Source organism: Bos mutus, chromosome 7 (assembly GCF_027580195.1).
Source record: "Bos mutus isolate GX-2022 chromosome 7, NWIPB_WYAK_1.1, whole genome shotgun sequence".
Classification (NCBI taxonomy): Eukaryota; Metazoa; Chordata; class Mammalia; order Artiodactyla; family Bovidae; genus Bos; species Bos mutus.
Window position 1 is genome coordinate 77,151,089 of NC_091623.1, and position 288,358 is coordinate 77,439,446.

The 288,358-nt window shown below is 44.3% G+C and overlaps 1 protein-coding gene across 4 annotated transcripts; it reads left to right on the top strand.

The window, feature by feature from the left end:
- Window positions 1-44,877: 44,877 nt before the first annotated feature.
- Window positions 44,878-174,724, top strand: SEMA6A (semaphorin 6A). 4 transcript variants are annotated; one of them, XM_070374108.1, is made up of 20 exons: window positions 44,878-45,491; window positions 110,571-110,708; window positions 113,205-113,322; window positions 117,948-118,008; window positions 118,985-119,047; window positions 119,749-119,850; window positions 125,932-126,022; window positions 129,607-129,726; window positions 130,425-130,513; window positions 131,375-131,592; window positions 135,339-135,470; window positions 139,085-139,240; window positions 140,641-140,817; window positions 141,211-141,351; window positions 141,438-141,518; window positions 143,985-144,043; window positions 146,733-146,753; window positions 146,890-146,940; window positions 152,037-152,192; window positions 172,629-174,724. In XM_070374108.1, exons 2-20 carry the CDS (start codon window positions 110,609-110,611, stop codon window positions 173,831-173,833), a joined length of 3,141 nt encoding a protein of 1,046 aa, XP_070230209.1. In that variant the 5' UTR covers window positions 44,878-45,491; window positions 110,571-110,608; the 3' UTR covers window positions 173,834-174,724. The 4 variants fall into 4 exon arrangements, with proteins under 4 accessions (XP_070230209.1, XP_070230212.1, XP_070230211.1 ...); XM_070374111.1 differs by lacking the exon at window positions 172,629-174,724 and adding an exon at window positions 153,425-154,085; XM_070374109.1 differs by lacking the exon at window positions 146,890-146,940 and having other exon boundaries at window positions 44,879-45,491.
- The last annotated feature ends 113,634 nt before the right edge of the window (window positions 174,725-288,358 follow it).

Genomic DNA, 288,358 nt, shown 5'->3' on the forward strand with positions numbered 1-288,358 from the left:
AATGAGGTATGATAGAACTCATTTCTTACTAATTATTTTTCTATTTTTCAACCTGTAGTGGTAACTGGGCTTTCATATAATAGGACCACTTAAGGCCATCGGCACATAGCTTGGCTGAGGTGACTCATCTTGGCCACAAAATAGGAGCGAAGGTGATGTGTGTCGTGCCAGGGCATGACAAGAACAGCTCCGTGACTGGTGACGCTGGCTTCACCAGCTCTGTGACTGTGTGAGCCGCTTCAAGATGACAGCTGTGTCAGCAGGGTCCCAGGACGGCTAGCAGAGCACGCCCTCCCCTGTAAGCTCACACTGCACGGGGAACTGAATGTCGGGGACTTCCCTGGTGGTCCAGTGGTTAGGATTCCACACTCCCAACGCAAGGGACTGGGGTTCGATCCCTGGCCAGGGAACTAGACCCCACATGCCACAGTAAAGAGTTTGAGTGTCACAACTACAGATCGTGAGTGTCACAAATAAGACCGAGTATAGCCAAATAAATAAATGAATTTTTAAAAACAGAAATTAAATGCTGTATGAAGCCACTAAGGGTTGTTTCTTACTGCAGCATAATCTAGCCTTACCTGAATAATAAAAAAGGTAAAATGTGAGAAGAACTTTTTTATTTTTATACATTGGAGCAGACTCAAGCTCATGCCTATTAAAATACCTCTCTCACTAACTTGCATTCTGATGTGTTTTTGTTCCAACGGAAGGGAGTAGGTAAAGGAAACATGACAGGTGCACACGGGAGCCTGTCCTCAGGGTGAATGTCTTCCTTCACGTGTGACTTGGTAGAAAAAAAAGCTGAGAACAGCAGATTATCACACTGGGGCTGGCAGGAGGAAGAGCTGAAGTGCCTGTTCCCCTCAGTGAGTGTGTACCCACTGCTAATTTGTCAGCTTAGTTAGGATCTGAAAATGAATGTATCTCAACACATATCCAAGCTGTGAAAGTCTAATTCCACCAGCATTCACCCTTCAAAGTAGGACAACATAAAAATTACTTTAAAAATACATGAGTAAGTCTTTATGTACACTTAATTCGCCCTTTGAAGTTATGTCTAATTTAATTAGCAAAGGGTAGAGTCTTCTACGGAGAAGGCAATGGCACCCCACTCCAGTACTCTTGCCTGGAAAATCCATGGACAGAGGAGCCTGAGAGGCTTCAGTCCATGGGGTCGCTAAGAGTCAGGCACGACTGAACAACTTCACTTTCACTTTTCACTTTCATGCATTGGAGAAGGAAATGGCAACCCACTCCAGTGTTCTTGCCTGGAGAATCCCAGGGACAGCGGAGCCTGGTGGGCTGCCGTCTATGGGGTCGCAGAGTCGGACACGACTGAAGCAACTTAGCAGCAGCAGCAGCAGAGTCTTCTAACTTACTGCTGTGGCCAGTTACAATTCCAGGTGGTCAAGACAGGTATGAATCATGATATTTGCTATTAATATAAAAAGAAAACAGGTACAAACAAACAAAAACCCAGAGCAAAACCAGTTCTTTTTAACATAATGAGGAGAAATGAGATTTTTAGCAGAAAGCAAAAAGAATGCTTTTAGACAAACTACAGTCTAGATTCTGGTCAGGTGGCACAGTATTGTATTGGACAATGATCTCACCGCCTGCCCCCAGCATCCATCCCCTCTCTTTGACTCACCTTTCTGATTTTTTCCCATGAGCCCTTGTGCTTTGAAGGAGTGAATGCGCCCTGCTCCTATGAGGTATGTAGCTCAAGCCTAAAATAATCAGTGGGATCCCCTTCCCTGGCTACAGTAATGGCTCAGGTAGGGATGGACAATATGGGAGTCAGTAAGACCGGGGGAGATGCTTTCTGCACCTTCCAAGAGAGAAGCATCCTTGCCCTTTTCTGCGAGCTTCTGAATATGACCATCTCTCTGTTTCCAAGGATACATGTGAAAGCAAGCATCCTATGAATTTGTCAGCAGCTCAACTACCACCACGAGGCAAGACCAGCCCCAGGATAAATCCACCATACTGGTGGGCAAAGAAAAGAAGTGGCGAGAAACCTGATGATGTTAATGAACCACTGAATTAAAGAATCCCTCAGAGTTCTGTCCTACCTGTAGGCTGCCAGCTATACAAACCAACGGATATGCTTCTAATGTTTCCTTAAGCCAGCTTTTGTTGGGCTTTTGAGTCCTTGTATCTAACACACACTTAAACAAATATAATTACAAATTGATTGGAAACCCAGCTGCCCAAAGACCTAGATGGAACCCAAAACTCAGAAAGTAGTTGCCCATTTCAAAGCAATGCCTTTAAGCAGAAAAGTCTAAGCTTCCTAAGATGACAGATCATAGTAAGTTACTCTTGCAGTTCCAATTATTTTGAACAAAATGGTAAACTGTGAATAATTTTAGACAGGGTCTTTCTAGTGGCTTTTGAGTAAAAGGATATGATCAGAAAGGGAATAAGAGATTTAAAAAAAAAGAATATATATCTGGCAATAAAAACAACACATTTTGCTTACTGTATGTCTGGCAGTATCCTAGGCATTAGACAAATTAACTCACTTACTCTTCATAACAATTGCATAATACTATTGCATTTATCTCCATTTTTCAGAGAAGAAAACAGAAACATCAGAGGTTAAGCATGGTGCCCCCGTCCCAGGTCCCATAGTTCATAAGAGCTGCAACTCAAGGGCTTCCCTGGTGGCTCAATGGTAAAGAATCCACCTGCCAATGCAAGAGACACGGGTTCGATCCCTGGCCCAGAAAGATTCTACATGCCTTGGAGCAATTAAACCCATGTGCCCCAACTACTGAACCTGTGCTCTAGAGCCCAGGAACTGCAATTACTGAAGCGGGTGCACCGTAGAGCCCGCAATGAGAGAAGCCACTGCAAGGAGAAGCCCACGCACTGCCGTGAAGAGTAGCCCGAGCTCACTGCAACCAAAGAAAAGTCCATGCAGCAACAAAGACCCAACACAGCCAAAATAAATAAATAAAAAAATTTTTAAATGCTGCAACTCAAGCCAGAGGTTGGCTCCGGTGCTGGCCCATCACCCTCTGCTGCTCTTGCCTTTTCAGTCCCTAATTTAAAGCTTTCATTGAGATTTCCCACTAGGATCCTGGGTGTTCTCTGCATACTCTTTGTTTGTAACTTCCTTTGAAACTCAGCATGAGACATAACTAGGGTTCATCTGAATGAAGCACGATGTTCAGACAGGGACATACCTGGCAGAGCTAAGTGGACAGTGTTTGAAGTGATTCATGCCAAGGAATTAGGTAAACAGAGGGAGTTCTCCTGCCAGTTACTTGCACAGACTTCGCCACCACCTACTAACCTGTTGATGTCACTGAGAGCCAAAGTTTTTCTCTATAAACAGTTCTGACCTCTCTTTCTCACTCCTCTTTACAGACAAGGATATGAGGACAAAAAAGCACCTATTTGGAAGAGGATTTTTTTTTTTGCTTACATGGTAACCATGTTAGTTAAATCTAATCCAGCTATAAAAGTTAACAAAACAAAATAATGCATTAAAATGTCTGATGGTAGAAATGGATGCTCTTATTGTTTTCATTGTACATGTAAACCATGAACTCCATGAGTTACATGAGATAGTCTTTATTAAGCTCTTTCTGCATCATCAGTAATGCTGGGTAAGGGACTAGAGAAAACAACAAAACATGTCTGTGGATGGTTACTCTTTTAAAATATTCACTTACATTTTTTTTCTCTTTGTTTCTCATTTTATCCCAGTAAACCTCTCCCACCCCACCCCATTCCAACACCAGATCAGATCTCCATTCATTCAAGAGAAGCACACAATAGAGGAGAAAACAGGGCAAACCACAAGCTTTTGTGTCTTTGTTTTGTAAAAGCCCCAACCTATGGGGAGAGATTCTCTATTCATATCCTGAAGAAATAAGAATGGAGCCATTCCTCTCAACTCTCCCAGTTCCCGGGGCTTGGGGAAGCGTAGAAGAGGCGGAGGCCCAGGACCCGTCCCAAGGGCAGAGAGCTGCGCCTTGCATTAAGCAGCCCTCTAGGAAGGCTGCCAGCCCCCAGAGGGATGGCTACATTGTGCACACTGACAGAAATATAAGCAGCCTTCATGAAGATTCCTGGGCTCCCAGCATGACATGGGAACAGCAGACCATTAAAGCTGAGGACAGAGGCGACAGGCTCTCAGGCTTACCCTGTCTGGAGTGCTAACAGAGGGCCCAGTGTCCCCTGCCTCCCCAATCCTCAGCTCTGCGGAAGCTCCCAGAACCGTGGCACAGTGCCAGAGGAGGGGTGAGAGAAGCCCACGGAGAACTAAAATTTAGTTGTGTTTTGCTTGTTGGCTCGTTTTTCCACAGGCTTCCCAGAATGGGCACATCATAGTCAGTTCTCAAGTTGAGCTACAGAAAGTGAGAAGTATTACTTGTAAAGCAGAGTTCGGGGTGTGGACCCCATGGCTGCTAAAGAGAATGCAATACCCTGCCCTAAGAGTTTATAATCTTCTAGTACCCAGAATACTGAGACAAGATGAATCTGAGACCAACAAACACAGAACATAGCTTACATGATACAATGTGGGGTAGGAGATGTGATTTGGAGCTGGGACCCAAAAGAAGCTCTCTGGAGAGGGTGGGTAGCTGACACGGTAACTCAGCAGAGGGTGTCACAGCGGGATGTGCAGGGCTGGGGGCAGGCTCTCCAGGCCATGGGGCAGAAGGAGCCAGGATGGAGAGTGAGCATATATATTCGACAGTGACAATGAAAAGGAGATAATCTAACCAAATAAGTTGAGGGAATAGTGGATAACTAGAAAAATAAAGGTGGGAAGTCCTGTAGAAGGTCTTGAGAGCCTGGCTCAAGTCTATACAACACAGGCAACAAAAGTCTCCAACTAGACTGTGAAATCGTTTTTTAAAAATTATATTCTAAGGACTTCCATGGTGGGCCAGTGGTTAAGAATCCACCTTGCAATGCAGGGGACATGGCTTCAATCCCTCGTGGATGAACTAAGATCCCACCTGCAGCAGTGCAACTAAGCCCGTGCACCATAGCTACTGAGCTCGTGCACTGCAGTGAGAGATCCCGCATGACGCAACTAAGACGCAATGCGATCAAATACATAAATGAATATTTTAAGATTTATATTTTAAGATGAACATGAAATTGATACAAAAGATTATTAATAGCCAAAACGGGGCTTCCCTGGTGGCTCAGCAGTAAAGCATCTGCCTGCAATGCAGGAGACATAAAGATGCAGGTTCAATCCCTCCACTCCAGTATTCTTGTCTGGGAAATCCCATGGACAGAGGAGCCTGGCAGGATACAGTCCATGGGGTCACAAAGAGTCGGACACAACTGAAGCGACTTAGCACACACAAGTAATATTACAGGCCCAAATCGTGTAATACATTCTGGCTTGCTATTTTAAGCTGCTGTTCACCTCAGTCCCACCGGAAATGGGTTGTCTTGGTTTGGGCTTGGGAAAGAATTACAGGAGTGAAGAGAAAACAAGCGTTTCCATCCTCAGAATGTTTCATTCTTGTAACGTTCGAGCTGCTGCTGTTTTATGTCTTCTGACACTTTGACGCACTGCTGCACAAGGCGGCTATGAACACAAACAGAGCTAATTGCAGGAACAAAGCCACCTCAGAGTGCTCGCATCTGTTAGTTCTGGGAAGGAAGAGAGAATTCATACAGAAACAAGCAAGATTTGTGCAAAAATTACCTCTGGAACATGAAATATCTTCAAAAGGATTCAAGGAATTGCTTCAAAAAATAGCAGAGTCTTTAGAAGGAGAGTCCCGGGTTCAAATCCTGATCAGCCACTTAAAGACCACATATAGCCTTGAGTATGTTACTTCCAAGACTGGTCCTTAGGACCTCGGGAAAATTAGAAACAGGTGTCCCTCTAGGCAGATGATAATCCCAAGAAGGCAGAAGGCCCATTTTCAACCCACAGCCTCCCACTGACATAACTAGGTACCCACATGCAAGGAGCAATCCACACAGCTGTACATGGTGGCTCTATGACCCAAAATCTCGGAATTTTCATTTCCTCTTTGTCTGCTGAAAGAATCTTATGGGGCTGTTTGGAGGATTATATTGCTACAGAGCAAAGACAGAAAGTGTGCTGCACATCAAAGGAAACTATTAGCAAGGTGAAAAGGCAGCCTTCAGAATGGGAGAAAATAATAGCAAATGAAGCAACTGACAAACAACTAATCTCAAAAATATACAAGCAACTCCTACAGCTCAACTCCAGAAAAATAAATGACCCAATCAAAAAATGGGCCAAAGAACTAAATAGACATTTCTCCAAAGAAGACATACAGAGGGCTAACAAACACATGCAAAGATGCTCAACATCACTCATTATCAGAGAAATGCAAATCAAAACCACTATGAGGTACCATTTCACGCCAGTCAGAATGGCTGCGATCCAAAAGTCTACAAGCAATAAATGCTGGAGAGGGTGTGGAGAAAAGGGAACCCTCTTACACTGTTGGTGGGAATGCAAACTAGTACAGCCACTATGGAGAACAGTGTGGAGATTTCTTAAAAAACTGGAAATAGAACTGCCTTATGATCCAGCAGTCCCACTGCTGGGCATACACACTGAGGAAACCAGAAGGGAAAGAGACACGTGTACCCCAATGTTCATCACAGCACTGTTTATAATAGCCAGGACATGGAAGCAACCTAGATGTCCATCAGCAGATGAATGGATAAGAAAGCTGTGGTACATATACATAATGGAGTATTACTCAGCCATTAAAAAGAATACATTTGAATCAGTTCTAATGAGGTGGATGAAACTGGAGCCTATTATACAGAGTGAAGTAAGCCAGAAAGAAAAACACCAATACAGTATACTAACGCATATATATGGAATTTAGAAAGATGGTAACAATAACCCTGTGTACGAGACAGCAAAAGAGACACTGATGTATAGAACAGTCTTATGGACTCTGTTGGAGAGGGAGAGGGTGGGAAGATTTGGGAGAATGGCATTGAAACATGTATAATATCATGTATGAAACGAGTTGACAGTCCAGGTTTGATGCACAATACTGGATGCTTGGGGCTGGTGCACTGGGATGACCCAGAGGGATGGTATGGGGAGGGAGGAGGGAGGAGGGCTCAGGATGGGGAGCACATGTATACCTGTGGCGGATTCATTTAGATGTTTGGCAAAACTAATACAATATTGTAAAGTTTAAAAATAAAATAAAATTAAACTAAAAAAAAAAGTGTGCTGCAAGTCTTTACTATTATTATTAATTTTTATTCATCTAAATCTTTCCTATGTTAGGGCAGAGGAGAGCAAACTAACCAGCCCACCACCTGCTTTTCTACAGTTGGACAGGTAAGAATTGTTCTTATAATTTTCAGTGGTCAGAAACAAAAGAAGAATATTTTCTGACATGAAAATCATTGCTGTTTAGTAGCTAAGTCATGTCCAACTCTGCAACCCCATGAACTGTGGCCTGTCAGGCTCCTCTGCCCATGGGATTCTCCAGGCAAGAATACTGGAGTGGATAGACATTCCCTCCTTCAGGGGATCTTCCCAACCCAGGGAGCAAACCCACGTCTCCTACTCGGCAGGTGGATTCTTTACCACTGAGCTATATGAGAAGCCCTGCCAAATATAGCCCTATTATATTTCAGCCCTGCCTGAAAGTGATATGAAATACAAATCATATTGTCCATAAGTAAAGTTCTCCTGGAACACAGCCACTCTCATTCAAGTCTATAATGTTGACAGCTGCTTTTATAGTCCAGCAGCAGAGTTTAGAAGTAGTATCAGAGACGGTAGGAACCATAAAGCCCAAACTATATTTTCTCTCTGGTCCTTTACAGACAGGATATGCTGACCCCCAATTTATGCTGTTTTTTTTTTCATCTGTTCCAGGATTTGCTCTTCAATTATTCCCAAGGATTAGAATTAAATCAAAATGATTTTTCAAATTCTGGAGCACCAGTTGAGTATCATGTTGAAAAAGAAGCATTCTTCTTATCTTTCAAAACACTGTCACCTCTTTTCATGGGTAATGACAACGTGCTTAACATTAATTCGCCTTCTGATACACAAAGATAGCTGCAGCACTGTGTTGGAGTCAGAGCAAACATGTGCCCATAGTGGCTGCCTAAGGGTTCACTATATGTTAAACAGGTTCACGTTTGAAACCTATTTTATAGTCTACACAGGCAGGTGCCAAGCAAACTTCAGCTGCCACATGATGTCAACATCTATATAATCAAAGCGAAAAAAAATTCAACTGATCGTTGAGATGCCTTATTTGGTGTTTCCAGATATTTGGGAACATCTGGATAACTAACAACATGTTTCACTGTTCATCTGGATTAGGCAATCAGCCTATTTCAGCTAATGAGAAGAGCCAAATAGTATCAATAGCTGTACTCTAGACACGAACATTGGAGAAGGCAATGGCACCCCACTCCAGTACTCTTGCCTGGAAAATCCCATGGACGGAGGAGCCTGAGAGGCTGCAGTCCATGGGGTCGCTAAGAGTCGGTCACAACTGAGTGACTTCACTTTCACTTTTCACTTTCCTGCATTGGAGAAGGAAATGGCAACCCACTCCAGTGTTCTTGCCTGGAGAATCCCAGGGACGGGGGGCCTGGTGGGCTGCCGTCTCTGGGGTCGCACAGAGTCGGACACGACTGAAGCGACTTAGCAGCAGCAGCAGCAGACACTAACATGGGGAAAGAACCCACTCTCTCCCCAGCTTTTCCGAGATAAGATTCCTGTTTGGCGTCATCCTTTTAGTGCATTCACTATTTCCCCCTTTGTTTCTCACCTTCTTTCCAGATCCTTTTTATTTATTGACCTTGACTTTCTTTCTAGCACAACCTCTACTGCAAAACTTTTAGAGTATCATCTTCTTTTCCCATCTTCAGTCCCTTTATCCCAAGAACAAAAACGACTGGCTTCATAATAATTGAAATTAGCCATTCAAACCCAGAGTTCAAATCTCTGAAGGTGTACATGGCTTCTCACCTGCCAGAGACTGTTTTGTGTCCAGCTGACCAGACTTCATCCATGGAAGGATCCAAGGTCATAGAGACAGCCTTTCATTTACCCATTCATACTTTTTCTATTATTTTCATATGATGTTTAATAGTCTGTTCCATGTTGTAAGTGTATGTAATACCTCTATGATATAAAACAGGCTTCTCTGGGCCACTTATTCCCAATTATGGCAATTACACCCTTTCCTTGACTTTGGCTATTTCAGGAGGTGGTAAGGGTCTACACTGGCCCACAGTCTTCTTTTGTGATAACATGGACCTTGCCAAGACAAACGCAACCCTCTCCCACTGCTCCCCTAAATTCTTGATTGATGCTCTGCCTTTATGAAGTCTTGCTGTGAACACAGCATTTAATCCATGACGCTCCTGTCAGGATGCCTTTTGCACATTCCCAGGGAGAGCTTTTGCATCTCCAAACAACACTGTAGGGTTAGCTGTAGCTCCAGATCACATAAACAGGGATAGCAGCTGCAAAACTGCGAATTTTATTGTCTTTGCTCCTAAGTTGCCAACTTCATGTTTAAAGAAAAAGAGCAACAGAAGGAAAATTGAAAATAATTTTTAAATAATTATTGCATGATTTCTGAAGGTGGTGAGGTGTGTTACGTTGATACAGACACTTGGTTTCACTTCTGCTTAAAGATCGCTATGAAAAATACCATTTTCCTGAAATCCTCTATATTTAAAGAAGAAAAAAATGATGCTTACAATGCTAAATTGGTCAGCTTAATTTTAATGTGGACCAAGATCATAGAAAACACTAAATACAAAACTCCTAGAAGAATGTAAACAGTGATGATGAAATAGCAACCAATCTGGTTGTATGACAGGAAACTCAAGGAAGACCAGTTTAACTTGCAGGTAAAATTACATTACAAATTATGCCATTACAAAACATTTCTGTATAGCTAAATTGCCTTCCAACACTTACTAAAGTCAGACTCCTACCCACTAAAGTCAGACCCCACTGAAACATAATCTAGGTGCCTGTGGAGTTGTGTGTGCGAGCAGACAGAGTGGAAAATAAGAACAAGCAAACAGCAGCAATGCTAATATCAGTAATAGCAGCAGCTAAACAATGGAAATGGTAAAATTGTGGAATTTGACCTAATTCTTGATGGAGCAATGACTCTGATTGATAACAATTAAAACACATCAATATTTCAAGAAGACTTTTGATTCAACTCCCATAAGAAAATGTCCTCCATGTGTAAGTTCAGGACTGTTCTGGACTATGTCATTACTCCTATTTAGATAATACCCTCGAATCACAGTCCCGCCCCCAGGATAGTTATCAGGAGTTCAGTGCCCACATATAGATTGCATGCTTTGAAGAATGTCCCCAAACTACATGACTCAAGAAGTCAATCTAGTTGTGATCAAAGCTGTAAAGAAAAGCCAGCTCCAAGAAAAATTTAGGTCAGTATTTAAACCGTCGATTTTTAAACTAAAAGATGGTTCCCATCTGAAAAAAGAATCGTGTTAAAGGGAGGTCAATAGTTGAGAATTTAATTTGTATTAAAAACAGACCTAAAAGAATTATAGGTCCAATTAGTAAACTGGGTCTCAGTTCACATTTCTGTTTCCAGTGTAATGATGTATTTATTTAACTACCTTCAGACATTCTTTGCACTTGGAAAACAACAGATTTCTATAAACTATTGATGATCCTTCAAAGAAATAAAAGAATAATATGTAACTTTCTTCTCCTATGTGCACCATGTCTCTGTTCCTGCTGCCTCAAATGAACCCTGGTGCCATCAGTTAAACCAAGCTGCTTCATTTACTCACTATTCCATGTTCTGGGCAGTGTGCTCAGTGCTGCTGCTGCTGCTGCTGCTAAGTCACTTCAGTCATGTCCGATTCTGTGCGACCTCATAGACGGCCTCCTACCAGGCTCCCCCGTCCCTAGTATTCTCCAGGCAAGAACACTGGAGTGGGCTGCCATTTCCTTCTCCAATGTATGAAAGTGAAAAGTGAAAGTAAAGTTGCTCAGTCGTGTCCGACTCTTTGCGACCCCATAGACTGCAGCCTACCAGGCTCCTCTGTCCATGGGATTTTCCAGGCAAGGGTACTGGAGTGGGGTGCCATCACCTTCTCTGGTGCTCAGTGCTAGGGATTTAGAATTAAAAGGCACAGACCCTGCTTTTCCGGATCTCACAAATAAAACAGCCACTATGATAATAGTGTGATACAGATCAACAGGGCAGCCCAGCCCTGGGGTAGTGGAAGGAGGAAGGTGGTGGTGGGATGGGTGGAGTAAACAGGCTTTTTCCAGGAATTAAGAAGCAGGAAATAGTGACAGATTTTATTTTCTTGGACTGTATAATCACTGCAGACAGTGAATGCAGCCACGAAATTAAAAGATACTTGCTCCTTGGAAGAAAAGCTATGACAAACCTAGACAGCATATGCAAAAGCAGAGACATCACTTTGCCAACAAAGGTCCTTCTAGTCAAAGTTACACTTTTTCCAGTAGTCATGTACAGAGAGTTGGACCATTAAGAAGGCTGAGTGCTGAAGAACTGATGCTTTCCCACTGTGGTGCTGAAGAAGACACTGGAGAGTCCCTTGGACTACAAGGAGATCAAACCAGTCAGTCCTAAAGGAAATCAATCCTGAATATTCAGCGGAAGGACTGATGCTCAAGCTGAAACTCCAATATTTTGCCCACCTGATGCGAAAAGCCAACTCATTAGAAAAGACCCTAATGCTGGGAAAGATTGAAAGCAGGAGAAGGGGACGACAGAGGATGAGGTGGTTGGACGGCATCACCGACTCAAGGGACATGAGTTTGAGCAAACTCAGGGAGATAGTGAAGGACAGGGAAGCCTGGCGTGCTGCAGTCCATGAGTCACAAAGAGCTGGACATGACTCAGTGACTGAACAAGAACAACAGGAAGCATGAACTATGCTGGAAAGGGGGTAGGGTTAAGAGACATTGAGGGAAGGCTGGGAACATGGTGGGAGACACCCAATAACACTCTTCAACTTATACTTCTGATTTTCCCCCTCTACTAACAATACACTAGGCTATAATGTATTCTTTTAAGATCTGTGTTAATACGTATAGGTGCGGCACATTCACTCCAAGCGCTGTTATTATTTTGGCATCTCAGTATGTCCTCCTTGCCTATGGGGAGGAGATCAGTTCCAGGATCCCCTCAGACAAGAAGACACCCAAATCCAGGGATGCTTGAGTCCCTTACACAAAATGGCATAGTTACTTCAGCTCTTCCTAGAACACTGAGGGCCAACCATCCTTTATTTATCTTTTTCTCTATTTACAGACATTTAAACCATTTCCATTGTTCGGGTATTATTTCTGCTGTTAAAACAATGCTGCTGTAAACATTCCTGCCACTCCGCCTTATCCACTTGTGAGAGATGTTATATAAGCAACACATCCAGAAGTGAAAATGTTAAGTTTTAGCACATGTAAAAATTCAAATTTACTAGATAATTCCAGAATGTTTTCCAAAATGGTTGTATTCCCCCTTCATTGGTATATTGTTTGCCCACACTTTCTCCAATCCTAATGTCATTTTTTAATTATGATCAATAATAAACAGCATATCACTTTTGTTTCAATTTGTAGAATTCTGGTCATTGATGAAGTTGAATCTTTTTTTTCAATACCTGTTTATTCTTTTTGAATTTCTTTTGATAATGATCTGCTTACAACCTTTACAGACTTCTACTTTTTAGTCTTTTTCTTATTGATTTATAGACATTTTTATAAACTATATTCTGAATATCAATTCAGTCTTTGTTATATGATATATATTCCTTCTCCTAGTCCATTTTAACTTCAGAATGTTTCATATTATTTTTTATCTATATATTTTTCTTCACCCTTGTTCTTTAAAATGAACCTGTTTAATAAGTCATATATCCATTAAAGTTAGATCACTGGAAAACATACACACATATATTTTGGCCTCACTGTCAGAGAATCTTGTTAAAGATTCAAATTATTTTTAGCATTACTAAACTTATGAAGCAGAAGTGCCCTTCATAAAAGAGTTCTAACTGTACCATGAATAAGACATCTCAACATTTAGTAAAGTGATTTTCCCTAAAGCTTAATCACTATATTTTCAGCATATAGTTAAAATGCGCCTATTTATTTGCAGTAATTTTCAAAAAATCTTCATATTCTTTTTACATTAATACATTAATTTTCAGCGGGTTAATGACATCTGCTTGAGAAAAAATCCAATATTTAATTTTTCTTAGAATGTGGCTAATTTGACTTTCTGAATCAAAAAGTAACAAGTTCCCATACTGAATTAATTTTTCATATACCACATCAGTGGTTCTTTTTAGCACACTTGATCTTAGCCAAAATGGCAAGAAATGATCATCATGGTTCTTTTTAAATGGCATATGTTAGCACTGAGTTCATTTGATTAATATGTAACAAGTATATAGACCTGAAGAAACCAAATTTTCTGGCATTAAGCAAAAATGAAGTAAAATACTGCAGATAACAGAATCTTTCAATTTCCCTGGCAGTGTTTAAACAGTGCTTTTTAAAGGCTGTCTAAAAGATTATCACACTGGAAATGTCTACAGACCCTCCCTCAAGGAAATAGATGCAAGTAAGTGACACAGAATAATCAACATGAAATTTAACCTTTAGAATGAGGAGAATTGGTCAAGATATATTTTCAGTTCCCAATTAGTCACAATGTAAAGTAAATCCACAGGAAGTGTTAATTTTCAGTCTGTATTTCAGACCCCTTTGTCCACTGAGTCTCTTGTGAGAACTACTTAAAAGACGCAAAACACACGTGGTGGGTGGGTGGAAGGAATGTGCTTCGTTTTATCTTTGTTAGTGTACCAGTTTCTTTTAAAGGCTCTTCTGAAGAGCATAAGGAGCTCAAAAGGAGTGAACAAGCACAAGGCAGATAAAGACTACATATAGGATCGTTAGTTCCTGAAACATTAAGTTTTAAAGCAGTATTAGGTATACTTGTATCTAGAATTGAAGAACTAGTTAACAACATCTGTGGGAGGGCTTGAACACCAGGCATCACTATGCTCTGCTTCACTCAGTTAAGATTTATATTTACAGATGGCCACTGGCCACACAAAAAGATGTTCACCATCACTCACCTTCAGAGAAATGCACATCAAAACCACCATGAGCTAGCACCTCACACCTCACACAGTCAGAGTGGCTGTTACCAAAAAGGCCACAAATAACAAAGGCGAGGATGTGAAGACAAGAAAACCCTTTTACACTATTGGTGGGAATGTAAATTGATGCAGCCAGTATGGCAAACAGTATGGAGGTTCCTCAAACAGAACCAAAAAACAGAACTACCATATGATCAAGGAATTCTACTCCTGGGTATATATCTGAAGAAAATGAATGAAAGCACTAATTTGAAAAGAAACATGCACCCCAAAGGTCATAGCAGCATAACTAAGATATGGAAGCAACCCAAGTGCCTGTCAACAGATAAACAGTAGATGTATACATACATGCATATATACACACAGTGGAATACTACTCAGCCATCAAAAATGAATTCTGCCATTTGCAAAAACGGAGATGGATCTCAAGTATATAATGCTTAGTGAAATAAGTCAGAGAAAGACAAATACTGTGTTATCACTTACCTATGGAATTAAAAAAATAAAACAAATGAATGAATGTAACAACACAAAACACTCACAGATATAGAGAGCTAACTAAGGGTTACCAGTGGGGAGAGGGAGGCGTGAGAAGCCAGATAAGGGCAGGAAATTAAGAGGCACCAACTACTATGTACAAAATAAATAAGCTACAGGGATACATTGTACACCATAGCGAATATAGCCAACGTGTTATAACAATTTTGCTACTGCTACTGCTACTGCTAAGTCGCTTCAGTCATGTCCGACTCTGTGCGACTCTAGACGGCATCCCACCAGGCTCCCCTGTCCCTGGGATTCTCCAGGCAAGAACACTGGAGTGGGTTGCCATTTCCTTCTCCAATGCATGAAAGTGAAAAGATTAAATAAAGAGCTGGGCAGACTCAGTTTCTCTTCAGTGTTTCCAACTGAGAAATGACTCTGTAACAACCTGTGATGGCCTTTCCTCTGCCATCTTCTAGAGGCTTCTTGCTTAAATACCTCTTTCTCCTCTTTAGGATACATTTCCTCAAAATATCTAGCTACCACAGGGGCATACACTGCTGTGAAAATACATGGCTAATTCATGCTACTCTGAGGGGTTCTCAGGTTCCAAAACTATATAGAGAGAGGGAGCTGTGGAAAGAGCGTGCCACAGGCCTGCAATTGTAGGTCTGTTCTGTTAAGGTTGAACACATTTTTTACCCAACCTCAATAGAACAGCCAGCTCTATGCCAACCCTTGACTGAACTAACTTACCACTTCAGCACGTTCAGTGGTTTTCTGAAGAAGTCAGCCCAGCAGCTCTATATCCCAGCTCTAGGCCTCCCCCTGTCAAGGCAGCTATCTCTCTGAGTTTCCACTTTCTTATCTCTGAATCCCCTGTCACACTGCCTTTCAGCTCTGAGGCGCAGAGCAAGGTCAGTCAATGTCAAGTACCTGTTTGGCAGAAGGAGTGCTCCTGGAATCCAGCTCCAGTCAGTGCATGGGCTGACTGCATTCGTGTCCCAAGCAGGTCGAGGAAGCAGTGCTTCTGCCATCGCTGGAGGCCATGTAGGCAGATGGCGCAGCCACAAGGTGGACGAGGGCTGCTCACTTGCGTGGGATTGTGTGAAAGCAAGAGACAAAGCTTTGTGATCTTCAGCTCCTGAAATTCAGGAGTTTACCTTCTACTGCTGCATCATCTAGGTACGGGCTTGAAATGCACACTGTCAGACCCCACCCCTGGCCTGCTAACTTGGAAAATCTGGAGATGGAGCCCAGGAATCTGTGTTGTAACAAGCTCTCGAGGTGATTTTGACGTACTCTCAAGTTTGATAACCATTGCATAGACATCCTGACTGATCCAATCCAGCACGTAGTGAGTATGGGAGAAATTATATTGGTTAAGGCACATGACTGGAGACAAACCACCTATTCAGTTCAGTTCAGTCACTCAGTTGTGTCCAACTCTTTGAGACCCCATGGAGTTTTACCACACCAGGCACACCAGGCTTCGCTGTCCATCACCAACTCCTGGAGCTTGCTCAAACTCATGTCCATAGAGTTGGTGATGCCATCCTACCATCTCATCCTCTGTTGTCCCCTTTTCCTCCCATCTTCAATCTTTCCCAGCATCAGGATCTTTTCCAAGTAGTCAGTTCTTCATATCAGGTGGTGAAGTATTGGAGTTTCAGCCTCTGCATCAGTCCTTCCAATGAATATTTAGAACTGATTTCCTTTAGGATGGACTGGTTGGATCTCCCTGCTGTCCAAGGGACTCTCAAGAATCTTTTTCAACACCACAGTTCAAAAGCATCAATTCTTTGGTGCTCAGCTTTCCTTATAGTCCAACTCTCACATCCATACATGACTACTGGAAAAACCATAGCTTTGACTAGATGGACCTTTGTCAGCAAAGTAATGTCTCTGCTTTTTAATATTCTATCTAGGTTGGTCATAGCTTTTCTTCCAAGGAGCAAGTGTCTTTTAATTTCATGGCTGCAGTCATCATCTGCAGTGATTTTGGAGCCCCCAAAAATAAAGTTTCTCACTGTTACCATTGTTTCCCCATCTATTTGCCATGAAGTGATGGGACTGGATGCCATGATCTTAGTTTTTTGAATGTTCAGTTTTAAGCTAGCTTTTTCACTCTTTTCTTTCACTTTCATCAGAGGCTCTTTAGTTCTTCTTCGCTTTCTGCCATAAGGGTGGTGTCATCTGCATATCTGAGGTTATTGATATCTGATTATTGATTATTTGATATTGATTATTAAGGTTACTGATCTTTCTCCTGAAATATCAAGAAGAAACAGTTAGAACCAGACATGGGACAACAGACTGGTTCCAAATTGGGAAAGGAGTATGTCAAGGCTATATATTGTCACCTTGTTTATTTAACTTATATGCAGAGTACATCATGTAAAATGCAGGGTTGGATGAAGCACAAGCTGGAATCAATATTTTCAGGAGAAATATCAATAACCTCAGATACATGGATGACACTATCCTTATGGCAGAAGGTGAAGAAGAACTAAAGAGCCTCTTGATGAAAACCAGCTATTACAACTAAGTAAAAACACTCCGGGTTATATTCCTCACAACAAAATATGTGGGTTATATTTTATAAATGGAATCTTGATTCCCAGTTAATACGTGCTCCTTCCTCTATTTGGAAGTGAAGATGCGGGAATTCTTAAGATTCTCCAGAACTTAGGATGTCATAATCCCATTGCAAAAGTCAAGTTTATCATTATGTGTGCATGCTTAGTCACTCAGTCATGTCTGACTCTTTGCGACCCTGTGGATTGCATCCCAGCAGGCTCCTCTGTCCATGGGGATTCTCCAGGCAAGAATACTGGAGTGCATTGCCATGCTCTCCTCCAAGGGATCTTCCCAACCCAGGGATCAAACTCAGGCCTCTCGCATGGCAGGCGGATTCTTTATCATCTGAGCCACCAGGGAAGGCCTTTATGAGTATAATCAAGTTGATATGTGAGACCCCTTGGTAAAATGTGGAAATGAAATCCCCTAAGTTTATAAACATTTCATAAACAGTTATGCAACACAGCTGAAATTACCAAATAGTAAACTCATAAGAAAAGCTGCAGTTGTATGGTGTTTCAGAATTTTGGCTGTCTAGCTTTCACGACAAAGTGCGAGTGTGCGTGTCTCTTTCAGTGAGGCTGACCTTCTTTGATAATACTTAAATTTAAGTATGAGATTTATTTTTACTTTTTCCTTCTCACCTTTTCTTTGTTCATTAATGTCTGTTCAGACTTTACATCTTGTTTTGGCTGCACCATTGCTTTAGGTGCTGGAATAAGCAGCCTGTGATTCTCAACTGAAAAAAAGCAAGTTTTACGTGCTTAGGCTGAGCCATGAATCTATCTTGGAAAATTTTAAATAGCCTAAAATCTTTACACTATGTTGTACAGAGCCTATGGTTTTGATTCCAAGATGATAATTTCTCACTTATCATGCCCAGCCTCATTAATTTGATGTGACAATCCATTTTTCTCTTAAAAGTACTGAATAACACATACTTATTTGTCCTTATTAAAAATGAATTACAGCAAATTTTGTTTGAAGAATTTGCTGGCACCCATGGAGATTTCCTGAAGATCAACAGAATCAGATTTAAAAACCACATTTCTGAGGACACTGAAACTTAACCATTCTTAAGTAGCACGCACAAGAGCAAAGAACAATGGAATTTTCTCAAGGACTCTTTAAGAATTAAAGGACAATTTTGTACTCTTATTTGGAATGTTTGATGCTAGTGGGAATAGGAATGTTTCTATTTCATCTGTGCTAAGGAATTTTCTCTTTTTAAAGTATTGAAAAAAAAGTCATAAAGCTATGACTGTCACATTTCCATCATTATTCTCAAAATGTTGGACAGAATCCCCAACTAACAAATGGGTTTTTATAACATCTTTGAAACCCTATTTTGCGAGTCCTTAAAAACCCATGTTTTCTCAACTTGGAGTTTCATATCACTTGCAGATTCCATTCATCAATCATTTAACAAACACATTTGCCCTCTCTTACTTTAGATATTTTTCTATTTTATCTTATTTCCCATGCCCATCCCTCCCTTCTATAAGCAGCCATTCTGATACATCTTGGAGAAGGAAATGACAACCCACTCCAGTATTTCTGCCTGGGAAATAACAGATAGAGTAGCTTGGCGTGCTGCAGTCCATGGGGTCGCAAAAGAGGTGGACATAACTTAGTGACTAAACAACAACAATCCATGCCTATCCCTCCTTTCTATAAGGAGCCATTCTGAGATGTTTAATGTATGCCTTTTTAATTGTATCCTGCAGAATATGCATTGCTGTTCTGCATATATGTGCTATTTTTTAAGTGGCCTTGTATTATACATCAAATTTTCTTTCACCTCACTACCACTCAGCACCATGTTTTCAGATATTCTTGGGCTTCCCTGGTGGCTCACATGATAAAAAAAAATCCGCCTGCAATGCAGGAGACCTGGGTGCCTGGGTTGGGAAGATCCCCTGGAGGAAGTCATGGCAACCCACTGCAGTATTCTTGCCTGGAGAATCCCCGTGGACAGAGGGGCCTGGCAGGCTACAGTCCGCAGGGTCACAGAGTCGGACTTGACTGAGCAATTAAGCAAACACAATGCCATATACAGAGTCAGTCTACTCTTCCCAATTCTTGTATATTAATGGTGGAGCCTTTTTTCTAGTTATAGTCTTTCTAGTATAAAGGGTCAAGCAAGAAAACTCATGGTTCCTGCTTCCACAGAGCCTGCATTTTACTTGGGAGAGTAGACTTCAAGGAAATAAACACACATGGTATGGTAAAGTGTTCATCATTCATTTTTTTCAACATGTATTTATCAAATGCCTTCATGTGATAAATATAATGTGAAGCCCTAAGAGAATGAGAGAGAAGAGACATTTGCTCTCATGAAGCTTACATTCCAGAGGATTAGCCAAGACTTGCAGATGGTGGTCAGGATTTAAGGTCAATGGCAAATGGTTAAATGGTTCTCTGCAACAGAATGATATGATGACATTTGTATCTTTATTCCAGGTGCAGTATTAGGAATAATAGATGAGAGGGAACCAAGATGGGATGCATGGTCCTCCCTGGTGGATCCGGTGGTAAAGAATCTGCCTTCAGTGCAAGAGACCTGGGCTTGATCCCTGGGTCAGGAAGATCCCCTAGAGGAGGAAATGGCAACCCACGCCAGTATTCTTGCCTGGAGAATTCCATGGACAGAGAAGCCTGGCTGGCTACAGTCCATGTAGTCGCAAAGAGTCGGACACGACTGAGTGATCAACACACACACACAAGATGGGGTTCAGAGAAACTAGTTAGGAGGCTGTTGCAGCGAAACAGTTTAGGAAACGACAGCGGCTTCAATGGGTGTGGTGGCAGTAGAACAGGAAAGAAGAGAGGGATGTGACATGTTGGAGCTAGAAGACAACATTTGCAAATTAATTAACTGAGAGCTGAGGAAGAATCGAGGAGGATCCTTGGTCTCTAGTCTGAAAAGTGAGATGAGGAAGACTGAGTGCAACTCGAGATTGGTGAGAAAAGCAAAGCCCTATCTGGGTCGTGCTTGTGTGGCATCTAAGTGGAGGCGTCAAGCAGCAGTTGAGTGTGTCAATCTGATTTCCAGAGCAGAGCTATGGACTGAAGATGCATACTCAGGAGTCATCACATATGAATGGTCTTTAAAATCATAGGAATAAAGACAGAAGCAAAAAAAACAGGAGGTGGGTATTATAAAGCCCAAATGAATCCCAACATTTAGAGACTGGATGGAGGAGGAAAAGGTCAGCAGGAAGTGATAACAGAGCGCTCAAGGGGTCTCCTGTGTTGGAGCCACTTAGATGCCTACATGTTTCCCCAACGAATGCCTTGAGCCCAAGTTGTTTTGGTGGAGAGCTGGGGAAGGATGCTATAGTTGTTGTTATTCAGTTGCTCAGTCATGTCTGACTCTTTCCAACCCCATGGATTGCAGCACATCGGGCTTCCCTGTTTATCATCTCCCAGAGTTGGCTCAAATTCATGTCCATTGAGTCAGTGATGCCATCCAACCACCTCATCCTCTGCTGCCCCCTTCTCCTCCTGCCCTCAATATTTCCTGCATCAGGGTCTTGTCCAATGAATCAGCTGTTCCCATTAGGTGGCTAAAGTGTTAGAGCTTCAGCTTCAGCTTCAGCATCAGTCCTTCCAGTGAATATTCAGGGTTGATTTCCTTTAGGATTGACTGGTTGGATCTTCCTGCTGTCTAAGGGACTCTCAAGAGTCAGAATTCTCCAGCACCACAGTTCGAAAGCATCAATTCTTCAGCACTGAGCCTTCTTTATGGTCCAACTCTCACATCCATACCTGACTACTGGAAAAACCATAGCTTTGACTATATGGACCTTTGTCAGCAAAGTGATGTCTCTGCTTTTTAATATGCTATCAAGGTTTGTCATAGCTTTTCTTCCAAGGAGCAAGCATTTTTTTAAATTTCATGGTTGCAGTCACTGTCCACAGTGATTCTGGAACCCAAGAAAATAAAATCTGCCACTGTGTCCATTTTTTCCCCATCTATTTGCCAGGAAGTGATGGTACTGGATGCCATGATCTTAGTTTTTTGAATGCTGAGTTTCAAACCAGCTTCTTCACTCTCCTCTGTCACCTTCATCAAAAGGTTCTTTAGCTCCTCTTTGCTTGGAGAGTGGTATATAAGGAGTAAGTGACAGTTAGGAAGCAGAGATGGTGCATGCAGACAAATCTTTCAAGAACGTGGGAATAAGGGGACAAAAGAAGGCAGAGGGATATCTGGGAGGGAATTCTGGGTTGACAAAAGGACTTATTTAGGTGGATAAGACTTGAGCATGATTAGAACATGTCACACAGATGCACAGGATAATTGAAAGCAGAAAGCTGCTGAAAGTCTGGAGTTGGAACCCATGCCCATGGGTAGAATCAGGCTGCTGGGGAGGGGAGCGGTAGCTCCTGTTGGATGGTACCTGTCGCACACCTTGCCCTGGGTGCTACTAATGGACAAAATGCGATAAGAGGAGAGGCCAGCTTGAGAGCTCTGCTTGAATGCGTTTCACAACAAGCAGAGGAAAAGGGGCCTCCCTGAAAAGCAATTTGCTCAAAGGTCACTGTCAGAGAAACTAGGCCTCAAAACGAGAAGATGTCTATAGAACCCGGCAGAGAATCTGATTTTACATTGTCGCAGGGCCAATCTGGGTAGGAAGGGGCTGTCTGGTAGAAGCCAGTGACCCTCTTCTGTCTGGGAGGAGACAATAACAGGCCTTGATAAGAACCCAGAGAAACCATGCAGCCATTCCTTGTGTCTGTCAAAAAGCTGAAAGCTCCCTTCTTTTTCCAGCTTAAAGAGACATACAGAGCAGAAGACAGACTGTCCAGGGTAAATAAAACTCAGGACCATCAGAACGAGCAGGCAGAATGATAAGCCCAGTGGATGGCGGTCTGAAAACACCTGAACCCCTTCCAGCATTCGCTGGGCGCAGACCAGGAGGAAGTTCCCTCTAAGGCCTTACCTATGAGTCTGAGAGGACCTGTGAGCACATTTTCACTTAGACCTTCGAAAAGACCACACATAAACTAAACAGGATTTAATAGCAGCTAAAGGACAGGTGCAAATATATCTAAATGTATTTCTTTCTTTAAATCGTAGGCTCAAGAGTACAACTGTTAATTTTCCTAGGCATAACATTCATAGCGTTCTGGCACCTTCTGCATTGACTTCTTATACACAGTAATAAATTTACTGAATCACATCCTGTTTTTCTGATCTTTATGCCATGGAGAGGTAGGTGGAACACAAAGCCATAAACAAGAGGCCGACACTGACCTGGGGCAGCAGTGTGGTGGGCAGGGTAGCCCAGAGGAGCTAAGCACTCCTGCAGGGCTGGGCTCTCAAACTCCAGCTCATAAAATAGCATTGCCGGAAGTAAACATAGGCGCAGTATACTGAGTTGTAAAGAGCGCTCACTTGGGAATCAGGTTTTCAGTGCTGGCCACCACTCCCACTGTGGTATAACACACTGCCAACAGAAAGTGGCCTGCCTCCTGCCCATAGTGACCTGGGCCAAGTTACTAAACTCCCTATCATCTCATCGGTAAAGAACCTGCAGTTACTCGGGAACTTTTAAGGTCTATCCCAGTTTTAAAAATCCCTTGACCTGATATATTAACCAGGGTTAGTTGGGTTTCAAGTGACAGAGGCAGACCTCAAGCAGACTTAAATAAAAGGGGAGAATTATTGGTTCACATAACTAACTGCAAAGCTACTGACAGCCCACTAAGCACCTTCTGAGAAATGGAAAGAAGGACTCCTGTGTGAGGATGTGGCTCGACAGGCCTTTGTGTGAGAACAACAACAAAGAGAACAACAGCAACAAAAAGATGGCCCTTCCTCTAGGTAGATGCCGACTGGCTCCCAGACCCACAAAATGGACTAAGGCCCCCTTCCTTGCTTTGGCTGGGAACCCTTTGCAATTCACAAGTTCTCTACAATGACGCCAAATCCAAAGAGAATCTGGTGTCAAGGCCAGCTCACCAAGGGACTCAAACACTGTCACCAGGACTGAGTCTCACTTATTCTTCCTGGCTCTGCTTGCCTTTGACTGAACCCATTCCTCTGCACGTACGCATGTGAGAGGAGATATATGTGGAAGCACACTGTCGTGTGCTGATTTCTGGATCTGAAGGTGGGGAGGTGCCATCAAACCACGTGGACTGAGAAAGCAGAGGAACTCGGGGTGCTGTTCCTAGAGAAAGGGCATGGATGCTGCTGAGCTGGGAAAAATAATCCTTGGACTTTTATGCAACTCAAGAATTTTTAATCAGCTCACCAAGTAGTCTTCAAAGAGTTGAGCAGCTCCTCAACTTATTACATCAGCAGAAAGCTTGAAATGATGCCAGCTGATGCCAACAATAGTGAGGTGAACCTGGTATATTTGTGCATCGCTGGGGCCATCATTAATTGGCACAAGGCTTTGGAAAGCTATTAAACAATTTTAATCAATAAGAATAAAAACTGCTTGTATCATCTGGCCCTTAGCAATGCCTTTGAAAACTTATCCAAGAGAACTAACTCAAATTTAAAAATGCACTGCATGAAAATGTTTACTCAACATTATCTATGTAAGTAAGTATGTAATCTATGTATCTATGTATGTAAGTCGGAAATGGCTTAGATGTCAACCACAGGGGAACAGATAAGTAAATTCCAACACAACATAATTCCAACTGAATGAAATATTGAGAAGCCATTAAAGTGACAATATGAAGCATATATAACAAGTTTGATAAGTGAAAGAAGGTATGTACTAAATTATAAGTTGTTTTAGACTTAACTGACATGTTAGCTGTAGTGTTCTACTATTTTAGAATAAGAAGATATTAACTGTCTTAGTCAGCTTGAGCTGCCATGACAAAATACCAGACTGAGTGGCCTAAAAAGAAATCACTTATTTGCTCACAGTTTGGAGGCCAGAAGTCCAAGATCAAGGTTCCTACAGGGTTTATAGGGTTTGGCTTCTGGTGATATCTCTTCTTCCGACTTGCAGAGGGCCACCTTCTCAGGCTGTTCTCAGATGGTGAAGACAGAGAGAGAGGAGGTAAGGGTGGGGACACCAGGTAGCTCTCTGGTGTCTCTTCTTGCATGCATGCTCAGTCCCTCAGTTGTGTCCAACTCTTTTGTGACCCCCATGGGCTATAGCCCACCAGGCTCATCTGTCTACAGGATTCTCCAAGCAAGATCACTGGAATGAGCTACAATTTCCTCCTCCAGGTAATATTCCTGACCCAGAGATCAAACCCACATCTCCTGCGGCTCCTGCATTGTCGGGTGAATTCTTTACCACTGAGCCACCTGTCTCTTCTTACAAGGACATTAATCCCATAAAAGTAGGCCCTGCCTTTATGGCTTCAATTTACCTTAATTATTTCCTAATTCCAAATACAGCCGCCCTGAGGGCTAGGGCTTCAGCATATAAATTTTGGGGACATGGACATTCAATTCATAATAATATCATCCCCTCCATCCCACACCTAAATGCTTCTTCCCCAATTATGTCTTCTATTATCAGTTCTCAGGTACAAGGACATTCTAGACTTTTTTCTTTAAAAAAAAAAAAATCTATAGACTTACAGGTTTTATAAAGAAAGAAAGAAAGTGAAGTCGCTCATTTGTGTCCGACTCTGTGCTACCCCATAGACGGCATGGGATTCTCCAGGCAAGAGTACTGGAGTGGGGTGCCATTTCCTTCTCCAGGGGATCTTCCTAACCCAGGGATCAAACCCAGGTCTCCCACATTGCAGGCAGACGCTTTACCCTCTGAGCCATTAATTCTAACCAGTTTTTAAATCCTGTGTGTAGACCTCTTCAACTTGTTTTTTATAAAATATGTCTGGGTGAATTCTCAGAGTGGTATACAAGTAGCTAGCTACTATATTATTTTTAACTGCTGCATGATATTCTAAAATATGATTACCTGATCCTATCAGCTATTTTAAATAACTGCCACCATATTGATAAACATTTAAGTCATTTCTAGGATATTTCCTGATTACAGTCTACCCTGCAATAAAAAACTTTTGTACCTGCCTCTCTGTGCACAAAGGTGAAAGAATATTTCTCTAGCAGAGAAAGCCAGAAGCTGAACTGCTGGATCATGGAATATACACATTATCAATTTTAATAGACACTGTCAAACAGTCCTCCAAGGCAGCTATCCTAATTTACATTCTCACTAGTAATTTATGAGGCTGCTTGAACATACTTGTCACCATGTGAGAGTATCAAACTTTAATATTCTCTGCCAAGCAGATGAGTACAAAGTCATCTTATTGTTTAAATCTGTACTTCCCCGATTAATGTGAAGTCGAGGATCCTCTGGGATATATATCGGCCAATTGCATTCCTTCCAAAGTTCTGCTTCTTATGTGTTTTGTCCATTTCTTCTTATCAAATTATTTATCACTTTCTTACTCTCAATTTGTCTGGCTCCTTTATATGTACTATATCCTTTTCTGTTAGTTAGACAGCAGATACTGTCTCCCAATTTGCCATTTGCCTTTTAATTTATATACTTTGAAAATGGTCAAAATTTCTGATTTTTTCGCTTAGAAGTCTTGCTCTCAGGGTCATAGAAGGCCTTTCTGTCCTAAGATCAGTCATGCTGTCTTACATGCTCATCCAGCTCTCTAACATTTGTGTATGTTTTGCTTTTAGCTCTCTAATCCATCTCGAATTTATTTTTGAAAGTGGTGTGAGGTAGGAACTAATGCTACTATTGTCTGAATGGACAGCCGGTTGTTCACGTGTAGAGACTTGACTCTTTTTGTTAGAAGCTCAAGCTCTAAAAAGAGAAAACACTTGTGCCTCGCTGTTTCTGGATGCAGCTCAAGAGGAAAATGTACTGGTGTGTAAGGACATTCCCAACACGGCCCAGAAGAACAAGACCACACCCTTGCAAGCACAGACCCCAGGGTGCATCCATTCCTCATGCAACTAACACAGGTTAAGTAGGTGATACTTCAGTAAGGCTAAACATTAAACCTGAATTGCTGCTGCTGCTAAGTCACTTCAGTCATGTCCGACTCTGTGCAACCCCTTAGACGGCAGCCCACCAGGCTCCCCCGTCCATGGGAGTTTCCAGGCAAGAGTACTGGAGTAGGTTGCCATTTCCTTCTCCGAAACCTGAATTGAGAGCCGACTAAAATATCAATGCCTCTCAAAAGGACACCAATGTTTCTATAAATCAAATTATCAATCCTTGCTTTATCTCTTTTACAATTAAGATTTTCCTTTAATTTGGTTTTGATTGACTGAGCACACATTTAAACAATTTTCTGAAATGGTGTTAGGGGCAGATTCACCAGAAGATGACACAAGTTACAATCAGGCTCTATCTCATCAAGTGAGCAGCAGCATTAAACACCACACACCTCAAGAATGTTTTGGACTTCCCTGTGTTTCTCGAAAGGGTTGACACAAGGAACCAGCTGTATATAACTCACACCCTTCCTTGGCCTGACTGCCCAGTGCAGCTGGTGGCTGCCACCAAAGGCCTGGCTCTGAATGCTGCCTCAGCCACATCGCAACTACCAGACACTGGCCATGTTTTCACTGGTCTCTTTGCTTCATCTGTTGAATGGGGATAATAACACTACTCAGATATTAGAATTATCATAAAGACAAAATGGGCTAGTACCCACAAAGCTCTTAGAAAAGTCTCCAGCAAGACCAGTGTTCTACAACAGAGGAAGACTTCAGACCTGCTGCTTTCATGATGCCCCACTCAATTTTCTCCTTTTTAAACTGTGTGTTGTCAGATTCACTTCTCTTTTCCATGATCAGGACTTCCTTGTTTACTTTCAAAAATAGTCTTTGTCCCAAATGTATTGTCGAGGCAAGTTGGGAAATGTCTTTGCTGCCAGCCTGAGGAGGAAAGCACCTTGATCCCCACACGCAGCTAGATCCCAGGGGATGTGTGATCCAGCCCCAGACCCTTCCATAGTCACCCCAGCTCCAGGTCCCAGCACCCCTGCTCCCTCATGACACTGCAAGTATCTTGCCATGTTTACTGTCCAGGACCTTTTCATGAGAGGCACTTTGCTAAGAGATTTCAGGTATCTATCCCAGATTTTAAAAAACTAAGGCTCAGGATCTCTGGGGTCACCTAGGTGTCCTGGGTCCCACCCCAGTGCTCTTTTACCACCCGGGCTTTCTCCCCCTCTCATAGAGGCCCTCATTTTATAGAATCCAGGCTTCAGTGTTAATTCAGAGGCTCCCCTGTCAACCCCACCCTGGGGGATGATCAATTTGGGGGGAACCTCTGTATGTTTGGGGCTCTACCCTAAAACCTAAGAATAGCCTTAAAGCACCCAGGGTCCTTTGGTATGCCATATTAGGGGAGAACCAGTGGTGGAAAGATTAGTCACAGAAGAGGCTGAGAACACAGGGGCACTACACATTCTGCAGAAGTTCTGGAATGAGACAAGGACAATAAAGGGAAATATGGATGGGAGGAGAGCAGGGGAGACCCAACCACTAAGACCCAAGAAAGAAATGCTGGGAGGAAGAGCCAATATTGGACAACAACGAAGAGTAATAGAGATGGCCAGCATGGTGGATACAGTTCCCCAGATCTAGAAGGCAGCCCCTCTGATGTTGGCAGAGGCAAGATGCTCCATATACCAAAAGATAAGGCGTCCCAAACCAGGCTCATAAGCACTGTGCAAATATTTAATTTTTAAAATAACAATATACAGGGAAGAGATCAAGTTTGCAGAGCTCATTTCCCCCACAAACACATCAAAAATCCATCCACCAGAGATACAGAAAACGAAGCTATAATTACCTAAGGGGGAAGAGTGTGCGTGTGTGCAAAGTCACTTCAGTAGTGTCCAGCTATTTGCAACCCAATGGACTGTAGCCGACCAGGCACCTCTATCCATGAGATTCTCCAGGCAAGAATACTGGAGTGGGTCATCCATGCCCTCCTCCAGGGGGTCTTCCTGACCCAGGGATGGAACCCACATCTTTTATGTCTCCTGCACTGGCAGGCAGGTTCTTTACTACCATCACCACTTGGGAAAGGGATAAATATGTAATTTCAATTAACAGATACACACTACTATATATAAAATAAACACCAAGGACTTACCATAGCACAGGGAACTATCAGATCAGATCAGATCAGTCGCTCAGTCATGTCTGACTCTTCCCAACCCCATGAATCGCAGCACGCCAGGCCTCCCTGTCCATCACCAACTCCTGGAGTTCACTCAGACTCACGTCCATCAAGTCAGTGATGCCATCCAGCCATCTCATCCTCCATCGTCCCCTTCCCCTCCTGCCCCCAATCCCTCCCAGCTTCAGAGTCTTTTCCAATGAGTAAACTCTTCGCATGAGGTGGCCAAACTACTGGAGTTTCAGCTTTAGCACCATTCCTTCCAAAGAAATCCCAGGGCTGATCTCCTTCAGAATGGACTGGTTGGATCTCCTTGCAGTCCAAGGGACTCTCAAGAGTCTTCTCCAACACCACAGTTCAAAAGCATCAATTCTTCAGTGCTCAGCCTTCTTCACAGTCCAACTCTCACATCCATACATGACCACAGGAAAAACCATAGCCTTAACTAGACGGACCTTTGTTGGCAAAGTAATGTCTCTGCTTTTGAATATGCTATCTAGGTTGGTCATAACTTTCCTTCCAAGGAGTAAGCGTCTTTTAATTTCATGGCTGCAGTCACTATATGCAGTGATTTTGGAGCCCAGAAGAATAAAGTCTGACACTGTTTCCACTGTTTCCCCATCTATTTCCCATGAAGTGATGGGACCAGATGCCATGATCTTCGTTTTCTGAAGGTTGAGCTTTAAGCCAACTTTTTCACTCTCCACTTTCACTTTCATCAAGAGGCTTTTGAGTTCCTCTTCACTTTCTGCCATAAGGGTGGTGTCATCTGCATATCTGAGGTTATTGATATTTCTCCTGGCAATCTTGATTCCAGCTTGTGTTTCTTCCAGTCCAGCGTTTCTCATGATGTACTCTGCATATAAGTTAAATAAACAGGGTGACAATATACAGCCTTGACGTACTCCTTTTCCTATTTGGAACCAGTCTGTTGTTCCCTGTCCAGTTCTAACTGTTGCTTCCTGACCTGCAAACAGATTTCTCAAGACGCAGGTCAGGTGGTCTGGTATTCCCATCTCTTTCAGAATTTTCCACAGTTTATTGTGATCCACACAGTCAAAGGCTTTGGCATAGTCAATAAAGCAGAAATAGATGTTTTTCTGGAACTCTCTTGCTTTTTCCATGATCCAGCGGATGTTGGCAATTTGATCTCTGCTTCCTTGTCCTTTTCTAAAACCAGCTTGAAAATCAGGAAGTTCATGGTTCACATATTGCTGAAGCCTGGCTTGGAGAATTTTGAGCATTACTTTACTAGCGTGTGAGATGAGTGCAATTGTGCAGTCGTTTGAGCATTCTTTGGCATTGCCTTTCCTTGGGATTGGAATGAAAACTGACCTTTTCCAGTCCTGTGGCCACTGCTGAGTTTTCCAAATTGGCTGGCATATTGAGTGCAGCACTTTCACAGCATCATCTTTCAGGATTTGGAATAGCTCAACTGGAATTCTATCACCTCCACTAGCTTTGTTCGTAGTGATGCTTTCTAAGGCCTACTTGACTTCACATTCCAGGATGTCTGGCTCTAGGTCAGTGATCACACCATTGTGAGTATCTGGGTGGTGAAGATCTGTTTTGTACAGTTCTTCTGTGTATTCTTGCCATCTCTTCTTAATAGCTTCTGCTTCTGTTAGGTCCATACCATTTCTGTCCTTGATCGAGCCCATCTTTGCATGAAAAGAAATAGAGGAAAACAACAGAATGGGAAAGACTAGAGATCTCTTCAAGAAAATCAGAGATACCAAAGGAACAGGGAACTATAGTCAATATCTTATAATAACCTACAATGGAAAAGAATCTTCAAAGAATAAATAATATGCATAATTGAATCACTTTGCTGTACACCTGAAATATTGTAAATCATCTATACTTCAATCAAAAAATACAAGCTAAAAAGATACATTTACCTGTAGAGCAATTCTCACTGAAAACAAACTAGAGACTGGAAAACTCTTTTGCCAACAAGGTTGTGAAGAAAAATCCACAGAGTCAAGGAGGAAAGGGAGAGAAGCTATTGATCACAGGAACCTTGCTCCTTGGAGTGGATACAGAAAAGGAGGGGATTACATAGACTCAGAGATCATCCCCAGGGAGTGAGGTGTTCAAACCACAGAGTGGGCACGCTAGCCCTAGATGCTGACCCTGGGAAGATGAGTCCCCTTAGCTGGTCTGAAAGGGGAGCTCACAGGAGGGCTGTAAGAGAACTTGTGATGAGTGCTCATATGCTTGCTTACTCCCAGGAACAAGGCTGAGGAAGCAGACTGACACTTTGTGGGCTCCAACTGGTTTCCTGAAACCATCCCAGCACCTGCCCTGTCCCCTCTAGCTCTAGATTACAGCCCCCCACCAGGGTGAAGCCTGCCATTTCCAGAAGGAGTGCAAACTCAGGGGAGACAGAGCTGGCTCAGATCTAGTTCTGCCTCTGAACATGCGAGGGCAGCCAGTACTGCTGTTCACGAAGGCAATGGATGAGGAAACATCTGGAATTTTGACTGGCACACCGAGATCAACCCATCGGGCTCCCTGGATCACATCTGGCACCTGCTCTGGGTCCTCAGGCTTCAGCACTGCTTCCCTCTGGGGCAAAAGGACCACTGCCTCGAGATGGGAGAACACACGCTCCGCAGGAACAGAATCAGCTCTGACCTGACCCTCAGGGCTGCTCTTCCAGCATCTTGGGCTCTCCCCGTACCCCTAACAGGGCACGGATAGCCACTGGGCCCAGGAGAAGACCTGGTTCATACCTGGGCCTGGCACTACCCCTTCACCTCCAGCCCCACTCCCACCAAGGCAGCAATTGCCAGCACACCCTGGGGAAAGACATGACTTGTGTTCAACTCAGACCCAGCTTTCCCACCACAGCCACGGGGCAGACAGAGACTTCATAAGAGCGTTCCCTCACAAGGACATCCCTTCAAGACAGGGATAAGTAACCGGTTCCTCTAATTTCATAGAGATAGAGAAAGTTAAACATAATAAGAAAACAGAGGATTTGCTATAAACAAAAGGAAAAAAACCCTAAAGACAATTAATGAAACAGATGAATAATTTACCAGATAAAGAGTTCAAAGCATTCATAATGAGAATGCTAACTGAACTTGAGAAAAGAATAGATGAATAGATGAAAAGTGTAGCAAAGAAATACGAAACAGCTGGAGCTGAAGAATATGATACCCGAAATGAAAAACACACCAGAAGAAACAACCAGCAGAATAGGGGACACAGAAGAACACGTGAGTGATTTGGAAGACAGAACAATGAAAACCACTCAAAGCAGTAAAAAGAAAGCAAATTTGTAAAAACGAAGATACTTAAAAGGACCTCTATGTCAACATCATACTAAAATTCACATATTAAGGGTGTCAAAAGGAGAAGAAAGAGAGTAAGAGGTTGAAAATGTATTTGATTAAATTATGGCTGAAAACTTCTCAACCCCAAAGACATCCAGGTACAGGAAGTACAGAGGGTCCCAAACAAGATGAACCCAAAGAAACCCACAACCAGACATACATGCAAGACCAGAAGCCATAAAATTCCTAGAAGAAAACATAGGACATCTTTTGACATAAATTGAAAATTTTCCAGGGGCTCTTTCTCTGAAGACTGACTCATTGCAAAAGACTCTGATGCTGAGAAATATTGAGGGCAGGAGGACAAGGGGGCGTCAGAGAATGAGATGGTTAGATGGCATCACTGACTCAATGGACATGAATTTGAGCAAATTCTAGGAGACAGTGAAGGACAGGGAAGCCTGGTGTGCTGCAGTCCAAGGGGTCACAAAGAGTCAGACACAACCAAGTGACTGAACAATAGCAACAATTGAAGAGAAAGGGGGAAAAAAGCAAAAATAAACAAATGGGACCCAATTAAGCTTTAAAGCTTTTGCACAGTGGTGAAAACCAGTGACACAATTAAAAGACAGCCTACTAAATGGGAGAAAATATTTGCTATTGACAGGACCGAAAAGGGATATCCAAATACAGAAACAGCTCATACAATTCAACTGAAAAAAAAAAAAGAAGATAGGCAGAAGACCTGAATAGCTAGTTTTTGGAAGAAGACATACTGATGGCAACAGGCAAATGAAAAATTATTCAGTGTCACTAATCATTAAAGAACGGCAAATCAAAACCAAAATGAAATATCAGCTCACACCTGTTAAAATGGCTATCTTCAAAAAGACCATAAATTATCAATGTTGGTGAGGATACAGAGAAGGAACCTTTGTACACTGTTGGTAGGCACCTAAATTGGTGCAACCACTATGGGAAATGGTATAAAGCCTCCTCAAAAATTGAAAATAGAACTACCATATGATTGAGCATTTCCACTCCTAGGTATAGATTCAAAGAAAACAAAAACACTAATTTGAAAAGATGCATGCACCCAATGTTCACAGCAGCATTATTTACAACAGCCAAGATATGGAAGCGACTTTAGTGTCCATCAGCAGATGAATACATAAAGAACCTGTGACATATATATGTAATGGAATATTAACAAGCCAGAAAAAAGAGTAAAAATTTGCCATTTGCAACCACATGGATCTGGTAGGAATTGTGCTCAGTGAAATAAGTCAGACACAGAAAGACAAATACTATATGTTATTATTTGTATGTTCCATATCAAAGATGAAGCAAATTAACCAATATAATACAACTAAAATGGACTTACAGAGAACAAACCAGTGTCTATCAGTGTAGAGAGGGAAGGGGGAGGGGCAAGATAGGGGTAGGGGATTAAAAGATACATATGACTACATATAAAATAAACTACAAGGACATATTGTACAGCACAGGGAATATAGCCAATATTTTATATTAACTTTAAATTGAGTACATGGTAAAAGAATATGGGATCACCATGTTGTACAGTTGAAACTAATATTGTAAATTAACTATAATTCAATAAAAGAAAATAATAAACAGTAGTTTTATATGTTATATGTATTTAATAAACTACATGTATCTTATATACATATACATATTAAGGCTATAGTTTTTCCAGTAGTCATGTATGGATGTGAGAGTTGGAATATGAAGAAAGCTGAGTGCCAGAGAATTGATGCTTTTGAACTGTGGTGTTGGAGAAGACTCTTGAGAGTCCCCCTGGACTGCAAGGAGCTCCAACCAGTCCATCCTAAAGGAGATTAGTCCTGGGTGTTCATTGGAGGAACTGATGTTGAAGCTGAAACTCCAAGACTTTGGCCACCTGATGCGAAGAGCTGACTCATTGGAAAAGACCCTGACGCTGGGAAAGATTGAAGGCAGGAGGAGAAGGGGACGACAGAGGATGAGATGGCTGGATGGCATCACCGACTCAATGGACTTGAGTTTGGGTAAACTCCGGGAGTTGGTGATGGACAGGGAGGCCTGGCGTGCTGCGGTTCGTGGGGTCCCAAAGAGCAGAACATGACTGAGCGACTGAACTGAACTGATTAATATAATATTTTAATGCACATGGTTATCCTTATGCATGTGGGATATGTATGTATGTGGACATTATTTGAAGACAAAACTATAAAAGATCACGTGAGAACTTCTCGAAACGTGAGACCAAAACCCAAGGGCTCTGCTGGGCACTCCTTTATATAAGCCTGCCTGGAAGACAGTAAGCATGAAATTTCCTAGAACTCAGCTAAACCTGGAAGGGAGGTTTTTAGGAATTAAATACTTGGGTTTCCCCAGAGTCCCTTTGTTAAAGCCCTAACCCTCAGTGGAGCTCTATTTGGAGAGGTAACTCGGGTTAAATGAGGTCATAAGATTGGGACCCTGACCCAATAAGATTAGTGTCTTTATAAGATGAGACTTGAGAGTTCACCGTCTCTGTTCTCTGCTCACACATCCCCAGGAAAGGCCATGCAGGGACACAGTGAGAGGGAAACATCGGCAAGCCGGGAAGACAGTTCTCACCAGAAACCAAACCAGCCGGAACCTTGATTTCCTATTTCTAGCCTCCAGAATCAGGAGAAAACATACTTTTATTGTGTAAGACATCTGGTCTGTGACATTTTATTATGGCCGCCCAAGCTAATACTAAGGCCCAAAGGGAGGCTGTGATGTGAGGCCAGCTGTCCTTTACCTCTTGGCCTTTGAAAGTGACCATCTGAAGTAACCAGCAAGTAGTAGCCAGAAACAGCCTCATCATCATACCAGGTATTTCTCATTCAGGACCTTCTAGCTCAGTATGCCCTACTTCTACTCTGACCACCAAACAGCAGCACTGTATTAAGAGCAAAAAACAAAAATGTACCAAGTGCTGCCTACTGTAACATTAGACAGAGAAACTGCTAAAGGGAACTATGTATTTTGGAGCATTTCTCCAAAGAGACCTACTCACTTTGCTTTAAAAGTTACCTAGTACAGTCCCTGCAACCAGTGGTTCTAACATGATGACAATACACCTGGTAAGGTGTGGCTGTTCATTCAGTTACTCAACAAATAGGGATTGCATTTCTAGGATGTGGCAGGCACTGTTATAAGTGCTGGGGATACACTGGTACATGAAAGTCTGTTCCTGCCCTACTGAAGCTTAGTCTGCGTGGCAGGAAATAGACACTAAGTGTTAGTCACTCAGTCGTGTCAGTCCCTTTTCGACCTTATGGACTGTAGCCCTCCAGGCTCCTCTGTCCACGGTGATTCTCCAGGCAAGAATACTGCAGTGGGTTGCCATGCCCTCCTCCAGGGGATCTTCCCAACCCAGAGATTGAACCCAGGAATCCTTCACTGCAGGCAGATTCTTTGCCATCTGTGCCACCAGGGAAGCCCAGGTGGACGCTAAACCAATAAGCAAGTAAATACATACATGGTCACAGGGCAATAATGGCCATGAGGAAAATGAAGTAGGGTAAGGGGTATCAGAGGAAGTATAATAGGTTGAGGATTTGTAACATTATATATGGTGGTCAGGGATGCCTGACATTGGAGCAAAGACTTGAAGAAGAAGTGACCACAAGGGATATATTAAGAAACAGTGTTTCTGGTGGAGAAACAAGCATAGGGCGAGATGTGGAGGGAGAGAGGAGGCTAAGAGGAGCTGAGGAGGACAGGTAGAGAGCAGACCACCAGGCATGGGTTTTGACTTTCACCCTGAGGAGATGGGAGAGAAACCACTGGATGCTTTGGAGCAGAGGAGTGGCCAGACTTTACTGAAAGCATTAACTTAATGGATCTTTCTGATGGCCATGTGGAGACTAGACTGTAGGGTACAGAGTATGGCACATTCAGGAGTGGGAAGACCAGTAAAGAGGAGACTCCAGATGGCAACGATGGTGGCATGGACCAGTGTGATAATGGCCGAAAGGAGAAGTTGTCAGACTCTGGATACATTCTGAAGGCAGAGCCAACAAGGTCTGCTGATGAACTGGGTGAAAAACATGGGAGAACGAGAGGAGTCCAGATGACTCTCAGCTGCGTGGCCTGAGCAGCTGGAAGGATGATGATGACCTAATGTGATCCACAGAGAGCAAGCTGATAACAAAGGCATCATGGAATCTGATTCACCGTCCTTCAATAACGCATCAGTAGAATCCTGGGAGCACAAGGATGACTCTCCCTCCATGTGAGTGGTCAATACTCCCTCAGCTCAGTGGCTCAGTCGTGTCTGACTCTTCGAGACCCCATGAATCGCAGCACGCCAGGCCTCCCTGTCCATCACCAACTCCTGGAGTTCACTCAGACTCACGTCCATCAAGTCAATGATGCCATCCAGCCATCTCATCCTCTGTCGTCCCCTTCTCCTCCTGCCCCCAATCCCTCCCAGCATCAGAGTCTTTTCCATTGAGTCAGCTCTTCACATCAGGTGGCCAAAGTACTGGAGTTTCAGCTTTAGCACCATTCCTTCCAAAGAACACCCAGGGCTGATCTCCTTCAGAATGGACTGGTTGGATCTCCTTGCAGTCCAAGGGACTCTCAAGAGTCTTCTCCAACACCACAGTTCAAAAGCATCAAGTCTTCGGTGCGCAGCTTTCTTCACCGTCCAACTCTCACATCCATACATGACCACAGGAAAAACCATAGCCTTGACTAGACGTACCTTTGTTGGCAAAGTAATGTCTCTGCTTTTGAATATGCTATCTAGGTTGGTCATAACTTTCCTTCCAAGGAGTAAGGGTCTTTTAATTTCATGGCTGCAATCACCATCTGCAGTGATTTTGGAGCCCCAAAAAATAAAGTCTGATACTGTTTCCACTGTTTATACAACATTATTTTTATATTATTGTTAATATTATGTAATATTATTATTACAGTTTACACAGTGTGTTTTATAAGAAAAATAGCTAAACAGCTTTCTCCTCTCCTTCTCCCAAAAAGGTGACCAGAAAATGTATTGACTAAAGAAAACTGAAAGTGAAACTCGCTCAGTCATGTCCAACTCTTTGTGACCCCATGGACAGTAGCATGCCAGGCTCCTCTGTCCACGGAATTCTCCAGGTCAGAATACTGGAGTGGGTAGCTGTTCCCTTCTCCAGGGGATCTTCCCGACCCAGGAATCAAACTAGGGTTTCCTGCATTGTAGGTGGATTCTTTACAACTGAGATAGACTAATTCAAGGCAAAAGGGATAACTGCCCAAGGCAAGGGACTCTGACAAAATGATGTTGACACCGGGTTGTAATAATACAAAAATCTATGCTTGCAATCTTGTTCGCAGGGTGGAGAAGGGTACAGAAATGAGGAGGAGGAGAGGAGAGTTAGGGCCTTTCAAAAGTTTGCTTAAACAAGAAAGAGGCTGTAAAGGGCCATTTGGTGAACGGAAATGACTCAATCGCTTTGAAGCATGGAGAGAAAGGGAGAGGAGCTAGGAGGAAATCGACATGTGTGTTTTTATAAGTCTTAATAATACAATTCATGACACAATATTTCTTAAGAAAACGGATGGGTAGGTTTTCAGTTCAAATGTTAAAATGGAGCATTCTAGTTTAAATTAATAAGCACCTGGTTATGAATAAAGGTATATTTAAGAGGTTTCACAAAGAACATGACATCAATTGTTCTGCTTGTCTTAAATTCTGAAGTACCAATTAAGCGCTAGTACCGTGTGACTGAGTCATCTGAAACTCTGGGGAAGTGCTGAACAGTATGCTATTTATTTTAAAAGGTAATATTTAAGCTCATTTCCACCAAAAACTTATCTCTGGAAACATTAGTAAATAGAGCTAGTTACATGTTGTCAGTGTTTTATAGGACTATTAACTAGAGACTTGCCCAGGTACAAAATCCAAAGTCAGCCTAAGACTTTAGGAAACCATGCGTATATTTTATAAGTACAGAGGAGTTTTCCGAGGATCATTTTGTATTCAAAGACATCATTTTTTTTATACCTCATTTAAAAATCTACGTTAGATCCGAGTATATCATTTTTTTAAAGTGCTTTCATTGTCCGCAATTATCCAGCCTAAGTTTGACATTTAAAACAGCTGTCTTCTGTTTTAAGATTTTGATGTTAAAACAAACAAAATACCCTTGGTTTTCTCCATCTCTCTAGTTATAAAATTTATCTTAAATACACATTCATCATAAACAGCCTGGAAAAAAATCTTTCAGTTGATATCAATTCAGTGTTTTCTCACATAATCTAAAAACTAGATTTGGAATGAATTTGAACCTATTAATAATTTGATATTAAGCTAAGCACAGGCCAGTGTAGAGCTTCCAGAGGCCTTCCACTACCTGGAAGCAAAGGCTTTGAAAACAATTCTCAAAAATAAGTTATTTTACTTTTCATCATTCTTTTGGCTAAACAGCAAATTTCAAAGTAGTGTTTCATCATCTGGTTTATCTGGTTATGAAAATTTTAAATTATACTTAGCAAACTGAATTTTTAAACAAACGCATATTTAAAGCAGATACTTTTTAAAATCTAAACAGTAGGAGGAGGGATAATTAAAAGAAGTTAGGTTAGAATAGAAAGACGAAAATAAGGTCAGACATAGCTTTGGCTCTGTGTTACATAACTAAACACTTCAATTAAATGTAAAGAGCTCTTGTGAGGGACAAAAACAGAGTTCTGGTTAGTTAACATTTATTGTTCATTCATGGCCTTATTTCTAATCTACCATTCTCTTCACTTCCCAAACAATGATTCGATATCAGGAGAGAATGGAGGTCAAGCGGCCCTCTGGGACAGTGGCACAATTGTTACACACGGAGAGGGTGCCACCCGTGAAGCTATTCACGATGGGCAGACAGTAAATCACTGTTAGCAGACTCCAGCCTGCTGGGACAGCAGTCCCCAGAGATGTTCTTACATCGTCCCCAGGGGATTCAAACTACAGTTTTATCTCATTCCACCGGTGGTCTTTTAGGGTTACCTTTCTATTCCTATTGCACCTCATTTTCAAGCATCTTGTTTTGTAACCGTGGTATTTACTCACCACTCACATCTGTAAACCCTTTTATCCTCATTCAAAAAACAAGTCAGACATCATACACTGAAAGTTCTATGATGGGGGGGGAAAGCCTAGATTTTGTTAATCTTGAAAACTGAAATCTCAAAATAATTTTCTTGTTTCCCGCCCCCCTTTTTAAGTGGTGCTTAAAAGTGGTCCCATCCAACCATCTATTTCTTTTCCAATTGAATCCCTGAAAAAGAACTCTCTGCTTTCACTAATTCACCCTGTCTTTTAGGTACCAGGCCCCTACTGTCTGCTAGGTGCTAGAGGTATACGAGAAATGAAAGATATGTAGTCCTATGACTCAAAGAGTTTGTGATCTGACAGGAAAGAGAAGCATTCAATAAGCTACTGGACCAAAAATTACCTCTAGCTGTGACAGATGGACTGATTGGGCAGGGTACTTTAAGGACTCATAGTGGAGGGGTTATGATGCCTTCTGGAGTATCAGGAAAGTCTGTTTCGAGCAGAAACATGTGGGCTGAAACTTGAAGGATGGGTAGGAGTTAGCCAGGTAGAGAGGGGAAGATGATAGTGTTGCAGAGTAGGTGTGTAGTTACAAAGCAGCTTGGAACTTTCCACACCAGTGATCCTGTGAGGGAAGAAGGGCATGGGAGCCTGGCAGAGAGATGAGAGCAGAGAGGTAGGCTAGAAGTGAGTCCTGTACAGGCTTGAAGGTCCTATTAAGGTTTGGGGACATTACAGTGTTTTAAGCCAGGGAGTGATGTGATCAGATACGCAACTTTCACAGATCGATTTAGCTACAATGTGGAGGACAAGAGTGAACAGGATATTATTTATGTTAATTTGGGGGAAAACCCCACCAAAAATATTTCTCTATATACTGGTTCTGGGTACATATGCTCTATATATAAGTATAGAAAAGGAACTATAAAGATGCACAGGAAACTCAAGACCATGAGTAATATGAAGAAGTGGAAAGACAGTGTTGATTCTATGGACACTAAGCTTTATACACCATGTTTCATTCCTTGCAATAAAGACAAGAAACAAATATGAAAGAATATGAACAGTTGCTAATTCTGGGATGGTAAAAACTGGAATGTTTTATTATTCCTCAAAATTTTCTGTATCTTTCAATGGCCTCAAATGTTTAAAAACAAAAAAAAAAGGAGGCAGGAGGAGAACAGGAGAGAGCAAAGCCTATTTCCCAAAGGAAGGAGTGGTCGTGTGCATGGCTGCTAAGACTTCAAATACAATAAAAACTTTAAAATGTCCACTGGATTTACTGTCATGGATGTCACTGAAGACATAAGCAAAAGCCCTGGCAATGGAGCGCTGGGAATAGAAGCCAGACAGGAACGACAAATAAGAGAGAAGACAATGGCAATGGTGATCATCAACAATCCTTCATCTTTGGAAGAGAGGAGAGAATACTGAAAAGCGCAGAAGACACAAGGAAGGCTTGTTTCTAAGATGAGAGAGACTAAAGCCTGTTTATATGTAGTTGGGGAGATGCAGAGGAGATGAAGACAGTGGGGCAGAATTTCTGAGACTGTGTAAATGATCTGAAAACAGGTGGAGAGTTTGGCCTCAGATTGGAGAAGGGAACTGCCTTCACCCTAAGAGGAGATAAGCAGGAAATGATAGGTACAGAAGCAAGAAGCACCCACGCGACGGACTCTTTTTCAGGGAAGTAGAAGACACTGAGGGTGAACTATCCAATTAGGGGGAAAAGTTACAGACTAACACAAAGAAAGGGAAGATGATGATGAAGCAGCTTCACGAAGCAAGTCAGGTTCACGACAGAGTGTACAGCCTGCTTAGATGTGTGCTTGAAATGTTTTTCTAGTAGGTTTCAGCTGCCAGAACCAAGAGCAGAGAAGGAAGGTATTTTTGTAATTTAGGACTGGTTTTCACTCAGATGGGCGTGACCAAAAGAAAGAGGAGTCAGGGAGTTGAAAGTGTTCGCCAGAGAGACAGTTATTATGAAGCTCTCCTGGACACAGAGGGGAATGAAAGAAGCAGGGACTGGATGGATGGAAAGAATGGCAGAAGGCTTCCTGCAATTAGGGTGAGTGTGAGGAGGTGCGTAGGCAGGTAAGCTGGAAGGAGAGTCCATTGTGATTAAAGAGAGGATGTCAGAATTAGTTATTTAGAACCTGGAGCCTCTTCTGATAATAATGAAGTCCTGGAGTGGGAGATAGAGGTGAGGAAGAACAAAGGACAGAGTAGATGAGGAAGGCAAAAAGCTGAGAATGCAGAGGCATGGTTAGGTGGATGCTCACACTGCCATGAATGGTGACAGGTGGTGGGACAGGTAAGAGGACAGTAAGCCTGGTGCTAAAATCTTGAGTAGGGTAAAACAAAGTCTGTGGATAATAGTACCAATGTATTCACAGGGCACAGCCTCCAAAGCTCTGAGAGTTTTGGGGAGAAGGAAGAATGGTCTGACAAGCACCAAAGACACTAATTTCCCTTCATGATACTAACTTCACTTTGTGATAACGGCCTATTTGTACAAACTGTACTCCTCATGTAACTTCCAGGAACACCCACATGGAGTTGAGCAATAAGTAAGCACCAGCAGACATTTCAGAGAAGGCAATGGCACCCTACTCCAGTATTCTTGCCTGGAAAATCCCATGGCCGGAGGAGCCTGGTAGGCTGCAGCCCATGGGGTCGCTAAGAGACAGACACGACTGAGTGACTTCACTTTCACTTTCATGCATTGGAGAAGGAAATGGCAACCCACTCCAGTGTTCTTGCCTGGAGAGTCCCACTGATGGTGGAGCCTGGCGGGCTGTCGTCTATAGGGTCACACAGAGTTGGACACGACTGAAGTGACTTAGCAGCAGCAGTAGCAGCAGCAGCAGACATTTCCTCCAAATTCACTACTCCATTCTGTGGTAAAGCTGCTGTAGTTTAGTCGCTAAGTTGTGTGCCTTTGTGACCCCCTCAGACTGTAGCCCGCCAGGCTCCTCTGTTCATGGGACTTGCCAGGCAAGAATACTAGAGAGGGCTGCCATTTCCTTCTCAGGGGAATCTTCCCAGACCCAGGGATGGGACCCACCACCTCCCACATTGACATGTGAGTTATTTACCACTCAGCCACCAGGGAGGCCAGTGGTATAGCAGAGATCAGATCAAATAACTAGATGTGATCTTTAAAAGAATCCTGAGTTCACATTTTCATTTCCTCTTCCTCCATCATACTTTTTCCAGGTGATATGGGGGAAAGCAGGTGTGGTCTTTTGAGCACTGAAGAGGAATTACGATGGACTAGCTCCCAGCACTGACACAAAGCAAGCCCCTTCTTTCCTCCGCCTCCGTCTGACCCCTGTAAAACGGTGGTGGGAGGTTTGAAGTGGAGGATGGCAAGGATGACAATGATGCTAGTTAATCTTTATAGATGCTAGTTAACCTTTATCTCTACACCCCTGCCGTTTACACTCTCCATCTTATTTAATTCACACAATCCCTGGGAAGAAAGTAATAGCGAATCCCCATTAACAAGTGAATCCACTGCTCCAGAAAAATTAGTGACTGCCCCCAAGGTCACCACCAGCTAGTAAGTTACCTAAAAACAGCTGGCCTCCAGAGACTAAGGCTGTTCTCACTCCAGGCCACTTAACTACCAAACAGTCCAGGGTTTCTTCTAGTCCTAACGCTTGGTGATTTTTTAACTCCCATTAACTTTCTTTCCCTGAAGGGACGGGGTAGACAGCAGACTTCAAAGGCTCTGGAAGGGCAGCGGTTTTACTTAAAAGTTAAGGCAGACTTCTGGGAGTCAGTCAGCGCAGCGCCGAAGGGGAAATGACGTCATGAGGTTTCTCAGGGCAGCTCCCCACAGGTGCTCCCCCGAGGGCTTCAGGCAGCGACACAATAGCTGGCTTTTCTGCCAGCTCCCAGGGAGCATCTCTCCCCTGGCAGGTGGAAATGTCATCTCACCTGGTCAGGACGACGGGTGCCTAACTGGATGGTGAGACTTCAGATCTAGTCCTTGCCAGGAAGATTCTGGGCGGTATTTCTCAGCCACGCAAAAAGTTAACTCAAATTCTTTTCTTCCTGTATTCTCTAATTTTAAATTACGTAAATTTAATCTCTTGCTTCTTGGCTCAGCGTTACTGCAAATTAAACATGCAAGTATTAATAATGAAAATAATTTCCCTTTAAAAACATATCTTGAAAGTCGATGTGGGGCATTTCCAATATATCCATAAAACAAACAAGACAGTTTAATTGTTTGTTTCTCCAAGGGAAGAAGCTAAACCAGGAATTAATTTGGTTCAGCCTGTGAAACAATTCGTTTGCTCTGCCTCATTCTGCCAATTAAAGAACTTTTCCCAGACACAATTAGCATGTAAACCAGGGGCAGAAAAGGAAGAAGGGGCCTCGGCGATCCGGCCCGGATGGAGACTGCCGGCGGAGAACCCCGGGCCAGACATGAGGGACCGCGCCGGGGACGCACAGACGAGCTCGGGATTGAACGTCGAAATCAAGGGCGTTAAATAGTCGCGGCAGAGGATTGAGCGGTCACGGCTAGCCGGGACCCTTCCCCCGGGTCCGGACCGGATTCGAAAGGGATGTCCGCGAGCCAGTCGCCACCCGGGCCGCAGAAGCGCGCAGACAAGACCACGGCCCCCTAGCCCCAGCCCCTCCTGAGCTGGCGCCTCGTGCGGCTGGGGCTGCGCGCGCACCTACGGCCGCAGCACCCCACCCCCCACCACCGCGGATCTCTGGCGGCTTTTGCCTGCGAAAGGTGGGGATAGCGGCCCCTGCTGGCATCTTTGGCGAACAGCAGGGAGACGGACCTTTTCCCCTCAAACCATTTTCCTCACCTTTTCTAAATGGTTTGTGGACAATATTTATACTGTTGTCACGAGTGCATTTATTTTATTCTTCATGAGCCTTCATTAGCATGCTTGTGCGTATTTTAGTTGCCCGTACGAAAGGCAAAAAAAATGGGGGAAGGGGGTCTTATTAGTGGCCCTAGCCCCAATTAGGCAGCAGCAGCCCCAATTAGGGAACAGGTACAGTTTCTAATGCATTTATTTAAGGGAACTCGGCCTAAGGGGGACTGAGACCCTGATCGTCCCAGTGCTTTCCTCGGCCGACCCCATAACTAGTAAATATTGATCCGAGAACTGCTTGGCCGCCAGCGCGAACCAAGTGAGAAGCCCCCTGGGTGCGGGGGCCAACGTGCTCCTTTGCGGTCTTTTCGGCCAGCAGGCAGGGAGCGCGCAACGGCCGGGCCAGGGGGACGTCGTGTGGCCTGCCCAGTGGGCACAAGCCTTGTAACTGTAGGACTTTTGGGCTACTGAACTTTCAAGCGGAGGAAGACTGTCTGCCACTCTCCTCCTGATGGTAACACAAAAGCGCCTTGGAAGAAGTTGTGATTTAGTTATTCCATGAAGCTGTTGGATACTCATTGGAATTGTGTGTTATTTCTGAAGTTTACAGAATTATTTCTAAGAACAGTGTACAGACGTTCTAAGTTTAAAAGCAGATCGTCGCCACCAGCATTTCTTGCACTATAGTTAATTTGCTTACTTAACATGCTTTATTACCGTGTGTTGTTTGTACGTTAACTAATAGCTGAGTTCATATCGTCGAAGTGTATTTTTAAGTGTACGGGTTTCCATCCAACTCATCTGGGTGCGCAGAGCGTCCGTCACTTCTGGAATTTACCTCTTGATATAGTAATCAGAAAGGCTCGCCGTTCACTTACCCTCATCCTTTAAAACTTTTCCATTTAAAAAAATCGATGAACAAATCCTTTCTTGTAACTTGCTCCTGCACTACGTCTATTTTTATTTATTTTTTTGATTTGGCAGGGCTCGGCAATGCTGTCCGAGATTTTTTCCCCCCAGCAAGAGCAAATGCGGGGGTGAGGGGAGGCACGGGCTGGGCTTCTGCGGGTGTCGCCCCCGCCGGGACCTCCACCGAACGCGCCGCGGGCGGGCAATAGTGGTGGAAGGAAGCGGCGCTGACCAGTCGGTCCAAGGCTCCACCTGCGGCCACTGCGCGTAGTTTCTCCCTCTCTCCGCCTCGCTCGCTCCGGTTCACACACAGAGACCGCAGCCCTCCTTTGGGTCGGAGAAGACGCCAGCCAAAGTAGGCGGGGTTGCAGGAGAGTCCGCTTTGCGCAATCCAGTCCGGGACTTGGCTCCGCCCTGGAGCGGCGGCCTCTCCAGTGACAGAGGAGTAGTGAGCGGCACGGGGTGAGGCTGCAGCCAACTCCGCTCCCCGCGCACTTACCCAGGCGCTCCGGCCGCAGCAGCAGCGCTTCTCCGCGGAGCCGACCGCCCGCGATGCCAGCTTAGGAGCGGCGGTAGCGTCCAGCACCGCCACACCCGCGGCGTAGCGCTCCCGGTTGTGAAGCGGGGCTAGAGCGCGCACCCCTGCCCCAGCCCCCACCCCGCCCCCCACCCTGAAATGACTTGTTAATCGGCGCAAACACCAGCGAAGGGACTCGCCGGAGTGGAATCCAAGTGAAATTTGGATTTGGAGAAGAGTTTCTTGAACATTTCCTCCTTTCTTGTTGGTTTTTTCTTTCTTTTTTCATCTCCCCTTCTCCGCCTGTCATTGGAAATGAATACGGCGCGTTTGCATCCCAGAAAGTAGTCGCTGCGACTGTACCCCCACAGAGACAAGCACCCATGTAGGAATGACAAAGGCTTGCGAAGGAAAGCGCAGCTCGCGGCCCGGAGAGATCCCCTCGATAATGGATTACTAAATGGGATACACGCTGTACCAGTCCGCTCCGAGCCCCGGCCGCCTGCCCGTCGATGCACCGAAAAGGTACGGCTGGGGCGCCCTGGTGCGCCCCACCTCCCGGGCGGTTCCGCTCCCTCCTGCGGGTCCCGGGGCCGCGGTCCGCACACCGTGTCGGCTTTGTGGTGCTTGCGTTTTATTTTGTCTTGTGTCTGTCTTCCGAGCGTTGCCCGGCCCTGGGGGAGCAGTCGCGAGCCCTGTCCGCCGCTCCTCTCCGCCCTGCGCCCCAGAGACCTCCGGGCTTCGCGTTATGAGCTTCCCCACTCGCGTCGCGCACACGCCAGGCGCCGCCCGGGACCCCAACCGCGCGGATAGCTGCCTGGCCCTGCGAGGTGTGTGCAGTATCCCTGGGGGGTCGTCCTCACTTTCGGGCCAGCGGGCAGCAGAGAGGCCAAGAAAGGGTGAGATTCTCGGAAGCGCCCGGTCCTGGTGCGAAGGCAGGGGAAGGGGTTCTACCCTCGAGGGCTAGAGGAGGTTCGGTCCAAGAGCGCTGTTTTCGCTCGACACTAGGTTTGGGTTCGAGGTGGGAGGAGGGGTTCCACAGACACGGAGAGATTGGGGGTGGGGGGCAAAGAGAGTCTTTTGTTGTCGGCGCGGGGTCTGGGCTGGGCTCAGTGGAGTGCGGGAAACTTGTAATGGCCCTGGCACCCGCGCACCCTGCCACTTGGTGACATCCCGGCTCCCGCGGCCGCTGGGCACCAGAGGTTCCGGGCTTTGTTTGCTCGAATGAGTGGCCTCCTCCTGGTGTGGCGCGGCTTCCCCGCCCTGGGTCCTATTCCCCGCCGCAGCTCCCTCCTGGGCGGCGAAGACAGCATCTGTAGCGTCTGCGTCCCTCTCGGGCACAGAACCCCGTGCCGGGGGCTGGCGCCCGCTGCTGTCTCTTCCAAATACTACGTGGTCCCTCTTCGGAAAGGAGGTGTCCCGGGAGCGGGAAGGGTGGGAAGACCTGGCTAGAAATGGCTCAGTACTTGCTAACCAGACGAGACCTCTGCAGGGGCCCGGGGTTCTCGATTGTCCGGACTACTTGCTGCGTGTAGAGCGCTGCCTCGCTGGCAGTGGGGCGCTCCGCTGCCAACCCAGCCCGACAGCGCCCACCCACTCTGCATGACCCCGCTGGGATGGGAAGTGTTTCTCCCCCGTCTCCCAGATGCTCTGCTTTTTTTCTCGGCTCCCCACCGTATTACACGGTGCATAGCAGGATCCCGTAGTCCGTTCCCTCCTTCCACGACCGGAACGGTACAGGGGGAGCCAGGGAGCAGTCTTAGACTTGTGGGTATCGGGAAAGGAAACAGGATTCCGCTGTCTTTCCCGCTCCCTCGCCGCCACCACCCTCCGCCCAGCGTCTCCTCCTCTTCTTCTCTTTTTTTTTTTTTTTCCCTGCACGGGGTCACTCGACCAGGCACTTCTGGAAAGTTTCTCTGAAGGCCAGGGAATGGGCGGGGGGAGGGCACGACCGATTTCGGGCTCAGCACGTGCACCCCGCGGGAAAACGAACCCCCAGGGAGGTGGACAGACTGCCCAGGATATGGCTAGGAGGCAGGAGCCAGGAGCCAACCCTTCGGAGAGTGGCACCCCGGCCGATGGTCAGCTTGGTTGGGGTCGCGGTGCGGCACTTGCTGGACTGGTCTCTCAAGCAGTCGAACAAGGGGAGGGCGTGGGGAGGGGCGAGAAGGGGAAGTTTCCCAGCAGGACTCGGAAGCTGGTCCGGCCACTGTGGACAGCGGCTGGCGCGAGGGTGCGTGTGGACACCGGCCGGGGATCGCTGGCTCCAAGCGCAGCATCTCCAGTGTCCTGCACCCAGCTCGCGGTTTTCCAGCCGGCGGGTGTTCAGGGAGGAGCAGAGCCGGGAGTCAGGTGTGCGTGGAGCCAGGGAGGCCCCGCTGTTTTCGCAGCCAAGGCAAACACTTCCAAGGGGCCTCCCCCTACCTGTTTTGCAAGGAGCAGCCCCTCCAGCCAGTCCGCGTCGGTCCTTGGGAGAAAGGCGGCTGCTTAGTGAATCTGGTGACCAGAGACGATCACGGTGGGATCGTGGGATCGCTCTCTGCTTGGGCTGGATGGAAATTAAGTAGCAGCTGAGTGTGATCCATGAAAGGTTGAAAACACAGGCGTGTGAACACACACACGTACAGACACAGACTCTCTAACATGTACGCCCAACTTTCTTTGCCTCCAATCTGAAAAGACGTTTAACCCAGTGGCAGTGTCCTGCCAGCAGGTCTCAGGAAAGCTATTTAATGACCCCCAGCGCTGACTCTTAAGTCTTTGTGGGTAGGAAGGTCGAGTGCCTTTGCCTTGCCTTTCTCTAATCCTGATAATTGTCTGGTCTTCTTTCAACATACCTCTTGGGCATTAAGTCCACAGACTGCCACTCTGATGACAGTGAGACGATTGTTGGTTCCAGATAATATGAATCTTTATTAAGATTTTTTTCCCCCCAAAGTAAAGATGCTGGTACATATTTCTGAATGGAACATCTGATTTTTCACACCCTTTCCAAATGACTACAGAGGTCAAGATTGCAAGTATTTTGTATGGTTCTTTAATACCCTTTTAGTCTGCATGGAGCAGTTTTTATAGTAAGCTTTGATTAAACTACTCCAGGCATCAGAGTTAATTATTAACCTAACCTTAAATATAGTGGCAACACTGTGTGTCTCCACCTATTAACCTAAACTATCTGTTAAAAAAAAATTGCACTATTTGAATTTGGCTTACCCATGCTTGTTTATATGGTAACTTTTATTTGACTGTTGAGTAACCACTACTCTCTGTTATTATTTTGGTTTTAGGACCTTCTTAAATGAGGTGCTTTGCAAGCCAATCTGAAAGCAGAAATGAATAACCATCAGATTTAAACCTTTTTTGTGTTAGGCATTCTAGTTCATTTTTCTTATTTACACTGTTTGATGGCAGTCTTCTCTAAGTGTTCTGTTTTGCAGTTATTACCCTTTAGAGATGGGCCACAGTCTCATAATGCATTTAATGTTCAACAGACACCTAAGATCGTTATCTCAGGGGCTACTTGCAGAGTATACTCATTGGATAAAACCATCTAAGTTTAAATAAGTTAAAATTTCATAAGAACCAGTATAGAAACTCAAGTAAATGTTGAATGAGTAAAGGAAAGAAACAGTCCCAAATGGGTCACGTGTCTCCACGTGAAGGCGACCTGGGCACATTTTTTTCCCTGCAGTGAAAAAGTAAAAAAAATCTGTGCCTTTAAGTAAGTGGTTATAATAAAGTGGCAGTAAGTGCAACTCTTTATTTACACACACAGACACACACACACAAACATACACCCCTCAAGTTCTTTCAAAGTCTAGTGACTGCTTTTCCCATCATTAAAAAAATATAGCATTTGCATTTCGAGGAGGTGGATAACATCGCCAGCCAAGTGTGTTGAATCAGAAGGATGGCAAGAATTAGGAAGACTGTTATCATCATTGAATACAAATAAGACACCCAAATTAAGAACTTGTATTAAATTTGGAATAAATCTTCCTGCTTTTAAAGGCAAATGGGTAGTTGCATTCCTTTAGGAAATGGAAGGAAAAATACTGTTTTGGACAAGGAGGTAAGTCAGATACTTAAGGTTGTGTACACAGTGCTTCAGCTCTCTTCTGAGCAGGACAAAAGAGTAATGATGGGAGAAAAAGTTTTTTTTAGAACTAGATTGCCAAGAGCTAATATATTCTCCCATCATATTTGTTTGCAGAAAGGAATCACAGAACAAGCCAAACTAATTGCAAATGCTTTAATTAGGCATCTGCCATTTGCAGCAGTAGAAAGTCTAGGAAAGTCTGCACAAATCCCTGCACTGCCTTCCGCCCTCCACACACACTTAAAGTTCATCGCCCTCCTCCCAGAGTGAGTGTTCCTGGGTGTTCACATCTCCAGGGGAAGCCTGGAAGCCTCCTGTTGGGACCTCCCAGTGTCCCCCACTCTCTTGGGGTGCCCTGGAGCCAAGTCGTCTCTGAGAGATTTCTATTCCAGAGTGAAGGCTTTTCTCCTCTGCCTTTAAATGTGCTGCAAGAGCAACTGAGCTATTTCTCTACTGGCAACCACACAGCTGCCTCTTGGGGATATGGGAAGGGAGGGAAGGGAGGGAGGCATTTAATCCCTTTGAAATGGGCAAGTAAGATGTCATACCACACAAACCTCAAGGGGGGAAGGGAGTTGAGCATACTTCTTAGCCTGGGACTATTACAGTATAGTTTATACACAAGGGTAGGGTATACACTCATTTGCAAGCAGATGAGTGCTTGTAAAACCTTTTTATTAGAATAATTGTAATTACACTAATGGAGAATGTCATATATAACTATCAATATTCTGATCTTTCCCAAATAACCCCTTCAGCACAGATCTTTCTCCTCCACATATGCCTTTCTTATCATCTTCTCCATTTTGGTAAATGGCAGTTCTAGCCTCTGAGTTGCTTAGGCCAAGAAACTCGAGAGTTATCCTCGACTGGCCTCTCTCTGATGTCATCACCTGTTCTCACTGCCATGTTGTTGGCCCCACCTGCAGAGAGCGTGCAGACTCCTTCCAGGTCTTCCACCTCAGTGGCCCTCACACTGGCCAAACCCCTGTCTCCATCTGCCTGCCGGGGGATCTACCGGGCTAGCCTCCCGGCTACTCTCCCACCTTTGGTCTATGTCCCCTACAGTCTTTTCTCAACACAGCAGCCAAAGTGATAAATATTTTTAAAAGCAAAATCTCATCAGCTTACGTGTTCTCAAATGCTTTCCCATCTTATTCCATCAAAGCCAGAGTCCTTCCTATGATCTTTGGGGACCCACATGATCTGCACTGGGGCCCCCACCTTTCTGACCTCCACTCTTCCTTGGGGTCACTTGAGCATACCCTCTCCCAATCTGGCCCTTTGCAGGGTCTTGCCCTTTCAAGGCTTGGGGCATGCCTTTGCCCAGAGAGCTGCAGAATTTGCTTCTCCTCTCCTCCTGCAGGTTCTCTGCTCACATGTCGCTATCTCAGTGAAGCCTTTCCTGATCATCTTTCTTTCTTCACCATTTTTCCCCCAACACTCCCTAACCCAGTGGACAGCCTCAGGGTTTTTTTCTTTTTTTTCCCCTTAGGACTTTTCACATCCTGACAGACTGTCGGTTGTCCCCATTTATTTTCTGTCTTCCGCTGGAACATAACGCCACAAGGGTAGACATTCTCATGTCTCATTGCTGTCTCCAGCACCAACACCTGTGCCTGTCACATCACAGGCCTTTCATAACAAGTACTTGTTGAATGAATGAAGAGGGAATCGTTTTGTGAACAGCCAATCTTTTTCACCTGCTCCTGTTTCTCTGTGTGTCCATCAAATGAGACGTCTCTCTGCCTTGATGAGTGTGTGTGTGTGTGTGTGTGTGTAGCACTGTCTCCCATGTACACAGGTGATGTGCCTCATATACCATCAGTGGATCATCCCTTTGTGATTGTTTTCCCAGTCTTGGTGATGGATTGGAGCCTGCCCGTTCCCACACTCGCGCCCATCAGTCCCCGTTCTGTAGTTCAGAGCGCACATCTGTGGGACACCTGGTTGAAGCTGGAGGGACTGTGAGTTAGGTAGAATCAACCTTCTAAAAAACAGAGCTAAGAAGACAGCCAGCACTTATGGGGCTTGAGCTTTTGACCCTGGACTCATTTGTTCTGCATTCTAACCGCTGGCCCCAGAACCTTCTTGCCTTTTAGGAGTTTGCTCAGAGTAGTTTTTAAAATTCAAGTTTCCATCAGGAGGAATAAGCATGCGCATTAACTAACTCACATTTCTGCCCGGTCCCAGTGCAGTGATGACTATTGTTGAAGATCCTGTGCTTGAAGTTAGATGACCTGAGTTCCGGGCTCATTACCACGGACAAGCCCCTTAACTCTTTTGAAGGTCAATATTTTAAATAAAAACTGTAAAGAGTAAAAATGCATGCTTTCTATCTAGTAGAAGTATAGGGAGAATAATACAAAATCATGAGTGTGATTGTATTTGGGAAAATATAAAATGCACTGTGGTTTGACAAGTTTGACAAGTTTGATGCTAACTCCCTTCTCATCTCCAGAGACCCCAGGCCTAGCAGAGACCCTGCTTCATTGTCGTTTATAGAACAAAAGAAAGATTATACCTTGTGGATATCATTTTAATGTTAACCACATGATGAAATTAAATAAGGTCCTCAGACTTACTGAAAATAATCTAGGTAGTGTATGGATGGCAAATTTATGAATCAGATGCCAACCGTTTCAACTAGTGATTGTTTTCAATGTGACCATTAAATTAGGCAAGGTCATAGGAGTATCACTCTGCCAGGCATTATTTTTTTTTTAAGTAAGGACATTTTTTTGCTCAGGTAAGTTTTAAATGGTTCACATCAGTGAAAGCATTGGGACCTCCCTGGTGGTTCCGTGGTTAAGATTCCTTGCTGCCAGTGTGGGGGGTGGGGTGGGGCATGGGTTCCATCCCTGGTCATGGAGCCGAGATGGCACAAGCTGTGAGGCACCACCAAAAGATAAACAAACAAAACTACAGACAAAATAAAATGAAAGCATTTATGTAGAACAGACACACCAGGGTAAAGTTTTGATCTCTGGTATATACTGCTATCTTCCCCATCAAATGCAGGGCAAATTCATTAGGTTTTGTGGTGTAAAGTCTCTAAAAATGTGGAGGGACTGTAGACAGCTTGCAAGGTGATGCAGAGGTCACAGTCTTAGGCAGACACAACACAGATTTGCATACCTCCCCCTTTTTTTTTGCCATTTACAAATAGCCGTGACTTTGAGGAAGTTACATCTCTTGTCTCAGTTTCCATTTGTCAGTGCTGGTGGTGGTATTGTTGTTGAGGAGAGGAAATACGACAACATCTGTAAGATTCATGGCACAATGCCTGACACTACACACACTCATTAAGTATGAGGTGTTATTTTTATTTGGGTGACAGTTGTCATGGAGAGTGCCCTGGTGGGGAGAGGACCAAAGGAAACGGCCTTTCACATCTGCAACATGAAGAGAGGATGCAAAGGAAATGACCTTTGGACTAGAAAGGAACATTCACACCATAAGCTGGCCACGATGTCAGGGGTTCTAAGCAGAGGAGTGTGTGAAAGGGTCACTTGCGTGAGAAGAAGAGCTGGGATCCTTTGCCTAACTTTGGAAGTGGAAACATCATACCCAAAACAGGGAAGAAGAAAACACTATACAAGTAAAACAATAGCAAACAGCTATTTATATCTGTTTATCTGTATATCAACCAAGTACCCAAAGGACAGTTGTTTTTAAAAAATGATAGCTTTCACTTACTACCACTGTAAAAGTAAAATACACACACAGCCTGTATCCACTAAGGAATATCAGAGCACCCACATTTAGAATCTGAGAGCTGCCCATAATGACCATTCAGGGATGAGCTAAGTTGACCCCAAGGACCACACACGTGTCACAGAGGAGAAGCTTGGCTGTCGGTCAACTCCTCCAAGAAGCTATGGCTGGGATCTGCATGAGTTTCTTCATGGTGGACATATACTTGCCAGATGACTCTTCCATGGCCAAACCTGACATAGTGACAGTTCGGGAGTGCCTGAATCTCCATGCCGAAGCAAACCACTACTTTCCCACAAGGTGGCACAGTGGTAAAGAATCCACCTGCCAATGCAGGAGACACAGATTTGATCCCTGGGTCGGGAAGATCCCTTGGAGAAGGAAATGGCAACCCACTCCAGTATTTTTGCCGGGGAAGTCCCATGGACAGAGGAGCCTGGCGGGCTACAGTCTACGGGGTCGCAAAGAGTCGGACTAACTTGGAGACTGAGCGCACCTTTCCCACCAAATGCAGAAAATAGTCAGCTGACCCCAGTGGAGGCAGGGATTACGCTACTGCTGATACGCTGATACACAACCTGAAATTTGATTCAAACGATAGCCATAGATGTCCTTATCAGTGAGAAGACTGACTCCTCAAGAGCATAGCAAAAGGGGCAATAAATTGTTATTATCACTCCAGTTCCCTGAAGGAGTAAGAATCCCTCCATGCTTAGAATTACAGTTATTTTCATCTAGGACAAAATTTTTCTCTTAAATTTTGTAAGCGGAAAGAGGATGTACAGAGAGCAGAATAAATCAGCAATCCACAGGCCCCAAAGACTGAAGGACCAGCTCCTGCGGAGCAGCCTGTGCGATGACTGGGGCTTTGAGAGTGTTGTTAGTATAGATGTTTCCACATTCAGCCTTCAGACCTGAGGCTTTCATTTAGTATGACTCAGCACTTTTGAGTGGTTTCCAACTAACCTATAATTGCCATCTGCAGAAACTTTAATTCAAAGAATCCAAGCCAATTTGAAAACCTTAGCCGATGAGTTTCTAAAATTGATGTTATTTATCCCTCTCTTACCCCTTCTGCCCTCACACGTGTTTAAGACCAAGCCTTTGTCCATGGTTTGATTTGAAGCATTTATAGAAGAGAACAGCATCTGGCATCAAAACACAATGAAAACACACCACTGGAAAATAAGCATTTGAGGGACTGGGAAATAAAGAATCTATTATGGTTTCATGTTATATGAGAGTTTTAAAGACAAGCTATCTGTGGATCCATTCTTTTTTCCTTTTTCTTATTCCTGAGTCTTTTTTTTTCAGGAGCATATTCAATCTTTTCATTAATATTGCAGCGATTCCAGTGCTCCCCCGACTCCTGCCCCCGAGACTCTTACTGCCCTTGAATGAGGAAACTAAGAGAATACTGATGGAGCTGGTGAATGAAAAAGTTCCTTTCCTGAACATGGAATGCTTTATGAAAAAAATTGCACTCCATAAAAGACACTCACAACAGTCCAGCGACTGTCTCTCCTTTTTACCCAAGAGCCACTTGACTTCATTCACGTATTTTGGTGTATGAATGCATTTGTTCTTAGGCCTCAGAAACCCAGGTGGAAAACCAGCCTATAAAGCCTTGCATTATTCTAAAAATGTGAGCTCTGAGTTACTTTAAGAACATTTTCTGTAGAATGAGCGCTAAACAGAAAACAAACTGTTTACAGCATTCTAAACTGGAGTCTACGTAGCAGGATGGCAGTTGGGTGGATTTTTATAAATACTCGTTAATGGTTTCCGAGATGGATTCTGTGCTAATTCTTCTCACATCATGAATGATGGCCCTAGCTAGACACTGTTGCTGAGATCTTCATCTATTAATCATGGAGGCTGCTTTCTTATTCGGTTGCCATAGTTTCAGGGCCTCAGATAGTGTTGGGGTGTCTTGGGAAAGGTTTGAGATAGACTAGGCTTGCGAGCCTCACAGTGATTTTGGCAGCCATGGTCTTCTGAAAGCACTGAAAACAACTTCTCGTATAATTCAGCATTGGATTAAAAGAGGCGACTTCTGAGAGTGTCTCTCTGGACCTTGTTATGTGCGCATCCAGCTGATATTTACTCCAGGATCTGTCTCTCACTCAGTCTTGCTGGTAAAGAATTACGGTCCAGGGGCTGGTGGCACTTTCATCCTTGGACAAGCCAAAGGGTGCAAACCCTTCGTTAGGCTGTTCCTACACATGGAGGTAAATGAGGCCAGTCCTGACTTCACTCACATTTCAGTCTCATAATTGGGTTTCGGCTCTGCAGATGGCTAAATAAATAAAGTGACCTCAGGAGTGTTGAATGTTGTGCTTTGGTATGGCCATGTGAGCATTCAGTGCTTTCCTTCAGGTTTCCCCTTAATTTTTTCAGGTTCGACATACATTACTGAAGGGCTAGGGACCATTTGACTGCGTTTTGCAACACTGGCCCAGAGGTCTACTGCTTTGCCAGTTCTTGAGTGTATGAGCGATTTTTTTTCTTCCTGTAATTATAATATCTTACTATGTCAGAGTGATAAGGAAAAGCTCTCCAGTTGTGGCCATAGTGTGTGAGTGACCCAGTCAAGAGAAGATATGGAGGAGTAAATTGCTACAAGAGGGAGATACACTCCACAATTTATGGGCTTCGTGTGCAGTGGAGAACACAGCTTTCCTTTGTTAGGTAAATCTGGCCTCACATGACAGATACGGGTACATGTCTTCACATTTTAGTTCCCATATTCCAAGTAGACTTTCAAGGATTCCTACCCATCTAAGCCCAGCCATTTCATTCCTTTGTAGATTAAAACATAAAACTGTCTCACACTTGAAGCACACAGCACTGGATTCAGGACATGCAACACAGCATATGAAAATTCAGGTGGGTTCAGAAGAAGCAAACCTTGCATTCATTATAAATGGGCTTAATCTAGAAAATTAGTCATTTTTTTAAAAAACTAGGAAATGACAGGGCAAGCTTCAAAGCAGCCGTTTTAAATTTCCACAGATCCGGCCTGCCAAAATTTTTACTTAAGATCAACAAGCATTTGTAATGCACGTGCCTATTAAATTGACCCCTCCCTTACTCAGCCACACTCAGTGATTGATTTTAGAGGCCAATAATTTGAAGTAAATGAAAAGGATAACATGGCCTTAATTGCTACTGGCTTCACCAGGCTTCTGGGCACCAGAATTCCTTGTGGAGAAACACTTTTAAGTGTCACAGCAGTTTTTGATCATGTGGTCTGGCTTACCCATAGGCCGCAATTATCCCCCAGCCCTTCCCCACCTCCCTCCAACATCTCTGGAGAAGCAAAGAAAACATGCATATGTAAATTCAGTCTTACGGACTATTGATTATTTGGTAGGGTCAGAAAATAGGTCCTGCTCCTTCTATGGTATTCTTACGAGATAGTTGTTGTTGTTGTTTTTAAAAAAGGCATAGAGTGGGAAGGACAAAGGGATTCATATTTCAGATCAGAAACTTTTTCTGCTCCAAGGAGAGTTTCTGGGAATTGACTTTGCTGTCCTCTCAACAATCCAAGATGTGATTACTCTTCAGTATCCGGTCAGACACAACATCGCACACCGGAGCCTGAAGAAAAGTCACAGGGCTTTTGTGAGGCTGTCAGTCAAATACAATGTAGACTTTAATTAACCTTAATTAATGATTTCTGATTACAGATTTTTTTTTTTTTTTTTTTTTTTGGTGCCTCCAAGGCATCAATACCTTGGAGGCTGCATTCTGTTGGAACATTTTCAGACAGCAGTGACTTGAACATGCTTCCATTATCTTGCCATGCAGACTACATGAGGTTCTTTATGAGAAACATGATTCTGTATCATTCGCAGAATGGTCATGTAAAGAATGAAATATCACTTGGGGGAAAGTTCAAACTGATAAGTGGTGCAAAGTGTTTTGAATCTTTAGAGGAACCATTTTTTATTTTAACTTAACAAATTTGTTGATATTTACTGGCACCTAGCTGGATTTGAGGCCATGCTTTACAAAAATAGAATGAGACTTTAAGTGGTGGTGCCCCAGGTCTTTCAAATGAAAGCCATTGTATGCTGGTGGTGCTGGATCAAGTGGTATTTCCTTTGTCTACTGAAAAGAATCCGCTTGCTACTGCAGGAGGCTTGGGTTTGATCCCTCGATTGGGAAGATCCCCTGGAGAAGGAAATGGCTACCCACTCCAGTATTCTTGCTTGGTGAATTCCATGGACAGAGGAGCCTGGTGGGCTCTAGTCCACCGAGTCACAAAGAGTCGGACACAACTTGGCAACTAAACAACAACAACAAAATACTCTTTCTTGAGTGCTAACCATAGTGATTGAAACACTTATAAGCACTGGAGAAACTGTCCTTACTTTTGGTTTATTTGGAGGGAATGATGCTGAAGCTGAAACTCCAGTACTTTGGCCACCTCATGCGAAGAGTTGACTCATTGGAAAAGACTCTGATGCTGGGAGGGATCAGGGGCAGGAGGAGAAGGGGACGACAGAGGATGAGACGGCTGGATGGCATCACCGACTCGATGGATGTGAGTCTGAGTGAACTCCGGGAGCTGGTGATGGACAGGGAGGCCTGGCGTGCTGCGATTCATGGGGTCGCAAAGAGTAGGACACAACTGAGCAACTGAACTGAGCTGAACTGAACTTTTCCTTGTGTCATGAGTTTTGGGACAGATGTCAAGTAACTGAACTATAATGTTAACACACTATTTACATTCAACTTTTAACCAGAGGGCCTAATGAAAGTTAGGTATAATATATTAATGCCAACTTATGAGTTAAGTTTCTGTGTGAATAATCACTTTGCAGCTTATCTGAAACTTTTAATAGCATATAACCTATCTGGTTGAGTGTAATTTGTGCTTATGAATTATAAATGCCTAGCTTTTACAATTAAGCTTACCAATCTAGAAGCATCTTTAATGAGAAATTACCTAAATTAAATTGACTGATACTATTTGCTGTACTGTGTTCTAGGGTAGTGATTACCTAAAATATAGGCAAGATGGTTGCCCCCCTGCATGCAATATGGTTTTACTTTTAACAGAAGTAAAGTCAACCCAGTGTCACGATCCCATGTTTGCCCAAACAAGAGAATATGCTACTGGTATCATCTAGAAAGCAGAGTAGTTTCCTATATAGCCAAGGGGAAGGCAACATCTTTTGGATACTTTTCTCTTTTAAAGGGATGTTTGGCTTACAGGGAAAAGTTTTCTATTAAAAAGGCAACTTTTATCTACAAGATGTTTCCGCTCATTTGTGATGAGGGGAAGTTCAACATGTTGAATATGCTGATTAATTAATTCTCCTGGGAGATCATGGAGGGTGGAGCTTTCGTTTTCATATTTTGCCCTGTCCAGAAACAAGACGTGTTAATACTACTCAAACACATCCGTTCCCAAGAATGAAAAGGACAACGTCACTGCCAGTACTGTTAGCAAACAGCCACTTCCAGTTCCCCAAGCAGATCCTACCACACGCCAGGTGTGCCAGAGGAGGCTTTGAAATGTTGTGAATAGCTTGACATTATCACGTTGTTATTGAGATGCAAAGTCTCCAGCACAACTTGCAAAGGTTTTCAACATAGGCAATGTCTATTCTTGCTTATTGTCAACGGAACCCAGTCTTCACTGGAGGGCTTATTCTAATAAAAGTAATCACAGTGCATCTGCAGTGTTTCATCGTTTCTCACTGCCTATGTTTCAAGAGCTCGACATACCTTCCTGGAATGGTATCTTGCAGGGAGAGGACAGACTGACTTTGCAACAGTGAGGTGCACACCCAGGACTGGTCTGCCCAGGAAGAATCTTGCTGCTCAGATTTAGAAGTCAGGCTTACCGATGGTGATCAGCATCAACAGTATTTAACAGTGTTATTACTATTAATAAAGACCTCATTATACAGTCCTTATATTTTTCTAAGTATGTTTACAAACATTGCCTCGTTTAATATCATTACAGCCTAGGTTAGGCAGGGCGGGTATTATTATGCCCAATTTAAAGATGAGATAACTGAGGTTCAGAGAGGTCAAATCATTGGCCTAACAGTATACGCCTCTGGGAAGGGAAGGGCTTGAGACAAGGTCTGAAGCCTTCTGAAACTGAGTTTATGCTCTATGACATTGTACAGCTGAATACTTTAAAAAGAATTGGGAAATAATTTAGTCTTCCAACAGAAGATGTTTTCACATTATGCCTACTATGCAGATTGACTCCTGCCACAGAAAAACCTTAGAAGTAGCTTTCCGAGGATTCCACCCAAGGGTTCAGGACCTATACTCCTGCTTCTTGATGCATGCAAATGCAGGTCTTTGTCTCCAGCAGCTCGTAGGACCTTGAGTGTGTCATCCAAAAAGACATCATTTGGAAAATGGAGGATGTTGTTATTTAGGATTCTAGCCCTGTTTGATAGTAGGAATAAAAACAAAGGTGGAAACTTTGACCCTGGTGCAGGGTACAACTGGAGGGACAGAGGACTCAACCAGATATTCCTGCAGGAATATCCTCCTGGGGCTTGCAGCCTGTACCTATGAAACAGAAACATGCTTTTAGTGAGGAATAAAGTAGACCGCATGGCTCAACATAAATGGATTTTCCCTCCAACCAAGGTCATTTGACTCCTCTGGTCCACACTGCTGGATGCAGTGAAAGCATCAGGTCCATTTAATTCAGAAGATATATATTTAGCACCTATTCTAGGCAAGTTCTAGATACTGCAGAGACAAAGTGATGACCTAGTTCAGAATCTATTGATCGATTGTGGCATAACCACTCAGGGCCTAGACAGCATATTAAAAAGCACAGACATCACTTTGCCAACAGAGGTCCATATAGTCAAAACTATGGTTTTCCCAATAGTCATGTACAGATGTGAGAGCTGGACCATAAAGATGTCTGAGGGCCGAAGAATTGATGCTTTTGAACTATGGAGTTGGAGTACTCTTGAGAGTCCCTTGGACAGCAAGATCAAACCAGTCAATCCTAAAGGAAATCAACCCTGAATATTCAATGGAAGGACTGATGCTGAAACTGAAGCTAATACTTTGGCCACCTGATGCAAAGAGCCAACTCACTGGAAAAGACTCTGATGCTAGGAAAGATTGAAGACAGAAGAAGGGGGTGACAGAGGATGAGATGGTTGGATGGCATCCCTGACTCAATGGACATGAATTTGAGCAAACTCCGGGAGATACTGAAGGACAGGGAAGCCTGGCATGTTGCAGTTCATGAGGTTGCAAAGAGTTGGACATGGACATAGCGACTGAACAACAGCACTCAAGGCCAGACATTGGGCCCACATACTATCCAGGAAGGTAGATGTGCAAAAAAAAATACTACAGTGTCTGAGGGCTGACTGTTCTCCATGTCCAAAGCAGTCTGGTAAGGATGCTGAGGACAGAAAGGAGTGCTCTGTCAAGTCTGGGAGGAAGCATTTGAGCTGCACCTAAGGAGTGGACAAGATTTGGGCACCTAGTTGGCAAGGGGCAGAGGAGCAGTGGGGCTAAGAGAGAGGCAGGAGCAAAGGCCAGAGGCAGAGAAATCCAAGATTTGGCCGCAGAGCAGCATGGGAAACTCCTGGTGACGGGGGATGTGGCCTGGAAGCCCCACAGACAGAAAGAAGGATGGAGAACAGCCCATGGAGGTCTCGGCCCTGCTTAAGAGGTAGGACTCCAAACTGCGGGCAATTAAAGCTTTTCAGCCAAATGTTGATGTCATCAGACACGTGTTTTGGAAATATAAATCTGCTCATGCTGTGAGTGGAAAAAAGGAAATGGATTCTGGGTGCATTGACAAAGTTTAGCCTTCAGGACTTAGGGGCCAGTTGGACGTGTGGGGTAAGGGGGTGAAGGAGTGAAAAAAATGGTTCCAAGATGTCACATCTGGGGAGCTGAGTGGATAGTGGTGACATTGGCTAAGACAGGCCAGGTTTACAGACAAAAATTGTTCATTTTTAACGGCTATCAAAAACCATATGTAAATGACACATAAGCCAAACACCAAAGCCTGGGACTTAAGTTCTATTGTGCTCATACCCAGCTCTGTAAAATGAGTGCTAAAGATTCTCAAATTAAGAGCACTTAAACTGTTGCATTTGGTCTGGCAGCTGGTACCACTTTCTCCAACATTAGGGAGGTTAATACCATGAGCCGAGGTGGATAATAATGAGAAAGACTGAAGCACCATCCAGCGCATCTATAAAGACTGGCTGCAAAGTGCAGGGCAAGCAAGAAGCTTGTGATTCACTCATGGAAGAATCAAGGCCTGCATCGAGCCACCTGTTTCCTATTTTTTCCATTCTGAACAGTATGCAAGTCTTTGAATTCTGAAATTCAATGTACATGTGTTCACCCCTTCCTTCCCTCCCTCCTCTCCACCCCGCTGTGGGCATATTTATATGAGTGTTTATCTCTTAAGTTGCCTTGTGCAACTGAAATGTTACAGGTGATGTAATTCACAAAACACAAATAACACCTAAATTGTGTTGGTTATTTAATGAGACAGTGTTAGCATACAGCTAGGCCTTTTCTGCTGCATGGTGCTAAAATTGAACACTGCTTACGTAGCAGAAGAAAAAAATGTGTTGAGTAATATTTTATTTAGGAAGAAACCAACCTTCAACTCATAGGTGAACGACACATTACAGATTTCATTTTATGGTTTCAACCTTTGGATAAGTACTGATACCATATAGTTGTCCACAAGAGTCCTCCAATGCCTTTAATGGTGGAAAATAACTAATGTTTATGCTATAAAAAGGAACCCTAAAAAGATGGATATTCTGTCTTTACCCTTCACATTGCATTTTTATTTCAGAGGTTTCTGAATAAAACTTGTAACAGAAGAGTTTTATTCTCTAATAAAGTTTTGTTATTTTAAAAAGAGGTTGAATAACGGAAGTGAAACAAAACAGGACTAGAAACATCGAGCATCTTCAGGAGGGTTTAACAAATTAGTGAGTTTCTAGAAGGGAGACAACATTTATGAAGTTATTTCCTTTGAAGTCTTCTTTTAAAGGCACATGCAGATTAAACATTAAGGAATGATTCGATGGTTTTTTGCTTTTCACTGGGATGCCATATTTGAGCTGTTGTCTATTGTGCGATGCCAAAAGACTGCCTGTGTAGGCTGCCTTGTTTCTAACTTGTAGGCTGCCCTCTAGTGTTACTTAATCTCAGCACACCCACTTTTGTTCAGATCCCAGGCAAGGTGAAAAAACATACAAATCTTAGCAGCTAGTTAGCAGCTAACCTAGCCCACCTAGACACTGTCTCCAAATACAGTGTTAAAAAGTTTGATGCCTGGTTTGAAACGTGGTAAACACATTTAAGTATGCCCATCCCCAAAGCTCTTGATAGCAAAGAGGACAAAGTTATGTGGAAAACACACACACTGATGACTGGGAACGGAAGTCCGACTCCCTTACAAAGTTAATCATCGGACAAGAAGTTTTAGGACTACATTATCCAATTAATTTCACTGATATTTTTCTTTTATGTCATGCAAAAGAGCAATATACGATAACTTAAGCTCTGTCAAATAAGTCAACAAGACCTTCTTTAACAAGTTTAACTAAAATTACAAATGTCAAGAAAGAATTTTCAACCACCCCTGGGTGGGAGATGTTTGACCAGAGCGACTCACCTCAGAGTTTCTGGCATAATTAGCCCTCAGGGAAAGGTTCTCTAACTTCAGTACACTATCCTATTACAGACCTTCAAAGAGTGCATTTCAGCACTTTATAGATTATCCTCTGAAGATATTAAGAAGAGAAGCACGCACTGCAGCCTAAACCATGGCATTAAGTCCTTTCTGACAGTAGCGCCAGCTCTGCTTTTTCTCGGATGAAGAGTAAGCATGCTCCAGAGTCGGCAGTAAGTGGAGAGTAAATTTCAGTCTCGGTGGCTATATTTTGCATGTGTAACCCTGGCATTCTCAGTGGGTTATGGAGGTAACCTTACAACGTTCTGGGTGCATCGAGCTGATAGAAGCAGAGTGATGGACACGAATTTGATAGAAATGCTGACTGATGACAATGATGATGATAATGTCCCTAAAGTTTGAGACTAAGATCAGGAAGAATAACTGAGATCCCATTACTGCTGGAAACACACAGAATGAAGCTGAGGGTTAAAAGTGAATTTAGGAGTCAACTTTTCTTCTAGATGGGTATCATGACGAAGGAGTTAAAAGTCTGAACCCTGGAGTTTCCTGTTCTGTTGGCTGTGAGAACTTGGGAAAGTCACTTCACCTCTCTGTGCCTTGTTTTCCTCATCTGTAAAATGGGAATACTAATAGTACCAACCTCATGAAGCAATTCTGATGACTAAATCAGACGATATGTACCAGAAGAATGTCTGGTATATAATAAGCACTCAGTAAGAATGATCTGGGTCTTCCCCAGTGGCTCAGTGGTAAAGAATCTGCCTGCAATGCAGGAACCACAGGAGATGTGGGTTGGATTCCTAGATTGGGAAGATCCCCTGGAGGTGGGCATGGTGACCCACTCCAGTATTCTTGCCTGGAGAATCACATGGATGGAGGAGCCTGGTGAGCTACTGTCCATAGGGTCGCAAAGAGTTGGACACATCTAAAACAACTTAGGACACACAAAAATTATCTATTATAATTTGACACCAAATTCTCCCAATGGAATTGGTGAGATTCAGTGCTTCATGTCACTGGGAGGGCATAGTTGACATTGTAAGTTAAAACTGAGAAGACAAGATGATGACAAGATGACAGCGTCCGGATGAGTCTTTCTCTCTGCTTCTGTTGCTATGTCTTTTTCTATGTACTTTTGTGTGTCGGGGCGTGATTTTAAATGGTTGACTGAATAATCCTTCATTTCTTCACTTCATTTAGGAAATATTTTAGTGCGTACCTACAATATGCATCCAGCTATATTATATATTAGTTCCTATGGGATGAGAAGTTAGGTGAATACGTTTTCCTCCCATCTTAATTGTTCTTCGTTGGGTCTGGTGTTCCGCAGGTGGCCTGTATTTATCAGGCTTATGCCACAAACCTTCCTGCACTCTGGGAACAGACTATGTAGGAACTCCAAGGCAGTAATACTGAGGGCTTTTCTCACTGAGGGAGTTTTCTGTGTTAGATTGTAGTCAGGGTTATGTTTGGAATCACAATATTCCAGAGAGGGCCCAGAGGTCTCTGTTTCTCTAACCTGACTCAAAAATCAATGTGTAAATACAAAAAGTTTATACTTTATACAACAAAACTTTAAGATATATATGGCATTAAGTACCTACTCCAGTAAACTGAAAATGTCAAATTGATCCACTGGCTTTAAGTGGCTGTTTTTCACAAAACCCAAAAAACTGAGCACTGAACCGCAGAGTAGATGGATTGAAAAGTGAATCCCCAGTCCAGCCCAGTCTTCACCCCCGCTTCCCTGAGGCGCACCGAGAAGACCGAAAGGAGGCTGGGTGGTTAAAGCATAGACACAAGGGCCATGCTGCTCATTAGCTCTCAAGCAGACGCCAAGTTACTTCTGGCTCTATCCATTCAAAGTACTTACTCCAGTGGGCAAAGCCTAATTCACAAATAAGGGAGATGCCGGTCAGCAGTTAGGTAATGTGTTGGCGGCAGGGTACTTCCTGAGACAGATAATGGAGATGTTGGCCCCTCCTCCCCTGTGGCAGAGTGGACTCTGTGTTTGGTATTCACCCAAACACAGGACCATCTGACAGCTGTTTGGTGTTTCCTGTGAAATGGACTTGGGCCCTGGCCAGATGCTAGTGGCCAGATGTTCACAACACAAACCTGTCACCAAATAAGCACTAATTGGTGCCCTCCTAATGATCCGAACAAATAAGGCAGGAATGGGCTGGATCTGCCGTGACCCTCTCGGGGCCCACGCCTACCTTTCCCGGCTTGTGGACGAGGCTTTGTTGGGAAACCCGGCTCTCTCCAGTCTCAGGGATTTGGAGTTCCTGGACCCTGTGATATAATACCTCCACAGGGATAGTCAGTGTCTGCTTTGTGTGTACGGAGGTCTGTACGTAGGTACTTAGAATTGAAACCTTTCTAGAAAGTGGGCAGATCGGGTTGTTTAGACTACATCACTCACCAAGGCAAGTCTTAAGGGTGGAGAATTTTCTCCACAAATTTGGTTTCTGTGCCGTAGTTTTTGATACTTTACAAAAATCATTACCTTCATGGGAATCCTCAAACAGAATGTGTGCGCTCATTTCACACCTCTGGTTTACCTGGTTAGCTGCAGCGTAATTTTGTTCAAATGTTTTGGATAAAATGGTTTTTAAAAAACTAAGTTAGTTGAAAGTGAGTATTTCAGGGTCAAACTGGTTTGACAATGCCTCATTCATAATTAGGTGGAGTTGTTCCTACTTGTACAGACTACAATTAACTGTCTTTGATTTCAACAGTTCAACTGTCTTTTAAGTGCTGGGGGCCCTTTTTGAATAGGAATTCTCCACTCTCTTCTCTCTATTTTGCAAGTTGGGAACAAACTAACTCCTGGCTTGTTAATAACAGAATGTTACCTATCTTGAGACTGACAAATAATTCTTTATATAAGGCAGGATGTGGTGGTGCAGTGAAGAATCCGCCTGCCAATGTAGGAGATATATTGGATCCCTGAGTCAGAAACATCCCCTGGAGAAGGAAATGGCAACCCACTCCAGTATTCTTGCCTGGGAAATCCCATGGACAGAAGGGCCTGGTGGGCTACAGTCCACGGGGTCACAAAGAGTTGGACATGACTGAGCACATCAAGAAGGAGGAGGCAGGATGTAGTTTTATAATAAGTGATTTAGAACATCTTTTTCTGATTTTACTGTTCATTGCTTGTTTTCCCTGGATTCAGATTGTATACTGATGAGTACTCAGAATAGAGACCCTCCCTAACTCTTGAAACTCGGTAGCCCACTCCCTAACATTAAAGCCTTCTTTCCCCCACCCTTTTCCAGAACTAAAGATCTAAGAAAGACTCATCCTTCACCCAGATCTTTCTAAAACATGCCCTATACTAACCCAACTAAAGAGGCTGGGCTATTCTGCTAGTCCTTTCTATAGCTGTTTATTATATAGAGAGAGAGAGAAAGAGAGAAACTTGGTTGAGTGTGGGAAAATATCTTATTATTGTATTCATCCTGGTTGAAATTCTCTAGTTTTTTTCCTCTAACATCTTATCCTCCGGATTGCTCTGGACCAAAACTATACTCCCTTCCTTTCCATTCTTTAGCATAGCTCCTGCTCCCTTGAATGAAAGGCAGCTCAACTAAAGCAGCTAGAATATGCCCAGCAACCGGTGCTGGGTCCTATTGAGCCCATTGTCTGCTCCCAGTACTGTGGAGCCAAATCTCATTTGATAGCACAGTGTGTTCTAGGAATTCCACTTCATCAGTACAACAGACCTTCTCTAATGCTCGCCTCTTTCCCCATTTGCCACTGTCACCGGCAGCGCCACACAGCCCCGAGGCTGACAATTATAATTCACTTCTCTCCAAGGCTCCGCTCACCCTCATTGGCAGGGACCACGAGGCATCAGCTGCCATATTAAGCAGACGCTAATGACACCGAGTGTGATCAGCTACAGCAGTCGACGTGATGGTGCGTTTAAGATTTAATCCCTTTGAGGGAATGAACTTGGAGTTCAGAGGTGGTCTCCCTATAGTGGTTACCCGGAGGTTCATAAGAAATCTGGCTAAAATTACAGTTGGATTTTCAAGTACTTAACGGTCAGTGAGGTGGCTGGCTGTGTGTGTTTAAATTGAACATATTTAAAAAAAAAAAGACTTCCCAATACAGTCACAAAAAATGAGCCTATACACAGTTGCATAATGTGTTATTTGAATGTACTGTATGCATTTATAATCTACAGTTTTCAAAGCAGTTTGCAAACTCATAATATTGTCCTCATTTTCCCAATGGAGATGCGTCCTTTGGTGCCTCACAAGGATTCTTGGGAAGAAGGGATGCTCTTGAGAGTCCACTCCCCCTGCATCCTCGTCTGCCAGGAAGAAGCTCTCCTCCTGGAGACAGGGTCTCCATCATTTCTTATTTATCCCTACATCCTATCCACATACAATTTTACCCTTTCAACTTTCTAGTGGATTTTGGCAAGGAATACACTGGATGAAAATGTTTTCATTTTTGTCACCTCTGGCAGCATATGGCACCACTTATGAAATAATTTTCTATTGGCTGCATAAAACTGCCCTTTTAATAACACTTCCTGGGAACTTTTCTGGTGGTGCAGTGGCTAAAACTCCACACTCCCAACCCAGGGAGCCCGGGTTCAATCCTTCACCAGGGAACTAGATCCCACATGCCTTAACAAAGATTGAAGAGCCCATGTGTCACACCTAAAACCTGGCATAGCCAAATAAATAAATAAAATATTTTTTAAAATAACACTTGCTGTAAGTAAGCGTGAGTATAAGCGATTATCTGCCACTGATAGAAAAGCCTTTGAGAGAGGATGGGAGTGGCCCCTGAATGATAGGCGCAAATGCCCCTCCCGTCAGTGCCGAGTGCTAAGTTGCTTCAGTCGTGTCCACCTCTTTGTGACCCTGTGGACTGTAGCCCTCCAGGCTCCCCTGTCCACAGGGGGTTTCTAGACAAGCATACTGGGGCAGGTTGCCATTTTCTTCGCTACAGGATCTTCCCGACCCAGGGATCGAACCCGGGTCTCTCATGTCTCCTGCATGGGCAGATGGGTTCTTTATCACTAGCTCCACCTGGGAAGCCTGGCCCCACCTAAAATGGAGACCAGCTCACCTGCTCACCTTCCCACCTTCCAACTCCTCAGGAGCTTACCTGACTTGCTCCAGGGCCCTAAGCAACTGAGCTGAGAGATGGGGAAGAGCACCATCCTAACAAGCCCGGCCTGGGAGAATTTCACTTCCTACCAAGTCAGTAACGGGCCCAGACAATGACCCAGTAATTAGTGCAAGGCTGTCAACGCTCTTTTATATCTGCCATCTCATTTGACTCTCACAATACTCTATGGCACCTGTCTTTGCCTTGGTTTGGAAAAAGAGAAGAAACCTCCTCTTGAATAAAAAGACAGTCTGTGTAAAGTTAGATGTGCTTATTGTTTGGTCCAACTCTTGTGCTTTGTAATCTTCAGCTTGGCAAAGTGAAACATGTTGAAAAGGATGGTTGGCTACAGAATCCTTTTTTAAACAGAAATGTGAACATCAGAGGAAACCTGGGGCCAGGACTACGGTTATTTGACAGGTTCCGGGAAATTTTCAAGAGTAGGAACAAAGACTGTGGCTCACCTCGAGGTGCTCTCCAGGTTAATCAGTAATTCTCTGACTGTTGTCAGTGACATGCAGTGTGTGGTGGTGGCCTGCCTACGTTTTCTTATCATCATTTTTTTTTCAGGTTCATGTAGATCACTGAGTCAGGCTCTACGGACAGAATCCCGTGACGGACTCTAAGGAGAGTCCTTCTGGCAAACATCAGGCAGGTATTTTTAAAGCCCTGTGTGAGCTGTCAGAAAGTTGATGGCTCCTGATACTTTGTCAGTTCAGACATTCTAATTCCTTAGAGGGATTACTGATGTTGTTGTAGCATGTCTGTATTTAATTGCAAAGAGGAAGCTGATAGAGCAAGCTTGCTCTGATTACATCCTCCAAGATAACCTATTCTATCTGAATCCAATAACCAGGTCAAAACTTAGGGCTGGGTGGGAGGGAAATGACTTTAGCAAAAAAAGCACGTGCCCGAGAGAACAGAGGCATCATGTCAGTCGTCACTGGCAGAGAGGCTGGAGCTTGGGTGCAGAGTCAAAGTTCATCACTCACTGGGCTGTGTGACCTCAGAAAAAAGTCAGCCTCCCTGTGCCTCAGTTCACTCCTCTGTATAATGGAATACTAATGGTGTCTGCTTCAGGGTTGCTGTGAGGATTAAATGAGTCAATATGTGTAAATTGCCTTAAGGGTCTATTATATAGTAAGCAGTAATAGTGAAAGTCACTCAGTCGTGTCCGACTCTTTGCAACTCCATGGACTATACAATCCATGGAACTCTCCAGGCCAGAATACTGGAGTGGGTAGCCTTTCCCTTCTGGGGGATCTTCCCAAGTAGATAAGTGGTTTTTTGGTTTTTGTTTTTGTTTTTGTTTTTTTTGCTATTTTTACATCACCACCACCCAAATCTTGTTTATATAAGCATACTGATGAGGCATAAGCTACAAAGAGTGTGTGTGTGTGTGTATTCTGTATCCCATTCACACGCTATAGAATGTGATATAGAATTGAATTGACACAAATGACAACATGAGCAAGTTTGCCCTTTGTGGCCTGGCCTGCCTCATCCGCTTCAGCACCGTCCCTACACCCAAGGTCCCTGTTCTGCCCCTCCCCACCCTACCTCCCTCCTTCAGATTCTTTCACCCACGTTCTCTTCAGTCATGGGCCGTCTCTCATCTAAGTGACATTGTATGAACTCCATAAAGCCACTCAACTTTGAGGTCCCCGAGAACAGAGATTATACCCTAATCATTTTCGCATTCAGTTACTTGTTGAATGAGCTAATTGATGCTGATATTTTAAATATTAAGCTAACCCGAGACCTCTTTTGATGATACTGGATAGCTGACCAAAGGTGAGAATTTTCGGCATGATGTTTTTGGGGAAACTAGGTTACAGAAGACCTACCTACCTAACCAGAATCGCCAGGGTGAAGGCCTAGGGAGCAACAGGAGTCAAGTGTCCCTCAGATGTTTGTGAGGATCTGCCATTTGGAGAGAAGGCAATGGCACCCCACTCCAGTACTCTTGCCTGGAAAATCTCATGGGCGGAGAAGCCTGGTAGGCTGCAGTCCATGGGGTCGCTAAGAGTCCGGCACGACTGAGCGACTTCACTTTCACTTTTCACTTTCATGCATTGGAGAAGGAAATGGCAACCCAGTCCAATATTCTTGCCTGGAGAATCCCAGGGACAGAGGAGCCTAATGGGCTGCCATCTATGGGGTCACACAGAGTCGGCCACGACTGAAGTGACGCAGCAGCAGCAGCAGCAGCAGCCCGTTTGCGGAGCCCTGATTTAGTGAACTGTTCTAAGAATAATGTTCCTTGTGGTGTAAGAAGATTAGAGTCAAACTTCCCTCCCAGGGTTTGCTGCAGATGTCATATATGTGTTTACACAGGGTGAAGTCCCTGGTAAACTTAAGGCACTCTTCTTACTGTTAGATTCTGAGTCCCTGGGAGCTGTGATGGTGCTCAGGCCACAGGGCCCAGAAATGTCTGCTAGGCACATGACATACCGGCCCTTCAAAGGCTGGTCATTGGAGAGAATCCTTTGCTTTTGCTATGATTCAGTAAACCCACTTGAAGCCAAGATTTCAAGCCCATGGAGCCGGACATGGGGTTCTCTGGATCATCGATATTGTTAACATTAGCACTTTTTATTAGAGTATCATTTCACAGAGCTGGTTTCAAATTCAAGAACTAAAAGGTAGAGTAATGGTGTCAGATAACCTCGGAGGGGATCATTCTCTTGGTAATCTCTCCTTTCTTAAAAATAATTCAGATACTGCTGACAGCATGAAATTTGTGACTAACCTTCAGTAGATACATTTGTTTTGCTTTTAAAACATGGTTAAAGTGGCTTAGACACAGTCATAGAAGGAAATATCGGGAAATTAATTACCTGAAATAACTGAGGGATATTTATAAGAACATCTCTATTTAAAACACCTTTAAAAATAAATAAACTATTAACCATGGACCCCTTTCTATATAAACCCTAAAGAGAGACAGTTCCTTATCATCTGTCTGTACAAAGCTAGGATCCATCACTGAGTTACACATGATCATAAGATGCCTGTTGAGAAGGCTTATGACCGTCCACAGCCATCCCACCCTGAATGCACCTGATCTTGTCTGGTATTGGAAGCAAAGCAGGGTTGGGCCTGGTTAGTACTTGGATGGGAGAAGACCCATGACCAAGGAAACCAGTGAACCAAGTGACCTTGAATGTTTGCCGTGACCAGTCCCAAAGGTCGTGGCATTGACCTTTGGCAAGAAGTATTTATGATAGTGGATGAATATTGGTTAAGAGTTCTGGTTATTGTGTGTATACTTTTATATGCTCTGATAATTTATAATTTACACACAGAATAAGTGACATGAGGGAAAACTCTCTTGCCCACTTCATATAAATGGTGCATCCCATTGGTCAGCAGAAGAGATTCTGTGAACAAGAACTGGATATCCATGCCTCATTGAAAGTGAAGTGAAGTGAAAGTCGTTCAGTCGTGTCCAACTCTTTGAGACCCCATGGACTATGCAGTCCATGGAATTCTCCAGGCCAGAATACTGGAGTGGGTAGCCTTTCCCTTCTCCAGCAGATCTTCCCAACCCAGGAATCGAACCAGGGTCTCCTGCATTGCAGGCAGATTCTTTATCAACTGAGCTATCAGGGAAACCCTGAGGGGTATAATTTATCACTTATTATAAATAAAAATCATTTTTATTTCCTGTCTCCAGTTTCTATCTCTTTACATTTTATTTCTCTGGTCAGTGTTGGCAGAGGTGACAAGAAAATTAACCTCTCTAACCCTCAATCAGAGGTTAAGCAAAATGGGTCACAGGGGGTTCCAGCTGGAGCCCTGCTGGGTCAGCTCCCCATCCTTATCCTCTCCTTCTGAATGTCACAAGGGTTTCACAGTAGTCTGGGCTCCTCCGGGAAATACACATAATCACCAAGATCCTTCTGCTTCTTATCTCTCTCTAGGCTTTAGCCTGAATCGTGTTCTAGTACCTGAGATACTAGATGTGGGATGGCGCAAAACAATGTATCCTATCGTTAAGGCTAACCTCTCAGACTCCAAGGGAAACTTTTATTTCTTGATATAGTCCTCAAATAGAGGCTTATAAAGTATCCTCTTACTAGGCCCTTATATTAAGGGAGTATAGCATGTGATACCCACCCCCCCTAATTTTCAGAGACATTTAAGAGATGATTTATCAGATCTATTTTCTAATTTGCTTATAATGACTTTTAATTGTATTTTTAGTTGATTCATCAAGAGCTTGAAAAGTGCTTATTTGGTCTTCCCATCAGTTAGTTCTGAGAGCCTTTAAATTCATGGTTTACAATACTGTATCTATAAGATAATGCTTTAGTTATTGTACATGTTTTTCTAGAAGAACTGCCAACAGAGAATGCCAGGCCTGCCCCATTATTGCCTTCATTTTCAAGACAGCATTCATGTAAGAACAGAGTTTTAAATTGTTTTGGATAGTGACAAAAACCCGTTTGGTTATGAACCATGGATCATAGAATGGAACTGTGCAGAGCAGTACTGTCTTAAGGTGAACTGAAGCTGTATAAGCAAAGAGAATAGAATTGCCTTTGTATATCTTCTGTTGACTTGGTAAAATCTGTGAGCAAGCCTGTTTGTTCCCTGGCCTCAGTTTTCCCATGGAAAGGGGAGTTTTTTGGAAATATATCTTAAAACCCTTTATTTGGCTGAAGAAGCTGTATTAATGAAAAATGTATTATTTAAGCATAGCAGTAGCTTTTGGGTAGTGTGTGTGTGTATGTGTGTGTGTGTGTGTGAATGTGTTCAGACGTGTCTGACTCTTTGTGACCCCATGGACTGTAGCCCACCAGGCTCCTCTGTCCATGGGATTCTCCAAGCAAGAATACTGGAATGGGTTGCCATTTCCTAGTCCAGGGGATCTTCTCAACCCAGGGATTGAACCCACGTCTCCTGTACCTCCTGCTTTGGCAGGCAGATTCTTTGCCACTGCACCATCTGTATATACCATTATGTCTCTAGATTAAATTGAACAAAATGTAAAACAGATAGTAGGAGGCCGGCTTTATGATTCTTGACCATCAAAAAAACCTAGAGATGTATTAGCAGCCCACAGCAACCCTCCAGAACCCATTTTTCAAAGCAGTCTGTGTTAGAATGACACACACAGTTTCTGCCCTGCATGGCAGGAGCTTGAAACTTTTCTCCACACACACCCCAAAGGAGTTTTCTGCTCCAATGTGACAATAAGTGTGATATTTACTGAAATACCCCAGGAGCCTTGAGAACCATTGTTGAGCTGACCTGGACATGGCAGCTCAGTAGGCACCATAGGGAGTGTGCCAATCCTCCTTGGAAGCAAGAACTAAGGTTCATAAATCAAATCTCAAGTATGGAAAAGAAAGTTGTCAAGGCGGTGAAGGCTTCATAACTGGCTCTCACTGTTCTGTAGTGCCCAGCTGTGCTGATGCCCACAGAGCTTTGGGACCAATTCAAGACCAGTCAGCCACCAGCTAGACAGTTAAGTCCAGGGCTGCCAGATATCCCTGCCTGCAGGTGTGAATGTAAGTGATAGGGTAGACGGTCTTACACAATAACTATGATAGCCATGGGGCCAGTGTCTTCCAGGACAAAAGGTATGTATGTCCAGGGATAAAGTTTAGCCTTTTTGGAGATGGCATTGATCTATAGCCCCTCAAAGTGCTTTTCATTTCTCCCAAAGAATAGTGTATGTATTGCAAGGTTCTGGGTGGAATACACCTTAATTAATAGCATTGAATTGTGTTCCCTCCTTGTTTGCAGAATGCTTTACATTCATGGTGTTGACTCAAGGGATCATTCGGCTTCTTTTACTAAATATCAGATGTATAGGTGTTTACATCACTGGATTTTCTTCTCTGGTTTAGATCCAAAGACATTATTAGTCAGTCTGAATGCTTGCTTCTTGGTACTACTGTTATGAATAAAAGCTTCTGTTACAGAGGCTTCATCAAGAGATAAAACAAAGGCCTTTTCTTAATCAGCATATGACTTAACAGAATACCAGTCAAACAGTTTAATAATGAGAAAAAATTAATGCTTTTAAAACTTAGATTGGCTGGTGTTTGAGGAATTAATTCCTAAGTCTTAACTTCATGTTTGAATATTGAAAAAATAAACAAACATAAATGGAGCACCTTTAGAGGGTTTAGCACTTTGGATTCCTTAACTGTGGGTCCAATTGGGATGACCAAAAGGAAAAGGATCAAAGCAAATATTTCCAGAAAATTGAATGTGAGGTTTTTCAGCCATATCAGGGCTCGACCTCACTAGGATATTTGGTACACATGTCCATTTCTTTAATGCCAGTAGAATAAAAAGGATAGATTTTTTTTTAAAGCTAATAGTTTCTTTTTTTTCCAAAATCCTTTTCAATGTCTTTATAGAGTAGCAGGAAAAACTGATGCAGAGGCAGCAAACAGAATGACTTAATGGAAATCAGGCAACAAACCTAAGGGAAAAAGTAGGTTTGGAACTGAAAATAAATTGAACACATAACACCTCTCCATTCTGTTCCCTTTTCTTTTTGTTTTTCATGAGAATCTATATTTATGGAAAAGTCAGCTGATTGCTTATCAAGTTGAAGCTTGTGTTTGTTCAGACTAGCGATAATGAGCAATAAAAAGAGGTGGGCATGGCTAACACACAGGGAGATGGAATCAGGGAAAATGGGTCCACTCGGGATGTGAGTTTTGAAAGCTCTTTAATTCTCCCTTGTGCTGTGATGGTCACTGGAAGAGGTTAGGATAAGGATCTGTGTAATAGGATAAGGATCTTTGTAATTGGATGGGGGCTTCCCAGGCAGTCTGGATAGTCTTCCGGCTGCAGGCAAGAACTATCAGTCATCATCTACTTCCAGCCCTGTGATCCAGTTGACAGGTGACCTACAGCCTTGCTCCTGGAAGTGTGGCCAAGAGACCAGCAGAATTAGCATCACCTGCAAGCTTATCAGAACTGCAGGTGCTCAGCCCTCCCTATGCCACCCTCACCCCTGGCCAGACTGACTGGAGAGGAGTCTCCGCTGTGACAGTGGCACTCGATGATGTTTCAGAGCTACTGGCCTAAAGGATATGTGGACAAGAGATATGAGGACACAGTGAAATGTGGGGTGCAAAAATGGGGGTCTTAGAAAAGGGAGGAACAATTTTAGCTCGCCAGCTAACTACATTGTAGGGATGTGATGGTATTTATTGGTAATATATATCTTTCAGGATGTAAAGCAGAGTGTCTTGAGGAAGTTGTTAACTTGAACTTTGACGTACTTGTACCCATGGAGTCATGAGGGCCCAATATTTGTCTAATAGCCCCAAGGCCACGTGGGCAAATAGAAGTGAGGTCAAAGCACTGGATGATAAGAAGACTGATGCTAATCTCCATGATCTTTAGGATTATGGCTGTTATTAGGTTCCAGAGCTTTGACTCTAAGAAACAAGACTCCTCCCTTGGTTTCCAGCAGGTACTTATTACTGAAATGACTTATTATTTTATTAAAACTTCCTGCATCCAAAATGCTTTCCAGCCCTTTAAAGACAATCTTCGTCATCATAATAACCTCGCTGGGTAACTCAGCATTGTGTTCACTGATTCTAAGTCAAATGAGGATTTCTGCCATCACTTCCACAATTTTGCTGGACAGAGGAACCAGATGAGGCTGTGAAGATGTCAGGAGAAAGCGATGTGCCCCTCTTTAGAGCAGTCTGTCACCACATCCAAATAGCCTCTTCACGCCCACATGGAGAGACGAGGTCAGACCTTCTCTCTTGCCCTCCCACTCTGGGCCACCATTTTCTAGAGCAATCAAGTGATTAGGTGGTATATGAATACACCTCTTCCACAGTTTCTTGTAACAGTGGAGGGTGAGGCTGCAGATAAACGCTTGCCACTTCACCTTATATGTCAAAGTCTAAAAGCAATAAATATAGCACTAGAGAAATATTGACTAGAAATGACGATATCACAGTAATTGCAGATCTATTTTTTTGTCCTTGCAATATTTTGATGTAATTATCTCAGTCCTGTTTGGCAGGCAGAATCCATTCTGAGAGTCACAGGAGGTCTCTCCAGGGAGGTACACAAGGAAACTCCACATTGCATCCATGCCCTGGTACTGCCTGGCCCCAAGCTCAGCAAGGCGATTCCTCAGTGAGCTCACGAACAAACTCTGAAAAGAAAGGGCCACCCCTAGTGACAAAGGTTGGAAGAAATGCCTTCAACAGTAATAAACCAGAAGTGTAAACATGTTCCTGGAAGAAGGACTAAAGTCTATTCCCAGCTTTTCCGATAGACAAATCATTTCTTGGAAACACTAGGGACCAAAGAGAATTCTCTTTTCTTCCCCATCTCTACCAAGGTGCATTTACTCTGCATGATAAATTCAGCGGAGGATACTGACATCCTCAAAGACTGACCAAATGGATTTCAGGAGCTGCCCAAAATGTTAAAGAGTTTCATGACAAGAGAAGGAGAAGATAAATTCAGCAGAGGATACTGACATCATCAAAGACTGACCAAATGGATTTCAGGAGCTGCCCAAAACGTTAGAGTTTCATGACAAGAGAAGGAAAAGAGAGAATCTACTAAGTTTACTACAAATGGGAAAAGCATTAGTTGGGTACGGATCTGACCACACTGGAGACTCCACCAAGAGTGTGGGGGCTTAACCGCATTATCTACACACATCTGTTCGCTTTATTGTAGTGTCCCATTTCCTTTTTCTTCTTCCAGCCTAAACTCATGTCAGTAGTGGGGGCAGTATCTCTGCTGGCTAGTCTAGGTGTGACAGCCCTGGGAAGGCAGCAAACTAGTTGGATTATAAACCTTTGGAGAAGATCAAAAAGTTACCAGACGTTGTCCAGTCTTGACCACTCAGAATTAGGAAATGAAATTCTTAGTCTTATTTAAAAGGTTAGTAAGTCCAGAGGTTAAGGAGAAGCTTTGTTTTTAGATTAGTGGGTAATGTTATATATAGTATTCTGTAGTAGAGGTTCAAGAGTAATGAGAATTACTCTAGGAAGAAAGACGTATTGTCAGCAGAAGATAGGTCAAGAGAAAAACAAAAGGCTGAGACCCATCTCCAATTGCAAAGATGATCTCAGAAAAGGTGAAAGGGGTTCTGAATGGGAGAGAACCTCTCCTGACCTGGGTCAGCTGGTACTGGGGCTCCATGTGTGGGAGGGTACAGGGGAAGGGGGTCTTACCGAACCAAGGGAACTTGTACTGCTAAGTCACTTCAGTCGTGTCCGACTCTTAGCGACCCCATGGACTGCAGCCTACCAGGCTCCTCCATCCATGGGATTTTCCAGGCAAAAGTACTGGAGTGGGGTACCATTGCCTTCTCTGAGGGAACTTGTAAGGACTTTCTAAAAACATGAAGTAAAATTTAACTAGTTATGAAATACAAAGGCCAGACTTCTATGGCTTAAACGAATTCAGGTATAGTCATAACCGAAAAACCAATCACAACCCCTAATAGTTGAAAAATGAAATTGGCATCATCTTGAAAGGAAAAAGCTAGTATTTTCAGAGCTTAGGGGGAAAAAAACCTTTATCTTCATGATATGCTGCCTGGGCTTTTTGAGTATTCAAATAGACCGACCACAGAATCTCAGTGTTATAAGTGGAAAATGATCCTATCTCTAACAGGACAAAAAAAAGTCAGGAAAATGTTTCAAGTGGTGCTGAAGCCACAGGCTCTGGAGTAAAGGAAGCGGTTTCCAGCCTAAAGGAGTGAAGAGATGGAGAAGTGAATGAAGCAGAACCGAGCAGAAGAGGCTCTGATGCCCTCACTTCCTTGCTCCTGGAAGCGTCAGCCACAGACGCTTCCTGTTTCTCCAAGCATGACGCAGGAACCAACTACCCTCCCAGCAGCAGGGACAGAATTTCCAGAAAACATGGGGAAGAAATGGAGTGGGCAAATCCCCATGCATTTCCCAAGATACAACATGTGTTTTTACATGGGAGAAATTGGATAAGAAAGCATCTTGAAAAAGTTAAAAGTTTCTTCTGCCCTAGATATCCATTCATGTATAAGATGTTACCAAGTTCCTCTAACTATTAATTAGCATTTGAACTTACAGTGACAACAATGTGAGCGTGGTACTGACAGGAGGAACTTGTGTGGGTTTAGCATAGCATCACACACAGTAATTTATCCTTTATTTAGTTACATTAGTCCAGGGTTGCTACCTTTTAAGAGTTCCACTTTCAAATGTCCTGGAATACTAGTTATCACTTAAAATATATATATAATAATAATTTTGGTGACTCTACCTTCCCCCTCCCCCACACACAATAATCACAGTAGGGCTTCTGAAAACAAACACAAGTTTAGATCAAAGACCTGCAGGATGAATCTGAATTCTTATTTTGAATATGTAACACACACTAGACACAGTGATCATCGCTAATCAGCATTCTGCGTAGCCAGGCTGGCATGTGATTCAACTGTTTGTGTGTTTGCCCCCAACCTGGACCACCCATCGACACTGATCCACATGAATGCTATCAAGCAACTGCAGCTCGAGAAAGACATGATCCTGATCTGCCCCAGTTAGAATCAGGGTTGGCGGTGGGGGAGGTGGGCACAGCCACCTCTCCTGTAAGCCATTTTCATTGTCATCTTCCTATTAATGTGCTTATGAATTTTATTGTCTTGGGATGGATCGAGAGCCTTCAGTGTTGTTAAAGGAAACTATTATTCACACAAGACTTTTTCCTGTCTGCTTTCTGTTGTGCAGAAATATACTGTCGTCTAAATGCCAAAAGATACTGATCTGAAGAATTTGTTGGCTGGTATGGGTGCCAGTCAGATGAGAATAAACTGCCAGGGAAGACACAAGTACAAATGTTAACTTGGGCCAAGTTTGTTTTTCTCTCTCTCTCTCACTCTTGACATTAGGTATGTGACACACAACGTCAGTCTCTGAAACAGGAGGGATGTCTGATCACAAGCAAACAGGGACTCTTGGGACAAAACTCTAGTGTCCCCTCATGCCCCACCCCCTTATCTTGCCATATCCTGGTTCTGACAGTGACAGATTAGCATGATCTGTGCCAAAGATGGGGGAATTCATTTCTTTTGCTTCAGGGAACAACAAGGGGCCAGCCTCTTCTAGTAGAGGTGAAACAGAGCCATAGCCAGACAGTAGGGGATCTTCGTGAACACCTGCAGCAGGAGTTCATCCAGGGATGGAGGGCACAGGCAGGGCACAGGGCAGGAAATGGCCTCTGTGCTGCAGTGAGTGGTGATGACGCAGTCCAGTTTGGCCTGCACTTACTATAATAATTGTTCACTCACCTACTTTACAAGTGGTGTTTGAACTGATGGTGAATCAAAAGAATGATAATGGATACTTTTCCCAATCAAAATATAATAGATGTATGTATGTGTATATATATGTGTGTGTGTGGCAACCCACTCCAGTATTCTTGCCTGGAGAATCCCATGGACAGAGGAGCCTGGTGGGCTACAGTCCATGGGGTTGCAAAGAGTCAGGCATGACTGAGCGATTAACACACACACACAAAGCAATTAAACATCCTGCTTATATGGCCTACCTGTATTTATTCCCATATGCCAACTCATATACTTCTGTGGGTTTTTAAAAAATATCTTTCCTAATATTTTTTTCTAAATATACCAAAATTTCCAAGAAGGTAAAAATATGACTACTGTTAATAATAGCAACAATCATTAACAACCAATATATATTTTAATCCATGCTATTTGTTCACGTAATCTGTATAGCACCCTTAAAGGTACTTGTGACTATGATCCCCATTTTTCAGTTGAATGAGTTGAGATTCTAAAGAGTAAAAGGATGTTTCCCTAGGTCACACAACAGGAAATCAGCAGTGCTAGGTGTCCAAGCCCAGACTGGACTGATGGCAAAACCCACTGACTCAAACACTGTCTTACATGTGAGGCTTGTGGAAGTTTCTCTGTGAAGTATCACTGTCTTTGGGCAAGTCATTTAACCTCTCCAGAAGCCTGTTCTTCAGGAAGAAGGCTTCTTCCCTGCAGCAGAGGTACTGGATTAGATGTTTTCTGTGGTTTTAGCTTCTATTTATTGTTGTTCAGTTGCTCAGTCATGTCCAATTCTTTGTGACCCCATGAACTGCAGCACACCAGGCTTCCCTGTCCTTCACCACCTCCTGGAGTTTGCTCAAACTCATGTCCATTGAGTCAGTGATGCCATCCACCCATCTCATTCTCTGTTGTCCCCGTCTCCTCTTTCCCTCAGTCTTTCCCAGCATCAGGGTCTTTTCCAATGGGTTGGCTCTTCACATCAGATGGCCAAAGTATTAGAGCTTCAGCTTCAGGATCAGTCCCTCCAATGAACATTCAGGACTGATTTCCTTTAGGATTGACCAGTTTGATCTCCTTGCTGTCCAAGGGACTCTCAAGAGTCTTCTTCAGCACCACAGTTCAAAAGCATCAATTCCTTGGCACTCAGCCTTCTTTATGGTCCAACTCTCACATCCGTACATGACTACTATAGATTCCATTATGGTACATAACTTCTATTACCATCTTACATATGAAATGCACTTATTATGAACACAAGCTGTAGTTTCCTATCAGTTGGTCTCTGAGTGAGCGTGTGTGTGTATGTCATGGTTGCCAAAAGATTTTCATCAAAAGCAAAGGAGTCAACATCCCTACCTTCTAACTGCTGCTCAAGCTGCTTCTGGCTAGGTAGGTATTCCGAATACTGGGCTGCTCTTATTATGGACTCGAGTTTTTTAGGAACGCCTATTCTTTTTCACACAGGCTAATACACTGTCTTGCCTCTCTAATAGCCCATGAGTCTTGAACTTGGAGCCAGAAAAGTACTGCCTTTGTAAAGCACAAAAGAACACCAGTTTGGGTGTTGTGTTTTTTGTTTTTTGTTTTTTTAATCACACAAGGCCTGAATAGAAAGCTCTTGAGCCATTCAGAGGCTGCTTGCATTGTATGGCTGCTCCTTGACTGCTGAGAACAGGGCCCCGCTGACAGTGCGCTACCTGAAGGAGACGCCGCTCAGGAGTTGCAGGACCTGGGATTTCTGCCAGTGTCCTCGGAACACAGAGGGCCTTTTTCTTGGTCCAACCCCGATAAGCATTTTGCAGTTTGTTTCTGGTCATGGCCTGCCAGCCAGCATTTGTTGCACAATTTTGTTGTCACCCTGTCTTCCCAATGTGCTGACACTTGGGGACTTTTTCTTTTCCTGTTTCGGTCCCACCTCCGTGAAATGTACAGCGAGACTTTGATTGGTCATAGTCCATGCCCAGTTAGCAATGCATCACTGTGTGAGCTGAGTTCCCAGGACTCGGCCTCCCTAGGACAATGTCTCTTTCTTCCCCCAAGCTGATGGCAAATATCTGGACGGCCTCATCTATTTAAAACCAGCCAAGCAGGCATTCTATTGCAGAGAGAGGATTCTTTTGTTTGTAAGTAAACAATGGGCCTGATCTTCCTTACTAAAATTAAATTCCAATCACTCTTAAAATAATACCAAAAAACAAATCTGATTGCAATAGTGGGGTGGAGGAAGAGGAAGGCAAATTTACTGGTGCTGGTTGCTGTTCCCCCATGCTGCCTACAGTGAGTTTTCTAAGTGATGATTCTGGAGAATTCTTTAATGCAGAGGAAATGACTGTGTTCCCTGCAGGTAGACAGGGCTGAGTGAACTCAAAGCCAGACAGGCATCTTTATTTGAAATCATTTCCTTTGGGATATACAGGATTGAGTTAATTGAGTTATTTAGTGTCAGCATTTCATTTTTAAATAGTATTTTTTAGTGCCCAAAATGATTACCGTATCTTCTTATTTTTGAATGATGCAGAAGTCCCCTGCTGTCAGTAGTCTCTGTATAGGAAAATCCAGACTGGAGAACAATCAAGGGAGTGGGTGTAACCTGTTTCACAAAATCATTATAGGAGGAGTCTTCAGCAGTTCTGCTCCCATTGCTACAACATGACTTTTTTAAAAGCTGAACATTCGTTGAAAGGTGCTACATACGTATTTCCAAATTCTGCTTCAGCTCAGCATCAGCCCCACACTTCAGGGTGTATGGGCCCCCTGAACCTAGTAGGATATCAATATGTACAGTGATGCTTTTGACTCCAGCTGAGCCCCAGCTGACAGGCTGCTCTCGTTAGCTCCCTTGGGTTGACGGCAGCCTTTATTCCTGGTTTACATTCCCATCTAATACTCGAAACATCTTCGATCCAATTACCTGTGTTTCTGATTGGATACAAAGTCAGGATAACCGAGATATTACCTGGATCACAGTTTCACCTTGTTCAGAATCCAGTGATCACGTGCCTACCACAGATCTCCTGCTGCTCACTCCTATGTGCTCACAACAGCATCCTACTGCCACGGGCTTTTGCTCATCACTGCAGTTTCTATTCATCTCCACCCAGATCCTTCCTGTCCTCTCCCTCTAACCATCGCAGAGCCAACTTTGCATTTGTGCAGACTTGCAGTTCTGCACCCCCCAGCTACCCAGCTTCCCTGTTTCCTGACAAGGTCAAGACCTGATTACTTGTTCTGACTTTAGCCTCCCTGCCCCTCCCACCCCCGACCCCCTGTGCTCACAGCCATCCTGCCACCAAGTTGCCCTTCTTCCTTCTTCAGGCCACCCTAGTCCCTGCTCTTGACACAATGTCTGTGCTTTTCTTTGGACTCTCATCTCCTTATAACAGTACATGTGTTTGTATGATGCTGAGTGCTTTTACCCTCCTGGCTGTGTGGCCTGATTTGTTGTTGTTTAGTCGCTAAGTCATGTCCAACTCTTTGTGACCCACGGACTGTAGCCCGTCACACTCCTCTGTTCATGGGATTTCCCAGGCAAGAACACTGGAGTAGGTTGCCATTTCCTTCTCCAGAGCATCTTCCCGAACCCAAGTATCAAACCTGGGTCTCCTGCATTGGCAGGTGGATCCTTTACTGTTGAATCACCATGGAAGCCCTGTGGCCTGATTTACCTACAGGTAAATATGAGTAAGGCAATTCCAAGGCTAGAAAGCTGAAGAGGTGAATTTCTTCAGTTGCTCTTCATGGAGTTATATCTCCGGTTAGGTTTCAGTAATCTTCTAAACAGACCCTTTCTTATAAGAGTAGAAAGTCTATCTGCTCATTCAGTAACTACATGCCCAGCACAAGCTCAGCACTGGGTATGAGTGGTAAATGAAAAGACCATGATCTGCGGATTTAGGAGCTCACAGCCTAGTGGCCACAAAAGATGAACCCAACCAGTGAGCAAGTGAGTTCACTGCCCATGACTGCCTGTGGTCAGCAGTGTGAAGGCAAAGAAGGGGGTTCCATGAAAAAGATCAAGGTGATAAGGAGGGGTGTCGGGAACCCACATAGACGGTTTGGTCACAGAAGTCTTGAAGGAGGTAGCACTGGAACAAAGACCTGGAGGAGAAGGAGCAAGCCAGAGGAGATAGAGGGATGAGCTCTCCAGGTTGACAGAACCACAGGTAAAAACAGTGCCATGCAAGAAGGAACTTTAGGATATGTACAGACCCTTGAAGCTGGCTTGACTGGAATGTGTTGAAGGAGGGAGCAGGGCTCCCAGGAGCTGAGTGTACAGGTCTGTGGGTTCAGGAAGTCTGTATTTTGTTCCAAGTGCAATGGAAGCAGTGAAGAGGGTGATGAGAAACCTGACTCATACTCCATACCCCATCAGCAGAAAGAGGGTGACTACAGAGGTGGACAGGAGGGAGGAAATTCTAGCTGTGTAGAAGAATCAACAAGGCTGGCAGAGACAGAGCCACTGGATTCCAGAGTTAGTCTCTGATGGCCTTTGCGAGGGCCGCTTTGGCGTAGTTCCAGGTCGGGGGGACACATACCTCTGTGAGTGATGGAGGTTGGGATGTTTACAGGTGGGTCAGAGCTGTACTCACCCTGGTGAGGGGTCTGGCAACAAAGGTTAAGGCCTTTAAGGGAAGGGCAGAGGGAGAGAAAGGTTTGTTTGGAGTAGGGAGACAGGAGTGCCTATGGCCATGTCAGTAGGTTGGAAGAAGCAAAACTTCCAGAGAAAGGGCAAAGAGATGGCAGCCTCCTTGGGGAGGGTGGAGAGAATGAATCCGGAACAGGGGCAGGCGAGTATTGAAGCAAGTGGAGACTGGAAAGAGGGAAGCCTGGGGGGGTGTGAGAAAGGGAAGAGAGAGTCCAATGGCCACCTGGCCTTGGTTTCATGCCCCCAGTAGCAAGTGGGAGGATTGAAGCTGAAGCTCTAATCTTTGGCCACCTGATGTGAAGAGCCAACTCATTGGAAAAGACCCTGATGCTGGAAAAGATTGAAGGCAGGAGAAGAAGGGGGTAACAGAGGATGAGATGGCTTGACGGCATCACCAACTCAGTGGACATGAATTTGAGCAAACTCCAGGAGATGGTGAAGGACAGGGAAGCCTGGTGTGCTGCAGTTCATGGGATCATAGTCAGACACAACTTAGCGACTGAACAACAACAAAACAAAGGAAGTAGGGCCTCCACCTAGACAGGGGAAGAGGTAGGAAGGGTCTGGAATCTTAACTGCCTCGCCAATCCAGAGAGGGGCAGCTTTCGAGCAAGAGAAAGGACTGGAGAGCATGGAGCAGCATTGCTAAATTTGTTTTGCAGCCGCTGCAAACAGCTATGTACAATTTTTCTCAGCAGTATTGCTTCACTCCAGAGAAAAGCAGCTGATGTACTTTGAAAAGATTTTCAATAACAAGGGCTTTCTAAATAACTTTCAGCTTAACCAGGAAATCATTCAACCAGCACTGCCCCCCCCTCCCTCAAGTATTCCAGTTAGTCAAAGTTTCACTGAGACATGTCAGCAGTGAAAAATGCAGAAGGCATCTAAGTAGGAACTGACTGAAAAGGCGTAAGAAATCACAGAGCAACAATGGCCAGTCTCTTTAAAGGCTAGCCGTTTCAAACCTGCCATCTCCAACGCATAAGGGTACCATAGGTTCAAAAGGGGAAAAAGAAAAGAAAGAAATCCACAGCTCAGAGTAGAAAGACTGTCCATTTGGAGTATTTCAAGACACATGTGTTTATTTTGTAGACCTGGCATTCTTCAATAATAACTTCAAAATTAACCACTAGCTCTGCACAGTCTGCATGAACAGCCAGAGGGATTCAGATGGCCAAAAGGTTACTAAGTAGGTGTGACACAGGATTTATCTAAAAACGTTCCTGTAAAAATGTGTACTGTGCAGGCCGGAGCCCAGTTAAGGTGTGCTGGTGAGCTGTTGGCAGAGGGCATGGAGAAACCCGATCCTGCACTTTGTAAATTATAAACTGTTTACACTTGTCATCTCTGTCTGGGACACTTTAACAATTGGCTTATGTGTGACAGAGCGTGCAGAGCCAGCGGCATCAGAGTAACCGCATCCAGGGGCATTCTGAGTGACGTCTGCTGGAGCTTGGGGGAAGATCACAAGGCGCCGTGATGTGACAGGGGTGACGACCTTTACTGCCAGGCTGTGGGTGCCTTCAGGAAAGTAATGCTGTAAATGTTTCCAGGGGCAAAGCAGGGCCTTTCCACAGGCTGCCTGGGCCAGGCATGCAGGTGTACCATTCTGAGGAACCCGAGTGTCTCCCACACTAGCCTCCAGGTCCCACAATTCTCCAAGCTGGAAAGGTCAGCTGGAAAAGGCAGGATTTATAATATCAAACTATAGTCATTTGAGGACTTCTCTGGTGGTCCAGTGGTTAAAAATCTGCCTTGCAATGCAAAGGACATGAGTTCTATCCCTGGTTGGGGAACTAAGATCCCTCCTGTGGGCAGTTAAGCCCATGCACCGCAGGTAGAGAGTCCGTGAGCTGCAACGAAAGCTCCCACATAACACAAAAATCCGACACAGCCTAATTAATTATTTTTTTGAGAAAAGGAGACACAGAGGTGGACTGGCCAGCGGGATCTCAACAGCCTGGGGACCAGGGACCTAGAGACACCTCCTGGTGCCCAGGGGGAAAAAAGTCATCGAGTCATGTCTATTTGACCCACAAAATTGTAGGAAGAATTGTTTTTTAAAAATTTTGTCCCCTAGTTTTCTCCATTCTGCTGCTGCTGCTGCTAAGTCGCGTCAGTCGTGTCCAACCCTGTGCGACCCCATAGATGGCAGCCCATTAGGCTCCTCTGTCCCTGGGATTCTCCAGGCAAGAATACTGGACTGGGTTGCCATTTCCTTCTCCAATGCTTGAAAGTGAAAAGTGAAAGTGAAGTCCCTCAGTCGTGCTCGACTCTTAGCGACCCCATGGACTGCAGCCCACCAGGCTTCTCCGTCCATGGGATTTTCCAGGCAAGAGTGCTGGAGGGGGTTGCCATTGCCTTCTCCGTTCTCCACTCTAGACCCTCCCATTTCTGACCCCCAGTCTCCAGTACAGTGCTCTGCACCTAAACTAATAGGCACTTATTAAATGTTTAACAAATTTAAGATTCAGGAAATGACTATGATCAGAGGGCAGTATATGTAGTAGTTAAGAGGAAGCTTTGGAGTCAGCTTGCCCAGGGTTCAAATCCAGTGTGTGACCCTGGGAAGTCTCCTGGCCTGTAAAATGGGGATAATAATAGCATGTGTCTGGAGATGTTGTGAGGATTAAATGAGTCATTACACACAAAGAGTGCTGAGCCTGGTGCATGGTAAACACAATAAAATGTTATTATTTTGCAAAACAAAATTCTTCTTGGGCAGAGGGAACCCTTCTGAAATATACCACCTATAATAAAGGTAAACATGTATTTTTGGTCACTGATTAAGAAAGATTGTACAACTTCTGCATTTTCATTATCCTGTTCCTAAAGGTAAAATTCTCCGATTAACTTGAGATTTTTACTCTTCAGAAGACCAAAGGGTTTTAAATAAAGTTATATACAATTTTATCTTTTAAAAAAGTCAATATGAGCCTTTTTAAAAAATAAGTTAAGCTTCTAAAATAATTTTTCCTCTTAAAAAAAAAAAACTTACCAGATTCTCTTTGGAAACAGATTCACATCTAGATTGCCAAATTTCACTCTTAATACGGTATGGAACAGCTGAGTTGTAATTTTTTAACCTCCCAGAACACACACACTTGTGATGGGAACATGGGAAAGGACATTTATCTTTTCAGCTGCATGAAAATGAAACCCACAATACTTGAGTGAACTAAACGAAAAGTATATATTAAAAATTAAGACCATGTGTAACAGGGAGTGTCTATATAACTACAACATTGAAATTCGTACAGTTAGGCTATTATAATGTCCTTTACCAGTTGCTGGAAGCAGTCGTGCCTTTTATATTAGAATGAAAGCAATGAAAATTTTCATTCTAAGGTATTCAGGATTTACATTTAGCTGAAATGGATGTGCAGCCATATTGAATCAGAAGCACCTTGTAATTAGGAAAACAAAAGCACTGAAAGAAAAGGGGGAAATGCGGATTTTAAATGCTCACTTAATCCCTAGTTTTAGGCCATACAACAGCTCTCTCATGGATGTCTCTCCAGATACCAAAATAACAGGTTGAAATATAAAGTTGTCCATGAATCACTATTCACACTAACTAGGTTCTTTGTTCACACTCGCCAGATTATTTTTTAGTTTTGTTGATGTTTTGTTTTAATGGCTGCAGTTAATAACCACCCTTAGAGACTGTCTATGTGCCCACCTAGTACGTGGCAGAGCTCGGATTATTATGATGAAGGCAGTTTTACAATCAGAATCCATTAGTTAATTTAACACAGAGCAAAAACTCATTTGTCTCCTTCAGTGCAGTTCATACTGAGAGTGACACAGGGTCAGGCCTTATCTGGTGGAGGGGGACAGCGAAATTAAAGTCCATGGGTCCCGGCCCTTCACAGCGGTGGGATGGGTGATTATCAGGATGGATATAATTGTACTGCCGCAGCAGTCCCCCACAATACACTGGCTATCCGCCCAGCACAAAGGTTTAGATCCTTAATTTGTTGCCAGCCAGAACATCTATGAAGGAGCTATGTATTTTCGTGCACCATCAGTCACAACTATGCTGCTGTTTGCATTTTGGGAGCTTGGCAGCTGTCAAGCTCCTGCCTAGTTTTTGGCCAGAAAGATAGTACGCAGGGCTGTGGAAAGGCTTTTAGTGGCAGAAGTGCACCTCTGCCCGGGTCCTATCTCAGGCTCATTAGCTGAGTGGATATTTGAGCCTTGTTTCAAAGGTGTACTTCGATACACAGTCATCTGTTTCATTAAGTTAATTTACCTGAGCAGGCTTTCTTGATAATCAGCTCAATGATAATACAGCCTCTGCGGTATCCGCTCAATTCTAAAGACAAACGATGAGATGAGGTGAGAGGACTGATGTGCAGGGTACTGGGGTCTGCATACATGCACTTGCCTTTCATGGGACATTTCCAGAAATTCACATCGTGTCCCTAAGCAAGCAAGAACCGTGGCAGGAAGTTTACCACGGCTTGGTATTCGCTTTTGGTTTCAAAGGATGAAGTTGGAAAATGAGAACGAGAGCATGTGCTATGTTAATCGCTTAAGAATAGTATCCAATTGTTAAGAAAGGAAATGAAGAAAGGAAAGGGAAGCAGTAAAAAAAAGGGGGGGGGGCTATGCTTTTGTTGATTAGGTGTTTAACCTCCAGTGATCCTGGAGAGAGTAAATTGCTTTAAGCTAAATTCACTTAAATGATATGGCCTAAAGGAAATGATATCTCCAACTTATGTCCTGTAAGAAGCTGTTAATTAAAAATCCACATTTCCCTCCCCCTCCCTTTGTTGGTTCTCTAAGTTGTTCATTTTTAATAAGCTTTTGCTTTGTGGTATTTAGACTTGAGTGTTATTATATTAATGACACTTGAGTTGGATTTCAGCCTGTCAGACAGATTAGTTGAGAGCTGTTTGGATGTTAAAATTTAATCTTATCTAAGGTTTTGTGGTCTCAGGGTTGACTTTTAACTGAAAGTGCTCACCAACTTTCACACCATGCAGTTAACAGACCATCTAAGACTAATCATTAGACTTCATTAGAACCACAACTGGTTGACAAGGACAGATGAAACAGTCCATGTTCCCTACCCCTTTCTCCTAGCACGGAGCGAGAATATTGGCTCTCAGGAGAAAGATGGAGAAGAATTCCTTCTCCAACCTCATTTATACTTTCATCTTTCCCTGACCTGCTGATTATAAAAGATCACTTTCTGACAGTGCTTTGGTGAGAAACATTTTTCCCTCCATATAGAAAAAAATAAATTAAAAAACCTTATATTTCCATGCATTGGATCATTCTAAACAGTTTATTTTTATTGAGCAAGTCCCAAATCCATTTGTTTAACCTGGCAATAATCATCTTTTGGCCACATTCAATCTTCTTTAGCCAACATATTGGAAGATCCAACTCCACCCATTTCTAGGGCAGAAATGGTCAACTGCTTTGTTCTGATGACAAAATGTTGAAAGCCAAGTATGACTGTGAAGAATTAACCTCTGTTTGAATGATATTTTTCTGGTAGGAGCTTGAAGCAACAATTTAAACTTCATTGTCAGGAGTAGATAAAATAAATATCATCGTTTCACACCCAGGGGAATCTGGGCCAGCTACCTCTTTCCCAGTTCTTATTTCATTGTCCATGTAATTGAATAAAATATATACTCTAATGTAATATTAAGATCACAGATTTAATAATACAGGACTTGGGGAATGCAAAATTTACTTTTCTCAAGATAACAATTTCTTTCACGTGCTGGGCATTACATGCACTTAAGCTGTGCTTTCAGCAGTGTAACTAGGTCAGGGATTTCGTATACTATGGAGGTGTTCCTGTCATTATGTGAATACCAGTGTCTTACATTTCATGTGTATTTCAAGAGCCTGTATTTGCAAATAGAAAGGCCAAGCCTGTGTTAGTCTGCTGCTGTGTGTTACCAGGGCATGCATACATAATAGGGTTTCTGAGGCCAGTTTGCATGACAGTCTTTTAAAAAGGAGGTTGGGTTCAGTCTATAGTAACTGCTTCATAGCTCCAATCCATTATGAACGGAAATAAGCAGGTAAATCTAAGCCTTTCTGGAAAAACTCAAATGTGTGGCATTTGTATTTGGACTTTACCTTGCAGTTTGTGTTATTGACATATGTCTCCCCCATAAATTGGAAATCCTCTGGGGACAGATATTGTGTATTTGATTATTCATTCATTGATGCATTTATCTATCCACCAAACCTTTGTTATTTTGTTAGCCCTTGCCTGCTGGGTTCACTGTCCCGTGGTGTGGGCAGATCAGTAAACAAATAATGTCAGTTTGACTGTTATGATAGAACTCCTTCAAGTGGAAGAAAGAAGAGAGACATTAGTGATTAACTGTCAGTGGGGATCAGGAAAGACCTCACAGAGGAGGTGATGTTTGAAGAGTGTCTTAGGGAAGGGAGGAATTCCCAAGGCAGAAAAAAGAATGGGATGGAGAAGTAGGCTGGGTTAGGGGGATGGCAATGAAGAAAATATTGGGCGGGGGGGGGCGGAAATCCCCCTTCCCTCATAGATCAGTTGGTAAAGAATCTGCCTGCAATGCAGGAGACCCCGGTTCAATTCCTGGGTTGGAAAGATCCGCTACAGAGGGGAAAGGCTACCCACTCCAGTATTCTAGCCTGGAGAATTCCATGGACTATATAGTCCATGGGGTCTCAAAGATCAGACATGACTGAGTGACTTTCATCAGTAGAGGGGAGAGCAGTGCAAGACAGATACAAAGGATGGATAGATGAGGAGAAAAGAAGGCAAAGAAAAACCAATAATGGCCAATTCAATTAACTGAATTGTGAGAGATTCTCATCCTATTGTTAGGAGCCGTTCAGTAAAACCCTGGTGTATATTCTTAATCCTGGGCACAGGTAGGAAAGCTAAGGTACTAGGGCAGGACCCCTCACCAAGGAATACTAGGCGAGAAGATTCCAGAAAGAAATCTTAAAAAAAAAAAAATTTTTTTTCTTAATCATTTTGACCTTGCTGTGCATGTCAGGATCTTAGCTCCCTGGTCAGGGACCAACCCTGCACTTACTGCAGTGCAAGCACATAGTCTTACCACTGGACTGCCAGGGAAGTCCCCTTCAGAAAGGTTCTTAGGGCTGCTTCCTTCTCAAGTTCTTATACATCAGCCAGCCCTCATCAGTATACTAGCCACAGTACCTTGCTCATCAATATAGACAATAAATACTCAATGTATTGTCTGTCGTAAAAGGGTTTTCTCCTTTGTGGTGTTTGTAAAGTAGCTGGAAAGAGGGTTGTGAGCCTAGGAGATAATGACTAACACCAAGGACCATAGGCTCCTCCTCCTTTTCATGTCATGGCCCCATGCATCCAAAAAAGTACAGCACCCCCTCCCCTGAAGAAGTCATTAAACCACCACGACAGTCTGGTTAAGCACCACACTGCATTTGCCTTCTTCTCAGAATGGCAGCGATGCATAAGTGAATCCAAATGTGGGTGACTCCAAGGCAAGACACAGAAGGTTATACGCGGTTGGGAAGTTTGGGGAAAAGAGGCAAAATAGAAACTACAGTGAGGAAGTATTTTTAGGAAACGTGTGATATATAAGTACAGTATACAAAATTCAAAATGCTGAAACATGAAGATAGAGTTTCCATATGCCAACCACAAGCACAAAGGGGAATGGAGAAGAAAATGGAGGCATATATTAAACACCCCTTCAGGGGCCAAGGGCTTTTAGTCCTAAAAATAACCAGATGAAGAGAAAGTATTACTATCCACTTTACAGGAAGCTTACAGATATTAAATAGCCCACCCAAGTCCACAGAGCCATGAATAGAAGGAATCAGCTGGAAGCCCACTATAATTACCTGAAAGTGGAGGAATCCTTAGTGCCTAGGACATGCCTGGCACACAGTAGGTGCTCAGCAAATCTTTTCTGAAACAGCCCAGACTTCTAAGCCTTTGTTTATGGCCTGGGCAAGGTTGAGTCAGTCACAGAGACAAACTTATACATTCTCCTGGGATAAAGAGCTGCCTTGAAAGACAAGGGGGCAGACATTCAATAGAAATAAATAACAAAGTAACAGCAGTAAAAACTAACAAGATTAGGACAATGAGGAGTTAAAGAGAGAGTACTGTCTAGAATGTTACCCAAAATATTTTTTTCTTATACTAGTATAAAAATGTTGTCATTGCAACAATAGCCAAGACAAAGCATAGAACATCTGACCCCTAAAGAATAGCTTCTAAAAATTAAGTATGTGTGTGTGTGTGTATGTGTGTGTGTCTTTATATGAGTACAAGTAGTCATACACACATTCTATTGAGGTTAGAAACCTGTGAAAATAAGTAGATACACTGAAAGCTGTCTTTAACCTTAGCTGTAGCATTTGCTAGTAGAAACTCTGTAATAACTGTTGTGTTTTTGGTGGTGGCCATGATTTCTGTTCAAAGTTCTGACAGCTGCCCTCTTGATATTTATGTGTTTCTTGTTAGGGAGCCCAAGATGCACAACTGTGAGCTTGTAATGAGGGAAAGAAGACAATACAAATAACATGAAAAGGGGAGATGAATTGGTTATCGCCAGAGAGACAAATCACATATTCTATGCTGCTTTAATTGGAAAACAGTTCTTTTCAGGGGGTTACTTTCTCTTCAGCTGAGATAATTAAGTCTGGGCTGACACTGGTGACCAGCTCCTGATGATATATAGTCACTTACTAACAATGCAGCAATCAGTAATCAAAATTTATATTTCGCAGGTTACCAGGGCACTGTCGAAAAGAAAAGCCGTCCTGATAAGGCTGCGAGATAGGCTTCTAATCCAGTGTTCACGTGGCCTCTACTCCGTAGCATCTGGGTGGGTTAATTAGATCTGCTTTATTTCAACTCTTGTCATAGAAAAGAACGTACCTATTGTCTGTGTTTACATTAGAAATATTTTGCAAGGCCCGTGCTAGAAAAGAAGTTTCTGCAGGGCTCCCTGTAATTTTGAATGGATTAAATTATATTTTGCTAGTGGTTTGGCATGAGGGTGGGTGGGCACGAAATACACTTGGATATTTGAAAAGCCACTCCATGTGGCTGGCACAAATACAAGTTCTCTGAATCATGATTAATTATCCCTGGCTGAAGCTGAAGGCATTGCAATGAAAGGGATTCAGATTGTAATTTGGAAGCCATTTGTGTTTATATCAGCAGTTCCCAAACTTGTCTGCTCACTTGAGTCACCTGGGGATCTACCAAAATTTCCGAAGTCCAGGTCACACCCCCAGGTCAACTCAGTCACAATCTCTGGGTGTAAGACACAGGCATCCTTAATGTTTAAAGCTTTCCAGGTGACTCCAGTGTACAGGCAAGTGTGGAAAGCACTGTTTTATGCCCACAGTGTGGTCTATTTTCACATTTAGCTGTGGATAGGGCTTCCCAGGTGGCTCAGTGGTAAAGAATCCGCCTGCCAATGCAGGAGACACAGGAGAAGCGGGTTTGATTACTGGGTTGGAAATAGCCCCTGGAGGAGGAAATGCCAACCCACTCCGGTATTCTTGCCTGGGGAATTCCATGGGCAGAGGAGCCTGATGGACTACAGTCCACCGGGTTGCAAAGAGTTAGACAAGACCGAGCATGCATGCACAGGGCAGCAGGTACTGGTGGAGTGTGGAAAAGAGAACATTCGTGTTCCAATAGGCAGCCCTTGCCTCCAAGGTTCAAGTTGGAGTTGAAATTCAAATCAGAAACTACTGTCTCCCACTGAGAGACATAGAGCCCCAAGAAGAGCAGTATGTGACCCACCTGGCAGGAGAAGCAACTCAGTGATTGAAATGGACTCTCAGGAGAATGGAAACCAAGGAAGGAAGCAATCAGCCTTGGCCCCCATCTCAGCCCCGAGCTCAGTGTTTGCTGAGTAAACAAGCGAGAAGAGGAGCAAGGAGGAGGCTGTCCCTCGTAGCTGCCCTCCTGCAGAGGGATGCTGCGGGAGGGTGAAGGACACTTTTCACCCAACATGTCCCGTGGGTACAGTGGGTACCTTGCCACTCATCCCCCATCGCTCTTCTCATGAAGTTTCATTCTTTCTCTAGTCAGTGACCCCTCTTCTCTCGGAGAAGGCATTCTGGGAGAGTCTCTGGTGATCGTTCACAGAAGAGAACATTCATTCCACTTGTAAAAAACTGGGCATCCTCTGGAGATGCTTTGGAAGCAGCCTTTGCCATGGGATGTGAATGCCAAGAAAGGGCAATCATGCCAGAGAACATGCGGCCAGGAGCTGCCCAGAAGGGAACAAGCAAAACATCAGCTCCCATACACAGCCCTGTAATCTTGCTTACAGAAAGTAAAATTTTAAATATGAAGGGCATTTGCTTTGAGTTCATCTGATGCTTGGTATTCCACTTCATCACGCCCTGCCTTTCTGACTTGGTTACATTTTTATTTGAAAGTTAATAAATTAGGCAGCCATTCATATGGCGCACAGGGGGTGGTTGTGGTGTTATGTAAACGACCAGCCACCGTATATATTCATCTGTGTCACAGATGGAGTTACAACCGCCGACCCTACAGAGCCTGTAAATGTACCTCACCCTCCTCCTGTATTCTAGAACATTACCACTGGCTGAACATGCTGTGAGGGGACGGGATCCTGGGGAAAACTGTGGGAATTGGCAGGTAGCAGCAGGCCTGTGTTCCAGGTTTGCCTTTGGAGACACAGATTTAAAAAAATAACTAGTTCTGTTCCAAAAATGAAACACATACATAAGGGAAAAAATTGGGAAAAAAAACATAAAAGGACACAGCATAAAAAGTGAGTTTTTCCCCACATCTGACCCCCAGTCCTTCCCACTCTCAGAGACAGCCACTGTGGTTGCATATGTAACCAAGCTGAAATATTCACCACAGTTTTAAAAAATTAGTCAGTCTGACTTGTGTGTCAGTTTTCACTTAAAATTTTGCCCCTTTTACAAATGCTACAGAACGCAATGCGCTGATATATAAAAATAGTCAAAGCCACTTGGGATCAATATCAGCAAATATTTAACAAGTGCTTTCAGTGTACAAAACATTGCCTAAGCAAGCCATTTCAAATGAGGATTTCACACATATATATTTCCTAGTGTTCTGGTGTATAATCAACTAATCTAGTTTAATGTCTTGGTACTAAACCCTTTTCTCAGAAACCAAGATCAACCCTTCCTTGCCCCCCACCTCTACCCTCTCGTTCATCTTCTCATCCTTTCACAGGCTCTTTGATTGGAGATCTGTTTTAAGGCCAGAAATCTGAGTGGGTGGTTCATTCATGGCCAGAGTACTATCTCTCATACCTTCTCCAGATGGACTGGCTCAAGGATCTAATAGTCCCCAAAGAAATAAAACTTTTCCAAGTTGAAGAAGAGGAGCTGCAGAGTTTTGTGCTCAAAGACACATACGTGTTGGAGGATGGGAGATGGTCCATGACAGAGCTGATGTCCCCATCCACCTCTCGTCTGCAGAGGGGGAAACACCCCCCAACTCTGTATCCCACGGGAGCATTCTGGGCTGACTGAAAATGGGAGACCCTCAGCCCCCTCTGACTCCAGCCAGCAACATCTGTATGTCTTCTCTCCAGCTGGCTGGCCCAGCTGCTGTGTTGTCAGGAGAAAGTTATGAGTCACTGGTAAGGGATTTGAGACAAGAGCAGAGTTAAATCATCTCTTGGGGTCTGTGTGTCATTGGCAATTGAGCCTTAGTAACAAGCCAGTGGATGACATGCATCCCTAGGAAGGCCACACACCAGAGCTTAACTGTATCCCACACTTCAGGACTTTCCGTGAGCCTTACAGAGATGGAAGAGGCTGGGCAGTATGCACACGGAATATTCCCAGCCCAAAAGGCTTCTGGTCATTAGGTTGTGACCATCTCTCTCCTTGCATATACTTTTTGGCTACTAACCCGCAGCCTCTACAAGCTGCTCAAACTGGGATCCTGAATGAATGAAGCCTGGTCAAAGCCCAACAGCATCCTCTTTGGTCCTCTGATTGCTGGCACGTTATTTCATCTTAAGAGCTTAAGTCAACAGGAGGATTGTGCTGGGCCACCTGTGGTTTTCTGCTGTAAGCAGTGCTTCCTCAGTATGTGGGAGGAAGGACTTATCAGAGGATCCAAGAATCATCAACAATCAGCCTCTCTACTGGGACCTTCAATGTCTAGTCTAGCCCCACATCCGATGTCTGACTCCATGCACAATATTCCTTCCGTCCCAGCATTCCTCCAGCCTTCTGGTCCCTTAGGGGAGCCAGTCCATGTTTGTGTTACTAGGACTACGAGAAAGTTCCTCCTTATTTTCAGCAGAAATTATCTCCTCATAATTTCTGTCCACTGATCTTAGTTCTATCCTCATAACTGTCTTCTAGGTTTTCCTTCAGATATCTCAAAATACCTCTCCTTGCCCCTTGCATCTCCTCTTTTCTTTGTTTTTAACACTGATCTGTCAGAAACTGTTCTGACACTCTTCCTTGGATTAACATTTATTCATTATTCAATGAATAATTGTTGGGAATTCACTGTTCCTGGATGTGGAGATACCGTGATTAACAAAAATCAAATTTGCCCATACAAAGCTCACATTCTCATGGAGGGAAGGGACAGACAGAAACAAATAAGAATATAAATGTAGGAACATCAATGAGGGACAAATCCATTACAGAGATTTAGAACAAAGAGATAGAAGAAAGGCACTGGCCTGTTTTCAGGGTCAGGGAAAGCCTGTTGAAGGATATGGCATTTCAACTGAGTTCTGAAGGACAGAAGTGAACCAGCTATGTAAAGACTGGGATAGGGGAAGATTATTCTAGGAGCTGCTGCTGCTGCTGCTGCTAAGTCGCTTCAGTCATGCCTGACTCTGTGCGACCCCATAGACAGCAGCCCACGAGGCTCTCCGTCCCTGGGATTCTCCAGGCAAGAACACTGGAGATTCTAGGAGCCGGGAGCAGCAAATCTAGAAGCAGGAGTGAGAGAGCTGTGCATTTGAGGAAATCCAAACTGAGAGGTTAGAGTAAAGTGGGCCATGGTGGGATGGAACAAGACTGGGTCTGGGAGATGGGTGACGCCATTTGCACCCAGGATAGAGGGTTTCAGCTCTGTTGTAAATGCAATAAGGAACTACTAGAGTTTTAGGCAGAGGAGGACATGATCTGATCCATGTTTTTAAAAGACTGTCTGTTGCTGTATGGAGAGTGAAAAGGTGGAGAACCAAGTGGAAGCAGGGAGTTTAATTAGGAAGCTACTGCAATAGTCCAGGCAGGAGCTGACGGTGGGTTAGATGATCATAGGTTGTACACAGAGAAGAGGAAGATTCGACAGGTGTTTTGGTTGTAGAATCAACGTCATTGTTGTTGAGTCACCAAGTCATGTCTGACTCTTTTGAGACCCCAGCCTGCCAGGCTCCTCTGTCCATGGGACTTCCCAGGCAAGAATACTGGAGTGAGTTGCTATTTCCTTCTCCAGGGGGTCTTCCCAACCCAGGGATTGAACCCTCGTCTCCTGCTTTGGCAGGTAGGTTCTTTACCACCGAGCCACCGGGGAACCTGGATGTTACCTCTCAGTGCTGTGAACTCTCATCATTTCCTTTTACATGCTTTCTACTTTGCTACAGCTGCTCGTGTACTATCTTCTGTAGTAGTCATGGGGCTCCTCAAGGGCAGAACCCGCAACTGACCTATGACGGGGGTCTCCCCTGCCACCCCTGCACAGGGCCTTGGTTGCTCATATCAGACTCCTGAGGGAATGAAGGGATGAGTGAGTCAAGGTGGAACCAACAAAGGCAGTTTCTTATTTTACCTTCAGTGCCTACACACTTGTATGATATTTTCCTCATGCCTCGTGTTCTTACTGGTAACCCCCAAAACATTAAAGAAATAATCCATGATGTACAAAAGCTATGCTCCTTTGAAGTAAAATGATTTGCAAAACATAGGAAAATGACGAATCACGACCCTCAACCTTCAAGTACACCTTCTGTGTGAGTAGAGGGGGAGGCATCCGAATGCCCCTCACTTCCAGATGAGGCAGCAGTGCCCGGGGGGCAGGGATCATCTTGCCCTCCTGCTCTGGAGCACCTTGCTCCCTCCTCACTGAAGATTCGGGAGGAGATTCAGCCTTTCCTGTCTCAGAGCTGCTGGAAAGGACCGATTATTAAATCGATTAACACAAGGAGCACACTGCCTGTTCTCGCCTAACACTTCGGAATGACTTTTCTGTGTTTGCTCTTCGGAGAGATGACAATTGTGTTAACTGAGCAGGAAGACTATTGCTATTAGGGTAGGAAATCATTCTGCTTTAGACTTCACTTTAGTTATTCAAAGTGAACCAGTGGACTCTCCCTTTCAAGAAGTTCATGCGTTATGCCCTCTCCTTGTGTTTCATGGCTGTGTTTTTTTCCATCTCACTCTCAGACCTTAGAATCCTCACCAGGGAAAGCCTGGGTGACCCAGAGGCACCTCTGTGCTTTCCAGTAACCAGGCAATGAGGAGCTTTCAGAACCATCAGTGTATTTCCTTCGCCTCCTCCACTTCCTCCCCTGAAAGGTGAGCCTGCACGTGCAGGGTTCCTGGGTGACCAGCTGCCCCGGCACTCCTGCTGGGCTCAGCCCAGGTCACATATTTGCTTTCTCTCTGATTTATCACATCCCTTTCGTCTAACCCTCAGCACTTTAATTTGGTTTCTGCCTGTCACCCTCAAGCTTATTGAATAATTTCACTTTTCCTCCTGATTCTGGTCTCTCTCACAGAGATGGTAATTATACCGATTTGTCTGCTGGGCTATTAATTACGGGAATTGTGGCTTATTTATTTATTTTTAGACTCAGAGGCTAATTGCTGATGGCCATGTGCTGTTTTCCGCCCCCAGATAATTTGGACTGCAGTGATTAACCTGGTGTCCAGGTTACCTGCTATTAACCATCTGCCTCCATTTTATCCCAGAGTTAGAACTGATTACCATTGCGCCCAATGCCTAGCATCCCTTCCATGAGGAAGAAAGGAGAGAACAGTGTGTAGAGGAGCCCCTCAGACAGGAGGGCAGGAGAGTATGACTTCCTCCTCTGCCGCCCTGCCCATTGCCCAAGATAAGAGTTGTCCTCCCAAAATATTTTTGAAATTTAGCATCTTCATTGTATTCATTAATCCTGCAACCTAGTAGTATTCTCCATGAAAAGAGAATCGCAGGTAACGCAGGTTCAATCCCCTGGGTTGGGAAGACCCCCTGGAGGAGGGCATGGCAACCCACTCCAGTATTCTTGCCTGGAGAATCCCGTGGACAGAGGAGCCCGGCAGGCTACAGTCCATTGGGTTGCAAAAGAGTCGGACATGACTGAGTGACTTAGCATGCATGCACATTTAACAAAGCAGAGGGCAGGCCCTGCGAGCCCACAGTTCCCACTGATTACAGGGACTGGAGAAAGCCATTACCACCGTAATTCCATGGGGAAGAGAAAAATTACAGGCTGAAGACAATCCTTTGGAGAAACCACCACCAAATGCACAAAAAAAGCCTTTGAGGTCTTTCCATTTGGGCTTCCCTCATAGCTCAGTTGGTAAAGAATCCGCCTGCAATGCAGGAGACCCCGGTTCAATTCCTGGGTTAGGAAGATCTGCTGGAAAAGGGGTAGGCTACCTACTCCAGTATTCTTGGGCTTCCCTGGTGGCTCAGCTGGTAAAGAATCTGCCTGCAATGAGGGAGACCTGGGTTCGATTGCTGGGTTGGGAAGATCCCCTGGAGAAGGGAAAGGCTACTCACTCCAGTATTCTGGCCTGGAGAATTCCATAAACTATATAGTCCATGGGATCCCAAAGAGTCTGACACGACTCAGTGTTTAACTCAGAGAGGAAGGAGTACGGCACTGCCTGAGGTTGGCTGTTCAATGGGAGGAACGTCCTCGCCAGGTGAGCCTGTCACCTTCTGCTACTGCTGGATGTCACCACTCGCTCACCAGAGCCTTGGAGCCCATCTCTACCAAGATCAGCCCTGCTCTGTGAGCATCACTTATCTGCGCAAGCCTGCTCAGTCCCTGTTATGGCTGGGAGCCTGGAAGCCTGTCATGATGAGCACAGAACAGAGGAAATTGAGACTAGATGACTCCGTCAGCAGTTCCTAATCTCGGAATTATTCTTGCAAGCAAAGTATAACAAGATATACAGTTTTTTCAAAAAATGAAATCAGATTGCATTTTTTAAATTCTGTGAGAATCTCACAATACATCTAGGGATAATCAGAGTGCTCCATGAGTGGGTACATGCGTGCTCAGTTGCTCAATCATGTCTGACCCTTTGTGACCCCCATGGACTGTAGCCCGCCAGGCTTCTCTGTTCATGGGATTCTCCAGGCAAGAATACTGGACTGGGTTGCCATTTCCCTCTCTAGGGGATCTTCCTGACCCAGGGATCGAATCCTCATCTTCTGCATTGGCAGGCAGATTCTGCTCTAAAAGATCACCTTCCCCCCGCCCCCCGCCTTTTTTTTTCCTATTTTTAAATCTCTTCAAGACAGAGGAATATAATTCTATAGTCTCTTTATCAAAACCTTTGAAACAGATATGCGTCAGAAAATTTAAAATTTTTAAGATTTCAGAAAGGTAACTTGGGACATATCTCCCAGTGCAGGCCTTATCTAGTAATCAGCTTATTAGTGTTTTTGCAGTGAAATGTATAAATATTCATCCTAAGAGAGATAGAGTGTCATGCCACTGGAGGTCAAGTTTTGTCACCAAATGAATAGAAAAAAAACAACTCTTGATTTGGGGCGGGGGCATTGTTATTGTTTTGTAATTACAAATAAAGGATTATATACCTGTATTTCAAACACTGATTTGCTTGTCTTTCTATAAACTAAGGGAGAAAGGAGGCATTTTTAAAACCAGCTCCCACCACCAAAATACTTCAACTGGATGCTGACCGCCTTCATCTCAGTGGACGGGATTTCAGATGGTTCTGTACACTGACCTTTAGGTCACCTATATAAGGAATCGAGTCACTAAGTGGTAGAAGCATTCAGACAAACTCATGATTTCCTGGAACTGACTCTCAGTGGCCTTAAGGAAGCCTATTTTCAGGATGTTTAGAAACAGTTCTTCATTTTGAAGGTAGGATTTCACATTAAAAACAAATGAACACTTAAGGGAGTGGGTAAGTAGTAAATAGTACTCTTTCGACCCCAATCCAAACTGATCCTGCCCTAAGTAAATCAAGCTGGACTAATGAGTCACTTTCATATGTGTAAAGAACATGAACAAAGCCAGTAAAGATATTTATTTCAGAAAAGTGCAGCGATATCTACCAGATACCATAATAACCTGAAATAGGCTTAAATGTATGGCTTTGCAATTTCCCTCTAGTTTAATGGGACATAAAGTGGACTATTTTTCTCCTTTTCATAAATGAAATGAATGTCCTAAAGAATATAAGAGAATTATGGAAATTCAAGAGACAATGCTTTCATCTCATTTCTGTTCTGGATGTGTCTGCACACAGAGAGACAAATAGTCCGCTGTGTATGGAGATTTCTACTGCTGATAAGTACTGGTCAGCAATATCATGCTGTGTGATGAACAGATCCTGAAATTATAGCAGGTCTAAAATCAGAAGCTTGTAGTCAGATATAAACTCTACTTTGGGTTTCCAGGGTACTGGGAGAGCATCAGAGTTCACTGAAAGAGACAAGAAATACCATGAAAGATGGCACGCAGTAAACACCAGAAAATCTATTTCAAAAGCTTAGTTTAAGGAAATGATTTTTACTCCGTGATCTTAAACTCCTTACCAAAAACAGCAGTAAAAATGTATAGGATTCTGTCAGTTTCAGTCTTTTGTGCTTGGTGATACTGTTATTTGGGACTGTTATTCAGAGCTCAAAAGGAGAAACTTGCAAGTTGTTCTTAATTCTCTCTCATGTCTACGGTGGACTTTCACTCCAAAATCGGGAATGACCACAATCCCTCAGCCACCTGAGCCTCAGAGGTATGGCTGGGAGATTCTGCTTTCTGTAAATTATACTGAGACCAAACACAGGAGTGATTACAAGGGAGAATCATCCTGACAAAGGGCAGCCATTGCTCCGTTTTGATTTAAATCAGCTCAGGGTTTTGACAAAGGTTCATGGAAAACTCCAGTCAGTAATATCCTTCATTTGTTCCCTTTAAAATTACTCTGCAAATATCTTTCTAAGGGCTGGCCAAAATTGCCTTCAATTTAGGCATGTTAGTTTTGCCCTCTTTCATTTTTAATGAAATCACAAATGTGTAGAAAACCAGGGAGAGTAATATGACAATAACTCACATACACAGCACCTTGAAAGAATAAACACCAATATTCTCAGCTCTTCCCTCAGAGTTGCCCCCGACACCACTTTTTCTTCTTCTGTCATATTCTTAGAAGGAAAAAATAATCAGATACCAGAGCTACATTCTGAGCTACGTTCTTTAAACTGAACTTTGGGTGAAGTTAAAAAAAAAAATCCATTCATTACTTCAGACAAATATTTGAAATTCCTTAAGCAGAGAGTGAAATGGCCCCATTTGAAAGCATCTGAAAGTCTGATCAGCATGGGTTCACCCATTTCAATGCCCTGATCTCCAGACCCGGCCCTTCGACCGGAAATGTCCTCTGACCGGCTTCTCCTCTAACCCCCACCATCCACGGTGAACAGTCGTGCAACCTGCCAAGGCTTTCTCCAAACAGAGGTCTCGCTGAGCATCCCGCCCACGTTCCTCTGCAACACCTGCACCCTCCAGATAGTATTCTCCCCAACAGAATTTTAATTTCTTTTGTAAAAATGATTGTCTAGGAGTTCTATTTTTGGACAATGATCTAGAACTGTCGGGCCCACCTACTAGGACAGCAAGGTCCTGAGGAGGCGAAGAGATCTAGTTTTTTCCATCTCTGGCTGAGACACAGCATCCAGCACAGAGCCTGGCTCCTGGCAGAAAGCAGGGAACCAGTAAGAGGGAGAGCGAGTGATGGAAGTAATGAACATCAGGCAGAAAGCCAAGGAGAAATGAATGAGCCTTGGCTTCCTTTCCGAAAGCCATGTAACACAGGGACAGAGCTCGGGGCTGGCGTCCGGAGTCCTCAATGGCTGCTCAGCATTGCCAGTTCTCAGCTGCACGACATTTGCCAAAATGATCTCACTTCTCAGGGCCTCAGTTTCCTCAACAGCAAAACAAAGCAGGTATCTGTTCCTATCTCTGGAGCAGATGTTTGAGGGCAGCAATATTACAAAAAATCGAGAAGCACAGAGATGGCAGGGAGCTAGGGTGTGATGTGGGTAAACATGGTTGGGATGGTGGCAGCTTTCTGAGATCAAGGGAGCCTGCCACAGTCTTTTCTGCATAGATTGCCAAGATCATGCCTGTAACTGCGGAGCCCTAACGAGTCACGAGACTGTATCTTAAACAGCCAAGAAACGTGCATTAAATACACCGCCTCAAGCATTGATGGGGTGGGGAGAGCCTTGGTAGAAAGGAAGAAAATGATCATAACAAAGACTTCATCACCTGAAAGACCAGACTTTCCTTCTCTCCTCCAAAGTATCATAGGTTTACAACCAACCTTTATTTTTTAAAAAAATTTTTTTCCTAAAAGGACTTCTGAATTCACAGCTGTTTTCCTGCTCCTTTGTGACAGTGGTTTCAGATCTAAAATAGGACACCTATTAAACACAGTCGATATTTATTACCGTACTCCACTGAATGCCATCATCCTTCTCCAAAATGTGTTGAAGTTCGGTCTGTGCTACTTCCCTTTCCCCTGACATGGGAGCTTTTATGTCTCTGTTAATGGCTGAGAAGAGGAGGAGAAAAAGATCAGATGCTTTACTTGAAGGCTAGAGCTGTTTTTCTCATGGGCATAAAACTTGTATCCTCACGCAACATCGCCCAGCAGGTGGCCAACATGACCTGTGAAGACTGCGTACAGTAGACATTTCAACCAGACCAGCAGGTCCCAGTTGTCCCTACCTCCATGTGGGAGGGGTTCTTCTGTGGCCATCCCTATCATGCTGCAGCCCGTGGAACAGGGAGGCCCAGGCCAGGGAAGGACACCTGCCATTTAAACACTTTGATTCTTGAACTGTCCCCTTGATACAGGAATAACCTTCAATCTCCAGCATTCAGCAAACTGGATTTTCTGTACTGACATCCGCTCCCCACCTTTTCTCTGAGCAGAGGTTCCCTACTTGGACTTAAAGAGTGTCCAAATCTATTTATCCTCTCAGCTCCTGAAACAGGCAGCTTTGTTTTCACCCTTCATCACAGACAATGTTCTCCATGATGTATTTATTTTAAAACATCACTCTTGAGGGAGCTGCCAGCAAGCAAGTGGTTCTACTTAACAAAGAGGTGTCACGAGCTCATCTATACCTCCTAAAACTGTGGTCGAGAAGCATTTGAATCTTTCTACTACCTTCAGCCTGCAATCACCAGGCCATAAAGCAGAATGAGCCTTTGCGTGCCTACACGTTTGCAAGTGCCTGTGTACTCCTTTTAGAGATTTTTTTTTATTATTACTGAAGCCATTAGGGACTTTCAGCCACTCTGTCCACCTAAGCACAGATGTATCAACCTATATCCAACTGTGATCATTAGGTGCAGTTTCCATTTATGCCAGCCTCTCTCTCTTTCCAACCTTCTGTCTGTTCCCCTTTCTTTGACATGCTAGGAAGGACATCCACTTTGGCATCACATAGCCCTGGCTCAACCCCGGTGGTGCTAATGGTAAAGAATTCACCTGCCAATGCAGAAGATGCAAGAGACACAGGTTTGATCCCTGGGTGGGGAAGATCCCCTGGAGGAGGAAATGGCACTCCACTTCAGTATTCTTGCCTGAAAAGTCCCACAGACAGAGGAGCCTGGCAGGCTATAGTCCATGGGGTAACAAAGAGTCAGACATGACTGAGCGACTATGCATGAGCCCTGTCTTGGTTTCCTGGCTTTCCCCTTTTACTGATGGGCTGTAAATATTGACTGGACACGTTACTTATCCTTTTGAGCCTCAGTTTCCTTGTCTGCACAATGGAGAGCATATGGCCTGTCTCTCTGGATTGCTGTGATATTTAATTAAAATAACAAACATGTGTGTCACACATAGAAGGTGCTCAATAAACTTTCACTTCCACCCCACCCTTCACCAGTGTCCACACCAATGTTTTCCTTTGCATTTGTGAGAGTGCTATGATTCACATTTTTAAAATCACACAATGTGAGCTGTGCCATGTGAGACAGACTCTCCCTCCAGAGAAGAAGCTTAGGGGCCGGAAGGAGGAGGGGAGGGATGGAGGGAAGGAAAAGGAGGAGAGAACTGCTTCTCCTACTGAAGACATAGAGCTCCAGCCGTTAATCTGGGAATTCAAAGAATCCCAAGAAAACCTGTTAAAAGGCAATTTTTAGTATCTCAACTGAAGAATGAGCAGATGTTTGTGGAGGGCTACCATTTTCTATGTGCGTTATCTCACAATCTTGAGAAGCGATTTTAGCCACTTTCGTGATGAGAAATCCAAAGCTCAGAGATCTTCAGCATCTCTCCAGAGGTCCCAACCCATGAATGGAGCAAAGGCATTCAAGTCCTGTGTTCCTGCCCTCTGCTCCCACTGCCTCCCTAGGATTATTAACCATCATTTCATTTCAAGCAAAAGCTTTTACGCCAGATTCACTTCAGATTTTTTCAAGATAGTCATGTTGTAAAGACAAAGATGAAGAGGTCAGAAAGCTGGGCAATAAAAATGAAAATGTCATCCTTAGAGTAAAACCTGACTAAACTCCAAATGTGACTCAATTGTAACAACAGCGATCTCCTCAACCAGGTCAGAACTAGCTATGGGCCTTGAACTTTGTCCTGATGTTAACCGTAGGCAGCGTCATGGTTCTTTTGCCCCAGCTTGAGGAACTTTCCACAGTTGGTATGTTGTCTATTGCAGTCCTCAAGGAGCAAAGTTGAAGAGAGCCTGTTCCATTCCTCCCGTTTGCCACATACAGAACCAGTGACACAATATGGCCCCTAGAGTTTCCAAACCATATGCAATTTAGGGGCAACCAGGAAAGGATACTGGCTTCCCTGGTAACAGTTGGTAAAGAATCCGCCTGCAATACAGGAGACCCCAGTGCAATTCCTGGGTCAGGAAGATCCCCTGGAGAAGGGAAAGGCTACCCACTCCAGTATTCTGGCCTGGAGAATTCCAGGGACTGTATAGTCCATGGGGTCATGAAGAGTCAGACACGACTGAGTGACTTTCACTTTCAGGAAAGAATACAGAAAAAACCCAGCCCTATTCTCTTTGGAAAGAGCATCCTCTAGGTGCATGGAGTTTGTTCTGTTCCCACCTCTGTGGTCATCTCAGAGGGGGGCTAACACAATCACCGCAGAGCCCAGCTGCCTCTCCTGCTGTCTGGAGCCCCAGTGCCCACCCTGCCTAGACTCCGACTCCCGTCCCAGCCCCACACCTCCACAAGGTGTCCGTGGCCTCGTAGCATCCAGTTCAGGGTCACTGCATGCACTGTCCTCCCAAATCACCATCACGTACTGGCAGAATCACCTAGAATTGTAATTGCTCTAGTCTCAGAGCTCAGAGCAGTTTTCATAGGCCATTATATTTTATATCCCTTCACTGTACAGGTGAGGAAAGTAGGAGTCAGCGTGGCTATGAGATTTACCCAGCATCACACCTTCCATCTATTAATGATGGAGTGAACTAATGATTACCTTTTAAACTTCCTATGACATTAGTAGAAAATGTGCTTTTAAAAAGAAACGTTAGCAAATGCTTTTCCTCACAGAAAAAAAAAAAAGGGCTACTACCATCATTTCCTTTTTATTTCTAGGCTATACTTAAGAGTTATCACAAGAGCATTTTGCATTTGCAAGTTTCCAGATAAATTATTTTCTCATATTACCACTTACTATTAAAATGTTCACTGGTTACCAACATTCCGGAAGAATGGTTGTAACAAATCAGATGCAAGCTGTATCCATATAGCCAAGTCCAGGTACAATGATGCTACAGCTGAACACATAGATAGTATGTGGAACAGCCCACTTGGGTCTTTAAAAACAGCAATGCCCATTGACTTGCATGTATCAACAATAACTGGGGTTTCTATTTACCCCCCACCCTCATCATACAGAAGTCATTGTGTCAGTAAAAGCATGAAGTGAAGGGGATGTCACAAGAACCAGAAATGGTTATGAAGTCAAAGAATGAGGTCACAAGTGGTCACATCTTGCTTCTTATTAATCAGGTTAATTTCACAAGTGCCACATGACTGAGAAGCCGTGATAAGCCCACCCAGCCAGGAAACTGCTCACTTTGCCCAATGCTAGTTCCAATCCTCTACCCACTACTCCCCAGATCCTGCCCCAGAAAATTCTACTTGGGCTCACAAACTTGTAGGATTTGGACAAACTGACTCACAGAGAAGAAAAACACTAAATTAGTTGCCAACATTTAGGGGGAAAAAAAAAATAGGAGATTTAACATACAACTTTAGCTTTCTGGCTTCTTAAGGAAAAGAAGAACTCAGAGAGCTGGCTTTGCCGGCCAACACTGCAGCAGGCCAGCACTCCAGAGCCGTGTGGCTGCTGTCCACAGGAGAGGGGCCAGCCCTCCCCCAGGGGAAACGTTCCCACCATTGTCTTTGGGATGTCTTTTTTACCCATTAACTTCGTCTGCCTATTCTTAGGGTTTTCTAGTGAATTTTGCGGGTTAGAAAAGTGTCGGAATATCATGTTTTAGGGATGGTATATTTTACAGGGGTCATTTCTCTTCGGGCTAAGAATAATGGAAGACTGAGACAATGTCATTTTGATATTTGGCAAAACTAATACAATTATGTAAAGTTTAAAAATAAAATAATTAGAAAAAAAAAAAAAAGAGGAAAAAAAAAAAAAAAGAAAATTCAAGCGTAATAAGCTTATTTTTGAAGTAAATGTGTTTGTTTAGAATCCTCATATTGATACTCTTCCCAGGATCTAATATTCTGGGTAGCTGATCAAGTCTAAATCATTTTCAGCCTATACAAGCACAGTCACAGAGAGGGAAATTAACAAGAGTCTACAGATGCCTATAAATATCCTATATGTTGTTGTTTAGTTGCTCAGTTGTGTCCGACTCTTTGCAACTCCATGGACTGTAGCCCACCAGGCTCCTCTCTCCCTGGAATTTCCCAGGAAGGAATACTGGAGTGGGTTGCCATTTCCTTCTCCAGGGGATCTTCCTGACTCAGGGATCAAACCCGTGTCTCCTGCTTGGCAGGCAGATTCTCTACCACTGTGCCACCTGGGAAGCCCCATCCTATACTTTACAGAGTTTCCCGATCACTTAAACAACCCCATAGCAGCAACTCAGCTAGCTCAAGATGTTGCAAAGCAGTGGAGAGTTCTTATTTGTTTTTATTCTCCTGGGCTAGTACAAGTCTGTATGCTATAGTCTTAGCAGAGAGACTCAGCCCATGTTCAACAGGATAGAAAATGACAATGTTATTGAATTGGGATTTCTCCACAAAGTCATTGTTTCAACAGGAAAATATATTGTCTACTTATTTACAAGGGTTAGAGCCCAAAGTTCTGTATAAAGGGAATGATACATCAAAACCTCAGCTGAAGAAAATTATGAAGCATTCATGTGGACTAGCCAAGATTAACTGGGACTGCCAGAACACTTTCACCCATATGATGTACATGTTAAAAACCTGATGATATGATGAGAGGAAGACACATAAAACAGATATTTTTCCTGGTATAGAGCCCTCCTGTAAACCTGGAGATGTTTAAATAACCCATCTCAACCATGATCGGGGCAAGGTTTAAGGATTGGGGAAAAAAAGCCATTGGATTGCATAAGAGATTTCCTCTTCATGCATTGCTCTTCCTGCCAGCATCTGGGTTTGAGAGTGTTGCATCAATCCATGGAATCGTTAAGATGGAAAAAATTAAAACTGGGAGACAGATTAAAATAGTGGGACTTTGTCTCATTAGCTGGAGGACATCTGTACAAAGATGGATGTAATTGTGGGAGGATACAGACTCCTTTGTCATGTCAAGAAAAGTTAATCTTTAAAAGGATACAGATATTCTCAAAGATTTCTAAAGGAATGAGAACCGGTTGTTGAGTCTCCATTATTCTTCCGCAGTGTGCTGCAAACTCTCAGAGGTGAAGGCTTCTGTACAATACTATGATATTGCTCTTGAGCCCTTGGTAAAGGTTGCCACTTCCTCTTACCCGAATACTTTCTGATTGGGGTCTGCTTTATGTTTTACTTACTCCTGTGATTGATTTCTCCTCCTTAATGTTACACTGAACAGAAGCCCTGACAAGCCAAATCAGGGCATCTCAGAGCTTCTCTTTGGGTTTAGATTCTCCAGAATAGGAAGAACTGGCAAATGAATGAATGGCTAGAGCAGTGCTTTTCACCTGTCTGTAAATACACATTTGCATCTCTGGGTAATGGACTGCCCTGTGAACAAGTAATTATTTAAAGTTTAATTTTAACCTACACATCAGAAATGGAGATATGGAATGGCTTAGGCTTTTCTCTCAACCTCTCTCCCTCTTTGATTTTCAAGGTAAGGCAAATTAATTAATGTGCACTTTTCGATTGAACAAATGATTAAGACCCAGCTGTGTCTGTGAAATTATCAGTTGTGATGCAACACTTGGGGCTTGTTATGCTTTTTTTGGCATGAAGAACAGACACACAGGTATCTAATATTCAGTGTGTTCCAAAAAGTGTCAGTTAGCAGTTTGTTTGCCAAATTAACTTTCAAAGACATGTAAGTTGCTAAGTTTGACTTTATTACACCCAAATCTTAAATGATTGATGGAATCATTCACTACTGTGAAATAACTTTGTTCAAAAAAGACAATCTTTGGCAGGCTACTTCAAAGACTTTACAAAGATAAAAAGATATCCCCATTTTACATTAATTTCCCTGATAGATCAACAGTTATTTGAAATATGCCTGGGAATTATGCAATAGGTTCTATCTTACGACTTTCCTTTCACTGTATCCGGCAGCCCCACGTGGGAGTGTTTCTACTTCTAATGATTTAGGAGATTTTTTTCCTACACATAAAGAGCATCTTTAAGAAAATGCAGATGGGTAGAACAGTGTATCTGGCATTTTTATTCACTACCATTTCACCACATGGCAGCATCTGACACTAAAATATACAAAGATAGGGTTTTTTCAGAGTCAACAATACTATTCAGGATGTGGTTTCAGATGCTGCCTGTAACATTCTCCACAGAGACTGAAAGGATCCATTTCTTTCTTTTTAAACATAGATTGTGTGACTTTATTTATGTCTAAGGTCACTATAGAATTACTGTAGAATTACATAACCAGGAGTGAAAATCTCAACTAAGGGGTCAAGGGGGTAATGGAAATCATTGAACTGGGCCAGTACAGGTGTTGGGGGTCAGGTGGGGTGGTGGTGTTTGTGGCTGAGAGCATAATGCTTGAAGGAAACTGTCATTTAGGTCAGTATGTCGGATATTCTGATTTTTCTAAAGAAAGGTAGGAACCTTCTAATTTTTCAATATTGGGGAACTATTTCAAAATTCTGAAAGATCCTGGGGTGGCCACACAGAACATGTCTGGGGATGGCATGTCGCTCTAAACCTGCTGAGAAGAAAAAAATATATACATTTACATTAAAAGGGGGGAAAAAGCATTCTCAATTATCCACATTTTTCAGAATGTCATTTCGTGATTGTGAAATAGTCACACATAATGGCCTCACGATGGCTCAGGGCAAAAGAACCAAGACTCTGAGTCACTGGTTTGGGAGAAATTTTGCAAAAGGGCTCCTATGCATGAGGGAGGAGGGTGCAGTGAGTGATAAGACACAGGTTCCTTCTGCAAAATACCATCACGAGTGTATCCACCATGAGAAAGATAGAACACAGAGGCCCCTTTCTCTAAAATTTATCTTCAAGGCCATTTGATTTTATGGAGTGGAATAAAACTGACTTGCAAAAAAAAAAGAAAAGAATAAAAATCCCTTCTTTGCTCTTTGGCAGGGTGAAGTAGAGAAGTAAAGTCTCCCCGCTGAACTACTATGAGGTCAGAAGCCTTGCTGCTATATTTCACACTGCTACACTGTGCTGGGGCTGCTTTCCCAGAAGATTCTGAGCCAATCAGTATTTCGCATGGCAACTGTAAGTATCCACCTCTCTCTCACTCTGTCCGTGGGCACTTGTGCCTGTGTCAACCGGCAAAAGACACACATTAAACATTTCATAGAAGAGGAGACTTGTTAGTCACTTAAACTTGTGTGGATGGCATGCATGTGTGCGTGCTAAGTTGCTTCAGTCGTGTCCAACTCTTTGCGACCCCATGGACTGTAGCCCTCCAGGCTCCTCTGTCCATGAGATTCTCCAGGCAACAGTACTGGAGTGGGTTGCCATGCCCTCCTCCAGGGGATCTTCCCCACCCAGGGAGTGCCACCTGGGACGGTGGATAATTCAAGTCTAGTCAAACTGGTGGGATGACTGTTCTATGACTCCAATAAACGAGGTTGCGGGGACATACTTGTGTGAGGATTTGAAACAGCCCTCAGTACCTCCAATGAAGTCTGAGTTACTACAAGGAGGCTGTGATCACACCTAGAAACCAGCTGCGGGAGAACATCACGGTCTTCTGGGTGTTGCCAGGACTGCACATTTTCATGGGGTAACGAATACAGAGGCATTGTTACAACAGAAAAGAAGACTGGGACAAAAATTAACTTTTGTTTAGACTCAGAAGTATATCATTGCAAGACTTAAAGTGCTTCTGAATTCCCAGTGGACCTGGTTTAACTGTTCATAACTTTCTTTTGATCTCTGCTTCAATATCAAGGGTAGAAAGCACCATGATGAAAAGGTCAGTTGACTCCTCAAAAGAGGACAATTCTACCTACGTGTGGAAATAGACAATTAACTACTTTTTTTCCTTTTCTCCAAAAGATAAAATATTTTATCACAGTAAAGGGGAAAGCATTTTACCCAAATATCTATCTTCACAGTAGTTATCCTCAAACACTGAATGGGTGTTTAAAAAGGTATTTGACAGTAATATTATGATACTAACGCCGTCCACCCAGCTTTCTGCCGGACGGTCTAGGTTGTAAAAAGAAGTAATTTTACATGAAGGTGAGGTGGCAAGGCTTTACACCTCTAATTAAGAACAAAAGTTACGGTATGACTAAGGACCAGACTGTGTAGTTTGAAATCATCATTCTTGAAGTGGTGTGTGTGCATGCCAAGTCGCCTTAGTCGTATCCAACTCTTTTGTGACCCCATGGACTGTAGCCCACCAGGCTCCTCTGTCCATGGGGATTCTCCAGGCAAGAACACTGGAGTGGCTTGCCATTTCCTTCCTCCACCTAACTCAAGGTACTAAACCTTAATAAGCATTTATCTCCATTTGAGGTAAGTATTCTATCTTTGGTGCCCCTGTGCAGAAGAGACTCCAGGAGAAAAAATGAATAAATAAATAAGAAAGAGACCCCAAATATGTTGCTGAAAACCATACTTCAGTGGACACTCAAATCTTTGACAGGACAGAGACAGGAATTAATTGTTTTAGCAACTTCCTTGGTGAATGGGTAGATAAAATTTCAGAGCAGTGGAAGGGAAAGTACAAGATAATCCCATACCAAGCATGGTTGTGAGTAAGTCTCTAAGAGTGAGTCAGACTCAGAGGCTACAGGGGTTTAAGGTGTGTGGGTCAGAGCATTAATCTATGAATGGATTTTGAGTCATTATTTATATTCCTCTCACCCCCCAAAACAACTGCCTTTTAAATGTGACTCATCTTTTTCCCCCCTTGGTTTCTCTGAAGGACTGCCAGTGCTCTGGAGATCATAGGTTTAAAGGCAGAGAGATTTTTGAGATGTAGGTATTTCCAAAGGTCAGGTATTATTACAAATTGCCTATTCTCCACTGAGGAGAACTGCAGAAAAGGAGAAATACACTCACTGACTCTGCAGGTCAGGGAAAATTCCAGATCACCCGACTGGCTACACTCAGTTTGACCCTGTCCTGTCAAAGTCCCCATTTCTGTGAGATTAGCCAATTGCTTAACTTGAGAGTGAACTTCCCACAGTTCCTAGAATGCCAGCCGACCTAGCGGAGCTGCCTTCAATAGTAGATTATTCCAGCTGGACGCCTGTGGAGACTGTATTTTCCTTCTGGCTCCTGGACGAGGGCTCTTGCCTCCAGACCACATTGCCTTTGTGGTGATTGATGGGAAGGCTGCTTTGAAATAGTTTTGTCCGGAGACAAGATCTTTGGCAGACTGCCCCTCAGGCTTAGCACTCTAAAGAAGATGAAAAGAAAACTGGGCAAGAAAAGAGCACCTTCATGTAAAGGGTTCACTGGCAAGTTTAACCCCCCAGAAAGAGGGACAAGTCAGAAAGACTGACACTCGGAAATCTAAGCCCAGGCTTATTAGCATCAGGAAATGAAACTGTAACTCAATTATCCTTAAAGAGCACTTTTCTATCACAACATTTCCTAAAATAACAGACCTGCGTGGAAATGGAAAATGGTGGCATGGTTGGACTTCAATATGGTTTTGTTCTGCGGCCACCCCCTTCCGCCCGCCCCGGCCCTGTCAATTCTTGGCTTGAGTTCCTCTTCCCTCTCTTGCCCCATGTCCTCTTTTCACAGATACAAAACAGTATCCGGTGTTTGTGGGCCACAAGCCAGGACGGAACACCACGCAGAGGCACAGGCTGGACATCCAAATGATCGTGATCATGAACAGAACCCTCTACATTGCTGCCAGGTGAGCCCCCTTTCCCCCGTGTTTGCCTTTGGAGCATCCAACGGGCCTAATACCTAAATGTCCACACTCTGCCTCATAGTAAAGATCCTGACATTCCCAAAGAGAGTGTTACTTCATTTAAAGGCTACTTTCATTTGTCAAGCAACCATTCTTTCAAGACTTTCTGTGTCCTTTTAACTTCATGAAGTGGATTTGGATAGAAATAATTGCATATTTTGGAGTTTAAACTCAATCCACGGTTTATCTTGAACATTGTGTATATACATATATATGTATATACACACATACAGTATACACAGATATTTACTCAAGCATAGCATAAAGTGTTCTCTCCTTGATACTTGCTAAATTAAGTTGAATGTGTCAACATGTATCAAATTAAGTTGAATGTATCTGTGGGTGGGTGTATGTTAAACCTGTATTTTTGCAGATAATATATAGTATATATTATTACTTTAGCAGAATGGCAGCAGCCACCCAGTAGAAGTTTTTGATAGGGATCTAGTTCAGAAAATACTCATCCACTGAGGAAATGTTATTCAAACAGACCATGTCTTAAGGATGAATGGCCTGGTAAGACTACTACCCAGACAGGGATCATATGGATTTAGGTTTTGTTTCAACTCTACTCTTAACTTACCTGGACCACAACTTCTCTGGCTGTCCAGTGTCCTCTGTTAAATAAGAGACTAGAGTAGAGACTAGAGTAGAATTTCTTAAGGGTGTCCCCTGGGATTCTAAAAATACATGATCCCCCATTGGGGACAGGGGTTGTGGCTTATTCAAAATATTTCTAAATAAACAGCAACAAGGAGCACTATCTTGTGGGGGTCCACTGTGTTATAACCTGGGTCTAGACTGATCGTTTTACACTGGGAAGGAGAAATAGAGATTATGTTTGTAGTACCTGTCTGGCTGTGAACACAAGTAAAGTAAATAATAACAGTGCTGGTTCCTTCAAAGCACTTAGATGTTCTGAAAATACAAGCTATACAATGTAAAGTTAAAAAAAAAAAACACTGGCTAGATTAAAATATCCTATGAGTACCCTACATTTTGGTCACAGGGAACAATGCCAAAGCACTTTCTAAAAATTCTACTTCACAAACACTGAGTACATACTTATTGTATGTGCTATATAAATTGAAAATATAGTTGTAAGTTCTTTATAAATGTTAATTCATTCAATCCTGGGGCAAAAAAAAAAAAAAACAAAACCCTTTGAGTTAGAGCTGTTTTCATCCCCATGTATACCAGGAAGAAACCAAAGTGCACAAAGGTGGAATGACTGGGTCAGAACGACACGGGCAGGATTTGAACTGGAATAGTCTTTCTCTAGAGTCTAGGCCACTACTGTCTGTGCTCTGCAGCCTACTGAGCCATGGAAGGCCTACTTGTCCTGGTAATAACCTTCTAATAGCTTTTCCCCAAGAACAGTAGCCACTGTGGGTATTCATTAAAAACATTCCAATGAGTCCCCAGTAGCCACCTCTCTGGGAGAGTATTCAGTTCAGTTCAGTTCAGTCACTCAGTCATGTCTGACTCTTTGCGACCCCATGAATTGCAGCACACCAGGCCTCCCTGTCCATCACCAACTCCCGGAATTCACCCAAACTCATGTCCATTGAGTTGGTGATGCCATCCAGCCATCTCATCCTCTGTCATCCCCTTCTCCTCCTGCCCCCAATTCCTCCCAACATCTTTTCCAATGAGTCAACTCTTCGCATGCAGTGGCCAAAGTATTGGAGTTTCAGCTTCAGCATCAGTCCTTCCAATGAACACCAGGACTGATCTCCTTTAGGATGGACTGCTTGGATCTCCTTGCAGTCCAAGGGACTCTCAAGAGTCTTCTCCAACACCACAGTTCAAAAGCATCAATTTTTCGGCACTCAGCTTTCTTCACAGTCCAACTCTCACATCCATACATGACCACTGGAAAGTATTAGCTCCCTCTTAAATACCATTTTCAGTTTCCTAAATGTAACAGGGATGGAAGATTACATTTGTACCCAGTTAGCTAAAGGCTGTTCAAAACAAATGATTAAACATTATATCTGTGAGAAATAGGCTGACTCAAGAATCTTCTATGAATTTTTCACTTTGCAAGCCAGTCTTTAGGGGAAAAGAAACATAACCAACGACCTGATGACTTTAACTTGGCTGTGAAACAGTCCAAGGGGCACCAGAGTTAGGAACAAGGTGCTGTGCAGACTTTAAAGTGACCAATATTAACACTTTGTTAAAACCAAGACTGTTTCATCCTAACTCCTGACCCCAAGAAAAGAAGAAAGGAAAGAAGGAAACAAAGGAGAAACACATTCACTTTTGTAACACTATAAGACAGACTCATCTTTGGTTAAAGGTCAAATCTTGACCTTGGTTAAAAGTCAAATCTGTAACAGCTAGTATTGACATGTTGGTTTTCACTTTGTGCAGTCACTTCCCTGGAGTACGCACCCCTGGAAAAATTCCTAAATGATTTCTGTGGTTTGCATATTTAGGGTCTCTCCTCTCTCTTAAATTTCACATTTCCCAACAGAGCCCCAAGAGATCCACGTTCCCAGGCAGCCACTAACATGATTTAAAGTGAAATCCTTCCCCAGACTCAAGTCATGCCAACATAGTTCAGTGGTGCTCACTGGAGAGGGGAAGAGGAAGTCCTAGGATTGAGTCAGTTTGTGTTCAAGTAACTGAGTTCAGTAAGAGCAGCGTACAAACCCGGGATGCACACACGGTGCTGGGGAAAACCCCCTGACCCTTGATATGTGGTTTAGCATAATGCATCGTTCTGTGTGTTGGGCACTGTGATCTCTTGGAGACTGAAAAATATTGCCACTGTCCAAAGGAGATTTCATTCATAGAATTTTTATTTTTAAAAGGCTCCCCAGTTCTTCTAGACAATGGGTGTCAGCTATCAGAAGCCATGTCCCCAGCCAGAACCCAGGGACTGAGTGAAGCTTGATGAGCAACGCCCCTTTTCAGTTCTGCTTTATTATTATCCATTTTGTAAATTCTTTTTTTGTTGTTTAATCTCTGAACTGCTAATTAACATAAACAGGCCATGCCAAAGGGGTGGGGGGGGTGGCAATCAAGAGCTTTCTGAGGAATTGCCAGTGCATATTAATCAGATGTTAATTTACAGTTCATATGTTCAGCTCCTACTTAAAGTTTTAAGGAGAGGCAGGGCCAGAAAAAATCTAGAGTCATCTCAAAGCTGATACCAAAGTAATAGGCAATTCCACTCCAATAATGAACCTGACCCACAGCACCGCCAATAAAGTCAAACAAGCAATAAAGGAATGCCATAAAACTGCCTCGGAGTTAAAGGGCAGAGCAGTTCTGGCACCCTACTGGAGTCTGAAGAACTTTCCAATTCAGCAATTTACAAAACAGGCTCCTCTCTCTCTCCCTCACCACTCTTACACACACATACACACTCACACACACTCACAAGGGCAAGGGAATTTTATAGGCCAACTGCCTTACCCCCTCCTTTTACTTTCATAGGAGAAAGCCTGTTTTTATTTCTGTTTTTCGCTGTTGTTCTTTCCCTAAAAGTAGTAGCAAACAGATTTCCAAAGAACTGGGGGGAAAAATGGAAGTGAATCCTGACAGCAGGATTCACTTTTTTCTTTCTCTTTTCTTTCTTCTTTCTTTCTTCCCTTCTCCCCTTTCCCTTTCTTTTAAGTAATGAGGGGCCCTGAATGTCTGCATGGGAGCCTTGAGGTCTTGCTTTAAAGCTGTGGGTAATTTTCCAGCCCCAGGACTTCCTGCATTTTAGAAAAAGTCAATGTTATTTCAAGGGAAAACGAGCTGTTTTGCTTTCCCTCACTAGCCCCCCATCTCCTCAGTTGAATGTAGCGCTTTTCTTTTCTTTCTTCTGAATTCCAGACAAAAACGCCCTTGTACTCAGCTCACACAGAAGGGGATGTTTAAATATAGCCCCACACCTGAGCTGCTCATTCTGTTTCTCCCCTTCCAAGGGGAGATTGGCAGCAAATCATAAAGACAACCAAGTTCTCAGCAAAACAGGAAGGTGAACAGAAAGAAGCAAGAAATGTAAACTTTAGCTCAAGTACATCTTAACCTTAATTGACCATCACTGTGTGAAAAAGAGTGGCTTCTGGAAATAATTTTACCTTTATCGTCTTGCGTCTTGTCAATCAAATCATCAAAGGTAAAGCTGAAAATATGTTTTCGAAAAAATGATGGAGATAGACGTTAGCTTTTTGTTAGCTCTCTTGATGAACAACTGTAGCATGTTGAATACCAAGTGAAAGGCCATGCGAACCCATCTGTGTGCTAGTTTGGAAGCCTATTTAACTTTCAGACATCTCCCACCTAAACTACGTACGTACATACAGATGTTATTGTTACGGGATGCGAGAGACTACTGGAAAGTTTTCATAAAAGGTGGCAAGATGCCATGATTTCTCTGAAGGTGCTGAATGTGTTCCTGAAGCATCTCTTAGAAGCTGAACCCTCCCCTTCTTCTTGCCCTCGGATCTTGTTTTTAATAACATGGATGTGGATTTATCTGCCTTGAATGAGACATGGACTCATTCAGGAGAAAATGCATTGGCTTGACTCTTGCGTCTAACATTCTCTTAATTCTTTGTTTATAGGGACCATATTTATACTGTTGATATAGACACCTCACACACAGAAGAAATTTATTGTAGCAAAGTAAGTAGTTTTAAAACATTCTTTCAGAAATGAAGATCTTAGGATGGGTCTTGGAGAGAATATGTATTGTAAATGCATTGATTGAGATGACATGGCTTAGAATAATTGGGAACATTTTATGAAATTCTAATTTGGGGATGAGTTACGGCTTAATATGAAATGGTTATGTACTTCATATTTTATTCATCAATTACATGCACATAAACACATTGGAATTTTAGGTAATTCCTAAATTCTTTGGATAAAATATTGGATGTTTGTCCAGGAAAAGATCAGTTTCCATACGTAAACTTTTGTCCCACAAGTGTTTCACTGTTATGTTTCCATATCTTGCAATATTACGTTTGACTCAACTGTTGTGGTTCAGGAATTTGATCATTATCCATTTCAGGCAGATATAAAATATAACCTATGCTTTCTTATAACTCCACATGGAGGTATTTTAAGTTAATAAAGTCTGCCCCAGAGGTAGATGATCCCTTCAACACATGAATTTATGTGAAGGAGTATAACCTGAATTAAATCTTTGTCCACCTAAAGTGAATGTCCCCTTTATGTTTAAGAAAATGACTTCCATATTTTAAGGAAAAGGCCTGCTTTATGGAAACTGATTTATCAAGTGAAAGGAAAGGGCAAGGACATGTATTTTATCAAAATGAGCATAATTTAGCAAGTTAATGTGGATATTTTATGTGAAATTTCCACACTGTTGTTTATTCTTCTTTCCTTTCTCCTTCATCTTTTTCTCAAAGAGAAGATCGTTTTGTAGTCTAATGAATAGATAGGGGTTCAAAATTAAATGAACATTTCCATTTCTAATCTTTTGTTGTTATGGTGAATTAATCATGGAGAAAGGGTGTGGAAAGCTTTCAATAAATATATGTTTAGCTTCTAGTCTCCCCCAGGGAACTCTTACTTCTAAAATCAAATGCAACAACCTCTGGGCTCTAATTGATTTCTTTCTTGATCCCTGCAGAAACTGACATGGAAATCTAGACAGGCTGATGTAGACACATGCAGAATGAAGGGAAAACATAAGGTAGGCAATTTTCATTTCTTCTGCAGCTGCCACTTTGGGTTAAGTTCTTGACTGTTATCTCCAGCCGCAGACCGTGATGTGGAATGGCTCACGCTAGTCCCTTTTCCCCCAGTAATTGCTTCTTCCATCAACTTATTGAAGGCTTTAATTTGCAAAAAACAGTTTGCTTTTAATGTGATGAAACAGTATGACAGCTGCTAGGGCTGCATCATGAACTATTTAGGGGGCACCAGGGACTTTGGACCCCAAACTGGCTTGTGCTGAGTCTTCTGAGCACACTTGTTGGGAGCCTGCCTCGTGGTCCACAGCCCTCAGAAAGTCTGCAGCAAAGTCCAGAAAGGCTGCCGCAGACCCAAGGGGTCTGCGCCTCCGGCCACAGAGCAGCATAAAACACACTCCAGCGGGGGACCTCGTGCATCAAGGGACTCTGGAGCCTCTGGCATTAAAATTAATGTGACGGGATGCTTCTATGTCCTGGCTTGCCTTCCTTTGGTGGCACAAACACACACCTCCTGTTCTTATTTACTGTTGAAAAGCAGTTGTTACTATCAGCATCATCTTGGGGGTAAAAACACCGGGACTTTTCCCGGGAGAACACCCCGGCCACCTGCATTTTCACCTTGCTCTCAGCACATCATGGCCCACGGTTGAATGGGTTTCTACCCTGAACTGGACACCCACAAGTTTGAACTGTTTTTCAGGATGAGTGTCACAACTTTATTAAAGTTCTGCTGAAGAAAAATGATGATACTTTGTTCGTCTGTGGAACTAATGCCTTCAACCCTTCCTGCAGAAACTATAAGGTAAATGTTGTTCTGTCTGTTGGAACCACACAGCCTGGAGGTATTTCATAATTTACTGCGATTGTGCCCGCAGTCACCTAAGAGGGTTAATTCAACACCACCTGGGTTCCTCTTGCTTGTTCCGCTTAATGTAGTGCTCCACATGACTGATCCTGAGCAGGCTTCTAAGCTTCCTGTTTGTTCAGGATTGACTGACGTGGCTTTAAAGAGCCGACCCGGCAAAGTACGTTTCTGTTAAGACCCTATTCTCTATTGTTCAGAATGTCAGCCTGTGTACCCCACAGACCATGTGGATTTCCTCTCTCTCCCTTTCTCCTCTTCCCTCCCACCCCACCATCTCCTCTCTGAGCACAAAAGCACACTTATACTGTGAACGATTTCTATTTTAAAAGGGATCTCAAAAGCATGCCATTGGAAACTGTAGACATTCCTCTAGGTAAGATTTTCAAGAACACAGGAATTTAATTCCATTCAGAACTCAGCTGACTTGACCATGGTCTGACTTATCTTGGCCTTCATGCAAAGGGGAAAAAGATTAACCCTTGCAGCATTAATAAATCAAGTTAGTTCATCTGCTAATGGTGTTGCTGCAGAAGTGGAGGTAAAAATGACCTGAGGTCTTGACCCCACATCTTTACCTTTGCTTGTCCCTCTTCCTGCAGTAGTCTCTTGTTCAGCAAAGACGTGCTGAGTTCCTCCCATGACTAGGAATTGACACTGTAAAGATAGATATGAGGCATCCATTCTTAGTGAAGCCAGACAGGGAGAAGAAAACTTCAATCCATGGGTTTGCTGCCATGGTGGCATAATACAGAGCATGATGGAAGCATCGCAGGAAAGTGCTTACTTCAGCCCGAGACGAGGAGTCAGGGAAAGCTTCCAGAAGGAGGTGGACAACCCCTCTCTTTGAGTGCTCCCTCCTTTTGTCAGGACACATGGAACATGAACACCCCAGCCCAAGAGAAACCCGAGCATCTGTGATTGCCCAGAACCTGACATAGTGTCTCCAAACGGTGTTCAGTTCATTTTTTGTTGGGTAAACAGTGAATGAGATAATGCCTAACCTCAGTCTTAAAGAAGTAACCCAATGAAGGGAGCGGGGCATTCCAGGTATGGGAACAGCATGAACAAAGGTATGGAGTAAGAAACCATCTACTGAGCTTGAGAAACTTCATTTGGTGCCAAAGTGTTGGGCCGTGAAGTGACAAGTGACAATCAACAAGAGTCTGCAGAGGCAGGTGGCCCCAGGGATGAAGGGAAGAGAAGAGATTCAGGAAATACTGAAGTGACCAAAACCAGGAGGATTTATGTTGTTGTTGTGCGGTAGAAACCAACACAGCACTGTAAGGCAATTATCCTCCTATTTAAAAAAAAACAAAAGGAGGATTTACTAATTAATAAGAAGCACAGGATAAAGAGAGAGAGGAGTTAAGAACTACTGTGAGACCATCTCCTGGTTGGGTGGCTGGGGCGGCCATCAATGTGGACAGGGAGGACAGAAGAGCGGTGGGGTGGTGAAATCGTGGGGGGTTCCATTTTGCATATGCTGAGTGTGCCTGGCACCACGGATGGCAATGCCTACCGGACATGAATAGAGATCTCTAACAAAAAGATGGACGGCTCAGCCTTGATTTAGGGAGAGACACGGGGATGTCTAGATTTGGGTTCACCAGCATAAAGTAAAACCTTAGGGATGAGAAAAGAAATGATGGGCTGCTGTCAGGACCAGAGGGCTCACCAGCCTGGGTTGGACAGTTTTAAAAGACTTTGCCTTAGCAAGAGAGAGGGAGAATCTATTTTACCCTCATGCTCATCTTCCACGTATGTCTGGAAATGGGCACCAGCAAGGCCAGCATTAGAGTGAGGCAAGGGAGGCACTCCGATCAGGTGCAACATGCGAGGGCGCACCAAAAACAATTCCGTAATGGGGCTTCCCGGGCGTCAGTGGTGAGCAATCTGCCTTGCAACGCAAGAGACATGGGCTGCATCCCTGGTGCAGGAAGATCCCACACGCTATGGAGCAACCATGTACCACAACTACTGAGGCCGTGAGCCGCAACAAGAGAGGCCACTGCAGGGAGACGTGCACACTGCAACTAGAGACTGCCCCCTCCCCCTGGCTCTTAGTAAATAGAGAAAGCCCACTTGCAGCAGCTAGGACCCACCAGAGCCAATAAATAAGTAAATGATTTTTTTTTAATTTAGTAATCAAGATACATGATATTTTCAATGTGGTATTTTTATAAGTCTAAACTAATGCCAAAAATGTCAAAGTGTTAGTCACTCAGTTGTGTCTGACTCTTTGCAACTTCATGGACTGTAGCCCACCAGGCTCCTCTGTCCATGGAATTCTCCAGGCAAGAATACTGGAGTAGGCAGCCATTCCCTTGTCCAGCAGATCTTCCCAACCCAGGGATCGAACCTGGGTCTCCTGCTTTGCAAGCAGATTCTTTACCATCTGAGCCACCAGGGAAGCAGAGGATGAGATGGTTGGATGGCATCACTGACTCAATAAACATGAGTTTGGGCAAACTCCAGGAGATGGTGAAAGACAGGGAAGCCTAGTATTCTGCAGTCCATGGGGTCACAAAGTTGGACATGACTTAATGACTGAACAACAACAATGCAAAAAAATACTATCACTAGATATTAAAATTTCACATAATGACAGGAGCTAATTCAGGTGGTAAGAGGCAGCCCATCAAGTCAAACATTCAGCCAGTAACAGTATACTGGAGCTCTGACTTTAATTCTGCCACTTAATATTCCATCCCTGTGTGTCATTGTTTAGGACTCATTAAGATGAATGCTTTGAACAAATCCAAACGAATTCCCTAGCTGGAGACCTATCTCCTATGACAAATTACAGGTTTCCTTGGCACTGTGTTACCCAGCCTGCAAGGGATCCAGCTCCTTCTTCCCGCACGTGTTCCATTCCCCAGGGTGCTCCACCTCTAAGAGGTGCCTTCACCTCCCCCTTGTTCTAGCCACACCTGCTGAGACATGTTCCAGGAGCCCAGGGCCTCTCAGGAACAGACAGGATATACCTAGCACAGAGAATGGCAGTGAGAACTCTTGGCATTGCTCAGAAAAGTGTTTTTAGAATCTCTGGGCAGACTGGGACTTTCCCGAGGACATGGGACATAATGTATTTGGGTTCAGAGAAAATGGACAGTCTGTCTCATAAGTGCTTTTTAATCACTAGATCAGGACCAAAGGGTCAAAGCAAAAACAATAGCCAGTCTTCCACTGAAAGACCCAAATCACAGAGTTCAGAAGCATCAAGTGAAACTTTGAAGCAGGAAGGTGACAAAATTTTGGTCTCTGCTTCTGCATCATGCCCTGACTTCCACAAGTTTTATAACAGAAGTAAGCTGAATATATTAGAGAGATTAGAGCCCCAAATAAGATTATCCAGGGAAGAATTCTGAAGACTGTCCATTATAAATCTACAACTACACTCCATACCTTTTCCCTCCTGTTTTCTAAACCTCTTGAACTTCTGCACAAGTCAGGCTGGTTCTTAGTATAATTATCTCTACCCCACGGTGATTTAATTTCCCAGGGGCTGTTGTTAAGTCTGAGATTTGATGACTGCTACAAGGATTAGTTCTTACTTCAGGGAAAGAGGATTTCACCATGGCATTGTCTTGTGTCTGGACCTTTCCAAGTTCACAAACCAATACATTAATTCCTCATTGCTTCCCGCCTGTGACTAGCTATAGCTGTGGCCGCTTTTTTAGAAGTAGGTACATTTAAAAAAATATATCCCCCTCATATATTATTGTTTCCCCAGGGGCAGGATTACAGCCTGCAACTGCTTGGGATAACGGCATTTCTGTTGCAAACGAAATATATATATATATATATATATATATATATATATATACACACACATATACACACACACACACACACACACACACACACATATATATATATGTATAGCGGGTATCGCTCTGAATACTTGTCACAGACTGCAAAGTCTGTCACAGTTCAATAAGAAGCTCTTGTTGGGATAAAATATTAGGAAAAGACTTTCATAAAAATGTGCCGGGGAAGAGTATATTTGCTTTAAAGGGTGTCTAACTTGAACATCTTTCTCCTAAAAATGTATTTTTAACACAACTGCTTCATGTGATTCTCAGCCACAGTTTAAACAAGCATTATGGCTTTGATGGGGGAGATCCCAAAGTGGTTGCACATAGAAAAGGCCTGTCCTATCCTTGAAAAGTTTCTGTGGGTTGAGGGCAAAGAGCACAAATGATTGGACTATACTAGCGACTGCTCAGTAAGGATCTCACGCTTTCCTCCTGGGCAGCAACTCCAGGCACCTTGATTTAAGGCACTTTGATTTTAGTGCTAAAGAGCACTTTACAGATCCCTCCTCAGTGCTGTCTTGGGTTTGTCTTCTTTCTGTTTTCATATATGGAGTCAAACCATGCCACTGCCAGATGATAAACAAAATACCCTAAAACCATAAAGAAGACTGAAATACAGAGGAGTCAGAACATTAGTACTGTGGAAGATATCACTGTTTGGTCTCTGTGATGCTGAGATTTAAATGCTAGGAAGTTCTCATGGTGTCAGAAAGGGAGGGTGGGAGGAACCCCTGAATTATTGGTCTAGATGGGCCAAGCACTGACAGTTGGCTGATCAACAGAGGTTCATTACCTGCTCACATCACAGTCAAGTGTGGGTCAGTCAGAGAGTTTCTATTCTGAGAGGTTATTCAGAAAGCCAGCTCCATCCTGCTTATATGTCTGCCATCTCCTGCAATCTCTTAGGATCTTGGAATTCTCCACTGGGGATCCAGTGAAGAAGATGGAAAGAGAAGGGAAGAATGTGGACAGAGAGCAAGAGTGGAGAATCTGGGGAGGTTTTCAGGGGCAAGACCTAGAGGCAGGGCAGAGCCTAATACTCACAACCCACTGGCCAGAGCTCAGTCATGTGATCGCACCTGACTGCAAGGGAGGATGGGAAATGTAGTTTAGTGTGATATGGAGGAAAGGGAAATTAATTTGTTGAACAGCTAGTAAGGCTTTACCTCACCTGCAAATACCTATAAGCCAGGTAGGTAACTTGTAAGAGTGAAGCAAGCAGAATGTCAATACAATCTATGGGTAAAGGGGTCTTGATGCTAGAGACTATATGCCGATCTGAAGAAAATGGCAGGGGTGGCCATTATTCAACTGTACCTTCCTGCCACTTGGCTAAGAAGGGCCTGAATTGACTTACCCACATGTTCAAAAGACGAAAGAAATCCAAGTTTTCATAAGCAATCTGCCTTTTTAAAAGAGAATTAGTTTTCCTTTTTCTTTTTCTGAACATACTCAGATGACCAAACAGGCAGGCTAGTAATAACCTCTAGCATACAGGAACAAGCCTGGGCTGGGCACAAGGAGATGGGAGTCAAGTGGCAACCACACTGCTCATATCCGGGGCCCATGGGAGCCTCTCAGCTTCTGGGCCTCTCTTTCTCATCTCCACAATCTGAGGGTCAGACATGTTTCTGAAGTAGGTGCAAAGGCCACCTGAGCTCTGCTTGCACCTGTGTTTTTGTTCATGCTTGCTGATGCCATACTATTTAGCAGGTAACCTGAGAAAGAATTCCAGAGTCTTCTCCTAGAACTTAACCCACAAAGGCAAGACTCCTCTGGCAAAACAAAACCAAAACTGAGGTCATTCTCTGTAGAGTTCATGACTTAGCAGATAATTCTAGGGGACAGGGGAATATGTTTTCCTGGTGAATACCTCAGAAATCCCTTTTCCAAGGAGAAAGATGCTTATTTCTCTAGCATTCCAGGAAGATATGGGAATCTCTTTATTGTCATGGTTCTGAGTCAAGCAGACATGACTGATTCTTCTGACTCTCCTAGCTACAGAATCTTGGTCAAGTGACTTAATCTCTCTCAACATCAGCTTCCCCATCTGAAACTAAAAGACTTAACCTTAGAGAGTATTTGAGTATTATTTGCACCAGGCATAAAAATTGCTCAAAAAAGTAAGTGCTTTGTAAATATTAGTTGCTGTTATTACTGTCAGTTGTTGTTTCTAATTTAGTCCTATTATTTCATTTAGATGGATACTTTGGAGCCTGTGGGTGATGAATTTAGCGGAATGGCCAGATGCCCTTACGATGCCAAACATGCCAATATCGCACTGTTTGCAGGTAAATGACCTGATTTCCTGATTTCTCCTCATTGCATTTGTTTTCATGGGCTCAGCCTGTGGCTCTGGAGGATTTGCAGAGTCACAGTTGTACTTTGATTTTCTGGTGACTACTGTAAATAAGAAAGCCTTTTCCATTTGAAATCATATGGAAATTGTACTTTTGTTTTTTTGTTGCTGTTCAGTCACTCAGTTGTCTCCAACTCTTTGCGAACCCGTGGACTGCAACATACCAGGCTTCCCTGTCCTTTACTATCTCCTGGAGTTTGCTCAAACTCGTGTCCATTGAGTCAGGGATGCCATCCAACCATCTCGTCCTCTGTCGTCCCCTTCTCCTCGGGCCTTCAATCTTTCCCAGCATCAGGGTCATTTCCAATGAGTTGGCTCTTCACATCAAGTGGCCAAAGTATTGGAGCTTCAGCTTGAGCATCTGTTCTTCCAGTGAATATTCAGGGTAGATTCCTTTAGGATTGACTGGTTTGATCTCCTTGCTTTTTCTTTTTTCTCTCCTCACTTCTTAAGACAAGTCTTTGCCATGCTTACCCATGCTTCTCTGCCTTTAGAAAGAGTAACAACTTTGCACTGAACATGCGACATACTGGTTAGGGCGTGTCTGGGCTGAAGTAATAGAAAATCCCACCTCAAACCCCCAGTGTGAACTGAGTATTTAAGGTGGGGTAGACTTTGGGGTTGCTTTGATTCAACAACTCATTCATCTCATCCAGGACGCAGGTCCTTTTCATTTCTCTGCTCAGTTTTCTTTCTTTCTCTGAGGGAGACTGGCTGTTCTCACAGTCATAGGATGCTGTTGGGTCTTAATTAGGGCTACATATCCTTTTGTCTGGGCTTCTCAGGTGGTGCTAGTGGTAAAGAACTCACATGCCAATGCAGGACACTTAAGAGACATGGGTTTGATCCCTGGGTTTTGAAGATTCCCCTGGAAGAGGGCATGGCAACTGACTCCAGTATTCTAGCCTGGAGAATCCCCTGGACAGAGGAGCCTGGCAGGCTACAGTCCATAAGGTTGCATAGAGTTGGACGTGACTGAAGCAACTTAGCACATAAAGGCATCCCCTTGTCTACATATAGAAGGGAGAAGGAAAGAGGCGAAAGGAAGCTTCTATAAGCTCTTTCGGTTACCAGCGCATCTTCTCAAATATCATGACCTCATGAGCTTACATGCCTGTCTCTAATAAAACTGTAGTGGCCAAAGGGATGATACTGATGATCAGAGGCTGACCAACACTCCCCATTGCTACTCCTTCCTTCCACTGCAAAGGATATAGAATGAAAGCAAATAAGCCATGACTTTCAGATGGGGATTTTTGTGTATGTATGTGGGTGTTTTATTGATAATTAGAAATTTATTTAGGAATTCATTGCCAGCTGTGCTCGTTGAGGTGGGTGTAGGGAGAAGTATTGGTATAGGAGCTCCTCCAAAGGTAGAGCATTCCTAGCAAGCAGCCTTGTAGGAAACACAAAGTCATGTAAACCTATTTGTAAGCATGTGTAGGGGCAAGGCCACTAAGAGTGCTTGAGGATTATATTCCTAAGTGCCTAACTTCTACTGCAGCACTTTTCTGACACTTGGAACCTGCATTAGTAATAGAGTAATGGAGGTTGTGGACTGCAGTGGAGAATGTAAATTTAATAAGGAAAAAGAGGCACCCCAAGGTAGAAAGAGGAGAATGAGCAGAGTGTTTTCCGAGGCCACCAACCTTCCAAGAGCAAGCCCCATGAAACCATCCTGTGGCTGCCACTCCTCCTCCCCGGAAGGTGTATCTGAATCCATGTTCACTGAAATGCTTGAAAGCTCTTAAAACTTCCACCATTATAAACAGAAGATACTTGTTGCCCTGAATAGTTGTCATATTACCTAGAGTGACAAAATAGTAGTCTATTTTACAAGTAAAAGTTCTGGCAAGATATCCAGTTTAAAATGTAAAACAAAGAGTATGGAGGAGTGTTCAATAGCAGTAACCACATACCCACACACACACATACCCCCCACTGTCCTCTCCTCCTCAGGTATATCCATATGACCCGGAGCTATGATTCTATAAGAAAAATTGTGATTTTTGCAGACGCATGTGTATCAGTAGAAAGGTTTGCCATCTGCAGCCAAAATCTAATCCAGAAGGTCAACACGTACAGATATATGACTGCCAATAATGTAGATATGAAGACAGCTCTACCTGAAACTGAGCAAATACCAGTTAAGACCAAAGAAAGTGAAAGTGAAAGAAAGTGAAGTCGCTCAGTCGTGTCCGACTCTTTGCGATCCCATGGACTGTAGTCTACCAGGCTTCTCTGTCCATGGGATTTTTCCAGGCAAGAGTACTGGAGTGGGTTGTCACTGCCTTCTCCAGGGGATCTTCCTGACCCAGGGATCAAACCCAGGTCTCCTGCATTGCAGGCAGACGCTTTACCCTCTGAACCACCAGGGACCAAAAGTAGACCTCAAAGACTTTGCTTAGGTATGTTTATTTAAAACAGAACCATATGCTTATCCCACAAGCGTTAGAGCTTAAAGAGAACTGTGATGTATATAAGCCACTTCTCAAGATGCTCTGGAAACCACAATTAATGAAGACAGGTAACCCATTAAAGCTGAGCCAAGGAAGCTATTTATATTTATATTGAATATAATTATTGTTTCCATTTCACCTACACAGATTTTACTATTCCAGAACAGCCCCTTTGATTATCTGTGTAAAGAATGCTTGCTAATCCAGGAAAAGAACCACAAATTTTAAGGATTTCATCTTCAATCATCTTGTCTGTCTTTTGCCTTGGATGTATCCTCAAGCAGAAGTCCCAAAGAGCATGAATTCTTAAAGAAAAGTCCAGTTTGAACTCATCATCATCCCTTCCCCCTCTTTATTTTGGCTTCTTGTATATCAGAATGTTCTCAGTTTGAGACTTTGGAAATACTGAAACAAGTATCTCTTAAATGGAAAGCTAGATCAGTAGGAGTTAGTGGCTCTCCTGATTGAGGTAAAGAGGAGCAGAGACTCAAAAAGGATACACATACCAATCTTTTTTTTTCTTTTTTTTAATCGGAGTATGATTACATGTAGCAATTTTAGTCAGCTCTTTTTTGCTTACAAATCCTCTTTCTTCAACTTCCCTCATTTGCTTAGGCTGCGGACTTTCTTCTGCTTGCACTTAAATTTTTCTGGTGATACAATCAGCCTCTCTCTTTCCCAGGGCTCCTACCTAATCCAGTTTACCACGGTATGGTGGTGGCTGCAGTGTCCAAGGGGCCTTGGCCTTGAGATTTCAGTCAAGGTCCATCTAATGGAGTGAAGCAAACAATATTTTTCATATACCCTGTTCCCTGAGCTGCTGCTGCTTAGAAATTGCCATGCAATTTAAAAATGAAAAATGTTTCATCTCTCGTGATCCCAATTTAAAATGGTTAGGAATGTGGGCCAAGTATTTTCCTAGCAACTCTTGGATTTGTCTCAGTTGTCCTATCTTATTTGCCTGATACAGGAAAGCCAGGTAGGAGATGTCTCTATTATTCCCCCGTGCCCACCATCTTGCTCCAACCCTATTCTCCTCTCCTCTTTCTCTTCAAAGATGGAAAACTATACTCTGCTACAGTGACAGACTTCCTTGCCATTGATGCAGTCATCTACCGGAGTCTTGGAGACAGCCCAACCCTACGGACCGTCAAGCATGATTCAAAGTGGTTAAAAGGTGAACAAACAATTAAAAAAAGAAAGGAGGTGTGGTGGGGGAGATGTATATCTTGAAGGAGATTTAGCGTCTGAATGGTCCAGATTGTAGTTTCATTTTAGTAATGGCTTCTCACGGACATGAAGGTGGAAATTGCATCTCTTGCCCCGAGTTGATTTATTACCTCCCCTTTTCACTTCCCGTGAGTTTCTGGAGTATTATCAAAACTACCAACACCACTATAATAGAATACATTACATTCATCTTTCCTGCCTCAAGCTCTCATTTCAAAGTCCCACATAAAACCAACTAAACAAAACACTTCATTCATAGAAGGGAACGGGGAATTAGAGGTGGTGGGGAACAGGAAAAAAGCTGTTCACAACCCGAATGAGTCAAGGTTGACAAGGCAATGTGTACAAAATCTATTCTGTAGTATGAGCCTTGTATTGTAGAAAATAAAATTACAGATATATGCAAAACTCATTTATTCTTCATTGTTCATTGCAACTGCTTCTGGAAGATTAAATCTGTAGGCTTAAATGCTTTTGGAAATCATTAAGCACTTGCATGTGTAAAGTCACTAGAAACAGTTAGTGTTAACCAAATGTCTAATGGCCCTACGATTTTATTTCATAACATGTCTTTGGTTGCAACTGATTGCAGTTCTTTTAACTCTGTGTGACACACCCCCAATTAAAGTGCCCATTTGTCCACAGAACCGTATTTTGTCCAAGCGGTAGATTATGGAGACTACATCTACTTCTTCTTTAGGGAAATAGCGGTGGAGTACAACAGCATGGGAAAGGTAAGAGGGGAGGATGTCTTAATATGGGGCCAATGTGGTTATGAATGGCTTTGAAATAAAACCATAAATCTAAGGACAAGGTCATCGTTTTGAGAAGACCCAGCAAAGACTGGTGGAAGTGAAACATTTTGCTTCCTTGAACCCCTATATGCTTTTTCTGATTAGTAACAGAATACAGGGAAACCTCTTAAATACATTGAAAACATAATAAACAGATGAGTTTCAAGTATCTTAAGAAAGATGTGGTTTCCAGGTCTACTCATCAAGTTTTTTTGTTTTGATTTGTTTTAAGCTGAGCTGCTCTACAGAGAGAAAGTAACTATTCAATACCTATAAGCAACCCCAGGGTCTCGACTGTATTCATTGCAAAAAAGCAATAGAAGACTTAGGGGATGTCTATTTCGATTATTTTTTACCAGAGAGTGGATCAAGACCACTGAGTTGGAGGGCACAAATTCAATACCAGGGTGGCTTGCACAGTTAGAGGAATTCAGAGCATGAGAGGCAGAGCCCAGAGGCAGCCAGGGAGGATGGCAGAGATGGCGCATACAAAGTACGCTTTTGTTTGAGGAAATAAAAAGCTAAGCAGTCTGTATGGAAATGAGTGTATGTGCCTGGGAGCTGATCCCCTGAAGGATTTATAGTTCTGTATTAAATGCCACAGCCTTATCTTTCAAAACATGCTGTTCCAATGCTGAGTTTTTCCTTTTTTTTTTTTTTTTTTTTCCACTGATTTTAGAAACACAGGATTAAATTAAGCATCTTGTTGTTCTGTTTCTATTTTTCTAAGAAAGGTAAATTCTACCAAGATCTCCATGAAAAGTAAGTGCATTTTGTCTTCTCCGTGTTTTCCCCCTGCAGGTAGTTTTCCCAAGGGTGGCTCAGGTTTGTAAGAATGACATGGGAGGGTCTCAGAGAGTGCTGGAGAAGCAGTGGACTTCTTTCCTGAAGGCTCGCCTCAATTGCTCCGTTCCCGGGGACTCCCATTTTTATTTCAACATCCTGCAGGCAGTTACCGATGTGATTCGTATTCATGGCCGTGATGTTGTCCTGGCAACCTTCTCCACACCTTATAACAGGTAACCATGTCCTGGCGGTGCAGACTTCATCGGTCCTTCCCGGCTTCCTTTTCCCAAGGGGTTCTTGTCTAATACACAAGATTTGCAACTGATGGAAACACTGCCATTCACTATAACTGTAACGCTCAGTTTTCATCCACAAATGGTCAGTATAAGTGCTGTTAGAGAATTTTGGAGAAAGTAATGAGATAAATTATTCCAATATCTTTTCAGATGTCTGGGATAGAAACACTATTCATGTGTTATTTCTCAATCCCTCTACTTATCTTGAAAAGTGAATACCGTTGCCTTCTTTTTACACTTGAGGAAACCGAGTTCAATTCTACTCTCTGGTCCAGGTAGTCCACAGATAGAAGCAGCAGCTTTGGCATTCAAGAATGTTCCTCTTTTCTAGGTCACCTAACCTTTTATTTGACTTTTAATATTTCTATGATTAGATCAGTAATTTTTGAAAAATACTGGATATGTATTAAAATGCTACAGGGTGAAATTTAGGAAGTAGATGAGTCCATCTTGCATCCCACCTGGTTATCATCCTGTTTGAGGAACCAGAATCCCAACCACAGCACTACTGTCTGATTCTGGAGGGGTTTATTGAGGATTTAGGCTTCATCAATAAACCTCAATAAAAGGAGTTAGTGGTTCATTACTAAAGAATCCACCTGCAATGCAAGTGATGCAGGTTTGATCCCTGGGCCTGGAAGATCCTTTGGAGAAAGAAATGGCAACCCACTCCAGTATTCTTGCCTGGGAAATCCCATGGACAGAGGACCCTAGTGGCCTACAGTCCATGGGGTCACAAGAGATGGACATGACTGAGCGACACCACCACCACCTCCATTGAGGATTTACAAATCATCAAACATTGTACTGAGAAATACTGAGTCTCAGCCCATTCATTCCTATTTTTGTATTTATTTAAGCTAAGACACTGAGCTATTAAATGACACACTAAAAACTGTCCCTGGAGCAGTGGACACATGTGGAGACTAACGCATAGAGGAAGAGGGACGCTGTGTTCCCTGGTACTCGGCTCTCCCAGCCCTAGCACTGTCCTGTGGAAATGATCTTCACTCTGGCCGTGGCCAAGAAATTGAAGTACATGTACTAGACTATGTACAATTCTGCCTGTTCTCTCTGATCTTCTGCTCAATCTTCTGATCTTCAAGACAATACACTGTCTTGTTTTGGATTATACTTTTTACAAAGACTTTGAAGAACCTGGTGAATGGCTAGATGATAGGAACATACATGATGAGACTGGAGGACAGCAGCTAGGAAAAAATGCCCAAGAACTGGGTAAAGTCCACAACAGAGCAAGCTGAAAGAGGAAATAACGTTCCTCAATTATACAGAGGGCGAGAATCAAGCATCCCCCATTGAAGACATAAGAAAACATAAACCTGTATTGCAGCAAGTATTTAGTTAGGTTTAAGTAAGTTGTGACCATTTTTAGACTTGAGAATTTTTAGACTTGAGAATAGAAAAGATGTAAAAATTCAGGCCTTAACTGCTTGTACTTTGGAACCCATGTATCTAGGAGTGTTGAAAAAGAAGACTGTTCTGGAAGATAGGAATGTAAGTGCCAGTGGAATTTCAGAGCACATTTCTAATTTTTTTTTAATGTTTTTTGAGAAAATGAGTTACATTGTGATTATAACAAAGTAGGAGATTCCTAAATATTACACATACTCCATTTAAAGAATTTTCTTTAAAGGTCCCTAGGAGACATTCAATAAGTGCATGCTAATGCAGTCTCAGAAACCATATTTGGTCAGTAAGATCAGAAAATGGCAAAAGTATGCAGACCAGTCTTCATCTATAAATGATAGTCCCTCTCTGATTACTCCCTCTGGTTTCATCCCTTTCCACCCCATTCTCCACACATTCCCACTCCATCATGTCAGGTTGTCTCAAATCCTTTAGGGGCTCCTCTTGCCCTGAAGATAAAGCCCAGCTCCCTTGTTGGCATGGCATGGAAGCCCATCATGGTCAGCTCCTCCTCCAGTGCAGAGGGTTGACTGAACCACTCACACCCTGCTGTCTTGCCCAGCCTGCTCCCCCAACCTGTCTGCTTGCCCACTGAGCCCCTGGGCATGCTCCAAGGCTCAGTTCCAATCACATTCCCTGGAACTCTGCATGTGCCTTTCATATATACTGCCTTTACCAGATGGTCTTGGAAAAGTTGCTGTTGTTATTATTATTATCACTGCTGTTGTTCCTTGCTGCCACACTGAATTATGAATCAGCTGAGAGCACGATTTGTTATTTACTGAGCATTCACTGCTTGAGATTGGGGATTCCATAAATATATGTTGAATGAACAGAAGATGGGAATAAAGGGAGGGGATAAAGTAGGGAAGAAAAAAGAAAGGATTTTACACATGATTCTAACATTAGGAAGATTATAAACCCTAGGGTATCTTTAGCAATTATGAAGTGCCTCATAAAATACTTCCAAATTTATCCTATTTTTCTTAATATTTAAAGTAAATGTGTACACCTCTTTTAGGAGAGCAAGATGTGAAAAGAGTCTTACAAAATTAAATAATGTTAGGGGCGCTAAAGTTTCAAAACAAATGGAGATCACTGTCTTATTATAGACTTAATATTGTGAATAATACACACACACACACACACACACACGCTACATACTTTAAAATTCATCCTGCCACTCTGTTTTAAATAAGCTTTCTAATCCTCCCCCATTTCTCACTTTCTTAGTAATACTTCAATAATTATTTTGTGAAATTAAAGGTGGCATAAAATTCTCCTAATCATACATGGAGTGTTTTCCATAGCTTTTCGACATGTGCAAAATCCAGGCCAAATCATTCTCTCTGCCCTGTATGAAGCTGATGCTGCCAAGCGCCTGTGTCTTGCCCTGGGTGCTTCTGTGTGCAGTGACCCACTATCTCAAAGCCTGATTCAAACTGTTGGCCAGCCAGTGCCTGAAATTTATTTGATCAAAATCAAGGAACAACCATAGAAACAAACACAGGTTCAAGCAGTGTACCTAGATGAATGAATAATTCATGTCTTCTCACCATTGATGAAAAACAACCCCAAAGTCCTTCCAGGAGTGCCAGGCAAGAATGTAATTATAGGTAGAGATTACTGATGTTATTATTTAGCACTTAATTGAGCATTTTATTTGCAAAGCATTGGTGCTTTAGAGATTTAAACTGTTTAGTCTTATGCAAATAAACAGGAAGTAAAATTGGCAGTGTCCAGTGATTAACATAAAATATGTTTGGGTTCCTCACACATACATTCTCACTACTGACGTCCTTGACTTGAGGAGCCAAATTCAGAGAAGGAATATGTGGACAGCAGGGACACTTTTACTTCAAACTTTTACCAATATCAGAGATGCAGAATGTTGTCCAAACATTTTATCTTTGGTTTAAAGACTGGTAATTAATTTCAGGGAATTCATGAAACTTGAAAATTACCAGGTCAACCATTCCTCCTTTATAAACAAAAGCAGTGCCAGACACAAGACCAAAAAAGGGTTTTTTCCTATGATTTTGCTTTAACTAGCCCTTTCTTTAAGACCAGTGAGGCAAATCTGATTTACTGGAACAGTCTCCTTATGCACTAGGGTCCCTTACATTTATACTGTTCAGAGTATGAACACTAAATTTCAACTGCCAGCACTAGGGAAGTTTCTTTGGTGTATGTTTTCCAAACTGCATGCGGAACTGTTGCATAAGTAACACTTTGTATGAAATGTCCCATCGCAGCATCCCTGGATCTGCAGTGTGTGCCTATGACATGCATGACATCGCCAATGTCTTTACTGGGAGATTCAAAGAACAGAAGTCTCCAGATTCCACATGGACACCAGTTCCTGATGAACGCGTGCCTAAGCCCAGGTACGTGCCCATGTTTATCAGGCTCTTTTAAATTTCCAGAAGTGGTGCAGTTAGCTCCCATGATGAGTATCTTGGGCTTCCCAGGTGGCACTAGTGGTAAAGAACTCTCCTGCCAATGCAGGAGACATAAGAGACATGGGTTCGATCCCTGGGTCGGGAAGATCCCCTGGAGGAGGGCATGGCAACTCACTCCAGTATTCTTGTCTGGAGAATCCCATAGACAAAGGAGCCCAGAGGACTGCAGTCCACAGGGCCACAAAGAGTCAGACACAACTGAAGCAACTTAGCACACACGCAATGAGCATCTTATCAACTGCACACCAGGGCCTTCCATGCGGGCAGATACAAATGCCAACACAAAAGAAAGGCCTATGAGGCCATTTACTTTCATTCCTTTAGCCAAAACGCCAAATTACCCAAGTTGTATTCAAAACAGTGACTCTCTAGTCTTTCACTTAGACTATATATCTGTGGATTATCCACTGTAATCCTTGGATGACAGGAGCCATCTGCCCCAGCAGCCCCAGTGGTCTATAGCTGAGGAAACTGAGGCCCAGAGAGGTACAGAGTGTGTTGTGCAAGCTCACCGATCTGGGGAGATGACTTCCACCACTCCTCCCTGCTTCCCTTCAGTTTCACGGAGACCCATGTCTTTCAGCCTTAATAAAATGTAAAATATAAACAGTGTTCGCTGGATTCTGTGACTAGACTGAATCACAGCTAATCCTGAGCTAAGGGCAGGTAGGGATCAGCAGGTGCAGTGGGCCATTATTAGGATGTCTCTGGTCTGAGGGTTCTAGTCTGTTTGGGGTCTGGATATACCATGGGTTCCCTCGTCCTCAAAACATGCCCCAAAAGTGCCTTTATGGGGAACCTATTGTCCAGAGACAATCTAGAGACTTTTGGTCCTGTGTAATTTCCATCAAATCTACACACTAAACCAGTCCAATACTTTGTCCACCTGATATGAACAGCCAACTCATTGGAAAAGACCATGATGCTGGGAAATATTGAGAGCAGGATAAGGGGGCAACAGAGGATGGGATAGTTGGATGGCATCACTGACTCAACAGATGTGAGTTTGAGCAAACTCCAGGAGATGGTGAAGGACAGAGAAGCCTAGCATGCTTGCAGTCTGTGGGGTCGCAAAGAGTCGGACACAACTGAGTGACTGAACAAAAAACCAGTTCATTCATTTCTCTAACTGGGACAGGATGAAACCCTCTCCCAGCCCTGTGCCTGCCCTCTTTATGTTTCACACGCGGCATACCTCCCTTTGTTGCTCAGTCACTCAGTCGTGTCTGACTCCTACAGCATTTGAAACCTACATTATGAATATACAGAAACAAACCTGTGTGTTAGCTTCCTCCACTTAATCTGTGGAAGGAAACCCAATGTCTTTTAAACTTTTTTGGTTTCCAACTCTTTCCTCCAACATCCAATTCCATCCCCCCAAAAGTATCTAACCCAATTCACTGAATTGAACGACCTTAGATAATATGAATCACTGTACCCAGGGCAGAAACCCCTATGATCCATCCTTTTTCATCCCCTGAACCATCTGGCATGTGCCTTCTCTGTTACTAAAGGAGAACAGGCTAATTGTAAAAAACATACTCTGGCAACCTCAGGCGAATTCTCAAAGGCTCTAAGTCAGATGGATTCTCTAAAGGAGTGCTGACTACCTTCCAGGCAAGCAGGACGCATACTTTAAGTGACTTTCCACTGGTCATCATTCCGCATGCTGGCCTGTCTCTCTTACAGACAGCAGGATGCTTTCCCTGGCTGGCTGGGTTAGTGCCATGAAAGCATGTGCCCAGGGCTAGATCCTGCCAGTGCTGTCAGGGTCCACTTTTCCCTCCTGCACCAGAGGGGCAGCCAGGAGTCTGGACAAGACTGGCGCTAATGTCTCCCTGATCTGACTTTGCTGAGATGTCCCTTGACTCCTGAAACCATGTCATTTCTTCTAGAAACCAATCTTCAGTGTCATTGTTCAGCGTGTTTTAAAATGACTTTTCAGACAAGAATTTCAGTGTAATTGGCTTTTCATGCCTACCCAAATCAAATGAAAGCAATAAAAAACAAAAGGTTCCCTGACCTCCTGGTAATGAGAATGGGTTATACTGAGTCTAGCAGGTAGGTTCAGTGGTAAAGAATCCACCTGCCAAGCAGGAGATGCAGGAGGGTTATACTGAGTCTAGCAGGTAGGTTCAGTGGTAAAGAATCCACCTGCCAAGCAGGAGATGCAGGAGGGTTATACTGAGTCTAGCAGGTAGGTTCAATGGTAAAGAATCCACCTGCCAAGCAGGAGATGCAGGAGGGTTATACTGAGTCTAGCAGGTAGGTTCAGTGGTAAAGAATCCACCTGCCAAGCAGGAGATGCAGGAGGGTTATACTGAGTCTAGCAGGTAGGTTCAGTGGTAAAGAATCCACCTGCCAAGCAGGAGATGCAGGAGGGTTATACTGAGTCTAGCAGGTAGGTTCAGTGGTAAAGAATCCACCTGCCAAGCAGGAGATGCAGGAGGGTTATACTGAGTCTAGCAGGTAGGTTCAGTGGTAAAGAATCCACCTGCCAAGCAGGAGATGCAGGAGGGTTATACTGAGTCTAGCAGGTAGGTTCAGTGGTAAAGAATCCACCTGCCAAGCAGGAGATGCAGGAGGGTTATACTGAGTCTAGCAGGTAGGTTCAGTGGTAAAGAATCCACCTGCCAAGCAGGAGATGCAGGAGGGTTATACTGAGTCTAGCAGGTAGGTTCAGTGGTAAAGAATCCACCTGCCAAGCAGGAGATGCAGGAGGGTTATACTGAGTCTAGCAGGTAGGTTCAGTGGTAAAGAATCCACCTGCCAAGCAGGAGATGCAGGAGGGTTATACTGAGTCTAGCAGGTAGGTTCAGTGGTAAAGAATCCACCTGCCAAGCAGGAGATGCAGGAGGGTTATACTGAGTCTAGCAGGTAGGTTCAATGGTAAAGAATCCACCTGCCAAGCAGGAGATGCAGGTTCAGTCCCTGGGTTGGGAAGATCCCCTGGAGGAGGAAATGGCAACCCATTCCAGTATTCTTGTCTGAGAAATCCCATGGACAGAGGAGCCTAGTGGCCTACAATCCGTGGGGTCGCAAAAGAGACGGACACGGCTTAGCAACTAAACCACCACAAAGCAGGTTACATAAGGCCAGCAACTTTCTGAACACCTTTGTTTTCTACATTTGTGAAAAAGTCAGCCCAGTTGTCTCCTTCTGTGGAACAAATGCCTCCAGAACTCCTAGCAGGGTTTTAAGACAGGCAGAGCAGTCCCAGGGACGTGCAAACGTCTCACTTGTTTCGAAACTCTCACTTGTTTCGAGTTCCATCACTGTGGGGTTTGTTTGTGTTTCTGGCGGAGAAACCCGGCTCCTCTCAGCCAAGGCTGAACCGTCCTGGCTCGGGCTTCTCTATGGAGCGCGGAGGCGGCCCCGAGGCAATCTAAGCATATTTTTTGGTGGCATTATGCATTGTTCAGCTTCCTATTCTCAGCCTCCAATCTATTCTCCCTCATGCGAGTTGCATAGAGAAGCAGTTCATTCAAAGAATTTGCCATAAAGCGTGATAGAAGCTCACTCCCTTTGTTTCTTTGTAGGCCAGGCTGCTGCGCCGGCTCCACCTCCTTAGAAAAATACACCACCTCCAATGAATTTCCTGATGACACCTTGAATTTCATCAAAACGCACCCGCTCATGGATGAGGCCGTGCCGTCCATCATCAACAGGCCATGGTTCCTAAGGACGATGGTCAGGTGGGTGTCAGGCAAACCGCATCCTTACTGGATTTCCCCTGTTCCCACCCACGATCATTGGACCTGTCATTGGTGGATCATGATTTGAAGTGCCACGAAGCCCTTCTGTCATCCTGGCCCGGGTTCAGTTCTGAAGTCCTGGGCAGTTGGGTGGATGCCACCAAACCCCCATAACCACATTCCCAGTGAAAACACAGTTCAGAGAGTTTCAGGCTAACTGGACCCAGACCAACAATTAGAGGAAGCAAAGATGTCTCCTTTACCTTAGCTGGTTAATTCCACGTGTGTTCAAGTAGAGGAGCGTGAAGACAATCAGTCAATGTATGTACACACCTGTTTGTTTGCTGTGGTTGCAAAACATACTGCAGATTCCATCTGAGCACTGTCTCTGAATTGTTAGCTGTCACAGCAGGCCTCCTTGACAGCTCAAACAGTAAAGAATCTGTCTACAGTGCAGGAGAACTGGGTTCAATCCCTGGGTCAGGAAGACCCACTGGAGAAGGGCATGGCAACCCACTCCAGTATTCTTGCCTGGAGAATCCCATGGACAAAGGAGCCTGGCAGGCTACAGTCCATGGGGTCGCAAAGAGTCAGACACCACTGAAGCAACTTGGCACGCACAAAATACTATAATGGTTCTTGCCCATAAGATGGAAACCATGGTACATAACTTGCAGAAGAGTCCATGTTTTCCCGTTCCTGCCACACTGCTTAAAGAGAAAAGGGTTTCCATGGACTGTTGAACTGCTCTGGGATTTTAGAGAAGATGCCATGTAAGACTTACCTAAGAGGCTGATAAGGACTAACGCTCTTTACCTTTGGCTTTAAATGAATTTTGTTTGGCTTATATACCCTTTTATTTATTAACAGTGCCATTCGCACTCTACCCCTTCCCCTATCCTTCAGAATTCTCAGCCCCTCTGTACACAATCCAAAATCTTCCCAACCTGACGTTTTGTTGACAAGTCTTGGCACCTCAGAGGAAGAGTGTGGAAAAATGGTAGCCAGAGCTTTTCTTTTCAGTATTCAGTGAAGCGTTAGTGGTTAGTGCGAAATATTCAATGAGTTCACTTATTTCTTCTCCTCTTCATAGGAGACATCAGTCTCTCCTCGTTGCTCATGGAAGGGATAATTGCTGAGTGGTTTCAGATGGTATGGCTACGTATTTATTATGTAACTTGGCCTCTGCACATACATACCTCTTTCCTCCCCTTGGAGCCATACTAATGCTCTACATATGGAAATAAAGGAGCAGAACAGCTTGAGAGCATTATTTATATGCATGTATTTTTCTTGAGGTTCTTACTAGAAAGCTCGATCGCAATTGTTTGAAGTGGAAAAGGGGGACACGTTAATGAAAGACCAACAAAGATGTAAAAACTGTGATCCTGTCATTTTAGATACCGCCTGACCAAAATCGCGGTGGACACCGCTGCTGGCCCGTATCAGAACCACACTGTGGTTTTCCTGGGATCGGAGAAGGGAATCATCTTGAAGTTCTTGGCCAGGACAGGAAACAGTGGTTTCCTAAATGACAGCCTTTTCCTGGAGGAGATGAGCGTTTACAATCCTGAAAAGTGCGTGGAATGTTTGGTTCTTTTCCTAGTACTTATTTGTCACGTTATTATCTTTTCCATTCAGAGAAAGCATGGTAGACTTTGATTTTATGCATTTTAGGTGACTTTTAGCATTATTTGTAAAAATCCTTTCATACATTAAAAGCATTATTTCCTCCTTGCTGCTAATGTGTGCGTTTATATAGGTAAACACATATATTGTGTATTTATGTGTATGTATGTGGGTGCACACATAAGGATCCATTGCTTCTTCAGTTAGATCAGATGAAGAGACCTAATCTCATAGGCTGGGGGCGGGGAGGTGGCGGGGAGGTGGCAGGTGGTGGCAGGAAGAAAAGAACTAACCCAAGAGAGACTATGAATGCCTTAGACTATCCTGCCTTAAAAATGTAGGTGCAGCTATGACGGAGTAGAAGACAAGAGGATCATGGGCATGCAGCTGGACAAAGCCAGCAGCTCCCTGTATGTTGCATTCTCCACTTGTGTGATCAAGGTTCCCCTTGGCCGGTGTGAGCGGCATGGCAAGTGTAAAAAGTACGTATTTGCCTCATTGATCATCGGATGTTCACGGTGCTTAGGGAAGAGTCCTAGGTAAGCTCACAGTCATTCTCTTCCTGCAGAACCTGTATTGCTTCCAGAGACCCCTACTGTGGGTGGGTAAAGGAAGCAGGTGCGTGTGCCCATCTGTCGCCCAGCAGCAGGTAAGGAGCCCGAGGCGTGGGAGAGTTTAAAGTGGCCTAAACGCAGGCTTGATTGTGCTCACACACAGCACTGCCGCTCGGCCTTCTGTGCACATACCTCATCATTGTGCCTGCCGGCCGATCTCCTTCCTTTCCCCATTTCATAGAATACCCCAACATCATACGTGGCAGACTTCCAATTGATTAATCATCTATCCTCAGACTGAGTAAAAACAGAGAAAAACAACACAGTGGACTTTAAGTATTCCCTGAGGAGAGGGACAAGAGGGTATATGCCTTGATCATCACAGTACAAGAACGGCAGAGAAAGGGAGCAAGAGGGTACCGATTAGGTTAGTGATGTGGCCTGTCCCAGCCATAGCAAAACTGGCTCCTGTAATTGACCATCCAGGGCTGAGAAGAAACTGCAGGGCATTTGTTAATAAGCAATGCATTTGTGCTGCAAGCATGTGTACACATCCAATAAACCTTTCTCCCGCACCACAGAACAGCTGACCCTATTCCTCATTAGGGAGTCAATCAATTCTTGGCATTTCTCCAGCAGATCAGCTAGATCAAGCCAGTCTACCACGCATGTGATTTTGGTGCTGAGAATTGTTACCCTGACTTCCAGTGCTTGGATGGTGTCAGTTCAAAGGCTTTATGCTTTTACTTCTGTGGATTTGAAATCCAAAATAACATTTGGAGAAATATTCAGTGCATGTCCTCGACAGGTTATGGCATTTGAAGGAAAAAGCCAGATGCCAGCACAGTTCTTTCGTAGTCATTTCTTCACTTCCCCCAATCCACCAGGCAAAAGGAATTATCCTCCCAACACAATGGGAGAGCCCCCTCTCCCATTTGAGAATACCAAGTTAAACAGATAGAAGGACAGCTGATTGACCACCACCTGCATAATTTGAGGGAAAGTATTCCCATAACAGAGCTGATGAAAACTGTAAAGTCTGACCTGGAAATCTGGCTAATGCAAAGGGTTGACTCACCATGCAGTATTAGATCAGCTTTGCAAGTAGCAATATTGACAGACTACAGGGTGAGAGCTTTATAGCTTTTCACGGGGTCCTTGAAGTGAAGGAGGAAGGATCACAGAAGTGCACAGTGAGGGAAGCTGAGAAATGGCCTATCTCCTTTCTTTAGTCAAGGTGTAACAAAGGTAATAAGACTGAATTTTAAGAATCATTTTTAAGTCAGCATGAGAACTCAACTGTTCAAAACATGTGCAACTCTCCTTGGAACGTGGCCTCAGGACCGGGTGAATCCTGGCTTTCATTACAGCTAGAAATCTTTATCCTTTGAGGCTGAATTTGATTTTTGACACAGCATAAAAACACTAGAAATGAACACGGCAGATTATTAGATCAAGGTGTGACTGTCAAAGTAGTTTTCCGAGATGGCTCATAAATAAACTCTGAAGGCAGTTGCAAAATCAGAGTTTTGAGTATGTTGCAGAAAGAAGAGCAGAGTTCCCCCCAAAAAAACAAGACTCCTTTGGACTATTCCAGTGTGTTTATTTAAAAATCAAATTAGATACTATTAAGATCAGTTCTTTTGGGGTATAGAGTTTATGCAGCCCAAAGGTGACCTGCTGCTGCTGCTAAGTCCCTTCAGTCGTGTCTGACTCTGTGTGACCCGTAGACGGCAGCCCACCAGGCTTCCCTGTCCCTGGGATTCTCCAGGCAAGAACACTGGAGTGGGTTGCCATTTCCTTCTCCCATGCATGAAAGTAAAAAGTGAAAGTGAAGTCGCTCAGTCATGTCCGACTCTTAGCGACTCCATGGACTGCAGCCTACCAGGCTCCTCCGTCTATGGATTTTCCAGGCAAGAGTATTGGACTGGGGTGCCATTGCCTTCTCCAAAAGTGACCTAGTGGACTTGAAAGAAGAGTGAACCTGTAGAGGAGCATGACAGCAATACTCCTGAAGACTGGATGTGGGGCCAGGTGTGAACAAAATACCCACATAGTCTCAGCAAAACACACCACCGTGTTCTGTGTCCTTTCAGAGGCCCACTTATAGCCACCAACCGCTGTGAACACTTTGCTATACAAAGTTATTTCTAAACAAAGAAATAGATAAAGGTCTAGGAAGGCAAGAGTTGGGGTGAAAGAGAAAGGGAGAGAGGAAAATGCTTCTGGATGTTGGTTAACATTTAAACTTTTCAGATGTTTCAAAAATGCTCAGGGCATTAGCAGCAAAGAGTGATATAGGTAATCCACAAACTTGTTTACCCCCTGAATAAAACCTGAATTGACTGCCCAAACCATGGCTTCTCCTTGGAGATTCACAAAGGACTCATTTCTATAAACTTCGGAGATAAATTTTCAAGCTGTTTTATCTACTTCTTTTTATACCTGGCACTCAGTTTTTCAAACCGTGTTAGTTGCTTTAGTGAAATTTAAGATGCATGCTGGAATAAAGACTCATATCATTGAATCTGTTTCTATCTTCTCCTTCCTTCCTTTTGAAGACTGACTTTTGAACAGGACATAGAGCGTGGCAATACCGATGGCCTGGGGGATTGTCACAGTAAGTGGAGTTTTTTTATCCATGCTTGTTTTGGGATATTTAGTCGATAAAAGATGCTTTTATAGAATGGCCTAGAAACATGACCCCACATGTGAAATTGAGTGCAGCTGCCTCTAAAACATGCAAAAATAACATAAATCACCTTCTAAATATCAGAGAAAATAGTGTCTTTTGAAGCCAGAGTTGTCAGTGCTGTTGCTGAAAATGCTGGCACCTAGCTCGTTATCATAAATGCGAAACAAATTCACTCTTGAGGATGAACCTGTAGCAGCACAGTCAGCTGTATCAGCATTTCCACTTAAAAACCAGTTTTACCAAGACAACACTGTAAAGCAATTTTCCTCCAATTAAAGAACAAAAACTATTAAAAAAAAAGCCAAAACACCACTAGTCTTGTTGTCTTTAAAAATACAATATTGGCATAATCTTTAGACAAATGATTAAAAAGGTTGATCACTGAACTCTGTTTTTTTAGTTGAATGGGACTATTTTCTTGAACATATCGATGAACAAAAGTAATTATTTTTTAATTAGACTTACATTTATTACCATTTGCAATAAAAACAAATATTCAGAAAGAACACACTAAGTACAAAGTGATTCAAAATACCCTTTTTATAAGAACTGACCTACTATGCTAAATCTCAGGGTGCATTTCAAAAGTTATTCAGTTCAGTCGCTCAGTCAGGTTCAACTCTTTGTGACCCCATGAACTGCAGCACACCAGGCCTCCCTGTCCATCACCAACTCCCAGAGTTTACCCAAACTCATATCCATTGAGTCAGTGATGCCATCCAACCATCTCATCTTGTCATCCCCTTCTCCTCCCGCCTTCAATCTTTCCCAGCATCAGGGTCTTTTCAAATGAGTCAGCTCTTCGCATCAGGTGGCCAGAGTATTGGAGTTTCAGCTTCAACATCAGTCCTTCCAGTGAACACTCAGGACTGATCTCCTTTAGGATGGACTGGTTGGATGTTAATATTTTAGTTAGAACTTTATATAAAGGATCCTAGTCAAAACTCTGCCCAGCTGTTCAGTGATCTGATTAATATCCATATTCTCTTGAAAATGCTTTATTAACACTAATTTAGAGAATAATGCCATACCCTTGAAAAATGTTTAGTTTGCCATGTTTCAAAACGTTGTATGTGATGAATTTTCAAGAAGCTTGTATTCAGAATGGCACCAGAAATAGCTCCTAGGGGAATGAAACTGTATTACTTCTGATACTTGATTCGATAATGAAAATCATGGATATAACTCTCCATCTTTGAGCCATGAGTCCTGAAATGACAGACTCTAAGGTGCCATTTAATACCTTTTCTGGAGAAGAGACATAATTAAATAAAGAGGGCTACAGACAGCCTCATTTCCAAATTCTTGGTCATATATATTTTTGGTTTGCAAATATATATTGGCAAAAGCTCCTTCCTTTGTCTTTTTCTTACTACGTCCTCACACACAACATCTGAATTAAGAAGTAGACATAGGAGACAGTGGCATCACCGAAAGATCTGTTAGGTGTGTACAGCGAAACAATGTGATGTTTGACTGGTGGACCTTAGTCAAGTTGGCGCTTTCCAGTGCCATTTTTAGGGAAGCAGGCTTTGGTCTGTATGTGTATCTATGTGAGTGAACTTAATTAGCTGACGTCAGTGAATATTTTCTTCATATTTTTATGAGTTGATGATAAAGGCATCTGTAGAAAAAACAGGGGTATCGATATGGATTGAATAGGTGCACACATGAAATGTGGGGACGTGTTACGGGCTCTCTGAGGCGTCAACGTTCACAGGTTCACACCGCACCCGGGTCCCAGGGCGGGGCTCAGGGCAGGCCTTCAGGTCCGAGGCCGGAGATTCACCCTTCGGTCTCGTGTTCCCCATAACCTGACACGCATTCCCATTGAGGCATATAGGGTGCCTGCTCCAGGCAGGGTAGTGACTTTTCCAGTGCTGTCTCTCGTCCTGGGCGCTCACTGGAGCACGACTACTTCTGTTAGTTGTTACCTAGTCACATAGGCATTCACAGGACTTAGACATCTGGTGCACGGTGACTCTCGCACAGAAGTTTCAGGGGAAATGAGGAAACCATAAAGAGCCAGTATCAGAGGCTGAGGAGCAGGCTGAGTGACCCAGTGACATGACCCAGATACACAGCACATATATGCATGCGTGCATGCACACAAACAGGATGGTGTCTCTATGTGTGATTTTCATTTTTGTTCATTTCCTAACTTAAACCCCTGCTGAGGTCAGAACATTGTGATATCGGACAGTTCCTCACAGGACAGTTGGGAGGATGAAATGAGAGAGACTGTAAAGAACAATTGCTTCATAAGTGTGGTCCAGAAGTGACTCATCTTATCCATGTACAAGTCCCTCCTGATGGAGCAGGGCTTATGTATAATCGCAGTTACCCTTCTCTGCACTCACGCTTGCTTTTTCTCTGCCTCTTGGCAACAAAGGCATGACTTTGAGGAAGCCCACTTGGTAAAGAGACACAGGGATATGAAACTGAACCAAATATGAAGCATCTTCCGTAACCAGCAGAAACTAAAAAGCACTTTCTTAGTCTAGGCCTTGTGTGTTAGCGCAGCTCTGTATCAGCTCATTCCCACTGGTTACAAAAGTCACATTGAGCAGAGTGTTAAACGTTAAGTAACTCACTCCTCCCTTTTGTCTTTCAGATTCCTTCGTGGCACTGAATGGTAAGGAAGATGTTACTGATAATTTAATAGCAATGGAAATCTATTTGTGAAATCCTATTTCACTAACCCTCTTGAGTATTTCCGAATCTTATGTTTCTTTTTCAATTAACTTTTAAATTCTCATTATTTTTTATAGACATTTCAACTCCTCTACCAGATCATGAAATGTCTTACAACACAGTATATGGTCAGTTTATGGTTTTGCTTTGTTTTCTTATTCTTCGAGCCACTCATCCTGTGGTAGTTTCGAGTTTTCATTCCTAAACATCATGGACCAGATCCTTTGCTACTTCAGGGCCCCAATTCACTAAAATTATTCATAGCTTTCATGATGCTTCAAAAATTTCTCTACATATATGAGACAACTGACGTGTGAGAATGAGTCTTACATTTTTAATCCACGTAACATGAAATATGCCAACCTTAGGGAATTTGGTGAATGCATTTAATGAGTTCTTGAGGGAGAAGAAATTGCTTTTGGACATAAGTACATCCAAGATAAAAGAACAGTGCTTATAAGTAATAGGCCACAGCTCCTTACCTGATAGATGGTACCATTCCTCAAAATGCTGACTTTCAGAACAACATCCTCTGCAGGAAAACCCATACAGAATGCAGATACCAAGTTCTTAACAGGCAAAACTTTACAATATAGCCATCAAAATTTAATCATACATGGAGTATGAATTTGTAGACCTATCATCAGTGATTATTTCTTTAAATGTATATAAGGAAGAGTTACGCAGTCGAAATGATGTGCAAACAGGATCTATCCCATTGTTCCTCCTCTGAAATACAGACAGTACACTAAATAAAGCCCGTAAGTCCATAAACAGATATTCTGAGCTCTTTATAAGGAAAGTTAATATGTAGTTGAAATGTTCCAGTTCTTTTTCTCAAAGCTTCCCCAAATGTTTATTAAGGTAAACTATTCATGTGGGTTTTTTTTTAAAGATAATGAACAGCACATATGTAATGGCAAATTTAAGCTTCTGTATTATAATGGGGACTACAAATTTCATTGATATGCAGACATTTTATCAGTTTTATGTTTTGAAATACATAACAGTAACAGCTCCAGGTCAGTCTTTCAATGTCAAGGTAGGTAACAGAGGAAGAGAACAAAAGAAAGGAAAGAAAAAAGAGGGAGGAAAAGAAAGCAAGGTAGATTTAGGATTCAGAAAAACAGCTCCTAATGGCTACAAATGTGTTTAACAGCTCTGTGGAAACTGTCACTCCTGTGTCTAACTAGCATCAATAAAACGCCTCTTTGAAAGTCGTAAAGTTTATCTTATAAATGGCGGCTGTACAGATACAGAAAACAACACCCAGTCTCTCCTGTCATGAAGTGAGGCAGTGTGGAGTCAGTGAGCCCACTGAATTCATCGACCTTTAACCTTCTCTCATCTCCGATTCAAGCCAGAATACTGAACCCCAGCAACTGGGAGAAACATTCCTCAGGAGGCGAGTGTCATGTAGCTCAGTGTGCCCTTCAGAAAGAGAACCCAGTTAGCATCTGCTCTTTTCAATATCATACTTTGCAATCATTTCCTGTAATTGAATAATATTTATCAGATATTGAGAAATTCAGGTCTTAAATCTACTTGAACCAGCAGCCTCCCCAGCATTCATCAGTCGGACTAAGGCCAACTTTAACTCCCAGGTAGTTTCTCATATAGATAGAATAATTAAAGCATGGGATGCTCTTGATGAATAAAAAGTACTCTTCGATTTATGGACCCCTCTTCCTGCCTTTACAAAAGGAAAGGAACTTATTAATTCCTCCACATTAACACTTTAAAGGACAATCCCCATTCGCTCCATCAGTGGTTTCTGTGATGACACTAAGAAGAGTTGGAATTTTCCTTTCAGCTAATAATTCTGTTCATTTCAGGCCCAGTCTCTCCGGTGTAAAGTGGTTAGATGATTAACTGACCATCAAAATGAGGGCTGGTTCAGTCAGTACTTACAAAAGCACAGGAGACTTTCTTTACACCAACTACTGCAAAAGATGCTTATTTTGGAGCTAATAAACCTAGAAGAGATTTAATTCATTCATTTGCAGATAGCTGCTTAGGGCCTACTATGTGCCAGGCACAGGACTAGCTACTCTTTTTGTACCATCAAAAAAAAAAACAACAAATAGCTGTTTTCATGAGCCCAGATATAAACAAGGAAGCCAGCCCCAAAGTCCAAGGTGCACCCACTGTGTCTAGCCATGTCCTTTACATGTCCCATAACACTGAAGCTCCGTGGCTGAGTACAGACTCATAGAGTGACCCACAGAACAAGAACTGCCTAACTCTGAAAAAAAGAATCATTCAATAACCCATGCAAACTCTGCATGGTAGAAGCTCTCTGCAATACCAAGTACATATACAAGAACCCCTTTTTAGTGAATTGGACCCTGATTGTCTTCCTTCTCTCATCCTCTCTTGTATTGATTTAGTGCCTCCTCTGTGTCTAATTGGCTACCATCACTGTTAATAGGTTAGAGTAGTTTGAAGGGTCTCTAACCTCTGGAATTATTAATACAAAGACTTGTAGATATAGAGAAACAATATGATGCACACTGGAGTTAACTTTTAAAATCTATTTCTTTGTACATTGTAAGAATAATACATAATTAGCTCCACTGATTAAAATTATGACTTTTCGTATTGGATTAACAAGACCAAATTATAGGTTCCAAATTGTTGACCTGTAATACCATATCCACAAATGATTGCCTATTTTTGTTGCATGATTTTGGTTACAGAGTCTCTTAGGGAATGCACAAAAACAATATAGCCCATAGAACCAGACTCTAAGAAGAAACATAAGTGACACCTATTTAACAGCTGGAGAGGTCGTAATAACAAGGTCATAATAATACACTTCTTTGACTTCAAGTGAAGGACGGCTGCTTACGGGTGCTTTCACATGGTAGTTCTAAAATTCCTGAGAATCAGGCACTGCTTTCTCAGACTACGGCTTCCACCAGTGACACACACTGTCTGTCCTCGAGCACACGTTTCAGAGATTACAAGCCTCACGCTGCTCTGTTTTTTTCTTCCATTTGAGTATACACGGTGCATGGTTTCTCTAGATTTACATGGAGAAAACGGAGATGTGGTGGGTATTAAACTAACATTTCAGCAATAGGCAGAAGCTGATTTCTCACATTTGCGTGCAACATTTTCCTACCTAACTACCATCTGGTCCACACTAATTTCCTCTCATAGCCATAGCTTTCCATTACCAATGACTTTTCCATGTATTTGCAGCATATGGTCCAGGAACTCTTTTCTATAGAGAATATGTCCCTTAGGCATATATTTCCCCTAGATTACCGTATTAAGAAATGTTCTCCCTAAACCATACTTATGGCATTACCATAAAATTGCCCCTTGAACACAGTTAAATTGAAAGTGCTCAAAATGCATATCAATTCAGGTAAAAGAAGTTCTTGCTACTTGGAGGAAAGGCTTCAGTTTTCCTCCCCTCTCTTTCTGACTCACTACTAAGCTATTTCTCACTGTTTGGGTGCTGAAGTCTCTCTTAGGTTGACAGCATGTTTCATGAGAGCATGGTTAATTCAACAGCAGAAAATAGAGGCTATATTTTAGACCTCAATATAAGCATAAAGGAAGTAAAAGAAAGTCTGTATTTCCAATTCCAGGTTATTAATTTTCCAACTCATGTTCTCTTATCAGTATTGGGAGATGAAATGTGAAACCCAGAAATGTAAAAAACAAAAAATCTAGATGCAAGCATTCTTGAGTTTTAAATGAACATGTTTTTAGCAGTTGGATATGAACTAGACTCTTTGTAGCAAAGCAGATATTTGAAGCTGTGTAGAAGCCAAACAAGCCCTACACAGAAAGAGGCCTCTTAAATGTTACCAAAGCTTTGTGGTAACATTTTAAATGTAGAGCTCCCAGGGAAATCCTATAGCTTAGATACCCACTTGGCTTGCTTGCTTTTCCCTGCTTTATTCACACACACACATTATATATATAACCATGTATGTATATGGTTACATGGTCTGTAATTTACAGTATTAAAGTCTCCTGAAACTCCAACTTGCGATAATAATTGTGAAAAAGAAGAATGCAGTGCATTCACTAGAATCTTTCTTTCTGGTGGCTGGCATTTTATTTATCACATGTGTGGTGATCACAGCCTGAGGATGGAGTCACTTGTGAAATCTGTCCTACTTTCTACCAAAGCCATCAACTACACATTCACAGTAGTTCCCTGATGTCTTTTTAAAAATTGTTCAAGAGGTTGCTTCTACAGGTAAGATGGTTTAATAAGCCAAAGACTCCACTTGAAAATCATAGAGAGGTTATTTTTTATTTCCACCAGAGAGAACGGGTAGTGGGGCTTCTTTAAATCATTGTGACAGTTTAGATCAAAGCGCCAGATGCGATCTGCATTTAACCTTGTGGGATGATGGAAAGGAAGGCTTAGAAATGTATTCACAGGAAATGTCCAATTTCTGCCATAACTCCCAACCTGGCCATCCTTCTTCTGGCATTATCCTGCAGTAGGCAACTCTGGATCTCAGAAAGCTCTCCCTTTCTAGTCTGAATCGTATCAGTCATGGTGGCCTCAAAACCCACCTCTCACCGGTATGAGTCAGGAGACCAAGAAACTTAACTTGGTTTGAGTAAGACACAAAAGGCAAAGCCATAACAAGCAGAACAGTTAAGCCCTGTATTCCAGGCAGGAGGGCTGGAGCAGCTCCCTTTAGAAAGCAGAATGCCTGTGAGGCTACACTGCAAGCAAATACTAGACACACACACATGGGAAAGGCTCGGGGCAGCTGAGTTGTCTGTGACAGGGCACACACTCAGCCACTACCATACACTGGCCCCATCATCATGAATGTTACCCCCAGAGTGGACACATTCTGCCTTAGTGCTGCTATGGGAATACCAAGGGACTCTGATATTTCCTGAGCACCTACGATGTGTCAGACACTGCTAGGTACTTTCAGCATGATGCCACTGTAGCCTCCAAACACTGGAGGCCTCTGTTTTGTGCACAAGGAAAATGAAGGCCCAGGGAGGTTAAGTGATTCCCTCAGCTCACCCAGCCAGCAGCAGAGACAAGACCCTCTAACTGCAAGTTCAAGGGCTCTCCTGCCGAATCCTACCACCAGCCTTATTATGTCTAGGGCAATCCCCTTTGAGTCTTTTACCGCCAGTTCAGGTGTCCCACCTCCTGGCCTCTGAGCAAAGAAAAAGCAGGCGTCTCCGGTGATGTCTTCCCTAACTGTATTTGTGATGAAAACAGGGCACTCCAGTTCCCTCCTGCCCAGCACCACCACGTCCGATTCGGCGGCTCAAGAGGGGTATGAGTCTAGGGGAGGAATGATGGACTGGAAGGAGTCACCCGACAGCACAGACTCTTTGGGGGCAGTGTCTTCCCATAATCACCAAGACAAGAAGGGTAAGGCCTTGGAAGCACCTCTTCCTCTGCGGGGAGAGGGAGGGCGGAGTGGGGAGGACCGTGTAGCTGCTTCCAGCTGAACCGCAGCAGCGTTTAAGGAACGGACCTCCAACACACGCTGACGGAAAGCGTCTCAGAAAAGACTGCAACCCAATCCTCCGTGCTAGACTTGATCCGAAATGATTCCCCAACCAAGGAGACACCACACAAAACAAATAACACATCCTCTCAGCTTCCTCCACCCAAGAGAGGCATGGCTTGGCCCAAAGTGGACGCTGGCTCCTAAAGTCCCCTTCTACTCCTCTTAGCTCACCCAGTGATTTTTGGATCCTCTTTTTCCCCCCATAATAAGATGGAATGCAATGCGGGCTTTGGCAAGTACATGTTATTACAGTCAAAGCCCGTTTAATCATGAATGGAGAAGTAGCCGCCCGTTTAATCATGAATGGAGAAGTAGCCGAGTGAAGTCTTTTCTGGCTGGTCCCATCCCTCACCCTTACAGGGGGCCGAATCTCAACAGAGCCGAGGTTCTGAGACGCACTTGATTGCCCTTAGAGGACAACAGCTAAAACAAAAAATATGTTATTTAATCAAGCAGAATTGCTATGCGTTTAAAATGGAAAGGAAGCCACGCTAAGTGAAAGGGACTCTACTGTGAACTGTCCTAAATTCTCCCCGGCTTTCTTTGCTAGAGACTAGAGACAGGAAATGTCATCTCTTTTCTCGCCATTTGCTGCTTCTGGTAACACATCCTACTTTAGTTGCAGCTGCAACCAAAGAGGCCTTTACTTGTCCAAAAAACAGTCCTGTAAATCAGAGACTGAAAAGCTCAGTTATGTTGCGAGCTGTTTCTCCCCATTCAGCATTGTTTACTTCTATATGTTTTCAAGAGTTTCATCCAAGCGGGGGTTTGAGTGTCGAGGGCAGACCAGCTCTGGTGACCTTTGGAAGACAGTCTCAGTGTCCTCCCCCACAGGTTTCTGTATACATACTTCCATCTCTGCTTTTAGAGAATGTTTGCTTAGGAGACTCACGCTAAATTTTCATCCTTTTCTTTTTTTTTCTGGAGGCTCCTCTCCTGAGAATGCCGTACACTCAGCCGCTACATGCCAAGCCCACATAGGACGATGCAACCCTTTTAACTTGTGAACTTACTCCCTTAGTCGATTTTATTATTCTCCTGTAACTTCTTACTGCTAATATGTCCTGCCCCAATATTTTTTTTTTTAAAGAAGCTGGTGTCTCGGCAGCCACTTAAGTTGGTGGGATCCCTGCTCTTCACCACCTCAAGACAGCACCAGATCCGTTTGTGACAGGGCAGAACTACCACCGCAGGCTATACCAGCCCTAACATGTGCCATTATTTGTTTTGTGTGGCTCTCGACCACAGATGTGTTAGTCTTGGCCGACTACTCAAGAAGAGACAACACAGTAAAAATCACATTGTGTTTGCCCACTGCGACTTTCTGAAAAACCAAACAGCCTTTCCAGTAAAGCACTAAATATGTCAACCAAATATCTAGCAGTTGGTTATAGTCATTTCCTCCTCACTTCCCCGAGACGGATGGCGAGAATTTTCTCCAGTCGTTAACTCTCCCAGGGGATGGAGGTTATCAAAGAGTCCAATTAACACTTTGACAGATCATTTGAAAATTCGGCATTGTTCATTCTCTTGGGTCTTCTTATGAATATTGACAAAGCTGGAAGCAGTCTACAGATTGTCAAACAATGGTGGCAGAGGTGATTGCATGGGTGTTTAACATGATCACTGTTCTCGTGCTATTAGCTCTTTGCCTTGCCCTGTCAAACTGGAGCTTCATTTTTTGACAACTGATTATGTATTTGATGGGGCAACGACAACGAGTTGTTATGCCGAAATTTAAAAAATAAAAATGTGATGTAGCTTAATGTTCCTTTTGCCATGATTTTTTATGATTTTGATTTCCATTTTGCTCTGAAGTGTTTTTTTTTTTTTTTCTGTTGAATGTTCATGATTTATTTCCAACTTTAATGTTCATGATTTATTTCCAACTTTTCTTTGGTTTCGCCAAGCGCTGTGTGGTATGACTTGGTGATGGCGTGACTCTGTTGGAAAAGTCTTGTTTCTTTTCTGACTCATGATGACGTCCTTTAACTTGACCCAATCTGTGATCCCCTTGCTTCTTTTCATTCCCTGATGTGGGCGCCTTAATGATGTCACATCCGTGCGTGTAGCATCTCCTGGGATGCGAGAGTTTCGTGGGTTTTCTGCAGGCCTCTGGTGGGTCCTCTTTTCACTGGGCCGATTGTCTCATGGGAATGTGACATTTGTGTGCCCTGGCTTTAGGAGCTAAATATACTCTGGAATTGTTTCTAAAATACCACACATTTCCCCGCTAAGCAGAAAATGGTATCTGCTGACCAGTTAGCTGAAGAGGAATCAAGTGTCTGGTGCCCTTTTTACTTTGGCTGCTGTGGGGGGAAAAAGCCAGTGAGCAGATGAGCCCAGAGCTCTGCTCTGCAGAAATGCTGAGCACTACTGGGCTGGTCCCCTCCTGGTCTCACCTCATCTTCCAAACAGTTCTGCATTTCCAGAGTATGTTTGCTTGCCTTTTTCTTTCTTTTCCTCGCTGTGTCTTTCGTCTTGATTTAATTCTGTGCGTCCCCCACATTCTGTCAAAGCCCCGTTCCTCACCTTGCAATCTAACCCTCTTCTGCTACCATTGTTCTCAGCCTCCCCTTTTCAAAATATTAATAATAGATGCCAGCCCTCTGCCCCTCTGCGGACCGTTCCAAGGCTCTTTCCTTCTACACTGGGGGGTAGCATTCCAACACTTTGTGTATACACAGTCATGCTAACAAAGTGTGAGAAGAGACCCGCAAAGCACACAGAAGCATTATCACAGAAAATGAAGTAATTTTCTCTCTCAGTAACTGGCCTTGCCCTTCATTACCCTGCTGGCCTTGTCTAATGTCACTTGTCCTTGTTGCTTTTCTTTAAAATTGCCTGATATCTTTCAAGCCCTAGATTCATTAGGAAAAAACACAGCCAGCTGCCCTGTTTTATCTCTGGCTCCCTAGATGTCTGGAGCCTCTACTAGCCAGCCCTTTAATCACCAAGCTGATAAATTAGAAGCAGCCCTGGCTACTTCTTTCTTGGTTTTGCCACATTTAAAAATATATATTATTTACTCATCCTATAACTATTGAGGTGGTAATGGGTAGTTACAAAGAGGCTCTAACTACCTATGAATAAGAAAGAAAATCCAGTTTATTTTTAGATTTGGCTTGTCTCCCCTCACCACCCCACCCCCCCTTCCCACAGCAAAAGAAATGAGAGCTTTCTTTTCTAGGTTAAGCAATAGTGAGAAGTAATAGCCACTCTTGTGCCTCGTTTCTGACCCAAAGTAACAGTCCTCTAAAACCTTATTTCCAAGAAGACTGCAAGATAGGTGAGGGAGTAGCCATGGACAGCTCTGCCAAGAGAGCTGTAGAGCATAAATGTCCAGTGGACACATGGACCACTGCCCCAAGGACACAGGAATAAACCAGATTAGAAGGAAATCTCCTTCAGAGTTTATTTTCTAGAGTTCTCATGAGCTCTCAGCAAGCTGATGAAATAGTCGATATGTAGAAAAATGTTCCCATTGGATTGGAAGTGCCAGAGCTGTAGTATGCATATATATTTTGGGAAATCTTTGAAACAAGTTATTATCACATTATTATATTTAGTCAAGAAGATGTGCTCAATTCAGACCAGGAAAAGATGTAGAAACAGAATTTAAATTAGAGATCAAATGAATAATTTAAACTAAAATGTACAGCAAATGCTGAATATATTTTAATCAATGTACAAGCTGTTTTGTAAGCAATTTTTAGTCTGGGAAATAATATTCCAGTAAGATTCAGAAGGTCTATAAAGGATGCTGAGTATACTGTCCACACTTTCTAACAATCCTGAATGGAACTGCATAAATCATAGAGTTTATCAACAATCCTCTTTATAGCCAATTCTTTATTCCTCAAGTACATCATCGCCTCCAAGGAGGACAGGTCACATCTTACAAGAGATGATTTAAATGACTCAGAGACATCATGGCCTTCAATACCCAATCATATGGTGGAAAGTTAACACCCGTGTCATTTCTCCTTCCATCTTCTTAGTTATGTCAACACAAAAGTCTGTTTGGTGCTTTAACAACTCCAGAAACTCACTACTATTCTTTTGAGAAGAAAGAACAGGCTTTAGATGGCTTTGCCATGCAGCTGAAGCTAGCTGGAACTCACTCTGTTTTACTTTCAGTTAATTTGATTTGGGGGCTTCCCAGGGGGCTCAGTGGTAAAGAATCCACCTGCCAAGGCAGGAGACACAGGAGACTCAAGTTCAATCTTAGGTCAGGGAGATCCCCTGGAGTGGGAGCTGGCAACCCACTCCAGTATTCTTGCCTGGAGAATCCCATGGATGGAAGAGCCTGGTGAGCTATAGTCCATGGGGTCAAAAAGAGTCAGACACAACTTAGCGACTGAGCATGCAATTTTATTTCTGTGGTTACCTTCTAGTTATGAAAAGTGACACTTTTTTAATGATATAAACTTTCCACCTGAAACAAATTTTAAAGGCAATGTAAATAAAATACTAAGTAAATGCTGATGTAGGAAGTAGAGGGATACAGGAATACTAAAAGTAAATAACACTGTATGTGAGACTCCTTGATTTGCAGCACTATTAGCTGATGACTAAACTGTGGGTCGGAGAAGGCAATGGCAAGCCACTCCAGTACTGTTGCCTAGAAAATCCCGGGGATGGGGTCGCACAGAGTCGGACATGACCGAATCGACTTAGCAGCAGCAGCAGCAAACTGTGGGTAACTCTGGCCTGGAGCAATTAACAGAGTACAGCGAGGATGAAATTACCACCAAAACTGTGCTTCTGGCATTTGGAAGAACAAGATTGAATGAGGGTGCTACCTTCTACTGGCTGGGCCCTGACCACTTCAATTATACAGTCTAGCGCTCTTCTGATTTCTCTTCCAACTACAGAGCTTTGTGATTAGAGATGAGAAGTTTGGTCAAGTAGGAATCGAGAGCACGATGGATTTCGACTAAAAAGAAATTAGTCATCCTAGGCTTGTTAAGCATCTGGCGAGATGCTTTCCAGACCAGCAGTGAGCATCCAAGTATAGACAACAGCTCGTTACTTCCCTAATGCGGCCCAGGGACAGTTTACCTCTAGCACTTACACTTTTCCAAGATCTGTAAGGACTCTTGTGCTACAGTGCATCCCGTTGGCCTGGCAATAACCTTTACTTGACCTTTTCTTTGCCTTTTCTCTCTTTCAAACTTTACCTACTGTGAGTCCCAAACCCTAGAGTCAGAGTTTCCTCATGAACAGACTAAGAAACCCCATTTTCAGAGAGCATGTTTGGTAACAGAGTCTAGCCCAATTGCTTCTGCATTTAACAATCTGTAATGCTTAAAATGCCAACAAAGGTCCATATAGTCAAAGCTATGGTTTTCAGGTAATCATGTAATGTACACATGTGAGAGTTGGATCATAAAGAAGGCTAAGTGCCAAGAAGACCCTTGAGAGTCCCTTGGACAGCAAGGAAATCAAACCGTTCAGTCCTAAAGGAAATCAACACAGAATATTCATTGGAAGGCCTGATGCTAAAGCTGAGGCTCCAATACTTTGGCCACCTGATGTAAAGAGCCAACTCACTGGAAAAGATCCTGATGCTGGGAAAGACTGAAGGCAAAAGGAGAAGGGGGCAGCAGAGGATGAGACGGTTAGATAGAATCTCCAACTCAATGGACAAGAATCTGAGGAAACTCCAGGACACAGTGGACGACAGAGGAGTCCATGGGGTGGCAAAGAGTCAGACATGACTTAGTGACTGAACAACAATGCTTAAAATCTAATGGATGAAGGTTTTAAAACATCTTATTTCTCCCAGTGAGGAAAGAGATCTCTTGGCTCCTAGCAAGTCATATGCAGGTGATCATATATACACAGAAAATTATTGCTGATGAAGGTAATAAAGGCAGAAAAATAAGCATCTTTTCCTGACTCGTAAACTTGGACTGCATTTTTTTCTGCCATTTCTTCAGTAACATTAACATAACAAAAATGTTTTCTGAGGAGTCGTCAAGCAAAATTTATTACTGGCTCCATTGCACAGTATTGGATGCCAATAAGGAGTTAGAGGCTAAACTAGAGACAGACAGAGTTCCTGTCCAAGAAATATCAAACCGCCAGACAGATGAAGCACACACAGACACAAAAATGCACCAAAAAGTCTTTACGACCACTATTATCCTTGTTCACAAGGCAAAATGGTGCACAGCAGATTTAGAAAAAAGTATTAGACAACTGAAGACAACTTGGCTGAACACATCAAGGACACAGGACTTGGAAACACTTTCCCAGCCCCTTTTCTTTAGTCGTCCCCCTCAGTACCAGTATTATAGCAGTCATACACCACTTGCCAGGGAGGATGAGGGAAAGGAGGTGTCTTTGGTACAGAGCTCATATTTAAAATTTTTGTGGAAATGCTGGCAAAGTTGGGCTCTTTTTGAACACTCTGAGCTTTATTTAAAAAAAAAAAAAAGCTCGACAGTAATTTTCATAGTTTTTATTAATAAAACCTATAGTACCACAGCCATTTTTAAATGTGATAGAACAGGACAGTCTTGGAAGCAAAAGGGGTTAAGAGGGGTTCTGTTTGACGGGGAGGGAGCTGCCAGTGGGGAGACAAAGGGCTGCAACTTCCTCTTAACAATCAACAGCTAACCTAGCCAGGTGGGAGCATGCCTGGTGAGGGTCAAGGAGATGGGGGACTGGTGGCTGTTTTCCCCACAATGCTTTTGAGTAAGACTTCACTTATTTCTGGTTTTGAGAGGGAGAGGAAAGGCATCCTTCAAAATTCATAAGAAATTTGGCATCTACGTCGTTGCTGATAAAGAAAAATACAGTTCATGAAATGCAGTCCATTCGTATAGTTTTAAATTTGTAAACTGTGCTATACCTGCCCCTTAAAGATTTATTATCATTGTTATTATGCTCTGTTAAACTATTTTAATCTCCAAAAGTTTAGAGTGAGTCTGAAGAACAGTCATGGGTAACCAATAGATGTACATCAGCTGAGCATGGAAGAGTAGGGTTGCTACATTAAGTACAGAGTACCCAGTTAAATGTGAATTTGACAAACCATGAATAATTTCTTAGTATAAGTGTGCCCCACCTGTTTCATGGGACATGCTTACACTAAAACATTATTACTTACCTGAAGTTGAAATTTAACCAAGAGTTCTGCATATTGATTTGCGACCTTGGCAATTCTATTGAAGAGGCTGCTGATAATTTATTCAGTAAGTATATAAGATTTAATCTCTAGTCTACATCTGCCCTTTAACTCTTAGGAAATTTATAGTAACCTACATAAGAGCAATTAAAGTTAACAACTTCATTCTGGGAAAAAATATTTTCATTATATCTAATTCCAAAAGTTGTATATGTGTTTGGATATTAGGGTAATTGAAAAAGTTATCACTAAAAGTAAGCTTTCAAGGGTCACTTTTAAGTGAAGAAGACTCAGAAATCAAATTGTTCCTAAACAAAGGCAAGATTAAAACCACTGTTTCTAATTTTAATTTAACCTCAGGTTTTTTATCAACTGTTATGTAACCATTGGGTTTTTTTTTTCCTATAATTATTTGGATGCCTTTTTTTTTTCATTTCTCATTTACATGACTTTGAAGGAGATGAACTAGAATCCAGAAAGCACTAGAAAATAATAGTAAATTTCACAGTTAATTTAACAGAAAATGTAATAATGGTGACACTAACCCTAGTCGCAAAGAAAGGCATGCATTTCAGTCCCTCAGTCGTGAGCTGCTTTTTGCAGCCCTCTGTCCATAGGATTCTCCAGGCAAGAATACTAGAGTGGGTTGCCATTTCCTCCTTCAGGGGATTTTTCCAACCCAGGGACTGAACCCAAGTCCCTTGCAGGTCTTGTGCTGGCAGGCAGATTCTTTACCTCTGAGCCACCTGGGAGGCCCCAGAGATGTAGTAAGTTAACTACACTTTAGTAACATTAACCCTAGCTTGGTTGTAAAGAACCTGCCTGCAATGCAGGAGACCCAAGTTCAATTCCTGGATCGGGAAAATCTCCTGGAGAAGGAAATGGCTATCCACTCCAGTACTGTTGCCTGGAGAATCCATGGACAGAGGAGCCTGGCGGGCTACAGTCCATGGAGCCACAAGAGTCAGCGACTCTTAGCGACTAAACCACAAACCCTAGTATCAAAGAAAGGGAAAACAGCAACTTTCCTTCATTTCTTTCTTCATGCATTCAAAACATTCAGCAAACATGTGTGCTATATGGGAGCCTTCTGCTGAGTGCTATAGTACAGGCTGATCTGATTCATGGAGGCTATACACAAGGAGCCTGCAGGTTAGCAGGGGGTACCCACAGGTGGCCTCTTGGCTAGCAGTGGGGCATGGCAAAGGCTGAGAGTTCAGAGAAGCACATAAAGGGTCAGAAAGGGAACTGAGATTGAAATGCTAGTCTGCAACCTTAAAAGTCATGCTCAGGGGTTTTGGCTTTACCTGTAGGCAGTGGGTGGGAGGGAGGGAAATACAGAGATCAAAGAGACTGACAGATGATAGATAAATAATAAATTGATTATTCAGTCCTATAGATTGTTAATTACACATACACAATATGTTTGGAAAATAGAATTTTGCATCAGTTTTGAATCTATAGTGTTTTTCTGTATATCACTGGCATTTTCTACAGCTGTTTCATGCCAAACTAAGACCTCTGTGCTGGTAAAGCTGAGCCCCAGACTCCACCTTCTGTGTCAGTGGGTAGAACATTGGGGTGCAGGGCACACGCCAGACTTCATCCAGAACAGATTTTGAAATGGCGGGGAGGGCAGGGGGAGACTGAGAAAGAAATGATAATATAATTCAGGGTGCCACCATTTGGGGCTTCCCAGGTGGCACTAGTGGTAAAGAACCCACCTGCCAATGCTAACTTTTACTAAATTAATATTTCTTTGTCACCTGCCAGAAAAGGAATCTATTGGTAGTCTCTGACATTTCTTTGAGGCACCAAGGAAAATGATCTATTGTGAGCCAGCCAGGCACTGGGCTCTCTACTGGACGACCTGGAAGGTTCCCTGCGAGCATGGGTGTTTGGGGGTGGGGCAGCAGGATACCCACGTGGTCAGCTGTAATTGTTCTTTCAGCCGCACAGGCAGAGATGTAGATTTGACCTAATTAATTTTGTATCCTCTTGACAACTTGCTAAATTTATCTGGGGTCTTGATGAGATTATTGTGGAAAGGGTAGAAGGAAAAGAAGTTAAATGTCAGCCACGTAGAAAGCTGTTTCGTCTCCCTGCCTGCCTGAAAGTGCACACCAATATTTGAATTTTCTTTTCTAGAAATACCAATTGAACCTTTTATCTTCACTTAACATCATTTTCTCAAAAAAAAAAAAAAAGGACTCAAATTATGATTAGAGAGACTTTTTTATTTTAAAATCAGCAACTTAAATCTTGGGGTGTTAAAAAAATCAGTTCACCTCTAAAAGTGCTACTTACTTTAATCTGTAGCTACTTTTTTAAGCCACATCACCCTTGACATGAATTCATTTGCCTCACCCTTTTCTTTCAATCTTTTTCCCCCTTTCTCTCCTATCTTTTGCACAAAAACACACACAAGTGACAAAGTTTTCTGACAGCTTAATGGAACTTTCAAGGACTACAGGGACTAGGTTAGGCATGATCGTATTAACTGAACATCTGGTGTAGTTAAAAATGTGCTCTTTAATTGGCTCAACTGCACTGTGCTCAGCTAAAATTTGTTTTGTCCTCACAATCAAATTGGGAAGAGTCAGTGTGTATTTTGGAGCACGTATATTAATGGGAAAATAATACTAGCTTTGTCTCAGAACTCTTTCTGATAGCCTTGTTTCTTGGAGTTTAAAAAAAAAATGCTTGTTATATACAGGTTTGACTTTGCAAACCTCACTGCTCCACAGACAAAGTAGTCTAGCAAGGGCAAAATGGTGGAAACAGGGAAATTTCTTGAGGATAGCCTCTCTTTTCTTGACATTATACATGAGAATGGCCTCAAAAGCTGCAAGAGTTGCTCAGAATACATAATTCATGCCATTGCTATAGAAGGAAAGAGGATGGAAGCGCTGTATCCACTCGGTGGTTGCAGGGAGACACAGGCTATGCAAGTCATAATAGGTAAAGTCCTGCCAAGCGTGTGACTGTGCTGCAGGCCTGAGCAGACCCACAAGAACCCCATCAGACACCAGTCTCCCAGCACTTCAGTCACAGAAAGACTCTAGAGTCAACCACTGAAACACAGCTGGGTAAATTCACATATATTGCGTACAGAGAACACGGGCTCTTCATAGGTGTCAGAAAGCTAATTACGGGTGGTATGAAGGTTTGTCATCCTTAATTAGTATTTCTTAAGCTCTTATAAGTCTATAGTTGGGTGTTATCTTTGTAAAGAGATTCCTTTTTAATGTGACAATAGGAATTTCCCACTGCAATTATTTTTAAAATTTGTGTTTTTAAAAAAGATGCACTCTTTTTCAAATATGTATCTGCAATTAGATTTCTTCACTGAAGGCAGGCGCAGCCATTAGGAACTGTATAGAGATAATGAAAGTTCAGTACAATCACCACAGACAGCGCTCATTAGGAGAGAAAATGATGTCAAGAAATTTACAGGGCAGCACACTGCGTTACGCCTAACCTTTTGGACATATTAGAGCCTGTCATTTCCAGCCCTACAGCCTTTTGTTATTCATAAATAATAGATAACACTGGACACAATCATCTGACATTTGTTAAGGTAATAAATATACCCTAAGTGCTGACGGGTCTTGCACTCCGTGATTTAAAAGCACACAGCAGAAATTTAATGTAACTTAAAATGTCTTATATAATTCTATGGGTTTGCAGATTCAGTTCACCTCAGCAGATGTGTAACCACCGAGCTCTGCTGAGTACACGTTGTAAAGCAGGACCTTCATTTGAGGAACAGAACATGAGCTCAGGTCCCCTACTTCTATCCAGAAAAGAAAGGAAAAGAATCTTCCTGGGTTTTTTATTCTCTTGTCTGATCGTGGCGAGGTAAGGGGAAAGATCCCCTGAACCAGATGTCCCTTGATGGCTGTGCATTGTTTGAGGAGATGTCAAGGTGACATGGGATTCAAGCTTTAAGGGAGGATGCTCTACGCAACTATTTGGTAGTGAGCTCCTACCAAGCTTCTCTTTCCTCTGTCCCCGAGACCCAGTCCTGACTGGGCTCTCTAGGACCATCCACTAACTGAAGGCCCCTGGGACAGAGATGGGGAGCATGAGAAATTCCTGCGACTTTATAGTGGGGCAAATAAAGAGACAGTGGGCATTTTGCCAGCAGCTTCTGGCTCCAGCAGAAGGGTTGATTCTGTTACAGAAGTAGTGGTACAGCATTTTAGGCCATACGTCAAGCTTTTGTCAGGTACCAAGGGGAAGTGTTAGGGATGTATTGTTCTCGCCAATAAAATCACATCAATTTTGTATCCTTTGTCAGAATATGGCAACTGCAAGAAAATGTCATACACAAGACCCACTAAAGATTCATACTTTCGTGAACATCAAGGAAGATTGCATTATTATTTTTTTTATTTTACAAATAATTTAGCAAGTCTGGCTACACATTGCCTCAGTGCTGTCTGGGGTTGGATTTCAAAGTGAAACACTTTGATGTTGTTCTCTGGAATATTATTCCTATCATTTAGGGCAGTGCCTCTCAAGCTTTAGCGAATGTATGAATCATCTGGAGGCCTTGTTAAAACACAGATTTCTGAACCCAATCTCCAGAGATTCTGATTCAAAAGTTCTAGTAGGACCCAAGGATTTGTATTTCCAACAGGTTACTAATACGGAGTCACCCTAATTTAGGACACTTTTCAAATTGTATGGGCTATCTTATTTAAGGTCTCTCTCCAAGATTCTGTTATATTTTTAAATCCTTATTTCTCCATTCTTGGTTAACACACTTGAACCCAAAGTGTTGCATCAAAACAGTTTATCTGGGACCACACAGAAAGCAGGTAACTTGTCAGTTGGAAACACTCACCTTACATTATTAATTGAGCATTAAATGTGTCCTGCACAGTGCTAAATGCTTTACATGAATTCGTTTATTCAATCTATTTAATCCATCCACAACACCCATCTCAGAGTCAATACTACTGGGGCTTAGAGAGATTGAGTGACTTGCCCAGGAACACAACTAGTTAGTTATAGATTCAAGACTGATACCCAGGTCTTTATGATCTCAAGATTTACATTCTTAACCAATAATACCCAAAATCATCTATAACCCAGATTCCATGAACTATATTCCCAGTAAGTTTAAGTTTTAAGAGTATTCAAACAAACCTGTCTCCTTAACAGTAAGTTTAAGAGTATTTAAACAAACCTGTTTCCTCAAATTTGTTTTATCTTTGCATTGCAGAGAAAAAAAATCAGAGTGCTGCAAAAAATTCCAAAGAATGACCCAAATTCCACAATTTTATAAGACGATCTACTTCCTTATTTTGTAGCCTTGATGTCTCTTAAGAGAGCAAAGAAAGATGGAACCGGGAAGCTGGAAAACAGAAATGCTTTGTCTGGTTTCCAAAACTTTAGATGTTGGGTTTCTAGTCTTCCAAGAAAGAAAACCTCAAATAGAAGGAAAGTAAACCATGCAAATTCTGCTTAAAACTTGGCCCATCTGAAATAGTCATTACCTTTACAAAGACAGTGAGAGTCTCAGCACATGGAACCACAGGTCAACATTCCAAAGCATGGCTTTTAAAAATGATCTGATCATGACCCCCATTCTAGACCTCATCTCCGCTCTGGGTGCAGTCCTCCCAGGGGCAGGGCCGAGTCTAAAATAGTGGGGCCGAGGAGGAGGAGCCAACCAAGCACTCCCACTGGCACGGAGGGGAAAATGAAGCTTTATGCTCATCCTCCCTTTTCCTCCTGCGATGGCATCGCCACAACAAATAATGCATCAGTTTCAGAGGTGATAGGACTGGAAGTGGATTCATCCGCAGACGACCACAGGCAGCATCATTTCAATATGGGAGTTTTAAAATAGCCTCTGAACGGAGGATATTAAACAGCCAGGAAGCTGTCTCTACTGTGGCGTGGTCAGTCATTAACTTGATACCTCTGGAAGACAGACCATGGCCTCTTCCAGTACCTAATCTTTGGCCTGCCAGGGGGGAAAAAACGATTTGAAAATAAAATAAAAAGGGAAAGTTTGAGTTGTAAACTCTGAGCCCATTTCCATGGCTGCTGGTGGTTCCGTTTATTCCTAAGCCATCTGGTTCGCATTATGCCGTGTAAGACTAGGAGAAGGCTGCTTCCTGCCGAGATAACCACAGAGAGCTCCCCCTGCACTTTCCGTGTGGTCATCTCCATGGGCCGGGGTGTGGCTCTGAGAATAAATTATCTGCAGTTAGGTTTTTCCCCTATTTGTTTTTTTCTCTCTTTGCAGGGATTACAGCGGGTCCTCTGTGGTTAGCGGCCGCGATGCTTGGCCCGTGACTCGTTCATTCATTCATGCTGCCTTGCAGGACTCTGAGGCTGGCGTTTTGGTGCACTTAAGATTTTCAAACAAGAAAAATTGGGTTGTTGGATTCCATTCACCCAAGTTGTTATGAGGATTTCAAGGAAATTACAGGCTTGTCTTACTATAAAGCAGAAGCAAGAGTCTATTTTTAGGGGATCCCACTCCGGAGCTTTTCTTGGTATTTTGCCATCTTTCTTAGCTCTCAGGCCCAACACGAGCCCCGCTCTGGCTCAGTGGTGGAAGAAATGTCCATCCTCCTTTTTGCCTCTGCATATTTCTCTAAAGGACACAGAGAGGCTTTGTTGTCTTTGTGGTCAGCGGGTCCGCTTCACACAGATGCCTATTAATCACTTCACTGTGGAGACAGACACATCCATCATATCGCAGCAGCTCCGAAACAGGCAGTCCAGTGAACAGGGGTGAGAGGGGAAAGTGTGCACTTAACCATTTCAAGGTTCTGATAGTAGAAGGTCTCATGTACTTAGCAAGGTAACTGGAGTGGGGATGGGTAAGGCTTTTCCTTTGGTACTTAGTTTAACAGGTGCGAAAGTAAATTTATTTCTCTTTGTTTGGCTTCATTTCTTTGATAGGACAGGTAACATCTCCCAGCCATGTCTGTATGGTGCAGGGGATAAGTATAGTTGAAGACAGAGTCTTATTTTAATAACAGTGATAATAAATTCAAGTAGGCTGGCTGTGCTTTTGATGCAAAGGTACTGACTCTTGGAAGCCTGTAGTTTCTCAATAATGGATTCAGTGTGGAACAGAATAAGCTGAAAGTCAGTTTTCTTAGGCAAGAAGACCCTTGAAATCACAGGTAAATTAATCGGTAATTTTCCTTCCAAATGGACATGTCTTCTAAACATCTTTTTTAGACTTTCAAGGCTTTTCACAGCCTGTTTCCAAATGGGGTTCAGCTCTCACTCCTATCTTCCCCTCCAAGTACTCATTCAGGCATGCACTCATTTACTATTTATTTAACAGCTATTTACTGAGCACCTGTATGCCTGGGGGTGCAGCGGAGCAGAAAATCTCTCCTTCCTGGATCTGTCTGGAGCAATTTAGGTGTAAAAAACAGAGCATCATAAGTGATGACTTTAGGGGAGAGAGGTGCAGAGGTCCAGGAACCCTTAACAGAAGGAAGAGCTAAACTGGCTTGAGGGAATTGGAGACAGTTTCTTCAGGTCAGCTGAGACCTGGAGGAGGTCAGAAGGCTGGGAGGTGAGCAGGGGTTTTCTGGGCAGAGGGAGCAGCCTGTGTGAAAGCCCAGAAGCAATGAGAATGCAGCAGAGAGGTGGTGCCTAGAGCTAAGAGGCTAGAAGGCACCTGGACCACTGGCCATCACTGAACACAGCCTGCTCTTTCCTCCCTTCCATGCCTGGGTTCTTGTTGCTCTCTCCACTTGGGTTGACATCCCATGCACTTGAAGTCTTAGCTCAAACGCCAGCTCCTATATAAAGCCTTTGCCCATCCGTATTAGGTAGAAGCAATCATCTCATGATGCTTCTGGGCTTTGGATGTAGTTCATATGCACACACCTATCTTCTCCCGTACTGGATCACAGACTTTGTGCCTCCTTCATCTTTGTCCCCCCAAAGCCCACCAAGGGACTTTCATCCATGCTCAGTAATTGCTTGCTGAAGGCAGCCACAAGGTGCATTTGGTCAAAACCTTGTTAGTCCAGGAGAGGACAGTCAAGGCGCCAACAACATCACAATCCAGCCCTGAGTTAGGAGAGTATCTTTTCTGAGGCATGTTGTTCCCAAGCCTGGCGCTGGGCATCCTGTGCAGACTAGAGGCAATGGTAGAGAATCTTCGAGCTACCAAAAACCATTATTTAAATAAGGAACTTGATGTTTGACATTTCAAAGTGCATGGACATCGTCATCATAGGAAAAATCAGAACTGTGTTGGGTTTCCTCTTATTTTGCCATTTATAACTGCTCTTATTGTGAATTACATATTGTAGGGCCTGGAGGGTGGGGTTGTTCATAATCTTTTCAGCCTCTAAAGAGCTTCACACTGCCCCTCTGAGACCTCCTTCCAGCAGCCTCTGAAAACTCTCTCAGCTCAGAAAAAAAAAAGAGTGGAGATTCTATTCTTTCTCAGTTCTGCCAATTTAAGGCATGATTTCAGAGAAATCTTTGGGCCATTGTGTGTCTAGCTTCCTGCAATAGGAAGGTGGAAAGAATAACCATTTAGCACCTCATGACTAGTGAGAAATAGCTGGTGGTTAATGAATCAATGCAAAGGGTTTCTCAGATACTCTTTTCATTACTAATGCCCCATTTTCAACTGGCGAGAGCAGAAGGCCCAGGGGTCGGTAGAGGAAGGTATTCCAACAGCCCAGGGTGGAAAAGGCATCACCCTACAAAGGCCCTTCTACTTGCCTAGGGTTTCCGCGCCACTCCTGAAGCAATGATGTTCCTCCAACCCTAACCCTGAGCCCTTTGCAAAGACGCATTGGTTTTGTATTAGCTGATTTCGCTGGAGCACTCAGTTGTTACAAATAACCCATTTACCTTTATCCTCTCTTTTGGAATTATCCCAGAACAAATATCTTTTTACTTTAAAAATAGTTTATCCTATTATTATTTTGAATACATATCGAGCACCTTTATAGATTTCTTTCATCTAATGGTTGTTAGTATGATTATATTCTGTTATATGGGGATATTCTGTGATTTCAGAAGCAAATCACTTCAAAGATGACCCACCAAGTTTAGAAGTTTATTTAAAATCTGTCTCTAAATGTGTTGCAAACCCATTTATTTAATAATTACTCAGTAAGTGCTCGACCAAGAGCCCTGGGGATGGTGAGGATTATAAACACATATAAAATATGTGCCCTACCCTCAAGGAGCTGATTATAGGATTATTACCCCACTAGGAATCTAACTCGGAGAAGGCAATGGCACCCCACTCCAGTACTCTTGCCTGGAAAATCCCATGGACGGAGGAGCCTGGTGGGCTACAGTCCATGGGGTCGCTAAGAGTCGGACATGACTGAACAACTTCACTTTAACTTTACACTTTCATGCATTGGAGAAGGAAATGGCAACCCACTCCAGTGTTCTTGCCTGGAGAATCCCAGGGACGGGGGAGCCTGGTGGGCTGCCGTCTATGGGGTCGCACAGAGTCAGACACGACTGAAGCGACTTAGCAGCAGCAGCAGCAGCAGGAGTCTAACTAGTAATATGCATGAGTCCTAAGTCATTTCAGTAATGTCAGACTCTTTGCAACCCCATGGACTATAGCCCACCAGGCTCTTCTGTCCAAGGGATTCTCTAGGCAAGAATACTGGAGTGATTGCCAAGCCCTCCTCCAGGGGATCTTCTCAACCCAGGGATCAAACCTGCGTCTCTTTACATCTCCTGCACTGGCAGGAAGGTTCTTTACCACTAGTGCCACCTGGGAAGCCCAACTATTAATATAATCACTGTGTTTTGCTCAACATTTCCCACTGTTGTTGTTTCACTTATTTCAAAATTCAGGGCCTACAGGCAATCCTGAAACAGAGGTACATGTTCCCTGATGTTGCCTCAACATATCAACCTTTTGGCAACATTTGCAAAGCCCAAGGATTGGAGCTGGGAAGAACACGTCTGCCCCTCCTCTGGGAGACCCATAGCAAATAGAATCTAATGGCAAAGCTGTGACTGTCACTCTTAAGCCCTCCGTGAGCTACTAACCCCCCATCTCTCTTTGGTGGCTTCCTCTGATCTTTAGATGTGTCCAGCAAACTGCTGTACTTAAGCTCTTTCTTAATCATTATTTCAACTGATTCTTATAACTACGCAGTAAGGCATTAAAATTAAGGGTGTTTACCCCACATTACAGATGGAAAAAACTGAGTCCCAGAGACATTGTCACTTGCTTAATGGTCACCCAGCAGTAAGTGGGAGCAAGATCTCTAGTGTTACACTACCCTCAGCCTGACTGACAGGTCTGGTGTGTTCAAGTCTTCACAATGACCATCTGTACAAAGCTGATTTAATCATTTCCACAGATGCTGCTTTGCCCTTTTCTTATGATATAATCAGAAAGCTTTAAGTTTGGAAGGCATCTTCCAAAAATAACTTTTCACGTCTTATCTTCTTGACTTTGCTTTCAAGTTAATCTCTGATCTGTTTCTAACTTTGGACATGGGGTTTCTGATTTTGCACAAGCAGAGGAGGGAAGCCACCTGTTTCAAGGTAGCTATCTCAAAGCCCAAGAAATGCAGAAAGGTTTTTAAAGACACTATTTACATAACAAAATGAGCCAAAGAAAGCTGTCTGAGACTATTTTTCTCAAAGGTCAGACCCTGCTTGATTTGTTAAACAACCAAAAACCTGAACTCAAATGTCATGCACTAAAAGAGTCTTTCCCAGTGAAAGAGCAAATGGGGTCCAAGAGACTCGGATAGTTAAGCACCTTCAGACAAGAAAGACTATTTGGGAGCTAAAAGCAAAGTTAAGAAGAAGCAATGTATATACTTTAAAATTTTGCAGTTTTCCCAATTAAACAATAAATGAAACAAATGGATTGCTCTAGCCTTCTTCTATGATCCTCTTAAACTTAGATGGTAATTTAAATTGTAAATTGACAGTCAATTGTAGATCACTACCTATCACAAATATGAATTTATTGGGGAGCCCCCATAAATACAGTTGCCAGAAGGGGCCCAAGAAATGCCCACTGCTATGAAACAATCTACCTAATATCTGTATTGGGGGGGCCTAGCCTGTGTTACACCCCACTGACATCACCAAGTCAATAAGTGAAATTAAGCCCATTTTATTCACAGGTGTACATTTCTGTGCCATCATATGTAGGTGGTTAAAAATGATGTTTAGTAGAACACTATGCAAAACCAAAGTTGAAAGAAAATTGGTTGCTATAACAAGGAAATGCAAATTTAAGGAAGAAATTCTCATTAGCGCAGTTACTTGGTATTACAACATATTTGGATGCAAGACACCCCACTGTTTGGGGAGCTCCACAGCCTAAAAAGGTGTGAGTTTTAGCTGAATTTCCTGCTGGTTTTTTGCCTCTCAGTTTCTACCCTTTAAAAGTTCATGAAGATAAATCGTGAAATATTTGACAAGTGTCACATTTGGAAATTAGTCAGTGTCTGATTGTATTTTCCCTGGGTGAGTTTCCCCCCTTACCCTTCAACACCAAGGGCATTTGTTTAATCACAGAATCTTTGTTTCTCAAGAGATATTTGGTGTTTCTATAATATTTATTCCCCACCTGCAGTTGCAATCCTTTGTCACAGGACAGTCATTTCCACAGCAACCAACTGTGATGTCACAATTGAGGGGATGAGGACAGTACACAAAGAGAAAGAGAATGCTTTCTTCTCCAGGCTAAGTTTTCTGAGTTTTAAAACCATTGCTTCACCAATCAAAATATTGTAACAGAAAAACCCCATGACAAAGCTGCATTTCCTCAGGGTCTCGGGTGTCACACACAAAGCATTTCAACAGAAGTGTAAGGGTTGTGTGTTGTGGGTTTGGGAAAGGGTAGAGATTTTTATTTCATTTTATTCTCATTCTGTACTACTGATATCTGCCAGTAAAATACATTAAACATATTCCAGAAAGAGTTGATTTAGTTGATGAAAAATGTGTCTCCTGAGACCAGAGAAGGTACATTTTCTGTCTTACTATCATTTCCATAATAGGAACAATGTTTACATTTCCTCAGCCCATGTTAGAGCCTCTAATGTATTCATGTTCTTTCACTCTCCAGAGGCAGGAATTGAGGTATTTGAGATTTTATTTTTTCAGCTACTGCATCAAGCACTTAAGATCTGACAATTGTGATGTGTATTCTCACTTGGCATTAAAAAATAAAAGCTTCAGTGTTTGCATTTGATTAGAGTCTCTCAGCTTGGTGGCTGATTAAGCAGGAACAGGGAAAGCCACTTTCTTCAGAAACACAGCATCTTGGTTAATGTAGTGTAAGATTATTGACAGGCAGAGTCACATAATTTTTATTAAATTGAAGAGATTAGCTCTGCTGAAGAATCTCACCGTGACAGCAAACTCTAGCTGTAATAATGAGACCTGACACTTCTCAAACCCACTACAGGACCCCAAATGGTCTCTACTTTGAAATATTCTTTCAGCTCAAGTAGAGGAAGAGCTTCATTCAAATATTCAGCTTATTTACCTAAAATTGAGTTTTTTTACATGGGTTCTTTGTTTTGGGAGAAGTGATGCAAAATCAGCATAAACATTTGTAATCTATGGGCTTTAGCTACTCTCTTTCATTATAAATGATACCCACTGTCTTTCTCCCTGTTGCTTGAAATGCTAACCTAGCTGTTCTCCAGACAGAGGCCATGGGGCCCACCAGGAAGTAAGTCATCAGCAAACTCCCTGGAAGCCTGGAGCAGTGTGCCATTTGTTCATTTAACATGCATAAAAGTATTGCCTATTTCCCCAGACTCAGAATACCTCACTGGCACTTTTATGATGGGGAAGATTGAAAAAAAGATGAAAAGGGAAAAAGGATTAGATTTTGGAAAGGAAAAAACCGCCATATTCCACGGACTGAACCAACTTAGAGCCCATACTTGAAAAGAGGGGAATGCACCTTTCCAAAACACAAAGAAGACAATAAGGGAAGTCTGTTTACATCCTGGGGGGTGGGGCGGGGAGGATTAATGAGTTAATGTTTGGCAAGAGGGAGCCTCAAAGACAAGTTCTGCAGAGGTGCCATTGTCACTTATTACTGTTATTAATTAACAGGGTGAATGCCAAACAAAATTAAGCCTCGGGGTCTGCTCTCATTTCTTCACACCATATGCGATGTCTTTTGCAGGAGTGATTCGGGAGAGCTATCTCAAAGGCCACGACCAGCTCGTTCCTGTCACCCTCCTGGCCATCGCGGTCATTCTGGCTTTTGTCATGGGGGCCGTGTTCTCGGGCATCATCGTCTACTGCGTCTGCGATCACCGGCGCAAAGACGTGTCCTCCGTGCAGCGCAAGGAGAAGGAGCTCACCCACTCGCGCCGCGGCTCCATGAGCAGCGTCACCAAGCTCAGTGGCCTCTTCGGGGACACCCAGTCCAAAGACCCCAAGCCAGAGGCCATCCTCACGCCACTCATGCACAACGGCAAGCTCGCCACTCCCAGCAACACCGCCAAGATGCTCATCAAGGCCGATCAGCACCACCTGGACCTGGCCGCCCTGCCCACCCCGGAGTCCACGCCAACGCTGCAGCAGAAACGCAAGCCCAGCCGTGGCAGCCGCGAGTGGGAACGGAATCAGAACCTCATCAACGCCTGCACCAAGGACATGCCCCCCATGGGCTCCCCAGTGATCCCCACTGACCTGCCCCTGCGGGCCTCCCCCAGCCACATCCCCAGCGTGGTCGTGCTGCCCACCACGCGGCAGGGCTACCAGCACGAGTACGTGGACCAGCCCAAAATGAGCGAGGTGGCACAGATGGCTCTGGAGGACCAGGCGGCCACCCTGGAGTATAAGACCATCAAGGAACATCTCAGCAGCAAGAGTCCCAACCATGGGGTGAACCTGGTGGAGAACCTGGACAGCCTGCCCCCCAAAGTCCCCCAGCGGGAGGCCTCCCTGGGCCCTCCCGGAGCCTCCCTGTCGCAGAACGGCCTGAGCAAGCGGCTGGAGATGCGCCCCTCCTCGTCCTACGGGCTGGACTATAAGAGGAGCTACCCCACGAACTCGCTCACCAGAAGCCATCAGGCCGCCACCCTCAAAAGAAACAATACTAACTCCTCCAATTCCTCCCACCTCTCCAGGAACCAGAGCTTTGGCCGGGGAGACAACCCGCCCCCTGCCCCACAGAGGGTGGACTCCATCCAGGCGCACAGCTCGCCGCAGCCCTCAGGCCAGGCCGTGACTGTGTCGAGGCAGCCCAGCCTCAACAGCGCCTACAACTCACTGACCCGGGCAGGGCTGAAGCGCACGCCCTCGCTAAAGCCGGACGTGCCCCCCAAACCCTCCTTTGCCCCTCTTTCCACATCCATGAAGCCCAACGACGCGTGTACATAATCCCCGGGGTGGGGAGGGGGCAGGTGTCGAACCAGCAGGAAAAGGCGAGGCGCCCGCCCGCTCAGCTCGGCAAGGTTCTCCATGGCTGAGTACCCACCCGACCAAGACGGCCGCGGCGGCGCCCGGGACTCTGAGTCCCTCCCTGGGACGCAGTGGGGGCGAAGGGACTGTCGACAATTGGGCCGTGCGGTTCGGTGAAGGTTCACGACGAAGGACTCACCTCCATTTTTCTTCCTTCACTCTTCCCCCACGCCCTGCAACAGGCTGGACTCACGAAAGACTTCAATCAGCATCACAAACATGAGCCAAAAGCACACATACCCACCCCTCCACCCACGCCTACCGTGTGCGTCTGCACGCCCTCGCGCGTGCGTGCGCGCGCGCGCACACACACACACACACACACACACACACACGTGGATAGCAACGGCAACATCGTGTCCATGACTGCACGGGGCGCTGCCCAACTGGGCTAGCGCTCCCACCTGCAAAACACATTTTTTAAAAATGAGAATTAAAAAGACAAAAAAAAAGAATTCATTGATAATTCTAACTCAGACTTTAACAATGGCAGAAGTTTACTATGCGCAGATACTGTGAAATGCCCACCAGTTACAGCTTTCTGTTATAACAGATGAATGCCATGCTGGGCAACTATGTCATAGATTTCTGCTCCTCTCTTTTAATGAAATAACGTGACCGTTAACGCAAGTAACTCTTTATTTATTGTTCACATTTTTTTTTTTCCTTAAGGAAAGGACTCTTCCACATACCATCCTCTGAACAGCTCTTCAGAAAGCCCCCTTGATAGTTAAAACTATTTAACGTGAAATCCATTAACTGGAATAATTGAGTTTCTTTATTTTTACAATAAATTCACTGAGTAAATAAGTCGGAGCTGGAATTCTGAGCTTTGTGTTTGGACTGTCTGATCTCTAGCTAAAGAAAAAACACTTAAGAGGGGAATATTTATTTAAATCTACCAGCTTAATTTTCTGGTCAGGTCCCTGGCCTATAACATGCAAAAGAATAATTTGTTTAAAAGTCCTTCCAGATCCTAACTTAAAGCAACCAGGAGAGGAACTTTGAGAATGGCACTTCATGTCCCATTGCTGCCAACATAGCTTTGTCAGGGGTTCCTACTTTCTGTGAAGGCACCAGCTTGTGAAACACCATCTCATTTTACCTTGCATGTGAGACAGCAAACAAAATCTACCACTGGTGTGAACTAATTAATATGCTGGCTGCTACCTTGCATAAATTAATGGTTTGATCACACAGGTTTTTCGTGGGGTTACATCTGTGAATAGCCTGTTTTCCACATGTAAATTTGTGCCTTACACCCTGAGTTGTGTACACTTGTAAACTGTCATTATGATAATCTTTTCCCTCTTTTGAAATAAATGCAGATATTTATTTGATCCTCCCTCCTCCCACCCCCACTGCAGTCCTCTGGAAGATTAGCATCCAGCTGAGGGAAGGAGGATGCAGTAGTGATGGTTATAGGGGAGCCGGGTGGTACCACAGCCCGATTCACACTTCCATCTAGTGGTGCCAACCCCAACCACCCTTTGGCCATTCTGCCAAGCATGGATCCCAGTGTTGTGGGTGGCAAATCCTCTTTCTTCCTCCAGAGCTCCCTGCTTCCCTTGTATTCTCAGATCATTTCAACATGATGATGTCCTCATTAGCCAGCAGAAAAGGGACTAATGTCCCAGTCCTCATTTCTGCTGTGTCCACTGCCAGGAGAACACGCTGTGTAAGGTTGGGCAGGCACCTGGGGGAAGTCTCCAAGCCATGTGCTAGGCACACACGTGCAATGCACACAAAGAAATAACATGGAAATAGATGCAGGCAGGCTGGTCCCTGCTGTGATTAATGAGTAACTCCAAGTACAAGGCCAACCACAATGGATGCTGCAAAAACGTTGACTGGGGCAAAAGGTTTTTAGTTTTTTTTATTTCACTATCCTTTTGTGGCTGTTGTTTGTAGGGGGAGGGGGTGGGGTGTGTGTTTTTCCCCTTGGTTTTCATTAGCTCAAGCACACACAAGGGACTTTTGTTTACTTACTCTATTGCAAAGAACTGTCAACATATTGTAAACTGTGAGCATTGTTGTTGGTTGTTATTGTTTTTTTAAACCGCTAAACAGTACACCTAGTGGCCTCTTTGTCTCGTTTTCATTTCCAGTTCAATCTCTGGGTTTAGTTTTGTCTTAAAAAGGAAACTTCTGAAAAAGACGATCGGGGATAACTTTGAATTGGCTAGTGAAGAGTGGTACCTCCATAATCAGAGTGAGACCCGGGTGTGCAGCCAGAACTCATGCACGACCTTCTTATTGCAGACACCCCTTCAGTTTTGCTCTCCTTGGGGACAGGTTTTTGTTGTGTTGTTATGCTTTTGTTTTGTTAATGGAATCCATATTCACATCCTGTGAACTCTGTGCCCTGAAACCATGAAACTTCGCTGCAAAGAGAGATAGTGTCTCTTTCCGTCTATTTTCTTTAGAAATGGGGAACTTAGGAAGATGATGGGTATAATCACCCTGCTGCCTTCTTCCCCAAGCTTCACTCCCACCGGAAATGAGGTGCAGCACCCACCTACTCTCTCTGGTCCCCATGTGCGGGCATCAATGCCTCAGCTGTGTTACAGAGACCCGTGTCTGCCTCCACCCCTCCCTGCCTCCCACAACCCATCACTCATGGTGTTAACCCTAAGATGCCCACAGGTATTGAGGTGGTCTTCTGCACTGAAGTATTTTTCCCGTTTTCTTTTGTCCCCCACAGCGTGTGGGGGGAGGGTCCCTAAACCTGAGTGTGCCTTTGCTCTCCACCCTTGCTAGACACTGGTAGATGCAACCAACTCAGATTTATATTTGTTGTAAAGTTGTACAAATATTGTGATGTCACCAATTTTCCTTCCATCTCCACATCCCCTAACATCTGATTCATGACTTAATGTATGTTGTAAAAAAGTAAAAAAAAGAAGAGAAAAAAAGGGAAAAAAGACAAAAAGGCAAGGAAAAGGCTCTTTATTACTTAAAAGTAATAAAACAAGACTGTTCTGCATTCTCTTTTGTGTCCTGAATGCTTTTGTTTATCTCGTAATTTCCTCCGTTCTCACCCCTCCCCTTTTGGGCTCGGATGCGTCTCTTTCCATCTCTATTTGGCTTCCGAAGCATAAATCACAATGTAGTTAGGCCCATTTGTTTGCAGTACCCACACCCTGCTCCCCAAATTATTGATGTGTTTTCTCTGCCTGCACCCAGCCCGGAGCAGGATTGGAGCAGAAGCCACCAGTAATTAAAAGGCAGAGCACACGTTGACTCCCTCGATTCATTTTATGCATTTTCTTTTTATGGGCTTGTTCATCATCAAACATTTATGGTAGGCTTGATAGTTTAAGAGATCAAGGCTAGGATTTTAGTATGTAAGGTCCACTAAAAATAGATCTTTGCACAGATGTGACTTCAGCCTTTTTACATATTAATAAGGTAGAGGGTGCCAGATTTTGCTCCTTGTTAGCATCTCTCTTATAAGCCAGAAGACACGGTTGGAGGTATATTGCAGTACAGCACTTGGTTTTTATTTTGCAGGGTAGCATTTTGAAATGCCTAGATCACGTTTTTTCCCCCTTGTGGAGTATTTTTAAAACAGTTATTTAAATAAGTCTTCAGCTGTAGTATTTTACTGTTGACCTTCTGAAATTATTTTTTTCAAGTGTTTTGGGTCAGTTTGAGTGTGAAAAGCTGTGGTTGGACCTCAGTTTACACCCCTCAGTGGTCTGGTCACCTTTTGCTAAGTTATTTCCAATTGTTTTACTTGAATCCCACCCACAGGGCCAAGTGCTATCAGGCGCAAAGTTGACTAGAATATAGTCTCTGCCTCCTCATTTATAAGGAGGGGTGGACATGGCCTCTAAGACTGGGAGATGGGAACAAAGTGCTGAGGGCAAGGCCCAGAGATCTGGGGCTCTGCATATGAGCTGGTCCTTATAGAATCAGTTCTCTGGACGTCTGACCCAGACGGAAGGGCTAACTTGTACAAAGGTGCCAAGGCCGCTGTGACTGCAACACAGAAAGTTTAGTGAACCTTGAGCGGGATCTGTGAAAGAGCCTGGCCAGAGCAGGGCTGGGAAAAGGGGTCAGACCAGGAGAGGCCTGTGTACCAGGGGCAGGATTCTAGCTGATGGGCAGTGGAGCGCATTAGAAGTCTGTGAAGCTGCACGCACATGTGTTTGTGTTTAGAAAGCTACCTGGCAGTAATGTGCAAAATGGACTGGTTCAGGAAGAGGCTGCTGACTGTCGGGCGGTGTGCCAAGCGGCATGCCAAGTTGGTAGGAGCAATGCATGAAAACCCCACATCCAGTTTTGGATTCTTTTGGAAACAGGACTGACTCAGCTCTGTGACCATTCTTTCCTTGGCTGGTCAGAAGAGCTTCCTTCTCCTTCTGTGACTGACAGGTTTGTCCTGTCCAGTTATACCCAAATGTCAAATGCAGAGAATGACCAACAGCTTGTCTGACCCTTCTGTTTTAAAAAATGAGGAAGCTGTAGCCCACTGAGTAAAAGGATTTGCCCATGATCTAAAGCTGGTGGTAGAACACTCTACCAAGCACAAATTTATTGCCTTTTACTATTCAGTTCAGTTCAGCCACTCAGTCATGTCCAACTATTTGCAACCCCATGAACTGCAGCACGCCAGGCTTCCCTGTCCATTACGAACTCCCGGAGCTTACTCAAACTCATGTCCATCGAGTTGGTGATGTCACCCAACCATCTCATCCTCTGTCATCCCCTTCTCCCACCTTCAATCTTTCCCAGCATCATGGTCTTTTCCAATGAGTCAGTTCTTCGCATCAGGTGGTCAAAGTATTGGAGTTTCAGCTTCAGCATCAGTCCTTCCAATGAATATTCAGGACTGATTTCCTTTAGGATGGACTGGTTGGATCTCCTTGCAGTCCACGGGACTCTCTAGAGTCTTCTCCAACACCACAGTTCAAAAGGATCAATTTTTCAGTGCTCAGCTTTCTTTATGGTCCAACTCTCACATCTATACATGACTACTGGAAAAACCTTAGCTTTGACTAGAGAGACCTTTGTTGGCAATGTCTCTGCTTTTTAGTATGCTGTCTAGGTTGGTCATAGTCTTTTAATTTCATGGCTTAGTCACCATCCACAGTGATTTTGGAACCTAAGAAAATAAAATCTGCCACCGTTTCCCTTTTTTCCCCTTCTATTTGCCATGAAGTGATGGGACCAGATGCCATGATATTAGTTTTCTGAATGTTGAATTTTAAGCCAGTTTTTTCACTCTCCTCTTTCACCTTCATCATTAGAGTAATACTAGCTTAAAAGACATGACACCTACTACTCCCAAACTGCATCTCCAAATTACTCAGCCATCCTTCTGGAAGTCATTTGGACATACCTCACTCTTCCCCAGCTGAGCATCCCAAATTCCTTCATCCAGGTTGAGGCAAAGGGAAAGGCTGAGGTTCAGACCACACTGACAAGTAGGTAGACAGGTCCTGCCTACCGTGCAACCTGAAACTTGAGATGGTGACTTTCACTGAAGTTGGCTTTGTTCTGGTGGTGAAGAGGTGACCAAGGCTGACCAGATGCAGCCTATATTTTAGCTGCATTTTAGGCCCTGGGGATGTCCCTGCTCAGACCTGAGATGTGCATCAGGTAACCCAGCTTTTTAATTATGTTTCCTTGCTTGCCTGTTATAGGGTTGGTGGCTTCTGCCAAAAGTTTTTAGACAGCCAGCTCCCAGGAGTGGCTGTCCCAATACAGGCCAAGTATTTCATGGGGCCAGGCTAGGTATTTCATGGGGCCAGAGTTGGTGTCTTAGACCTGCCTGCTTCCCTTAAGTACAATGTCAAGCAAGCACAAACTTGTCTCATTGTTCAGTCTTGTAAGTTGGCAGAAGACATACAAGACTCACAGAATTCCAGGGCCTAGGTTTGACTGCCAGAACAAAAGCTCTTTCCAGAAAAGTCATTCAGTAAGTGAAATAGAAGTTGTCAGAAGGGCACCTACAGTTTCAGGACCCTGGGATATTTTGCATGAGGGAAAGGGGTGAGGGAGATTTCAAAGAACCCTTTAGTAACAAAATAGCACAATCAAGAGCTTAATCCTTGTCCAGGCTGAACACTGTGACAGCTGGGTGTTTGGACTCAGTAACCCTTAGAAACCTGCATCTCACGCCCATCTTAAACCCAGGTGGTGACGTGTCTCTTGTACAGAATTGGGAAGGAAGGCTCACAATTATTGATCGGGCCTGCCAGACAGATGGGGATCTTCAATATTCCATTTAGACTATTGTGTATCCTCAGCTCTAACCCCTAGGGGATGCCTGGAGGTGGGGGTGGTTAACCTCAACAGAGGGTTAGGGCTGAACTGATGCACATTAGATATGACTGGGCAGAAAAACGTGCAGATGTCCCTCTGGCAAATGGAAATGAAATCTGAGCCAATCCAGAGAGGCAGCTGAGTGGTGGGGAGTTCCCCAACCCCCTCGGTAAACACATCCCTGCACACATGTGCACACAGCTGCTGTGACAAGGCTTTTCCCCCCTTGGTCTAAAACCAAACCTGGCACAGGGGTCAGAACCAGTGCCCACTGGACGTGGACCCTTTGGGAAGGCTTCCTCCCCTTTCCTGATAAAACATGCGTTCCATCTCAGTACTTTGTGGTCAAAAGTGAACAGTCATAAGGGGCTTCCAGGTGGCTCAGCAGTAAAAGAATCCACATGCAGTGCAGGAGACGCGGGTTCAATCCCTGGTCTGGGAACAGGAAATGGCAACCCACTCCAGTACTCTTGCCTGGAGAATCCCGTGGACACAGGAGCCTGGCGGACTGCAAGCCATGGGGTCACCAAGAGTCAGACATGACTGAGTGACTGAGCATGCGCACACACTGTCATAAACCATAGTCACAGGAGTGGGAGCCAAGACCTTTGTAGAGGGGCCTGGACACGGGTCACTGGCAGCCCACAGGCACTGGCCATTTTTTTATTCTTCCTAATCTGCTTCAAATAGGAGATTCTCTCTTGAGAATCACTAACATCAAGTGATTGGTCCCACATTATTGGTCCCACTGACAGAGCTGCAATAATGGTTCAAATAAGGGGATGTTAATGAAGGCGAAAGTAGGACACCATGAAATTGAAGGCATTTTTCTCATTGATGATTTTCAGTTTAAAAAAACAAAAAAAAAAAAAAAAACAGATGAAGGTGACATTGGACACAACACCAGTGCCAGGCAACCAACACGAAAAGAAACTCTGGCAGGATTCCCAGGGGTCTCCTAGGATGAGAAAGATGATGAAAACTCTGTCTGAGAACCAAACGCTCTCTTTTATCCTGTTCATCATGACACCTGCCCTGACCACGTTACAGGGTGATGAGAAAGTGGGTGATCTCAACAAACTTCTTTCTTAGATATGGACACTGAACATTTTGCAGGCCTGATCCGTGTCAGCGCAGAAGCACAAATTTCAAAAATAAGGCTAATGCTTGCTTCATAAACGATGAAATGTGGAATGGCACCAACCCAAAAGTAGCAGGTCTTCTGATTGCTGATGAAAATGACAATTTACACTGGGGGCATTTTATAGTCTGCAGACATAATCTTATCCATTATATCATTAGATCCTCATAGCAGCCTGGTGGGGTGGGAAGCCACATATATGATTATCTTCATTTTACAGAAATTGGACTTTGGAGACAAGGGATGTTACTTGAGCAGTGATTGACATTAAAAAATATGCAGTCATGTTTCTAAAACCTGTGTGTTGACATCATCCCTTCAGCTCTCTCAGGGACACCTCAGGTTACACAATTATTCTGCTTCACCAAAGGGGAAAAGCCTCCCACAGCATTTCCCAGGAGAGATGGTTACAACAATAAAAGTCCCCAAAATAAAGGCGAGGTGCACACGTTCTATTTTGAGGGCATTGTGCTCTAATATTTTTCCATCATTAAAGAACACATCTCTTCCTTCCTGCGTCTGCAAAGTCCTGATGCCAGCCAGGTTATAAGGAACTATCCACAAAGCAAGAAAAGAAAGAGCTGAAGCCAAATTCCCTGACCTTCCTTCTGGAGACGTACCCTGCCACTTCAGGGGCGGTGACGCGGGCTGCCTCAGTGGAAAAAAAGGATGAAAGGCCCGGCTGTTATAGCTTCTTCTTCCTATCCGAACCCCAAGAGCACAAGAGAAATATAAGAAGCTTAAGAGAACGCAGGATTAATTCGGAACACAGAAGAAGAAACGTCCCCTATGTTGAAGGGTAAAGATTCTGCTTACCCTTCCTTTCATAGAAGAATGAGGAGAAGTAAGAATAGAGGAAGAGGTAAGTAAGAAATAGCCAAGCTGGGGGACTGCCCTGGTGGGACAGTGGTTAAGAATCTGTGCTCCCAATGCAGGGGGCCTGGGTTCAATTTCTAGTCAGGGAACCAGATCCCACATGTCACAACTAAAAAAATGATACTGCATGCTGCAATTAGGGCTTCTCAGGTGGCGCTAGTGGTAAAGAACCCACCTGCCAATTCAGGAGACATAAGAGACGTGAAAGATGCAAATTTGACCCCTAGGTCAGGAAGATCCCCTGGAAGAGGGCATGGCAACCCAGTCCAGTATTCCTGCCTGGAGAATCCCATGGACAGAGGAGCCTGGCGGGCTGTGGTCCATAAGGTAGCACAGAGTCCGATATGACTGAAGCGACTTAGCATGCACGCATGACGCAATTAAGACCCAGACTAAACAAAAAAATAAATAAATGGTTTTCTTTAAAAAAAGAAATATCCCTGTTGACTTCTCACGTAAGCCCCTTTGGCCACTTTGGCAGTATGGATATCAGCTAAACAATTTGACTCCATCTCTGATGTCAGTGGTGGGATGATTCAGTTGAGCACCTAGACAATTCTCCCAATAGGAGACAGAAGATAGAGATGGCCTCCACCCAGGTACCCATCTTCCTCTGTCACATCACTGCCCATGGCCACCTGGAGTTCATAGGGTACGTGGTGCACAGGGTCAGGCCCATCTCGTCCGGAACGGGTGGCTGGCCTCCCTCCTGCCCTGGGGGCAGCGTGACCCAGCCAGTCACCATGCAAGGCTGTTCTCCAGCACTCTGAAGAAGCCGGCATCTTCACTCACCTCCTGACTCATAACCTCAGACAGATTCCACTTGGAGGGAGAGGAAAATCACCCTTCTTTACCCCACTGTTCTCTTTCTGCTTGGTTGATGGCTTGCTATTTATTTGTTTACCAGTTAAAACCCTGTTCCCAGCCCACAAGCCTTTTCTCAGTACACAACTATGCTTTCAATAAAGACGAAGGCTTGGCTGGCACCGCCTTTGGTAGCTCTGGTACAAAATATATACATAATTCCAACTGCTGCGGGGTGCTGTTTACTTAATTATGTACTCAAAAAACAGAATGACCTTTGAAGCAATTAACTTTCCCTGATCTAAAGGGTCTGAATCAATAACTGGTTGACTTTGTCAAGGAAGTTTTCTATTCCAAAGTGTGTATTCCAGGACAATACGGGCTGCAGTTGTTGTGAAGACATGCCTCCTCCATTCCTGGGGAAAGAGTACATTTCTTTTGTGAAATAAAGTTGTCCATAGAAGTCTGACTAGGTGCGGGCTGATTCAAATTCTTATTGGTGTTTAATTTTAAGAACCAAAGATGTGTCCCTCTCTGCTTCCAGGGAGAAGGCCTGTGATCACATTTCTGTCTTGGGGAGAAAAGATAACGTGTTAGACTTACATGAATGAATAGAAACAGGTAAATACTCATATTTCCTTCTGACTTTGTAATTTAAACAGTGTAAGTCAGTAGGGAAGGGCTGTAATTGGAGCCAGAGTAAAGTGAGGCGAAAATTACTAGGTGTTAGAACATCTGCCTCTCATTTTAATTAGGTGACTGTAATAGCAAGATCAAAAACTTTTCCTTGTCACTCAATCTGTTGAGCTTTCTAATTGAGAAACCAAAGGGCTTGTTTTGTCCTCAGGAAAGAGTGACCCAAAAAGATCCTCTCTAATTACCTGGCCAGAGCAGCTGAAGAGCCTGGGCCCAGGGACAGAGCAGGGCTCAGTAGGGGTGGTGTCAGGAGGATGAGATGCCCCACAAAGGCCAGCCCCTGGGGGCTTTTAGGGACAGTCAGCCCTCATTTGGTGACTTAGAGTTCTCACTTCTCACAAGGCAAAGCAGCTGAGAAGAAAGCGCCTCGCACTGTAAGTCTGTGGGCCTACTCTGAGCCAGCCTCCCCAGTTGTGGGGTGGTCATTCAAACTCTTGGCATCTTCCCTTTCCCATCTTCGAAGTGGACAATGATGGTGCCCCTGTCTACTTTGCAGGAGCGTGTTAAAGTCACCCAAGGTGAATGTTTACTGGTACTTACAAAACGCGAAATCCTACTGCATTCTTCTTCCCCAACTTGGCATCCAAAATGAGATCCTAGTCCTTTAAATCTTCTGATTAAATAAATGACTTTGAGTCCCCATCCTGCTGATAATGGAAACGTCTCTTTTTTCTCTCTCCCCTAAACACTACTTATCTGAAAACAAAAGCAGCCAGCCGGACCTGGTTAAACAAAAGCCCTGCCTGGCCCAAGAGAGCCCAGGCTCTTTCTTACTGATGCAGCCATCTCAGCCACATGACGCCTGCTCAGAGGCCAGGGGCTCCCCAGCCTGCAATGCTGTTCTCCTCCTCCGTTCCTAGATGGCTGGCTGGGGAGAACTGGTAGTCCTATCACTGAATCCTGCCTTTGCTGCTCCCAAGACTCTTCCTCTCTGCTTGGCCCCAGTGCAGTCTCTGGGCTAGACAGCCTGGCCTCCAGAATAGGCTCCAGAATGCACTGCAAGGAACACAGCTGCAAGTTCACTCACAGCCTTGGGTGTTGAGGCAATGTTCATGGCATCCTATGATGCCTGGTGGCCCTGGACCACCTGTCCGCTATGGTGACTTGTTGTTGTTCAGTTGCTCAGTCGTATCCAACTCTTTGCGACCCCACGGACTGCAGCATGCCAGGCTTCCCTGTCCATCACCAACTCCTGGAGCTTGCTCAAACTCAGGTCTGTCAAGTCAGTGATGCCATCCAACCATCTCATCCTCTGTCGTCCCCTTCTCCTCCTGTCTTCAATCTTTCCCAGCATCAGGGTCTTTTCCAATGAGTCTTGTACTTTCTTCCAACACCCTCATAGCCTCATTCCCTGAGCACACCTCCAGTGCTGCCCTGTCCAGGTCTAAAGCATTTCCAATCTCAGCTCCAGTTGGCCTGGATGGAAGAACTGCTCACTCAGTCCCCAGCCCATCCCTGTGCCACATCCCAAGGGTTTGTGACATTTTTTTCAAGGGAAAAACTGCTTTGTTACCCCTGTAAAGCATTATACCAGAAATATCAGTGAGAGTCATTATCATGTATCTCGTGGTGCTGAAAGATATAGTTCGACATCCTTCTGTTGGAGAAGATGAAATCATAAGTGGTGGCTCAATAATACACTGCTTGTCCGTGTCTAGAGCTGAGGGCAGGAAGCAGGCGTCCCAATTCCTAATTCACTGCCTGACACCATACGCTGTGAAGTACGGATTTAACTTCTGAAAAAAAGTAACAGCTGAACTTGGAGGCTGAAAAAAAAGACAGAAGTTCATTTCACTCTCATATAAAAGCCCCCAAACACACGATCCAGCAGCTCTGCAATTTTCAACATGCTCTGTCTTTCTTTGGATCTGAGAAGCTCTTCTAATTGTGCCGTTTTCTCAGTCAACAGGAAGAGCACAGGAGAGTAGAAGGCACGCTGGAGCATTCCCAGCCATTTTTAAGAGCTCATCCCAATAGTTGCAAGGAACTCTTCAGCACATCCCAGGGACAGGAATGTAACTGCAGAGCAACACAAGTGATGGCAACTAGGAAATGTAGACTTCAGAGGCTTGTGCTCAGCGAAAACTCAGAAGTGTGCTGGGACCTTAAAAAAGAAGAAGGGACTTCCCTGGTGGTCTAGTGGCTAAGACTCTGTGCTCCCAATTCAACAGGCCCGGGTTCAATCCCTAGTCAGGGAACTAGATCCCACATGCCACAACTAAGACCAGGGGGAAATGAGATGTAATCAACCATGAATTGCTACATCAGCACTTGGTTTAGGTACCATGCATCCACCAAGCCTTCTCTGAGTTCTCACGCAAAAGTGGGCTTTCCTTCTCTTGTCCCCCAAGGCAGCCTGTACATACAAGCTTCTCATTTGTACCACAAACCCATTGGAAAGATTTACTTCTCCATTAGACGGTTAACACACCAAAGGGCAGGAACTGAATCTTTTTCACCTTTGTAAGTCCACAGTTGACAATTGAGCCTGATAAATTGGGGGTACACAAGAAATTATTTGCTAAACTAAGTTATCATCAGAGATAAGACAGTAAGAGTTGAGTCTCCACACACATCCACGCAGGAACAAAGTTACTGCTAGCAGTTGCCACGGTTGTCATAACAGCAGTAGCACTGATTACACACTCACCAGGTACCAGATCCTGGGTTATGTGTTTTCCCAACTTTAGCTCACTGAATCCTCACAAGAACCCTGCCTTTGTCAGTGCCATATGACAGATAAGCTAAGTGAAGCACAAACAAATTAAAGAACCTCCGTACTCACTGAGCTGGCGATAGGTCGATGACCCCCATAGCCAGTGCTTTTAATTATCTTATGTCTTATTAGGTGAGGTGGGCTAGGAGATTCTTTTCTAACATGATTAAAGAGTGCTTATCAGACACCAGGGCTTCCTGGGTAGCTCGGTTAGTAAAAATAATCCACCTGCAATGCAGGAGAACCCAGTTTGATTCCTGGGAAGGGACAGGCTACCCACTCCAGTATTCTTGGGCTTCTCTGGTGGCTCAGATGGTAAAGAATCCACCTGCAATGCAGAAGACCTGGGTTCGATCCCTGGGTCACAAAGATCCCCTAGAGGAGGACACAGCAACTCACTCCAGTATTCTTGCCTGGAGAATCCCATGGACAGAGAAGCCTGGCGGGCTACAGTCAGTGGGGTCGCAAAGAATCGGACATGACTGAGCGACTTACACACACACATCAGACACCAAGAGACAGCCAACTCTGCAGGAAGCTAAGTGATTAATGACACAAGGGATGGGAGTCAGACTAATCCCTCAGCAACACTCTTCCAACAGTACAGACAACACTGAGCAGCCCATCCCGCAGCTACACCATATGCTCACGCCCACGCCAGTGCTGCGGGGACACTGGTCCTATTTTCCAAAGGGCTTTTGCGTGTGAGATGAAGTTAGCAACTGCAATTTCACATGTCCAAAACAAACAAATCTTCTAATAGCCTAAACCCAGGAGCCTCATGAGAGCCCCACCCCAGTACCCACTCAAATACTTACATTGTCTGCAAAATCACAGTAAGAACTAGTCACGCAGTGATAGCGGAATAGAAATCAGAGATTACCCCAGATGGCAGAGTGGGCATGAGGGGACAGTGAGCCGGTGATGACCCTGAGACACACAAGCACGTCAGCCGTGGACACCAAGCACATGCATGCTGAATACTGGGGAGAAGGAGGCGGGAGAGGGAGGGAGGGAAAGATGATGGGAGAGGAAGAAAGGATGGCATGAAGAAAGGAGGCAGGTTCGCTTCTCTTTTTTGATGTTCTATGTAAGTAGTGAGAAGAATCTCCTAAAACCATCGTAGAGTTTGTTTTTTTTTTTAAAGCAACTAGAGTCTGGGGGTGGGGGGCGGGCGGAGGGGTTGGGAGACATGATTTGGAGGGGAAAAGACAACGAGATTTGATTCCACAGACACTTCAGAAATAATGGCATAATCTTATCCGTTTTCAGCAAATACAATCTGAAGCATTCAAGCCTTTGATAAAGGTGTATCACCTTCATTGGTGCAGCAAACTGCAGATTAAGCTTTTTTTTTTTTTAAATGCTGTTCAAATTGCTGGTAGAGCAACCTTTTATGAGATATGATGGTTCAAACAATTTTGCAAAGAGCAGAAGACAAAGAATACGTTTTACACTGAACTGGTTTCCTAGGAAACACTGAAAAAAATGTAATAGGATATCTTTTAGAGGTAGTTCAAGGACCAGGGCTCTTCTTTACTTTTTTTTTTTTTTTTTTTTTTTTTTTTGAGCCGTGTTTAATATCTGCCTCTTCCTCTCTCTGCAGTGGGGGCTAGGAGGGTAGAACAAGCTCTCTCATACCCAGAAGCCCAAGAGTCCTCTCATTAACTGAGTGCCCGCTCTACACAAAGGAAAAATATTTGAGCCAAGTTGAGCCTTCATTACTCTCTGCAGCAATGTGAAGAAATTAAAGGGATAGAACTTGAATCTTTTGCTCTACCATTAAAAAAAGAAAATCTCCAAATCCCAACTAAGAAATTAAGCAGAGGGGAAAGCCAACCCACTCTTTTTCAAATCACATCTAAATTAATCTGTTTCAAGGTCTTCAAATACCATTTATTTTAGGTTCATTTTTACTCTGGCTCTTCATCCGTCTCTCTGATGTGCCAGCATAGGCAAGCTGACAGAGTGAGCCTGAATTAGCAGGCTCACACATTTCCCAAGTTCAGACACAAGATCAACCAGGGTCTTGAGGAGGCAAAGAAGCTCTGGGTGAAGAGTTGGGAGAATCCACAGGTCAGGAGCCTTTCAAGGGGCATGGGGTGGTTTGCAATGACACCTTCGCTGGCCCTCATTTCCATCAGTCATCACTCATGTCAAGCGGAAGTCAAAATAGGAAAAGTGAAGGAACATCTGGGCTGTGTGGGAAGGAGTTACATTTGATTTTAAAATAAATAAGGTATCAAAGCTTCAAGTTTCACTTATTCAAAAACTGGAGGCAAAAATGTTGGCTTAAAGAAGTTTCGGATCTTTTTGTGGGTGGGCAAAGGGGAGAAGGGGATGCAGCCTCATAAGAACTTCCTCACTTAGGGGTGCCCTCACCCCAGTGCCTCCTTCAAAGACCTGCAGAGAGCCCAGAGAAGGCAGTGGGGCAGGGGGATGGTGGGTGCTGGTGGAGCCCCTTCCAGCATCAGCGGGCCACCTACACCCCAACTTTCTTCACATCCCCTGAGTCGGGGTAAGGGTGACACTCTGGGAGGAAACCTCTTCAAGCTGAAAACAACACGACTGTTTCCCTTTCAGGATCTTTGAGGAGAACTAGTGCGAGAGTCTTGAGGATCATCCACACACAGAGTAACTGCCTTTGCAAACAGGATAGTGTGACGGCTTCCCCAGGGAAAGGGAAGGACCCAGAATCTGAGGCCTTTTCACTAAGATAAGAAACTGTAGGATGCTCAACAAAAGCAAGCCGACATGCACAATGCTTATCCTTAAGATTTCATGGGACTCAACTCATGCTAAAAGACATGGCAGGCCCCAGAGGGGACCCTACAACCCCACTCTATAATTTTTAAATGCAGATTGAATTGGTTTATAGTAAATATAAAGAACCACATTGCTCACTCACTTCAGTCATATCCGACTCTCTGTGATCCTACTGACTCTAGCCCACCAGGCTCCTCCATCCATGGGATTCTCCAGGCAAGAATACTGGAGTAGGTTGCCATTTCCTTCTCCAGGGGCTCCTCCTGACCCAAGAACCTCATTTGAAGGTGGGAAATTTGATTTTAATAGAGCTTATGGGGATACATGGGCAGGGGACAAAGCAGCCCTCCCATCTGCCTTCATACATGGAAGAGGCAGGTGCAAGTGAATGGAGGCCACACACGGTAGCCTTGGGTAGTGTAGACATTTAGACGTCCTGCTTGTTTGCTTCTTTTTTTTTTTTCTGATAATAGCATCCTACTTTCCTTTGGAGAGCTAATGCCCCCTTTGTAATGGTCTTGATGGGACCATACGTTAAGGTTGTTTGTCCTCCTCTAAACAAGAGGATGGCCAACTCATTGGAAAAGACCCTGATGGGAAAGACTGTAGGGCAGAAGGAGAAGAGGGCATCAGAGGATGAGATGGTTGGATGGCATCACTGACGCAATGAACATGAACTTGGGCAAACTCCGGGAAATGGTGAGGGACGGGGAGGCCTGGTGTGCTGTGGTCCATGGGGTCGCAAAGAGTCGGACGACTAGGCAACTGAACACCAACAGCAACCAGGAGGTAGACAGGTGACCCAAGCTAGACCAAAGCCTTCTTCCCAGAATCTCAAGGAGAAGGACGTTCTCCGTAGTCGGCACTGATGCCTGAACAAAAGGAACATCACCAGATGCACCCTTGAAAGTCCATCACTGTGATGTACCTCCACAGCTGCCAGCGGCTTCAGATGTCGACAGTAAAATACTCCTGTGCTATAAAGTCTAGGATAAGTGCAGTTTGAAGGGGAGAGCATGTGCTGGTACACGTGGTGAAACAGGAAGAAGAAGCCACTATATGAGCCCTCCATCTACAGCAAGTGGGCCTACGGGCTGCGTCAGTCAGCTGTATCATCCTGGAAGGCCTCTTGGAAGGCATGTTGAATAAGGGCAGTGTCTAGTCAGCTTTGCTGAATCGTGGGGCTGGGACACTGAGCCTTCTGGACAAAGCATACAACTTGGGGACCAAACTAACATGACATGTAGCCGTCATTGTTGTTTAGCCACTAGGTTGTGCCCAACTCTTTGTGACCCCATGGACTGTCATCCACCAGGTTCCTCTGTCTGTGGGATTTTCCAGGCAAGAATCCTGCCCATACTGGGCTGTGCTTAGTGCTCAGTAGTGTCTGACTTTTTGAGGCCTCATGGACTGTAGCCGGCCAGGCTTCTCTGTCCGTGGGTTGCCATTTCCTTCCCAGGGGATCTTCCCAAGCCAGGATCAAATTCATGTCTCCTGCATTGGCAGGCAGATTCTTTACCACTGTGCCACCTGGGAAGCCCCAAATGACATAGAGTCAATTAAGTAAAGCAGGAGTTTGTTAATAGGATAGGAGGGTATCACAAATCCCAGGTGCAAGCGTTCATTGGTCCACATGAAGGCCCAGTCCCCAAAACTAGAAAGTCAAGAAGCAGGGTGCTCTCTGTGTCTCAGGGGCCCCTCAGTCTCTGGTGCCCCGTCTTAGTTTATTGGCAGAGATTGCCCTGCCAATCTCTGACTCTCTTCACACAGATCTAAAGCGGGCACTCCACAAAGGCACATGAGCCCCCAACGCACATGACTTCTGGATTCAAACACTTGGCAAGATTGACCACACTCTCTGAGTCTCAGCCTTGGGACTCATGGCTGAAGCCCACAGCTGGGGAGGCCCGTGTCAGTGGAGGCCCAGCAGCCATCCTCTCCGGCCAGATCAGAGCCTTGCTGCATTCCCTGGAGCCTCTGTGCTGATTTGGGAGTTAGCTGCCCACTGAAGAATGTCTTGGGTACCATCTAAGGATAGAAGGAAGGAGCATAGTCTGATTTTGCAGTTCGATGATCATTATTTTTAAGTTTGGGGAAAATTACTCAGCCTTTCTGAGCCCAAATTTCCTCATTTTTAAAAAGTAAGTTTTTAGGAAAGAATTAAATCAGATAATTTAAGAAAATGCTGGCACACAACAATTTCCAATAAACAGCATCCATCTATCCCCCCTTGCCTTGCTGCACGGGGGGATCAGAGGACAGGGGCCTTTGTCCTATGATTTTTGCATGGCCCTGAGGTTTCAGACACGGGTAGGGACTGCTGGATTTTCCTTAGCCTTTTTGAGGGTCTGTTTTGACTGTAAATACAAGTTCGTTGGGCTTGCTCTAACATCCCGACTCTGCGTGTGAAGGCTGAGTGGCAATGCTGTAAGCAGTCTCTGGGCCCTGGTTGTGTTTGAACAAACATGACATCCCATGTGGTTAATGGGACTCCACAGGTGCTCGGTATGTTTTTACTCTTTAAATGTTAAAAACGGAAATAGAGTTTTCCAGGGATATCAGAGCCCCAGATATCAGATGAAGAGGGAGATTCTCAACAAGTGCCTGGTATTCAGAGATGGGGGCCAGTAGGGGAGGGATGGGACATTGAATAATAAAGTCTCTCCTCTTGGCTAGGCCTCACTCTGCTTTAGTGTTAGGTTGACAAGCATTGAGGCCTAATTCTAATGACCACATGGAAACAGAGGCCTTTCCCCAAAACATCTGTCAGAAAATCTGAAACTGATTCATTAGTGAGCAAACACTGATTACACATCACTCTCTGGCTGCTATTCTAGTGGCTGGAAAAGTGGGCAAGATCTGGTGATGTGGGGCCCAAGGAGAGACCAGAGGAGGGGCCCCCACCCGGATTGTGGGGCTGGAGGGGGCTTCGAGAGGGCTTCCTGGAGGAGGTGGCCCCCAAGCTGGGTCTTGAAGATGAGTAGGAATGAGCTGAGTGAGTGGGGCTGACAGTTGGATCTCACAGTGGTGGCATAGAGGGGTTGTTCCATGAGAAAGAGACAGCATGTCTTAACAAAGGCCCAGCAGAATAAAGCTCATGGAGAAATCCGCAAGCACACAAGTCTTCAAATCTAAGACAGACACATTTCTTCAGATGCTTAGGTCTCTGAAGTCAGCACGCATTACACAGTCAATGTCTACACACAATACTGTTTTTCCCTTGGCAGCCTCTTCCTCTTGTATACACACATACACACACACACACATGCACACACCCACACATACATTGTAACCGGTGTTAACAATCTGACATGCGCTCTCACATACTATCTCTTTGGCAGGATTCTTTTCAAATATGGAATCTATCTATATTTCCACTATCCATATACTGCGGCTGCTGCTAAGTCGCTTCAGTCGTGTCCGACTCTGTGCGACCCCATAGACGGCAGCCCACCAGCCTCCCCCGTTCCTGGTATTCTCCAGGCAAGAACACTGGAGTGGGTTGCCATTTCCTCCTCCAATGCATGAAGGTGAAAAGTGAAAGTGAAGTCGCTCAGTCGTGTCCGACTCTGAGCGACCCCATGGACTGCAGCCTACCAGGCTCCTCCATCCATGGAATTTTCCAGGCAAGAGTAGTGGAGTGGGGTGCCATTGCCTTCTCCATCTATATACTGCTAATCGCAGTAATTACATTCACTAGATCTCCAAGTGAATAGTGATATTGGACTTCACAATATTTTAAACTTGGTAGATCGCAATATGTATTTACTTGTTCCCATGTCAACAAGGCTAAAATACATAAACTGGAAGCTCTATCATTAAAAATTGACATTATTTTGATTTATTAGATTCCCAGAAATTGGGTTACTATTTTAAAAGTGAAAGTTGCTCAATTGAGTCTGACTCTTTGTGACCATGGGTAGCCTTTCCCTTCTCCAGGGGATCTTCCCAACCCAGGGATCAAACCCAGATCTCCCACACTGCAGGCGGATTCTTTACCAGCTGAGCCACCAGGGAAGTCCAAGAATACTGGAGTGGGTAGCCTACCCCTTCTCCAGTGGATCTTCCCAATCCAGGGATCGAACCCAGGTCTCCCATACTGCAGGCAGATTCTTTCCCAGCTGAGCTACCAGGGAAGCCTATATTAAAAGTTGTGCGTATTTTGGTATTAATGATTATTTCTAAAAATTACTCAGAAATGAGCCTCTAATTCACAATAACACTAATGTCTTACCTTGGGGTGCTATAACAAAATACTGTAATTTAGGTGGCTTATAAATAACAGATCAGGTGCCAGAATGATCAGGTTCTGATGAGGAGCCTCTTCCGGTGCTGACCTCCAGCTCCGTGTTATAGGCGCACCTGGCAGAGAGCAGAGAGAGGGCACAGCTCGCTGGTGACCCTGACAAGAACATGAATCCTGGATGAGAAGACTCATCTGGAGCCCTTCTAACCCTAATTATTTCCCAAAGGCCCCATATTCTAAAACTACCACATCACGGGGCATAAGGTTTTGACATAGGAACTTTCAGTTCAGTTCAGGAACTTTGGGGGGACACAAATGTTCAGCTCATAACAACCAATCACAAAGGTAGTTCTCCTTCTCCCCACACCGTAACCACCCTTGTAAGGTCTCTGTCTTTTTAAGTTGGGTCGATCTTGTGGGCAAAAAGGTTCATTGCTTTTAGTGTCCCTGAATACTGGTAAAATTTTAAGTGTACACCCTGCGTGCATGCTAAATTGCTTCAGTCATGTCTGACTCTATGAGAGCCTATGGACTGTAGCCTGCCAGGCTCCTCTGTCCATGGGATTCTCCAGGCAAGAATACTGGAGTGGGTTGCCATGCTACACCCTCCTCCAGGGGATCTTTCCAACCCAAGGGTCGAACCCATGTCTCTTAGGTTTCCTGCACTGGCAGGTGGATTCTCTACCACTAGTGCCACCTGAGAAGTACCAGGTATAACCTATAGTAAAGAATAAATCCTTTATATCAGGGCTTCTCAACTTCAACGGTATTAACACTGGGTTGGAGAACTCTGTGTTATGTGAGGCTGTCCTGTGCATTGGGATATCGGTAGCTCCCTGCCCTCTGTTACACACTGTAGCACTTGTCCCTTAGTTGCGGCTACCAAAAAAAAACAATAATGCCTCCACACATTGCCAAACATACCTTGGGGTCATATCACCTCTCTTGACAACTGCCACTCCATGTCACTGATAGTGGTTCTGCTTCTGTGATTGAACCCAGAGTGTGGTCATCATATTTATCATACACTGTCTTCTGGATCTCTTTCCTTGTTCTCTTCTATTCATCAATCTTTGTATTCGTGTCAGTACTATGCCTGCATTAGTTATGGTAGTTTTAAAGCAGGTAAAGCAAAACCATCACACCGTTCTCTTGTCAACCTTTCCTCAGCATTTACCACGTATTTATTCACCTACATATGATGTAGCCATCTCTGACCGGGAACAACATCCCATTGAAACCATTCTGTATAGAATGGGTTTTTAAACCAGAGTTCCTGACCCCCTTGAAGTTGTATGTAAAATTACGTGTGTACATGTGTGTCTTTGTGTGTTTCCAGAGATGCTATGGACAGAGGAGCCTGGTGGGCTGTGCAGTCCATGGGGTCGCTAAGAGTTGGACACGACTGAGAGACTTCACTTTCACTTTTCACTTTCATGCACTGGAGAAGGAAATGGCAACCCACTCTAGTGTTCTTGTCTGGAGAATCCCAGGGACGGGGAAGCCAGGTGGGCTGCCGTCTATGGGGTTGCACAGAGTCGGACACGATTGAAGTGACTTAGCAGCAGAGATGCTATGAAAGGTGGTCACTCTGAAGCGTAATATTTTTCTAATCACCCTACCTTTTCAGAATCTCCTACAAACCACATGGCAGGCAAGTCAGGGAGATCCATCCACAGTAAAGATGGATGCAGGAGGGCTTCTTCCCTGGTGGCTCAGTGGTAAAGAATCCACTTGCCAATGCAGGAGACACAGGTTCAATCCATAAGTTGGGCGGATCCCACATGCCAAGGAGCGGCTAGGCCCGTGCACCACAACTTTTGAGTCTATGCTCCAGAGCCCAGGAACCACAACTACTGAGCCCATGTGCCACAACTCCTGAAGCCCTTACAGCCCTAAAGCCCAAGCTTCGCAACAAGAGAAGCCACTGCACTGAGAAGCCGTCACACCACAACTAGAGAGCAGCCGCCACTCACCACAACTAGAAAAAAGCCCAAGTAGAATGAAGACCCAGCACAGCCCAAGAAAATACAAAAAATAAACAAAACACAAGAAGATGGATGCAGGGGCCTTCCCTGGAGATCCAGTGGTCCCAGGTGACTTGGTGGTTAAGAACCTGCCTTGCAATGGAGAAGATTTGCAGATTTGATCCCTGGTCAGGGAACTCAGACCCCACATACCACAGGGCCACTACTGATCCCACGTGCCACAGTGAAAGATTCCTCATGATGAAACAAAGACTCCACGTGCTGCAACTGAGACACAATACAGCCAAATATATACATACATATTGTTTAAAAAAAAGATCAATGCCTTGCATGCACAGAACCTATTCTCTGAAATTTGTGACAGGTGCTCCAGTGAAGAGACAAGTCAACAGACTTTACTCCAGTGAGGGATGATGTAAGCAGTGACACTGCCTCACAAGTGTGACCAAGAATCCAGGGTGTGCATTGGAGGAAGGCAGGAGCATACACCCACAGATGGGGTGGGAAACCTCTGGTGTTAGCAAGGCTGTCGTGGAGCAACATACGAACACCGTATCATGTCCTCATCTCCCATTTATTATTTATGTCCCACCTGCTTCCAAAAGGATGTGACACGGCTTTCAGTGAAAAGCACAGATATGAAAGAATCATGCAGCCTCTACAACTAAACTCAGGAGGTGAGAGCCAAGAAGGCAAAAAGGCAAAAGAAGGAGGCAGTCTGTAGAATAATTATATCAGGAAGCACTGGCTTCGCTCTGAACTTCCTGTCCTCCAAGAGAGAAAAAAGAAGGCAAACACAATGGTATATCGTTTCCTTTAGTTCGTAACAGGAAACAGACCATCAGGAGAGGCGTTAGCCATCTCCTGGGAATTCTGGCCCTTTTGGCCAGAGGAGACCTAAGGAAGGGGAGGAGAATGGAGGTGAGTCCCTCCCCGAACATCCGGCTCCTGCAGAGATGACATGTGTCCATCTAAAAAGGGCTGTTTCTGCCATCTAAAGAAAAGATGCCCTCGTCAAACTGTTCATTCTGCTCATCAAATATTTACTGAACAACAGACTGGTTCCAAATTGGGAAAGGAGTATGTCAAGGCTGTACATTGTCACCCTGCTTATTTAACTTATATGTAGAGTACATCATGCAAAATGTTGAGCTGGATGAAGAACAAGCTGGAATCAAGACTGCTGGGAGAAATATCAATAACCTCAGATATGCAGATAACATCACCCTTATAGCAGAAAGTGAAGACCTAAAGAGCCTTTTGATGAAAGTGAAAGTGAAAAAGTTGGCTTAAAACTCAACATTCAGAAAACTAAAAACATGGCATCTGGTCCCATCACTTCACAGCAAATAGACGGGGAAAAAATGGGAACAGTGACAGACTTTATTTTGGGGGGCCCCAAAATCACTTCAGAGGGTGACTGCAACCATGAAATTAAAAGACGCTTGATCCTTGGAAGAAAAACTATGACCAACCTAGACAGCATATTAAAAAGCAGAGACATTACTTTGCCAACAAAGGTCCATCTAGTCAAAGCTATGGTTTTCCCAGTAGTCATGTGTGGATGAGAGAATCGGACTATAAAGAAAGCTGAGCGCCAAAGAATTGATACTTTTGGACTGTGGTGTTGGAGAAGACTCTTGAGAGTCCCTTGGACTGCAAGGAGATCCAACCAGTTCATCCTAAAGGAAATCAGTCCTGAGTGTTCATTGGAAGGACTGATGCTGAAGCTGAAACTCCAATAATTTGGCCACCTAACTTGAAGAACTGACTCATTGGGAAAGACCATGATGCTTGGAAAGACTGAAGGCAGGAGGAGTAGGGGACAACAGAGGATGAGATAGTTGGATGCCATCACTGAATCAATGGACATGAGTTTGAGTAAGCTCCGGGAGTTGGTGATGGACAGGAAGCCTGGCATGCTGCAGTCCATTGGGTTTTAAAAAGTCAGACAAAACTGAGTGACTAAACTGAACTGAGCTCTGGCCAGACTCCAGACTAACAGTTTAACGTTGAGAATAAGAACCTGGTGCCTTCGTTCAAGGATCTCATGGTCAGGGAAGGTAGATGTGAGCAAATAATTAGAATGAAACTCGATATGTGTCCCGAAAGACAGATGACCATCAACACGGAAACACAGAAGAGAGACATGAACTTTACTTGGGAGGAAGGCCAGCGTTCCAGAAACTAGGAGGAGGGAACAGGAGGCTTCCCACCTGAGGGTCTCCTACAGGCAGAGGAAGTACAGAGATGGGCAACCAGTTTTATGGGAAAGGAGCAGGGTGGCACACCTAGGGTGTGGAGTGCATGCTCATGGCGGAACAAGAGGAGGCTTGACATTTTGGCTGCAGTTAAATCATGAAGGGCCTTTTATGTGAGGCTAAGGAATCTGGGGCTTGGCATGAGAACCATCAAAGATGTTTAAGCAGGGAGCAACGAATTCAGATCATGGGTTTCCTCTATTTGCTTAAGATCCTCAAAGCCCACAAGGCTGATGGAGAGTCTAAAATTGGCCAACAAAACCTCACCTGCAGCAACCAAGAACCAAAACGAGGGCATTGCCTGCAAGCTCGGTGTTCTTTTGCAAAGCAGAACTGCGTGTCCTTCCTCATAAAACAGATAACCAGGGACTCTGGCTCAGTGATCCTGCTTAGGCATAACCAAGAAGAGGTGTCACATCAGCAGCAGGGAGCTACTTCCAAGAATAAATCTAGGCATTTTGGAAGAAAAAAAGAAAAGCCGAATTGGGAACCGTCTAAAAACTGTTTTTTGGAGAAAGACACGTAGGTACTTTCCACTCCTCTGTGTAGTTAAAAGAACAAAAGCAATAGCCTGTTCCCCCTTCATGCAGCAGCTTCCAATAGGACAAAAAGCCAAATGCAACGCAGCTGAAGGAGGGATGGGAGCCCAGACTGGGTTAGAGCCAACACTGGGGTTCTAGGCAGAGCCCAGTGGTTCTGGAGGCATGTGGACAGGAAATAGACCTGTTCTAAAAGTGTAGGGGGTTACCTAGGAAGCCAAGAAGAGGCAAGATGTCACAGAGCACAGGTCTCCCTGCTCTTTGCAGGGAGAGAGATGGGGCCGCTCATCTCTTCCACCTCTGACAATGACCACATTCCCTGCTCCTCACTGGCCAGCCTCCCCTTGAGAGCCCACCGTCCTTCACTGGGAGAGCCACTCTACAGATGAGCTCACAGCATGCGTTCTGAGCCCAAGGAATCTGATGGGACAAGGACTTATTTCCACAGTTTGAACAGACAAGTAATTTATGATCTCAGGGACCCTGAAGTAGGAGCAGGCTGCATTCCAGTCATGACACTCTCATTTTGTGACTATGAAGACCTCACTGAATAGATCCTGAGCATTAATTGTGACCCACTATTTGATATAGTAAGTCCTTCCTCAGGGCTCTGTGACGTCATAAGTTTGTTTGCTTTTTTAAATTCCAAAATGATGTTATTTGTCCTCTGCTCTTTCTGAGAAGCAGCCTGTCATAGTCTCCCATGGCTTTATGAGAGCTCCCAGACAGCTTTGCCAATGACTGTTCAACACCTCAGAGCTCCCAAAATCCCTTGCAGAGATGCTGCTCGGAGCCTTAGCCTCAGCCAGTAAAAACAAAATTGCTTGCTTCTCCAAGCCTGCTTCCTTTACCGTCTGACCCCCATTTGGGCTGAGATGCCTGGATACCATTTTGAAAAATGGCTAGTGTAAAAGGATGCGTGCTAAGTTGCTTCAGTCGTGTCTGACTCTTTATGACCCCATGGACTGTAGCCTGCCAGACTCCTCTGTCCATGGGATTCTACAGGCAAGAATACTGAAGTGGGTTGCCATTTCCTCCTCCAGTGGATATTTCCAACCCAAGGATTGAACCCGTGTATCCTGTAGCTCCTGAATTGCAGGCAGATTCTTTACCACTGAGCCACCAGGGAAGCCCTGTAAAAGGATAGTGCTTCATTATAGGAAAAACTTAAGAGTTCTCCCCAAACTGGTGAACTCAATATAGTTTCTGGTTAGGACCCATCCTCCTTTTAGCAACCTTATCTCATTCAGCACTGACCCCACACTCTCCAGGGCTCAGGGTCTTCTTTTCCTCTTGAATCCTTTACCCAGATTTGACTCTTACCAGTTTCCATGTTCCAGATCTTTCCTGAAGCCCAGCCTTCCACCAAAACACCCTGTGTCCCACCTCCTTACACCCTGAACTCTAATCCATCTAATGGTGGAGTGGCGCTGCTGTGAAAGCGCCTTTCGATGGCAGACTGCGGGAGAGGCTGTTTCCACCCTAGAGCACACCGTTAGTGCCTGTGCTGCTCTGCACCCCTCCCCCATGCTCTCAGCTTCCCTTTGCAGAACCTCATCTCCCCATCGTGTGCCATCTTAACAGGACGTTCGCTCAGGATGACCCGATCTGTCAGGAACAAGAGGTGCACACGGGACCATTCCAGGCCAATCTGGCTTTCCTTGGCAGAAGTGACCTAAGGATAACTCAACAGCTGGAACCAGCGGACCCAAAAGCAGGGGTCTGTGCGCTGGCTATCCAGAGCTCCATGCCTGCCCTGTTTCCTTTCTTGTCCTTTCTCCGGCCTGAATAATTACCCAGGAAAAGTCAGGCCACACCTCAGCATTTTTATTCTCTCTTAGATTCGTTTGCAAGGCACAAACCCCTAATCCCATTTCTTATCTGAAGGAATGGTCAACTGTGGACATTTTAAGAAAAGGAAGCCTTGGAAGAGACTATTTCAGACAAAGTGGCCTCAGGAGAGGTTGGGTGTGTTCCTTGACAAAAGAGAAAATGCCAGTGGATGTTTCTGGTGTAGCCTAGCCTCTCCACCAGCAGATTCCGTTAAGGGGATGATCAAAGTGCTGTGGGTGACATTTGACATGTGCCAAGACCTTGGCATGAGGATCCCACTTGTTTTCTGGTCATGGGGGATGACTCTGCCCTCAAAGCCTGGCTGGGCCCTTACTGGAGCCCTTCTAAGGACGACACCCCAGGACATGGCAGGCAGCTGCGTTTTTGGGGCATCCTTGCCAGCAGTGCAGGCCCAGCTTAAACTGGAGGACATCCCCACAAGGAGCCCAGGAGGAAGCCAACTCCCCTGCCTCCGCCCACCACCCCCGAGGAGGCTCTGGCTCCTGGCTCCCATCCTCCTAGACCAAAGGGGGAGAAATTAAATCAGCTGTGCTCAGAGACAGACTCCCAGGAAGCAAAGAACACCCCAACTTCAGGATCAGGTCCTTACACCAGCCCCTTCCAGTCTCATATAAGTAAAACTCCACTTCTACACCCAATCCCACAATGTTCTTTTCCACTTTTTTTTTTTTCCCATAAAGTAGGCCCTTCACATCATGTAAGCACAGACCCCAACGAAACCTGGCTCTATCCCCAGTGGGATACAAACAGAGGAAAGAGCAATGAAAAAAGGAAACTCATCAGTGGGAGTTCTCTGCACAGAAGAAATAGAAGAGAATGGTAAGCAGGGTGTAGCAGGACCCGCCCTTCTTTCTATATCACAGGGAGATGTCCCTCAGTACTTCATGGGGACTGTGGGCAAGCAGAGAAATACGCATGATGGTCCCTGGGGCCAAAGGAATTAGAGGCCAATGCAGAAGGGCCGGGCACTACCAGGTAACCAGGAAACAGGTGCTTCCTCTCTGGAAGGGGCACCGCACCCGTCTTCCTCGGCAGGAGCTCACTCTGAACTCAGCAGGACACTTTACTGAAAGAAAGGTAGCCTACAGCAGACTCGGTGAACAGACAGGAAGAAGCGGCTTTATTTAACTAGCATGGTTCCTTGTCCCAGACACACTTGGGGCTGGGAGAACAGACCTCAGAGTTTAGGTCTTTAGAGGATGTCCCCCACGGACAGTCCCACAGAAGCGGTGCTTTATTCTTATCCAGAACAGCTGCCAGTTTATGCTGTGCTCCCGTGAGAATCAGAAAAATAAGGAAGTTCCCTCCTTCTGTCTTGATGGTGCGCCAGGCAGACAATGGTTCGTGCCTGATTGCTGGCTAGGTGAGTGGGGCACACCTGGGATTCTAGTCCCCCCACCCACCAGCTCCCTAATGCTCCCTGCTCTGGGGGGCCCGAGTAGGGCCCCTGTCCCCAGGAGCCTCCATCCGTCTTCTCCTGCAGCCCTTCTCTGAGCCCTGCTGCTTCCCATCCCCTGCCTCTATCTGTTTGGAGTCCACTTTCCCCATGGCCTTCCCAGTAGCTCAGCTGGTAAGAATCTGCCTGCAATGCAGGAGACCCTGATTCGATTCCTGGGTCGGGAAGATCCCCTGGGGAAAGGATAAGCTACCCATTCCAGTATTCTTGGACTTCCCTGGTAGCTCAGCTGGTAAAGAATGTGCCCACATGTAGGAGAACTGGGTTCAATCCCTGGGTTGGGAAGATCCCCTGGAGAAGGGAATGGCAACCCACTCCAGTATTCTTGCCTGGAGAATCCCTAGTGGGCTACAGTCCATGGGGTCACAAAGAGTTGGACACAACTGAGCGACTAACACTTTCACTTTCCCCATGGGAGACAAGTCTGCAGGCCTTCAGGAGTTATGTGAGGTGGTGCCCCTTTTCCTCTGCTTTCAGAGGCTGCAGAGTGGACAGAAAAGGACTCTGTCTCTGGTACAACAGGAACCTCGTTTAGTTTCTCCACCATGATGGCTCAGGTCACCTTATGACTACCTAGGAGCAGATAACTTCACCCAGTAAGAATCTGCTTTCTCCTGAAGTCAATAAAATATAGCTTCATGTAAAGTATGCTTATTTTTTTTCAATTAATAATAGTTTGGGTCTAGTCTCAGAGAAAAACAATCCTGGCACTACTATCTTCAAGAAAATGGAGCCATCTCCAGTTTCATCTTGATATGAAATCCCCTACCCACAGACACAGATGGAGGGGAAGTTGCAGTATGTGACACTACAACATGTTTCTCAGGCTCAGCAGAAAAATAAATCTCTAGTCCCTTTGATCTTTTTTTTTACTTATTTGGCTGTGCTGGGTCTTAGCTGAGGTACTCGGCATCTTCAGTTGCAGCATGTGAACTCTTAGTTGTGGCATATGGGATCTAGTTTCCTGACCAGGGATCTAACCCAGGACCCCAACGCTGGGAATGTGGAGTCTTAGCCACTGACACCACCGGACCTTTAGTCCCTTTTATACACCAGTGATTCGCTTTGTTCTACTGCTTCCCTGGAAAAGTTACTCTCTCTGTTACTGAATATATGAAACATGTATTATGGGGAGGACGAAATTTATAAGGTAGTTATCAGTTAGCTATTGCTACAATAATGTTGCATTAACTCACAGGCCTATGACCAGAAGCATGTATTTCTCCCCCTGAAGATCAGCCTGGGTTCAGCTGGACTTTACACCAACCTGCAGGCTGGGTCCAGGTCTCGCCACAGGTTTTCCACCCTCCTTGGCCCAGCAGCTTTTTGAGACATGTTGTTTTCATGGTTAAAAAAAAAAAAAAAAAGTGGGAGTGCAAGCTCAACCATGAAAACACATTTCAAGCCTCCACTTACATCATGTCTGCTTATATGCCAACAGCCATAGCAAGTTGCATGGCCAAGATAAAACTAACTAGGGCAAGCCCAGGATCAGAAGGGCAGAAAAATATATTCTGCCTCTCATAGAAGGAACATGGGAAATGGCACACAGTAAGGGGTGAAGAACTGAGAAGCCAGCTACCATAAGGAGGGAGGGTAAAGGGAAGGATGGCAAAAGAAATAATATTTTTAGAGGTCTATTTTGTGCCAGGTATTGTCCTACATGTTTCAGGCATAAGAAGCCTATATTATAAATAGAAGACTGACATCTAGATGGGAACGCTGGTGAGCAACTGAGCCTGGATTCACACATGGGTCCAACAGACCCCAGACTCTGCGAAGGGTTAGAGAGCTGGAGACAGCAACCTCTGTCTTACTCTTGCAGGACCACAGATTGATGCTGAGCAAGGAAAGAGGTAAATAAATGGTGATCTTTTCAAACCCAGGCTTCTCCCAAAGAGCCTGAAGCAGGAACATTGTGTCTGAAGTAATAATTGGAGTCCAGTGGCTGAGTCTTTCATCATTTAGACTGCAGATTCACTGCTTGCTCATTCTAATACTCTTGCAGGCATTGAAGTTAGTCCTAGACTGTATGAGTCATACAATCTTGCCCTAAATTCTCTGCTATAAAGGGGTCAGGAGTTATTTTCAAGTTACAAGTTCAGACTTTTACATGTTCTAATTGCTTTCTTACATTTGACTCATGTGTTAATGCAGAAGATAGTATCAGAGGAACAGGATAACGTTATCAGACAGCATTCACAGGTGTAGCTGCGAGTCTCTAGGATGCTCTTAGGGAGAACAAAGCAGGTCACAGAAGTGCAGGGATCTGGTGGTAAGTTAGTTGGTGCTGGATAAATATTTGCCAAAAAAATTTATCCATCAACAAAGATTATCTACCTGTGCAGTGCAGCTTATTGTACCATGGGTGCTGGTGACTGGAAGGATGTTTAGAGTTCGTCTAAACCGCCAGTGGGCTTCCCTGATGGCTCAGACAGTGAAGAATCCTCCTGCAATGTAGTAAACTCTGGTTTGATCCCAGGGTGGGGAAGATCCCCTGGAGAAGGGGACAGCTACCCACTCCAGCATTCTTGCCTGGAGAATTCCATGGACAGAGGAGACTGGTGAGCTATAGTTCATGGGGTCGCAAAGAGTTAGACATGACTGGGTGAATATGCTACCATTCAAAGAGAAACACTACCTCTGAGGCTTTTTTCCAACCTGCCTTCTCACTCTTGTCCTTTTAAACATTGAATGACATTCTGATGGTTCTTCCATATTACTGATGACTTGGGCTCATGTGTTACAACCTTCCCTGATCCACAAGTCCCACCATTCTCCTGGAGAACTTGGGTACAACTGTGAAGACCACGTAGTACCCAAGCTTTGCAGCTCCCAACTCTGTCAACACCAGCAGCCTTACTCTTCCTCACATCCATCCATCTCCATTACTCAGGCTTTAAACCTAGGGCATCACCCTCACCACATTTTCAAACTGCCGATCAGAGCCAATGGTAAGTCATGAAGGCAATTTAGCGAGCTGTAGCATTTTTACTGGAGAAGGAAATGGCAACCCACTCCAGTGTTCTTGCCTGGAGAATACCAGGGACGGGGGAGCCTGGTGGGCTGCTATCTATGGGTCTGCACAGAGTCGGACACAACTGAAGTGACTTAGCAGCAGCATTTTTACAAAATGGAAAAGAAAACATCCAAGATCATTGCATGTAATAAGGGCATATCTCAAGAAACTTTTGCTTGAATTATACGTACTTGATAGGCATACAGAACTGTGGTGTCAGATTTTTTTTCCTGAGAGTTATGGTCAAAAAAGTTTAAGAAATACTTCCCTTGGCTTTTTCATTCACAGAACATTCCATTTTTAAAATATCACTGTCTCATGCTGCTGCTACTGCTGCTAAGTCACTTCAGTCGTGTCCGACTCTGTGTGACCCCATTGACGGCAGCCCACCAGGCTCCCCCGTCCCTGGGATTCTCCAGGCAAGAACACTGGAGTGGGTTGCCATTTCCTTCTCCAATTCATGAAAGTGAAAAGGGAAAGTGAAGTCACTCAGTCATGTCCAACTCTTCGCGACCCCATGGACTGCAGCCTACCAGGCTCCTCCATCCATGGAATTTTCCAGGCAAGAGTACTGGAGTGGGGTGCCATTGCCTTCTCCGATCACTCTCTCATAGCCACCAGTTATTATACCTCGCTCTCTACTCTTCATACACTCATTGCTGCAACTCTTGTTTCCATGTGACCCATGAGCATGGCAGGTAAGAAACTTAAGAACAGGAATAATGCCCCATTGAAAATCTCCTAGTCCATCCTGTCCCCTCTGAAACACACACACATACAATACTGTACCACACACACATATAAACTGTCTAGTGCCCATAGGGTGTGTGTGCATGCTCACACTTGAATGGAAATTGACACAGAAGGTGAGTTTCACACATGAGCTGACATGGAACAGAACAGACACCACATGTGGTTATGGAAGGTGATCAGAAGCACGAACATGGGAGTTTGCAGAAATCTTAGGCAAGGAGGTATGGACTTAGAATTGAATTAACTTCATGAAATTAATTCAAGATGCAGGGAGATTTCACCTGTTACCTGAGTCATAACCCAGAAGAAAAAAAAAAGCCCAATGTTAAAAACTCAAGCCATAATCTAAACTTTGAGTCAATGTAGATTGCAAATTCAAATTTTCCCTTGGGCCACTGGATATAGCAGGACTTCTCAACCTTGGGTACTATAGACATTTTGGGTTGGATAATTTTTTATTGGGGAAAAGGGGGGCAGCACCTCTGGCCTCCACCTACTAGATGCCAATAGCTTACTCCTTCCCCACTTGTGACCACCGAAACTGTCTCAGACACTGCCAACTGATCCCTGGGGGTAAATTCACCCCAACTGAGAACCACTGTTATATGATGATGGTACTAAAAACAATGTCATGAAGTGTCTCATGGGTGATAAGCTCCTCTCCAGGCATGATCTCTTCTGGCCCACATAGCAGACCTGGAGGCCAGGCCTGCTGGTAAGACAGGCCCCACAGGAACGCACCATTGCCCCACTGCCTGGGGCACCTCAGTGCTCATGGAATCTCAGCCTCAGTCTTTCCACTCTGAAGCAGAGAATCTGTGACTTCATGTAGTCGAGTCAATCACAAAATGAGCCACTCCTTATCCTATTCTCAGTCTTCCGACAATGTTAAGATGAGAATCAAAATACCAGGAAATGACACTGTTTATGGGAATCTAAATCAGTGAAGCCACTATGGAGAGTGGTATGGAGGTTCCTTAAAAAACTAGAACCAGAGCTACCATATGATCTAATAATTCCACTGCTAGGCATATATCCAAGCAAAACTCTCATTCAAAAAGACTCATGCACCCCAATGTTCATAGCAGCACTATTTACAACAGTCAGGACACAGAAGCAACCTAAGTGTCCATAGACAGATGAATGAATAAAGATGTGGTGTGTGTATATATATATATATACACACACATATACAATGAAACATTTCACAGTCACAAAAACAAATGAAATTATGCCATTTGCAGCAATATGGATGGACCTAAAGATTATCATAGTAAGTGAAGTAAGTCAGACAAAGAGATATATGAGACAGATTATATGTAGAATCTAAAATAATAATACAAATGAACTTATTTACAAAACAGAAATAGATTCACAGATTTAGAAAACAAATTTATGGTTACCAAAGGAGATGGGGGAGCAGAGATAAAGAAGAGTTTGGGATTAACATATATACCCTATTATATACAAAACAGATAACCAACAAAGTCCTACTGTATAGCACAGAGGACGATATTCAATATCTTGTAATAATCAATAATTAAAAAGAATCTGAAAAAGAATATGTATACACATATATGTTGTATGTATATATATATATGGGCTTCCCTGGTGGCACAGTGGTAAAAAAAATCCACCTGCAATACAGGAGATGTGGGTTTGACCCTGATCCGGGAAGATCCCCTGGAGAAGGAAATGGCAACCCACTCCAGTATTCTTCTCTGGGAAATGCCATGGACAGAGAAGCCTACAGAGGCGGGCTACAGTTCATGGGGTTGCAAAGAATTGGACATGATTTAAGTGACTGTGGCTCAGATCATGAACTCCTTATTGCCAAATTCAGACTTAAATTGAAGAAAGTGGGGAAAACCACTAGACCATTCAGGTATGACCTAAGTCAAATCCCTTACGATTATACAGTGGACGTGAGAAATAGATTTAAGGGACTAGATCTGATAGACAAAGTGCCTGATGAACTATGGAATGAGGTTCATGACATTGTACAGGAGACAGGGATCAAGACCATCCCCATGGGAAAGAAATGCAAAAAAGCAAAATGGCTGTCTGGGGAGGTCTTACAAATATGTGTGAAAAGAAGAGAAGCGAAAAGCAAAGGAGAAAAGCAGATATAAGCATCTGAATGCAGAGTTCCAAAGAATAGCAAGGAGAGATAAGAAAGCCTTCCTCAGTGATCAATGCAAAGAAATAGAGGAAAACAACAGAGTGGGAAAGACTAGAGATCTCTTCAAGAAAATTAGAGATACCAAGGGAACATTTCATGAAAAGATGGGCTTGATAAAGGATAGAAATGGTATGGACCTAACAGAAGCAGAAAATATTAAGAAGAGGTGGTAAGAATACACAGAAGAACTGCACAAAAAAGATCTTCAAGACCCAGATAATCACGATGGTGTGATCACTCACCTAGAGCCAGATATCCTGGAATGTGAAGTCAAGTGGGCCTTAGAAAGCATCACTACAAACAAAGCTAGTGGAGGTGATGGAATTCCAGTGGAGCTATTTCAAATCCTGAAAGATGATGCTGTGAAAGTGCTGCACTCAATATGCCAGCAAGTTTGGAAAACTTGGCGGTGGCCATAGGACTGGAAAAGGTCAGTTTTCATTCCAATCCCAAAGAAAGGCAATGCCAAAGAATGTTCAAACTACTGCACAATTGCACTCATCTCACACGCTAGTAAAGTAATGCTCAAAACTCTCCAAGCCAGGCTTCAGCAATACATGAACCGTGAACTTCCAGATGTTCAAGCTGGTTTTAGAAAAGGCAGAGGAACCAGATATCAAATTGCCAACATCCACTGGATCATGGAAAAAGCAGGAGATTTCCAGAAAAACATCTATTTCTGCTTTATTGACTATGCCAAAGCCTTTGACTGTGTGGATCACAATAAACTGTGGAAAATTCTTAAAGTGATAGGAACACTAGACCACCTGACCTGCCTCTTGAGAAACCTATATGCAGGTCAGGAAGCAACAATTAGAACTGGACATGGAACAACAGACTGGTTCCAAATAGGAAAAGGAGTATATCAAGGCTGTATATTGTCACCCTGCTTATTTAACTTCTATGCAGAGTACATCATGAGAAACGCTGGGCTGGAAGAAGCACAAGCTGGAATCAAGATTGCCAGGAGAAATATCAATAACCTCAGATATGCAGATGACACCACCCTTATGGCAGAAATTGAAGAGGAACTCAAAAGCCTCTTGATGAGAGTGAAAGTGGAGAGTGAAAAAGTTGGCTTAAAGCTCAACATTCAGAAAAGGAAGATCATGGCATCTGGCCGCATCACTTCATGGGAAATACATGGGGAAATAGTGGAAACAGTGGCTGACTTTATTTTTGGGGGCTCCAAAATCATTGCAGATGGTGATTGCAGCCATGAAATTAAAAGACGCTTACTCCTTGGAAGGAAAGTTATAACCAACCTAGATAGCATATTGAAAAGCAGAGATATTACTTTGCCAACAAAGGTCCATCTAGTCAAGGCTATGGTTTTTCCAGTGGTCATGTATGGATGTGAGAGTTGGACTGTAAAGAAAGCTGAGTGCCGAAAAATTGATGCTTTTGAACTGTGGTGTTGGAGAAGACTCTTGAGAGTCCCTTGGACTGCAAGGAGATCCAACCAGTCCATTCTGAAGGAGATCAGCCCTGGGATTTCTTTGGAAGGAATGATGCTAAAGCTGAAACTCCAGTACTTTGGCCACCTCATGTGAAGAGTTGACTCATTGGAAAAGACTCTGATGCTGGGAGGGATTGGGGGCAGGAGGAGAAGGGGACGACAGAGGATGAGATGGCTGGATGGCATCACTGACTCGATGGACATGAGTCTGGGTGAACTCTGGGAGTTGGTGATGGACAGGGAGGCCTGGCGTGCTGCGATTCATGGGGTCGCAAAGAGTCAGACATGACTGAGTGACTGAACTGAACTAAACTGAACTGAATCACTTTGCTACATATCCACAACTAACACAACATTTTAAATTAATTACACTTCAGGTTAAAAAAAAAAAAAAAAAAAGGAAATATGACACTGAAAGTGCTTTGGGGAGCCAAGTTTGTACATTTCCCTTCTGCTGTGAATCAACACAGATCATTAGCATCATTCACAGAAGGATGAGGCCCAGAGAAAAGAAGTAACTTCCCCTACCTTGAACATGCATTGGGGTGCCCCTGCTCTGGGCTTCCTCTGACCCAGAGACAGGACTCTAGGTCTGTCTGCCAATTACAGTCCTCATCTGTCTGCATCCCAATTCCAAATTCCTGGGAGCAAGTCACAGTGGGGCCTTCAGGATGGTGGCACTGAGAAACTCCAGAGGGCACTATTCATGCAGACCATCGAACTCCTATGGCACCTGGTTTCCTAGTATGAATAGGGCTTCAGAGGGCACCCCAAGGATGAAGAGCAAATCTCAAGGTGGTAACAAACTGGGCAGGCACCCCAAAAGGTGTCTACTGAAGTGACCTCCAGCAAGTCACTAGATGTCTTGGGGTTTCAACTCCCTCATCTCAACTTGGCAGTTTTAAAACATGGCCCTCCAGTTCCTCGCCACTCTTCCCACTGAGAGGTCCAGGCCTCTGTGCCTCCCCTGCAATCTGGGCTTTGTGACAGCTGAGCCAGCAGAATCTAGCACAAATTCTGCTATGCCAGTGTCTGAACCCAGGCCTTTTAAAAAAACAACAGAATTTCACTCTACGTCTCTTGGGATACTCATTGTCAGGACCCAGCCACCATGCTGTGAGGAAATCCAACTAGCCCCTGGAGAAGCCCAGTGGAATGGCCAGCACCACTTGGCCAGCCAGGTGAGTGAGCCATCTTAGAAATTTATCCTACAGCTTCCCATCAAATTGTCTCAGCTTATCCCTCGTGGAGCAGAGGCGAGCCTGCCCCACAGGGCACTGCTCAGATTGCAGACTCATGTGGTGAGGACCTGATTATTGGTGTTTTGGGCCCGTGTTTGGGCTGGGCTGAGGTGCAGCAATGACCCAGAGCCCTTACATATTCTCAGCCTTCCTCGTGGAAGTGTTACAGCACTCGAATGAGAGAGAAAGCATGAAAACTGAAAATTCTCGATAAACTCAAGAGTGTCAGCACAGCTTTTATTTTGTATTATTCCAAGGTAAATAGGCAGCAATGCTGTGGTTGTCTCAGCCAAGTCAGCTTTGGCCCGAGTTCAGGGAAGAGGAGGTGGTTGCAAAGGGCAGCAAGTACAGAAGGTAGGATGGAGCAGGAGCGGGTGTGGAGAAGGAACAACACAGGCCAGGATGAGACGGGATGCTGCTGTTTATCATCTCAGGGCTCAAGGTGACCTGGGGAGGCTGTCTGAGACCCTTCCTCCAGCAGATACATGAAGAATATCGATCTTATTTTAAAGGTGCTGTGAGGAAACAAATGTCAGTGTCTAACAGTAAGTTTGAGTTATTCTGTACTCTCTGTCAGGAAACTCTAAACCAAGTCCCTCTGGTTTCCTTTTGGACCCATACCTTTGGATTATGGTGTCAGTTACATTATGGAGCAAAACTAGAAAGTCTGAAGGGGAAATAATTCAGAGAGGAGCCAAAAAATCAGCCTGGTTCAGTGGGCACCTGTGCCTTCAAGGACGTCCTTGGCCACAGTGAGTCTGGCCCAGAGAGTGCTTCCAAAAGTCTCAATCTCTGCAAAGGGCGGTTATATGGCTATCTTTTTAAAAAATATTTTCCTTATCTTTTTAAAGTCTATTTCACACACTGAGCAGAAATCTGATAATCCAAGTCCCAATTTAATGATGGAAATCAATAACTTACTTTGTACATCAAGGTGTAAAAACCACCAAAGAGATCTTTCTGAATCAAATTCAATGCCTGGTTGTTGCCCTTCAGTTTTTCTCCTTTGAGATTCAGTTAGGCCTGAGTTTGGCGGAAATGGCCTTTGACTTTCCTACAACCCTGGATCTGCTGAAAAGCTGAAGAGGAGTGAGTTGCAGCCGAATATGTTCTAGAAATCAAACACAACGTCAGCAGCGGTGCTCCTGCAGCCAGGTTAGGACTCTGTAAAGTCAAGACGAAGCAAATGGACTTACTCACAAAATAGAAACAGATTCACAGACTTCAAAAACAGACTTATGGTTCCCAAAGGGGAAAGGTAGGGGGTAAATTAGGAGTTTGGGATTAATATATATGTATATAGTACATATACATACTACTACTATATATAGATAACTGATACTTCCCTCCTGGTCCAGTGGTTAAGACTCTGCACTTCCAATGCAGGGGGTCGGGGAATTAAGACCCTGCATGCCACATGGCATGGTCAAAAAATAAAGACAAAAACAGATAATCAACAAGGACCTACTGTATAACACAGGGAACTCTACTCAGTACATTCTAATAACCTATATAGGAAAAGAATCGGAAAAAGAATGGGTATATGTGTAACTGAATCACTTTGCTATATACCTGAAACTAACACAACACTGTAAATCAACTATACTCCAATATAAAATAAAAATTTAAATTTAAAAAGACAGAAGCCAACTTGGTAAATAGAGCTGAAAATGAAAGGAAAATAAATTGAGTTTTGAAGACACTATCTGAGGTTCGTGCTCAGCCATACCCAAAACCAGCCCTACCCCTGTGCAGCGTAGCCTGAGAAGTGAAGTTGCTCAGCCATGTGTGACTCCTTGCGATCCCATACACTGCAGCCTACCAGGCTCCTCTGTCCGTGGAATTTTCCAGGCATGATTACTAGAGGGGGTTGCCATTTCCTTCTCCAGCAGATCTTCCCGACCTGGGGGTCGAACCCAGGTCTCCCACATTGCAGGCAGATGATTTACCCTCTGAGCCACCAGGGAAGTGAGCCACCAGGGAAGTGCAGTGTAGCCTACAAGAATCAATACCTTCTGGTTTTGCTGAAAACTCTTTGAGCAGGTTCTTGTGTCCCTTGCAATTAAGAGCCCTAACCAGGGTTTCCCTGGTGGCTCAGTGATAAAGAACCTCTTTGCCAATGCTGGAGACACGGGTTCGATTCCTGGTCTGGGAAGATCCCACATACCACAGAAAAGCTAAGCCCGTGCACCACACCTACTGAACCAGTGCTTTAGAGTCTAGGAGCGCAACTCCTGAGCCCACACACCTAGAGCCTGTGCTCCTCACCAAGAGCAGCCACCACAACGAGAAGCCCATGCACCACGGCTGGAGAGAGGCCCCTGCTCTCTGCAACTAGAAAAAAGCCCATGGAACAATGAAGACCCGGCACAGCCAAAAAGATAATAAATAAATTAAAATTAACAGAATTTAAAGAAAGAGCCCTAACCAATCAACACACACACAAAAAATTTCCTGAGGTGACTGAGGCAGGAAAACCACATGGTGAATCGGTCTCTCTGCCCAAATATTATAAAGACCCCCATTCCAGTGGGAGCTCTTTTATTTTGCCTTCTGGCCACCTTGTCTGGGCCAGAAAAGGGCACTGGTAGGAGACCCTTGGGCTTCCACTTTATTTTCCTTCTCAGTTCTGGGCCTCCTGCTCCTCATATCACATCAATTCACCTGCTTTCATTCTCTCTCTCAATCTCTAGCCTCGCCACCCCCTTCTCTCCTCTCTTTCTTTCTCCAGTTAGTTTGGACCACAGCAACGCATGCTCATGAAAGAGTCTGCGGGTTTCAAGTAATAAGATACAGGGGATTAAAGTTCTGGAAAACGTACAGTTGCATTCAAGCCAGCTCATAAAACCCGGCAAGGCAGCAGAGGGCACAAGCTGCCCCCAGGTGGGTCCACTTTTACTCTAAGCACCAGACCCATGAAGGAGCAGGAGAGCAGCCACCCCACCCCACTCCAAAAGTGCTGTGACTACAACAACCTCGCTCTCCATATTTTGGGGAAATGTTTCATTTAAAAATATTCTATCCCAAAATATACAAGCAGCTCATGCAGCTCAATATAAAAAAATAAAAAATGGGTGGAAGACCTAAATAGACATTTCTCAAAAGAAGACACACAGATGGCCAAGAGTCACATGAAAAGATGCTCAACATCATTCATTATTAGAGAAATGCAAATCAAAACTACAGTGAGGTATCACTTTATACCAGTTAGAATGCTGCTAAGTCGCTTCAGTCGTGTCCGACTCTGTGTGACCCCATAGACGGCAGCCCACCAGGCTCCCCCATCCCCAGGATTCTTCAGGCAAGAACACTGGAGTGGGTTGCCATTTCCTTCTCCAATGCATGAAAATGAAAAGTGAAAGTGATGTCGCTCAGTCATGTCTGACTCTTAGCGACCCCATGGACTTCAGCCTACCAGGCTCCTCCGTCCATGCGATTTTCCAGGCAAGAATTCCATCGCCTTCTCCATCAGTTAGAATGGCCATCATCAAAAAAGTCTATGATTAATAAATGCTGGAGAGGGTGTGGAGAAAAGAGAATGCGTTTGCACTATTGGTGGGAATGTAAACTGATATAGTCACTATGGATAACAGGATGGAGGTTCCTTTAAAAACTAGGAATAAAACCACCCTATGACCCAGCAATCCCACTCCTGGGCATACACCCTGAGAAAACCATAACTCAAAAAAAAAAAAACCACGTACCCCAATGTTCACTGCAGCACTTTTTACAATAACTAGGACATGGAAGCAACCTAGATGTCCATCGACAGATGAATGAATAAAGAAGATGTGGTACATATGTACAATGGGATATTACTCAGCCACAAAAAGGAATGAAATTGGGTCATTTGTAGTGATGTGGATGGACCAAGGGTCTGTCATAAAGAAGGAAGTGCATCAGAAAAAAGAACAAATATTGTATATCAATGTATATGTATGGGATCTAGAAAAATGGTACAGATGAACCTATTTCCAGGGCAGGAATAGAGACGCAGATGCAGAGAACAGAATGTGGACTCAGGAGGCGAGGGGAAGGGCGAGGCGAATTGGGAGATTAGGATTGACAATACAGCAGTGATGACGGTTTAGTTGTTAAGTTGTGCCCAACTCTTAGTGATCCCCATGGACTGTAGACCATCAGTTTCCTCCGTCCATGGAATTCTCCAGGCAAGAATACTGGAGTGGGTAGCCATTTCCTTCTCCAGGGGACCTTCCCAACCCAGGGAAGGGTTCATCTCCTGCACTCCAGACAGTCTCCTGCATCTCAAGCGATTCTTGACCTCTGAGCCACCAGGGAAGCCCATACGTGTATACATATACACTACCATGGGTAAAACGGATGGCTGGTGGGAACCTGCTAAAGCACAGGGATCCCAGCTCAGAGCTCTGTGATGATCTACAGGGGTGGGATGGGGGTCAGGTGGAGTGAGGTCTAAGAGGGAGGGGATATATGTATATGTATAGCTGATTCACTTTGCTGTAGCACAGAAACTAACACAACAATTATACAATGTAAAGCAATTATACTCTGATAAAAAAATATATATTCTACCTTGTGACCAAACCACGTATCCCGATTTGGGGTTCTGGAAGCATGGCTACTGCTCACGTGGCAACAACCGAGCAGTCTGAGTTCTCAGGAAACACACCTCTCATGACAGATAGGCTCCGCCCCAGTGGCACTCAGGGCCTGTGTAGTCACTGTCCTTTCCAACACTAGGGCAAGGGGTGGGCACTGGCAGATTCCAGCTCTTAGGACCCCAAGTACAGACAGCCCCATGCAGAGGAGGAAAGCGTTCTTGGTCCCCCTGGGCCTTGATTGCCATAGTCTGGCCCTCGGATGATTTATACAGGCCACACAAATATTTTTTATTCCAATTATCCTAATTTAAGGACATTTTAGAAAACTATATAACTAGAAAGTAACTTGATGGATATGATTGCCTGAGAGGTGGCCAAAATACAAATGAGTCAAGTCAAAATATAAAATAAATAATAGCTCAGTGATCTACTGTAATGACAAAAAATCATAAAGGTGGCAGAGAAAGAAAGACATTTAGCAAACTCTGCCCTTTGTTGTCGCTCTAACGTCTTCAGAGGAGTCTGTTTCTCTGGACCACGTTTCTTCAGAGTATTGTCTTGTTTTTCTTGCCTTCAACCCTCACCCACTTCCCTATAGAGCAGAGAAATGTCATATTTGGCTACGTAAGAACAGTGACCAGGCTACTGGGCTTACAGGAATCTCTCCGCTCTGCTGAAAGAACAACACATTGCATGATGAAGTGTGCCCCAGCAGTGGCTGCTCTTGTTCAGTCGCTCAGTCGTGTCTGACTCTTTGCGACCCCATGGACTACAGCATGCCAGGCTTCCCTGTCCTTCACTATTCCCCAGAGTTGGCTCAAACTCACGTCCATCAAGTGAGTGATGCCGTCAAACCATCTCATGCTCTGTTGCCCCCTTCTGGTCTTGCCCTCAATCTGTCCCACCATCAGGGTCTTTTCCAGTGCGTTGGCTCTTCACATCAGGTGACCAAAGTACTGGAGCTTCAGCTCCAGCATCAGTCCTTCCAATGAATATTCAGGGCTTATTTCCTTCAGAATGGACTGGTTGGATCTCCTTGCAGTCCAAGGGGCTCTCAAAAGTCTGCTCCAACACCACAGTTCAGAAGCATCAATTCTTTGGCACTCAGTTGTCTTTACGGTCCAACTCTCACATCCATACATGACCACTGGAAAAACCATAGCTTGGACTAGATGGATCTTTGTCAACAAAGTAATGTCTCTGCTTTTTAATATGCTGTCTAGATTTGTCATAGCTTTTCTTCCAAGGAGCAAGTGTCTTTTAATTTCATGACTGCAGTCACCATCTGCAGTGATTTTGGAGCCCAGGAAAATAAAACCTGCCACTGTTTCCATTTTTTCCCCATCTATTTGCCATGAAGTGATGGGACCAGATGCCATGATTTTAGTTTTTTGAATGTTGTTTTAAGCCAACTTTTTCACTCTCCTCTTTCACCTTCATCAAGAAGTTCTTTAGTTCCTCTCTGCTTTCTGCCATTAGGGTGGTGTCATCTGCATATCTGAGGTTATTGATATTTCTCCCGGCAATCTTGATTCCAGCTTGAGCTTCATCCAGCCCGGCATTTCACATGATGTACCCTGCATAGAAATTCAACAACAAGGTGACACTATTCAGCCTTGATGTACTCCTTTCCCAACTTTGAGCCCTAGTGATTAGGTGATCCTAGTACACACTTCGCATGCAGACTTCACACTGGGGCACATGATAAAAGGCTCATCTGCTCACAACTTTATTCTGACTGTGGTTCAACACTTTTTAAACTTGTACGAAATGAAGAACGGTGCTGGGTGCAGTGGTGGAAGAGGAGGAGTGGGGGGTGTGCAGGGGAGACTACACTCTCCACGCTCAGCGTTCACAGGAGGAACAATGGCCAAGCCACACAACCTATTGCATCCACAATTTTCTAGCCTAGTGTGGTCAGCTTCCAGTTGTCCCTTCTATGGACTCTGTACCTGCATCTCTAATCTACACATATTGCTAAGCTAGGCAAAAGAAACTCAGTCCATAGCAATACATTTGGGGGAAAAAATAGACTTGGAGTCTTGGAACTAGTTGTTCACCCTGCAGGATGCACCAGAAGTCAAGCCAGGAGCCTGAATTTCAACGTCAGAAAATCTGGAATCAAGTCTTGATCATCTGTCTTATTGGCTGCATGATGTTAGTTGACTCATTTCTTAGGTCGTTAGCCCCAGTTTCCTCACTTTATAAAGGTAGAGGGCTTGTGGTTCAGTGGTAAAGAATCCGCCTGCCAGTGCAGGAGACACAGGTTCAAGCCCTGGTCCGGGAAGATCCTACATGCCACGGAGCAACTAAGCTCGTGCACCACAACTATTGAGCCTCTGCTCTAGAGCCTGGGAACTGCAACTACTGAGCCCATGCGCCATAATTACTGAAGCCCACAGAGTCTAGAACTTGTGTTCCACTACAAAGGAAGCCACCACAATGAGAAGCTGTGCAGCGCCACTAGAGCGCAGCCCTGCTCACTACAACGAGAGAAAAGCCAGTGCAGCAACGAAGACCCAGCACAGCCAAAAATAAACAGTTTTTTTAAAAAAAACGTAGACTACCACCCCAATCTCTCCAAGTCCTTGTGACAACTCAGATGGATTAATTCACATAAAGCAGTTGGCTCATGGTTGACAAATACTGACTGTTCATTCCCTGGTTCCTCACCCTCCTTCCTTCCCGTGGAAAGCCCATGGGAGGAAGGAGAGGGGTTGCCAGGAGGCGGCTGGCGGGACCCTGAGATGTGGGTTTTGCAGGCAGAAAGCTGCAGCTCTATTCTCTCGCCCCGGCCCCTCCAGCCCTAAAGACAGGGCCACTTTGTTGTGTTCTCAGGGAAACCAGCTCCTTTCACACCATCTGGCTTTGGAGGACAGAACCTAACAGGGGAGACGGGTCAGGCAAGGGCAGAGAATGCTGGGCTAAGACACACGGCCAAGGCTGTGCTTCCTAGTGGGCCCTGCCCAGGGCCTCTCCTTTGCCAGGGGCTACATTCTGGATTTTCCCTCTCGTGGATGCTCTCTCCAACACACCAGCCTGTTTGGCAATCAAACTCCCAGTGATGGGCTAGACTGTTGGTGGGTCACACGGCTTGGATGTCATCCCAGACTCTGTGCAGTCTGGATGGATGGTCTGCCACAGCCACGATGTGGGGCATCTGATTCAACTGTAGAGAGGAGACATTTAGATGCTTTGTCTCCTTTATTATTATTTTAAAAATGAATATAATGTCACTACCAAAAAATGGAGCAGAAAATTGAAAAGTTTCCCGAGATAACCACTGTAAGTGAATTTTATCTGCAAGCATTTCAATTCTCCCTTGTTACAAACTATATTACTGTCACTCTGATTTCTCATAAACCATTTTCTCTCAATATAACAATGCATCTGGCAAGTGGCTGCGATAAGGGACATCCTGAGACCATCCAAGGCTACAGGTTCTGGAGGAACCCCAAGTTCTGGAGGTAAAGGTGGAGCCTCTCTGAAGGGTGGTGCTGGCCACATCTACATATGTCCCAGGTTCAAGTGTGACCTTCAGAGCCCAGTGCTAGTGAGGTGCATCGCACACTGTCAGAAGCCAAACAGCTGCCCCTTTCTTGAACTCAAAAACTTAGCAGACAGGAGGAGTAGAGATTTCAGGCTGCAGATTTCTGCAATCACAGGATGACAGGCAAAAACAGGTACAGAAAACGGACTTAAAGAAGCATCTCTGTACTGTGTTCCATTAATACACCCTGAGTATTTCTCTCCAATGGCAAGGCTTCTCAAGGGGTGTCCATTCTGCGCACCTATGCATTTTGCAAAGGGGTGGAGTGGGGTTCATAATGACTCCATATTGCTATGAATTAAAGTACTATTTAATTAGTACATTGAGCATTTAAACAACTTCTTTATGATGCATAATTGATAACGTTTTGGGTACACAGCTTTGCTGAGTCACTTTAAAAGTTTCAAGGCCTCGGATGACAACTACACTTTCTCCTGGCACTCGGCAGCCTGCCACGTGCTCTTTCGGGGCCTGTTCCACTAAAGAGGGTAGCAGTTCTGGGAGCTCCCAGGTTGGTGACTTTCAAAGCAAAAACAGCTGCCTCACAGCTGCTGAGAAGCCAGGGCAAGTCCTTGTCTTCCTGCTGCCAACTCAGGAGGGAAAGACAGCAGCAGGTGTGGAAAGCAGACCTCATCCTCCAGGAGCCAACAGAGCAGAAAGGAGCGGCCGGCCGAAGTGCACCGCAGCAGGGGTGAGGGGAGGGCTCCCCCCACGGCTATGCCTCCAGCCACAGAGTCAGGGAGATGTGAACACCTGGATGGGCTGACTTCCTGTCGGGAAATCTCCCTGGCTGCTTTCACCAGTCACAAGTCTGCAGCCCAGGTAGGCTGAGTTGACAGAAAATCTGAGCCTGGGGCAAGTTCATCTTTGAGGCTGTGTGAGTTTGCTTGTTGCTGCTGTTCAGTCACTGAATCGTGTCTGACTCTTTGCGACCCCATGGACTGCAGCACGCCAGGCTCCTCTGTTTGGAGTCTGCTCAATTCCCGGAGCTTGCTCAAATTCATGTTCATTGAGTCAGTAATGCCATCCAGCCATCTCATCCTCTGTTGTCTCCTTCTCCTCCTGCCTTCAATCTTTCCCAGCATCAGGGTCTTTTCCAATGAATTGGCTCTTCTCATTAGGTGGCCAAAGTATTGAAGCTTTAGCTTCAGCATCAGTCCTTCCAATGAATATTCAGGACTGATTTCCTTTAGGATGGACTGGTTGGATCTCCTTGCAGTCCAAGGGACTCTCAAGAGTCTTATCCAACACCACAGTTCAAAAGCATCAATTCTTTCGCACTCAGCTTTCTTTATAGTCCAACTCTCACATCCATACATGACTACTGGAAAAACCACAGCTTTGACTAGATGGACCTTTGTTGGCAAAGTAATGTGTCTGCTTTCTGATATGCTGTCTAGGTTTGTCATAGCTTTTCTTCCCAGGAGCAAGTGTCTTTAAATTTCATGACTGCAGTCACCAACTGCAGTGGTTTGGAGCCCAAGAAAATAAAGTTTGTCCCTGTTTCCTTTAGTGTTCTAGGGCTGCTATAAAACTGTACTGCAGATGAAGTGGCTCAAACAACAGAAACTTACTTCCTCACAACTCTTGGGGCTAGAAATCTGAGATCAAGATGCCACCAGGGTCAGTCTCCTCTGAGGCCCCCTGCTTTCACTTGTAAGTGACCACCTTTTCCTGTGTCTTCACACGATCTTTGCCCTCATAGGTCTGCACCTCAAGGCTTTTATTAGGCCGCACATCATTAGGACCCAACTCATGACCTCTTTTTATATTAAGTACATTTCCAAAGATCCTACAAATACAGTCACATTCAGGAGGTTAGGATTTTAATGTCTGAATTTGAAGGGGAACAAAACTCAGCACGGGCTTCCCTTGTGGCTCAGCTGGTAAAGAATCAGCCTGCAATGCAAGAGACCTGGGTTTGATCCCTGGGTTGGGGAGATCCCCTGGAGAAGGGAAAGGCTACCCACTCCAGTATTCTTGCCTAGAGAATTCCATGGACCGTACAGTCCATGAGGTCGCAAAGAGTCGGACACAACTAAGTGATTTTCACTTCACTTCAAAACTCAGCACATAACAAAAGCCTTCTCTCCTAGATTTCCTCTCACTCTGTTGTACGACCCTCACCTGAGCTTCTTCCTGTGCTTTGTCTGAATCCAAACACTAACTGGATGCTGTTGGGACTGACCATGGGAGCTGATGGAGAAGAGAGACATTAGCTAGGCCAGTATGATTCCCCTTCTCTCAGGAATATAAACACAAAATCTGGAGAGAGGCTGCCAGTGGGTCGTGGAAGGCGAGAGAACATGCATGAACAGGAGCTGGTGAACCACGCAGGCTGAAGATGACTTCTGACTCCGCTGCTGGAAGCCTTTGAGCCACTGGGGACACAGGAACGCCTCCCAGACCCAGTCGCCCAGAGCAATATCCACACTGGAGTTTGGGTTCTGAGGTTTCTGAACAATTACACAAGGATCCAGAAAATAAAACCCCTTGTTTGAGCTGATGTTGCTATGTATCTACCTCTCACAATGGCAACAAAAGATACATCCAGGATAGTATAGATATAATACAAAACATATATGTAATTTTTAACTTTCTGGTAGCCATATTAAAAAATGTAAAAGAAGTCAGTAAAATTTAAATAAATATTTTATCTAATCGATTAAGTTCAAAATATTATTTCAACATGTAATCAATATAAAAAAGGTTAATGAGAATGTATGTGCATATATTTATAATGTCCACTCCAGGGTTTCCTGGAGAATCCCATGGACAGAGGGGCTGGCAGGCTACGGTCAACAGGGTCACAAAGAGCCAGACATGACTAAGCACAGCACATATATATAATGTATTATACACAGACACACACACACACACACACACACACACACACACACTCTGGGCTATGCAATTCTAACGCACAATCCCAGTTGGGGCCTCCAACCCTACCAAGTACATAGGTAAAGCCATTACACGGATTGTTCAGGTCCTAAATTTGGCTTTTTCTTTATTGTCTCAATTGAGTGATTCTGTTTCTCTAGAATCCCATCTAGAGTGGAGCACAAGGACATATTTACTTAGGAGCTTATGGAGCACCCTTGCTTTTAGATTTGGAAATAAGAGAAATATTGAGATGATTTGCAGTCTGGGATAAAATACCAGGGATTCAGCGTCATGCGAATTTATCCAGCTTGCACCACGGAGGTAGGCAACCCTGGAAATAGGGCGTCCAGGTCTGTCTGTTAAGAAAGCTGCGGCAGGACTTCCTTGGTGGTTCAGGGGTTAAGACTCTGCACTTCCAAAGCAGGAGACACAGGTTTGACCCCTGGTTGGGGAAGTTCCACATGCCGTGCAGTACAGCCAAAAATAAAAATGAGGGAACCCTCCTACACCATTAGTGGGAATGTAAATTGCCACAACCACTACAGAGAACAGTATGGAGGTTCCTCAAAAAACTAAAAAAGATCCACCGTATGACCCAGCAATCCCACTCCCGAGCATATACCCGGAGAAAGCCATAATTCAAAAAGATGCATGCACTCCAATGTGCATTGCAGCATCAAACTAAATGCCTATCAATAGAGGAAAGGAGAAGGAAGATGTAGTACATAAATACAAGGGAAAATTAGCCATAAAAAGTACCAAAACACTGTAATTTGCAGAGGTGTGGATAGACCTAGAGACTATCATACGGAGTGAAGTCAGAGAAGCAAACATTGTGTACTATCTCTTATATGTGGAATCTAGAAAAATGTTAGAGATGAACCAAAGCAGAAGAGAGACACAGATGCAGAGGACAAACATATGGATACCAAGGAAGGGGGCTGGTGCGATGAGGGTCAGGAGTGACACATACACACCACTATGTATAAAACAGGTAACTAGTGAGAAACCACTGTACAGCACAAGCAACTCTACCCAGCGCTCTGCAGGGACCTAATGGGAAGGAGACCTGAAAAAAGTGGATATGTGTATACGTAACTGATTCCCAAGCAGAAACTAACACAACACTGTAAGGCAAAAGTGGGAAAGTGTCAGTCGCTCAGTCACGTCCTACTCTTTTGCAACCCCATGGACTGCAGCCCTCCAGGTTCCTCATCCATGGCATTCTCCAGGCAAGAATACTGGAGTGGGTATTCTTCTCCCATGTCCTTCTCCAGGGGATCTTCCTGACCCAGGGGTCAAACCCAGGTCTCTTGCAATGTAGGCAGATTTTTTTACCATCTGTGCCACTAAGGCAACTATACTCCAATAAAAGTTAAAAATTAAAAAAAAAAATATTGGTAAAGGGTAAATAAAATTAAACAACATGTATTTGAGTCCTCAAAAATGTTATTTACATATATTTTATTTCTTAATAAATTTTATCATAAAAAATAAAGTGCTAAGTTAAAAAGAATAGCAGAAAGAACTCCTGTATACATTTTATCCAGATTCCCCAACTGATAACATCTTTCAAAAAAAAAGAAAGCGATGGTAGAGTGGACTCTGTTATCCCCTTCCCCCTTACAGATGAGGACAATGAAGCTGAGAGGTGACATGACTTATTGAAGGTCACTCACTAGTGGGTCGGAGAAGGCAATGGCACCCCACTCCAGTACTCTTGCCTGGAAAATCCCATGGACGGAGGAGCCTGGTAGGCTGCAGTCCATGGGGTCGCTGAGGGTTGGACATGACTGAGTGACTTCACTTTCACTTTTCACTTTCATGCATTGGAGAAGGAAATGGCAACCCACTCCAATGTTGTTGCCTGGAGAATCCCAGGGACGGGGGAGCCTGGTGGGCTGCTGTCTATGGGGTCGCATAGAGTCAGACACGACTGAAGTGACTCAGCAGCAGCAGCAGCACTAGTGGGTAGTAAGAGCCAAGACGCAACCCAGTTCCCTCTAATTCCCAAAGTGGTACTGTTCATGCTACCCAAGGTTCCAGGGACTTGGGTTTAAAAAATAAGTGTTTTAGTGGCAAGTGTTGTTGTTATTGGTGTAGTAGCAGATCATTCAGGTCCTAAGCTCAAGCACTTTGTCCATGGGATACCCTTCTACCTCACAATGAGCAAGTGATCCCAGTACTGGGAGAGACTCTGATTACTTTACTCTCCTGCTCTGCTGAGAAGCCTGGGGTCAGGCCAGCCTGGTGTTTTGAGTGGGAAGGTGTTGAGTGGGAAGCCAGAGCTATTCTCCTTGATGGGCGGAGCCAGGTGAGTAAGATGGTGTCTGTTACAGCTCAGAGTGTCTGGGAACAATGGTGCCCTCCCAAGCTCTGGGATCTGCCCTCAGGATGCCACACCACCTGTGCAACAATCCTCCTCCCCCCTCCAGTCTCTGGAACTGCTCCTGTCTTAGACCCAGCCCAGGTCTCCTGATCCCTCAAATGTATTAATAGACTCACCTGTGTGGGTCTGAGTTTAATTATACTTGTCTGGCAAGGGATTTGGGGAGATTTAATTTAAGGCTGGTGTTGAATGCTTTTAAATTATGTTAAATTTTCTGAGGCACCCAGGTGCAACACACATCTTTTATAAATTACAGAGCAAATGCTGTGGAGGCTGGGTGCACAGAAGGGCCAAGGATCAGAACAGATCCCCAGAGGATGAGATATATTTCTGGCAACAAGGAAGAGCTTAACGCACACCTCTCATTATTGTTAATGGGAGCTGGGTGTTCAGCTCATTCTCTGGACACCCGTACCATGTAAATTTAGCTCTTGGAATTCAGTTGCTCACAGCTCCCTGCCCGCCCGGTAGCACTGAGTCCTGGTGAAATGTGTGTCAAGTTCTTCAAAACAATTATTGCTGCTAGAGGAAAAATGATCAGCCAAGTACTCAGATGTTAACACTCCTCAGAGCTGGAAATGGAAATGAGTTCTGGAAATGTTTGCTTTCTGTTTAAAATGAATCTGTAGACATCTCAGAGGCTGTGTGTAAAAATGGGAGGAGGGATTTTTAACAGATGATAATGAGCTTGGGAGGGCGCTAGCAAGGTGTAGAGGCCAGAGCAATGATCTGCGGGTCACAGTGGTAGAGTTTTTGCCATGGCTCTGCTATGTGACCTTGGGTGAAGTGCTTAAACTCTCTGGTCTCCTTCTAGGAGTCTAACTCACAAAGGTGTTCAGACAAATGATATATGTTAGAATCTAAATAATGATGCAAATCATTGGGAAGAGTACTTGAAGACTCATCAAGTGTGATTGAAATCCTCCCAAATGAGCAAGGGAGCAAGAAATCAAAATGAACCCTCCTGTGCAAAGGTGGGCCCCCTTCACTCCTGGGGTCATGGTGGCCCAGATCCTACTGATTCCTGGACAGAGAGATGATTTGGGGGAAGAGTCCAAGGATAGGATTGGAGACCCCTCTACCAAGAAGATTCCACTTGCACTTAGAACTAGAAAATTCTGACAGCGACCCCAAGGCATGGACAGGAAATATATTTTAAATTTTATTTATTTATTTGGCTGCACTGGGTCTTAGTTGTGGCACATGGGATCTTTAACTACAGATGTGAACTCTCAGTAGTAGCATGTGGGATCCAGTTCCCTCACCAGGGATCAAACCTGGGCTCCTGCACTGGGAGCACAGAATCTTAGCCACTGGACCACCAGGGCAGTTCCTGGACAGGAAATCAACAGGGGGCTCTTTATGTCGTCTCAGTTTTGGTTAAGATCCCAGAGGCAGAGAAGTATGAGAGAACACTAGGAGTCAAGGAAGCTCCAGTCCAAAGTGGGGTGCTCGACCATTACACAGGCCACTGCGAAGATGTGTCCACCAGCCATCATCTGCCCGGAGCTGAAGGAAGCTTCCAGGTTTTCTTTGGACAGGCATGAGAGTGTGCCCTGAGTCTGCAAGGCTCTATCCTTCATTGGGGTCGTGAAGGAGGGCTGAGGCTTTACCCCTTTTCAATTCAGCTGATAATGGCTTCAAAAGAATCACTTGGAGAGTCTGATCTGTGTCCCCTGGAATGCTTGGGGGACAGAGACTAAGTCTGGCTCACTCCTCAAGAAGCCCACAGGCAGAGGCATGCTGAACCAGCCTGGTGGCGGAGCAGAGAGGGTTCCTGAAAACTGACTATATATCCACAGTGGCCATCTCCCCAGGATGAGATGTGGGACTGCAAGAAGGGACCTGGCCTAGCAAAACATCTTAGACCCGGCCCATATGGGCCACCTGGAAGGAAAGTGAACTACAGGGCCAGTGGACTACAAGGGCTGAAGGAGAAAAGGTGATACCCATGGCAGTTGAAGGCTCCCAAGATGTCCCCCCATAAACCCCACATGGGCCCTGCTGGGAACCTGTCCACCCAAGAGGTAACAGCATGGGTTATAGCAACACCAGCCAAATTCGAGTTTTCCTACCCCCATCTCTGCTCTCTCCACCCTCTCCAGGCTCTGGAGGAGCCAGAAGCAGCCTGGTAAAGTGAAGAGAAGATGAACAGGACAGTGGGGATGGAAGAGAATCCAGCCAACCTTCATCCATCTCCTACTGCTCAAACCTAAGCTGGGAGGACAGAGCTTTCCTGTTTCAGTCAAGTTTGGTTTTAATTATTACAGCAGACTGGGTACTTTTAATTACTGAACTGTAACTATTCTTAAACGACCAGAATTTGTGTGTGTGTGGCCTCACCATGTGGCTTGCAGAATCTTAGTTCCCCAACCAGGTACTGAACTCAGGCCATGCAGTGAAAGCATAGTGTCCTAACTACTGGACCATTCAGGGAATTCCCAAGAAATTTTATCATGGATGGATAAAAATTGCTACAGAGAATGGATCTGGAGAGTCAACAATGAGAAAGGGCTGGTGCTGAAGCTGAAGCTCCAATACTTAAGTCACCTGACGTAAAGAGCAAACTCACTGGAAAAGACCCTGATGCTGGGAAAGATTATGGGCAGGAGGAGAAGGGGATGACAGAGGATGAGATGGTTAGATGGCATCATCAACTCAATGGACGTGAGTTTGAGCAAACTCCAGGAGATGGTGAAGGACAGAGGAGCCTGGTGTGTTGCAGTCCATGGGGCTGCGAAGTCAGACACGACTGAGTGACTGAACAACAACAAAATTGTTTTCTACCTGCACCCCCCAAGTTTGGGTCAGTCAGTGTGCCAGTTACACACGCTGCAGGGATATCCGTGTGCTTGCAATGGTTGTCGCCCTCTGGACAGGTCTGGCTTGGTGGGAGTGGTCAGCTCATTCACCAACCCAGGAGGGCAGATGAGATGGCCAGTGACATGATGCAGCCACTGCTCCCTGGAGCCAGGGCTTAGAAAGGTTTGGGGGGACACTGACTCTTCCCAGTCCCCGTATGTTTAGTCAGTGTCCCAGATAAACACATTTCCAAAGGTGCTTCACCATCTCTATAATGGATATTTGAGTCATAAAAGCCTGTGTGCTTAGTCACTTCAGTCATGTCCGACTCTGTGCAAACGTATGGACTATAGCCCACCAGGCTCCTCTGTCCATGGGTTCTCCAGGCAAGAGTACTGGAGAGGGTTCCTGTGCCCTCCTCCAGGGGATCTTCCCAACCCAGGGATTGAACCTTTGTCATTTATGTCTCCTGCATGGACAGGCAAGGAATCTCATTTCATTTAATTTTATCAATTGTACAGTAAAGACCAAAGAGGTTAAGGCCTTTGCTAAAATCACTGTTCTTTTGGTTGCAAATAACAAAAACCAAGTCAGGAAGGAAAGGATAGGAGGGAGTGAGAGAAAAGAAAAAGGCAAATATGTGGAACGTTTATTAGCTTTTGTATGTGAGGAAAATTATTTGTACCAGAGAAGGCAATGGCACCCCACTCCAGTACTCTTGCTTGGAAAATCCATGGACAGAGGAGCCTGGTAGGCTGCAGTCCATGGGGTCGCTAAGAGTCGGGAACGACTGAGCAACTTCAATTTCACTTTTCACTTTCATGCATTGGAGAAGGAAATGGCAACCCACTCCAGTGTTCTTGCCTGGAGAATCCCAGGGACGGGGAAGCCTGGTGGGCTGCTGTCTCTGGGGTCGCACAGAGTCGGACACGACTGAAGCGACTTAGCAGCAGCAGCAGCATTATTTGTACAGGTAAGGCTGTATCTGGGGCTTCCCTGGTGGCTCAGATGGTAAAGAATCTGCCTGCAATGTGGGAGATCCAGGTTCGATCCCTGGGTGGGAAAGATCTCCTGGAGAAGGGCATGGCAACCTCCTTCAGTATTCTTGCCTAGAGGATTCCATGGACAGAGGAGTCCATAGCAAAGAGTCAGACACGACTGAGCGACTAACACTTTCACTTTCACTTTCAAGGCTGTTTCTAGGTGCTCAATTAACATTATCCCAAACATGTATGTTTTTTCCATTTCTTGCCAATGCATTTGCTTTGCTGTGAACAAAGATGGCCACCAGTAGCTCCAGTATTCTACCAACTGGGCAATCCCAGTGAAAAAGAGTGGTTCCAGCAGACGTCACAGCTTGAATTTCATTGACCTGGTTTAAATTGCATGCCCAATGCTGAACTAATCACCATACATCTGAATGTCCTGGCCTAGAACATTCCTTGGGGCTGGGATTTGGGATCAGTCCCAGGGAAAACATGGCAAGTGAGTGAGAAAGAGCTGCTGGTACTTGAAGACGAGGACATGGGTGATAGGCAGGCAAAAACAACAGATGCTCACTCTGGACAGAACGCCAGTAAGTAAATGGCAAAGCAGGGATCAGAATGTACATGTTTTGATTCCTAAACCAAAGATTTTTGTCAGTCCAAAGAAATTTCACTGAAATTTATATTTTTTATAAATTTATATTATTTATAAAAAGTGACTCTCTTTTTATATTTTATTCGCTGGAATTAATAGATAAATTAATAGGTAAATTCGCTAGCATTAATAGGTAATCCCAAAACTCAATTTATCCTGCATGAAGGACCTGTTAAAAATACACCCATGTAAACAATATCATTTCACACACAAGACAGCAAATGAGACCCCTAGCCTCGTTGTATTAGTATTGTTCCAGAAAATAATTTGTCCTCTAATTGATTCTGACACTTGAGAAAGCTCTAATTTGATAAACTCCTGATACAGGATTACAAAGCACTGTTGCTTTCGCATGCGTGAGACAAAATTTAGAGCAAGCTGACAACAGAGCCCAATGTATGCTTCAGGGCTCTTGGGAGTTCTGTCCACCCATCACCGTGAGGTCCAAAAGGGAAGAGGTGAACATGGCTTGTGGAAGGGACAGAGCTGTTAATTTGTCAGATGAGATCAAGAGCATACATAGGATGTCTAATGGGAAGGCTGGGGTTTTCTTTTGTTTATATTTACCTGTACATAAGAAAAGGAAGCTTTTTTTTTTTTTTTTTTTTGCATAGAAACAACACCTAGACTATTTTTAATCCTTATCTTTGCTACACAGACGTTCAGAAGCATCAATTAAATGAGTGGATTCTGGCTGGCGGTCAAGCGAGTCACTAATCCTAAACACGCGATGCTTTACCTGAAGCACGGAGGCAGAGAAATGGGAGGAAGGTGGGCCATGGAGTGGTATTTCCATAATCTCTCAGTGCCTCCTTTCTTCCTGAATGTTAAACTTGGGACTGGAAGTCCAGACCCTGCTGGGCCACAACCTGAGATGAAATGAGAGGGAGCTGAGAGTTGGAGGGTCCTATGTCCGGAGTGCCTTCAAGGCCCTGAATGTGAGCTATGACATCTGAAGCAGACAAACTGAAGTTGGTTTGTGTTACTTAAGAGCCTGGACATCAGTGGATACAATTTTTGATGCACTTAAATCAGAGACTTCCCTGGTGGTCAATTGGCTAATACTTCATGCTCCCAATGCAGGAAACCTGGGTTTGGTCCCTGGTTGGGGAACTAGATTCCGCATGCTCTAACTAAGAGTTTGCACGCCACAACAAAGATCGAAGACCCCATGTGCCACAACTAAGACCAGTACAGCCAAATAAGTAAATAAATATTAAAAAATAAAATAAAGCAAATCATTGCATGCACACAAAATTCCTGAGAAAGATGGGTGCCCCCTGATCTCCCCAAGAAGAAACCTGCCCAGTAGAGGGGTGCGTGCACGCTAAGTTGCTTCAGTCCTGTCCCACTGTTTGTGACCCTATGTACCACAGCCCGCCAGGCTCTTCTGTCCATGGGATTCTCCAGGCAAGAATACTGGAGTGGGTTGCCAAGCCCTCTTCCAGGGGATCTTCTCCACCCAGAGATCAAACCAGCATTTCTTATGTCTCCTGCATTGGTGGCTGGGTTCTTTACCCCTAGTGCCACCAGGGAAGCCCCCCTAGATGGGTAAGTGATACAAACATATGGTCTCTCAGTTACCAATTCATACAACAGTATGGCCTGCTGCTGCTGCTGCTGCTGCTGCTGCTGCTGCTGCTGCTAAGTCGCTTCAGTCGTGTCTGACTCTGTGTGACCCCACAGACGGCAGCCCACCAGGCTCCCCCATCCCTGGGATTCTCCAGGCAAGAACACTGAAGTGGGTTGCCATTTCCTTCTTCAATACATGAAAGTGAAAAGTGAAAGTGAAGTCGCTCAGTTGTGTCCGACTCTTAGCGACCCCGTGGACTGCAGCCTACCAGGCTCCTCCGTCCATGGGAGTTTCCAGGCAAGAGTACTGGAGTGGGGTGCCATTGCCTTCTCCAAAGCTTTCAGTGAAGGCCACTTTAAAGTTTGATCAGCTTTCATCTATCCATCTATATGTCCATCCACCTAACGAATCTTCCTAAGTTCCCATGTATCGCAGGCTGGGCACGTGAGACCTGATCTCCAACATCTGGAAGCATCAAGCATCCGGGGAGCACACACTGAACAGCAAACGGTTCCAAGGGCGCTGAGGGTGACAGGCGTGAAGGGCCAGGGGCGTGCCCACGCCTCCAGGTCCTGCTTTCAGGAACCACTACTGCCCCAGGTGTGGGGCTCCAAGAGGGTCACCGCCAACGGCGGACAACAGCTGGAAGGAGGGGGCTGCCCAACACAGAAGGCAGGCTTTGTGCTGGCCCCGTGTGGAAAGGCTGACTGGCTTTCAGATGGATTTCCTATCATTTATCTTCTTATCAAAAGGTTTAATCACTTCCTGCTCTCCTGCCTGTATGGGAATAATGAGCTTATTCTCTCCTGACCAATATAATGCACAATAGAAACAGTTCAGAGACTCCTCTGCCTTCTAAAATGAATGTTTTTATTGTATGCACATCATCAGAGTCCCAGTAAAAGGTGTGTTTAAAGAAGAAAAATAAATCTCAGGAATCCCATGCATGGCTCTTGCACATTGCCTGCTGTCCTTTGTGAAGATGAATTTTACGGGAAAATGAGTTGTCATGTCATTTCCCCCCAATGCTGAATATATTTTGACGTGTAAGAGAGACCTCTGGCTTCTAGAGAAGAAAGCAGGCTCTTTCAGGATTGTCCGCCTCTCTGTCCGGAATGAGAAAGTGCTTAGAAACTGGAAACTAACCATGGTGGGTTTTGTGCAGAGTTGGGGTGCTTAAGTCTTGTTCTGGAAACAGTTAAAAATCCAACATTACACTCCTGGATGACAAGGTCTACCTCATATACCTTGATGCCTCAGTTAGCTCACCCCCTAAACAAAGCCCCTTTCTGTGAAGTCAGACATAATAAATACAGCCGAAGCAGCATGGAGCCAGAGCCGCTCTGAGAGATGGAGGCTCCCAGGACCCCTTTGGCTCGTCCTGTGCAGAACCATCAAGTCTTTGCTGTGATTCTGGCTTTCCAGATTCCTTCCTCTGTCCTCTCTCCCAGGTCAGAGCTGGGGCCTCATCCTCTTTCCAGCATCAAAAGGTGAACCAGTCGTTGCCTCCCATGAAAGAATTCATCACTGACACTGCAGCTTCAGCAGTGTTTGACCTTTCCTCTAACTGTATGATCAAGGTGCATTTGAGGCACTTAGAAGTGGGTGAAGGGACTTCCCAAGGTGGCAGAGTGGTAAATAATCCACCTGCCAATGCAGGAAACACAAGAGACACAGGCTCAGTCCCTGGTTCAGGAAGATTCCCTGGAGAAGGAAATGGCAACCCACTCCAGTATTCTTGCCTGGAAAATTCCATGGACAGAGGAGTCTGGTGGCCTATAGTCCACGGGGTCGCAAAGAGCTGGATACAACTTAGCGACTGAGCACACACACACAAGTGGGTGAAGAGGTATTAAGGGACGGAGCTGATGGGCCCTAAAAGACCTCAACAGCCTTATGACCCAAAATGTGGTCCCTGGACCAGCAGAATCTGCATCCCCTGGGAGCTTGTTAGGAATGCAGATGCTCAGGCTCCAGCAGCTGAACTGGATGGGAATGTGCACTGTAACAAGACCCCCAGGTGGTGCTGATGGCACTGATCAGGGACCACGGTTTGAGAACTACTGCCTAAGAACTAGTCAGGGAATCAACACTCCTTGAGTTTCCCCTGGGGTGTTTTCCACTGGGGGTTGAAGAGGCAGTTAATGAGCTTTCATTTCCTTGCTGACAGAGGTGACCAACCAGCAGGGCAGTATACTTGGGGTGGAAAACTCACTTCCCATTCATTGCTATCAGCTGTCACCCAGATCCAGCCTCTCCTGCATCCCACATCCCCTGCACCTCCTCTCACACTGCTCAGGCCTGCCTCTCTGCCTACAGGATTTCCAGCCTAAATTGTCAGGCACACGAGAGAGGGTCCCAGTTAATTATCACAACATAATTGCAGAAAATCCAAACCAGGTGATATACAGTAGTATAGACTTAAGAGTCTCATGTTATATACAAAATCAGAATATGAATCCCCCCCAAAAAAATCCATCAGGAACTGCATAATTTTAAGACCAGCAGAGACCCTTGGAAACCATTTGCATTTTTCCCACATGTAAGGCCATAGAAATGTCTGCCATGCTTTTTCAGGATCTGTAATCTGTGAACCTTCTTAATGTTTATATATATGAAAGTCTGTTAGTATATTGGTGACTATTTTGCTAATATTAATCATTACTGATAGAATTTATTATCTTAAGAAAATCTGATATAGAAGTACCACTTAAAAGAGCCCTGAATGGGGATGTTAATGGGGGCTGATAATAGGGGCCCCCAAATCAAAATCTTGGCAAGAGAAGTTAGATGTGGCAAAATGCCATGATAAAACCCATCCATACACTCTGACATGCTGTTAATGGAAGAAAAGGCTCTGCCAAATATTAAAGATAATGCTGGGGGTGGGGAGGCAGCTTGAAAGCGAGAGGACAACATAGTAATTACAGATTTATGTGCTCCTGGAACACAGACCCCTGACTTCACATTTGCTGCTATGGGAAAAGTTGTCTTGAATTATGCAGGATCCTCATAAAAGCATGGGATGCATAAAATGTGACCATGACATACATGAGAATATTTCACTCCTCAGGCCCCTGAAGCCAAAAATGCATCCTGATGTGTCTAATGTGATTTCTCTCCTAGGTTCTAGAACTCCCCTCCTCTGCTGGGAGAGGCCGCCTCACAGTCTCCATCTGTCCCCTGGGACCCCCCTCCGCCCACCCACACACCCACATACCCACCCTGTATCACACATAGTAGACATCCAATAACATGCTAATTGCCAACAAGAGACTTGGTTTGTAATTCATTCTTTGCTGTTGTTTTTTAATCCAGGCTGATAATACTTTTGAGTTCTAGCTTTGAGCAGGACTCCTGTCTGCTCGGTGTTTTACTGGTGCCTCAGTTTCCCATCTTTGCAAAGAGATTGGTCCCCAGCTGAAAGTCGTTGCTTGGAGAGAGTTCTATGAAGGTACAGATGGTGTGCCCTTCAGAAGCAAGGAGGGCAGGGGCCTCAGTTGTCTCTAGCAGTGGGAAAGGGTGTATAAGTCCACCCACACTTCTGTGCCCACTCTAGTCCCAGGGTTGGGGGGAGGGCATCACAGATGGACACAGTCACCCCATTCTTTCTCCCCCTGTGAGACATGTACTTGTCTCTCCAGCAGTGGATACACAGGGCTAGAACTCGGGAGACAGGGTGGATTCTGCTCTGGGGTCTCTTCTGGAAGTGGCAAGTTGAAATTGTGAGTGATGAGCTTTGAGTATTAAGAGGAAACAGCTGATGGAGGCTGAAGGTGGGAGACACTGCCTCAGGGGTCAAGAGGGGGAGACTAAAAGCTAATCTGGGAGGTGGGGTGACAGCAGCCCGAATGGGACAGCCTTTCTGCTGCTCTTGTGCAAGCTCCTCCTCCGTCCCCACCCTGGAAGGAGGGTCAAGAGGCCAACAGAGAAGTACGGAGTTGAACCACATGACACTGCCGTTTCTAGGCACAAAACGGTTGACTGTGGGCAACTTCATACACTTTCATCTAAAACTACCTGATGGAAAGGTTCAAGAGGGAGGAGGACATGGGCTGTTGTTGTTCAGGCGCTCAGTCGTGTCCGACTCTTTGCGACCCCATGGACTGCAGCACATCAGGCCTCCCTGTCCTTCACCATCTACTGGAGCTTGCTCAAACTCATGTCCATTGAGTCAGTGATGCCATCCAACCATCTAGTCCTCTGTCATCCCCTTCTCCTCCTGCCTTCAATCTTTCTCAGCATCAGGGTCTTTTCTAAGGAGTCAGTTATTTGCATCAGGTGGCCAAAGTATTGGAGCTTCAGCATCAGTCCTTCCAATGAATATTTAGGACTGAATTCCTTTAGGATTGACTGGTTTGATCTCCTTGCTGTCCAAGAGACTCTCAAGAGTCTCCTTGAGAGTCCTGAACACAGTTCAAAGGCATCAATTCTTTGGCACTCAGCTTTCTTTATAGTCCAACTCTCACATCCATACATGACTACTAGAAAAACCACAGCTTTGACTATACAGACCTTTGTCAGTAAGTAATGTCTCTGCTTTTTAATATGCTATCTATGTTTGTCATAGCTTTTCTTCCAAGGAGCAAGCATCTTTTAATTTCGTGACTGCAGTCACCATCTGCAGTGATTTTGGAGCCCAAGAAAATTGTCTGTCACTGTTGCCATTTTTTCCCCATCTATTTGCCATGAAGTGATGGGACTGGATGCCATTTTCACTCTCTTCTTTCACTTTCATCAAGAGGCTCTTTAGTTCCTCTTCATTTTCTGCCATAAGGGTGGTGTCATCTGCATATCTGAGGTTATTGATATTTCTCCCTGCAATCCTGATTCCAGCTTGTGCTTCATCCAGCCCAGCATTTCACATGATGTACTCTGCATAGAAGTTAAATAAGCAAGGTGACAATACACAACCTTGACGTACTCCTTTCCCAATTTGGAATCAGTCCATTTTTCCAGGTCTGGTTCTAACTGTTGCTTCTTGACCTGCATACAGATTTCTCAGGAGGTACATAAGGTGGTCTGGTATTCCCATCTCATGAAGAATTTTCCAGTTTGTTGTGATCCATACAGTCAAAGGCTTTAGCATAGTCAAAGAAGCAGAAGTAAATGTTTTACTGGAATTCTCTTGCTTTTTCTATGATCCAATGGATGTTGGCAATTTAATCTCTGGTTCCTCTGCCTTTTCTAAATCCAGCATGAACATCTAGAAGTTCTTGGTTCACATACTGTTGAAGCCTAGCTTGGTGAATTCTGAGCATTACTTTGCTAGTGTGTGAGATGAGTGCAATTGTGCAGTAGTTTGAACATTCTTTGGCATTGCCTTTCTTTGAGACTGGAATGAAAACTGATCTTTTCCAGTCCTGTAGCCACTGCTGGGTTTTGCAAATTTGCTGGCATATTGAGTGCAGCACTTTCACAGCATCATCTTTTAGGATCTGAAATAGCTCAGCTGGAATTCTGCCACCTTCACTTGCTTTGTTCATAGTGATACCTCCTAAGGCCCACTTGACTTAGCACTCCAGGATGTCTGGCTCTAGGTGAGTGATCACATACATCATCACGGTTATCTGGGTCATTAAGATCTTTTTTGTACAATTCTTCTGTGTATTCTTGTCACTTTTTCTTAGTATCTTCTACTTCTATTAGGTCCATACCATTTCTGTCATTTATTGTGCCCATCTTTGCATGAAATGTTCCCTTGGTATCTCTGATTTTCTTGAAGAGATATCTAGTCTTTTCCATTCAACTGTCTTCCTCTATTTCTTTGCATTGTTCACTTAGGAAGGCTCTCTTATCTCTCCTTGCTATTCTTTGAAACTCTGCATTCAGATGGGTATGTCTTGCCTTTTGTCCTTTGCCTTTCACTTCTCTTCTTTCTCAGCTATTTGTAAGACCTCTTCAACCAACCATTTTGCCTTTTTGCATTTCTTTTTCTTGGGGATGCTTTTGATCACTGTCTCCTGTTATGAACCTCTGTCCATAGTTCTTCAGGCACTCTGTCTATCAGACCTAATCCCTTGAATCTACTTGTCACTTCAACTGTATAATCATAACGGATTTGATTTAGGTCATACCTGAATGGCCAAGTAGTTTTCCCTACTTTGTTCAATTTAAATCTGAATTTTGCAATAAGCAGTTCATGATCTTAGCCACAGTCAGTTCCAGGTCTTGTTTTTGAAGACTGTAGAGAGCTTCTCCATCTTTGGCTACAAAGAATATAATCAATCTGATTTCAGCATTGACCACCTGGTAATGTTCATGTGTAGAGTCATCCCTTGTATGTTGGAAGAGTGTGTTTGCTATGACGAGTGTGTTCTCTTGGCAAAACTCTGTTGCTCTGCTTCATTTTGTACTCCAACGCCAAATTTGCCTGTTACTCCAGGTATCACTTGGCTTCCTACTTTTGCATTCCAGCCTGCTATGATGAAAAGAACATCTTTTTTGGTGTTAGTTCTAGAAGGTCTTGTAGGTCTTCATAGAACTGTTCAGCTTCTTCAGCATTATTAATGGGGCACAGACTTGGATTACTATGATATTGAATGGTTTGCCTTGGAAACAAATAGAGATCATTCTGTCGTTTTTGAGATTGCACCCAAGTACTGCATTTCAGATTCTTTTTTTGACTATGAGGGCTACTTCATTTCTTCTAAAGGATTCTTGTCCACCGTAACAGAATGGTCATCTGATTTAAATTCGCCCATTCTTGTTCACTTTAGTTCACTGATTCCTAAAATGTCAATGTTTACTCTTGCCATCTTCTGTTTGATCACTTTCAGTTTACCTTGATTCATGGACCTAACATTCCAGGTTCCTATGCAATACTGTTCTTTACAGAATCACACTTTACTTTCACCACCAGACTCATCCACAACCGAGCGGAAAACCACAATCACAGAAAACTAACCGAACTGATCACATGGATCACAGCCTTGTCTAATTCAATGAAACTATGAGCCATGCCATGTAGGGCCACCCAAGATGGACAGGTCAGGAAGAGAATTCTCATAAAACGTGGTCCACTGGAGAAGGGAATGGCAAACCACTTCAGCATTCTTGCCTTGAGAACCCTGTGAACAGTAGGAAAAGACATAAAGATAGGACACTGAAAAATGAACTCCCCAGGTCAGTAGGTGCCCAATATGCTACTGGATAAGAGCAGAGAAATAGGAAGGAATGAAGAGGCTGAGGACATAGAAGCCTCCAAAATTTGCTGTGGTAGGAGGTGGTGGATGGTGGTGAAGAGAGAAGCCAAGCTGCAAGGAAGTCTGTAGACAATCGAGACAGGAGTGGAGTTCAGAAATGACCCTGTCCCTCTGAGTGACCAGGGGGATTATTCCTTTTCATTGCCTCCATATCACCATTGCCCTCATCACCCTGCCTTGCAATGATTTGTTTTAAAGGTGCCTCCAGAGGGCAGGGACAGTGTCAGTCTGCTGTGCATTCCTAGACCTTACCTGGGCACCTGACACCCAGTGGAGGCTCCAGTAAAGGGTGACTGAATACAGCAGATGCCTACTCAATAATACAGTGTACCTGTGGAGAACTATTACCTAGCTAGGAATCTTATAAAGGAAGGAACAGGATATATCCTAAAAGTATTAGATGACTAAATGTGTTGTTTTCATGGAACGTCTCCCAGGACTGGTGTTTCCCAGAATATATTTTGGTCACTCAGACAGGAGTTGAGCTAAAATATATCTATGTACATCTGCAAACAAGAAATTAATAGTGTAAACTAGATTTCAAGGTATGTGTGTGTGCTTAGTCACTCAGTCATGTCTGACCCTTTGCGACCTCATGTACTGTAGCCCGCCAGGCTCCTCTGTCCTTGGGATTTACCAGGCAAGAATACTGGAATGGGCTGCCATTCCCTTCTCCAGGGAATCTTCTCGACCCAGGGATCAAACCCAGGTCTCCTGCATAGAAGGTGGATTCTTTACCATCTGAGCCACCAGGGAAGCCCCAGATTTCAAAGTAGAAACAGTAAAATACTTAGCAGGAAAAAGAACTGTTTCTAAAGACCTGGAAAGTATTTCAGCAGCACCAAGTACATATAAATATTAGTAATTCAGAGAATATTAATAATAATTCAATTATTCATTAAAATAGGTTCCCTCATGCTATCTATGATGCAAGACTAGATTAGCCTAGTTGGAGATACATACTTGAAAGTAATATGACTACATGGCCTCAACTACTTTCTAACTTTTTAATAATTCAAGCTACTTCTTATCACTTTCTTCCATACTTAAAGTTTTTAATCTACCTTTTCAATGCACTAATTCATTTGAAAATCTGTGAAAGATGTTGTGCATGGTATCATGGGGTTACAAAGATGAATTGGGAGGGAATTTGCCTCCAAGGAGATTTCTATAAGAGGTGCTAAGCCAGGTGGATGAGATTAAATGAATATTCTTCAAAGGAGAATGCGATAAGTGGTATATGAAAGACAAAGAGAAGCACCAGGGACTTCTGAGGAAGGGAGGGTGCTTCTAGCTGTGGGATGAGAGATGCTTTTCTGTCTGGAATTCTATCTGGGGAGACAGGCTGTCGGTGAGGAAGGGCAGAAATGGCAGGAGGAAAGAGCGTCATCTTCTGGGCACCCCGGGTCATTATGTTAAGACATTTGAGTGTGTTTGTAACATCCGGCAGCCGAGATCTGGGACTTGACTCTGTTAGTCAAAGCGAGGGACCAGAGGACTGACCGGGGAGCGGCCAGTGACAGTGGGTGTGTCAGTGGCAAACTCACCAAACGGGAGTTTATAAGAAGCTTTAATGGAGAGTTCCAAGTTAAAAAAAATAAACACATATGTCGAAAATGTGAAATTCTCAGTTTGGCTCTGTTTGCCTCGGTATTCAGTTCAGTTCAGTTCAGTCGCTCAGTCGTGTCCGACTCTTCGCGACCCCATGAATCACAGCACACCAGGCCTCCCTGTCCATCACCAACTCCCGGAGTTCACTCAAACTCACGTCCATCGAGTCAGTGATTCGAACCAGCATCTCATCCTCAGTCATCCCCTTCTCCTCCTGCCCCCAATCCCTCCCAGCATCAGAGTTGTTTCCAATGAGTCAAATCTTTGCATGAGGTGGCCAAAGTACTGGAGTTTCAGCTTTAGCATCACTCCTTCCAAAGAACACTCTCAGTATTAAAATGCTCCACTAACCCATACCTGAGAGTAACCAAACAAATCCTGGCAAATGCACCAAGCGATTTGCCAAGGAAATGAGAACGGAAAGTGCCCTTTGGATTCAGACTATTTAAAACAGCATTGGAACAAAATTAATGAGCTGTGTCATTTCAGTGTGAGGACACTGGGAAATGTCCTGGCCATATTATGTCAACCTCACACCGGGTCATCATTCATGGAAACTGGCTCCAAAGAGATGCCGCCACGTGAGTGGTACGTGAGCAAGTCAACAACAAAACACGATGCGTGGGCTTTCCACAGATTACAGCCAGTATTTCCACCAGGACTGAACACCTGCTACCAGTTCCTTTCCATTTTCCTATCAACCCCAGGCATAATGTCAGGCAAAAGGACCTTAATTTGAATTCAGATCCTTTTTACCTCAAACCCAGGGCTCCAGAGAAGTCACACCTTTGCTCAAAAAACACCAACTCCTGGGACTTGCCTGGCAGTCCAGTAGCTAAGACTCTGCAGTCCCAGAAGCAGGGGGCCTGGGTTTGATCTCTCATCAGGGAACTAGATCCTACATGCCAACCTGGCATAGCCAAATAAATTTTTTTTTTAATTTTTAAAAAATAAACACCAACTCCCCACTTCCTCAGGATCTTGGGTCCTTTCTCTGTAAATGAGGGAGCAAGGCTGGGGCAGAGATAACTCTGCTCATTTCACAGGGCCATTCTGAAGTTCAAATGAGAAAGCAGCTTTTCAGCTCTGAAGGGAGGACTTTACTAACAGGCATGCTTTGATGAAGAGATGAGAGCAGCACGGGAGCTGTGCAAAACCTGGGCTCTTCTCCAAAAAGCAGAATTGGCACCCCTGGGACCTAACGGGAAGGACACACCTTCAAGGGGGTGGCAGAAGGAAGTGGCCCTGAAACAAGCTGCAGGAGGAAAAAGTACTCCTCAGGCTCTCCAGTTTTGTCCAAGGCTACCTCTTGCCCCACAGGGCTCCATGAGTGAGGGCTCAACCAGCAGAACCCCTGTAATAACACCGCCACCCTCACTGGCCTAGTCCCAGGCCTCCGGCCAGGTGCTGGGTCTGATGGATGGGTTGGAGCAAGACCACCACCAGCCACCTTGCTGAGAAATGGGGCCTGGGTCCACGAGGCTGTCCTGCCACAAAAAAACATATCCAAACAGATGCCAGGAAGCCCTCCTTTCTCAGCTAGCAGAGGGGCTCAGCGGCTTCCCACAGTTGGCACAATAAATCAGTCCAAATGCACCAGCTTCAAGGCCAATAGGGGTCCCTGTTACCAGAGGCCAAACTCCAAGCTGGTGCTGCAGGGTTTATCTTCTGGTTAGTAAGCCCTGGTTGATCCAGAGCCTGTTCTCCCAGCCCCACTGGATCTTCTTTAGGGAGAGCTGGGCATGAAGGCTCGGCCATGGTATCCAGGCCAAGTCTGGGGCTGACTACATACCCAGCAAAGCACAAATCTGGAGGTTGACTTCCCCTGTAAAGAAATCATGGGGGAAGGCCAGGAGGGATTCAACCTAAATTACCCCAAAAACAGCCTCTGCCTTCTGCTCAGCTTGGGGGTGGAGAGTCACTCTCCAGAGCTTTCGATTTCCTCCACTAAAAGCTCTAACCAGATTTTTCCTGGACTTAACTCCCAGCAGGCCTTTTGCTGGATGTTATCAGGTCCGTGAACTTCCTGAGATTGTCTGTGATGTGTCTGTACTGTATGTGTACATAGCAAGGAGGACACCTGCTGGCCCCCATCAGGCTCTATTGATCCTATTTCTTAAGCACTTCCCTGGTGGCTCAGATGGTAAAGAATCTGCCTGCAACACAGGAGACCTGGGTTCGATCCCTGGGTTGGGAAAATCCCCTGGAGAAGGGAACAGCCACCCACTCCAGTATTCTTGCCTGGAGAATCCTGTGGACAGAGGACATTGTTGGACTATAGTCCACGAGGTTGCAAAGAGTCAGACATGACTTTCATTTTCATTTTTCACTTTCCTTGGTGACTCAGACAGTAAAGAATCCACGTGCAATGTAGGAGACCTGGGTTCATTCCCTTGGTTGTAAAGATCCCTTGGAGAAGGGAATGGCTACCCACTTCAGTACTCTTGCCTGGAGAATCCTGTGGACAGAGGAGCCTGGCAGGCTATGGTCCATAGAACTGCACAGAGTCAGACATGACTGAGAGACTATCAGTTTCAATGACCCCAGAATAGTTAAGAACTATTGCTCCAGAAAGGTAAACTTGCTCTGTTCTTCCTCTCTGAGAAGCAGGGCCCTTTGTGTCCAAACCTCCAAGAACCATTCTCGACTGCCTGGAGCATTATCTGCAGACAGGGTCTATGCCATGGCTCTCTGGAATTGGTATTTACCTCTTCAGAAATGGGCAGCGCTTTCTCCCTGATTCTTATGGAACACCGTTCCCCTTCTCCCTCAGAAAACCGGTTTCTACAAGAGCAGAGGAGGTACAGACCTGATCAGGGTAGCTGCAGGGGGCATTCTCAGGGACAGAGAGTGCAGTCTGCCAAGAGGCCCCAGAGCTGCATTCTGCTGCTGACTAGCCCCAGGAAAGGAAGGTAGCAGTTTGTACTGAGCTGAGTGTGCCACATAGCCCTGTCTTAAAAGAAAGAATACCCGCTGAGGTAAACAAGAACTATCAGAAGACTGCAGCAACAGCAGCCACCCTGGCCAGGACAGACATGGTAACAGCAGAATGGTAAAGAGCTGGCTGAAAACAGCACAAGGATGTACCCAGATGGAAAACATTTTCGGTGCAAAAACAAAACCCTCAAACAAACAAAAAATCAGAAGCCAGGGAGATTTGGGCAACAGAAACACAAAAAAAGCCCTTGGAACACCTCTCCTTCTGTCTGTCCTGAAGCGATGTCTTGAGGGTCCTTGGAAACCAGGAGGACTCTCTGGGGGTGGAAGGGGTGGGGTGGGATTCAGTGCAAGCCCAGGAGCCCTGCAGCATTGTGGCTGTGCTGCTGCCCCACTTGGGAACCCAAACCTGGGAAAGTCTGCCATTAAGAAAAGCTTCAGGTCCATGTCACTCCCATGGGACTCACATGTACTAGAGAAAATCTCTCTTCTTAGCAGTTCAGCACATCCTTACTGCAGTCACCTGCTTCTTTGATGGCTTCCCAGGTGACTCAGAGGTAAAGAATTCACCTGCCAATGCAGAAGACATGCATTTGATCCCTGGGTCAGAAAGATTCCCTGGAGAAGGAAATGGCAACTCCAGTATTCTTGCCTAGAGAATTCCACAGATAGAGGAGCCTGGGAGGCTATAGTCCACAGGTTTGCAAAGAGTCAGACATGAATGAGTGACTGAGAATGCACGCACACTGCTTTTTTGGAGGAACAGGGAATGTGAAGAACTACTTTTCCTACCAGTTCCCTATGTTTTTAGACATGAGACTTGCCGCTGGCTCTTTTTCTTGAAGGTGAGTTGGGAGTTGGGATACTTCTGCTAAGAATAATGTATACGATATGTTTATTAATATGGAAAGTTGTTTGCAATATATTATCAAATTTTAGAAAAGGAATAGAGTAGACCACACAATAGTAGATTCACTGTGATCCCATTTGCATATAAAAGTAAGGTGAGCAGGGACTTCCCTGGTGGTCCAGTGCTCCCAATGCACTCAGCCTGGTTCAATCTCTGTTCAGTGAACTAGATTCCACGTGCCACAACTAAAGATCCCAAATGCCACAGTGAAGACCGAAGATCCCATGTGCTGCAACTAAAACCCAGTGCAGCCCCTCAAAAGAAAAATGAGCAAAATTATATAAACCCAAATACATGCATATAAACATGTACACACATATGCATAGTCTATATTTCTCTCTCTATATATATATGTATATACACATCATCAGTTCAGTTCAGTAGCTCAGTTGTGTCCAACCCTTTTTGACCCCATGAATCACAGCACGCCAGGCCTCCCTGTCCATCACCAACTCCCAGAGTTCACTCAGACTCACGTCCATCAAGTCAGTGATGCCATCCAGCCATCTCATCCTCTGGCGTCCTGTTCTCCTCCTGCCCCCAATCCCTCCCAGCATCAGGGTCTTTTCCAACGAATCAACTCTTCACATGAGGTGGCCAAAGTACTGGAGTTGCAGCTTTAGCATCATTCCTTCCAAAGAAATCCCAGGGCTGATCTCCTTTAGAATGGACTGGTTGGATCTCCTTGCAGTCCAAGGGACTCTCAAGAGTCTTCTCCAACACCACAGTTCAAAAGCATCAATTCTTCAGCGCTCAGCTTTCTTCACAGTCCAACTCTCACATCCATACATGACCACTGGAAAAACCATAGCCTTGACTAGATATATACAAATACATAGATTATTATGTGCCTAGAGGTTAACATTCCATAACTCTAAGTAGTAAGATTATGAGTAATACCTTTTCCTGCATACATTTTATGTTTATTTTAGAACTTCTATAATAAACATATAACAATTTTTTTTAATTTAAAGCAAAAAATGCTCAGCCACTTCTGCCAGGAATACATGTTAGTAAGGTGGACAGGTGTGAGGGTAATTCACTAGGATATAAAATGGTGCTGGGGGTCTACACAATTCTGAGAGGAGCATTCTAACATTTATAGTTTAGCACTCAGCACTGCTGTGGCCTGAGACAGATTCGTTTCCCTGTGTGTGTTTCAAACAGCAACCCCTCAGACACAGAAAGAGGAGAGAAAACAGAAAAGTGAGAGACCTGAGGCCCAACAGGGAGATGTGGTAAGATGGCATAAGGCAAATCATCAAAAGCTGCCATTTCCCACACGACACCCTAGATATCCAAACCACCCACTCGTAAGTGGCTTCGATGTTTCCAAAAATGTTGAGAAATGAATCTACATTATAGAAGGGAGAATCTAGAATCTCCTTCAATGGAGCAGAGACATTTGAATTCAGCACAATTCAGCTCAACAAGGTGGTTAAGTGTACCCTGCGTGTGTGTTTGTATGTCTGTGTGTGCTCAATCACTCAGTCGTGTCTGACTTTGCGATCCCACACACTGTAGCCCACCAGGCTCCTCTGTCCAGGGGATTATCCTGGCAAGAATACTGGAGTGGGTGGCCATTCTCTTCTCCAAGGGATCTTCCCAACCCAGGGATTGAACCCATGTCTCCTGCATCTCCTGCATTGTCATGCAGATTCTTTACCACTGAGCTACCTGGGAAGCCCCTTAAGTGTCCCCAGCTGAGTTCTAAAAAGCAAGACCTTCCCTCAATCTTCTAGAAATAACAATGTCAACAATGACAATATCTTGCTCTCGTGAAACAATTCTTATATCAACCGGTCACTCTCTACAACAGCATTATCACGCAGATATGATTATTATCATACACATTCTACCAATGGAGAAAGTGAGGCTGAAGGACACAACCAGGACTTGACCTAAATGAACTGACTCTCTTCTCCAGGTACATTACTGTAGCAATCTAAAAACAAAACTCATTCACCAGCAGCCAGTTATTCCAAATATGCATGGCGATGTTTGATATTTAAGCAGAGGAAAGGGCACAGTCACACAAATCTAATTTATCATCTTGTCTCCTTATACAATCAAATGAAAGTTGCTGATACCTTGAAGTGTACACACACATTTTTGTTGGATTTTGTTTTGTTAGGCCCACGGTGGAATGTTTGGTCTCCTAATCAACCTGAAGCATGGCCTTTCCTCCTCCGGAGCCATCTCTCTGGGAGGAGGAAGCGCACTGCTGGAGGAAGCTGACCCGGCCTTGGTCCCGGAGACTGGGAACCAGAGGGGCCTTTTATCCCTCTCTCACTGCCAGGGCTGTGTTGCCCCATCCCAGGCCCTTCTTGGCAAGAGCTTTTGTGGGCCTCAAGAGGAAGAGAGGGCGTGAGTGACTTCCCCCTTCATTTCCCATTCTCTCCAAAAAGCCAGGAGGTGCGTGCTTCCTTCCAGCCCCTATGCCGAAGGCTCTGAGACATCCTGATGCTTTTAAAGTAGAAGCTATGATCTTAAAGACTAACCCAAACAGTGCTTAAAAGAGAGCAGAGAGTACTCCCAGGTTTCTTTTGTGCTGAACCCTAACCCTGGGAGGACAGGAGTCCTTTGCTGAGGGCCGGAGGCCCCCAGGGGAACCGGATGCCGGCTCTGCCAGAGGCAGCCTCCAGCCGGCAGGACCCTGCAGGGTTCAGGGACAAGCAATCGGTGGAGCAGCACGTTTTGCTTGCTTGTGTGTTTTGTTTGGCCATTCCTCAGACGTTCTTTATTGTTTGTTTCACTTTAGAAAAAATGAATTCATGTCTTTCAATTTAATTTTTTGAACAGGCCACATATTTAGATAGTTCAAAAACAAAATAATATGAAAATGAATACCTGAAGAAAGCTTGCCCACACCTGTTTTTTATGTGTCCTTCCAGTTGGTTACATATGTTTATTTCCTCCCTTTCTTACTGAATAGGCATTCTCAACAGGGGGGATACCACCCCCAAGGGGGTGACAACTGGTTTTCAGAAGTGAAAAATTCTTACTCTTTTTATGTATAAACCACAGATATGCAGTATACATACAGCACATAAACTGATTATACATGATATTAAAATTTCATAGGCGTGGCAATTAGGAAAAAAATGTCTTAAAAAAGGCTTCTAGTATACAATAGATACTGTTCCACACCTTGGGTTTTTTTTTTTTCACTTTACAATATATCCTAGAGATCTTCCCATGTTGATTCATACAGATTTACTTCATTCTTTTTTATCGTGATGTAGTATTCCACTGTGCAGATGTACCATTATTTGTTTGACCAGTTTCCTATTAGTAAATACTTGAGTTGACTCTAATCTTTGGCTACTGTACTATCACAGTGAATAGCTTTGTGCGTCTACTGAATATATGTACAGGTGTATCAATTTATAGATGCATAAAAGTGGGGTTGCCAGGTCCCAGGGAAAACTCCTCTAAAATGCAGATGGAGGGGACATCCCTGGTGGTCTAGTGGTTAGGACTCCTCCTTCCAATGGAAGGGGTGCGTGTTCAATCCCTAGTCAGGGAGCTAAGATTCCACATGCCTCTGCCAAAAAACCAAAATATAAAAACAGAAGCAAAGACTTCCCTGGTGGTACATTGGATAAGAATCCTCCTGCCAATGCAGGGCACACAGGCTTGATCCCTGGTCCAGGAAGATCCCACACGCCATGGAGCAAATAAGCCCATATGCCACAACTATTGAGCCCGTGCTCTAGACCTCAGGAGCCACAACTACTGAATCCTGAGTGCCCTAGAGCCCATGTGATGCAACAATAGAAGCCACTGCAATGCAATGAAGAGTGGCCCCCGCTCGCCACAACTAAAGAAAGCCCACACCTAGCAACACAGACCCAGCACAACCAAAAATGATAGATAAACAGAAGCAACACTGGAACAAATTCAATAATAACTTTTTAAAAATGGTGCACATGAAAAGAAATCTTTAAAAAATAAGATGCAGATGGACATTGCCATATGCCCCTCATTTTGTAATTCTGTCATCTGACGAGCCAGAAACAGTTCAGCTGCTCTGTCCACGGCTTTGTCCCATACCTCCTGAGGGTCCTGTAAGTGGCTACTGGACTATGGGCAAGGAGGCCACAGAGGTCCGGGGTCTTCTCTTGGTTGTACTGTGACCAGGGTGTCCCCAGTCCCAAAGACGCCAGTGTACCCTTGGCTAAGCAGAGAGGGGCGCTTTGTGACCATGCTTCAGGCCAGGAAGGGAACACTGCATCGTGGATGACACAGGAGGTTTCAGGCAGTCAAAGAGGTTATTTCCTGGGATGACGTCAGGCCATGGTGTGGGACTTTCTGCCTCCAACCTGTGAGTAGGCAGCTCCCAGCATAAGCTGAACACAACCTAACCTTGACTTCCTAGCCTGGGAGCAGATAGCCTGCCCAGGGAGGTTACATGGAGTGTTCAGACTCCCATACATTTCAGTTCTGACGCAATTCCCCTCCTGCCATCCAGGGCAGGAAGGAAAGTCACACTCCATGGCTTCACTGTCCCCAGACACTGTGGGGATCACATGTCCTCCGAGCGTCGGCGCTTTGTTGCTGCTGTTGTTCAGTCGCTCAGTCGTGTCTGACTCTTTGTGACCCCGAGGACTGCAGCAGGCCAGGCTTCCCTGTCCTTCACCATCTCCCAGAGTTTGCTCAAACTCATGTCCATTGAGTCTGTGATTCGAGCCCTGCTCCCACTTTAATCTGCAGCTCAAGAGACATTTGTGCTTCACACCTCAGTCGACTCTGTGAAGATTTTATTTGGTCCTTAAATTATTTAAACCAACTTAATCATATTTGCTTTCAACAGAAACCCACTGCATTCACAGGTTTGAAAGTGGACTAAATGAGGTCCCGGGGGGTGGCTGGCTGCTGCTTGTGGATCTATCCAAATCCCCTCCTGGACACGTCATCTCATCAAGGGACACACATCCCTGCTCTCCTGTGCCTGCTAACCGAGGTCACATACATCACAAATTACTGAAATTTTCTGTGGCATTTCTCACGTCTAAGCTATTGCTGGCCAGGATCTTGACTAATTTATTCAAGAACTTTCTCTTCTTCCTTATTTCCCAGTCAGACTCCCGAATCCGCCTGGTCTTTCCTGCACAGTTCTATAAGAAACTCAGAACACCCATCTAGCTCTTCCAAGATGACTTTTTAGTTGAGTTGAATGAATTCAAACAAACAAACATCAACCGACGAGGACGAAGCAGAAACAGTGCCTCCCCTCCCGTCTGCTGCTTCTCTCCACGAAGCTGAGAGCAACAGAGTTTTGTGCCACTGAGAAGTACGCTAGGCATGCCAAACTGCATCAGTTGTGAACTGTCACTGTCCCGTTTGCTTCACCACAGTGTAAAAATTTCAAATTTTTCATCAAGAAAGAACTCTGAGCTAGTCAGTATAACTCAGCTGCCCTGACACTACCATCACCCACACTCACCTGGTGCCCACCACCTCTGCCCCCTGCAGAGCAATCTGTGGGGTGCCACTGGCAGGGCCAGTGTGGGCACACACATTCCTCACTCTCTTTCAGTTGATCAATATTTCAGACAGCTTCCATTGTCGTTTCATTCGTGGTCACAAGAGTGGGAAAAGATGTCAAAATAGAAATCTCTCCTCCTCCTCCCTGGTAATTTCCACTGTGGTTATTTTTCTCCAATTTCTCTCCCTCCTCTCTTTTCTATCACTACATTTTCTCTCACTTGCTCAAGAATCTCAGAAACAGGCAGGACAGAAACTAGCATGGCCTAGACTTCACAAAAAACCACCAGGTCCTTTTATAAAATGATTGTGAGGCTTATGGACAGCAGTATTTGTGTGAGGATACCTCTCAAATTTGAGGGTTACACTATGTCTATGGGCTTCCTAGGTGGCTCAGTGGAAAACAATCCTCCTGCCAATGCAGGAGATGCAAGAGACACAGGTTCGATCCCCAGGTCAGGAAGATCCTCTGGAGTAGGAAATGGCAACCCACTCCAATATTCCTATGTGGATATTTCCACAGACAGAGGAGACCAGTGGGCTACAGTCCATGGTGCCACAAAGAGTCAGACACGAGTGAGCCACGGAGCACTACGTGTATGAGAAAAGTTCTATGGCTCTTCTCCAAGGCCCCTCCCTGACGCCAGATGTATCTGAAACTCTAAATTCTACTTTTAGTCACATCTCTGGCTTTCTGGGGTCAATCTCTGCATAGTGGCCAGGGAATACCACCAGAGGCCACGCACTTGTAGACTGGCCTCAGCCCAGTAGTGTGTTATTTCTTAACGGTCCATTGCTAGAAGTCTTGGTTTGTGCTACGGACTCTTGATACTGCTTCTGAGCAACAACAGCATGGGGCTGATGTGCTGAGATGGAAAGGATGCTCATGGTGTATTATGTTTAAAAAAGTATGTCAATACTGTCATCTGAAGCCTAAGTCAGTTTTATTAAGTCCCTCTAACTTAAAACTAATGAAGGAAAATGGGATCAATTTGCTAGGAATGGCAGTCTTATTTATTCTTTGGCCGTGTATATGTGCTCATTCACTCAGTCGTGTCTGACTCTTTGCAACCCCATGGACTGTAGTCCATCAGACTTCTCTGTCCACAGGATTCTCCAGGCAAGAATACTGGAGTGGGTTGCCATTTCTTCCTCCAGGGAATCTTCCCAACCCAGGGACCAAACCCACGTCTCCTGCATTGGCAGGCAGATTCTTTACCATGGAGCCACCTGGGAAACCCCTGTGGCCATCTACTTATTTATAAATAAACACTATCATATACAAAGTAAATCAACGTGTATCAATATACAAAGTCATGTGGTGAAGCAGAAAGATAGACAAGGTGGGACCCTGCCATCAGAAAGTTTAAAGGAGAAGATAGAATCATAATGATAACAATAGTAACAATTAATAATAATAAACACCTAACATTACTAAATATTGCCAGTCACTGCTGTACACATTCAACATGGATTTGCTCAATTGATTTGCACAACAGTCCTATACAGTATTTAATTATTATCCCATTTCATAGATGAAGAAGTTGATGCACAGAAGGTCTAGTTAATTTGCCCGAAGTCACATAATAAACACCCAAGTCAGGGTTTGCATCCAGAAAACCTGCCTCTTGAATCCACATGCATGTCTGCTCAGTTGCTCAGCTGAGTCTGACTCTTTGCAATCCTATGGACTGTAGCCCTCCAGGTTCCTCTGTCCATGGGATTTTCCAGACAAGATAGTGGAGTAGGTTGCCATTTCCTCCTCCAGGGGATCTTTCCGACCCAGGGATCAAACCCAAATCTCTTACAGCTCCTGCATTGGCAGGTAGATTCCTCACCAGTGATCCACCTGGGAAGCCCCTTAAATCCACATATTTGACCACTATACCAGGAAGCTAGACAATCATTAAATGATGCATAAATGAATAGGATACATAAAACATGTCACAGTAAATAGCTATGGGAGGGTCTTCCCTGGTGGTCCAGTGGTTGAGACTCTGTGTTTCCACCACTGGGGGCACAGGTTCAATTCTCGGACGGGGAACTAAGGTCCTACATGCCATGTGGTGTGGCCAAAAAAAAAAAACCTGTGGGAATCCCGAGGAGATGGAGAGCCCCTCTGGGTGGGGAACAAGGGCACTGGGGTCTCAGTCAGACTTCACAGAGGATCTGGCATTTGTGTGCAAATTAAGGAATGGATGAGCTTGAAAAACCGGTACTAGGTGGGGAGCTTTTCAGGTAGAAATGAGGAGGTTGACATGGCCTTGGAAGTGACAGAGAAACACAGTAACAGTAAAACATTCCGCTAAAGAGGTAAGTGAGTTATGTGAGGCAGAACCGAAAACAGTTTAGAGAGACAGGTCATGTATTGCATACTGTAAAATAAATCTTCCAAGCATTATAGGGTTCATTTAGGTCTGATTCCCACGTAAGTGTTAGTTGCTCAATCATGTCCAACTCTCTGCAACCCCATGGACTTGGGCTCACCAGGCTCTTCTGTGCATGGGATTCTCCAGGCAAGAATACCGGAGCAGGTTGCCATTTCCTTCTCCAGGGGATTTTCCTGAACCAGAAATCAAACCCAGGTCTTCTGCACTGTCAGGCAGACTCTTTACCATCTGAGCCACCAGGGAAGCTCTCTCAGAAATTTTCACCAAGTCCTCTAGCTTCCATTTGCAGGGCTTTAGGATTTCCATATAAAGAAGCATATAAATGGCAGGATGGAGGAGCATCTGCCTGGGGGTGCTAGGAAAATGAGGGGGGCTGGAGGCACCTGTCAGTGGAGTCTTAAACCCAGGCAGTCACCTCTCTGCTGTCACTGCACTCTCTCCTAGGGAAACATAACTTTTTATTAGCACACTTAGATAAGGCCCAAGCTGATGCCCCAAATTGGCTCCATTCCCTTTTTAAGGTGAAGTGTCACCAAGTTCCAGAGAGAAAGGGCTTGATCTCTGCAGATGGCTGCTCAAGCTGGCTGGGAACCAGTCTCTGGCCACATCCTGTGGGATGCATGCTCTGCTGGAGGCGGCTGGCAGCTTCTTAAGTTTAATGGTTTGTCCCCCTGCTGAAAATAGTCTTCTCAAAGTAATGCAGCCTCTGGTGCACTGCTGAGGGCAGCCCCAGCCCCAGGGTTACGGGCACAGCAATTTACTCTGAGGAGAGCTGGCACCTCCCTGGCCTGGACGACGCAGGTCAAGAGGTGAAGCAACAGCAGGGCCAGCCCGCAGCTCGGTCCTCACCCAGAGCAGAGGACGTACGCCAGGGATGCAGGTTTCCACCGTCCTGACACTGAGGAGGCCTGGCCAGCAAGGGCAGTGAGAGAAAGAGTGGGATGAATGAGGTGCTCACTGGTCTCCTGGTTTACACAGGCCCTCAACTGTTCATTTGATTAAATAGCTAACTTAGGTGAACAGGTGGTAAGAAGATAACATCAAATGCTTCCACGTCCTCTGGCATCTCCTTCCTGTCCTCAAAAGAGTTCCAAGTTTTATGTTTTTTGGGTTTTTTCCCTGGTTTTGTCTTTTTTTCCAATTGGAGGCTAATTGCTTTACAATGTTGTGTCGGTGTCTGCCGTACAACGTGAATCAGCCATAAGCACGCGTGTCCCCTCCCTCTTGAACCTTCCTCCCACCCCCACCCCATCCCTCTTCTCTAGGTTGTCACAGAGCACCGGGTTGAGCGCCCTGTGTTATACACCAACTTCCCACTAGCTACCTATTTCACATGTCTAAAACAAACTCAAAATGAATTAAAGACCTAAATACAAGACCAGAAACTATAAAACTCTGAGAAGAAAACATAGGCAGAACACTCTGACATAAATCGCAGCAAGATCCTCTATGAACCCAACTCCCAGAGTAATGGAAATAAAAAACAAAAATAAACAAATGGGACCTTCTTTTGCTTTTTAAAAGGGAAATTAAACAAATCTTCGGCACACCGTGTGTGAGATAGAGGAGAGGTACGTGGTCTTTGCAAAAGGGTACCTGGCATTCTTTTCTGTTCTACTTGGATCCTGGCTAAAGGAAGGCCTCTCACTAGCAAACAGGGCTTCAAAGCAGGGGCAGGAGACCACAGGAGGAGACCACCGCAGGCTCTGCTCTCAGCAGGCACCTTCCGCCCAGGCAGAGCATGATGACACAAAGAAGGAGGCAGCTACCCTGGAATAAACCCCTCATCCGAATTGGGGAAAATAAAGCATTTCTTCCACATTCATTTGTCAAGCATCTCAAGCAGACTGAGGTGAGAGAGAGGGAAAAAAAATAACAGAACTCAAAATAGCACAGCGCTGCGTGGGAGGGATTAAAAAAAAAAAAAATGACGGTGCTCTGAACAGTGACAGACAGCAAGGCTTCAGTTCATCACTCAATAATAAAGTGTGCCCCCCGGGAGGCTCCCTTATTCCACTCCACTTCCTTCTCCACCTCCCTGTGTTTTCTGCACATGAATATGTACACTGTCGTGTAATTGACTTTGAATTTGGGTGTTTCTGCTCATCTTGTCCTGCCCTAGATTCCCACAGCTGTGCTGCTGGGTGATGGTTGTGCTGGCCCGTGTGTGATGCCAGAGCCAGAGGTCTAGCGCTGCACCCAGCCCTGTCCCATATCATCCAAAGACCAGGTAAGGCTGTGGTCCCTTAAGGCAAACACGCACATCCCCTGAATCTGGGAAATGGGATTCTCTGGTACCTCTTCCTACCACCAGCTGGCAGAAGCCAAGCAATAATCTGCTCAACTGAAAGCAAGCTGCCGCTTCTCTCACTTCCAGCCACACAAACCGAAGCTGCTTTGCATCTTTGCGTCTCCATCATGCCAATGTTGTGATGAACCAGTTGTGCCTCCAGTGGTGGTCATGTGCACAGATTCTACCTCCTCTCCATCAACCCCAAGGCCGGCTTGAATAGTCCAGGAGATGGGGGAGTGGTAGGCGTTTCTCCCTCCGAGGTTGGGGTGTGAAGGGTCCCCACCACATCATTTGCGTGTCATCTCTCTTAGATGCAGCGTGACCACCCAACCTGCACACAATGAAGCGCCACAAATGTTATGTGCTGTAGACACTGGATCAGGCAGGGTTTGGTTGGAGAAGCAGAACCATTCTAGATGATTTAGACTTGGATATCAGAGTTGGCGGGAGTTAGACGTCCTTCAGTGAAGTCGTGCCGTTTGCATGGCCTCTGCTTCTGTGTATAGTGTTGGATCTGCAGTTACTCTGGGTCAGCTAGACCGTCCTTGGAAAAGGAAGCACATGTGGATGACGGCAGGGGCAAACTGGAACCTACAATATACTGAGACTCATATGACCCACTCCAGTATTCTTGCCTGGAGAATTTTCACAGACAGAGGAGCCTGGCAGGCTAGAGTCTATGGGGTCACAAAGAGTCGGACACGACTGAGCAACTAAGCACGAGTAGCACATGACATCTGGAAACCCGGGGGGATGCCGCTCTGTGTCTTGACACCTGGATGCTCTTGGTGACCTGCAGAAGTGGGGGTTCTATGCTACGGAGCTGGCCCAGGCCTTGGAGAGGCTGAAGGAGATCTGGTAGGAGTGGGAAGATCTGCAGAGCCAAGTGCTGCCCCGCACCTCCTGCGTTAGCCAGCACATCAGCATGGGGGTATACAAGCTGCTACCTTGCTCTTGTCTTGTAGCCACATTCAGGGCTTAAGAACTGTGGCTCCTGGAAAAGGGAACCCTCCTACACTACCAGTAGGAATGTAAATTGGTGCCACCACTGTGGAAAATGGAATGGAGGTTCCTCACAAAACTAAAAACAGAGCTGCTGTAGGATCCAGCAATCCCACTCCTTGGGCATGTATCTGGACAAAGTTACAATTCATAAAGACATATGTACCCCAGTGTTCATAGCAGCACTATTCACAATAGCCAAGACACAAAAACCACCTAAATGTCCATCAACAGAAGGGTGAATAAAGAAGATACGGTACATATATGCAATGGAATATTACTCAGCCATAAAAAGGAATGAATAATGCCATTTGGAGCAACATAGATGAACCTAGTGATTATCATACTAAGTGAAATAAGTCAGACAGAGAAAAGACAAAAACCATTATGATATCACACATATATATATAATCTAAAATATGACACAAATGAACATATCTATGGGACAGAAACAGACTCAGACATACAGAACAGACTTGTGGTTGCCAAGGGAGAGGGGCAGGGGGGGTGGACTGGGAGCTGGCATTAGCAAGTGCAAACTATTATATACAGAATGGATAAACAAGGCCCTGCTACATAGCACAGGGAACGATACTCAATATCCTGTGATAAACCATAATGGAAAAGAATATGAAAAAGAATATATGTGTGTGTATATATATATATATAACTGAACCACTTTGATACACAGTAAAAATTAAGACACGGTAAATAAACTATACCTCAACAAAATAAATTTTAAAAGAACTGTGGCTCCTGCTTAACCTCCATCTTCCAAATTTTACTCAAAATGTCTCCTGTGGCTAAGGCTCACCTAGAACCATGCAGCTTGGGGAATTCAGTGGGGGCTGCAGCTCCAGCTTCCTAAGTTGCTACAGTACAAACAACTGAAATACTTGCTAAGACCTGTGACCTCCACCTCCACGCCCCTTCCCCACACCTGTAGAAGAAATACCAATCCCAGTGCAATGCATTTGTTCTCAACAGCACCTATTTGTGTTTTGCTCACCACCACATGCCTGAGCCTAGTAGGTTCTCAGTCAAATTTGGCTGAACGAATCAATGCCAGAGATGATCAAAGCAAACTCTAATCTTTGCACAAGTCTTCAGCCCACTTTTTTTTTTTTTTACATCAATCTATGAGTAAACAAGCATTTGCTCAACACCTATTTTGAGCCAGACACTAACCTGGGTACAGGGGGAAATGCAAGGAAAGAGAAAGAGCCACCCATGACCTCAAAATAGTAGCCAGGTGGTTTAAGAGGTGACACAGATTCATCAAAAGCTAATTAATGTCATGACATCACATTTGGTAAGGAGACAAAGAGTGCTAACAAATTACTCTATGAATCATGACAAGTGACTTCAAGAAGCCTTCCTAGAGGAGGTGAGACTTCAGTCAGGGCATGAAGATAGATGGAGGAAAAGGGAGAGAAAGAAGAAGTCAGAGTTCAAAGGGCCTATTTGGAACAGGGGAAGGCCCCAACCCAGCTGGCTTTTCGACTTTGTGTGGAGGTGCTCAGTTGCTCAGTCATGTCCGACTCTTTGTTAGCCCAGGAACTGCAGCTCTCCAGGCTTCTCTGTCCATGGGATTTTCCAGGCAAGAATACTGGAGTGGGTTGTCATTGCCTCCTCCAGGGGATTTTCCCAACCTAGGGAATGAACCTGTGTTGCCTGCATCTCTTGCATTGGCAGGTGGATTCTTTACCTCTGTGCCACCTGGGAAGCCCTAGTGTAGAGGACAGGAGGATAAAAAGCTAGGGCTCACGTCAAGAATGATATCAGGAAGTGATCCCCCACCTCACTGCCTGAGCTTGTCCAGCACTGAGAAGAGAAAGTAGAACCGTGTTGATCCTCAATGATGATGACAGACAGCCAACAGTCACTAAGCATCTACAGTGTACCTGGGCTGTCACATCACTCAATCCTAAACTAACCAGTAGGTAGCTATTATTTTCCCCACTGATGGATGAGGAACCTGAGTCTTAGATGACATTCCTTGCCCAACCATCAAGTGGCAGAACTGCATTCTGAATCCATGCCTGTGCTTGCAGCCCTGTCCCTAAGCTGTCCACCCACACAGAGACTGTCACCGCCAATGACCACTCCTCCCTAAGTGCTTCTAGGCTGCCCAAGCAGGCCAGCACTTCAAAATCTCAGTGACCAAGATGCTACTGTAAATACTAAGTGACTGATCAAAACTCATGAGGGCCTTCTTTTGTCAGTGAATTTCAGTTATGATTAGAGAAGGAAATAGGCCAGAATTTAAACTGGGTAAATGAGAAAATTCTGCTAAGAAAGTGGTTTTCTCTCCCCAGGAGGGTGGACTGAAGAGAGAGCCTACATCATGGTAAAATACGTATTTATCTTGGAAAGAATACTTGGTACCTCTTTGCTGTTTACTGTACAGGGGTTTTCCCCTGTAGATTATAGGTTTCTTTTGTGGAACATGTTTTCAGTTTATAAATTGAAAAGCACTCAGTAATGTTGTAATGAAACTGGGCTTGCACACAGAAATTGTCATCTAAGTGCCCAGCCTGTGACAGCCTTCCAAACAGTTCAGTGCTGCCGCCAGTTGTCAGGGGAGGAGATCTCCTACATTCCCCCTCCCCCACCCAGAACTGCTCTAGCAAGGAGTGGCCAGGCAGAGGCAACGAAGCAGGAATGAGAAAGCCTGGCAAACCAGTAAATGTGTCAATTTATTTGGACTCCCTGCAATTTAGAAGTTGATTTCAAAGAAAAATTGCTTCAGGCCTCAACTCCTGTTGTTGCCAACTCTGGCCCATTTTTACAGCTGACTGACCACCGGCTAGAAAGGCAGGTCTCCGGTAGTCCCGGCAGGCCTTGATGGCTCCTTGCTGTCCCCGAGCACAAGTCACGAGCATAATTACAGCTAATGGAGACAGGTTGGGGCAGGCCATGCCCCACACAGCCCCCACCACCTGCTTCCCCAAGGACTGAGCTACAGCTTGCTCAAGCAGCTGCTTTGTTGTGAATCCCCGGTCAACAGCTGACATGATTCATGAGACCTTCACACTCCTGCACTGCAATCCCCTCACGCCTCTGGAACCTTCTCTGCTAGCCCTCACACACAGTCCCGGTTGCTGGCTTCACGTTCTCCCACCCTCGCCCAACGCGACCTCTAAGGTTAATTGCGCTGCCTCCAGGCCTCCACCCAGCAGGAAAGTCAACAGTCTGATTTCCCTGGGAGGGACTGGCCAGTGGGGGGCAAGAAATCTGCCCCACTCCCCACACATAAATCCTAGCAGACATCTTTCTCTTCAGCAGCTTAAAGTCTGAGTGTCTGATTTAAAATAGATCTCACTCCCAATGCCAGTCTGAAATTAGGGGAAAGGGGTTATCAGGTGGCTCTGTGGTAATAAAGAACACATTAATCTCAGCTGAGCTTCCAGAGAGAATTGTTGTTGTTGTTGTTCAGAAAGGGTAGTTATTTAAATAGAGTTGTCTGGAGGGTGAAGATTTAATACATTGTCCCCTCAACAAACCCTTTAAGAATCTATTAACAGCCTGGGTTGTTGAGGGGTGATTCCTCTACATGGCCTAGCTCAGGGCTACTGGAGGATGTACTGTATCAGTTCAAACAGAGCTTGTTGTGAGGAAAAAAGGCAACCTGGGGGAGCAGCAGCAAGGAGCCTCAGCCCCAGGGTTACTCCAGGCTGAGGTAAAAACGAGTAGGAGGCCGGAAGCAGACAGAAGTCGCCACCAGCAGGCAGGGCCCTGTGGACTGAAGGGTGTAGACCAGATGACCTTTCTCCTCCGCTGTACCCTAGCCCTGGGCTCCCTGCCTGAACTTTCTTCCTTTGTGAAGAAAGCCATCTACACAAACGGAGATAACCTTTCCAGACCAATCACAACCTTTCGCTGGGCCATTTGCATGCAATTCTAACAGAAAGGTCACCCAGAAAACTCCGTGGTCGGAGCCTCCCTCCAAACAACAAATGTGACAATTAAAACAAAGCACCCTTCATTTGACGGGCGCGGAAGCAACTGGGCTGGCCCAGGCCCGTGGCATTTGTTACCTGAGGGAAACAATAGCAGCTCTGTAGGCACGTCTGGCCGAAAGGGCAGGAGCTGCTGCCGGCTTCTCGGTTCAGGCCGACGACAGAGGGGCACCGGGAGACTTCCCATCAAAACCGCAGGCGAGTTTCAAGTCTTCCACCACACCTGCTCCAGCCTGCCGGTGTGCGCATGCGCGAGCGCCTGGACGCGCACGTGCGGGTGACAGACTTAATCTGGTTCCAGAGCCAGGTTTAGAGCCAGGAGCACAGGGCAAGCCTAGCGGTTGTGAGTGTGGCTCTTTTCCTTGCACTCTGGAAGAGCCAGATTGGCCTTGGCTTTGCCCTTGAACTCAAAATGTGTATTTAACTGTTAGAGCCAAGGACACATTTCTCACCTTCTCCTAGCTTTCTCTAGCCTCCTACAGAACCAGGTCTCCAGTGGGAGTAGTAGTTTAGGAATAGCTTATGGCTGCTCTAAAGACTCTCAAATGCCTGTAAGTGCCGGCTGTATTGGTGGGTAGTTGATGCCCACTTGTGACCATGCTCTGTTCAAAGAGAAACCAGTCCACGTAAAACCCTTGCTGCTTAGGTGTGTACTTTTGAACCATCTCGCTCCATGCATACTCCTCCTGCACAACTCACTGGACCAGGGCTTGGAGACCTGACACACAGAAAGAACCAATTACCTTTCCAATGACCTATGACCCATGTTTCAAAAAACAAAAAGAAGGAGAAAGTAATAATTAAATTTCCCTTTCTCACTAATGTGAACCATGAATCAGACAAGACTTTCCTAGTGGCAGAAGAAATGACTTCTGAAGAGTCATGAAATAAATGTAGAGCTAAAGAAATCAAAATTAAGGATGAGCATGGCCAGAGGAGCCTGGTGGGCTGCGGCCCATGGGGTCTCTAAGAGTCAGACACGACTGAGCAGCTTCACTTTCACTTTTCACTTTCATGCATTGGAGAAGGAAATGGCAACCCACTCCAGTGTTCTTGCCTGGAGAATCCCAGGGATGGGGAAGCCTGGTGGACTGCCGTCTATGGGGTCACACAGAGTCAGACATGACTGAAATAACTTAGCAGCAGCAGCAGGGCTGTGAGCACCAGGAGTCACTAATGGTTGAGAGAAAGAGGCCATCACACTGAATATAGATACAATTGTTCCTTGGTATCATGGGCATTGATTCTGGCCACCACCCATAGTCAGCCGTCAGCACCTGCCAGTTCCACATCTGCAGAGATGGAGGGTGGATTGTATTATATTTCATCCTACAGGAGGAGTACCTGAGTGAGGACCCTGCTGGAGCCCCTTTGAATCTTCTGTACCATTTCCAGGCGACGCAGCTATGCCTCATTTTCTGATCTTGGTTTCTGGCCTTCCTCATTGCTCCCCGCACAGCTCATCATCAGTTCCCCCTTCCAGAGGCGCTGTTCCTTCCCTGAAAACTCCCCTGGAAAAACACAACAGATATCTTGGGGAGACTTGTTTCCCCAGGCCGAAAAAGAAAAGGGCGATTACATTAAGAACACATTTAATCATTCCCACTCTGTTTGATTAAAGGAAGGCAAACAAAAGCCCTGATTTATAAGGCAACCACCAGACCCTGCGAGGATGATCCAGGCAGGCAAAGGCAGTGCCATTTATACAGATTGAATAACCCGATTGCCTCAGAGGGAGAAAGACGGCATCTGATCTCTCCTGCCAGAACGGCTGTCCATTTGGAGATTCAAAACACACCAGTCATGCCAGGCAGCTCTCGCGTCTCTCTCTGGGCAGGGCCACTAGCAGATGTGGCCTGAGAAGGGGTCAGAGCCCTGATTCCTTTCGACTGACAACAAATGAGAAGCTATAGGAAGTTTAGGTGGATTCCTGTTCCAGGCTGGGTGGCAGGTACTTTGGTGTTTTATCTTCTTTTCTATTTGATTTACAGTGAGCACGCTCTAGGCTAGGAAGAATGCATGGTATTTTTATAAACTTCAAGAAGTTTCTAGGCCATGAAATATTCTTCACAACTTGTCTGAGGAGGCAGGCAGGGCAAGGGTGATGCAGACCATATAGTGTAAAAAGACCTCCACTAACCAGAATTCAAGTAACCCAAACTTCTCAATTAATCAGACATTTTACTGTTTACTTTTATAAACATAAAAGGTCATATGACCAAAAATATCACTTAAAAAGTGATAAAAAAAAAAGTGTTAAACTAGGTGGTGTCTTACAAGTTGTGCTTAGAGAGCTCTAAAATGGTGACCCTGAGGTACTGTGGCATCTTGAATCATGTGAAAATGTGTTATGTTCATCAGACTCTAATTACTAAGGCATAAATGTGGCCACAAATATTTTGGGAAGATTTGCAACAACAACAAAAAAAAGGCTCTATTTTGTTCTCAGGGAAGCTGGGCATGAGATGCTTAATTTGTATTTTATTTATTTATGTGTTTTGGCTGTTCTGGGCCTTTGTTGCTGTTCAGGCTTTTCTCTAGTTGTGGGGAGTGGGGGCTACTCTCGAGTTGCATTGCTCAAGCCTCTCATTGTGGTGGCTTCTCTTGTTTCAGAGCATGGGTTTAGGGCACATGGGTTTTAGTAGTTGTGCCTCCTGAGCTCTAGAGCACAGGCTCAATACTTGTGACACACAGGCTTAGTTGCCCTGCAGCATGTGGGACTTTGCCAGACTAGGGATCAAACCAGTATCTCCTGCACGGGCAGGCAGACTCCCCACCACTGAGACACCAGGGAATCTCCAACACTGGATGTTTAAATGACCATCTTTGTGACACCAAACATTATTTTTAAGACTGTACTATAACAGCTTAAACATTATGTCCTCAGAGAAGAGGAATCATGAGGAATTTGTCCAAATGCCCCTGAGGTAGACAAGGGCCTCTAGCACCCAAAGGCATGGGTGAGCCATTGCACATAAGCAAGTCTTGGGATCTGGACAAGGGGTCAAGAGACACGGGTTCAAGCCTTAGCTTTATCAGTCAAGGAATGACCTTGGGAACCCCTCGTTTCACTTTTCTCAGCTATAAAACGGAGAGACTCTACTAATGTATAAAATGATCTATCTCCAAAGATGATGTTTCTTCTGAAATCAATAATGCTAGGAAAAGAACACAAACACACACACACACACACACACATACAGTAACTCCTCTCAAAACAAAACCCAAATCTATACCACAGTTGGAGAAAGAACTCAGAGGCTGCTTGTCTTCCTTTTACTCCTAAACCCAAAGCAAGTTATAAAGGGAGATACAATGGGCTGAATCCCATGCTTTGCACTATAATTTTGCCCCCGACCCCAAGGGAAAATCCACCTGAGATGACCACCTTGCACATCCAGTTCTAGTTCAACAAACTTCTTTCTCTGATACAGAAAGACCTTGAAGTTTTCAGCCTGTCACTCAGATTTGATGCTTAAGGATATCTTCCTCCCAGAGACCTCCTGACCAGACCTGAAATTATATAGCTCTGAAGACTTTCTATCCCTACGACCCTTAATCCCAGACCAGACTCAGGAGTTCTTCCAAGTCCGTTTGAAAGAGGGGAAGTAGGAGGCTTCATTTGGGGAAATGACGAGGGGCTTCCTTCCTCTTGGAGCTGAGTGAACTCCCTCTTCAGGACTCCCACGGCCTCAGAGGCCAAGGTCAGGGGCCAGAGAAATAGGGCAGCATCAGGTTTCCCTTTAGGCCACAGACAGCAGGTTTGATTCCAAACTCAACCTATTGCAACAGATGTGTCATCTCACACAATCAAAACGAGAGGGACAGTATTCCTGATAGTTATTCTCTGAGGCTCTTTCAGGTCACGTAACTTGAACAACTGACTTCATCTACTTAAGCTTTAGTCTCCTCATCCATAAAATGGGTTTCAGAAACAGTCCCTTCATCAGGTTGGTATGTTAATCCAATGAGATAATTCACGCCAAGGACGCTGATGTGTAGGAAGTGTTTAGTAATATGTAGCTCTTGTGTTTGGTGTCACTAAAAACCCCTTCTTTGTCCCCGCCTCAAAACCCCCCTGAGGACAGGGTATCATGGAAGCTAAATTTGATATGACCTACACGCCTGCTCTAGAAGAAGGACTGGGGGCTGCAGAACCTTCTGGTTTAGGAAGGGCATGGAGCAGTTCACTGGCTATGAGCCAACAGCTCTGGTTTTTGCACCTGTGATTTCACAGCACTTGGTCCCAAAGCAACACCTCTGCCATCATAGACAGAGTGAGAAATTAGTCATTTTTGCCACCCTCCTCAAAGCCCTGATAATTTTGGTCACACCTATGTTTATTAGTGTCCCATGGGAAACATTAAATAAACTTTTAGCTGGGGGTTGGGTGTTCATATGAAGCCCAGCTGAATCAGAAAAGAGGAGGTTGTATAATTCCACACACAGAGGCATAGCCAGGGTCTTGGTGTGATACCTGTGGCTGAACACATGGGGTAGAGGACACGGCCATAGCTTCACTCATCCTGGCTCTGCTGTTTGCCAGCTGCAGAGCTGCGGGCAAGTCATTGAACCTCTCCAAGCCCATGTATCCTCCTTTATGAAGAAGAGAAGGTAAAAGCCTCATGATAACTCCTTGCTCAGTCATGCTGGAGACCCTGTTCTGGAGTTCAGTATTGGTTGCTGTTGAGTGCTCTGAGCTTCTCTCGAAGACCCACTGATGGCTGGCAGGCAACCCTGTTAATCATCTGGTGTCTCTTCACCACAACCATCCTCCCTTTGGACGGGTCCTCAACTTGTCTGACAGGCACAGGCAGTCAGCCCCTAGAGATTCTAAACCCTACACACTTTCATCCTCATGTGTCAGCCTGGGAACAAGCTGGGGCCAGAGACTACTTTCTCTTGATTCCACTAGAGATCACATGCTCCTCAAGACAGTCCGCATCCAGCTTGGAATGTGGTGGGGATCTGATGACTCAGGGAGGTGGTGGCTCCAATAAGTGATGCAGAAAATCTTCCTCCCTCTCTCCCTCCCTTGACTACCTCCAGTTCCTCTAGTGGAATTTCCCATCCCCATTCTAATGCCCTTCAAGTCCTGGACACAGCATTTCCTACCTAGACTTATTGTTTTACCTAATTTTTTTTCTTACTAGTAAACTTTTAGTCATTAACAGCATGAACTCTGGGTTTCCCTGGTGGCTCAGGGGTAAAGAATCTGCCTGCCAGAGCAGGAGACCAGGTTCAACCCCTGAGTTGGGAAGATCCCTTGGAGAAGAAAAGGACAACCCACTCCAGGGTTCTCGCCTGGAAAATCCCTGAAGAACCTGATGGGCTGCAGTCCGTAGGGTCGCAAAGGGTTGCACACGACTCAGCGATTAAACAATAATAAGCATGGACTCTGGTCTCAGACTACCTAAGTTTACATGCTGCTTTCCCACTTACTGTGTATGTGACTTTAGCCAAGTTTCTTAATCTGTCTGTGCCTCGGTTTCTACAACCGTAAAATGGGGGTAATAACAGCTCCTCCTTTACAGGGTTGCTGTGAGGATGAAACACTGCACACAGTGTTTAGGTGTCTAAAGCACTGAGAACAGTGTCTGGAACGTAGTAAGCACAGCCACGCTGTTGCTGACTGCTTTATTATTGCTTTCTCATGCCTCAGTAACCTCTCATCATTAGCAGGGTTCTTCGGAGGTTTCGTGTCTCAGGAGAGAAGGAATAGAGACTGCCCAGTCAGCTCTCCACTCCGAGCTAATCCATCACACTGCGGGCTCTCTCTGCCTGTTTATTGTGATCCCAGGGAGTTCAGTCCTTCCTGTTCTTGGGACGGTTCCTCTTTCTCCGGAACTATCTTGTTTACTCACATTTCCGTATACCCACTCTGCCTCACTTCCACAGAGAGAAATATATATCTACATTTTGCAAACAGATACATGCATAATTTTTTAAAAAGACCCACATATGTCAACCTCACCACCACCACCACGCACAGCCCCACCCCAGAACCTAAGATGGGGAACAAAAGACAGTTTTGCTAAGTTCCTAACTCTCGCAAAATGTGGGAGGCACACAGGAGACTGTTTTGATTTTTCTTAATAGGTCCCCTCTTAATAGCCATCTTTTTTTAAGCTACAACAACAGAGATTAAAAGAGAATCCTCTTAGGTAAACCTGTCCTTTCTGGCCAGTTGGATAGAAGTTATGGAAATAAAATTCCCAAGCCCCACATAATGGCTCTCCCCACCTGCAACTCCTGACCTCACAGCCCACCAAGCAGGTGGGAACAAAGACCGTCGTCACTGCTGCTGAAGGACATGGGTGGAGGAAGCTACCTTGGCTGTGCCCCTGTGTCTGTCTCCCCCGCGGCACCTCTGAGCACTCCTCACACTTTCTCCCAATCTGTGTGGCACAAGACACACCAGACATTTCCAGATAATTGCCATCAGCTTCCCAGGAAAACAAAAAGGTTGTAGTTGGCACTTTCTTTTCTCTCTCCACCCAGCCGTTCATGCAGGGGAAAAAAAAAAGTCTACAAGTTGAAAACAGCTTTTTTAAAAAGCAACTACCCACATTAAAGGAAGACTGTTTAATTCTAGATCCACAGCTAGAAGATCAAAAATAGGAATAATTAAAGCCTGAGATGTAACTGTCAAGAAAGACATTTTATCCTGTTTGCCAAGTCCTTAAACAGGTAAACCACATATTTAAAGAAAGTACTAAGATCTGAAAATCCCAATGGGATTTTTTTTCTCTTATTTAAGGCATAATGAATTCAGTCTTCAGAGGCCACTGAGTAGGGTTTGTTAAGCTCTCTGAACTGTCAGCTGGATAATTATCTAGCAAAGTCTGTGTGTAGGTGACTCCCTGTGATTCAGCTTCTTTCCTGTTTTGAAACAGAAGGTTACTAACCTCTGGAACAAAATTTGGCAAAGTCAGGGAATGTCAGTTTTATGCAAACAGCATTTCCTTTTTTTCAGCCTTCCTTTTCATCCTATGATATCTGACTTTTAAAAGTCTTATATGTGTACTGAATTCCACTCAAGTACCCTTTCCAAATGCTCCAGAGAGAAACTTAAAAACAAACACCAAACAAACAAAACCCACTCCCTTCTCCAGAATGGCTGGAGCCAGATAAACATGATCTCAAACCCGATAAACAGCTTGACAATGTATATTCCGAAGAGAGGGGAAGCAGACATGTTAGGGGTCAGATGCAAAACAAGAATTCCAAAAAAAGTCTCATCACTCCCGAACCTGTTGGTTTTACATATGGTTTTAAATTGTGGCTTTCAAATATCTGAGCACCTGGATGCTACTGTGTTTAAGTTCCCACTTGGGAGGTTGTTGCTGTGGTTTTCCTTTCACCTAAAAAGGCATCTGAACAGCCAAAGAACGGGCTCATCCTTCTGCTGCGTGGACCTCATCATCATCATTTTGAAACTAACTTATTCAGCCTCCTTCCCCACAGGATTCGAGGTACCTTCCAGCCCAGACAATACATGCCATTATCCTAAGTTGACTGAGGAATGAACTTGAGATCAGACGCAAAACCCGAAGTGGAGCGGAGTTCATGCAGGGCTTGCTGGTGTCCCCAAAGGAACTTTGTCAGGCAGGGCTGTTGGCTACACCGGATCCAGGCAGGAGATGTGGGGTGTTGAGAACAGGACACAAAACCTCAGTTAATTGTTGTCAAGAAGCAAAATCAACAGACCACCTGTTTCAGAACTGGCCAGCTTCCCTCAATTTAGTCAAACAGGATATTTTGTTGTTCTTTGCCCCGAAACCAGAAAACAACCCACTGCTCTTACAGCTGCTGCTGCTCGTGTCCTCTGCCAGATGCCCATGTGGGCCTGAGGCAGGCAGGTGACTTCCTGCTTTGCCCTCGGGCAGGACTGGAGTGAAGAGCGGGGCAGCGATCAGCTGTGGCCTCTGGACTCCTGCCACTAGCAGGAAGTCACTTACTCCACACTCAGTCTCTATTAACCACGGAGAGCAAGGTGGCTATGAAAATGGGCAAAAGCCCAAAGCCGTTTTAATTGTTCCTGCTGGGACCTGGTTTCTACACTCATCAACCTGGACTATGCACTGGGACTGGAACACGGGAGGCAGGCCATGGACATTCAATGGATGAACTGACACCTGAAGGAACACGCTTATGGGAGCCATCCTGCCACCATGGTCCCCCCTGGAATCAGGAGTTGTTAGAGTATTTTAATTTACATGTAGGGTGTTCTAATTTTTTTTTCGGATCATACCAGCCCTCCATCCATCATGAGCTCAGTCGTGTCTGACTCTTTGTGACCCCATGGACTGTAAGCTGCCAGGCTCCTCTGCCCATGGGATTTTCCAGACAAGAATACTGGAGTGGGTTGCCATTTCCTCCTTCAGGGGATCTTCCTGACCCAGTGATTGAACCTGCATCTGCTGTACTGCAGGTGGATTTTTTACTGCTAGAGCCATTGGGGAAGCCCTCATACCAGCCCTAGAAAGGCATATGTATTTATGACTTCTCATCAGCTCAAGAGAAGCTACCAGCTTCTTGGAAAACGTCTCTAAACTGACATTTTGTTTTTGTTGTTCAGTCGTTAAGTTGTGTCCAACTCTTTGCGACCCCATGAACTGCAACACACCAGGCTTCCCTGTCCTTCACTATCTCCCGGAGTTTGCTCAAACTCAGGTCCACTGAGTCAGTGATGCCCTCCAATCATCTCGTCCTCTGCTGCCTGTTTGTCCTCTTGCCTTCAATCTTTCCCAGGATCAAGGTCTTTTCCAGTGAGTCAGCTCTTTGCATCAGGTAGCCAAAGTATTGCAGCTTCAGTTTCAGCATCTGTCCAATGAATATTCAGGGTTGATTTCCTTTAGGATGGACCCTTTTGATCTTCTTGCAGTTCAAAGAACTCTGAAGAGTCTTCTCCAGCACCACAGTTTGAAAGCATCAGTTCTTCAGCACTTGGCCTTCTATATGGTCCAACTCTCACATCCATACATGACTACTGGAAAAACCATAGCTTTGACTCTACGGACCTTTGTTGTCAAAGTGATATCTCTGCTTTCATTAATTAATTTATTTTAATTGGATGATAATTACCCTACCATATTGTGTTGGTTTTTGCCATACATCAACATGAATCGGCCACAGGTATACATGTATGATATGTCTGCTTTGTACTATGCTACCTAGTGGTTATCATGCATCTCCTCTTTACCCAGGCTGCTTGATTATCAGTGTTTCAGAATCTTAAACATCAAAGTCTCTTTTACTGTTTCTCCCCCAACACTTCAACTGACCCCCAAGGTGTGCCCTGATTTCTTGGAGTTCCCAGCTGGGACATGAAGGTTAGGTTTTGATTAGTCTGCAAGGCCACTTTCAAATGTGTCACACACACATATAAACCCATGAGAGCTTGACAGCTACAGTTCTTGATGCCAGCCTACCTCTGGAAGGAGCAAAGCAGCACATGATCTCAGTGCTCAAGACATGTTGAAAAATATCTCTGTGTGACCAGAGAATGGATGTTCCTCGAAACCAGTTGCATTCTTGGATGCAGTTAACTCCACAGCTCTGTGATCACTGGTCTTTCCAAATCATGTTGCAGCCAATACCAGTCTTCCCCTGCTGCCTAAAGATCAGCCAAGAGCCGTCTTCACCCTTGCAGTCGCCTTCCAAAAGATTCAACTATGGTATGACATACTTCAACTGTCCAGTGAATAAATGGCTTGAGGTCATTTTGAGGGTTAGCTTTCAGTTCTGCAAAACCTATAAATCAAATTATAGAAAATACAACAGCTTGGATTCGTCAGGGTAAGGGGTTAAAATAACATCTAATTTTGACAGGTAGAGGGAATTGTTACTTTCAATTTTGGAAAATCTATCCAAGAAAAAAGTAAACCCACAATCTTGATAGGAATTTGTTGGTCAAATATGATAATGTGGACTCATCTCACCCACATGGGCCCTATCACAGCTCCCTCTACACAGATGTCTGAGCAGTTCTTCAGTAAAGCTTTCTTAAATCTTTAGGAAATTGTTTCAGCTCTGTTTCCCCCAGGTACATCTTAAACATTTTTTCATTTAGTCATTCCTGGGTGGCTTAGAGTTTTATAAATGTCATCGTTTTTTCTCATGACATTTTCATAGTTGCTTACGAATGGGGTATAGTATCTGAACAATTTGCTGAATTCTCTTCTTAGTTCAACTCATTTTTCAGTTGGTTTGCATGGATTTTCTAAATAGTTATATTATCTGCAAGTAAAAATAACTGTCTCTTCTTTTACAATATTTATATTTTCTTTTTACTCTTTTTTTCTGTTCAGTTTAATATTTTTTTATTTTATTTTATTTTTTAGCTTTACAATATTGTATTGGTTTTGCCATATATCAACATGAATCCACCACAGGTATACACGTGCTCCCCATCTTGAACCCTCCTCCCTCCTCCCTCCCCGTACCATCCCTCTGGGTTGTCCCAGTGCACTAGCCCCAAGCATCCAGTATCGTGCATCGAACCTGGACTGGCGACTCGTTTCATATATGATATTATACATGTTTCAATGCCATTCTCCCAAATCATCCCACCCTCTCCCTCTCCCTCTCCCACAGAGTCCAAAAGACTATTCCATTTGCTAGGCTACTGTTGGTGGCACGTCTTTGTTTCTGATTTCAAACTAGTGATTCACTATTGAAAATTATGTTTGTAGAGGGGTTTCTTTCTTATGATGTTTGTAGAGGGGTTGTTTTAATTTCTATTTTGTTAAGTGGTTTTTTAAATCGTCTTTGTTGAATTAAATTTTGTTAATCTATCAAGATGATGTTATGATTTTTCTCTCTTAATTCTTGATCAAATGAATTAATGTTAATAGATTTCCTCATGTTGAAATGTCTTGGCATTCCAAAGATAAACTGCACTTAGTTAAGATGTATTATTCACTTAGTATATTAATGGATTTAATTTAGTAATGTTTTGTTTAGGATTTTTATATCTTTGTTCATAACAGTGATTGATCTATAGTTTTATTTTCCCATGATAGCTTTGTTTAGTCTTGGTATATCATTATCCAAGCCTCATAGATGAGTTGAGAAGCTTCCAAGTTTATTATGTGTTCAGAAAGAAGTGATATAACCCTCAAATTATCTGCCTTCATGATCTGAGCTTTATGACTAACTTTTACTAACTGCTAAATGTTTCTGTAATTATTTATCTCTCTTTAATTTTAGAATTTGTGTTTACCAGGAAACCACCTGTTTTTTAATCTAGTTTCTCAAATTTATTTAATGAGGTTGAGCGTGGTATGCTTTTATGTTTTAAATCTGCTAACAGAATACATGTGCTTTCTTATTTCTAATGTTTCATTAATTTCTTCCTTTTTTCATAATTGGAATTGCAAAGTCTTGATTAGTTATTCTTTTTTGCATTTATTTCCCTGGTGTCTCAGACTGTAAAGCGTCTGCCTACACTGCGGGAGACCTGGGTTCAATCCCTGGGTTGGGAAGATCTCCTGGAGAAGAAAATGGCAACCCATTCCAGTGTTCTTGCCTGGAAAATCCCATGGACAGAGGAGCCTGGTGGGCTACCATCCATGGGGTCGCAAAGAGTCAGACATGATTGAGCGACTTCAATTTTGCATTTACTCTATTAACTTCCACATTTTTGCATGTTTATTAATTCTTTCCTTCTGCTTTTTTGGAGTGTTACCTGAACTTTTTTTTTTAAGCTAGCTTCTTGATTCATAAGTTCATTAAAAAAACCTTGGGAATTTTCTGGCTGTCCAGTAGTCCTAACTCTGCACTAACTCTGCCAAGGTTAAGAATCTGTCTTGCAATGCAAGGGACACTGGTTTGATCTCCGGTCCGGGAAGATCCCACATGCTGTGGAGCAACTAACCCCGTGCGCCACAACTACTGAAGGCGGCGCACCCCAGAGCCCACGCTCCACAATGAGAAGCCACTGCGACGAAAAGCCTGTGTGCGCACAACTAGAGAGAGCCCCTGTGCGACAGCAAAGACCCAGCGCAGCAAAGATAAATTAAAGACAACCTATTATTAAATGGGCAAAATTTGAACAGGCAACTCACAGAAGGAGATATTTGAATGGCCAATAAACATGTTAAAGGTATTCAACATTAGCAGTCATCAGAGAAATGCAAATTAAAACTCCAGTGAAATACCACTTGACATCCACCCAATGGCTGTCACTTAAATGATGTCAAATATCAAATGTTGGTATTTGATCAAATTGGAACAAAAACTCTTGTATATTGCTGATGGAAGTATTGATATAAAATGACACAACCACTTTGGAAAAGAGTGAGTTTCTGGCAGTTTCTAATAAAATTAAACATGGCCCTACCCTACAAACCAGACATTTTATTACTAGATACATAGCTAAGAGAAATGAATGTATATGTTCAGAAAAATCCTGTACACAAATGTTTATATTCGCTTTATTTACAATAACCCCAAACTGAAAATCCGGTTACCAAACAGTCATATATCCACACAAAGAGATACTACACAGAAAATGAATATATAAATAAGGAATGAACTGCTGCTACACACAATTAACATGGATGCATCTCAGAAACATTATGTTGAATGAAACGAGCCAGACACAAAAGAGTACATGCAGCAAGATGCCATTTATATCAAGTTCAAGGACAGATGGTGGGACTTCCCTGATGGTCCAGTGGTTGAGAATCTTCCTGCCAGTGCATGGGACATGGGTTCAGTTCCTGGTCGGGGAAGATCCCACGTGCTGCAGGGCAACCAAGCCCGTGTGCCACAACTACTGAGCCCATGCTCTGAAACAAGAAAAGCCACTGCAGTGGGAGGCCCCCCGCACTGCAGCTGGGGAGTAGCTCCCACTTGCCACAACCACACAAAGCCCAGGCACAGCGGTGAAGACCCAGCGCACTCAGAAATACGTAATAAATAATAAGGTTTTTAAAAAGAAGAACAGACAGTGATTGTCTCTGGGTTGAGGAATGAAAAGGGGTGTGAGAAGTCCTTTTGGAGTGGTGGAACTGTTCTAGATCTTCATTTGAATAATGGGTATTTATGGGCTTCCATCATTATATATCTTTTATATTTTATATATATAAACTATATAAAATATAAATATATAAATATATTTATATATAATATAAATATATAAACTACATAAAATATAAATATATATTTATATTTTATATATATATAAACTTTATATATTTATTCTGCTTTATTGATTACACCAAAGCCTTTGACTGTGTAGATCACAACAAACTGTGGAAAATTCTTCAAGAGATGGGAATACCAGACCACCTTACTTGCCTCCTGAGAAACCTGTATGCAGGTCAAGAAGAAACAGTTACAACTGGACATGGAACAACAGACAGGTTCCAAATTGGGAAAGGAGTACAAGGCTGTACATTGTCACCCTGCTTATTTAACTTATATGCAGAGTATATCATATGAAATGCCAGGCTGAATGAAGCACAAGCTGGGATCAAGACTGCAGGGAGAAATATCAATAACCTCAGATATGCAGATGACACCACCCGTATGGCAGAAAATGAAGAGCAACTAAAGAGCCTCTTGGTAAAAGTGAAAGAAGAGACTGAAAAAGCTGGCTTAAAACTCAACATTCAAAAGACGAAGATCATGGTATTCAGTCCCATCACTTCCTGGCAAGTAGGTGGGGAAACAATGGAAACAGTGACAGACTTTATTTTCTTGGGCTCCAAAATCACTGCAGATGGTGACTGTAGCCATGAAATTAAAAGACACTTGCTCCTTGGAAGAAAAGCTATGACCAACCTAGACAGCATATTAAAAAGCAGAGACATTAATTTGCCAACAAAAGGTCCATCTAGTCCATACATTTCCAGTAGTCATGTATGGATGTGAGAGTTGCACTATAAAAAAGCTGAGCACCAAAGAATTGATGCTTTTGAACTGTGGTGTTGGAAAAGACTCTTGAGAGTCCCTTGGACTGCAAGGAGATTAAACCAGTCAATCTTAAAGGAAATCAGTCCTGAATATTCATTGGAAGGACTGATACTGAAGCTGAAACTCCAATACTTTGGCTATCTGATGCAATGAATTTACTCACTGGAAAAGACCCTGATCCTGGGAAAGACTAAAGGCAAGAGGAGAAGGGGATGACAGAGGATGAGATGGTTGGATGGCATCACTGACTCAATGGACATGAGTTTAAGCAAGCTCCGGGAGTTGGTGATGGACAGGGAGGCCTAGCATGTTGCAGCCCATGGAGCTGCAAAGAGTAGGACACGACTGAGCAACTGAACTGAACCCGCAGGTTTCCCAAGTGGTGCAGTGGTAAAGAATTCGCCTGTCAGTGCAGGAGCTGCAAGAGATGCATGTTCAATCCCTGGATCAGGAAGATCCCCTGGAGAAAGAAATAGAAACCCACCCCAGTATTCTTGCCTAGAAAATTCCAAGGACAGAGGAACCTGGCAGACTATAGTCCATGGGCTCGCAAAGAGCTGGACATGACTGAACACACACCTAGTACTTAAGTGTACACGTCAAAATTGTTCGAGTTGTACATAGAATACTTATGCATTTAACTGTGGAAATTATACTCAGAAGAACAAGTACAATAATAAAAATGTGTATTTTTTCCCTCTTTCTGTTATTAGTTCATACTATTATTGCATTTAGCCAGGAAACTTATTTAAATACAATCAGTTTCTTAATATTTATTTTTGTTATTGCTCCATGAATATTTGAAAGAATATGTGTTATTCTGTTAGAAATAACTTTTTAAGATATAGCTGGTAGTTTGTTATTCAAATATACTATTTTTCTTTTTAAAATGTTAATTCTATTTCTGATAAAAACATGCTAAAATTGTATACTTGTCACTCATTTCATCCAGGAAACATTTGCTGAGTTCTTACCCTATGCATTAAAGGTTGAGAGCAGAGGATGTGGAACCAGGGCCTGGTGGAACTAGATTCAACCTCCTGGGGTTGAATCCTGGCCCTGCTCTCTACTAGCTGTGTGATACTGAATATGCAACTCATTTCTCTGTGCCCCAGTTTTTATGTCATTAAAATGTGGCTAATGTAGTCACTACCTCATGTTGTTGGTCCTAAGTATTAAATGAGTACATATAAAGTCCTAGAAAAAATGCTTGCATATAGTAAGAACTTAATAAATGTCAGCTATTATGTGACACAGATAAGGCAATGGCACCCCACTCCAGTACTCTTGCCTGGAAAATCCCATGGACGGAGGAGCCTGGTGGCCTGCAGTCCATGGGGTCGTTAAGAGTCGGACACGACTGAGCGACCTCCCTTTCACTTTTCACTTTCATGCATTGGAGAAGGAAATGGCAACCCACTCCAGTGTTCTTGCCTGGAGAATCCCAGGGACAGGGGAGCCTGGTGGGCTGCCGTCTATGGGGTCGCACAGAGTCGGACACGACTGAAGCGACTTAGCAGCAGCAGCAGCAGCAGCAGCAGCATTATGTGACAGGAACCATGTTAAATTCTGGTGCTACTGTAATGAAAGTGAGAATATAAGGCATGATCTGAGACCTCGTGGAGTTTACCTTGTGGAGGTTTCAGACTTTTGTTTAATCATGCAAATAAATGTATAATTATAGCTGAGAGAAGTGTAATAAAAGAGAGAAAACAGTATCATAAAAGCATGTAACAGGGACTTCCCTGTCAGTGGTTAAGACTCTGCCTTTCCCCTATGGGGGGCATGGGTCTGATCCCAGATTAGGGAATTAAATTCCCACATGACATGTGGTATGACCAAAAAAAAAAAAATCCTAACAGCACGTAACAGTGGAACATGATCTATTTTGAAGGATTGGAGAAGACTTTCCTAAGGAAGTAAAATTTGGGCTTATTGGAATCTGGTTATGACTTTAGGAAACAAAAGGACTTTTTAACAAATCACAATAAGGCTAATCTATAGAATTTGATTTCATTAAAATTTAAAACTTGTAGAGTTCCAAAATACCATAAACAAAATGAAAAGACAAATCAAAGAGAAGGTACTATAATGCATATGACTAATAAAAGGCTACTATTCAAATTTATAAAGAAATCCTACAAACCAGTAAGAACAAGCCAAAATGTATAAACATGATAGGAACAAGCTATTCAAATAATAAACTGGAAGAGCAAAAAAACACATACAAAGATGCTCAACCTCATTAGTAAGCAAAGTAACATGGAATACAATAATGAGATAAAATCTACACCTCATATACTGGCAAAAATTTTGAAGCCTAACAATATCGAGATTTGGCAATGGGGGCTCTAATATGACTCTACAGGTCATTAATACAATTAACTTGGAGAGCAGTGAGGCAGCACCTAGTAAAACCAAATAGGCACATACTCTCTGACTCAGAAATTTCACTCCTGGGTGTATGTCCTGAAAGTATGTGTGTGCTGTATGCATGCTGAGTCACTTCTGTCGTGTCCAACTCTTCGCAACCCCATGGATTGTAACCAACCAGTCTCCTCTGTTCATGGGATTCCCCAGGCAAGAATTCTGGAATGGGCTGCCATGCCCTCTTCCAAGGGATCTTTCCCACCCAGGTATCCAACCTACGTCTCATGTCTCCTGCGTTGGCAGGCAGGTCCTTTACCGCTAGCAGCACCTGGGAGTAGTGCTTTCCAATCTCTTCATATCATGCCCCACACTGGATTTTCTTTCACCCAATCTGTGAATCTTTTTCAATAGGGGAAATATAATCCATTTACAAGTATCATGATTACTAATATGAATGAATGGATTTCTACAACCTTATCTTTTCCATGTATCCTACTTTTAAAAAATCTTCATTTCCCTTTTTTTTAAACTGTATGTTTAAATTGATTTTAAATAATTTGAATTTTTTTCCTCCAATACTTTGGACATTATATAACCTATTTCCATTTTTCTGTTGATCATTCTTATGTTTTAACACGTATTTAAGTATGTTTTCTATGACCTTATGGTATTTGTTAATATCTCTATAATTTCCCTGAAAGTTATCTAGTGATTTGATACAATTTCAGTATTAGTCAGCTCTAACTGTCTTCTCCATCCAAACCCCACCATCTTGAAATCACTTGGGGTTTTAATTTTAGTTTAGTTATAGTAGGGCTTCCCTGGTGGCTCAGCAGTAGAAAATCTGCCTGCAATGCAGGAGATGTGGATTCAGTCCCTTGGTTGAGAAGATTTTTACCTTGAATCTAAAACTTTTTCAGATTTAACTATTAATCTTACAGGTCTATGGTTTCTTTGTTATTTGTTGATCACTTTCTTAATCATTTTTCTTCTTACTAGAAACATTTGCTCAGAGAAGTTCTGTAGATAATTAACTCTCAAGTCTTTGCAAGTCAGTGATCTAAATTTTATTCTGTCCTTCAACTCTAATGCTAGCTGGACTTAGCATAAAATTGTACTTCTCTGAAGCCATTCTCTTTCCTGTGGTTGAAAGCCAATGAATTCTCCTAAATGGCTATACTCTGATCTCTTACTGCTTTTTCTTAGTAGTAGCAGTAATGTTAGTTGCTCAGTCATGTCTGACTCCTTTTTTTTTCCCCTTAGATTTCAGTTTAACAAGTATCTGTTGAGTCCCTACTATGTGCTGAGTACATCTCTAGGTGTTATGGATATAGGGTGAGTCAGTGCGCTGAGTTCACTCCCCACCTTTGGGCCTATATATCCTGTGCTTCCCCCAATTACCGGCCAAGGGAGCACCCTTCTCAAGCAGAGCCAATGCTTAGGTTGGTCAACAGCATGGTGTGGCCTGATATTACACCCCAAACCCCAAAAAACAGCAACAAAACTGAACTGAGATTCAGTTCTCATCCTTATGCATTTGAATGGGGACAGGCCCAAAGAATGAAGCTGTAAAAATAAAGCTGTCGGCTCTTTGGCCATCTGCCCACCAAGGGCAGAGCTCAGGGCATCTGGTGCCTCTGATAAACGCCCTGACCCAGCTCTGACTAACCACATCTTTCTCACTATCACTTTCTGAGCGATGACATTTGGGAGAGAAAAGACTAGCTTCTCAGCAAAGCAATTCCCTGAAGAAAGAACACTGGGCTGGGGGGACGGGCCCTTATTAAATCATCCAGTGGGGCTGGGGGTAGGGGGGCGGGGGGGGGCGCTTTTTCCAAAATACACATTCTGGGTCTTTGCCCCCAGAGAATGAGATACAACCTCTTGGGGATGGGGGCTGAGGAGGAACAAATACACATGTTTTTAAAAAGTTGTTTCAGAAAATTTATCATCTATTTTGTATGTATGACCACTCTGCCACCTCAAAGTTGACAACCAGTGATGCTGTCTAACCATGTTATTTTATAGATGGAGGAATCCCGACCCAGAGAGAAAATGTGATTGATTGTCTAGGCCACACAGTTAACTAACAGTGGAGCCAGATTGAGATGCAAGACGGTCTCCCAGACCAGTGCTTCTTCTCACATTCCCTATAATTCAACTTTACCACTTTGACAATCACTGTCATCAGCATCAGCCTCAGCATCTTCCCCAAACATTCTACTGGCCCCTTTACATTAAACTCTCTTTCAGAGTTGCAATAATCCTACTCCTACAATACAAGGTGAGTATTCTCTCTGTTTCTCACTCCCTGTCCATGTTTCCAAGCTTTACATACTATGTACCCTGACACTCGGGATCTGTCATCAACAAGTACCCTGTATCTTTCATTGTTTTTTGTAAGGTCCCTTCATATCTTGCCCTAATGGAAATTTGGCTGTCCCCTGCAAATGCCACCTCATCCGCAGCCTCTTAAGTGGAGGTCGTTCCGGCCCCACCCCCATTCTCACTTCTAAGTGCGGGGATGTAGGGGAGACTATGTCCCAGGGGGCTCAAGGATGGGGGAGGTGTCCTGTTGTACTTGCAATTCAGTTATCTTCCTTCCTCCCTCAAAACCCCCAGGTCCTCTGAAATTCACACCAGACTTTATGACCTGCCATCTGGACTTGCTACTGTTATCTCCCAAACTACTGTCCTTTTTTTTCCAGTAATATTTTTTTTGAAGTATGATTGCTATACAATGTTGCATTAGTTTCTGCTGTACAACAAAGTGAGTTAGCTATACGAACACATATATCCCCTCCCTCTTAGGCCCCCCTCCCACCCCTCCACCATCCCACTCCTACAGGTCATCGCAGAGCACTGAGCTGAGCACCCTATGCTTTATAGTGGGTTCCCATTAGCTATCTATTTGACACGTGATAGTGTATATATGTCAGTCCTACTCTCCCAATTCATCCCACTCTCCACCCCATTCCTGGCACCATTCTTGGTGACTTAACAACCCTGTGGAATAGTGACCCATCCAATACTTTGCCTTCTGAGACCCATGACCCCTCACCTCTAACAATCTTTAATCCCTATGCCATCTGACCCACACTCTCATGCTTGTGTCCCAAACTCTGTCGTCACCACTCTCTGATATCAATCCACTCAACCTACCATCCACCTTTAAATATATATATATTCCCCTTATATTCTCACTTTCCTCCTTGTTCTACTTAATTCCAAGAGTTACCATTAAAACTACTGCTTTGGGAATTCTCTTCTTTTTCCTGCCTTTCTCTTTTCATCAAATTCATCTGGCAAGAGCCTATTCCAGAGTAAATCCATATCCATGGATTTTGTGATTACACTGAGATACTCAAAGCTGTGGTAGAAAATACAGAGGAGCTGGGGGTTCACCTTGAACACACACACTCAAATAGGACCCCAGCACATCTGGCAGTTCTGTGCTACTTCCCCAATGTTCCCATGTTTCCACTCTGTGAAAGGACTGTTCCACACCTTTCCCTCCCTCTTACAACTTTACACAAAGCTGTCTTAGCTCCAGTTCCCCTAAAAGTGGTGCCTGAGACACAGGCTTCCCTGAAGGTAGTTTATATGGGAAGTGACCTTAGGGGTCCAGACACTGGTCCTAAGAAGTGACACAGAAGAGCAGGAAAGCCAAAGACCCATGACTGAGTTGACCACCCCCATGGACAACAGAAGATTCATCCTGTGGGACTTTCCATAGAGCCTGATGGGAAGCAGCTCAGGCTTCTCTGCTCAGGGGATGAAAGGGGTAAGCATTTACCCACAGGCTCCTGTCTTCCATTGGCCACAGGTGGCCCCCAGCACTAACTGCCCTACATCTCTGGTTATCCCTGGGTGAGCACCCAGTGAACTTGACATTCACATAGCCGCTCCAGGAAGCCCTGGGGCAGGACACAGTCACCCTACCATGGATTGAGCTGTGTTGAAGCCTGAACAGACCTGGTCCCTGAAACAGTCAGCCAGGTAGCAAGTGAGGCTGAGGGGATTTGAACGAAGGCACAGGAATGTCCCCTGCACCTCTCGTATCTGTCAGGGACCCTCTAAGTCCAACTGAGTCTTTACTCAAGTCTGTGACCTTTGACAGACCTTTAACGCAAGTGGGTGAGTGAGACAGATGCTGGTCCCCTGCCCCAGCTGATCTCAAGGCCATGACTGCTACTCATCATCTGTTTCTCCCACCCATTTTCCATCTTCTTCATGCTCTGGCCACACTTAGCTATTGTAAGTTGATGGCTTTAGGCCATGACAAACACCTTTATCCCCCGTGAGGTCTCATCCTCAATGTTTTGCGCCTACCAGCTCATGACTGCTGAGTCGCCTCTTCACCGTAGCTGTTGGGCAAGAAAGCACTGAAAGTCACTTCCATGGATGCCCTGGCTTCAGACACACCCCTCCTGCCCTCCCTGGCAGGTGAGCTGCAGTCAAGCCTCAGGGCAACAGGGCCCTAGAGTGGTGCAAGAAGTGTGAAAGCATCAGCCTGGGGTAAAAGCTAAGAGGGGAGGAGGTGACTCTCATGAAGGTGGCTGAGGCAGGAGAAACCATTGGAGGGACCCCGAGTCTGGAGATGCCTGGAGAACACAGCCATCACCACCAAGGCAAGTGATCAGGTCTGACCTCCCGACTCCTCAGAGCCCATCAGAAGCAGACGGTGTAGATTTCAAGAGCATCCGCAAGAGGACAGGCCGGGGCAGTCCCAGTTCCCCAGTCCCCGCTTCTGCCCCTCAGGCTCCCCACTGACCTTGCTTGTATTGGCGCCTCGCAAGTCCTTCCTGAGCCAGCAGCCTAGGCTCCTCACGCTTGTTCTTGAACTGTTTGCTGGCCCCACATCATTGTCCTTGCAGAGAGCAGCCAAGATGACTCCCTGAGCAGCTCCAGCAGCCCCTAGGCAGTAAGCGGAAGGGCCAGTGTTCAGCGTGAGCCTTCCCTGCCCAGGCCCCAGGGGCTTCCCTGCTTTCCCAGCGGCAGAAGAGCAGAGCCTCAGGATGCAGGCTCAGGGTGTCACTGCTGCCTGGGGTCTGGGCTCTGCCACTACCTAGAGGTGAGACCATAAGCCACTAGGTCTGTTACCGACCTGGGCCCTTGGACTCTTCAATCAATAGAAATTGGTAACAGGCAGGCACACCTCTACTGGGGTCCATGCGGCAGCATGAGGGAGCGACAAGAAACAGGTATCCTTGCTGGCTGCTGGAAAGGAGCTGCTTAGGTCCTTAGATAAGGTAACACGGGCCAGGTCCCTGGGTGGGGCAGCAGCTGGCTAGCTTGGATGGTCTGCCCACCCCCGTGGTGGTGCTGTGTGCTGGGATCATGTGCAGTACCCTGCTTTTGCTTCAGGCACCTAAGAAACAGCAATTGGTTTGTGGCCTTTTTGTATCCTATGGCTCATAACTGCCCCAGCTGCACATGAGTCCCTTATAGTTTCTTTAGTCTCTTAAAGAGTCCCTTGGACTGCAAGGAGATCAAACCAGTCAATCCTAAAGGGATTGAACCCTGAAGATTCATTGGAAGGACTGATACTGAAACTGAAGCTCCAATACTTTGGCCACTTGATGCAAAGAGCCGACTCACTGGAAAAGACCCTGATCCTGGGAAAGACTGAAGGCAAGAGGAGAAACAGGCGGCAGAGGATGAGATGATTGGGTGGCATCACTGACTCAATGCACATGAGTTTGAGCAAACTCCAGGAGATAGTGAAGGACAGGGAAGCCTGGCGTGCTGCAGTCCATGGGGTTGCAAAGAGTTGGACACTACTTAGTTAATAAACAACTTGTTTCTTTGTATGCTGCTGCTGGAGAAGACTGTCCAGGTGCAAGCAGTTCGGTGGTGGGTCCCAGGTCCCAGCCTGTCTCTGCCTCAGTTTCCTCCTCCATAAAGCAGGATGGTGATGATGATGATAATACTACTTCCTCCTAGGTTTGTACGGAATAAATGAAGTAATATGTGTGAAGTCTTTAGAGAGGTATGCTTTCAAGCATTTCATTTACTCTTCAGAAAAGTGTGATTTGTCACATTTTACAGATGGGAACTGAGGCTCCAAAATGAATAGGCACTTATCAGATGACACACATAAAACAGGAACACAATTTGAAACCCAAATAGTGTGACTCTGAGACCCTTGCTCTTTTTGGTCTCTCAAAGTCAGAGACACAGACAAGCAGGCAGGTGAACAGGCTGAGAGTGGCCCCCGCTGTGGCTGGGCTGGCCCTGGGTCCCTGCCAGGAATGGGGATTCCAAGCGCTTCACCTTTACTTCTATCGGGCGTCCTGTAACAAGACCTGGGTCGGGAGCCAAAATTCCTGCTGAACCAGATGCCCAACTGCAAACCAGATGAAAGCAGGAACAGAGACACAGGTGATCTTCTCTAGCCCTTCCCTTCTCCCCTCCCAGCAAGCAAAGCCTCGTGGTACCCTGGCCACCTGCCCAGAAGCCCTGGAAAGGATGATGGGCCGTCTTTGGGGCTTCTGCTGAAGTCAGAGTTGCCACTCAGTTTCAGGATCACATCAGTCCTTTACTTGGCCTTCTCATGGTCCCGTTTCTGGACAGAACCTAGATAGAAGGATGGAGGTTGTGGGATTTCTGCTATGTGCAAGGGCTTCAACCAACCACATTTTCCACGCTCTCAGACCTTGTCTTTCTCCTGAGTTTACTTTTTGTAGCCCTGTGCCAAGCAGTCAATTAACAACCCTGCTTCTGCTCCCTCCCCAGCCAAATGGGTACCAGATGCACCTCAGACAAAGTGGGGAAGAGACAAATCGGCAGAGAAAACACAATTAGACAAAGCAAACAGAGCTGAAGAGGCAGCAGACAAGCCAAGTGCCCTAGAGCCCACCTGCAACACATTTCCAGGAGTGCCTTGAAATCAACCTCTTCTAATGAGGGCCACTGCCCAGTGAAGGGAGGCTGTGACCACAGCAAATCCAGACAGCTGCCTGACGGGGGCAAGGAAAGTGGGAAGAGGTGAGTTTGCTTGTTTCCACCTTAGAGTCTCCAGGAAGGAGACTCCAGGAAGCAGCCTGTGGCTGCTGTAAAAACAAGAGCACTCACTGCCAAGAAGTGATCAGAAAATGGGCCCAACTCTTTCCGTATCTTGCAATCTAGACCTCCAGCTGCAGCCAGGAGTTGCAGTCACTGGAACAGAGAGGGGAAAAGGCCAGGTTTGCAATAATTCTTTCTCTGGGGGGCCTGCTCACATCACAGAGCTGGAAATAGCAGCTGCCTCCCTGAGGGGGGCAAAGGCTCCCTGACTGCCTGCTTGGAGCATCAAGCAGGTTTGGAGGAGCTTCTGCCAAAAGCCAAGACCCGGAGTCCCAGTTACATGGCCCTGCCACTCCCTGGGAGCCCCCGCTGCAGGTAGGGTTCCTTTTCCCTCCACCAACATCACAGATACTAGAGTGAGACCTGAAGAGCCTCTTAACCTCACAGAGTAGGACACTGCCAGAAGTGGGTGCCTGGAGCACGGTCCTTGGGACGAGACAGATCTAAGCTCAAATCCCAGTTCTACCACTTATAAGAAGCTGTGCACCCTTGAGCAAGTTGCTGAACCTCTCTGGGCTTATTTTCTCATTTGTGAACTGGAGATGTACACCTAAAGTTGCTGGGAAGATTAAATGAGCTAAGTGCATATATGATGCTAAACAGACCCCTGGCACATAGCTGGAGCTCCATCAACGGCAGCACGTTTGTGCTGAGTTTTTTAGAAAGATTTAAACAAGGAGGCAGGAGAGGAGTGAATATGAAGAATAAATCTGTAGCTGCAAGGTGTGAGATGAAAAAGCTACAGTTGAAAAAACACAGGGAAGTGCTGATAGAACTACGTCATCCGCACCCTCTTATAAAGAGAGGAACAGAGCTCTGCTAGCTTATTAGCAGGGAAGTGTTCTATTTAAAAAAAAAAGAAAATCGGCCCACAGGAGAATCAACTGTGTCGCATCCACATAGCGGACAGGATCACCCAGCTGTGGTTCTTCACCATCTCCAAAGCCTTGCCCAATCTCCGAGCTGGCCTCCCACCCCTTCTCAAGCCTCTGATTCACAAGGACAGCCTTTCCTCTTTCCTGTTTACTCTCCCTTCGTTACAGAGATGATGCCCCTTGGAAGTGGTGGATCCCACCTGGAAAGGAAGGGTCCCAGAGGAGGCTCAGTCTCAGGAGCTAGTCGTGACACCCCAAAAATCTGGCTGACATCCATGTTGGGGCTGTGGAAGATCACAACTCCTGCCCATGTCTGACACCCCCCACGCCCCTCAAGTATGGCCAGCATCGTCTGTAAACCATTCCTCTGCGTGGACCGGAGCTACAGAACTCAAGCATTCACAGCGAGAGATAGAGGGGACCACATTGCTGAAATCGAAGTGAACCAGGCCACGTGCTATCACTTGTATTGGAGGATTTAGTTTAACAGTCTGACAATGAACCTTGATCTGGAAAATTTTGCTTTTTCTAGGCACCTACATGGCCCTATGGTGGTCCCACTATAGGGAATGAATGGGTTGGCTGCTTGCCAGAAAAACACCAGGAGATGCTGCTGCTGCTGCTAAGTCACTTCAGTCGTGTCCAACTCTGTGCGACCCCATAGATGGCAGCCCACTAGGCTCCCCCATCCCTGGGATTCTCCAGGCAAGAACACTGGAGTGGGTTGCCATTTCCTTCTCCAACGCATGAAGTGAAAAGTGAAAGTGAAGACACTCAGTCGTGTCCGACTTTTAGCGACCCCATGGACTGCAACCTACCAGGCTCCTCCATCCACGGGATTTTCCAGGCAACAGTACTGGAGTGGGGTGCCATTGCCTTCTCTGCACCGGGAGATGAGTCAACAGAAACTGACAGCCAGAGACTAGCCCCTGAATGACAGAAAGGCAGCAAGGAGTTGAGTCTTCGTCCTCTGTGCCCTAGGACAACATCACTGGTATTGTTCTGAATGGCAGGTGATCAGGGGCTCTTCTCCATCCAGAGGGCTTAGTGGGGCAGACAGGGTACCAGTTTTGGAATCAGTAGGCCCAAGTTTAAACTTGAGGCCAACATCTTCTGTGTGGCCTCAGGAACAGGACTTAGTCTCTTCGGCTTCAGGTCCTCATGGTGCTCAACTTTCTGCAAAGAGTTAAGTAGCATGACATGTATACAGAGCCCAGCTCAGGAAGAGTGAATTCCCTTCCCTTTGGTTTGAGTTCACAGATAGGATCTGGCCAGACTTACTGTGCTGTCCTTTCATTCCTCAAGACCCCTAAGCTCAAGCACTGTCCCTGATCACTCCCTTCCCCTCCCACCCAACATATGCAGCCCCTGATTCTGCCCACAATTGCCTCTGCCTGGCTCCTCAGTCTTCACAGCAATGGGCCTCCAAACCATGAGTGGGCAACCTGATAGCATTTCTCCTCTTCATTCCATCCTGAATCACCCAAACGCAGCTACTCAGAAACTAAGAACAAAATATCATCTCTGGCCAGCAGCAAAATGGTCAGAGCAAGAATCTTTTTCTGCAAGAAACTGAACAGGAGAGTATAAAGGAACAGCAGTCCATCTGTTAGGGATCAAACTGCTCTGAGACCCAATTTGGACTTCATGTCTCCCAGACAGGGGCTTGAGTTCAGTGGGAAAGAACAACTGTCAGGATAAATCTGCTTGGAAATATAAAGTTGACTTTTCTGATGAACAGTAGCCCAGAAGCTCTGTCTTCCTTGTTTTCTCTTTTTGTATGTTCATCCCTGAGGCCAAAGGGGAAGTCACATCCTACCATGTAGAAAAGAGTTCTGCACTGGGCAGACCCTGAGAAGGACTCCCAGGTCCTAAACCACTTTGGCCTCTAATACCTACATCACTCACTCTAAACTGACTGGGTGAAGCACAGTCACAATTGTATTTGAGACTGGCACATCCTTCTAAATCCTTAGGGTACTCCAGTGCTCAAGGCAGAATTTTACCAGACCTCTTGTAAAGCCTGCCACCTGTTTCATAACAACAGCTGATTAAGATAAGCTCTGTGACAGCAGGGAACAATCCTGTTTTGTCCAGGATCATGTGTCCAGTATCTGCCCCGGTGCCTGGGACCTCAGAAGTGCTCAGTGAATCCCGGCGAGACCAAACTCCTCTGGGCGGCTGTGGATGCAGCTGTGACACAGACAGTTCTGGGAAGAGATACCACAGGTAGACATTTTCAGCTCTGCTCCATGGGGCTTCAAATCCAGAATGATGTCCAGAAGGGATGTAGAGGTAGGGAACTGAAAAAAATGCCAGCGGAAGAGAAGAGATCTCAACTATCAGAGTGTTTACTTGTTTAGAACAAGGAGAAATACTTGAAAGCACTACATAGAGGGAGAAACACTTCATTTTGTTCAGCTGCTCAGTTGTGTCCAATTCTTTGAGACCCCGTGAACAGCAGCACACCAGGCTTCTCTGTCCTTCACTATCACCCAGAGTTCATTCAAACTCTTGTCCATTGAGCTGGTGATGCCATCCACCCATCTCATCCTCTGTCACCCCCTGCTCCTCCTGCCTTCAATCTTTCCCAGCATCACGGTCTTTTCCAATGAGTTGGGTTTTCGCATCAAGTGGCCAAAGTACTGGAACTTCAGCTTCAGTACTAGTCCTTCCAATGAATCTTCAGGGTTGATTTCCTTTAGGATTGACTAGTTTGATCTTGCTGTCATAGCTTTATAAAAACAAATAATCATGCTTTCCACGATGGATTTTAGATTTTTTTCTGTGCACGCACCCAAAAAGAAAGGATGATCTCAAATTTTAGAATTTCCAGGTGAGTTACTTATCAACCTAGTCTATCCCAGCCCTTCTAATCCAGCTGCTAAGAACAAAGACTAGCGGCCTGTCCCTTCCATGCAGCCAGGATGTTGCCCGCCACCATCCAGCATGGCAGCATATTGGGATCTGCCAATCCCACTGGTGAGGGAAGCCAGTTCCTGCTCTTGGAAAAGCCAAGCCCCGAGGCTTAAGGGCAGTCTCCCTTCCTGATGCCAGGCATGCAGCCAGTTTCCCAACTGGCCCTGCACTCTGGTTGCTGATCAGGACTTTAATTCTTTGCTGATCCCAAGTTAGCTAGCTGGGGTTCCTACCTCTTACTAAGAGTTTCTTGTACTAGGACTTGTGCTTGACAACATGTATTGTTGTCAAATATCAATATTTGTGAGGAGTGGGTGTTACAAGGACATTCTCCCCAGTTAAAACCATGTGGAAGGTGAAATGTCTGTTCTTAAAAGCTATGAAATAATGCCACCCTAACTTGGCAGGGAGAGGCAGCATGTGATGAGGGAAGAAACACAAGCTACAAAGCCAAGGCATGAATACCATGTCTCAGCAATAAACTCTACAAGAAAAGTCTCCATCAAATCCCTCATGGGAAACACGCCTACAGAGTGAGTGGCTGCCGTTAAGGGAGCCTGGGGCTAAACTGAGACTGATGTTACACTGATTCCCATCTAGGGCAACATTTTCTAAACATACCTGACTCTTCCTAACAACCACAGCATAAATTAGTGCTAATTTTAGCCCCTAAGAGTCAACATGGATATCCAGCAAGATTTTAGTAACTAAAAATTCATAGGTATAAATTAATGCTTTCTGACTAACATCAACTGTTCCTCTCAATTTATGTTTTTCTGTGTATCATCTCAGAAAACCCTTTATTTTAAAATCTAGTTCTCTCATTTCTCCGTAACTATCCACAGATAACTTGTGGCCTCGGTACTGAGAGTTCTGTGTAACATTCAAAGGCTTCTTTAGGCTTTACCCCATGAAATGTAGGTGGCAAACAAAAAAAAAATGAAGATTAAAAAAATATATACCACCAACAAAACCCAGAAAAATGAGTTTTGAAGCACTCCAGTCAGTAGTTCAATTGCTTTGATCCCCTCCTTATCAGTGGTGTGTGCTTAGTCATATCCAACTCTTTGTGACCCCATGGACTATAGCCCACCAGTCTCCTCTGTCCATGGAATTCTCCAGGCAAGAATACTGGTATGGGTTGCCATTTTCTTCTCTAGGGGATCTTCCCAACCCAGGAATTGAGCCTGAGTCTCTGGCAGCTCCTGCATTAGCAGGTGAATTCTTTGCCACTGTGCCACCTGGGAAGCCCATATGAAACGTAGGTGGCAAAACAAAACAAAATAAATAATAAAAAAAAAACCCACCACCACCAGCGACCCAAAAAATGGGCCCTGAAGCAACTCCAGTCAATTACTATTCAGTTGCTTTGATCCCCTCCGAATCAGTGAGTGTCACCTGCCTCCACTCCCTGGCTTCTGATCTGTTTATGCAGCTCAGCTTTAATAACCTCACCCTTAGACACAGCTCTCTTGCTTGCCCTGCTGCTTCCCTCTGATTTGGCAGAACAATTAGGACTTCAACTGGCTGTGGCAAAAAAGGTAAATCTTTGGAACAGAAGGGAAAGAGAGGGACGAAGCTGACCCTCAGGGCTAATGGAACAAAGGACTTGAATACTTCCAAGTGTTTCCTTCTCCAATTCCCTCTCTGATCCCCTCTGGTGTCCAGCTCATTTTCTAAGATCAGCTTCCTTCACATGGTTGAAAATAGGCCATCAGCCACTCCCATAGTTCACATCTTTTTATCCAAGAAGGATTAAGCTCATTCTACGGCACCAATTAAAAGAAAAGAAAACCCTGGGGAAGACTTCTGAATAACTTGGTTTAGTGCTATGGTCTGAATATTTATGTCTCCGCCCTCAAATTCATATGTTGAAATCTGAACCTGAAAAGGTGATGGTATTCCTAGGTGGGATGGTTGGGAGGTGCTTAAGTCATGAGGTGGGAACCCTCGGGAATGGCATTATACTTTATACAAGAGGCTCCAGAGAGATTCCCTAGCCCCTACCCTCTTGTTGTGAGGATACAAGAAGAAGTCCAAAGCTTGGAAGAAGCTGCTCACTCAATCACACTGGCACTCCAATCTGCTACCCTCCAGAACTGGAAGAAATACATTCCTACTGTTTATAAGCTACCCATCTGTGGTGTTTTCTTACACCTGCCCAAACAGATTATGTGCCCATCTCCATGACTGCTGGGTATTATGATTGAAAGTAACATAGATGGAGCGTAGGATAAGGTCCCCAAAGGGAAGTGTTATTCCAAGATGAAAGGAAGGGTGATTACAGGCAAAAAAAAGAAAAAAAAAGTGATGTCTGCTATACCTTCCTTGATGACAATCTGGTATCTCTCTCTAAATATACTTCCCAAGACTGTTGTGGCTCCAGGTGTACCTCAGACAATTTTCATGCACCCACCCTCCCCACACTGACAGATGACATTCTCACCATACTGTCTCAACTCACAAGAAGGCTATCTTACATAGGCAGAGCATTCTTTGACGTAAGTTGTGGCAATAGGTTTTGTTTTGTTTTTTTGATCTGTTTCCTAAAGCAAAGAAAATAAAAGCAAAAATAAACAAATGAGACCTAATTAAATGTAAAAGCTTTTGCACAGGAAAAGAAACCATGGACCAAATGAAGAGACAACCTACTGAGTGGGAGAAAATATTTGCAAATGATATGACCAATAAGGGGTTAATATCCAAAATATACAAACACCTCATACAATTCAACAGCAAAAAAAAAAAAAAAAACAGAACAGCCTGATTTAAAAATGGGCAGAAGACCCAAATAGACATTTCTCCAAAAAAGAAATGCAGATGGTCAACAAGCACATGAAAAGATGGTCAACATCGATAATCATCAGGGAAATATAAGTCAAAACCACAATGAGATATCATCTCACACCTGTCAGAATGGTATATCATCAAAAAGCACACAAGTAAGTATGAGGATGTAGAGTAAAGAGAACCCTTGTGGCTCAGCTGGTAAAGAATCTGCCTGCAATGCGGGAGACCTGGGTTCAATCCCTGGGTTGGGAAGATCCCCTGGAGAAGGGAAAGGATATACACTCCAGTATTCTGGCCTAGAGAATTCCATGGGGTCGCAAAGAGTTCGACATGACTGAGTGACTTTCACTTTGTATACTCTTGGTGCTTAGAACTGCCATATGACCCAGCAATTCCACACCTAGATATGTGTTCAAATAAAACAAAACCATTAATTTAAAATTAATTAATTAATTTTTAAAAATTAAAAAATACATGCACCCCAGTGTTCACTGCAGCATTATTTACAATAGCCAAGATATGGAAGCAACCTAAATGTCTATCAAGAGATGAATGGTCCCAACAAGAACCTGTTGTATAGCACAGGGAACTCTGCTCAATATTCTGTAATAACCTATTGGGAAAAGAATTTGAAAAAGAACAGATACATGTATATGTATAACTGAGTCGTTTTGCCATACACCTGAAACTAACAAAACATTGTGAATCAAATGTACTCCAACATAAAATGAAAAATTTTAAAGTAAAACATTTTTTAAGAGAGCTGCATGTACAAAGAAGATATGTATACACTGCTGCTGCTGCTAAGTCGCTTCAGTTGTGTCCGACTCTGTACGACCCCATAGATGGCAGCCCACCAGGCTCCACTGTTTCTGGGATTCTCTAGGCAAGAACACTGGAGTGGGTTGCCATTTCCTTCTCCAATGCATGAAAGTGAAAAGTGAAAGTGAAGTCACTCAGTCATGTCCAACTCTTCGTGACCCCATGGACTGCAGCCTACCA

What these genes read in the sequence shown, in the direction of transcription:
- SEMA6A (XM_070374108.1), top strand. Translation starts at nt 110,609, where the DNA reads ATGAGGTCAGAAGCCTTGCTGCTATATTTCACACTGCTACACTGTGCT. An exon ending in CATCTGTCGCCCAGCAGCAG is followed by an intron (nt 141,519 to 143,984) that starts GTAAGGAGCCCG and finishes TTCCTTTTGAAG; the next exon opens with ACTGACTTTTGAACAGGACA. An exon ending in TAATCACCAAGACAAGAAGG is followed by an intron (nt 152,193 to 172,628) that starts GTAAGGCCTTGG and finishes TGTCTTTTGCAG; the next exon opens with GAGTGATTCGGGAGAGCTAT.